The 288,358-nt window shown below is 41.4% G+C and overlaps 3 protein-coding genes across 5 annotated transcripts; 2 read left to right on the forward strand and 1 right to left on the reverse strand.

Moving 5' to 3' along the window:
* Positions 1–1,137: 1,137 nt before the first annotated feature.
* Positions 1,138–29,867, reverse strand: WASHC5 (WASH complex subunit 5). 3 transcript variants are annotated; one of them, XM_051611094.1, is made up of 29 exons: positions 29,677–29,867; positions 28,538–28,838; positions 26,264–26,409; positions 25,984–26,068; positions 25,039–25,139; positions 23,942–24,134; positions 21,663–21,815; positions 19,156–19,269; positions 17,887–18,058; positions 16,913–17,040; positions 15,956–16,085; positions 14,414–14,526; positions 13,632–13,798; positions 12,929–13,004; positions 12,192–12,302; positions 11,936–12,076; positions 9,945–10,025; positions 9,222–9,323; positions 8,416–8,595; positions 7,632–7,756; positions 7,060–7,222; positions 6,050–6,152; positions 5,876–5,955; positions 4,582–4,685; positions 3,901–4,030; positions 3,690–3,786; positions 3,147–3,300; positions 2,823–2,910; positions 1,138–1,564 (listed from the first exon to the last, which is right to left on the reverse strand). In XM_051611094.1, exons 2-29 carry the CDS (start codon positions 28,721–28,723, stop codon positions 1,508–1,510), a joined length of 3,480 nt encoding a protein of 1,159 aa, XP_051467054.1. In that variant the 5' UTR covers positions 28,724–28,838; positions 29,677–29,867; the 3' UTR covers positions 1,138–1,507. The 3 variants fall into 3 exon arrangements, with proteins under 3 accessions (XP_051467054.1, XP_051467053.1, XP_051467055.1); XM_051611093.1 differs by lacking the exon at positions 29,677–29,867 and adding an exon at positions 29,435–29,552; XM_051611095.1 differs by lacking the exons at positions 1,138–1,564; positions 2,823–2,910; positions 3,690–3,786; positions 29,677–29,867 and adding an exon at positions 29,435–29,556 and having other exon boundaries at positions 3,158–3,300.
* Positions 29,868–29,908: 41 nt separating this feature from the next.
* NSMCE2 (NSE2 (MMS21) homolog, SMC5-SMC6 complex SUMO ligase) lies at positions 29,909–164,812 on the forward strand. Its single transcript, XM_051611119.1, has 8 exons — positions 29,909–29,994; positions 30,291–30,393; positions 32,853–33,000; positions 61,906–62,012; positions 95,108–95,261; positions 160,773–160,873; positions 161,194–161,300; positions 164,429–164,812. Exons 3-8 carry the CDS (start codon positions 32,868–32,870, stop codon positions 164,586–164,588), a joined length of 762 nt encoding a protein of 253 aa, XP_051467079.1. The 5' UTR covers positions 29,909–29,994; positions 30,291–30,393; positions 32,853–32,867; the 3' UTR covers positions 164,589–164,812.
* Positions 164,813–174,780: 9,968 nt separating this feature from the next.
* TRIB1 (tribbles pseudokinase 1) lies at positions 174,781–180,323 on the forward strand. Its single transcript, XM_051612150.1, has 3 exons — positions 174,781–175,181; positions 175,652–175,944; positions 178,036–180,323. Exons 1-3 carry the CDS (start codon positions 174,876–174,878, stop codon positions 178,502–178,504), a joined length of 1,068 nt encoding a protein of 355 aa, XP_051468110.1. The 5' UTR covers positions 174,781–174,875; the 3' UTR covers positions 178,505–180,323.
* Positions 180,324–288,358: the final 108,035 nt, after the last annotated feature.

Below are 288,358 nucleotides of genomic sequence, written 5' to 3' on the forward strand. Positions count from 1 at the left end.
CCTTTGGCAGAGGAGAACCAGGTTGGGGAATGCACTTAAACAATGTGGGCCTACATTGTCCATAGGAGCTGGTGGGATGCACCCCTGGGTGCAGGGAGAGCTGGCAGGGGTGTCAGCATGAGGCTACACCATCTGCTGTGGATGGTGGTGCTGTGCAGGGATCCCTCAGGCAGCAGCTGGGTCTGTTTTAAGGTTATAGGCTTGGTGGAGGGTCAGCACAGTGGTGGAAGCCTCAGCCCTCCACCCCACAAGCTGGTCAGGTACCAATGAGTGTATTCTCCCCTACCAGGGGACAATCTCTTATTGTTCAGGCACTCTCATAATCCTCACTTGATTAAAAAACTGTGGGTCCCCTTCTGGCTGCAAGATTACAGTAACTTCTTGATCCCTCCCATCCCTCCTCCCAAATTAATTAATCTTCATCTATTTATTTTTGTGGTAATGAGAGTGATTTCCACAAATTTGGGTTGCTTCTGCAGCAGTAAGCAAGATTGATTAAGCTGGCTGTAATGCAGACCAAGAGGAAGGTGTGGATGGCCATCTCCCTGGTGGCTCCCACTATCCCCTGTAGTGGAGAGGGGCCACACAGTCCCTGTTCTTTCCAGTGAAAGGGTTGGTGTATGTAGGGGCAGGTAAAGAGGACACATCTCTGTAGAGGGTGATGCAGATTGGACCAGTGACCCGGGGCACTTCCTCCCTTCTCCTTTGCTCTAGCCTTCTTGAACAAGGGGTAAGTTTGCCATATCTAGGCATTCCAGGCTCTTTCCAAGTCACCTTTTCCTTCAACTGTTGAATTTGTCTCCTCTTTTTCATTCTGATAATCACCAAGTTTTAACATCCCCCACTGGCTTTCCCACAGCAGCCCCTAACAAGAAAGTTATGTCAGGTGTGAAAGATTTCACATCAGGACTGAAAGTTACATGAATAAACACCTGGTCCCCAACACTTTTCATGTATTTGTGCCTTTAAATAGCATAAATATCCATAGCTGAAAAGTCCATTTAATTATTATTCTGTCCTCTATTGAGGAAAATTAACTTTTTGTAGTGCAGAAGCAGACACTAAACTTCTTTTCACTGTGTATTTACTCTGACTAATGGTTCTTTTAACAGAAAAACTGACAGTTTGGAATCATCATTCCTGGCAAACTATCCAACACCTTTATTCCCAGTTTCATTGTCCATTTGTGATACAAAAGTCAAACGTCCACAAATAGTTCTTTAGAACAAAAACCTAAATGATTTACACATAAACAATTACATACAGCATTTATAATGTGCAGTACAAAACATAAACTGTTCAGATGAGGTACAAATTGCATATCATGCCAAGATTTTAACATGTTAATTACACAGACTAGTGCTGATGGTTACATTTTGTAGAGACAGTTGTAGGTACTGCCCTAAAGCACAGAAAAGAGACAGTTCTGAAAAGCTGTACTTCTCTCATCCTCAGGCCCCACCTCCCCATTTCAGTTTTGGGGGAAAGACTTGGTCCATCTCCATATTCATAGAACAGTTCTGAACTCATCAAAAATGAAGCTAGGCACATGTGCTTCAACAACCTGAAGGAAACAGGAAGGCACAGTTAGGTATTTTCTGCATTTTTCATTCCTATCCTCTGTTCGTCCATTGAGAAGCACATCTAATCTGTAAGTCCAGCACACACCAGCACCCAGGCCTTAGGATGTGCTTCCAGGTGTGTTCCTGGTGCCCAAAGGAGGGAAGGAATCACCCTGTCAGGCAGGTAAGGCAGGCCCCAAGCTGTGAGGGAGCTGCCCTGACTGCAAATACTGTGTAAGATGGGAGAAGGCTGATGCCCTCTGCTGTTCCTCCATACAGCACCAGGCTGAAGGGGAAGCTGGCACAGATACCAGCTACACCAGCTGCAAGACTGGCCCTGGGACCTCCCACTGCATTGCATGGAGGGCTGGGAAGAAGAGAAACTGGAAAAATCTCTTTCTTGAAGTCATGACTATTAGCTGGGATTAACTCAGGACTCACTGAAGTACAGCCTACACCAAATAGGATAATGACTTATTTTCAATACCACATAAAAATACTATCTTGTCTTCAAATGCAGTTAAGTTGTATTTAACCCTAAAATAAGGTCTCTCTACAACCCCAAACTTTCAGAAATTTCCTTGCATGGGAAATAAGGAAGTTGCCAGGGAAGCCATGTTTTGGCAGGAAAGCAAGGGAGTCAAGGACTGGAGGTGGTGTTTCACCAAAATTTAGCCTTGCTAATTAGCGGTATTCTAAATGAAGGGAAAAAAGCTAAGTTTTTAATACTTAATTCTGCAACATCTCAGAACTTTTGTTTTATATCTTCCCTTCTCAAAAGCCCCCAGCAACACACACACACTCTCTGAAGATTAAATGGAGCAGACTCTTAAATCCATTCAAAGTTGAAATCCTTTTTATTTTTTTATTTATCCCCTCTGTTTTCTAGAAAATAGATTTTCTGTAAGGATACTATGACTAGTGTAAGAACAGTTCCACAAAGTATGCAAGCAATACAACTTGTAGTTTGCACAGGGAAAGGAATTCATTGTGAGCCATTCCTATCAGGTGACAGATTTCTCATCTGCACTTCCTCTTGGCAGTCTTTTACAGAAGATCTGAAAAGGGCCAATATTGCTTTCTGGACAAGTTTAGCAAGTCAGTTATTTTGGATATTCATTTACAGATGATGCCATGTTTCAGAGTAGATACATGTGATCAAGCTGCTAGGACTTAACTCCAACATAAACCAAGATTTAGCTCCTCTGAACAGGACTCCTGCTCAGTGCTACATAAGGGAGACATGGAATTCTTTCTTACCTTTCTTGGTAACTTCGTGTAGCGAATGTAATCTTCCAGGAACATGAGGGCACCCACAACATCAGCAGGCATTTCTGGTATCTTCTGGCTAAAATTAAAACCATCATGAAGATCAGAAAATGCCAGCCTTCAAATAACTGTTTCCACTAGGTACCATAAAATTCCATTACAAAAAGAAATAGTATTTTAATCTTCTGTTTAGTGAAATATATTGTTACTATGTCATATACTCTGCTTGAAAAACATACTGAAAAAGCAGTGATAATACTAATGAAGCCCTCTTCACACAGGTGATACTTGGGGGAAAAAGTACAACACAGATACCTTGTGCACTGCTCCATCGTGGAACGAATAAACTGACCAATCAGAGCCAGAAATTGTTCTGTGTATCTTGAGTGAAACTGTTTCAACAGGGTAAGGAGTCCCAGAACTAAAGGGAGCCAGTCAATTTGATCAGCTGGCCTCTTGCACACCACTCCTGCACAGAAGAGTAAAACCCAAGCCAACATGTTTATAAACCAAAACATAAATCTTTATAGCAGAGGCAAACTTATCTAATACAATCTCATGAGGTTTCTTGCTCTGCTCAGACATAAAGATTAAAAGCTAATGTAACAACTGTATTTCTTCCATAGTAAATGGCTTAATGATGACAACAAAGGCACAGGAGGGAATGAGAAAATCCTAACTTTGGATTCTGTTTACTATTTCACTGTATTTGGTTTCAATATTATAAAAAACCTGCCTGGACATGATGGACTGAAGTCAGAAACAGTATTTTCTATGCAGATAATTCTACTATCTTCTCTACAGATATTTGCACACAGGTTTTCATTAGGTTTAGACAAACAACAACTTATATAATACCTAAATTTCTGTTGTACTGAAGTTTCGGAAACTGGGAGATGAGGAATAGGAAGTTGACAGTGGGAAAATATGGCAAACGTTTTGTAGTTATGTAGATCTGAAGGGAAAAAGAAAATAGGAACACAGTTCTTCCATATATCAATTTTTCTCAGTTCATAATCAATAAAATAGAAAAAGCAAAGTGTACCAGGCATTGGAATGTAAGCCTGACCTTATTTAATGGATTGTGAATGCCAGCTGCTTCCAGATAAGCTGTGATTTCATACAAAAGAGTGTTGTCTTCTTTAGGATAAGGTAGTGATGGGTTCTGATAATGTGCTTCAATGTCAGCCAGTATTGCTCTAAATGGAAAAGAAATTCATTATATTAAATATTTGTTAAAACTATCCCAAAATAAACCTTACACAGTGCCACACATCACATTAATTTTAAAACTTCAAAGATACAAAACCTGTAAATGGTTACAAGAAAAAGTAAACCACCTTTTCTGGACTATGTTTTTATTTGTTTCAAAACCATCACCACACAGTTTCACAGTTTCTATCCAAATATGACCTCAAATCCAAGGATAACCAAATGAAGTAGGTAGCTGCATTGTCCATTTGCATGTTCTTACATATTACTTGTCAAGTTATTGATTTTTATTGTTTTTGTTGGGTTAAAATTCAAATAGTCATCATCAAAAGCCTAAATACAATCAGACTCCTTGTTTTGCTATAGTTTACAGAATTGTCATGGTTGGAAAGGACCTCTGAGACCACTGAGTCCAACCATCAACACAAAAGACACCCAAACAAACACAAGCAGCCACACACACTCCACCAAAAAACACCCACAAAACCCCCCAGACAGATCAGTTTTACATCACAGTGATAGATGCAGATCTTCTTACTTATTGAGGTTTTCCAGAGCAGCAGCCAAGTGCTTGGAGTCAAACCTGCAGGAATAATTCAGCTCGTTGGTAATCTGTCGTCTTAGAATCTGCATCTGACCAACCTGTTGAAACAAACCAGTGAAAAAAGGGTAGGGTGTTATACTGAAGGAAGAGTAAAGTCAAACTAAGGAAAAACTTAATGAGTAACAATTTATAGCGAAATTACAGAATCACAGCATGTTAGGGGTTGGAAGGGACCTCCAAAGATCATTGAGTCCAACCCCCCTGCCAGAGCAGGACCACCTAGGGCAGGTCACATAGAAGTGCATCCAGGTGGTTCCTGAAAGTCTCCAGAGAAGGAGACTCCACAACCTCTCTGGGAAGGCTGTTCCAGTGCTCTGTCACCCTCACAGTAAAGTTCCTCCCCACATTGAGGTGTAAATAGATTACACAGTCCTCATTTCACCTAACAGCCTTTGTAGGGCTGCCCAAAGCAGCGACATACACAATGGTTGGAGCTACTTCCTCATTTTGGTAACTGAGCCCCATTTCACTGCCTCCAGTCAGAGCTGATAGACCCCAGCTCTGCAGGGCAGTCAAGGGAGAGAAGCGGTCACAGCTCTCAAGATTTATACACAGCTCATGGCAGCAAATACAGGCAGTGTGAAAGAGGCAATAAAAAGGTAGCAGACATAAAATCCCAGTTATTGCTTGTTTTTCACAGGTAAGTAAAAATATTTATACCCTTTTCCCCACCCCTCCCTAGACCTCGGGGTCAGTGATGGCATGGATAAAAGACACTTGTTGCAGTCAGCCTTCCTCTTCCTTCCCTGACCTTTTTTCTTCAGTAACATAAACATTCACAACCTTCTGAAAAACAGGTCCCAAAATGTCATTACAAGAGACAGGTTAATGGGATAGCTTGTTTAAATTCTCAGACTGTCTGCTGTGTGAACAAGGCAAGCTCAGGAAATGCTACTGCTCCAAACTTTGGCCTTAGTTGCATTATGTTCACAAGGCACGGTGGGAAGTCTTAGAGGTCCAGATCCTGAGCACTAGCTCAGCCTTCCCAGATCTGATCTCTAGGGCCAGACTCCGTTTTGCCAAACTATTACATATGAATCTCAGCACTGAGCACTCTGTGGAGTGTGAGCTGTCCAAAGCTCTGGAGCCCTCACAAATCCAATGCTTCATTTCCGATGATACAGAATTCCAGGTCAACAGAACACAACATTGCAAAACAAGCATATTAAAGTACATAACCAAACAGCCTAGAGTGAATTCTGCATATCACTACGTCATGTAAGCCTACCTTCATTATGGAATCTAAATATGCTGTCCAGATCTTCTGAGTTTTTGCAATTGCTGCGGAATAAACCTTGTTTGAATTTGCTGAGGAAAGAAGAAGGGTGAGGCATTAAAAAAAGAACAAGAAAAATAAATACAAGTGTACAAAGACAATGGCTTTGTTCCAGTAAGCACTCACCTATAATTCCTTTGAGAGGACTGACAGCATTCATAAGTGCTTTTAAGGTATCCTGTACTGTCCTGTCACGCATAATATTTTTCTGAAACATACTGAGGAAATTCTGAATAAAAGAAAGAAGTAAGTAAGTAAAATTCTCACACATGTACTCTATGCTTAATGTTGGTGCTACAATAGCCATATTTTTTAACAGCAGGGAAAGAATATTTCCACAGATGAAGAGCTGAGGAATTCTGTAGTTACACTTTGTGCTTTTCTGCATGCTAATCAGTGTTAGGACACTGAGAAGATGGAGCTGGAATGGGTTGCCCAAGGAGGCTGTTGATGCCCCATCCCTGGAGGTTTTTAAGGCCAGGTTGGATGAGGTTTCGTGCAACCTGGTCTAGTGGAAGGGTTCCCTGCTCATGGCAGGGGGGTTGGAACTTGATCTTTAAGGTCCCTTCCAACCTTAATGATTCTAGATTACCCTCATCAATACATAACAATCACTGTAGACAACCATTAATTCAGTTTTGAGGAAGAACTGTCTTCATCAATCCTTACTGGACTGGATTCTTCTCAGAAAAAAACAAAACCAAAACCAACAACAAAAAAACAACTAACTTGCTTTCACATGAAGTATTAGGGAAAAAGTTATTACACAGAACTGAGATCTTATTATCTTATCTTATTATATCATGGTAGATCCAAACCATATATTTCTTTGTGGATCTCTAGACACAAAAACAGCAGTTGACCTGAGATCAGACTTTTGAGTATACACAAAGAGTACACTTAATGTAATGCATGACCCTGTGTTAAACATTTACCCAAGAGCACCACTTATTCAGAATAACAACTTTCATAATGATACCTGTAACTGGCATTCTCACCCTTGGGTTTCAACATATGTTTTTTGAATGCTTCTCATTGCAATTTACCATTTCAAAAATGAACCATTTTTTATTCCACTAGAAGTTATTAAACAAAAAAAGGACTGTGAACTTGAGAAACTGATGTTGAAAAATTACCTGCAGCTCCTTTACGATCATGAAACACAGCAACCTGTCTAAACCATTGAGACCAAAGGTACCTAAAGTATCTTGGATCTCTGAGAAGAGACGACTGTTTGTTACTTCCTGATGAGTTTTCACATCATACCAGGTGTTCATTTGGTCAATGTAACATGTGATCCTGATGAAAAATTAAACAAACAACTACTTCAGAATAAGCTGCAGAGAGTTCCTGTGATAATCTGAGTAATGAGTTATCTTATTCAGGAAGAGACCAGAAAGACTAAGTATCTCAGGTGATGTTCAGTTATCCCTCCCTCCACAAGGATTTTGTCACCCTTCCCTGGCTTCTCTCTTCATTTGTGTAACACACTATTTTCCTTCTTAGACTAAAATCACAACTTTCCTAGACTAGTACTTAAAACGTACAGGATGGATTTGATAAATTTGGTTTTAGATAAAGATGGTGATATGATAGCTAAGGAAAAACTATTTGTTATCTATTTTTGTATGTATATGCTTGTATATGGTGGAAGTGGACCAGTCCAATGCATGATGCTGTCGTACAGCTGGTGACACAGAATACGTACTTTGGGTCTGTGATCCTCAGGATTTCTCTACAAAGCCGACCAATAAATGTTACAGATTCATCCACAGGTGTGAATTTTGGTATAGGAATATGAGTGGACTGATACATGCTTTGCCAGTCTTGAATCTGAAAAATAAGTTGCAATTTGTGGTGTTACCATTGCACGTTTTTAATTCGCTTAGAAATTTTATTCCTTAGTTTTAACTTAAAAGTAGTGCACTGTATAACAGTATTATAAATTCCATACAGCAGAACACTACAAAACATAATAAAGCAAAGAGGAGAATGAGTCTTATGTCCAAGAGCAAGCAGGAGATAAGGGCAGAGGCTGAGAGAACTACCTACAGTCCTGCTGCGAATTCCATCTGCTCCTTTCTGCAGTAAGACCAGCCACCATCTTGTGAGCTGAATTTAAGATCACACACCACTTGTGAAACATCACAAAGATCTGGTAACTACTGCAGTATTTCAAAGCCTGCATTCTCATGGCTAACAACAGATTCACAGAGGACTACTGTTGTGATTCAGTAGTTACTTTCCATCTTCTTTAAGCAAGAGAGGACGGATACTGTTCATTAGCAAGAGATACTAAAATATTCTGGGTTTGGAGTACTTTGCTATTCTGTAGAACTAACACAGTGGGGATGCTGAAACCATTCCAGAAGAGCTTGAAGTCACCACAGTATGAACTGTGCACAGTGGGGTAGATACATTCTATCATTCACAAGCTTTAATGTCCAAATATAAAGACATTTATCAACTTTTCACTCATTTTTGATTAGCACCTTTGTTCTTAAGAAGTTATTGCACTCCTGTTCCACATTGTAGTTAATAATACGAGACACTTCCTCTTGCCAAATTTTTAAACCATATATGTTGACATAATCCTGGATATATTCAAATGATCGATGGAACCCATCCATCGTAGCTGCCATGTCCTTCAGTTTGGGCATCAGTTCACTTGGCTAGAGATGGGGGAAAACAAAACAAAACAAAGATAAAACCAAAACTAGCAGATACAATTCAATGAAAATGTGTAAGGCTTCTAAATACCTTTCCCTTTACTACAGGCAGAACTGAAAAACACTAAGAAATTTATCAAAGATTGTTTGATATCTTAAGTAATTCTTCTTCCTAGAGTATTTATTCCTCCTGCTTTTAATGTTTATTTTAGGCTTTATTGGTACTATTGATTGATCTGGAGGATTAATGCATCTGGGCAGGATCCAAACAAGAAGTCACACTCCTTATTCTGTAACTGCCCTTCTATGTCTACCTGGCTTATACATGTCATATGTTGTGATCATTTCTGCCAGACAATGACATATCTGGAAACTCAGAATTGATAGGACACTTGGCGAGAGAATAAAGGCATGTTTTAAAATCTTATGTATTCTATGTATTCTTAACAGTTTATAAACTCCTTTTAACATCAAATAAGGCTTCCAAACTTACTTCTAGCTCAAAAAGTGTGAAATTTTTCAATAAAGAATCAGTAGAAAAGTATTATTTTCTAGAGGGTAGCCTAATAAGAGGTTGCAGCAAAAGCAAGATATATAAAAAAATAACATCAAATCAAGCTGTTACACACCTTGGCTCTAGGATTAAAGATGAGTCCCCTGTGAAGTGCCAGAGCTACCCGTTTTACCAGCTCCTTCCTTATTCCATCCTCTAGTAACTGTTTTGGATCCACCTAAGTAGAAGAACCAATTTCTTAAAGTCAGAAGGTATTAAAAAAATATAATGGACTTGGTTTGTAACAAGAAAGGTACTAAGCACTTAGGATGTAAGAGAAAAACAGTGCCAACAGCTGCACTTTCCTACCACTGCTTGTCCAAATAATAAATATTTAAATACATCCACCAGATACAAAGGAATCATTTAAGTTGAATGGCAATGATTTGTAGATCCAATGCTGTACAATTATAAACAGCCAGAATGTATTAAGAAGTGTGTATTTCTTCAAAAATGCTTGCTCCTGAAGTTCTGAAAGAGGTATCAATGTAGGAAGAGGTCTCTGCCAATGGAAGAAAAGCTCTTTAGAAAAGCTTGCAGTCAATTTTTCAGTAGAAATAAGTCATAACAAAAGTGTCAATTTAGGCTGATGAATCTATGTACAATGAGATCTGTGGGTTCTCAACAACCTTAAATAATACAGTTCTTATCTGAATGCCAAGTTAGGCATCACTGTCGGAAAATTTGTATGCAAACTTCCTTTTTCTTCTCTTTTCCTCAAGGTCTTGCTTAGTGTGCTGAAGTAACTTTGCTAAGGTTTGCTATGAGACTTTTTCCTACTGGAATAATAGAACCTTACCTTGATGATACCAACTAAAGTGGTTTTCATCATGAGGATGCCTTCAGTGAAGATTGAAATTGCATGGGTTAGCTTGGCAACCTTTAATAGAGAAAATAAAATATATTAAAGTGATTCAATACCTTTACATAATTGCTCTAAAAAGAAATACATTTTCCAGTGATAGATTCCGGTTTTAGATTAAAGTAATTTGCACTGATATCCTTTCAATTTTAAAGCTTCTTCTAGACTTATAGTACAATAATGATCTTTCTTTTAATTAGATCAATGTAGCTGTATTACCAGTAGGAAAGAACAGATACTCAGTGGCTTTACAGAAATTATGTGAGGAAAGGCCTCGCCAGCTGTATTGTGTGTTCAAAACATCATGAACAAAATCTAAGTCAGTATTTTGAGCAGATTAGGGACAAAGCTCGAAGCAGTTATTCCATAATCAAGCCTGCTGCCAACTATGAGTCCATTTCAATACTTCCACTCATGCAGTACAGTAGCACATTCACTTGAATTATTAGTTTAACATCCTTATGGTCAGAATTCAGACAAGACAGTCTTCACCTTTCAGACAATCACAACAGAGAACAGAGACAACACTGTTCAGACTTAGAATTCCACATAAATCAAAAGAGAAAAACTTCTTTGATCGATATATAGTTTTCCCTCTACCTCCTCAAAATAAAATAGCTATTACTGAATATTGCCTCCTCATTCATTCCTACCCCTGCACAAAATTAACAGACTTTACAAAGTAAATGAGGGAGTCTAAACCTAGTGTTCAGGTCTGAACATCTGCTTTATCAGAGACCACAGCTTGTGTTTGTATAAAACACCTAACAAACCAGCACTTTGGCAAAAACTGTCAGAAAAAGCTGGCATCTTAAATGATAAATGGTGAGCTAAAAGATATATTCTTTGAGGGAAAAAGTTACTGGCCTACTCAGGCTTTGTTAATAGTTTTTTTTTACAGAATCATTAAGGTTGGAAATGACCTTCAAGATCATCAAGTCCAACCATCAGCCTTACACACCCCTAACCACTAAACCATCTCCTCAAACATCACATCCACCTGTTTTTTGAACACCTCCAGAGATGGTGCCTCCACCACCTTTCTGGGCAGCCTGTTCCAATGCCTCACCACTCTTTCTGGGAAGAAATTTTTCCTCATATCCAACCTGAACCTCCCCTGGCACAGCTTGACCCCATTTCCTCTTGTCCTATTGCTGGTCACCAGGGAGAAGAGGTCAACACCCACCTGACTGCAACCTCCTCTCAGGTAGTTTTAGAGAGCAATGAGGTCTCCCCTCAGCCTTCTCTTCTCCAGGCTGAACAGCCCCAGCTGCCTCAGCCTCTCCTCATAAGACCTGTTCTCCAGACCCCTGATCAGCCTAGTTGCCCTTCTCTGCACCTCACCTGATTCCTCATCTTCCTTTATTGAAAATAAAAACAAATTATGTTTATGCTTGCTCACTCTTCCAGACTGATAACAATGCAGGAAAAAACCCACAGCCAAAAAGCAATTGATAATAGCAGCTTTATCTGATCAAATCAATGTGCCTCTGTTCTGCCTTCATATTTGAGGGCAGCAAAAAGCTTAACCCTCCTGGATTGTTCGGTCTTGGACCTTCTCCCAGAACAAGCATTCCAAATGTGGAGAGCTTCATTTCAGACTCGGCTTTTGAGGGTTTTTTCCCCTTCTATCTAAATAAATCCAAAAATCCTTGCCCTAATTTATAAATATACTTAATTTTCCTCTCTTTCTACAAGATCAAAAGTTTAAACTTTTACAAACAGAAGAGGAAGAGTTACTCATGTATCCTCATGAAACCTAAGGAACACTCACAATAACACTAGTAAATTTTAATTCTTACTCAGTCACCAAATCCAATTTCACTGTTAAAAAAGTGTAACTCTGTGGAGCAGCACCTATTTCAATTTAGGCTGAAGTTGGCTGCCTACAGGGTATGTTTTTTCATAATTCCCTATTTTAACTGCACCTCGTATCGTGGTCCCAGCTGAGCATAATCTCTTATCTTGTCCTTATCAAGGCGAGTAGGCACTTCAATAATATCATGAGTCTGAAGCTTTATAATTTTGAGAAGAGATGTAAACATGCTTTCTGGAATTATCTGTAGAACCTTTGTAAACGAGAGGAGAAACAATATACAATCAGTATATTCATATTAAAAACAATGAGCCTTCAATTAAGGAAAAGCAATTAGAGAACAAGACAACCTCTCTTCCAATGCCTACCTTTCTAACATAGGAAACCAGTTCACCAGAATAATACTGTGATACACTGAGAAGATCAGGACTGTTTGCTTGATTGATGCGGAGAAGTGGCAGGTCAAGAGCAGAAGCAAGCTAGAAATAAAGTTAACATCTTTAACTTCACATGACTGTTTTTCTAATAGAAATTTCATGCTTGGAACTCTCTTACTCAGGCTCTTAACCTACAACTCAAACCACTATATTCTTCCTGAAGAGCAGTGCTACAACACAAGGTTTGCCAACAGAAAAAAAAGAAATTGCTAAAAGTCAAAAAAGTCAACAGTTTATAATGTCACAACCCCCATGTTAATTTTTTTAAAAAAATCCTACTAGTATTGTGTAATGTTTTTCTTGTAATTTTACAAGCCCCTCCATGCTATCCATAATCTTTGTAACTCCTTCAGCCTCCACGGATACACACGCAGAGGATCCCATCTATGCACCAATGTACTGTACAAATAACTAATGAGCAGAGACTGGATGATGAGGCTTACTTGCCAAACAGCAGCAATAAGCCTGGCTTGGATAACAAACATGCATAACTTGGTTTTATTTTCTTTAATGGAGTTAATTTAATACAGTGTAAAAAATCCAGATACAGAAAATTTCGGTTAAAGGAAGTTTTGACTCTTTGGAGACTCTGCAGCCTCAAGGTTTATTTAGCAAATGCTCTGGTTGACCTGCAGCGCTCAAGGCCATTCACTGTTGTCCATACTTACCTTTAGAAAAGTGGCTCTGAGTTTGGTTACCATAGATGGACTGACTCTTATGCTTTCCTGCATAATGGATGTAAAGCTGGGATAAGAAGCAAACAAAACAAATCAGCTTCTTCCTCTGAAATTCTTATTTTCAACTCTTAAATCATATGTCACTAACACCATTGTAATCTAGAAATGGCACAGGAGATCATTAAAGAACTTCACTAAAGGACAATTTTGATCTGAAGAGGTATGGGCTAGAAAAAATGGGTAGGTGGGGCAAAATAAGAGGGCATCAGAAGAGTGTTAATGACCAAGGTAATGAAGCATCAGCCCAGCAAAAACACACCAGGGAAAAAGGGTTCTCTAGCTTTCTTTTCCTTGTTTGTTTTTTTGGTTGAAACAGGAACTCCAGCAATTGGGAGAACACTTAACTAGATTAAAGGCTAACAAGAGAAGCTTAACAAAATTGTCATAGATAGAATAGAATAGCCACTAAAAAGCTACAGCATCACTTCACCTGCAGCTAACAACACACCAAGGATGGCTGTTGATACTTATTCAAGTTGATGAGAGTTACATACACTCAACAACTCATAGAACAAGGCTCCACGACTATTTTTAAATTGGGAAGTTTATAGTATTAGTAATATTTATGCATGTTATTAGTCATAAGTATCACAAATTATGAGTGACTTAGAAGAAAAAGCTCCTGCTAAGATACCTGTCAATTAATTGCCAAGCATAAGAAAGATCACCAACTATCTGCATGGTGATCAAGACTTCTTCTTTAATGTTGATAGTTCGGATCATGTGATGGAGAAATTTGCGGGTGTCAGCCAGAAACTGGCAAACTTGCAGGTTAGATTCCAGCTGGTGAAACTCTTGGACCTGTTTTTAAAAAACAAACACACCAACCCCATAAACAACACCTTTTTTTTTTTTTTTTTTCCAATTTCATCTTTAAGTACAGCAATTGAAATAGAATCAGTATACTAATGCATTCTTCAGGATGTTATTACAGTAAGACACAATAAATCCTGGCTTAGAGTGTGTTAAATAATAAATTTCCCAAAGTTACTCGAGGAGATGTAGTGTGTAACACCAGACTGAGTATTCTTTTATACCATGGAAGTAGAAGAAATGTACACATAACAAACATATTTTTATTTTGCCTTTCAAATTAACCTCTCTAGCTTAAAATTAATTTATTTTTAGAATTTCTACTAAAATGAGCAATGTTTATTACTGATTTATTTATTTTTTTACAACCCTATTAATCCTCAGCTGCAGGTGGCATTATTTTTCATGGTATATCCCTTATTTCACAATCACAAGATCTCTAAACAAGTCCCACTGATTGTACATACAAAACTGCAAGGATGGACAGAACTAAACAATGTTTAAAATGCAGATCTGTGTTGTACCTCAGAAGTCACAGCACATGTATCAAATGTTATTTTTCAAAATGAAGAGATAATTTATCTCAAAATGTATTTGCCATACCTCTTCCAATGCCTGTATCAGCTGCACAGTTTTTCTGCCTGCTGCAGTGGAATCATCGTAATTTAGAGACATTATCTGCTTGGAGATTTCTCTGAACCAAGCTTGTAGATTTTCTGTGTAAGAACAAGAAAAATTCAATCAAATCTTTCCACGTATGAACAAAGAACTTGATACTCAAAACAAAACAAGAAAATATTCAATGCTGTGCATGCAAGAGTAAGATGAAGGTTTTTAAAATAATCTCCTATATTTCCAGTTGTTCAACATGTAGACTTGTAAAGATGTAAATAGAATCTTGGAATCACAGAATGGTTTGGGTTGGAAGGGACCTCAAAGGCCACCTAGATCCAATCCCCCTGCATGGGCAGGGACACCTCTCACTAGACCAGGTTGCTCAAAGCCCAATCCAACCTGGCCTTGAACACTTCCAAGGAGGGGGCATCCACAACTTTCCTAGGCAACCTGTGCCAGGGTCTGACCACCCTCATGGAAAAGAATTTCTTCCTATTATCAAATCTAGATCTACGCTCTTTCAGCTTGAAACTATTACCCCTCGTCCTATCACTTAAGTGCCCTTGTAAAAAGTCCCTCTCTCACTCTCCCATAGATCCAGGAAGTTTCCTGTATGCTCAGGTAAGTTTTCCATAAAACATTCAAAAAAACAAATACCAATACAAGTGTATTATAAAGTCTATACAAAGATGACAAAGCTCACTAAATAACCAATTTGTGTTTTATTAATGGGTTTACAATTGCTTTGGTGTTGCAGTTTCTTTCTTTCGCTACGAGTTTGCCGACATCAAAAAGATAAAGGGAAATATTTCAGTAAAGTAACTCTGCATTTAAATGGAAGCAAGTAAGAAAATTGCCTGTATTCTAAGTTCTGTTGTTTTGGACTGATCACAAATGCTGCCCTTACACTGACACTTCATGCAGTGTTCCTGATTAAAGAGAGTGATTTACATTCTTAGTCTTACACTGGTTCAAGAAAAAAAGATGTTTCAAAAAACGGAGCAATAAAGCAGGAAAGAAAAACAGATTGAACACTTCTAAATCCTAGAAGAACTAGGAGAACCAGCAAGAAACCACTCGGTACAGAACAGAAGTAAAAGAAGGTTTGAAAAAATGCTGATACAACAGAAATACAAATTACAACTGGGGAAAGAATTAGAGGAGAGGTTAAACCCTCCCCGTATTTAATGTGCATGATCTTTGTGCTCCTTTGTACATAAAACACAGTAACTGTACTCCATTATTCATGGAAAAGTGAAGTGGCATTAGGTAGTCTTATCTGCATATCTAAATTAAAAGGACATAAGTATTTTTCAAAATATAGCCATCTAAATATACAAACATGGCTTACCTATGGAATATTACCAGAAAACCCAAACAAGACAGTGCCTAAGAAACCTCTGTGGCAGCTGATGGATATGTAAATGTTTCTTACTGTCAGTATTAGTCTTGTGTACTTTCTTTTGCTACCAGCTTAGAAATAAAAAAAACAAAATTACTTTTCACCCCAGTTTAGTTTTTAATAATTACCATTTTTCTCCACTCTAGTAAGAGGTTTAACGCCGGAGAAGACGTCAGCAAGCTCAGTCATCCTTTCAGATCCCTCTTTTTTATAGTTCTCCCATTTTGTTTGTTTTTCTAACAGCATCTGCTTGAACATCTATTGGAAAATGAAGCATTTAGTTTACAAAACTGGCAAGAAGGCACACTACAATAGATGAAATAAAATACAGAAAACAGATAGAACTGACTTACAGTGATCACTACAGACTTCATGATCTTGCCAGAATATTAAATACAAAATTAAAAACATTAAGAAATACAACCAGTGTGATGGACATACAGTAATAGAATGTAAATTAATGTTAAAAACCATTAATGTTGATTTTTAGTCACTTATAAAAATATCCAGGCTTTTTTAGCTTAGAGATCCTAGAAGACACTGGTCTAATGTTGACTTACAGTTTGCATAGTCATCTCAGCCTATGAAACCAAATTCAAAAAAGCATGTATGTGAAGATAAGCAAAGTCTTATTATTCTGTCAGGATAGTACCAGAGCATTAATGTGGAATGTTTCAGAAATGGCAGAACTTCATGCAAAGGTGTAACAGTTCTCTTAGCAGCTTATCTTCGACATACATAGGCTCTCATCTCTGCTTAAAAGAAAGCCTGAAAAAGAGAAGTATGGCAGGATAATACCTTAAGCAGCTTCCTCAACAGATTTTATTATGCCTGGTATTAGGATCTTCATGTAAAAATTTGAGTAAATATTTTGGGTAAGTTGTTGCTTATTGAGAAAACTGCAAAAATCACTTCCAAGCAATAGCAGTTTGTAATTTTCTGTAGAAAACTCAAAATTAACAAATCAAAATAATCATTCTTTATGTAAGTGGACTGTGCAGTAAATGTATTCAAATAACTATTCAAATCCTCAGCTCTGTTCTGACACTCAGGGGAAAACCCTGAAGAATGGAGCAGCACATTACCTCTTTTAAAATGAATTCAAACTGAGCTGTATCCAGAAGAAGCCGGAAAAGGATCCTGGGATTGTACCTTGAATCTGTGAGAATCTGATCCTTTATCTGGCGGAGACGTTTGTTATTTGGATCACAAGCTGAAAATGGAAACAACATCTCTCCACTGTTATAGAATTTGGGCAACCTTTCCAGTCTTTACAGAGGTTTTTTTTACAGCTTGAAATCAAACCAAATTTGCTCTGATATCCAAGTCCCCAGTTGTTCTCCATTAACATGGGTCTCATCACACTTGTACAACCCTTCCTTAGAACAGGAAATACTTAAGGTTTCTGTGGTGCTTCAGCCTTCTGAGAACTCTTCTGCAAACTAAGTGTGAATTTAGTAACCCTGGCTGAGAAACCCAGTGATCAACATTTCTGAAACTATTACAGAAAGTACTCTGACATACCAAGAAGCCCCAAAGACAGTACAAGAACTCAACCAAGTCAGTGTTGAAATAGCTAAGTTTAGAGACTCAAACTCATGTCAGAGACATTGTTCAACACTTCCAGTTGAAAGTCAGTTCAACAGAATAAAATCCTTGGTGTTAAACTATTAATTACTAAGATCTTAAAAAGCTGACTACTGCTTTCCTTTTGGTGCCAACAAAAACTCTCAGAATGATGCTTTAAGTGAAAAGGCAGAAAAATATGAAGTTCCCAAACTTTTTCTGCAGATTATTATTCAACAGGATCATTATTTCTTACTACTTTTTGTATCCATGTCTAGCTTGCAAGAATTAAGGAAATGCACATGTGCCGTTTCAGCCAGAGTCTTTAGGAGACAGTTGGCAAAAGAACAGCTCAACAATCTATTGAAAACAGTCCATGAAACTCTGCTGGCTTCAACAGCAGCACATACTGAGCTTCTCTCAGGACGTAAAATGCAGCACCAGCACAGCAGGACTGAGAGCTCTGTAATGAAAGTCCAGAATGAAGCCTTACCTGTGTCTGCAGTGTGAAGCATCAGCCAGCGGATGGCGACATTGCAGTCTCGCAGGCAGTTCAGCAGCTTGGGGATGTTGTCCAGCACCAGCTCCTCCCTCAGACACCCCTCTTTGAGAAACTGGTGCACCTGAGTGTGCACTCGCTCACTGACTGCAGCGTACCTACTTGCCTTGGAACAGACAAAGCTTGTATCAACATCATCCTCGCACCAAATGGAACACATCATGTACAATGTGACTGTGGCTTCACAAGAACTTCAAGGGCATGCAGTTAAAAAAAAAAAAAATTGCTGAAAAACTTCACCATTAATAGCAGACAAGGTTAACACACAGCAGCTGCATGTCAAAGGGTGCAAGCTAAATTTTAAAGCAAAGAGCCTACACAGGAAGCATAATGTTCCAAAAGCAGACCTGTAAATGGCTTACATTTGCTTATGTGCTCTCTAGAAATCATTGCTAGAAAGTGATACTAATATTATATTGCCTAATGAGAAAGATAATCAACAAAAAATCTACTCCAGAATGGAAATACTTGTTATGAATTAGATATCAGCTCTACTTCACAAATTTCTTCCCTAAAGACTAAGGACAAATGCCTGCACATATGCCCTAAGTTTACTAGACAACATATAGCACCATTCTCCTAATTAGACACTTTCCTGAGCACTGTGGTCAGATTCTAAGGAGATACTTAGCTATCATTAATGCAGAAAAATGCCCGAATTACTATTGTGCTGCACACAAACAGATCATTATCACTCACTGCTTTTTATGTATGGAAAAAATTACTTCCCATAAAAAGAACTAACTGCATCACATCATGCAACCTTACATTATCATTCTTTTAAGTCAAATGCTTTTCCCAGGCTACCATTTCATTAATTAACTATTTTGGGAGGCCCCATTTAAAACAGGGAGTGCCACACTATCAGCATAAATGTGTAACTTCTAAAACTGTTATCTTTGAAAGACTAAGCAGTCAACTTAAGACATCCCAACACTGCACAACAGGGAGACGAGTGCTAACATCTATTGAAATGAGCCACAATCCTGAAACTCTTGACACTCTGAGAGGAATTGAAACAAGCAATGTTGTAAAGACAAGATTTTGAAACCCTGAAGTATTTTAAACACAAAATTATATACTCAAAGTTTTGTACTTGAAGACAATACAAATAATTGTATTCAAGAGGAAACCACCCATATATTATAGTACACTTGAAATGCCCACACAGCTTGAATCTTGCTAAAATTCTGGCTTATGTACCTGCTCTTTGATATTTGAAAGATCCAGCGTGTAGTTGAGGGCAGTTTTAGCAGCTTTGTAGGGTTCCCATGCTTCTGCTAGATTTACAGTGATTCCCATGTAAATACTAATAACCTAGGATTGAAAGCAGAAAAAGAGAATTTGCATTTTTATTAAGAAGACATATTTTTCTTTCGGCAATGAGCAGGAAGCATTATGTTGCAGATATGAAGACAAGGTAACCAAACTGTTTTGGTTGCTGTACTCTTTACTCCAACACCTTTGGAAATCAAGGAGTAAGAAGACCTTGAAATGAAAGGCACACAATGAATTAGAGGCTTAGTTCTGAAAACAAGTTCAGTTTCAGTCACTGTGAATGACCCTTGTCCTTTATTTTTTCCCTTCATGAACTTATGATTTTTTATTTCCATGATGCTATGCAGGAGACTGCCAAAAACAACTGGGGAAATTACTATGATACAGGAAAAAAATAATCTAAATCAATCCTACTCTAAGGATACCCAAAGGCTCAAACTGAAATGCAACACACCTTCTGTGGTGAACACAAACGGAAGAAAACTATGATTAATGTGATTTTTAAGGAGCAGAGGAATTAATTTCAGAACTCTACCCAAGTGTGAGTGTGATTACGAATAAACTATTGTGACCGAATTACAAGTTTTTCTAAGATACTAGATTAAAATTTAATCTTTGGGTTATTGACAGATTAAGGCTATATGGAGATGTTGCAGCATGAGCTTTGTCACACTATTGCTCAAGATTCCACCATCCAGGAGTGGTCACATCTAGGGGGACACTGTCAGCCTCTGAGCTCTTCTGGCAGCGTCAAAAGGAAACCAAGAAGGCAAATGGGTCTGGTGCAAGGAGGAGACCTCTCATATTGCAGAAGTGAAGCTCATTACTCCCTGCAGCTAATAGTTCCTTAAAAAACTACACTTCAACTTCTAACTATAATTTTAAACCAGCTTAAGAGTCGAGTATTCTGAACATGCAGCTAACTCATCCATACCTGGTAACAAGATAGGTGTTGTCTTAAAATATGTTTGCAGTATGAAGTCAAGTCAGTAAAAATGGTGGCATAAGCAAAAATTCACCATGTCAAGTTCTCATTTCTAAAAGAAGCTTGCAGTTTTCAGAAACTGATGAGTTTCTGTCAGAGAGCTATTACAGTTTCTTCCCTCCTTTATTCACTGTTCTGCTAACAGAAGAACGTAATTTGAAACTAACAGAGATACATGGCTTCTTTGTGAAGTCTGATTCCCACCGACCTAGGCTACCTGCAGACTCTACTGTTACATGCCAGCATATTTCATTAGCATTTTTTGTAGCCTAGGGTTTCAGGTTGAAAATCCTAAATCTCAGCACTGAGACACAGGAATTCCATTTTGATCACTACATCTGAAAAGGCCTGTGGAATTGCAGAGAGTGACAGGTTTTGCTTATAAGTTATTTGGACAATTGCATGGAATGAATCCTTAAACATGATTTTCAATAACATCAGTATGGGGGCTAGTGCTGAAAAACAAGACTGCAATTCAGAGCAGCCTGTACAAGCTGGTGGAATTTGCCAGCAGAAAACACAAGACATTTAATAATAATAAATACAAAGTCCTTCAGCTGGGACAAAAACAAACGCATGCAAAAGCACAATCTGGCAACTGACAGCCTAACAGTTCTGCAGAACAGGACCCAAGTGCCCTGGTGGACAAACGGTAGGTGAATCAGACACACAGCCTAATGACAACAAAGACTAAACTTAAACTAGGCTATGCAGCCACGTTGCAGCCAACAGACTGGGGGAAGTGGTAAGAGTAATACATCCAGATTTGGGCTCCTCAGTGTGTGAGAGACACGGACAAACTGGAATGAATCAGACTGAGGGCTACTAAGACACTTATGGGAGCCACTACATAAGCAGAGGCTACAGAAGCTGGGTTTGCCTCAGCTGGAGGAAAGAAGACTATGGGATCCGACTGCAGGCTTCCACTATCTACAGGGAAGTTCTGAGTAAGATGGAGCCAGACTTAGCTTAGAAGCATGTAGGGAAAAGACAAGAGGTGAGAGCCACAAGCTACAAATGATAATGTTTAATCACAGCCACAGGAGCCTGCAGGCTGTAGATCTTCATTTTAGATATTTTCAAAACAACTGGACAAGGCCCAAGCAACCTTATTTAACTTTGAAGCCAGCCCTGCTTTAAGGAAAAGGCTGGACTAGAAGATTCCTGTATTACCTTCCAGCCTACATTTTTTCTGTGATTCACTTTACCAAGATAGGTGTCAGAGTGGTTGATTTAAGCATTTCTGACAGTAATTAATAGTTTGAAAGGAGAGCTTTCCACATTATTCCAGATGGTTGGAACTGTATTCATTCTGAACAAAGTAAAATTTCCCTAGAGGAGAATCTACTCCAGTTTCAGGACATTATTATTTTCTAAAATGCATGCTGTAAATTGTTCCTATAACACTAAATCCAGGGAACAGTTTTAAAACTGAATTATTTTTTACCCAATTATCTGGAAAGTATTTGTCCACGATCTCTCTCATTTTGGCTTGTTGAGTGTGAAGAATAGAAGGTTCAAAATACAGTATCACATAGAGCATGGCAGCCTGAGTAGCTAGGGCAGTGCTGCGGTGTTCTGGTAACGGATATGCAGAAACCTAGGAAAAGGGAACAGAGCACAACAGAACAGAATATAGTGCAACATAAACCACTTGCAAATATTATGGGGCATTTTAAAGAGCACAGTAAATATAATCTAGGAGGCAAGAAGGATATAGGGATGAGCTGGACATGCTTACAAACACAGCATATTTGCCAGATATATTTTACAGAATATAAAAGTTGTCTGTGTAGATGCTTCTAACTTTAACAGGATATAGTAAGATATTACTATGCTGTAAATAAGTCAAAAGAGGGAAGAACCAAAGAGCTCAAGATGAGTTGAAAGGACCAGAGTTAGAAATCAGTATTTCGTAACAACTGGGTATGTTTAGTTCACCTCAGATATTTGACTGAAGCAACAGGCAATTAGGATGCAGATAATTTAATTATTCACCAATTCCATGTACCAGAAAGATCAAAAAGATTCAAATTAACAACTGACTTTTCATTTAAAAAAAAAGATCATATATTGTCACCGTTTGACTCAGTTTGACAACAATGCTCTCGATCCCCTCCCCCTCCCACCCAGGTAGGGAGGGAGAGACAGAAAAAAAAAAGAGAGACTTGGCTAGATTGAAAATTGAACCATGCAGCTTTAATTAGAAAGCTCACTGAAAAGAAAAAAAGGAATCAGCAAAAGAAAAACTGGCTTTATCCTGGCTCAAACCAGGACATATATTAAGAGACATCCATGCTAACAAAAAAAGTTGGCATTAAAATCATATTCAACAAGAAATAATTATTTGTCATTAGGAAAATAATTCTCTGGTTTTATTTACTAACATTCTTTTTAATTTTGCTTGATTATTTTATTAGGTTGTTAAAACTAAAAAAAAAATTAAATACATCAGGAGACTTCTGCCCACTGCCATCAAGAATACAGTGCAAGTATCAAAGCAGTTAACACCTCAGACATAACACAATTTAGTAAAACAGGCTGTATTCAGTCTGAGTTCAGCTGACCCTACTTTTTGTATTACACTTGGAAGAAGTCCAGAGGTTATAATCACACTTTGTATGGAAACAATGTTTTTCATTATCTACTGTAAGCACTGTGAAATCAGAATCAGAAATTGTAACATTATTTTAATGCAACGGCAATAAGCCAACAGTTACATAAAAAAAGAGGAAAAGTAATTGTGCTACAAAATATCAGCTGATTTAAGTAAGATTTCTGGGTTAAATATTTTGACAGAGCAGTCTCAGAAACACTTCAGTTTCCTAGCAGAGACATAGATCATGTCACAAAACGGACTCTCTTCACAACTTGCCAAGTTGTATTTTTTTGTTTCTAGAACTCTGAACATATTAAAAAATTCTTGCCTGAAAAGCCACTTTTCCCCTTTAAGTTTAGTATGTCTGTCCATAATATTAAAGTGTTGCTGGTAAGTTCCCTACTTTTAAATTGCTGCACCTGCCTAAATACTTAAGCCTTAGTGTATTTCTTACAATCATTCATTAACGTACAAATGCTGGTTTTCTGGCATCTACAACCTGCTTCAGTTTTCCAGGATTCACTAAAAGTGTACCAGTACTTAAAAAATAAGATTGCTTGTCCATGCGAAAGACTGAAACCTTCACAAAAGCAAATAGTTGTTGAAGATCTCTCAAAGGAGTCATATTACAAGAGACTGTAAATCTAGTAGCCATACTTTTGTTTTATTAATACAATTGTCAGTTAAGAACTGTAATATGCCTCTTCCTTTTTAAAAACATGGTCTTTTAAGGGATGATTAATCTCTTTGCAGTAACTAAATAATGGGAATCTCTCAAGGAATCAGAGTTATTAAGAGCAGCCAATCATTTATGATTTAAAGACATTAAATAAAATAATTTTTTTTTTCTTGTGATAGGGGCTAAGCCCTGGAGCAGTTTGCCCAGACAGGTTCTGCTGTCTGCACCTCTGGAGAGGCTCAAAATCCAACTGAATGCAGTCCTGGGCAATCCACTCTAGCTGACCCTGCTTGGGCCAGGGGGTTGGACTGAGTAACTTCAAGAGGTCCCTTCCAACCTCCATTATTCATGATTTTTTTTTTTTTCTGGGCTTCATGGTAGAGTAACTAACCTGAGAAACCATTTTATAGTCGATTTTAGATCCCTCTTTTCTCTCCCAGTAACTTACCTGGTTATAAATGTCATCAGACCGCAAGCGGCCAATAACCATGCTAATGAAGGTGTCACTGATGGGCACCCTGCTGAAGTAGCTCTCAGGGTAGTTGGGAGGTCGTTTAGCTCCAGGCTGGCTTGAGTATCCAGTGCTTCGAAGCAGTTTACAGACATCATCTAAATTGGAATCAGCAGAGGATCGGGCTGCACTATTTTACAAAGGCAAGGAAAAATTGAGCTGTAGGATGTAACCACTTCTTCTTCTCCCTCTCCTTGTAACCACACCTTTTCTCCAAGAAAATTAACTGATACTAACTAGCTTTTTGGTTGTTCACTCCATGAGTATCATCTTCACTGTATTATAGAAGAACACTGATAAATGCCCATGCTGGAATCACAGATAAGCACACGAAGCATGAACAGAAAAACAAACTTTATTCAGGAACAGAAACAAGCAGCTTTACATTCAGAGAAGGAGTTTTGTTCTGTTTTTTAATTTTGGTTTTTTTTTTTTTCCTCCTCACTTTTATATTCCAGAGTTAAGGAATCCTCTCTCATTATATACTGAGAGGCATAAAAATAGTCAAAGAAGCATAAGAACAGGGTATCCCCTTCTTTATGCATACAAAAGGATTTGCACTGATACCTTTCAAGGGCCCTAAATGTCACACAATGATGCTCTCAACCTACCCTGGAAACTCATTCCTGATTTGACTCATCAAGCACTGTAACTACAAGAAGTCTGACTTCCAACATGTTTGTCATCTGGATATTCAGGACTCTTCCCAAGATTTGCTCACACATTTGGAAATCTAGGACACTTTCATAGCTGACACTTGCAGCTTTAAAGCTTCAGCTGAAAGTTTCTTTGACAGTGGACTTCAAATTTCTGTTGTGACAGCACAAAAAATTCGTTGTTCCAGTTTTGCAGCTAGACCTGCAAACACAGCTAAGCAAGGAGTTCTACTGATACTCAAGATAGCTCTGCTGAATTATCAGTGTATCTGTATATACTCAAGTCAACCAAAAAGGTCCCTATAACTCCATTTATCTTAATTCAACCCATTTCCATCCTCTCAGCCTTGAGTGCCTCTGCGTATCAACGTACATTACCTGTATCTGTAGTAGGAAACCAACATTCTCTCTCTGACTTCTCCTTCAATTTTCTGGTCAATGACCAGTAGCATGACTCCATATAAATAGAGTGCTTCACACTGTTTTGGAAAGAATGAATGAATGAATGATGGAAAAAAACATCAACACAATTTTGTAGACACATATAAGACAAATGTATTGGCAAATTAACCCAATCTCAACTAGCTAGTCAATACAATATGAAAAACAGGAGCCTGTAGCATTTGGACTTTTTGGACAGGATGATTGTCCCCCTGTACTCAGCACTGGTGAGGCCACACCTGGAGTATTGTGTTCAGTTTTGGGCACCGCAATTCAAGAGAGATATTGAGGTGCTGGAGCGAGGACAGTGGAGGGCAACGAAGCTGCTGAAGGGCCTAGAGAATTACTCTTATGAAGAACGCTTGAAGGAGCTGGGAATGTTTAGTTTGAGGAAGAGGAGGCTGAAGGGAGACCTCATCAGTCTGTACAGCTACCTGAAAGGTCATTGTAGAGAGGTTGGTGCTGGTCTCTTTTCACAGGTAATTAGTGACAGAACAGGAGGGAATGGCTTCAAGCTGCAACAGGGCAGGTTTAGACCGGACATTAGGAAAAAAAAAATTTCACAGAAAGAGTGGTCAGACACTGGGATAGGCTGCCTAGAAAGGTGGTTGAGTCGCCATCCCTGGATGTGTTTGAGGGTCGTTTGGATGTGGTGTTGGTGGATATGGTTTAGGGGAGAACTTTGTAGGGTAGGGATGATGGTTGGACTCAGTGATCCCAAGGGTCTTTTACAACCTGAATAGTTCTATGATTCTGTGATTCTATGATTCCTGAAAATGAGTCACAGCATTTCCATGTATTTGGTAAACATAAATCTTTGTCTAGTTTGGCACTAAACTAGTTGGTTCATTTTCTACTATACCAAAACTGTTCAATACTTACTAGAAGCTGTTTTCCATCTTCATTAAGGAGGACTGTTTCTAATGTTTGCTGAATGTAAATTCCTTCATTGAGGTCATCTAAGTATCTAGGGTTTGTAACAAATAGTTGTCATTGACTATTTTGCTCTCAAATCATAGGCCATTAGAACTTAATTGGTCAACTTTCTCTGCAAGTCACATCCAAGTAATTTCTCCAGTACAAGCAGCACGGAGCTTGTCAGATAAAGAAGAGATGCTTTACTATAAAATGAGAAAATCTACATGTATTTAAGATACCATACCTGTTTAAATCTACAATGTATTTATGCACACTCTGAAAAGCTAGATAAAATCTTGTCAAAATTTCAATGTTGTTTTCACGAAATTCTTCATCTAAATCCAGTAACTCAGGTTTGGCTTCCAGTTTGCCTTCACATGTCTCAGGCCCCTAAGATAAGAAAATAATCTTTAGAGATAATATTTGACTTCCACTTCTATTTAACCTCTCTTCAGTAGAAACCAGAACACACACAACCACCGCTGCGTGCACAACACCAGAATTAACATTTCTTATTAAACAAGGATCTGTAGTTTTCCAAGCTACTTTATGATTCAACAATGATTCCATAAGGACGAGTTTTACACTTTGTTACAATCTGCAATTATTTTAAATATGATTTCTCCCATGTAACCAATAGAAGAGAATAGTTAAAACTTTGGGTGAAGCCCTAGTACATCTGAGGCCAGTGTTTGCTTTTTGTAGTGCTATTTCCCCAGAGGATTTTTCTCCCTTACACATTAGTTCTGATAAATCTCTCAGCTAGAAATCATCATATTGAGGTGTCAAAAAGCTTCCTGTATGTTTAAACTGCTTAAAAATATTAGACCTGTTTTTTTTTAAAGAATCTAGATCTAGCTCAGCACTAGGCCCCAAATGAAAGAAGAAACTGTGTCATTAACAACTGTGCGGGAAAAAGGTTGGGATGAAGAACCTGACTTCCTTAAAGAAACAATACAAACTTTTCTAACCATATACCACTGTCAGCATCTCCCATAACCACCATCTGGTGGTTAAGTGCTAAACAAAAGCACTGTTCATATTTAATTGAAGAGGTTACTAACATTTAGTTGAAAATACTGCTAACATCACTCCAGAGGTCACTGGCAACTGTGTGAGATCATGGCTAAAAAGGATTTAGTCAACATGAAGTCCATAAAAATAGCTTAAAATAGAGTTAAAATACAATGTTAATCTTAATAATCAGTGACAACTTTTTTGTGGTTTTAAGATTTTCTTCTGCTTCTCTTTGTGTTTAGGATACCTATATAAAGGCTATAAGCCAGCCCCAAGCTGCCCATGAAGTTCAAATGCTCAACATTAACAGCCTTTATTTTCAAACTCTCAAATCTCATTAGGTAAGAGTCACAAATACAGGAATGGCACATGTGAAAGTACCTGTATTTACTAATCTCTGCTTTGTAAGAATGCCTTTATGGATTTTGGGGAGATCACTCTGAAAAGCAGCAGTACTCTTGTGCTTCCTTAACATTCAAAAATCTTAACATTTCAAGGATAATTGTATTTCTCTGCAATCATGCCTTTCTACTTTGAAACTTTGAAGTAATTTGTGTAAAAAAAGACTTATAACAAGCACTTAGATCTACAGGTATCTGTGAAATCCTTTGTGCTCAAGGTTTTCAGTGTCCAAGGCTCTACTATTGTACAATCCAGACAGTCAGATCAGATATTCTGTGTAGTTTGTTCTTAATCATGCTGGAGAATGACAGAGGTTCTAGAAGAAGCTTAATTTTGTAAGGGAAAGAAGGGCTTTTCATGTACACTACTCTTTGATTTGTTTGTTCACTCAGCACATGTGACAAGTCCAGTGAATGAACAATCACAGTACTGTCAAACAGGGAAGCAGAAAACAGTTTTCATGGCTGCAAAGAATAAGCTACAGATAACCAAAGGAAGATGGGCATGCTGCCCATGGTACTGCTCCAAAGAAAAGCAACCAACTGCACAGGCTCAGAACCTGCTGGTGAATGTATAATTTAATGTTCCTGCAGGAAAGAGCAGTAACAGCAGCCACTGCCACAACCTCATAATCCAATACACACATTTTATATAATCAGTATCCATCAAAGTTCACAGGCCAGATGGCTCATCAAACGTTTTGAATGGTGTAGCTAGGTCTGCTCGACTGCACTTAAAACTGTCACCCCCATTTTGCCCTGACAGTCTCAGTGCGGGTACTTGTTATAGTCTGCCAAGGAGTCTAAGCACAGGACCCTCCCTATACTGTTTCTGCTCACTGAAATGAGTAAGATGAAGCTGAGCGTGATCATAAGTATATAAAATACCATACAGCCCCAAAGCAGAATGTTAGCATCCAAGCATATCCCAAATGCTATCTCAGCATGGTGAATTTTTGGTAAAAACTAAGCGAGTGATAAGTCACGATAGTAAATTCTGAAATAAACATAATAATCAGAAATGGCTGTTTTATAACCTGAAGCAGCCCCATGCAGGACAGCAATGTTTTAAGGAGAATTTTAACAATAAAAGGATTTACCTTAAAGTAACTGAAATCAAATATGATATCTCCATACTTCTGTTGATCAGCCTTGTCCTTTAGCCTGAAAACACCCGGAATAAACTCGGAGAGTCTCAGAAGTTCTGCAATGATGGCATTTCCACACGAGACAATCCGAAGAATCGCTTGGCCACAGAGATTGTTTTCAGCTAGAAAATCAACCATTGTGAAGCTGGAGGTGACAGAGCAGCAGAAGTCCTGCAGTCTGATTCTGATCGTCGGTCTTTAGGTTATTGGAAGAAGAAAGTCTGATGAGAAAACTCGCTGTGCCATTAATAACCTGTAAAATAAAACCCCATACATGTTCAGTGCAGTTTGTATTCCTATTTTTGATAGTTTCAATGGATTTGTAAGCAGGATCTCAAGTATTTTATCTAAAATAAAAGCTAAATTATCTGCAGCTTTGTAAAATGAAAAAAAATGCACCAAATGCAGCACACAACACTGTGTTTGACAGTCATGTGTGTGACGAGGCAAGGAAATCATGACCTTTTGTACCAGAAGAGCTGAAAAGAACTGTTAAAGAAATGAAATTATCACTAACACTGAAGCAACCAAGGCCATGCAAAGGAGCTGGCCAGAAGGAAGGCGTAACAATGAAACCATCTTACAAGACGTATTTATAATAGCCAATTGAAAAAAAAAACAACAGCCAAAGGGATTGCAATATGCTTCAGCAACAAGGAAAATTTTACAGCTAATCGAAATCTGCTCTGTTCCTTTTTTTCATGGCTGAAGGGTTGGCTTCCACGCTGTGGCTGCCCTTCCTGGCCTGCTTCCTGCCAGATACGGAGCACAGCCCTCCTAAAAATAAGCTCTTACGCTCCGAAACATTCAGGGGAAGTCAGGAGCTGACTCTTACTATCCAGCAATTACCTTCCAGAGCACTGGGACCAACTGCAGATGACAGCGCCTCTTCTGCCCCAAAACGAGAACCAGGCCCCGGCCTGCCCGGCAGGGCTCGCTCCCCACAGGGCCCAGAGCGGGCCCCAGACCCCCCAGCAGCCGCGCCGGGCTGGAAACCACCCCCCACACCCCTTCCAGCGGCCCCGCTCCCTCCTGCCCGCGCTCCGAACCCCCCTGGCCAGCCCGCTCCCCGCTCCCCCGCGGCCCCTCACCCCGCGGCCTCCCCGCCGCTGCCAGCCCCGCTCCCGGAGCCGCCGGCAGGAGGGCGCGCAGCTCCCGCAGCTCCCGCAGCGCCCGCAGCTCCCGCGGGCAGGCACGGCCGCCCCGGCGGCGGGTGAGGAGCGGGCGGCGGCCGCGGCAGCGAGAGGGAAGGAGGCGGCGGCCCCTCCGGGCCTCCCATCACATGACGGCGCCGGCTGATGAGGCGGTTCCGCCGGACCCGCCTCCCCCCGCTGCTGCCGCCGGGAGGGTCAGCGCGGGGGCCGCCGTGGGGCCAGGGAGCCTCTCCGGGCGTGGGCGGCGGGGACTGGGTGAGCGGCAGCCGCTGGGGAGGGCGGCAGCCTTCGCCGGGCCCTTCCCCTCTGGCGAGGCGGGAGCTGCGTGTTCCCGGCCGGGGGAGCGGGAGGAGGCGGGCGGGGAGGGGATGCGGGGCTGTTTCCCGCCCTGCGTGAGCGGCAGGGAGCGGGGCGGGCCGGGCCAGCTGCCCTGGCTGGCCGCGGGGGGCGGGGGGGACCGGGCTGCCTGCTCGGGGGGCTCTGCCCCGGGTCTGCGTGCCCGGGAGGGAACGTCTCCCCGGGGTGGGCGGTCACCAGGTGTGACGGGGCAGGTGCTGGTGGTCAGTGAGCGCTGCTCTGCCGTCGAGCTGGAGTTCCAGGAGTGACTTACATCTCTGCTTCATCGCTGGGAATGGTGAAACGCAGATAAAGAGGGTAATTTACTTAGATCTTTAAAACAAGTAGCAGAATAGAAGCTGGAGTTTTAAGTTCGCTGCTTGGGAATCCTGCCTGAACCATCCGTTCTCTTACTGTTCAAAGAAAAAGCCCTGCCTCGCTGTCCTTCCTGGTCTTCTCTTCACCTCTGGTTTTGCTGGTTTTATTTTCCAGAAGTGAGCAAAGTGGGGAGCGGGAGTTGCAAATTTTAAGTGTTTCATTGATGCACGCGTTGAAGGCCTTTCTGGCAAAAAAGAGTGCCTTGGAGGCACTGCTGTGAAACCAATTCCAGTGAGGAATGTGACTTTTCCTCTGAAGGCAGAGTGGACAACTGCAAACTGCAGCTGAAGAATTCACTTAAACAATTCCAGAGCGAAATCTTTACTTGGGATTGTAAGCAATTTCCAAGAAAAACAATGTTATTTTTTAAAACAAGGAAAATTTTCCAAGAGTACTTAAATTACTTTCCAAAAGACAAATAAAGATGAAACTACCAATGCAATGGTGTAATTTAATATTATAAGCAGTAACTTCTGCTCCTGTGTGGTTTGCTCAGTGCTTCTACAAATGTCAAGAGATTGAAGAAGCCTTTTAAACTTTTTACTGTTGTTGTTTTTTTTTTCAAATTCCTGCCTTTCACAGAGTGTCTCTGTGAATTCCAAAAGAGTAGCAGGCCTTGTCAGTGAGTGAGGTACCGAATTCAGGAAGGTTCAGGGAGTTAGGTCCTCACTGTTAACTTCTGATACACGAAATGGGTCCAGAAGGACACAGCTGCTAACATGATTTTATGTGACTATTAAATAGTGTATATTTGGATTACAGAGGTTCTGTGCAAACCTACCAACATGGCCAACAGGTATTTAAAAAGAAAAAGTTAAATAATGTAACAGCTGAAAATATTTGTTATTAAATCTTTTTAGAGCATCCATTTCCTTCACTTTCAAGGAGTTCTTTAAGGAACTTCTTGTCTTCTGTTGTCAGTTGGAAAGCCTCTGGAGGTCTCTAAAGAAAACAATCACTGTCTTGGTGGTGAGAGCATGAGCTGACATAACTGGAGCTGTTGCTGAAGGCTGCTGCTTCCTCTGTGCAAGATGTACCTTTAGGAGGGGATAGAGAGGAAAGCAGTTTGTGTGTAATTCAGAAGTTAAGTTGCGATGAACTTGAGCCACCACTGTTGTTGAAATGCTGTTGTAAACACTTGCAGTGTCACAAAATAAAATCTCGAGTGGCCAAGCACAGCCTTAGGTATGCAAACTTGGGCACAGCTTTGTCCTTTTAGTGTAGATATTTTCCAGATTGCTGTTGGGTTATAGCCTGTCAAAAGCTACTGTTAATAAAACAACTCATCAACTCGGTATTTCTTATAGTATTCTGATAAAACTTCTGGTCTATCCTGAATTTAGTTGTGGATTCTGTTCTCTCCCTCTGCTAATAAGATCACATTTGTAGTCCCTGAACATACCAGCTATTCTTTACACGAACTGATGCAACATTTCTGTCTATCCAAGACTTACATTTTTGTAAACTGTGTCTCTTAAGTAGAGCAGAATTTTTCTTGTCTCTTGCAACTCAAAATGCAAAACTCTGCCCACCATGTTCGTGTTTCTTATAATAACTGCATGTTGTCTTGCAAATTACAGAAAAGCATGAAAAAGTAAGAGCAAAAGTTGGAATTTTTGAGAAGGGACCAATGGATGTGAACAGTGTGGATAGGCACAGCATAAACAAACCCGCTTGAAGGTTGTATTAATGACAGAGGAGAAGCTGTTCATCCCCTCGAGGCTGTAGGTTGTGGGACTGTATTGGAAAGGAAGACAGTGGTAAAGAAGGTAAACACGACTCCTGTGAGACACTATTCTGTGCTAATGGATCATGGGCTCTGAAAGTTTGTAGCATCTTTGGGGGAAGCCTTTGTAAGGTGAGCTTGTATTTAATAGTGGTGCTAGATGCTTTACTGCTAAGTACATTCTTAGAAGAGTGGCCTTTGGCTAGATTGTTGTTTCCAAGGACCAACTCTTGAAACAGGCCTATAATTGGCAAGGCTGAATTGGGTGTGAGAAGACACATTTCTTTCTAGCCTAATTGATAATATGTCTAAAAACACAGATATGTTTTTGAGCATCTGGGCTTTTTTGGATCTGAATAAAGTGAAAATAATCATGGAGTCTGAACCTCCTTGTGGTTTAGAATAGGAACGAGCAGATGAAAACTGGAAGTGTAGTTTTTCTTAATATTCAATAGAAGGTGAATTGAAAAGCTCAGGTGAATTGCAGTTCTACTGAAATTATTGATATCTTGGGACTTAGGATTTCATCCCTGCTCACTGATGTGTCAGTGGTTCTATTGACAGTACTTTATAGGTAGTTATCAGCATCTCTTTTTTTTTCTCCCAGATTCTTTGGATGTAAACTGCATTAAAATATTGTATGTGTTATTTCTGTGTATTCTGTTATTTCTAGAGTAACGATTTCAAGATGCCAGGCGGTGCAAGAATCTCATTCAATGCTGTGGAGTCCTCTCTTTCATCTTTGAAAAACTGCCAGTCTTACATAAATACTGGAATGGATATTGCTACTCATATTGCCTTTGACCTTGTGGAAAGCTTCAGTAAGTATATTCTCTCTTTCACTGCATCTTGAATCTGACAGATGAATCACAGAATCACAGAATCTTAGGGATTGGAAGGGACCTCAGAAGATCATCCAGCCCAACCCCCCTGCCTGAGCACGACCACCCAGAGCACACCACACACGAACGTGTCCAGGCAGGTTTGGAATGTCTCCAGCAAAGGAGACTCCACAACCTCTCTGGGCAGCCTGTTCCAGTGCTCTGTCACTCTCACAGTAAAGAAGTTTTTTTCTGATATTTACATGGAACCTCCTCTGTTCCAGTTTGCACTCATTGCCCCTTGTCCTATCACTGGACATCACTGAAAAAAGCCTGGCTCTGTCCTCCTGACACTCACCCTTAACATATTTGTAAACATTGATGAGGTCACCCCTCAGTCTCCTCCAAGCTAAAGAGACCCAGCTCCCTCAGCCTTTCTTCATAAGGGAGATGTTCACTCCCTTCATCATCTTTGTGGCTCTGCACTGGACTCTTTCCAGCAGTTCCCTGTCCTTGTTGAACTGAGGGGCCCAGAACTGGACACACTATTCCAGATGCAGCCTCACCAAGGCAGAATAGAGGGGGAGGAGAACCTCCCTTGACCTACTAACCACACCCTTTCTAATACACCCCAGGATGCCATTGGCCTTCTTGGCCACAAGGGCACATTGCTGGCTCATGGTCATCCTCCTGTCCACCAGGACCCCCAGGGTCCCTTTCTCCTACCCTGCTCTCCAGCAGGTCAGCCCCCAACCTCTACTGGTACATGGGGTTGTTCTCCTCCAGATGCAAGACTCTACACTTGCCCCTGTTGAATTTCATCAAGTTTCTCCCTGCCCAACTCTCCATCCTGTCCAGGTCTCACTGACTGGCAGCACAGCCTTCTGGTGTGTCAGCCACTCCTCCCAGTTTAGTGCCATCAGCAAACTTGTCAAGGTTACACTCTGTTCCCTCATCCAGGTCGTTGATGAAAATATTGAACAGTACTGGCCCCAGTACTGATCCCTGAGGGACTCCACTAGTCACCGACCTCCAACTAGATTCTGTCCCATTGACCACAACTCTCTGACTTCTTCCTTTCAACCAGTTCATGATCCACCTCACTACCTGATGAGGTAGACCTGATGAGTCCTAGGCCAATGTATTTTGACTTAGTTTCAGTATCTTTCTTCATTATAGGAACTGTAGCTCTTCTGGCTAGACCAGTGTTTTCATTCCAATCACTCAATTATCTTAAATGATAAATGCAGTGAAAAGATAATACTCCCCTGACTACTCCATTTGGACTTCAAGTTCTTCTGTTCCTTATACAATGCCATTAAGAAAGATACTGTGTTTCTGTGTTGTGACACACTTTTGGTGAACAAAATATGTTCAGCATTTTAGAATTTGCATCATCTGATCTGCCACAGAATCACAGAATTGTCAGAGTTGGAAGGGACCTCTAGAGATCACCTTGTCCAAATCCCCTGCTAAACCAGGATCCCCTAGAGCTCATTACTCAGGACTGCATCCAGGTGGGTTTTTAGTATCTCCAGAGAAGGAGACTCCACAACCTCCTTGGGCAGCCTGTTCCAGTGCTCTGTCAGCCTCACTGTAAAGAAGTTTTTTCTCATATTTAAATGGAACTTCCTATGTTCCAGCTTGTGCCTGTTGCCCCTCCTCCTGTCACTAGGAACTGCTGAAAAGTCTGGCTCCATCCCCCTTGCACCCACCCTTTAGATAACTACAGGCATTAATAAAGTCTTCACTCAGCCTTCTCTTCTCCAGGCTAGAGAGACCCATCTCTCTCAGCCTTTCCTCATAAGAGAGATGGTCCAATCCCCCAGTCATCTTTGTTGCCCTCCACCGGACTCTTTCTAGTAGTTCCCTGTCCCTCTTAAATTGTGGAGCCCAGAACTGGACACAGTGTTCCAGATGTGGCCTCACCAGCACAGAGTAGAGGGGGAGAATAACCTCCCTCGACCTACTGGCTACACTCTTCTTTATGCACCCTAGGATTCCATTGGCCTTCTTGGCCACAAGGGCACATTGCTGGCTCATGGGTAATTTACTGTCTACCAGGACTCCCAGATGCTTCTCCTCAGAACTACTTTCCAGCAGGTCCACCCCTAATCTATATATTGATGCTTGGGGTTCTTCCTCCCCAGGTGCGGGGCCCTACACTTACTCTTGGTGAGCCTCATGAGGTTCCTCTCTGCCCAGCTCTCCAGCCTGTCCTAGTCACACTGGATGGCAGCACAGCCCTCTGGAGTGTCAGCCACTCCTCCCTGTTTGGTATCATCAGCAAACTTGCTGAGGACACACTCTGTCCCCTCGTCCAGGTCATTGATGAATATGTTGAACAAAACCGGACCGAGTGTTGACCCCTGGGGAGGACACCCCTGGTTATAGGCTTCCAACCCAACCTTCTCCATTATTCTCCATCCTCTGAGTTCTGTCACACAGCCAGCTCTCAGTCCATCTCACTGTCCACTCATCTAGCCCACACTCCCTCAGATTCCTAATGAGGATGTTATGGGAGACAGTGTCAAAAGCCTTCCTAAGGTCAAGGTAGGTAACATCCACTGTTCTTTCCCCATACTTGACTGTTCAGCTCTTACAGACCAGGTTTAATGGGGCTCTGAGCAACCTGATCTAGTGGGAGGTGTCCCTGCCCGTGCAGAGTGTTAGGATTAGATGATCTGTAAGTTTCTTTCAAACCCAAACCATTCTATGATTCTGTGATTCCTCATGGAGAGGGTGATTAGACATTGGAATGGACTTCCCAGGGAAGTGGTAGAGGCACCGTCACTAGATGCGTTCAAGGGAAGGCTGGATGTAGCACTTAGTGCCATGGTCTGGCTGATGTGATGGTGTTAGGTCATAGGCTGGACTTGATGATCTTAAAAGTCTTTTCCAGCCTTGGTGATTCTGTGTGATTCTCTGATTCTACATCCAACACATATGTGGTGATTTCACTTCTCCAATTGTTAGTCATCTATCCTACTTAGCCTTTATTTTCTGAGGCAAAATACTAATTTAATTTTGAGCCAGCTTTAGATAATATATTTCTGCATTCCTTTTCCTGTCCCATTTGCAATTGGTTTCAATTTCCTTTAAAAAATTTGTACAGCTTTGTACAGCTTCTGACAGGTTTCATTGCCAGGCTTTGTTGAAGCAATGAATTCTGTTGTGACTATTTTTATTTTCAAAGCACTATATCTGTGAATGTATTTTGTTGCTTTGGATTTTCATATCGGACAATGCTGTTTTTTGGGAATAGTACCAAAACGTTTCATAGCAAGTACACAAGAGAAGTTACGTTTACAGCTGAGGATAATTAGCTGAGAAGGCAGGGAATGTTAGCGCAGTAAGTGCTGTCTGTTTCCTCTCTTAATTGCTATTGTCCACAAGCCCAATCCTGAAAACATTTACTGGTAAGTATATTTCACAGAATGTTAGGAGTTGGAAGTCTGTGGATGTTGTCTACCTTGACTTTAGCAGGGCCTTTGACAAGATTTCCCACAGCATTCTCCTAGAGAAGCTGGCTGCTCGTGGCTTGGATGGGCATACACTTTGCTGGATAAAAAACTTGTTGGACGGCTGGGTCCAATGAGTTGTGTTCAACAAAGTTAAATCCAGTTGGGGCTGGTCATGAGTGGTGTTCCCCAAGACTCAGTGCTGGGGCTGCTCCTGTTTAACATCTTTATTGATGACTTGCATGAAGGGATAGAGTGCACCCTCAGTAAGTTTGCTTGGGTGGGAGTGTCGATCTGCTTGAGGGTAGGGAGGCTCTGCAGAGGGATCTAGACAGGCTTGACTGTTGGGCCGAGGTGAATAGCATGAGTTTCAGTAAGGCCAAATGTTGGGTCCTGCACTTTGGCCACAACGACCCCTGGCAGAGCTGCAGGCTTGGGGAGGAGAGGCTGGAGAGCGGCCCAGCAGAGAGGGACCTGGGGGTGCTGATTGACACCCGGCTGAACATGAGCCAGCAGTGCGCTCAGGTGGCCAAGAAGGCCGACACCATCCTGGCTTGCATTAGGAATGGTGTGACCAGCAGGACTAGGGAGGTGATCCTGCCCCTCTACTTGCCCTTGGTGAGGATGCACCTCAATCACTGTGTGCAGTTTTGGGCACTGCAGGATAGGAAGGACATTGAGGTGCTGGAGAGGGTGCAGAAAAAGGCAACTAAGCTGATTAGGGGTCTGGAGAACAGGTCTTATGAGGAGAGGCTGAGGCAGCTGGGGCTGTTCAGCCTGGAGAAGAGGAGGCTGAGGGGAGACCTCACTGCTTTCTGAGAGGAGGTTGTAGTGAGGTGAGTCTTGGCCTCTTCTCCCTGGTGACCAGTGATAGGACAAGAGGAAATGGGGTCACGTTGTGCCAGGGGAGGTTCAGATTCAGGAAAAATTTCTTCACAGTGGTGAGGCATTGAAACAGGCTGCTCAGGGAGGTGGTGGAGGCACCGTCCCTGGAGGTGTTCAAAAAACGGGTAGACATGGGGTGTCAAGAGATAGTTTAGTGGGTAGGGGTGTGTGAGGCTGGTGGTTGGACTTGATGAAGTGGAAGGTCTTTTTCAGCGTTCATGATTCTGTGGTTCTATGATCTAGTCCAACCCCCCTGTTAAAGCAGGTTCACCTCGAGCAGGTGGCACAGCATTGCTTCCAGACAGGCTTTGAATGTCTCCAGGGAAGGAGACAACCTCTCTGAGCAGCCTGTTCCAATAAATATTTAGTATTTATCAAACAGTACATGGTAGTGTTTGCTGAACTGGCCACTGTTTAATGCAGTATCATGGGGGGATTTCCTGTAAGTGTACCTGATGCTAAGTTAGATCCACAGATCAAACTGGATCATTTCTCCCTACTTTCTTAGGTAGGGTAGTGGGTTTGCTCTGGAGTTGTATTTGACATGGTTTCTAGGCAGCCACACCACAGTATGGTTTTTTTCCTTCTTTTTTTTCTTTTTTTTTTGTTCCTTTTTTTTTTCTTTTTTTTTCCACAATGAACAGTGATTTGTTAAAGAACTTGTGTGTATTTTCTTAACTTCAGAGCTCCAGTAAAGCAGAGAAATATAAATAAACAAATGTAAGTTTTGACAATTTCAGTTTCTTTGATGAGGGGTTTTATGGTATGTCCACGTATCCACGTAAAATCCACGTATTTTATGGTATGTCCAAGTATCATCTCTGGATGTGTTTAAGGGTCGTTTGGATGTGGTGTTGGTGGATATGGTTTAGGGGAGAACTTTGTAGAGTAGGGATGATGGTAGGACTTGATGATCCCAAGGGTCTTTTCCAACCTGAGTAGTTCTATGATTCTGTGATTCTATGTAATTTATAAAGCAGCCACGATTGTTCAGGTGAAGTGAAAATCAAAGCTCACTAGGGGGCAGAAGAAGATAGGAATTACACAGTTCTTCCATTTACGCCTCAGAAAGAATTGAAAGTGGCCTCTTTACCTGTCTATTGATCTGCCCATGATCCTTGAGTAGCCTCAAGTCCTCTCCAGTTAAACCGTCTAGAGAACAAAGAACTCTTACAGTGGCTATGGAAGCTATGAGAATGATTTTGAATCTAAGCTTTTTAGATAGATGGTAGTAGTGTTACATAGTATAAAGAGGGAATAAATGAAACCAGGGGGCTGCAGATAGGAAGAGGCACCAGACTTGTGGGCAGGAATTGGCTCAGGATGTTCCAAGATTTATAGTAAGCTCCTAACCTATACTAACTTTTCTTCAGACATCTGAGGTGCTTTGCAAACACTGGCTAAGCCTCTCAGCTCTCTGGGAGGTAAGTAATGGTAGCAGGGATTGCTCACTTCACCACTAATGAAATTAAAATCTCTTGAGTGAGTAATGGTTCCTATATAGAAACATTATAATTGTATCATAATCCAAAAGGGAAAAATAAAATTTCCTCCAACTGACTGAAACAACTGAGAAAACTTTATTAGAGAAGATTAAGGTTTTTGAGTTGGACGTCAGGGACATCAGATGAAATTGCTTACTCATGAATATTTCACAATAGATCTTTCACACCTTTATTTTGATGTGATGTTTGAAAGTTTCAGAAATAAATCAAACGCTGGGTTTTCATTTAAGCAGTAATTTCATATGGACAGTGCATCCTGTTGAATGGAGACTGTACTTTCTCTCTACACTGTAATTCCTTTTAGGAACCAGCTGTCTACATACTGACTCACTTTAGTCCTGCTTAAATAGAATATGTCTGTTTCTGGGTAAAGGTGGCATGGCTGCAAGCCAGTGCTCATACTGATGCTACCATTGATTACTGTGCCTACTGTTCATTACTGTTCTGCTGTTGTTAAATTCATTCTGTCTTAAGAGCCCTGTGTACGTCTATTAGTTCTGAAAAACGAACACTTTTGCTCTTCATAGTTAACTTACATGAGACCATTACATTCTGGCAGTAACAACAAAGCCTTTTAGTTTGGATACAGTTCTCAGGATTTGGGTTCCTTTCTTCAGAACTTCCTACTAACTTGGTATTTTCTCCTATAGCTTTTGACTTTCTGTTCTGGAAAGATAAAGTAATCTCACTGAACACAGCTATTCTGGGGAGTACAAACAACTGTTAGAGAAATTGAAGGGGAGGAAGAGTTCAACTGGATAATTAAGCATTGTAGCTCTGCAATAAATATTGGTCCTAGAAGTCTAGAGAAGTAAGGGAATCACTTTCCTAAATATAAATGGCAATTCATATTACTTTGAAGATCCAAAGTTTTATAGCCTCTCGTCACATGGTCCCATATTTTGAAATGGAGGACAGAATGTAACAATCTAATTCTCCATGACTTTGAATAAGTTTGTTTTATTAGTTTCTGCAAAATAATACTACTAATGAAAGCAATGCTTTCCTGTTTCTTTTGAGCAACGGGAAGATTAAATATCCAACATTTCTAGGCAGATTCATATTGATCTCTACGTATCCTATAGTTCTCTTGACATCTGCTTGCAGTCCACAACAGTAAATTTGAAGTTATTTCCATCTCTTTAAGCTATATTTTATGCTGGGAATTTTATTTTGTTTGGGAATCCTAGTGAGAGATAATATGGAAGTATGGATTTTTTACTTGGAATTGTAAATAATAACCGACCTCAGATGAAGAATATTCTCAACAGGAGAATATTTCACAGTAGAATTAAAACAGTCTGAAATGTCTGTGAGGACCCTAATGATCTAAACACTAAGGATCTTTTCCCAGCTTTGTACTACCTGCCCTTTCTTACATGCCTTCTAGCATCTTGTTCACTACTGCTGCACACTGGAGATAAATCTTAAGTTAGCTCTTACCGCAGTGATTCCCAAGTCTCTTTCCTCTAAGGAATCCACTGCTCACAGTGTGCCATAAGGATAAGATACTATTGTAAGGTTCATTGCCAAAATTGCACTTAACCAAGTCTTAATTTCATCAGTGATTTTGTTGCTTTATTAGTCCACTAATACATTTATGTCAGTTTTGTCCTGTATAGGTTTATGAGAAACAATTAGTAGTGTTAAATGTTCAGGTCAGGCATTGCTCATTATGAACATGCATGATCTCTAGCAAAATAAGGCAGAGTTTCTGCTAACTGCTGTCAATCTAGGGGAAGAATAATTCTAATGTATCTGATGCTGAAAACATTTCATTTTTCAAATAACTTCGTTGATGTCTGTGAAGAAAGTTTTGATTAAGATCTCCCCGTCCTTTGAGAATCTACAGACTTTTAGCACTGATCATCTTCATGGTGTTGTACTGTGACCATATGTTGGCAAAGAGACACAATTTTGGAAGATCCTACAAGGGATTAGGGATCTGTATCTAGAGGTGAAAACTAGTTTCACCAAACAATGTAAATGGGAAACAGCCAACTTAAAACCTCATTTTATATAATGAGTTAAAAAGAAAGATGACGTTTCTGTCCATATCTTTCTGCCGATTATTTTTAGATATTGACATTGTCTAGAGGTCATATTTTTCTCTTCTTTCAAGAATAGCTTTGTGGTATAGAAAGATTTTAAAATGTTGCTATATAAAAACATGTAGAAAGGAGAACAGACTGCGCACAGTTGGTTTCACTATGTCCACCCTGTTCTCAAAACACTGGGATATTTTGTGGCCTAACTTAGCAAAATACTGAAGGAAACGATACATTGAAATTTTTGGGTAGTCTACAGACTTTCACACTTGATTTATTTTTTAAAGCTTAAATGCATGCTTATATCCTTTTCTGGATTTGAGTCCTAATACATATGTGAATTTGAAGGTGATGTTGTTTAAAATCAATTATACTACAAGTAAAATCATTTAAGTTTTACTGTAATTTGCATCTTCCTAAATTTAGCCTCAATCTGTTGCTTGAACCTTAGTAGTGTGATTGAAAACGGAATTCACTAAGTCAGTAGTTGTTTGGCAATGTCTCTTAATTGTAATGCTCCTAGTATTGAACTTTAAGCCCCCTTTTGATTTCTCTGCACACTGGGAACACCTGTTTCTACTGCTATTTTACATTCTCTTCGTTGCTGAACTTCCTTTACTTAAAGTGGTTCTATAGAGTTAGAAAGCACTGCTGGACATCCACGTGAAACACTTGAGGGATAAGTCTAGTCCTCTGTTTTTATTATTAGTGTAACCTGCTACGTATGTGGACTGATGTGCCGTTAATGATACGAAGATGCTGGTCCAGTATAGATGGGCCATATCCAAGACAGGCTTCCATTCCCAGCTCTGCTCAAAGTTACTGGGTGTGAATTCTGTTACCTTGTTGCGCACAGCAGTTTTATCTGACTCCTCAAGGGAAAGAAGCACACCTTTCTCAAGAATATGGGACTGTGAAGCAGAGAAAGCTGTAGATACCAGAACAGAGAATACTAATTCATGGTTGCTTGCTCTTCAGATGGGTCATTCCTTTTTGTCTGTGGGCTGGAGCCAAAGCTGTTTGTGAGCAATGTCCAGTACCAATGGAAAAAAATTGGGAGGGCTACAGTGTATGCAAACTACAGGCAAGATTATAAGAATTTTTAGTATAACACTTCTGAAAGCTTTTTAAAGCATTAACAGATAGAGTTTTGTCTGATTAGCTGAACAGGTTTTCAAGTAGAGAGCAAGATGTTTCCTTGATGTCTAGGACTTTCTTCAAACCACATGTCACATTCTCACTGTAAAGTGTAGAGGCCCTGGAGTGTAGAATAGCTGGGTGGGAAGCCGTTACAGCTCCTGAAGTCTAATTTTATGTGAGGGAGAAAAAAAAGAGCTGTTTCTCTTTTTATTAAAACCTTTCCCTAAAATGTCACGGTGAACTGCCAACTGTGACTCCTTGTCATCTGTATTATATAGTAGTGATCTTCCTGTAGCAATAGCAGGGTCTGCTTGACAATTCCTCCTCTCTTTTACCACACTTGGTAGGATTTTTCTGCTCACCAGTATGTACAGGGCAGGCCCATAGGTCTCATAGAGTTACGATTCTTTGGCATGTACCCCAGATTAAGTTAGCCCCTCACAGCTCTGGCTTTTCCTGCTTGTCTGCTCATTTCCTATTGCGTAACTTCAATTCCAGCCGCTTATCCCATCTGTCTGTTCCCCTGGCCCCAGAGCTGTCGCTGTGCTTTGGTGTGCTGCTCTGTGTATCACCATGTGCAATGTCCTGCCTTTACTGATTGCTTTCTTGTCTCCAGATTGCTTGGGATCCACTTGTGTCGTGATGCCTGTTAAATACTAGCCAAACAGTAGCTGGTAATGTAGGGTCTTTTTCCAGTGTGGACTTAGCTCTGTGAGATTGCCCACAGCACTTTGATTTCTCTCACTGCTCTCTTAAAATGATGTTAAACAGGAATGACTCTAAACGTTGCTGACCCTTGTTAACATGGGAGGGAGTGTAGAAAATAGAGACACAGTGGTCAGCCTAGTTTTATGAAATCATCATTAGCATTTTAATAGACAGTTCATGAGTTTCTGTGGAATATCCACTATTCTTGCATACAGTGGCTTTCTAAACACATTGCAGCAACCAGCAGCAACCAGTCAGACTTGAAGATGATAAGTTTGTACATCACTGAAAGCAGGGGACCTTCCCATGGAAGTTTCTCTGTCATTGACCTAAAACTTCTCCTGTTTGGAATGGTACAGGCTCCAGTATAAGGATGGACTCTGTAGCTGTGTTTGAATATAAAATGGTTTGTTTAATTTGTTTCCCTCGTTATTTGGGTTTTTTTTTAATGAATATATTTTTTAAGTTTATTTTTCATTGAAAATTCAAATGCAGGATTCCTGCAGTACCATAATAATGTCAAGATGTTTTCTTGCACGTCCTTTGCATGTGAATTGTGGTTTTGTTAGGTCACTCTTCACCTCACTGTGGCCTCATAATGGACAAAGCTGTGGCCTGTTCTGTAGGGGTTCTACATGAGGAATTGTTTTTCCCTTGTGAGCCCATGTATCTGTGAAGATGCTCATGGGAAGCTAATAGTAAACAGACGATTATTTATGCAGTGTAGGAATAGCATTAAAATCGAGTACTACATTACTTCTTTAGGAACACAAGGGAACAATCTTACCTGAATTTGAAATCCCTGAGTATGCCTCAGTCTCTCAGAATTTACCTGTTTTTTAGGTTAAAGTAAATTCCAGGTAAGGGTTGCAGAAATTTTTTTTCTCTTTTTCTTGTTGGAGAGTGAAAGATTAGAATGTCAAAGTCCATCCTGGAGATAAATGGCTTTTCACTGATGCTTACTATACAAAAATGCTTTCCACCTATGAGAAAAAGTACTGTGAAAACCAGAGAGAAACCAGAGATCCATGAAGTTCAGTAGCCCTCTGTGTCAGCCTCTGCCAGGTGCTTCCTGTGAAGCTGCAAGAATTCCCTCACCATACCAAGCTGTACACAGAGGAAGTTTCTTTCTGACTCAAAGCATTTATCTGCCAGAGGCTGTTTGTTAACTGGTCTGCTTTGTTGCTACACCAGTGTCTGTGGTACTAGTTGGTGGTGTGCACAGGCTCAGTGTAGGCAACAAAATTACATCTTTCTTCTTGGGAAGGTTCTTTTCCTGTTGTTTAAAGTAAACTTCTATTTTGGGGTGTGTGAGATTAAATGTTTCAGATTCCCTTTCTCAGAAATGCTGGTTCTCTATTATGTTGTGCTTCTTGGATTGTTTTATAGGTATTTAACTTTTCAACTAACAGTGAGGAAGGTATGTATGTTTTCTTGAAGTAGGCAAGTAAATGGTGTCACACTAATTAGTTTTTAGTTTTTGAAACAAAAAGGACTGGTCAGATGCCTGTGAAATACTTTTCTGAAGACAAAAAAACCCAACATTTTGTGCATTATGCTCTTCAGTCAATACCAACATTTTGAGAAAAACGGGCTAGATTAATTTGTTGTCTTACCTTTATGCTTCAGTAATGGCAGTGCAGAAATTGCTTAGAACATTTATAGCCAGCACTGATGAGCCCAGAATAGAGTACACTGGTTGGTACTGAAGGCTGCCTTTCAAATTGCTGCCTGAAAAATGAGAAATTGGAAATGTACTTTGTTTCAAAATCTGGAAAAATATGACTTGTAATGAAAGATCTCTGCTCTTTTATATTTATCCAGAAACCACCCTGACCATAGTCTGTAATCTTACAAAGTGGGAAGAAAAAAAAAAAAGTGGGGTTGTTACTATTTTCTAGCTGGAATTTTGACTGTAGAAAGAACACAGTGCAGGGAGAGGAAAGTAGCTTATTAAGCAGAATGCTTGTGTTCTGCTGGCTTTCCGTTTTGTGTACTCGTTAAGCTGGGTGCCTCAAAGTATCTTTGTTCCTGAACTTAAACATTTCTCTAAGGAAAGAGAAATCCATCAGGTGGCAGCAGAGACTTTCCTGCAGCTTGTGCCGTGTTTCACCAGCTGGTCTGCTGATGTGGCTCTTAGTACCTCACTCCTAGAATGAAGTTAGAGGTGTTGGTGTCATATCTTCCTACTCTTGCATTTAATACCACTAAAATATAAACGGAGGATTAAGATTAATGGTGGAGAATTAGTATTACCAGATAATAGATTTAAGGCTGTTTGGGACCAGCATGATCTACTGCTTTGACTTCCGGCATAATACAGATCATGGCATTTCATACAGTTATTCTTGCATGAAGCTGGTGTGTTGTGGTTGAACCAGACAGTATCATTCAGAGTGAAATCCAGTCTTGATTTAAAGCTAGCTTGCTGATTCACTGTCTTCAGTGCATTCTCATGGAAAGGTACTGACAGTTTACCTGTGAACAGAAGGTGATACTCTGGACAGTCACGGTTTTTGTCAGAACTCTGGTGAGTGCTCAGATGAAAACTGCACAATTTTTATTTCCTGTGTTTCAGTAGGTGGTATTCTCATAGTGTCTGATTTCAAATACATACATACATATGTATATGTGTGTATCTATACTTTTTTCTTTTATACTTTTCTAAGGAAGTGGGTGATTTTTTCCCCCACAGGTCACTATGAGTGAGGGAGGTTTGCAGTCACCTCGTGGGTTACCTCATGTACCCATAGTCGCTATAAATTCCCCAGTGTCCTAGATCTCATAAATTCTCAGCAGTCTTCAAAATAGATCATAAGTGAGATTTAAATGCTGTACAGACCTTTTTGTGGACCCTCTGCATGCCAGTGATGTTAACCTTGAGAGAATGAGTGAGCCTTACAGCTGTAAGTTAAAGGCTTGAAATTGCTGGGTGAGGTTCTTTGGCCTCTACTATGCATGAGATCAGAATAGATGATCTTAATGGTCGGTTCCAGCTTCAAAATACTATGAAGTACTGCAGAGGTCTTGTGTGGGCTCTTTTGCACAAAGATAAATCAACCTCTTTGAACAAAAGCCAGAGAGGAATACTTTATCTGAATAATTTACTGTATGAAAATATCCTCTGTAGTATATTTAATCTGTCATTTTCTTATCCTCATATTTCTGCCACAGAAACGTGGCAAAGAGAAAATACTGCTAACTCCTGTTTGAATGTAGAGGCAGACAGTATATATAGAAACTAGTGTGGGCTTTGAAGAACCCACTGTGAAAGCTTAAATTGTTATCAATTTGAGTAGATCAGTATTTAGCTTTCAGTGATCTAATAGTGTGCCTAAATAACTATGGAGGGAGGAGAAACCCACAAAAGTAGGAAAAAATCTGGAGTTGGCAGCATTTAGAAATATTAAAAATATAAAGCAATTGTATTTCTTTCCTTGATTCTTTCCATTAGGAAAGATTTGTCTGGGTTAAATGTAAGCATTGTGCTGACATGTTCACAATGTTTGGTGAAAACATGAAAGAAGCCCTTATGTAGACATGATCATTCTGAAGTATTCATCTTCATCCCCTACCAAAAGACACAGGACACTTTTTTTTTCCCCCCCCTTTCCTTTCTCTTTTTTGCTCCTTGCTTCAAGAATTCAAGAACTTGCATGGGTGGGTTTTTTACCTTTCTTTTTTTTTTATAAACACATAACTTCTTTTATCAATGCATGTAGAATTAATTATGAGAGGTTTTTAATACTTTAAGCTAAAATATTTAAAAAAGAAAACTTAAAAATGCATTGTCACTCAAATCCAAGTTTTATGACATGTTTGCATTTACACCAATATTATGTAGCACACTGATGCTCTAGTGAAGAATGAGGATTATAATATGTACTGATTAAATTCCTAGAATTTAAATGGTAATGTTTTATTTGTCAGTTGGAATCACATGTAAGAATTGTGTTTTCCTTATGATTGCTGATACTGAGAACTATGAAAAGTTTCATGCCTTGGAGGACAAGCAGATGTACTGTAGATTTAGAATATTTTTTATTATGATTTTTGTATATTTTTTTGCTTCCCTTCTCATTTTCTTTCCTGTTTTACATCAAGAAGAACAAGGAGCTCATAATAGCATTGTATGAAAGAGTTCAGACAACTGAGATGCTCAAAGTCTGAATTTCCTGAGGCCAGGAACAACTGTGCTTTCAAACTGCCCTTGCCACTGTGTGGCCTTGGGCAAGTCATTGAAGTTCAGTAGGCATCACTTTCCCTTCTGTAAAAAAAAGTGTCAGGAGTGTTTTGAGAGGATGTATGAACACCTGAGTATCTCAAACTCCTGTGTAGATACTGTTGTTGCTTTTGTCTGCTGTGCTTGTGAAAATTATGTTGCAAGAGTCTAGAAATAAAATTTGAGTTGTCTGTAATGGCAGAAGGTGATTGGCAGAGGCAGGACATAGGTAGACAGGAAAAATGTGTGCAGGGGACACAAAAGGCAGCAGAAAACAACTGCCCAGCAAAGATGTCATTTTTACATTTAATGAATTAACAAATATAAAGTATCACATCTCCAAGAACCATTATAGGTGGTATGAAATAGTTTGATCTATTAAAATATACACAGGAAACTAAGTGAAGATTTGTACTTAGATAAAATTTATGAGTGGATCAGATCCTTCAGCCATGTCTACAGGAGCAGAGTCTGGCGTTTATTAGTGGGTCAATAAATAATACTATGTGAAGAGAGAAAATATTACACTGATTCAAAAACTGTGCTACTAAAGCTGCTTATGGGAAGAAAACTTACCAGTGAAACCCAAAGGTCAGCAAAAAGTCCACTGAAGTTGTAAGAGAATCCATCCCATCACTGAATAAACACTTAAGCACTGTTTGTTGGAGAACCTCGTATTTTCATTCTTCATTAGCTTTCTTTCAGTTTTCAGACACTGGATCTTATGTTTCTGTCTGATAATCAAATATGTTCAGAAATCTCCAGGATGGTAGTGGTAGATAATGAGCAGGTCACTTTAGCATCTCTTACTTAAACTTCCCAAATTGGGCTGCTTTAGTCAGTCTTGATGTAAGTCACACTTTCCAGGCATTGAGTAATTTGTCTCACTCTTTCTTTGAAATACTGAAAGAGCTTACTGGAGGAAAATGTAATTAGCAGGACCTAGTCTCATGCTTGTTGGTCTGGAAAGAGCCTTTGCCCAAATTACACACTATGTGCCGTATAAAGATAGGAAAGCATCTGCAAAATGGTCAGCATACAGAAGTCTCATTTTTAAAAAAGAAAAAAAATATGGAACAGTCCCTGTACTCCTTTTTTCTGTTGAACCAGTGTCTGGCATTCATCATGAGCATTGTTGGGCACCCAGCAGCAGCCACTGCTCACCTCCCTGCCCCAGCCACCCTTTCAGGCATTGTTTGCATGAGGTTGCTGCCCAAACTGTGCTCTACATAACACTTCCTGTTAATGATGGAAGGGCTTATGTCTTTTTTGTTATTGTTGTTTCAGTCTGTGTGGTTTTTGTGTGCTAATGGACCTTTATGCCAATTAAAGAAAATCAACAGCCATGAGTCTGTTAGAGTTGCTATTATATAAAAGGATGGGAGAAAGAAGGAGGTGACCACCAAGGATTGTGATCACCAGGAAGATATCACTAGGGAAAGAATCCAAAAGCAGGCTAGCAAGTGCTCAGGGAAAAAAAAAGGGCAGGAATGAGGGAATTGGTTGAGGATGAAGAAGCGGGCAGAGGAGCAAGTGTGTAATGAAGGAGAGGTAAGAAATAGGAAAGCCCCAGCAAAAGGATTAAGCAGGACAATACACTGATTGTGCTCTAGATGATGAAAGGTATTTAAATGCCTTCCTAATGCTGTTTCTCATGTAACCAACTTCTGTAGTTTCCACAAAGGTGTTAGTTTTTTCAAGTGGGAAGAGGAGTCTGGCACATAAATCACAGGAGAACCGGTTCATGTGGCTGAAAGCAAGAAGAGAGATAATGGTCTTTCTGATTAGTCTCACGCTAGAGATGTTCAGGGTATGTATGTGTGACCCTCTCTACTTATTCGCCATTATCTCAAATGCTACAGAGTGCTCTGAAACATGTATGTGCTGTAGCACTCAATAGAAGCTGACAATCTCAAACTGCTCCATAAATTACATATAATGAACTTTCTTATTAAAAAAGACTTAACAAAAGGAGCCAGCTGGCTTAAGGAGAAGGTGACAGATGAAAAGAGCACAATTCAAAGAAGTGTTCACACATTAAGGAAGTATTTTAACAGGCTTTCCCCAGACTGTAAGTGGGAATGGAATTATACATTGCATGTAAATGTCAAGTGACAATAATATCTTCTGAGTTAAATCAACCTTGCAAACTCTTTCCTATTTTTCTTCAGCAGATGAATAAAGTTTAACTTGTGATTTCCTTACTAATCATCTTAGTAAGCAGTGGGTGAGTAGACTTTTTGCTGTATGGGTAGATTAATGTGACATTTTCACAAGACTTTTTTTTTTTTTAAATTATTACTTGTGAGTGTGGATCTAACTCACAGATGATTTTGAGTGAATTAGATAGGCTACCACTCATTCAAATTCTGTATTTCATCAGTATTTTTAGATTAATGCTTTATTGGTGATGTGTAGTCTGTCCTGATGTCTCAAGGTAATCAAGGCTTCTCTTCACTGAACATACTTTGGTGCATAGATTTGGTCCAGTCTCTTTTACAGAAAAACAGAGTTGAAACTGAACAAAATTCAAAAGCATATAGAGGAGAAAATTTCTCTCAGCTATTACGTTTCAGCTACACAAATCTCAAGTTTAGTCATACGGTTCTGGATTTAATTTGTTTTAATAACACAATGCCTGATAGCCATGTGATAGTTCACCAGCTCTGTTTAAGTACTGAGCAGAGAGAGCCTTCTACTTCTTCCTATCTAGTTACAGAACATTTCCACACTCGGTTTCAATTTATATTTCTGTTTTTTCAAAACTGCCCCTTTAAATGCCATGAGGCCCCCACAAAGCTATTTTCCTACTATGGACAAAGATAACAGGGTTATCTAAAACACATGCTGAGAGACCATCATCTGTGGTGTACTGTAAGCCATCAAACAAATTCCTCTTTCCTCTCAAGATCATAAATATTTGTGCATGTGTGAGACACCAAAGCAATACAGAATTGTTTTGCCCATTTTTGCACTGAGATGTGCATTTTCCACATGGTAACAAAGTAGCAGCTCCTCATAGGAAAAAATTTTGTGTAAGTTTGTGGGAAGTGAAACCAGCAACAGAAGGATTTAGCTCTGTCTCTTACCAGTATGCAAGCAACAGAATGAATGCCACATACCAGGAATTCATGCCAAAAAGGGGACATTTGCCAATTCACAGAGAGGTTTTGTGCAAAGGAGGCCTGCTAGAGGCAGAATGAATTGCTGGTTTTCATTATCCTTGCTATTTGTGTCCAGTTTTTGCCTTGTCTGTGTAAGAGGATTTGGTTGTGGGTTGTTTTTTTGAGTTTTTGGTGGTTTTGGCCATATTGAGGAATTATGGGCTCTGAAAGCCCTTGCTCTAGTATTGCTGCATGGTTAGCACTTCAAGTACCAAATCAATGTGTGATTTGTGCTGAATTGGATGTTTTGTGTGGGGAACACCACATGACCTTTGCTTGCATGAGACATTGGTTGTCTAGATTCCTTTGTTTTAACCATGGTGTGTTCTGACTTAGCTCTCTTTAACAGAAACAAGAAAGTACCCAAAACATATGGAAGTATCTACATTTTCAACACAGAATTCACTTTGAGGATGATAGTAATATCTATTTCTACTAAACTTCCCATTCTGATAATCTTGAAGCTCAGTGTTTCTGATTTAAAAACCCGAACTTTCCACTGTTAGCTGTATATTATTAATCTGATTTTTTTTTCCTTTTATGTATGTGAACCCATGTCAGCTCTGTTGTAAGATAGATCACTGCTTTGTCCACAGTGTGTAGAACATGGAGTTGCCTTCCAGCCACGTTTGTCTAAAAAGCTGATAATAAAACTGGACTGGTCAGTAATGTTAAAATTTTAATGCTGGAAATGTGCTTGTTTATGTCTGCATGAAGCTGTTGCTGTCAGTTATGGAAGCTTAGTTTGGGTTCTGCATTCTTTTTGTGGGGGAATATAACTGACCACTGAATTGAGCCAAAATAAGTTGGTGTTGGATTGTCCTGAAGTGAAGGATTGTCTTGGTCCTACCTTCCTGTTTGATGCGTGTTTTACTGCTTTAACTTGTATTAAAGCTCATGCACACTGCAGTCTGGTAATGAGGCTTTGCTTGCTGTAGAAAGAACAGTGGTCTCAGTTTTAGTGGGACCAGTTTGTTGAGCAGATCATGCACAAGCACTGGTACTGACACCTGTGAAATACCAAGGGAGGATGTGCCGAGGGACCGAGAGCAAGGCTGCCCCTGCACTGAAACTGCCCTCTTGGTCACTGGGCCAGGCAGCTCTCCTGTGCTTCTGCCCTGCTTCATGGCCCTGTTTTCTGGCCAGGCCACTGATGAGGAACCATGAGACTCCTGTTTCCTGTGGTGCCACATGTAGGAAGGCTAGTCTGTGCAATTAGATTTTGAATCAGATCTGTCTGCACCAGGCTCTGATATTATGGTGGCTTGAGCCCAGAACTATGACAGTTGCATTTATGGAAACCTTATACCTAATTAAATAAGCTCTGAGGGCCTGTTAGCTTGGTCTGTGAGCTGCACTGCCTCCAAGTCTGGACAGAGAAGTAAAATTTCTGAGAATATTTTATGTCTTGGGTGAAAAGGGTTTATTTTCCTATCTTCACTGATTTTTTTTACTGAAATGTTTTTCCAACTCATTTCCTGTTTCCCCCAAATGGAGAAAATTCTAAGTAACTACTGCATTTAGTTTAATGAAGGTTCACTTTGAATAGGCTTCTTTGAGATGAGAAGTATAATAGGTTCATTAACACAAGCAAAGTTTTTTTGTAGAAAACCTAATGGTATTGTTTACTTATGTGGGGAAGAAAAGAACAGTTTCCCACAACTGCTGATGATAACAATCATCCCTTTTATTAGAGACAGACCTGCACTTCACACTAAAATGTTTATTCTCCACCTCTCAATGCAATTTAAAAGAAGAGAAGAACTGGTTATTGGCAACAGAAAGCATTAACACTGTTGACTTATAAACAAAAAAAGGGGTGGATTATTTCTGTAGAATTCAAAATATGCAAGTAGAGATCTTGTGTAAAACAGAAGAAATTGTACTTCTAAAAACATTTTATTAGAAGGTGGAAATGAACCTATTGGAATAATAAAATAAATAATTAAAAAGTGATTTTGCTGGTATTCCTTTCCAGTGGAAATGATAAAGCAGCCTGTGAACTTTCTGTGGAAACTGTAAATGCTCATTATAAGTCTTGAAATAAAACACTTACTTTGAAAGAGCTGTTTCAGAAAGTGTTCTGAGAGATCAAAGAACAGCAATTACAACACCTTAACAAATATTTCACTGTTTCTTGTGAGGGAAAATACTTCAATAAAATTTTTGCCCAAGTTCTAATGTTATCATATTACATTCTGAGAGAAGAAAGTGGGTAGAAGAGGACAGCAGCTGCAGACTTCTTGTTTTTAAATATTCCCAGCTCTTCCATCTCTTGTTCTGATGAAGGCAAGGTCAGCAGCAGCTTGGGGCTCTGAAGCATGCAACATTGTGTGGTGTAGACATGCCCATGCCTCCACAGGCAAGAAGCTTGTTAGTCATAGGAAAATCCTTTCCCACTAAAATTTTTAGAAAATGTAGTTTTCAGCCTTAATTTCATCATATGTACAAATCAACTAAGAAGAGAGTGATTATCTGTCTGTCTGTCTGTCTATCTATCTATCTATCTATCTATCTATCTATCTATCCATCTATCTATCTATCTATCTATCTATCTAAAGATATATAGATCTTTATGTGTTTATGTATCTATATATAGCACAAGAAAGATATAGACCTGTTGGAGAGGGTCCAGAGAAGGGCCACCAAGATGATCAAAGGCCTGGAGCACCTCTGCTATGAAAACAGGCTGAGAGAGTTGGGGCTGTTCAGTCTAGAGAAGAGAAGGCTCCGGGGAGACCTTATAGCAGCTTCCAGTACTTGAAAGGGGCCTACAGGAAAGATGAGGAGGGGCTTTTCATCAGAGAAGATAGTGATAGGACAAGGGGGAATGGTTTTAAACTGAGAGAGGGGAGATTTAGGTTAGATATTAGGAAGAAATTCTTCACTCTAAGGGTGGTGAGAAACTGGAATGGGTAGCCCAGGGAGCTTGTTGATGCCCCATCCCTGGAGGTTTTTAAGGCCAGGTTGGATGAGGTTTTGTGCAACCTGGTCTAGTGGTGGAGTTCCCTGCTCATGGCAGGGGGGTTGGAACTTGATGATCTTCAGTGTCCCTTTCAACCTTAATGATTCCATTCTGTGATTCTATTTAGGAAATTAGAGAGGGTTTTGTTACTTATTTTAGGAGATACTTGGCATATTTCTCTGTGAAAATAGTATATGCCTTGTACTTGCTTAGAAAACACAGGTGTGGTTCCTCTGCCTTTTTCTTGGCAAACAATTTGGCTTAGGAAGATATTTCCCCCTCAGCTCCATGCTACTACATTTTGCCACCTCTTCAGTTGTGCTAGTACAACTGTTTGTGTATCTGCACTTCAGATTAAATCACTGGAATACCATGGGTTTGGGGTTATTTTGGGTTTGATTTTGGAGGAGGGAATGCTATTTTTGGTTTAGATTGTTTTCTTAATCCAATTTCTAGTATAACCTTGTGAAAAGTCATATTATCCTAGCTGAGGAGCAGCAGAGGAGAAAGACAGGAACAGCAAGCATGAGTGCCTGAGAAAATCTGTGAAATGCCCTTTGTTGCCAAAGAAAACATACATGAACCTCAGCCTTGGTATTTTTTCTTGCTGCTCTTCTGTCAACCTAATGACTTGTGTTTCTGTTCTTCTTGGGCCTGTGGATCTAGGTAGTGTTAGGGAATGCAGATTTACTCATTTGTTGAACAGAGCACAGTAGATATCTGGATGAATATCACCATAATGTGGGAATCATAGAATGCCAGGTTGGAAGGGACCTCAAGGATCATCTGGTCCAATCTTTCTAGGTAATACTATAGTTTATATGAGATGGCGTAGCACCCTGTCAAGCTGAGACTTAAAACTGTCCAATGTGGAGGAATCTACTGCTTCCCTTGGGAGACTATTCCAGTGTTTGACTGTCCACATGGTGAAAAATTTACCTCTTGTGTCCAATCGGAATCTCTACAGGAGCAACTTGTGTCCGTTACCCCTTGTCTTCTCCATGTGACTTCTTGTAAATAGGGAGTCTCCATCTTCTTGGTAGCCACCCTTTAAGTACTGGAACATGGTGATAAGGTCTCCCCTAAGCCTTCTCTTCTCAAAGCTGAACAAACCCAGTTTTCTCAGCCTCTCCTCACATGGCAGGTCCTCCAGTCCTCTGATCATCCTTGTGGCCCTTCTCTGGACCCTCTCCAGCCCGTCCACATCCTTTTTGTAGAACAGGGACCAAAACTGAACACAACACTCCAGGTGGGGTCTGACAAGCGCCGAGTAGAGCGGGATGCTGACTTCTTGGTCTCTGCTGGTGATGCCCTTGTTGATGCAGCCCAGCATCCTGTTGGCTTTCTTTGCCCTGCAGCTCACTGTTCACTCGTGTTCACCAAGACCCCCAGGTCCCTTTCCACAGGCTGCTCTCCAGCCAGGTGGTTCCCAGTCTGAACTGCATTCCTGGGTTATGTGTTCCCAGGTGCAAGACCTTAGACATCTCCCTGTTGAACTGCATGAGGTTCCTGCTAGCCCACTCCTCCAGCCTGTCTAGGTCATCCTGGAGGGTGGCTGTCCCTTCTAGAGTGTCAGCATCTCCATTCATCTTGCTCTTGTCAGCAAACTTCATCAGGGTCCTCTTGATCCCAACATCCAGGTCACTTATGAAGATGTTCAACAGCCTTGGGCCCAATATGGATCCCTGGGGGACCCCACTTGTGACCGGTTGCCAGTCTGAGGAGGAAGAATTTACTGTCACTCTCTGGGTATGGTTTGTCATCCAGCTCCCCACTCACTGCACAGACCCCTTGTCAAGGCTGTAAGGAGCCAGTTTCTCCAGGAGGAGGCTGTGGGGGACGATATCAAAAGCCTTGGAGAAGTCCAGGTAGATGACATCCACCTCTCGCCCTGTGTTGTAGGGTTACTTCGTCATAGAATACGATCAGGTTTGTCAAGGAAGCTGGTACAGAATTATGACAGAGGAGAGCTTAAGTTTCTTCTAAAGACTGTAAATGCTTTATCCTCCTTTCAGTGCTCCTGCTTACTACTTGTACTGTCTTTGTTCACTTTAAGTTGATCTTTCTGCAAATTAAGTAGGTGTTAACTGGTAAAATAAATTTAATAATAATAAATTAAATAAATTAAAAATAATAAATAATAACAGAATAAGAGAGGTGTTGGTCAAGTGCTTTTCTCTTTTGTCTGAAGGGAGGGAAATAGCTTGGGAATTGTATGGGCCTTAATATTTAGTCAAGCAAGCCTCCATTTTTATTTGGCAAAGTGTGTACGTACTACCTGTCTTCATGGCTTCATACTGTGTATGTGCAACCAAGCATATAGGTCAGAGTAGCAAAAAATATGTAGACATGATATAAAGACTTTTTTTCTTTTTCTGTTCCACAGCCAACTGTTTGCCTGTATGAGAGATTAGCAGATGTCTTTTTATTATTTGTGAGCCTCAGCCTAAATTAAACCTTACTAAATTAAACTATTTGTGTTTGATAATAGTTTGCTTTGTATTTTATAGAGCAAAGCGTGTCCACACTTGTTGGAGTGTTTTGCTAAGTCAAACTCTCTGTAAGAAACCAGTTTATTTCATTAGTATTACCACAGTATCAATATCAGTTGGAGGTATTGTCCATCTTTACCTTGCAGTCTGTTTGGATATTGTGACAGAAATTTCTGGGAAGATAGATGTTTGTTACTGCTCTCAAGTCTAAACTGGGACCATTATGACTTTTAGCCTTCCCCTGGTAGTTTTGAAAACAAAAGTACTGTAAGGAAGTTGTTTTCAAAAGCACTGCTGGCCTACTTCTGCTGGCAGTGGAATTTAAGGGAGTTTCATGTTGAGCAAAAGTTTCATGATTACTTTATTATAGAATAATATAGTAAGTTATTTTCAAAGTGGTTAGTAATCCTAGGTGCCTCAGCTTTCTGTGCCCACTCTGAGATGACTGTTTTCAGAATGTGTGCAACACCCACTTGCTGGAAATGCTGGCCCTTTGAGGTGTTTCAAACTGGGCATTCAGACCCTACCTGGTCTGTTTCTGTTGAAATTCTGACTCTCTCTACAATATAATATACTTGGGTCACTGAATCTTGTCCCTTCCCATTTCAGACTGTGATAGCCTACAGGGAAATGGCTTGTCACACTTGGTGTTTGGTTGGTTCTTTTTTTCATTAGGATTAGTTTTAAATCTAGCAGACACTCTTGGCCCATTTACTTAAAAAAAAAAAAAAATATCAGGGAGAAATGGATAATTCAAGATTTTTTTTCAGTTACTTGCTGAATAAAACAAATGTTTAAATGCAGACTGAAAAGAACTGTCCTTTCCTTTCCAAATTACAACCTCAGGCACAGCAAAATGTGTGACCTGAATCAAGGTATTGGTGTTTGATTGGCAATTTCCAAATGGAAGCTGGATAAAAAAGAAGAGAAAACTTTAGAGCTCATTCAAAAGTGATAGTTCTGGTGCAACTGTGGGCGCAGACAACTAATGGTGTTGTTCTCTTCTGGTCTTTCCTTTAGAAGTTCTGGTAGTCCTGTCTCCCACACTCCTCTCACTTTTATTCCTCTACTCAGATTTTTTCTTGGATAGAATATAGGAAACTCAGATTCAGCTTACTTCTTTGCTTGAGAAGACTTGAACTCACTTTCAACCATCTTCCAGAAGAATGGTTTAAAGACAAAATTACTGGACATTGAGGAATATCACAGAATCACAGAATGATTGAGGTTGGAGGTCATCTTGTCCAACCCCTATGCTTAAGCAGGGCCATATACTCCAGTAGGTTGCTCTGTCTTTCATTGGTGTAATTTAATTTTGTAAGACATACCTATTTTTCACTGGAATGCTGATGCCTAGTTGAAGGGATTGGTCTATAAAATCATGCACACTTGGTCTGGTCTCTAAGTCTGTGTCTATGAAAGCTTCCTGTGCAGGCAGAACAGCTTCATTAGGGGTCAGTGAGAGTTTTCTGAGGAGCTGTCCATATATCTGCAGGAGAAAAAGTGAAGATGCACCTTCTTTGCTGCAGAAGCAATCAATCTGTTGGTCTGTATGGTCTGGAGGACCATGGCAGAGTTCAAGTATATCTAGACAGAGAAGGGAAATAAAACAGTGGTCTCCTGTATAGCTCTGTATCCTGTCACAACTGAGTATCTAGACAGTAGAGGGATGTCTTGCTACTGTCTTCTCCAAGTATTTTGTGAATCTAGTTTTAAAGAGTGTGGGTTGGTTGATTTTTTTTTTTTTTCCAGATGTCCAGCTGGAATTACCAACAGTTATGAGTAGAGCAAAATTGGGGGCACAGAGGATGTCTTGGCACTTTCGGTTTTGAAAATTAAGTACTTGCTAAAAGCAGAAAAAGTGCTTAGCTGTATCCTGATTAGATAATATACATTCTCCAGAAGATGGAATTAAATCAAGGAGTCTGGGAGCTTCTGTTCCTCTGCTGTCAGCAATAACTTGAAACCTGCTGACAAAGTGTTTATTTTATTTGCTGCTGGTGCATATGAAGACAACTGCCTACTACTGCTGTTGCTGTGGGCTCAAGTGACAGATGTTTGTATTATGTTTTAAAATCTCAAACCTACTGTCAAAGTTTGTGGGCAATGGCATACCATTCCTCTTCTGCTTTGAATGTTGTGAGAGCCTGGCAGAAAAAACACTGTGTAGCCTTGAAATTCAGAGCAATCTAATCTATAGTGCAACAGGTAGAACTGAGAATGTCCTGTTTTCTTTAAATTGGAAGTTTGACTTTTGTTAGCTATTATTATAACAATTGAGAGTATATATATATATTTATGTTAATCCATGTCTGTGCTTAAGCATTTATGTTAAGTACTGTTACATTTTTAGGCTTAGGGCATTCCTGTAATTTCATGGTATTCCATAGTCTGTGGTGGAAGTGAATGTTTATTTGAGGTGCTGTGGATGGGCAGCAAGACAGCTGTAATACCCTACGTAAGCAGACACCAATGTTGTCACTTCTACAGAGAAGAAGAGGTAGTAATGAAAAATCTTTAGAACATTTTCTAACTTGTGCATGTGTACAGGGAGCTGAAGTAAATATGAACTCATATGTTAGAAGGAAATGCAAATTTTGGATAAATGGGTGGTGTTTTAGATAAGTGTTAATACAGAAAGTATTAAACAAACTGTGACTTGGCTCTGTCCTGTCGCTGCAACTCCTGTTTTCACATTGTGAGGTTCATGATACGTAAGGCAGCCCTGACTGACTACAGTTTGAATCAGCAGTAAGGCATCTGAGCATGATCAGTTTGATCTCCTATTAGAAACGAGAAATTGAACCCTTGCCACTCTCTTTATGTAATTTTGTTATTTAATATTTAGGGAGACTTTTCAGATAATTTCCATGTTTCCATTATAAAAATAAGCCATGCAGTTATGCGTGCTGGAATTCACTATCACGAAGTGTGCAAATTCAGGCAGCTAATTTTAACATGATGCACATGGGCCTTTAAAAAAAAATGACAATTATGGCCTTGAACTTGGCTTTCTGTGAAAGATGTAAATAAAATAATAAAAGATGTAATGCTGCAAAATGTATAATCTCTGGGTTGTGAGGGTAAGGGCTTGTGAAGAAATGCTTACTAAACTCGACATATTTAGCCTAGATAACAAGGAGACTCAACTACAGTGTGCAGCCTCAATGGTATTTTGTGGCAGTAGCTAAAGGCCTATGCAGACACTTTGGAATGCATTCCTTAGATATGAATTAGAAACAAGATTAGCATAAATTTTGATTAGATAACAGAGAGGCAGTGATCCAGCACTTGCAAAGCATTTAATTTTGGTGTTGAGCTATGTTCTTGGCCTACAGAGTGAAAGGTTTGAGTACTTTGGAGAGTTAGCTGGCTCTGTAGCTGGAGTATGGTTGGAGGGTATTCAGCAGGTAATGTGGTTGGACTCTACTGGAAGAAACAGTACCTTGAGCCTCTTTACTTTGGTTGTCTCCTGTTTTCCTCAAAGCTGAAATAGAAGTAGCAACAGGGCTTGCAGAGTAGGTAACGGACGATGTCTTTTGAATCTTTCAAAAGCCTGAATTACTCAATTTTGATTCTTCATGATACTATAGTGCTGTTCAACTAATGGATTGGTGGGATTTGGGAGAGTGAGTTATGAGATAGATGGTGGTGGGAGGTCATAAGACTTTCTTCTCTAATTTCTTGTTCCTTAGTAAGATCAGGTCAGTTGGTGTATTCTGATAAGTCTATGATGAAGTGTGTTGAAGGTGCTGGGATCCCTTCCTCGGTGAGCTGTAAAACTGTGCATCTTCATGCAGGCACCCACAGCTTCTCATCGTGCATTACCGAAGCTCTGCCCTGCATCTGCTCCTTTCTAGGGAGGAGCAGCAGTGCTGATAGCTTATCAGGGGCAGGGAGTGTGTGGTGGGAGCAGAGGAGTCATGCACGACAGGTTATTGCAATGTCATGTGGGACAACAAGAGTTTTTAAAAGGCAAATAGAATAGCCTGTAATGTAAATTTTTTTTAAAATCTTGCTTAGGGGATGGGGAGTTGAGTGACTGGGACCAACATGGGAGATTACCTTGTAGCTGTCAGCATCTTGGACTATGGATTGAACTGCAGGTAGAAAATGGACTCTAGTATCTGTCAAAGAGCAGAAATAGGGGATGGGCAAGAACTGACCTGCCTGTAGTCTTTCAGATATGTCTTTATGTCCGTAATGCCTTCAAAGGCAGGCTATGATGACGTGTTGGTGACAAATTAAGTGATTTCCCTATATATATAGCATACTTCATGTGCATAAAAGAACGGCAACAGGGAAACATCAGTGAACACCCCTGAGGCTTAAAACAGGCTGGTGGATGGGTGGAACGTTTTGGATGTGAAGAATGTAGGGCAGGATGTAGTTACAGATAATGTCCCTCTTGCCTGAGCTGTGTTCCACCTTCTTGTTTGAGCTTTATTTTAATGTATCTTTCAAGTTGCAACATTGTTATTCTTTACCTAAAGCTTTTTAAATTTTTAGTAGAGGTGGTGGGAATACAGCTCTTGGTGTTTAACAATGCACTTCTGTTCCCCTAAAAAGAAAAGATTTAGGCTACTGTAGTTTCTTTATGTCGTGGATATGATTCATTTTGGCCATGGGAGGAGAATGACAGTTAACTTGCTTCACAAACCTTTCCTGTGATTCATGGAGTGCCATTTGTGTCAGCCTTGAAGGAGGCACTTCATATGCTTCTTAGCAGGAAGGAAAAAGAGCATGATCGTAGCTACCAGATAGGAGATGGAAATTGGGTGGGAGGGAAGGGAAAGGGGAGAGGGAACTGCTGATTATTCAGAGGAAAGTTGCAGGAATGCCAAGATTCTGTCTGCAATATCCATTCATCTACTTAATTAAAAATGCATACACACCAAGCCTGTATATAATTAAGGGAAACATCATGACTGTAATTGCCATGTTCACAAAACAGTATGGCTTATTATGTAACTTCTCTGTGTAAATATATCTTAGTGCTTTTCCTTCTGCCTTCTGGATACATCGCTGTTCTGTATGGTACGGAGTTCCTATCCCTGAGTGATGTGTTTCAGCAACAGTTTCAGGTTTTGGTCTCGAGCTAAGACAGCCTTACACAATGCTTTAGGTTAGCTTTTTGTGAAAACAGATTTTTGTGCTGTAAAATACTAATGTAGTTAGCAACTTAGGAAGTGCACTAGCTTGCCAGAAGACATTTTCCTTTCTTCACAAAAAAAGTAATTTAAAAAGCTATACCACAATTTTCTTCCTAAAAATAACAGCACAGATTGGCTACTAATTCTGCATGTAAGGAGGAAAACTCCATGAAACGACAACCCTTAATGCTGCACCATGGGCTTTGGGGCTCTTTCATGGCTTCCAGCTGCTTCCAGCTGTTTTCTCTATACCTGTAAACTGTAGGGTAGGAATAGATGGGAATAGGAGAAGTAGAAACTTACGTTTCCTAAGGTCCTAATTTCCTAAATGGGTTAGGGGCTCATGGCTGGCTGTCCTGCAGTTGGCAGTATTTGTTGAGGTAACATGCACCTGTCTCAGGAGATACAGCTGTGCCTGCTCGGCCCTGTAGCGTCTACCAAGGGTCCTTATCCAGCAAAGCAGATGCACAGCCACCTTAGAATGGGAAAGCAGAGCCTTAGAATGGGAAAGCAGAGGCTTGGAATGGGAAAGCAGAGGCGTAGTTAGAGACAAAAGGAGTGAAATTAGCAGGAATGCAAAAGAGAATAGAAGTGGATGTGAATTGCTAAGCACATGTCCTGTATTCATCGATTTTCACTGGTCATTAAAGTTTTACTGCTTGATTCACCAATGCCGTTCAGTCTTCCATTATTTCCTGTTATAAACTGCTGGTTCTGTTTTGCTTTTGCAGTAGCTATGTTTATTGGGGATAAGGGGTCTAATTACAGCTGTGAACTATATTGTACTGAGAGGGCATTTAAGTTTCTTCTGACTATTTCTGAGGCAATGTGATGAGTCATGAAATATAACTTTTGCTGAAAATATCCCGATTGCCTAATGACTAGGTGTTGGTAGATGAAATTACACACACTCTCTCTTGTTCACATGAAACCAGAGAAGTGTCTTTCTGAGTAAGCTGTTTGTTCAAGTTACTCAAGAAATGTCAAGGTTTACAGTTGCAAAATAGGAAAAAAGTGTATGTTTGAGGAGCTTGGAAACACCTGCTGTGCTTCACCGATGCTTTAGATATTCACAGCACTAGTACCTCATATCTGCAAAGAAAAAATGCTGCCTCAAAATAATACAACTGATCATCCATGCAAAAAATATTTTGTTTTGCAGATGATGCAGAAGATGTTAACAGTATGGAAAATGACATGTTAGAATATGCTGCAATGGACAGACAACTTAATCATTATATGAGAGCAGTTGAAGAAACAGTCAATCAGGTAAACTGCCACTTCTATTAAAGTTAGGAAAATATGTCTTTATTTGAATATTGTCTTTTATTAGATACAAATGTTACATTGAAACAATACATAGCTGGAAAGATAGACCTTTGCCAGATACAAAATACTGAAGTTGCCACTACAACTATTAATTAATCTTCTTAGCTCGCATGCAGTGTGTTACAGTTTCTAACTCTTGCACCACTTGGAATTATGGGATGAATAGTGCTTTGGGAATGCCTGAGGAATGTGTAGTTAAGACACGGTAGTCTCAGATGATGCCTGCTTCACATATTGCAGAACATGGGAGCTGCACAGGGATGGTGGCAGCTGATTTCAGGAACAAACAAGTGGTTGTGGCAGCAGGAAACTGATGAAGCCTGGCTTCCAGTGTCTCCCAGCGGCGGGAATTTGCTGGTGCTTATTAAAGGGCGAACTTGATAATTGTTCGCCTAGCCGACTAGGGTCTGGTTTGCTGCTTGACCACTCGTTTTTGCAAGAGCTGTTGCATTTCAGCACGTTCAGGGGGGTTTCTAGCTCGGCGTTGCGTGCGGCTGCGGTTGCACAACAGGTGCCGGGACTCTCGGGATGCAACGCACCAGCACGGGTTGCGCAAGCTCCTTTTCCTTAGCAAAGCGGGCTCGACGGAGGGCTGGGCAGCCGAACACCGGCGTTCGGAGGACTTCTCCCTCCCCAGCTGAAGCGGGCAGAGAGCGAGGATCGCGCAGGGCCCCGCGCAAGGGCCGGCAGGGGGAGCCGCGGCCGCGCTCCTCGGGCCCGCGCTGCTGCCTCCCGGCTGCTCCTGCCAGCCCCGGGCAGGCCCTGCCGCCGGGCTCTGCCCAGTCCGCTCGTCTCTGTCCCTTCGTACCCCCCCTGCCAGGCGCACGGCTGCCTGGCCGCGTTCTCTCGGGCCGTCCCTCGCCACCCGCTTCGAGCGGCTCCTTGTTTCCCGCCCCGCGCAGCCCCAGGGGCTGCGAGTGGGGGCTCCGCGGCAGATCCAGACATGGCAAGAGTCGGTTTTGGTGCAGTCTGTGCTCAATCGCTTCGTTTTTGGGCCACGGAGAACTCGGCTGTCTGACTAACCTACTTTAGTATCTGCAAATAGACTTTGAGGTGTCGGTTTTGTATGGGTTTCTTTCTTTAGAAATGGCAAAAACACATCCCTGATTTCCCTTCAAGATGTGAAGTCTCTGTTTCAAAGCCCGAAGGTTGCAGGGGTTTTCAATTAAACCTGCCTTGTTACCTTGCTGTTGGGCTTCTGCTATTTTTAAAACAAAAGCAGGAGAGCAAAGCACTGCATTTCTCACTAGTTCTCTTCTGAGAGATGCCTGCATGTTTTCTGTTTTGTAGAAAAGCTTTCCTTTAATAGTTTTTTAAAGTCATCCTAAGTCAGATGCTCAACTGAAAAATCTTCATTCAAATAATTTAATATTACCTGTTGAAAAGGAGTTGAAAACTATGTCTGCATCAGTAAATGTTGGGCAGCATGAAGTACAGTCACTGTTCTCCGTGCAGTCTTTAAATATACATTTCAACTCAGATGTCACCATAATTGCAGACGTCCTCGTTTATATTTGTCAGAAACTGGGTGGATCACAACCGGGTTTTTTTTTACCTTTTTTTTTTTTTTTAATATTAATGATTTTAAAGCTTTCCTATTAAAGCATAACATAGTCCTCACATAGAGGTTAATGATGTATATCCAGGCTTCAGTGAAACAGCAGGTTTATATTTTGATTGTAAGCTGTTAACTAATTGATGTATTATTAGAAGAAGAATTTAAAGTAATTTTCAACAATGTCACTTCAGCAAAACACTTCTTCATCCTTAGGAATATAGAGTAAGCCAGTTCTTTCACAAACAAAGCACTAAAATCCTGTTTACTTCAGACAGATTTACTCATGATCTTTTAAGTCAAGCACAGGTTTGATTGCTTGACTGAAGTGAGGATATTTTTGTGGGTTTAGGTAGGACAATGATTCATTCATGATTTTTAGGATTGGATTCAGTGGCAGCTGTTGTGTGCATATCTGTGCTTGTATGCAAAAAAACCTAAGTCCTGGATGATTGGTTTTCTTTTTTTCCCCCTTTTTTTCCCTATTTTTTCCCCCTAATGTAGCTCTTTTATGTTGTGTTAGAGACTCGTCCTTGCTTTCTTCAAGCAAGCCCTTTCCCTGTTCTTTCCTTCCATTTCCAAGACATTTAACACATTTAAGACTCTACGTGGGTTATAAAGTCAGTAATGGCTGATCTTTTAGCCTCTAGCCACACTTCTCTCTCTCTGTTCCCTACTTTGCTTTAGGGAGTTTTCTGTATTTTCCACTGCCAATGTCCTGAACAAACCTTTCTGAGTAAGGGAAAGAAATGTATACAAGCTTCTGCAGTAGAACATCTGTAGATACAATCTGTTTTGTAAAAAATAACAGCTAGTGCTTTGTTTTGGGGCTAGCTACATGCTGTGCCTCTAGAACTGCACAACATATCTCCAGCTACCTGTCAGAGACAGCTTAAAATCTGCTTCTGGGACATGGATACTGTTGCTGAATTTAGGACTGCACCTGGAGGTAGCTGTATAAAGGCTTGGGTTTAAAATAGCCTCCCCTGGCTTGCTCCATGGTTCCATCTGAATTCCTTACCTGAGGGCTTTCTCTGGAGGTTGCAGCAGGTCATTCGTTTTCAGGCTGTTTTTCGTATACAGTGTTAACTGTATTTCTCTTAAGCTGCAAAATACATATTATCTGATTATTCTGTGAGCTTGTATGTTGTCATTTTTTCTGGTCTGTAATTTCCTTCTAGAGCAGTGAATCTGAAAGCATGTTATATTCTGTGTTTCACCTTCTAACCACCTACTTGTAGTGGCTGTCCAACTGGAAGTTAGCAAGATAAGGAGACAGCAGCAGTTAAAATTCCTGATTTATTATTTTATTATGCATACCTTTAAATGACATTGACAGAAAGATGATAATGTACAACAAAAATACATAATGCAAATACCTAGGAACTAGTATGAGATATAGTCACACGTTTTTAAAAGCCTTTTTTTGTTGTTGATTTAGGCTTCAGTAGGTGGAATGCAGAAGGTGAAATGTATCAGCATCTTCTTCTCGGTGAATCAGCAGCCTGTTGAGCAAGAAATGAGCAGTTGAATCATGGTGTTTCCAACAATAGACTGTGGGAGATCCTTTGTCTGTGGAAACTCCCTGTGCCACTGGATTTTCCTGTACCTACGTAATGACTGGACTTCTACTGCTGCTTCTTTTTTCATTTTTAATGGGTATTTTATAAATAAATTAGCCAGGATTTGGGTCCTTTCCATGCAAAGTCCAGAGAGCATTCTTATTTTTAGCGTAACAACAAAAGACTGAAGGAGCTGGAGTGTCTCTTGCAGACTTCTTAATACCCTCAAATTGACCCAAGTTATTGGCACCCAGGCTGAATTAGCCTGTTCAGGTGTCACCTACTTTAGAAGAGCTCTCACGTGGCCAGAGTGCCATCATATTGTGCCTGCTCTGTCTCCCACTCTGCTTTCTGGATTAGCAGGAGTGTCAGTGGAGGACTCTGATCACTGTCTCAGCTTTTGAAACATTTGGCTTGTTTGGGACTGTGAAAGCCGAGGTAAATTTTTGGAAATCCCCAGACTTTTCAAAATAAAATGAATCACAATGTATTGTAGATCTATCGGGAGACCAAGGAAGACATAAATAGCTTTCTAATGTTGCATTATTCTTGCCTCTTTTATTTTCCTTCATGGAAAGAAAATCTGGGCTATTTTGTTTCTTTTGCAAGTGAGAGCAAAGTGCTAAATGTGATAGTGGCATCTCTGGCAAAGATTGCCTAGTACTTCCTGCTATAAGTTACTGCTTTGCCAAACATCTATTTATCTTGCTTGAGTTGTGTCTGCCTTTTGCTAAACCTGAGCACTATGAGGCAGGATAAAATCTAAACCTGAGTGAAGTGGCATTAAAACATAGGAGATGTGTTTTAGAAAAATGTTAAGAGCCATGTTAAGGAAGGACTGAGAGTGGGAAGAAGCAGATGGAAAGGTAAAGGGCTTGAGCTTGGAAAGTCATGGGATCTTATGGACAGATGGGAAAGAGACTGAGTGAAAGAGTGCTGGGAGGGAGGTGGTGTTAAGCTGGAAGAAAAAGATGGAAATAATAGAAGTTGTGCTGGTGCTTGGATTTTATCCCTACTTCAACTACAGTTTCCCATGTTCTTCTAGGTGTGTCATTTGTATCACCATGTCAGTAGCTGCTAACGTCTTTGTTTTGTGGTTGTCCTGCATAGAAACGGACTTGAACAATTATAACTGTCAGTTAGATCAAAGGTAATTATAGTTTGAACACAGGAAGGGAAATTAAACATGCCCTTTGTAGGGTTTTATCTCTAAAACTATATACACTACTGATGCAGGTGTGTGTCTTGCATAGAGCATGAAGTCTGAATGGGTTGGTCATTCATGCCTATGTGACTTCACACCATGTCAAGTGGTCACTCTTCCTCTGGCAAGGCTGAGGACTGCACCATGTTCCTTATATGGAACAGTTTTGTCTCTACAGAATATACAGGAGCTACTCTTATATTTGTTTTGTGTTGTTGATAATATTCCCTTTAGACTAGTAACTTAATTGGGTAGGAGATAGGAGGAGGTGTTTGTTCACTTTGTCAGTAATTTAGAACAAATTACTTAGTATTTGGATCAGATGTCTTCGTGATCAAGTGTGTGGGTTTTCATCCTGCAGAACAGTAATTCCCTTGGGTGATGTAGCTCATATTCATTCCAAATGTGCAGCTTCTGAGTGATCTAAGGAGCATCTGCAAAGAAGGAAAGGATCCTACTTAAAATAGCTGTACGATAAAGTACATGTGCTATGTTTGACTCTCAAACTATTTAGAAGAATTACAGTTTCTTCAGTTAAAACTCATAAAATAATGCAATAGTGACATGGAAAGTCTTTATTGGTCTCAGAAAAACATAAAAATAACATCTTTGTTACGTGTCTCTGCCAGCATAGCTGTGTTGGCCATGGCTTTTATTGGAGAAAGTTTAGCAGGTGTTTCTAGGTCTTTTCTTTCAACAAAGCAAACTAAACCAACAAAACACTTTCGTTGTGGTAGCCCTACCTGCATTGTGGGTTTTGAAGGAGTAGCAAGGTGAACTAGGGGATGTGATTCCATCCAACTTCCATCCTCCTTGGTGGCACAGCTATGGCAGAAGAACTAACATGATGACCAAATCCAAGTTTGTGCTGCAGGCACTGCCAGTGTAATCAATGAACTCTGCTGCCTGTTAGAGACAGGGCTGGGCTTCAAGATCGGTTTGTTACTTAGTTTTTTGTAGGGCTAAGTAACAGGAAGACTGAATCCCATGGGATTAATGTTTTATAGTTGATTCAGGACTCTGCCAGCGACTGGCACTGTGGTGCCCATTGTGGTGCTTTCACTGAAACGATTTTTTATATGGAACTTCTAGTTTCATGGAACAAACAGCCTTGTTTGGTGCTGAGGCTTTCTTAATGAGCACTTTGCTCTCCTCTTTATTCTCACTGCACTGTAATGACAGTGTGTTTTAGGGCAAAATCCACTGATGGTATCGATATCTGCAGCTGTGACCTTCACTCTTCCTGCTGATTTCAGAGCATTTTCTCTGATAAATACAGTGCATCGTTTTTTGATTCTGTAATATTGTATCCTAGCCACAAACATTTTAAGACTTTTTAATTTAAAAAAAAGTTCTCTGCTACACAGAAATGGCTCAGGAAGATGTTTGTGAAGTTTTGGTGCCATGAAAATGGCTTTAGTGAGATGGGGCTGGTAGGAAAAATAAAAGAGCTCTTGTAGTCTTTCACTGCATTTAATCTGACTATAATTGTCAAAGCCAATGAATCTTGAAGTTCGTTTACACCATACTGATGTGCAGCAGCAGCAGCGACAAGTCATTTCTCTGGTTAAAGACATGGTACATGTGCAGTGTCTTCTGTCCCATCAAACAGTAAATAGTTTTCTGGAAAACTTGCTTCATCTTTAAAGTTTTTGTTAACAATTACTATCTCCTTGGCCATTATTTTGGTACCTTAAATGCTCACTGCTATTGCTCTTTACTGCTTGTTTACTTTCTGTCTACTAAAGAAGCCTTCAGACTTCATTAGCAGACAGTAGACATTCATTTTGCAGAATAAGGAAAATATGGATATTGGATCAAATCCTTATCCTGACTCAGGCAGGATAGTAGAGGAAAATAATATCTGACTCTATAGTTATGCCTCTGCCTGTATAAAATGACATAGGGCTTAGTAAAACTTTTACAGGCAAACTTAATTCTGGCATTTGCTAGCTATGGAGATCTTTAAAATTTCAAAGTGCAATTTTGTTGATGGAATATGTAATCAGTAGTGTAATGCTGGCTCCCTCCTACTGCTGTCTCCAAACAGTAATTCAAACAGTATTGCAGTGTTGTAGTCATGTACTCCATTTCCTGCAGAAACTGGGACAAGGATGCATTTCAACACATTTCTAATATTGACTTTCTAATATTGACTTTACTTTTTTGCTGCTGTCTGTGTATGTGTTGGGCTAAGCATTGATGGAAGCTGCTTTTTTTATTTTCGCAGAATTAGTAAGCTGTGTGTATAGTTCACTACACTAATATATTAGAGTCCACATTTGATGAGCTGCAATAAAAGTATTCTTTTAGTCAGCAGTATATAAAGAAGTAGGAGTAGTGTTTAATTTAGTGTAGATAATGTACTGTGTAAGCAGAGTAAACATAAATACGGGTCCTGCTTTTCTGAGGCTGTGGGGAACGGTCCATCTTCTCTCCCCCCCAGGAAACACTTGCACACGAGCATAGGTTTGTTTGACTTCACTGTGGTTACTTATATTTGTCAAGCTAAACATTTTCCTAAATATTTGCAGTGTCAACACTGTAGTTGCTGAAACGGCCCTTGGCTTATGTGGGTAGGGGTGGGGCAGCAGGGGCCACTGCTGGTTTCTGGGTGAAAAGAAATGTTCTGGATCTAGGACCATCACATGGAACTGCATAGACAGGGTGGCAGCAGGGATAGCATTTAGAGCAAATGTGCCAAAGAAACCTTCAAAAGCCCACTGTAATTTGAAAACTGCATTTGTTATGTTGGGTAGCAGTGCTGCCCAGTAGGTAGCGAACCAGCCTGGGATTGAGGAGGGCTGGATACTATTTAAGGTATACTAGCAGCCTGTGTGGTTGACCTTGACAAATTGTTTCACTCTGAGCCTTGGGCTACCATCCCATGTTCATTTATACCCTTTTTGTGCAGCACCAAATCACCTGGTAAGCACATTGCCATCAAGGAGAGCCAGATCACATGGCATCATGTTTGTACTGGCTGAGCGCCGGTTGCAGGACAGACGCTACCTGATGGGGCAGAAGTCTGTGCAGAATGAGAACTGGCAGAGTGGGCTGCACTTAATCAGTGTGTCATGCAGCTGTGGTGTTTTTGATCTTTTACTAGACATACTGAAACTGAATTTACCATCTAGTTCAACCACGATCTCAGTCATGTGGACTCTCACATATCTCTGTCTGTAAAGAGATCATTATTTTTTTTTTCTACCTGAGGATTTCAAAGCAATTTGAATTCAGGTCTTTAACGATTTTGTTTTAATCCTGAGGATTGTAATTGGCATTCTGAACTGTTTCTGGAATTCCACAAGGTCACAACAGAGAGCAACTGAAAATCTCTGTGGTTTGGATCCCTGCTTTTCTAGGCAATGTCTGCATTTTAGAGTAAACATGAGTTTGCTCTGTCTGGCTTAACTTAGCCTAGAGTGAGAAGAAAAAAATATGGACTGTAATGAAATTGGTAGGTATCAAGGTAGACAGCTAGTGCAAATTAAAAAAGATGTCTTCATCTCAAATAATGGATTTATGTCTTTTTTTGTGGTGTGTTGATGAACCTCATTACTGGAAACACTGGAGCTGTAGTTTCAGTTGATTAGTAGTGAAAATAGTCTTTTAAATTGACCGTCTCATCTAGAAAGCTCCTGCTGACAGTCCAAGGATTTAAATGCTGGGGCTGGGGGGTGGGAAGCACTAAAGGCTGGATGATTCTCAGCAGCAGGGGTTTTGATTTGAAATTAATTTCTCCTATTAATTGAACACACCCAAGTTGATCACTGTCTTTGGGGAGGCAGTTCTGGAATGTCTTCCATAAAATGTCTCTCCAAATGTTCAGTGTTGTTTTAATTACTGTAATTGTTTCCAGAAACTATTCATGTATGTTGGACATTTTAATATTCCTCCACTAGAAGTTTAAATGCTAGGTCACTCATTTAAAAACATTTACTCTTTCTCCAAGTATGTTTTTAAATTACTTTATCAATAAAAATACTCAGTTATACAGATTTTCCCTCAGCAAAATTCTTAGCAGCTTTATAATGAGTCAAAGATAAAATGTTGGTTACAGCATTAGTGAGATCACACTTTGCTGTGGCTGCTACTACCATAGATTTGATTTTGTTAAAAAATTTCAGTTAAGGAGGAGTTAGTAGAAGTTGCTACTCTCATTCCTAGGTTCCTCATAAATTATGTTATTTGGGACTTTATCTTGGTGAGCTCTCTAATACTGGGTATAAGCAGGGCTGTGCTTCTAGTTTAGAGTGTACCAAGTTCTTGTGACTTCATAATATGGATTGTTCTGAATGTTTTATCTTTTACCAAACTGCATATATAGGGCCTTTGTTAAAATTAAAAGAGCTGAAGGCTTGTGGAGCATTTCTTTGTTTTATTTTTTGATGTTGGGACTCTTAAGAACATCTTTTTGATGTTTATTTGATGAAATTATATAATGGGTTTCTCATTATTTCTAACTCATTCACTCAGCCTGTACTGCAAAGGTTAAATTGTCTTTCTCACCTTTCACATTGCTCCTATTGATGGGAAGTTGTACTTTGATTTAAAAGCAGCAGCATGACTTCTTTGTGTTCATGATTTGCTGTGGGATGTAACTATGCCTATTTTAATGCCTACTAAAGTAAAAAAAATAAATCTGTTTGATAGTATGTATGCATTATATTATCTTTCCAACTTGAAGCAGAGGTTTCAAAAAAGACCTAAATCCTGCCAGAAATCAATACCAGATGTCATGGTATCTCCCAAATGCGGCGCTATTGTTGATAACCTACTGTGAGTTTCAAACACTGTGCTTGATAATAAGGGTTGGCAAGTTGAGCTAATTTCTGGACTATAGTCTTATTTAACTGAGCTAAGTGCATAGCCTGACCAAGCTGATTTAAAAAGCTGAATTATTTCTTTTATCCTTAGGCTTGTGTGTTGACACTGACAATGAATGAAAAGTATTTTATAAGACTTAAGAAAATAACCACATACATCAAATACACAAAAACTGTCCTTGTGAAGTGTAAATTTCCGACCTTAACATGTACTCACTCATACACCTTATACATTGAAAAGCAGAAATGAAAAGCTCAGTGATGTTGCTACCATTAACTCTTCTGGATCTTTTCAAATATTTGTGCCTTACTGCATTGCCACTGCTTCTGTGTGACCAATTCACAGTGTTTTTTCAAATTGATACCCATCCTCTGTTCAAAGCTGTTATGATGCTATTTTTTTTCCCCCAGCAGTCTGTTGTGTGGGGGAGAGGGTAGGATAGTAAGGGCTTGGATGCAAGGGTGAGTTTACAAGGGTTGCTGGAAAGATGGCAACTCTTGTAGGGAAAATCTACAGGGTGTGGTTTTGTGGTGTGTGCTAATTGCTGTAACGCTCAAGTGTGGGCTGCAGAAGAAATGTTTTTCCATGGATATTTTTATGCTTAGTTGGAGGTGATCAAGGGATACAGGTAAAGGCTGGGCTGCACTAGAGGCAGTTTGGTTCAGTTCAGTGAAACTGTCTATTGAAACAGGGAGTTTCTGGACTTAGCTATTAACAAGCCCACTGTGTGCTACTACCTTGAAACAACCCCACCTTCCCCCAGTGCTCTCTGCTGAATTGCACTAACTGCTGGAGCCCCAGCCCTCATCACCACCTCTTCTCCCCTAAGTCACATTGATTGTGTTCAGTGTGGTGGGCAACTCCTCTTCCTCTCCCCTTGCTTACTCTCTTGTCTATAACCCCTTTCATGTCTTTCAACCCAAACCAGAGTTAACTCTTGTTAGTTGGTGGCATGCACTCAGAGAGGACTTCTGGGGGCACTGCCTTTTCTCCCATGCACAGCAGTGCACTGTGTCTCTCGGCAGACAAAATCAGAGCAGTGGAGATCCTGTTGAACAGTGGCTTAAGAGAATCTGCCCCATCAGTCAGACTTGCACAGTTCTGCCCCATCAGTTGTAACCACGTATGTCTCTGCTGACCTTCTGTGAGCTCATCAGGCTGGAGTAGAGCCCAGTCATCCCTCTTTATCTGCCAGTTAGGTTTGCGTGTGCCTGGCCTCTGTCACCAGTCAGGCTTATAAACATATATACAGACAAATCCCATCAGCCAGGTTTCTATGCACAGCACAGGTAACTGTAGTTGTAATGTGTTACAGCTCCTGTAGAGTTCACACTCAACCTTTTCAAAATCCCCCAACATTCAAACCCAGACTCCTTATATTATTCCCTTCTTATACTAGTTCTTGTGAGTAGTCATTTGTCTGTTTTTAATGAAGGACAGTGTTTTAAGGTAAGGAGAAAATCTAGCTAAAGGAAAAAACACCTATAGAGGATGACAGGTGTGGCTTCACTTCTGCTGAAGGGGAAACGGCCAGTTAATTCAGATAAGAGGTGACTGTAATAGCAGTGTGTACAGTCACGGATGGAACAGAAGTGCTTGTTCAACATGTGTCACATAAAAACAAGGAGTCATTTAATAAAATTATCCAGTAGCAGGTTTTAAACCAACAAAAGAAAGTACCTTTTGCACAGTGAGTGATTATATTGTGGAATTAATTGCTACAGGACGTTATGAAGACCAGAAGCATTAAGACGTCCAAAAAGCTACTAGGCAAATTAATAAAAGAAAAAGTCATCAACAGCTATTAAATGTAAAGATACAAATACAGTCACTGTCCTGGGAAATCTCCAAAATGCGTGTTCCTAGAAGTAGAGAAAGTATATGGTGGGAAACAGGGGAAAATCTTTCTATTGGATGCTCTTGCTATCCTCCTACATCAGGTTTTTGTTTCTGTCACTGTTCAAGACAAGAGAATATGCTGGATGGATCTTTGATCTGACACAGTACTCAGATCTTTATGCAGCAGAAAACAAGCTACATAGAAAATACAGAGTCCACAACTACTACTGCAGCCTGAAATTTGTGTTGACTATGTAGTTTTAGACAAATATAATTTACACTCTTTTTCAAACCTATTTTGGAATGTAGTTCTATCTAAAAACTACCTTTTGTCTCCATAATTTTAATATTTGGAAAGCCTTCAGGTATCTAATAATTTCTGTCTGTGTTCTTACTTTTCTATTTGATGATTTAAAAAATAAGTAAATGAACAGCTCCTGCTCTGGGCATTGTTACATAATTGAAAAATTCTTAATCTCAAAGCTCACTTCAGATCTGTATTGTACAAAACCACACAAACCATCTAATAATTAGGTACCAGCAGATAAAATCCTGCTTGAAGTTAGCAGAGCTACACCCACTTGTAGCAAAGAAGGGAGGAATCTTCAGCTTCGGAATCTTCAGATCCTTGTCTTGCAGCCAGTTATCTCCCTTAATGCCCAAGAAAAAACTTAATAACCTCTTCTAAATAACAAATCTTTATGTAATATTGATGGGAACTACAGCTCTGGGTGAGTATTTGTTGGGACACCTTCTTACAAATGTGATGAAATTCAACTCAAGTACCTGCTCTGATCTCAACCACACCAAATGGGATTAAATGTTTTCCTAGGTGGTTAGGTACCATACAGTGTAGGTTTTTACTTATTTTAATAGGTCAGAATTTGAAAATTTTAAGATCGATCCTTGTGCTTCCTGGATTTGTGACCATAAAAATGTCTTCTATATCCCCATCGACAGTTATAAATTAGAAAGCTGGGATTATTTATTATGGCCAGGTAAGTTGTAACTATGTGCTGCTTATTACATGAGATACCAAATTAGAGAAAACAAAGCATACCTTTTTTTTTTTTTTAAAAAAAAAAAGCACTAAGTTGATAGTACTATAAAAAAAAATAATTGTGGTTTTACGTTTGCTTGAAGGAAGCTTGGCTTCACAATTTTTGTAACTCTTCTAAAAGCTCAGAAAGCCCAACTTGCATCAGTCATGAGCCCATGGCCTGTCCCCAGACTCCAGTTTCTCCACATACTGTTTGAACTGGGGAGTGTGATGCTCGATGCAGTATTTCCATTACTGCCTAGTCAGTGCTTCATACAGGAGACAAGTAACTTCCTTTGTCCTGCCAGCCACTCTGCTCCTAATGTAGCCAGAATCCAATTTACCTTATTAGCTGTGGGAACATTTCCTCACATTTCGCTTGGCATCTACTATAACCTCCCTGTCCTTTTCAGCAGAGCTGCTATAAAGCCAGTGAGTTCTAGCACACACTGATGCATGGGGTTACTCTGCCCCTAGAAAAGCTGCAGAACAACTTTTCTCCTGGTTGAACTTCACATTTCTGTTGATCCACTACTGAATTTTCTCCAGGTCCTTCTTGGTTAAAGCTCTACTGCTTGATATGTCAAACACTATTAGGTTAGCATTGTCTAGAAGATTGCTAAGAGTGCATTGTTTTTATTCTCCAGGTCTTCAGTGAGGATATTGAACATTTTCAGCCCTTCTGTTCACCACTAGAGTAGTCTGCTTGGTACTGGCCACCAACTGGCTGTCTAACTAATGTTTACTGTGAGTGTTACCCTCTGAGCTCAGCTGTCTCGGTAATTTTCAGTCTACCTGCCAGACCATTTGATTACATCCACCACTCTCCCCACATCTGCATTTCAGGTCATTTCATCACATAAAGCAATCAGTTTGATCAAGCATGACATGCCCTTTGTAAGTTCATGCTGATTGTTGCTGATTATCTTTTTATTCTCAGCATGTTTGGAAGTGGATTCCAAAAGGATGTGGTATGGAATCTTACCGGGGGCTGAGGTGAGACTTAACTGGCCTGTAGTTGCCCAAGTTCAGGCAAGACTCTTGGAGTCACATCAGCCAACTCTTTCAGCATTTTCAGATTAATCTCATCTGTCCTTACGGATTTGAATACATCCAGCCGCTCTAACTCATTCTTAACTTGTTGTCCCTAACTTGTTCTTTCCCAAACCATCCTGATACATCTGGAAATCTAGAAGTAATTTTTGCCTATGAAGGTTGAGGCAAAAATGTGTTAAGTACTTCAGTCTTCTCCATCTGAACAACCACTAGGTTGTTCCCCCCATTCAGTAACATCCCCACAATTCCTCTAAACTTAGACAGTTGCCTCTTGCTGCTCCTTCTATCTCTCACTTGGTTTAATTCTAAATGTGCTTTGTATTTCCAAATTTTGTACCAAAGTGCCAAAGTAGTGCTTTAGTACTCCCTTTTTGTTGCCTGTTCTTGTTTCCTGTATCCTGTCTTAGTCAAGTAGGTCTTCTACTGAAATTTCCAGTCTTGTACATCCTGAGCTCTCAATAAGTTTTCTATAAAAATTTACTAGCTATCTTAGACATCTTTTGTGTCAACTTCCACGGAGATTCTGCTGAATCACTTCCTGAATAACCCAAAGTCCACTTGGATAAAATCCTGAGTCTGAATTCTTCTGCTTACCTTCCCAGTCTTCTTGATCCTCAATACAGTTGGCTTGTGGTCAGTTCTCCCAATCTACTATCTGTGACCACATTTGCCACTTGATCTTCCTTGTTTGTTCACAGAGGTCACAAGGAACATTACCTTTGTTTGGTTTCTCTAGCATTTGCATTAAAAAGTTATCACCAGTGCAGCCTAGAAATAGCGTGGATTGCTTGCACAGTGCCATGGTGCCCACAAGGTTGAAATCCCTGAGGAGGACCAATACCAGTAATTGGGTTGCTTTTGGTAGCTCTTTGTAGACAGCCTTAAACACTTCATCCCCTTGGCCAGGTGGTGTGTATTGGGTTCCCACTGCTGTGTGGCCAGTGTTGCTTTTGCCTTTGCTTTTGATCAAAAGGTTCCTGTGAGATATGTCTCTGGTTTCACACTGAACTTCTGCCTAGGAGGGAAGGAGGTGCTTTGTAAGAAAGTGCCACTGTTTCTTCATTTCTTGTTCTCCTTGGACAGCCTCCATGACACTGTTCCAGTCATGGCTGCTATCCCATTTAATCTTTATGGTCCTGATAACATCATAACTCTCTGACTGTGCATAGACTTCCAGTTCTTCTTGTTTATTGTCCAAGCCCTGTGTGTTAGTATTGAGACGCCTGAGGTAACCTTCTGCATGCCCTCCCTCCACACAGAAATGTGTAACTTTCCTTTGTGGCCTTTTTCCACACACTTTCTCCTTCATGTGCACCTTTCCCATACCTCTGGGCCTAAGTACCCATTCCCCAGTGAATTTAGTTTAAAGCCATCCTCACTGGATTAGCAAGTCTCTTCACAGAGATGGCTTTCGCTTTGTCAGATGACTTCCATATCTTTGTAGGAGTCCTTCATCAAATGAGGCGTTGTAACCAAAGAAACCAAAGTCTTGCTGATGACGACAGCTGTACAACCCAGGCATCAGTCTGCTGCTTACATATGCTAACCAGGTCTCTCCATTCGCTAGCAGGGCTGAAGAAAGCACCACTGGGATTTCTGCTGCCTTGTGTTTGCTCTGAGCTCCCTGTTCATTTGACCTTCTGCCCTTGGTATGTTACTTCTGTCCCACGAGGGTTTGCAGCGAGAGGTAGAATTTGGAAGGCTGAGGGAGTGTTGGCAATTTCTCTGCAACATCAATGTTCTAGTTTCTGGGCAAGCAACAGACCCACCTGGATAACAGGGATGGATTCTTCTGTTTCACACAGGGAAGCAGCATCAGCCACTAACACCGGTGCTTTCTTTAGTACTGATAATAATCCAAAGACTTGAGATACCCACTCAGATTTTTTTCCCAAAACAGCCCCTATTATTTCCTGAAACCGCTACCTCCAGGCACTGATGGAGGAGGAAACAGAGCTTTACCCCTGTTACCCGGAGACAGACTTCCAGCTTGTGCATTCTGCAAGTTTGTATCCTCTTCCTCGTCCTTCAGTCATACTGCTCTCCTTACCTCAATTGGGCTTAAGCATGTGTCTTGGAGAAATTTCTTCAAAGATCCTGCAGGTCTCCTGTGCAGCACCGTGGATGCAGTGAAGCCTGCTGACCTCTCTTGGCAGCTCCTGACTGAGCACAGAAGTGACTCAGTCAGAATGCACCCCCCTGGCTCTCTGCCCCAGGGAAGAGCACTGGGCATCTGAGCAGTCCAAGCCCTGGGTGGCACAATGTACCCTCAGCACTTGTGTGGAGGCTGAGGTTGCCAAAGGACCATAAAGACTGTACTGGGGGACTGTCCTATGTTACCGTCTTTTGGGAGCAGTTTCTGTTGGTGGTATCTCTGGGATTTCTTTATGCTCCCTGCAGTCCTACGTATTAAAACTTTGCATCTGGTTTTGTGTCCTGATGTTAGGGCTCCTTGTTGCCAGCATTCCCTGAGGAGCACCATGTCATCTCTAGATGATTGGGAAGCTGATGCAAGTCAACTCTGTCCCTAGTGAGACTCCCACCTGGCAGGAGCTCCTCATGCTTCCGCTTAGTTAATCCCAGCCCTGTTTGCCCGCTGTGGGATCACGTCACACGTTGCTTCCTCTTGCACTGCTGTTCAAAGCAAAGGCTGGAAACTGGATGTGAGTTCACCATGCAGCTTTAGGACTAGGGCTAGCAGTCCTAGTTCTGGGCTAGGCAAATTAAGGTGATTTACACAGGATTTGGTTCTATGTGTTTTCCACAAGAACCATTCTGTAAAGTAAATACATGTTGTTGTATTTTCTGAGAAGTATTTTTAGTAAATCCTCAGTGCCTGTTTCATTGAATGACTAATACATTTTGGTACATCTGAATTACATCTATACTGAGTCATTTTGTTTTGTAATGACATATTTAAATGTTTAAATCTCTACAGAAATTAAATATTGTCAAAGACTTTAACCTTTTGTTCTGGGGGTTGGCTTGTGCCTGTATTATGTCACCACAAGCCTGTGCTGTGGGGAAAAACTCCTGTAAGCTGAAGACTAACAATGCTGTATCACAAAAACATTTCTGGAAACCATAAATGAGCCAGTGTGGTTTTGCACAGCCAAAATTTCGTTTCTTTCAATCAGATCTTCCCCTGCTTGCTGTGTAATGTTGTTACATTTAACATTTCACAATACTGTTGCTGGACTCTTTCTTTTTCCTAAGCCACTGTTTACTCAACATTTCTAAATTTTTCCCTCATCTCTTCTCAGACTGTAGTTACTTCACATTTTGAACCTCAGTCTTTGTTTATGGAAAAGTTTTTCCAGTGAGAGAACGACAGTAGTTATGTCCCTGCATTCTTGCTTTGGGATGAGTGGAGCTGTTTTTGCTTTTCCTGTGCGTTTTTCTTTTGTTTTACTTTGTTAAACTCTCGTATAGGTCACTAAGCTGGAATGAAGTAGAAGGATCTGCAAGTGGGTAGCTGTAAAATACATGTAAACATCTCTTGCTTGTGTAGACCAGTTGAACAGCCTTCCTTGAATGACTTTGTCATGTGTACTACTTCTTGAACTACTTCTTCTCTAGTCTCCTATCTTTCTTTTATCAGCTCACAGTGCCCTTACAGTCCTTGAACAAATGCCTGTTATACCAGGCTGTCCTTATTTTGAAATACCGTACAAGCTTTCACTTGTGCTTCATTATCCTGGATTTGTAATCTGTGTTTCTCCTGATGTGTGGTTTATATTGTGTCTTTGCTTGTGTGCCAGGTCCATCATTTACATTGAGAGCTCTTTAGGGCAGAGAGCTGTTCATCACATCACATTCTTTCTGAAGCCCATACCATATTTTTAGAATCCAAAGAGTGATCATCAAGCATTGTGAAAGGCCAATATCCCTTTATTCTGCTATCTGTGAATGCTGTTTGGGGCTTCTTGTTGCCTTCTCAATGCAAGAAATCAAAACTAAGAACCACACAAAAAGTTGGTTTTGTGCTTGCACAAATGGATTGTGTTGTGACAGGGGCTTTGAAAAGAACACCTTTCTCCCTCCCAACAAACAAACCACTTAGCTTTTGCCACTGAGCAAGAGAGCTGGTACTATATAGGAGAAGAATAAAAGATATTTGTAATGGTAATTCTGAAATGAATGTGACTTTCTGCTCTGTGAATATTTGTGTGTAAAATACAGAGAATACATGCTACATGATTTAAGAACCTTGCAGAAGCAAAAGGAGAGATTGAATACACAGCTGAATGGTTAGGCAATAACATGGGATGTGGTCGAGTCAGGTTCAAGTACTTGCTCCAATTATCTTTTAATTAGTTATACAAAGTGGAACAACTTCAAACAGGAGAGATGGAGATGTCTTACCCCTTAATACCCAATAGCCTATGGGCTAGGACAGCTAATATGGGATGAGCAGAGATTTCAAAATGGGTCACTCACCTTACTGATGACTGTTTTAACCACTGAGATATTAAATCTGATAGTATGTGGATTTCTCTCGTAATTGTTTAAGAGGAAGGATTTGCCTGGCTTAAGCAACTAACTCAAGGAAAGGGGTTTGTGCTGGAGGCCATTGCCTTTAGAGGAATAGGACTCCTTGTCACTAAGACAATCTTTGCCTAGATAGTTGGCTTTTGTGACTCCTGTTTTTTGACACTTGACTTTCTCCATCCATTTTATAAAAGTCTGTCTAATTTAGGGAGAGGATTTCATTAGATATCAGGATCTCTGAATCTGAAGTGCTACAATTTGCATCTTGACTAAAACTTACTCTTTTTATGCAGCTGGTTGCCTGCCACAGAGTAGAGGCTTTTAACAATTCTGACATACCAAACAAGGGTGCAAAGGACTTTTAGCAGGGTTGACATACTAAATAGCAGACATAAAGACATTAGATATTGTTAAAATGTATTTACTGCTGAAGGAGAAAAACATGGTAATAAGCTAATTACATCATCTTGGGAGGCTCATGATTATCTCAACAGGATTTCATGAGTCCGGCATCCGTTTGATTTGTCCTAATTCAGAGCCTTGTCATCCTCATCTGCAATCTCTTGCCTAGATGGAGAATGGAAATCCACATAAGCATTCCTAATATGTAAATAGAGATCTGCAGTTCCACTTCAAAGTGGCAGCTTCTGAAGTGGGAGTTTTAATTATTCCATTTTGAGTTAGTGACTCTGCAAAAAAATTTTTTTCTTCTGCCAGTGAATTGGGTTGGTTGTTTTTTTCAGTTTTGTTACCTACTTTGCAGTAGGTATGTCTCATTCCCTCTGTCATGCAAACAATGAAATGGTTGACCAGTTAATGATCCATCTGTTTACTGATTATAATCCAGAACTTCCTGTTCTTGGGTTCTTTTGCATGTAATATTTTATATAACAAGATGAGATTCATCATTACTCATCACAGGAGTCTGTCATGAACTTGAGAAACAAGGGCAGATATCAGCTGCCCTATATTTTGTAGAGATGCTGTCCAAGATGAAGTCCCTTGGACGAGAGAAAGTGCTGGGGTGATCGTCGGAGAGGAGGAGCTCAGGAAGCAAGAAACATTGTTGTGTGACTGTATATTGCATGGCAGAAAGGAAAAACAAAGGGGAGTAATGCTGATGGAGATTAATAATAGTTAATAATAGTTAATCTACAGGAACTGGCCAAAATACAAGCAATGGTCTGAGAAGTAGCTGAAATTTCATCTGGTTTTGAATAAATACAGAGTAGTGTCAGGTCAAATGTAAATAATTTGCTATGACATAAATTCTTCTTATAAAGAAGATCCTTGTTGAAGCGTGAGATGCAATTATAGAATCACAGAATGGTTTGGGTTTGAAAGGGGCATTAAAGATCATCTATTTCCAACCTCCCTGCATTGGCAGTGACACCTCCCCCTAGAACAGGTTGCTCAAAGTCTTGTCCAACCTGGCCTTGAACACTTCCAAGGATGGGACAAGGTTTAGTTACTTACAGTGGGATTATGCCATTCCTCTTTGTATGGTGTATTTTCACATTGTAGTGAGGTGACTCCAGTTCACTGACAGCTGAGGAAAGTGCACAGCAGTAGCAATGCTACAAAATGCTGCTAGGTACCAGTGGGTACTCTTGGGAGAGCATGTTCTACAACATGTGAATGAGGTCATTTAAACCCCTGTGAAGAGGTCAGTGAAACCTACCATTCCTGTGAGACTGATGACCCATTCCATCTGCTCCCTAAATCCTTTACCAGTGACTCAGAAGCTAGTGTTTGGTGAAAATGTAATATAAAAGGAATAATGGAGGTATCCCATAATTAGGGCTAGTAATAAGAGAGGAATCAGTTTACCATGTGATATACAGTGAATGAGTCAGAGAAATGAAGGAGAAGCAAGGCTGATAGCATTATAAGAAGGAAAGTGGGGTACTGAAAAATTGTGATGTATGGTGATGAGATGAGTTTCAAAAGAAGTTAAAAAAGAGAAAGCAAAGTGACATGAGAAAGAGGAAGGATGAGTTCAAAACCAATACTAAATATGAGATTAAAGCTGTACATTCAGGAAGATGTAAGAAGTTTGAGTGGCAGGGGAGCTGTGATTAAGAGAGTTGGCTGGCACAGGGTTTATGCTAGCAGCCTGAAATAATTTTGGGAGACTAATCTGATAGGGTTGTGGAAATTATGAGCAAGAATAAAATGTATCTGTTGAGTTTGAAAACAACAGAAAGGCAATGCTTACACAAATAGAGAGGTAATTTCCTTTAAATGCTTTTAACTCTTATGGTGAGTGAAAGTTTTTAGTCACGGACATCACGTTTTTGATTGTCAGCCAGAAAAATCGGAATGATTTTGATAGTCAAAAAAGTACTGAGTTTTTTCAGCATTACGGCCAAACTCATACTAGTTTGACTTCAGGAGACTGGACTTCAGGAGAGCACACTTTGGCATCTTCAGGGGTCTGCTTTGTAGGATATAATGGGATAAAATCCTGGACAGGAGAGGAGCCCAAAAAACCTGGTCAATATTCAGAGATTACCTCCTCCAAGCTGAAAAACAATGCACCCCATGAAAGAGTGAGGCAGGCAAGAATGCCAGGATACCTGCATGGATTAAAAAGGAGTTTCTGGACACACTTAGACAAAAAAAAAAAAAATCTTCAGAGGGTGTAAGCAGGGACAGGTGCAAGTCACAGAATGCTCTGCAAAGGCAGAGACTGGGAAAAGGAAGATCCTCCCACTCTAGTAGAAGAGCAGGTTTGAGACCATCTAAAGAACCTGAAAATGCACAAATCCATAGGACCTGAAAAGATCCATCTGTGGCTCTTAAGGGAGCTGGCAGATGAAGTTGCAGTGCCGCTTTCCATCATATTTGAAAAGTCATGGCTGTCTGATGAAGTTCCCACTGACTGGGAAAGGGGAAACATAACCCCATTTTCAAAAAGGGAAGGAAAGAAGACCCAGGGAACTACAGGCCAGTCAGTCTCACCTCTGTGCCTGGCAAGATCATGGAGTAGATCCTCCTGAAAGCTCTGTAAGGCACATGGAGAAAATGGAGGTGGTTGGTGGCAACCAACATGACTTCACCAAGGGCAAATCATGCCTGACTAATTTGGTGGCCTTTTATGATGAGGTCACAGCATCAGTGGACAAGGGAAGGGCAACTGACATCATCTGCCTGGACTTGTGCAAAGCGTTTGGTGCTGTCCTGCATGACATCCTGGTCTCAAAGTTGGAAGGATATGGATTTGATGGATTGACCACTCCGTGGATAAGGAATTGGCTGGATGGTCTTCCTCAGAGACTAGTGATCATTGGCACGATGTCCGAATGGAGACCAGTGATGTGTTTTTCCTCAAGGGTCAGTACTGGAACTAGTGCGGTTTAACATCTTTGTAAGTGACATGGACGGTGGCATTGAGTGCACCCTCAGCAAGTTTGTTGATGACACCAAACTGTGTGGTGTGGTTGACATGCTGGAGGGAAGGGATGCTATCCAGAGAGACCTTGATAGGCTGGAGAGGTGGGCCAGTGCCAACCTTATGAAGTTCAACAAGGTCAAGTACAAGGTCCTACACCTGGGTCAGTGCAACCCCAGGCACAAATACAGGCTGGGGGGAGAATGGCTGGAGAGCAGTCCCAAGGAAAAGGACTTGGGGTGGTAGTTGATGAGAAGCTCAACATGAGCCACCAAGTGTGCACTCACAGCCCAGAGGGCCAACCACATCCTGTGCTGCATCAAAGGAAGTGTGGCCAGCAGGGCCAGGAAGGTGATTCTGCCCCTCTACTCCACACTCATGAGACCCCATCTGGAACAGTGTGTAACACAGGAAAGACATGGAGCTCTTGGAGTGAGTCCAGAGAAGGGCCACCAAGATGATCAGAGGGCTGAAGCACCTCTGCTATGAAGGCAGGCTGAGGGAGTTGGGGCTGTTCAGCCTGGAGAAGAGAAGGCCCCAAGGAGACCTCATAGTGGCCTTCCAGTGTCTGTAGGAGCTACAGGAAAGCTGGGGAGGGGCTTTCTATGAGAGTATGTAGTGATAGGATGAGGGGTAATGGTTTTAAGCTGGAAGAGTGTAGATTTATGTTAGACATTAGGAAGAAGTTCTTTCTTGTGAGAGTGGTGAGACAATGGAACAGGTTGCACAGGGAAGTTGTGGCTTCCCCATCCCTGGAAGTGTTCAAGGCCAGGTTGGATGGGAATTGGAGCAACCTGATCTAGTGTGAGGTGTCCCTGCCCATGCAGGAGAGGGGTTGGAACTAAATGATCTTTGAGGTCCCTTCCAACCCGAACTATTCTATGATTCTATGATGATTCTATGACTTCCTCTGTGAGTAAGTTCTTTTTGAGACAAGTTTTCTATTCCGTAACCTTTTCCTGTCAGCTGAGACAACACTGAGGTGTATTTAAATGTAAGGCTATGCCTTTAAATTTATTTTGCTTTTACAAACAGTATTTCCTCAGTGTATTGTGGTATAACCCCATATGGGAATTCTGTTTCCTGCTCCTTTTCTTCTACTGTCATGCAGACAAACTCTCAGGTAAAACTTGTTTTCTTCAGCCTTAGATGCAGTTATGGCCTGTTATTTTTACCAGGTTTCTTCTCACCCTGCTGCCACATTTTGCAGACATGAGTAGGTTAATACTGCTGTCACATGTGAGTGTCATTAACAGAAATTGTTATTTTTACTATGAACTATTTAAAAGCAGGTTAAAATGAAAGTTGGATTTTAATTAGTTTCAAAAACATGCAAAAATCAAGGGCCTATGTATAACGGAGGAATGTATACTGGCTGGAGAGCTGAAATTTGATTTCAGTTTTTGTCTTAGTTTTAGACCTAGATAGGCATATAAATTGCAGGAGAGTTGGAAAACAAACCTCTGAAATTTTAAAGGCCCTTCTTACGTGTTCTCTTTACAGAGTATGAAGGAAGTTTATTAGAGGTAAGATGTGGAAGGCCATGTATTGACCTATAAAACAAGGTGTTCTGGATCCATCAAAATGCAAAGAACCCAGTTTTCTAAGGGGCTATAACAAAAAGGATGCTCTGGAATCAGAAAGTTAGGCTCGAATTTGCAGGACGCGCGGTTGTCATGAAAAAGGAAGAGTCAGACATTATGGGGCTGCCTCGGGAGAGGGGAGCGGCCGAGGTGTTGTGGGGATGCTGGAGTGGGCTTGGCTAGGGGTGCGGAAAGTGTCCAGAGAAGACAGTCTGTCCCCAGGACAGGGGATTGGTGGGTGTGAGGAAAGGCAGATGAGAGCGAGTGGGGCTGGAACTAGAGGGCGAAGGGCTGCGCTGCCACGAGGGCCAGCGGGAGCCCGCAAGACTGCGGTAGTGCCCTTCACTTGCTGCGGCTGTGAAGCTGAGCAGGGCTGGCCCTGTTCACTGCCTGGGTGGGAGGCCAAGCAGGCTGACCCCAGCAGCTCAGGCCCTGGTCACTGCCTGGATGGGAGGCTGAGTGAGACATATTTTTAGAAACTAAGCAGTCTATCTGCACACATTTAGGAAGAGCGAGTGACAAAGTAAAGGTCTTCAGTAGTTGTTAAAAGCTGGAAACTTTTCCCTTGGAAGCCAAGATCTGTAGCAAGCCCCTGGCTGTCTTGTCACATAGACAACAGAGCGTGGCACCTTGAACACTTCCAGGGAGCAGGCATCCACAAGTTTCTGGGCAACCACTCTCTCACTAAAGGATTTCTTCCCAATGTCTAACCTAAATCTCTCCTCGTATTAGTTAATAACTAAGAGGGGACTTATAAGCAAAGAGGAGGAAAAGAATTGCACTTGAAAATATCCTTCACTTTCAGATGATATACTCCTTGCAGTGACCATATAAAAACTGGGGAACTGAGATATCCTGTGACACCTGTATAGCAAAAGAATATTTTAGCATTCCAGGCTGTTCAGGCAACCGAACAGAAAAGTATCACTTGTGCATTTGCTAGGAAAGCACATGCATTGCCAAGAGAAGGGAAGAGGTTCAAGCTGTCAGCCAGAACTGGTAAATCAAGAAGGATAAAAATGGTACTGAGACCTGGGATTTAGTGGCTGATAATACTATTGAGGTAGCTGGATAGGAAAACATCACTAATAATGATTGAAGAATGTGACACTTGTCTCTGAGACAGTTGTAGTAAAGTGCAAAGTAAAAAGCAGTTCTGCCACAGAGCACAGACTGGGACTGTGATACAGGTGAGATGTTTTTCACCCACTGCAGTGTAAGTAAGGTAGGTCCTTCCTGCTTATGAGGAAATTTGGAGGCGATATGCCACTTGTACTCTGTTTTGGGTTTTTTTTCCTCGTTAACACAGCTCTGCTCCATCACTGAATTCAGTGTTCCTGTGTTAAAAGGGGAGCTGACTGATGGAAGTATTGCCATCTTGATCCATGTATTAATACAGATATATTAATTTGGTAAGCCTGGGCTGTAAGTGTCAGCCAGGACATATGTTTCTCAGCTAATGTCTGTTAAAATAAAGCATGAGTTTGTACATAGAAATCTTCTTGCTGTTTCCCAAATGTTTAAAGGTTACATTTAGTCTTAATGAAAAATGACAACATGACTCACATTGCTGTTTTGGAGAGTATGATGAAGAAATGCTGTCAGTGCTGAAGAACTTCTTGGCTACAAGAATTTCATCAAAGGAATGAAAAAAAAAAATTGAGAGTAAAAATTGAAAATGTCTGCTTGACTTTCACTAGAGGTATACCCAAGGAATATGGAAAACATCCCTCTGAAAAATCAGCTGATTTGAACAATACATGCTGTATGCAGTTCTCCAAAGGAGAAGTCAGAATTTGTGTTTAAACAGGGATTGGCCTCACAGCTGACACAAATCGACAGTGTTTTGTAGCTGCTTGTGAAGATAACCCTGATTTGTACTTGTTTTAGAATTTAGCCCTTTATTTCCACACTATGGAAAATGTGTTTTGGTGATCTCAGTTAAGAGCAGAGCCATGCAAGAGTAAACAGGTTGTTAATCTGAAATCACCTCAGGGCCTTCTTCTGCTCTCACTGAAATCAATGTCTAAATTCCCATCAGTTTGAGTGGGATATTAAAGTAAAAAAAAAATATTTAAAAAAATCCTCTAATATCCATGTTAATATATTTTCTAAATACGTGAATTAATCAGCTTGGTAAACTGGTTCAACAGCCTGATGCAATTGCTGAATCAACCTTGTTAAAACAGATGCACCATCTGCCTCACATTTTCTAACAACTGTTAAAACAAAGCAACATTTTTATAAGAATTGTTACTTTTGCTCTTATATGCCTTAGTATGTCCTGGGGCAGAACTACTTAGAACAAGTTGCTGTGTATCTCTACTGCAATAAAAGTAACTTGCACATAAACTATGTTTGTGGTAGAATTTAAAAGTACATAGAGAAAACAGGATTGATATACTTACTCCTCTGCTGTGTCTTGAACCATTATTTTAAGGTGTTTTCATACATGTCTCCTAAATACCATAGTGTTGCTTTGTTGTATTCATACTTCATATATTGAAAAACTACATGGAAGCAAGATGAAGACAATCTTCTGTTTTTTGAAATAATTAAGGAAGTTCAGTTCAACCCTCACAGCAAACCACAGGCAAGCTGGGTTTTCAGAACTGCTGAAGGGATTGAGGTTCTAAGTATCTGTTAACTTTCTTCACTTTCATACTTTGGGAAAATCTTGCTTCTAATGCTCACATTTATTGCTGTCTTTATGAGCCAGTTCTACACTATTTTCAATATTGGTATTTAGATAAGGTCCCCTTTCATTGCTTCTTATTACCCCTTTTCACTTTGCAAAGCAGTACACAAGAGTTCTTGGGGAGAAACAGAGACGTTCACAGTCTTGTCTCTACCATAGCAAGTGACTGGGGAGTTTTTTCTGTCAATACATGTGCAGAGTAAAGCATTTTATCTGAGGTGGGTACCCCAAGAAATATTGTTGAGGCTGTAAACTTTGCATTTGCTCCCAGGCAGGTTTGTTTCTTCACCGAGTGCTCATTTACTTTTAATCCCACTCTGTATGTATGGTTCCTTTCTAAACAGGACAAAGAAAGCAAACAGGGTGGGCCAAAGTCTATTTCTAGCTGTACCAAAGTGACTTTAGCATTCCAGGATGTGTGATGAGTTAGTTTTGGATATCCCCCAAAATACATGGAAGCAGTGTGTGCCCCTGTGTGCTTATTTTCTTCATGAAGGTTAAACATCTCCAGCTGTGTTAAAAGGAGCGAAAGGAAACTGTGGAAGGTACTAACAATTTCATTTTGGGGGACACCTTAGCTACAGCCACCATATTGACATGTTGCTTATGAACCATGGCAACCCTGAGTCACCTTCAGACTGTTACTCTGGCAGGATTTTGGGATATGTGCAATGTGCTGACAGTCATTTTCTGTAGTGCTGGCCCAGTTTAATAGACAGTGTGTGTCCTAATTATGGGTCAGCCCTCATAAATATGCCTCTCTTGGCATTCACACTTGCCTGTTAAGGTATTGCTCAACCAGAGTCCCAGCCCTGCAGCCATGATGTATAGAGGTGTTGAACCTCCTGAATCAGATGTGGGCCCTTAGGCGATTCTGGCTGCAGTGGAGTCATGTTCAAACTAGTGTAGCTCCTGCTGCCGAATGATGATATCCTTTTTGACTGCCCTGGCAGATGTTTCCAAGAGCTGTGTTTTATTTGTGCATCAACAAATGATCTGATACTCACTAAGGGTTCAAATCCAGCCATTGAAGAATAATAAATGACTGTTTAGGTTGAGCTGAAATTTTGCAGCCTGATTCAGTTACAGTGGTGACTCACTTAGAGTTGGTTCTCACATGATTCACAAAGTGTATGGGTGACTCAACCCACAAATTTACTTAGCTTCCATGTTATTTTCCCTCTCAGTGAAAAAAAAAAAAATAAATTGGTTATAATAAATAATCACAGCAAACTTCGACTTACCCTGAGGTAAAATAAATGTGAGTGCTGAAAAGCTGCATATTTGTAACGAAAAATTATTTAGTGAGGTAAGGATGAAATAACAGGACGTAGGAATTGTTAATCAAGGAAGAAATGTGGCATGCATTTTTGGTTGATTTTGTTGCATTGCAGAGGTAAATAATGGAAGAACAGTTATTTTTATCTGATGGAGATGCTCAGAGAGGCTGTACTGACAGTGTCTGTACTTACTGCTATAAGTCCTTCACATTTTTTCCCTAAATAAGTGATTTTAGGTATGTTCGTGTCTGGGTCAGACATTTGAAAGTGTTGTCAATTCAGGAAGTTGTAAGATACCCAGGTTCTGAAAACTGGGTCTTAGTAGGAAGTCTTAGGCTAGTCATCCCAAGTCCTGAAGTACCTGAAGTTGTCTTGAAAAATCTTGACTGAGTTCCTCTGCAGTATCAAATTCACAGAGATAAGAAATACTTTCCTGACAGGAGCTACAAGGTATTAAGTTTTTCTTTAAAAGAGGCAGGTGCTATCAGTGTTCCATAAGCATATGCACAGGCACGTGGCTGTAGTGTAAATAAAGGCTAAATTACTATGAATTTAGAGTTAGCTGGAGACATCAGAATATCCTTTTTGGGGTTGTCCCAGAAGGATATAAATATCTAGGTAACTACATACCTCTGAGCTTCCTAGAACTAAGTGACTAATCACCTTCCCTTTCATAAATGAAACAATAAAGAATCTGAAAAATGAAGAAATTCTACCATGTCAGCTGACTTGGCCATTAAAAAGGTCATTAGCAAGCAGGAATGTTTCTTTACTTCACAAATGCCAATTGTCAATATTATCTATAAATTAAACTTTAAAAGTCTGTATTTGTAGGGATTAAATTACAGGGAACAAACAATGTGTGGTTTTAAAGACTATGGTGAGAATTCTGAGTTCTTTGGAAAGAGAGTTCTGCAGATTAGATCATTGGTTTGAGGAAACCTCAACATGGTTCAGGTGCGGCAAGAAATTTCTGAGAAATAAAATGGGTGGCACTGGCAAACTCCAAAAAACCAAGGGACATGAACAATAGCTCTGAGAAAGGAACAGTGACAGGATCAAAAGTGTGCAGCTAAAGAACTTCTGTGCTAGAGAAGAAAGTAAAGGCTAAAAAATAACTGTGGAGCATTTTTGTGTCACATGGAATGCCACTCTTCTATCACAAAGTTTGCCAAACAGCCACAAGCTGTTTCAGGCCTCTTTGGAGAGAGTGGATCAAATGCACATGTTAATTTGAACTTTCCCTCAGCTGAAGAAGAAGGTAAAAGGATGGTTTTGTGCTCAAAGCACAGAACCGGGATTTATTTATTCTTGATTGTGCCATGGTCTCCTTGTGCAACCTTAGGCCAAGGTAGTCTTCATGTCACAGTCTCCTCATATGTAAAATGCAGTTGATGGTACATACGTCACAATGGGTGTTTGAGGCTAAATTCTTTAATGTTTGTGAAGTGTTTTGGGACACAGTGCTGGGAAGGACAAATTACTAATGCTGCGATCCTACATTCAGAGTTATGCTAATTAGTGCCTTTTTAGACACTGATCTCTTACCATGTGTAGGCTAATACCACAAGCTGGTCCTATTTTAGTCAATGATATCTTTGACCTCCCTTGTTTTGGGATTGGTGTGGAACAGATTAATTCATTTCCCTTTTGATAGTTATGCTAATCGATTAAATAAATATTCCCAACTGCTCCTTAGAATACCCACAGATTACAGTTACTTTAGACTCTGCAAGCTGGCCTTTCAAAAAGCCTGAGTTTTGGAGGCACAGTGTAACTGTGCATGGCATACACATACTACCAGTGAAAGAATCTGTGTTTTCCTATCAGCAATTCTGGTAGATCATGTATGAAGTATCATTAATTATCATGTATAACACATCTGTTCTCCCTCTTATTGCTGAGCTCCCGTGTAAATACTCATGTGGTTCTTCGCTGCTATGGGACTGTCACAGCAGATGCTTTTGCTTTTTCAATAGCTGTAAACAAGCTGTTGTGACTGATACTTCTTTACACCATATGTCCTGAACACTCCCAGTTCATAGTTATATGTCATTTCCAGGATGCTTTGTAGGGTGTGTGTGCCTCCACCCCGTTTCAAAATCAATGTAACTCAATGGATTGACTAATGACTGCAAGGTGTTACACAGCATGCTGGTTTTGGCTGACAGTGCTACTAAAGGAACAATTGTTTTCTTAACATGTCTTTCATGGTTCCCATGTGAAGTAACTTACTGACAAATTGAACATGCTAATGGCTTCATGCTGCTGAGACCAAAAGGCAGTATGACCCCGACTTGTTGCTCTGAATATTGATAAGTTTGCCTCATCCCGTAGCCCTGTCCTCATACATTTTGTTATGCTGAGCTCATCATCACTACATCCATCATTAATCTGTAGACCAGGAGTGGGTGGTGAGAACTAAAGAAAACTGCAATGTACCTGTTGTGCTGATGCAGTGTACGAGATGTTGCAATTCTGCCCCACTGTGAGCAACTAGGACTGATGTCACATTTTCTTTCATTTGTTTTCATGTATGTTGTTGGGTTACGTCATAGAATTAAAGAATGGTTGAGGTTGGAAGGGACCTTAAATATCATCAGGTTCTTACCTCCCTGCTATGGCCAGGGACACCTCACTTTAGACCAGGCTGCACAAAGCCTTATCCCACCTGGCCTTAAACACCTCCAGGGAGGGGGCTTCCACAACCTCTCTGAACAACCTATTCCAGCACCTTACTACCCTCATGGTGAAGAATTTCTTCCTGATGTCCAATGTAAATGGACCTTTAAACCTTAATGGTGTAAACCCATTACCCTTATCGTATTACTACAGTCTCTGGTGAAAAGCCCCTCCTCAGCTTTCCTGTAGCCCCTTAAGCTACTGAGAGGCCGCTATAAGAGGTTCTGCTTCCTGGAACCTTCTCTTCTCCAGGCTGAACAGCCCCAACTCCCTCAGCCTGCCTTCATAGCAGAGGTGCTTCAGCCCTTTGGTCATCTTGGTGGCCCTTCTCTGGACTTGCTCCAAGAGCTCCATGTCTTTCCTGTGTTAAGGGCTCCAGAGCTGTACACAGTGTTCCAGATGGGGTCTCATGAGTGTGGAGTAGAGGGGCAGAATCACCTTCCCGGCCCTGCTGGCCACACTTCCTTTGATGCAGCACAGGATGTGGTTGGCCCTCTGGGCTGTGAGTACACACTTGGTGGCTCATGTTGAGCTTCTCAGCAACTACCACCCCAAGTCCTTTTCCTTGGGACTGCTCTCCAGCCATTCTCCCCCCAGCCTGTATTTGTGCCTGGGGTTGTGCCAACCCAGGTGCAGGACCTTGCACTTGACCTTGTTGAACTTCATGAGGTTTGAATTGGCCCACCTCTCCAGCCTGTCAAGGTCTCTCTGGATGGTATCCCTTCCCTCTAGGGTGTCAACTGCTCCACACAGTTTGGCATTGTCAGCAGACTTTCTCAACCCTCTTCATGGCATAGGATATGCAGCACCAAAGAGAAATGGCTTGTGCACTGCAAACCTATTTGCTTGTTATTATAGTGGGTGGACATGCCTTATTATTCACCCATGATGTGTTGACCTTCCAGAAGGTCTGCCTGGCATTTCAGTAATAACATATGTAATGGAAAAGTGGTCAGGAGTGATGTCTCTACTAATCACTGTAATGAAAGCAATTGTGTGGAGGTCAACAGAAACTGAATTTAAAATGTAAATGTGAAAGAAGTTAAACTACAGGAAAGAGCATTGTTTGAGCATCTCTCTCATCTGACTCTTGAGCTTTCTATATTATATGGTTGTCTAAGCCATGTTGTATGTGCTGCATTGCTGGACCATGGTCCTAATACCGTGTATTGCTGTTGGGAATGTAGCTGGTGTGAAAGATGTTGGGTGTTTTTTGGTAACTTGTGGAATTGTTCGTGTTGCCTTTAGCAAAGAGCATGCTAGCTGGTACTCTGTTAGATGTGTGGCAGAGCAAGCTGCATGATTATAGTTATGTAGCCAAGGGAGAGTTTTGTATAATTGTTCTCTTGAGGTTAGTACAGAAGTCTACATGCAAGTTTTTGTAGCTCCACAGGGACAGGGGCAAAGCTTATTTGTGTGCATATAACACATATCCTCAAACATCTGTCTTTTTTTTTTTTTGCTAGCATAGCAGTATAAGTAGCAGTTTCTTCTCTTTGTCTGCACATATCTGTAATGTCCTTTAATTTTGGAAGTTGGAGTTGAGAGAACTACTGTTTGAACTCATGTTGGCTGTGCCCTTCTCTTCACCAGTCTCTCTGGGGGTATGACTGAAGATGTGTGTGTGTGAATTTCTGTACTCAAATCTCCCATGAGTCAAGAAAAATATAAAAAGAGCCCGATGTAACTAATTCAGTGTGTAATGTGGTCCATGTGGAGAGGAAAAGATTATTGCCATTGTCTTTGCTACAGGTGGATTTCTAATAAGTGTCTGCATCATTTCTTTTACTCTTCGTGTGAGTAGCAGCAGCTTGGAACCACTTCATTGTTATTTTTATTTTAGTATACACAGCTGGGTCTTCTCTATGGGTCTTCTCTGGCCATAGTGCTCTCAGGTATTGGTGACAGGTTGTGATTTGGGCCATGCTTGTGAATGTGGTCCTGTGCTTCTATATTATTTTTATGTTAAAGAGGGAATGTCTGTAAAACCAGCCTGATGAAGTTGTTGCAGAAAGGAGTATGTCTGCATTCAATGTTGTCAAAATCATTATTTTGTAATGTGTTGGATTTTAAGTGTATTTTGATTTAGTACATGCTTTCTTGCACACACCTGATGGCCAGGTTTCTTCTCCAGCTGAATACTGAAAAATGTTGGGTTTTGCTGTGATAGGCCTTCTTTTCCATTCGTGTGCTGTGATGCTAACACAAGCAAACCTTTTGAGTGTGTATGATTGCCCCCATTGCCTTGGGCACAGGATGTTCTGTTTTCCTTTGCTTGTTTTGTCAGATTTCATAGGATAAGGACAGTACACTATTGCTTGGCATTGTGCAGCAGTCCAAGCATCTGTTATGACATGCTGTTAGTCTTTCATAGTCATTATGTTCCTTTGGTACTACGATATCCCCAACTCTTTCACATTCACAATTGGATGTTGTGGTAGGTGATTTTTTATCTTCATTAAAATTGCATGCTCCCAGCTGGCAGTGCATGCTTTTTTTTTCTTATTTTTCTTTTTGCCACGACTCTCATCTGCCTAAAGTAAATGTGCCAGGCTGGCTTTACTCTTCGGAGAAATAATAGTTCTATGGATTGCTTTGCTTTGATTAAAAGGCAAGTACTTGGCTAGGTAGCATTTTATGTATTTTCCAAGACAATTTTTACATGAACATTTATTATTTCTTAGGCTCCTGAAATAAAATATATTCTGTAGGATTTCCAACGTCTCTGTAAACTCTGGCACCTGTAAGCAATTTGATGAAGTGGACCTGTTTTTCTCAGGAGGCTCTTTTCCTGTCTTTCACGATGCGTAGGACTGTGGTCTGATGAGGGGCAGAATTTAATGTGTGCAGTAGGAGAAAAGTAGCTCAGTAGAAATGGTGCTTACCTCCTTTTTTTTTTTTTCAGATTGGCATATGCTGTATGTTTGGGATAGAAGTAGCCTTTGTCTTGTTGAGAAAATGCTTCGCATTAAGGGTTTGAGGGAAGTCCACCTTCTTTCAGAGTCTGTGCTGTTGCTGATCATCACTGCATAGCACAGTCCCCACAACCTGCAAGTTAGTTCTTACTAAGACCTGTCAAAGGTGCAGTTTCATAGAATTTGATGGTGGCTTAAGAAACAGAAGGGAAAGCTCTAATTATTGTTTTTTTCTGTGGGGTTTCCCAAGTGCTTTTTGCATTCTTCTAATCTCTTAATACTGCTTGCGTGATGACTTCCTTTTTATTTCTAGTTATTTATTCTTCAGATCATTCCAGATGCAATTACTGTAAGCAAGTGCTTTTCAAGAAGCTGTGTTTTTGCCTGCCTGTGTGGCATAATGCTTCTTGTTCATGCAGCACAAATAAATTGAGGTGGTTTCCTTTCACATTAGTTAGCTGCACTGCTTTTGCTGGTGTTATCACGCTAATCATGCTTGCAGGTTATAAACTTCTGTAAAGCTGAGTAAAAAATGGTGAGAGAGTGGAAGTTTTCAGAAAACCTTTCAGGGGTGTTACTTCTGTTTTTCAGTCATCTTCTCACTTTTTGTACATATTCTTTGGTTTCTTTCACATAGAGTTTTATGCTGGTTGTTGTTAACATGTTGACCTCTACCCCTGTATAGAAGTAAAGTTGATTATAAGGTTCAGTTTTCCCTATTGTTAGTGTGAGCAATACCCTCTATACAGCAACTAATTTAAATTATGCTGAGAAGTTTCATTCATTTCAGAGCCCAAAACCTAACTATAGTCAAAAGAAGCTATGTTAATAATTTTTTGCTTGACATCTTTTGCTCTGTATTGAAATATGGAAGAATGAATAACACTCTGTTTCTTATTCCTTACAGATAAAACGAGAAAAGCCAGAAAATATACCAGACTTAAAATATTTAGTAAAAGAAAAATTTACTGCACTGGAGAGCAAGAACAGTGACTCAGATTTGGAAAAGAATGAAAAATATATATATTTTAAGGATCAACTTAAAGAGATGAGGAAACAATGTAAGTCTTATTTAAAACAAAAAAAGATTTTTTGAATGCTAAATGTAAGATGTGACTAACTGCCCTAAAATATAGAACTGCCAGTTATGGCTTAAACTAAGGTAGGTGTTCATATTTGAAAACTTGCTCAAATTGGTATTTGTATAGAAAAATGCAAACGTAATTACCTTAGTAGTTTTATTTAGGCTCCCACAGTTCCTGCCCTGTTTGAATATGAATATAATGAAAATGTTGCTTTGCATCCTTTTTTTGTAAGGTGGATTTTTTCATTTAAAGACTTTTTTTTCCCTTTAATCAATAGGATCTTCTAAAAGGATTAAGTAAGCTGTTTTCATTTGTCACTTAAACAAATTGCTCCTGTTTCACAACTTCGGACGTGTTGCAACTCTAAGGAGACCTTTGCTTTAATCGTAGAACTGTATTGTTGGAAAATGCTTACTGTGTGTGTTCTCAGGTTTACAGCTTCTGTGCACGCACCATCTAACACTGCAACTTAGTAAAATATGGTTTTCTTAATTAATTAGATTTATCAAGTGGTAAAATTTTAATTTTTTTTTATGCTTGAATTACCAGAAAAGTTGGAATATGAACAGTTACAATATTTATCCAACACAATGAAGTGGTATGTTTTTATTGCCCTGCACATATAGCAGCCATTACAATATCAGTGTGATTACTGTTGCTGGGAAAGTTCATGGGCTCTAGCAGTATTTGTGCTGTTCTTCCCCAATCATTATTATGTTTTGAAATCATATTATTCTGCTTGCTGTTCCTTGACCCCTGTACCTATTCCCTCCCACCCTACATTTTGATTTCAACATAAGCTGGTATCTCAGGAACTTCAGGAGTCATAGTTTAATGATTTATACCATTAAAAATTATATTCTGGATGCTCTCATACAGCTCTCCTTGAGCTTTGTTTTTTTGGAGCCTTATCCCAAACTCACTGAAACTAGCAGGAGGAATTTTCCTGCTGACTTCACTGGACTTTGGATTACTTCCCTATAGAGATTTATGAAGTGTGAGGACATGCTTGACAAAGTGAATTTTAGATCTGGTTTCTCAAGACTCCCTCCCTAGGATTAGAGCTTGAGGGCTTAATGTGTTTGTTTCCCATCTTTAAGGTTTTTAAGAGTTTGGGTTAGCACTGATCTCTGAGTTTAACAGAGCTCTTGGCGATACTCTAAGAATGAGCATACCAAGTTGCAGACCACAAAACGGTGTAATTTTCACTCCCTACATAACCATAAAATTATTACTGCCCCACTGTTATGTTGTAATTCCTAACTTCCATGTGTTTGTAACTGAGAAGATAAAATCTTGATAACTGACTTTGGATTTACTTTCTATCCTGTAGTTGCCTTAGGAAGGGGCGTATGCCCTAGTAGTGCATTCAGCTCAGGCTGTGGGACTGAGTTCTAACTACCAGACCTGTTGAGAGAAACCCAAAGTAAATAAGTACAATAAGAGTTACTATTTAAAAAATAACTACATATATATATATATATGTGTGTGTGTATATATATATATATATATATATAAAATTAGGGCGTCGTTCTGTTACTACTGTCTGAAATTCAAATTTGTCTTATTATCCACTTGAACTTCTGTTTTGTTTGTGCACAGAGGTCATCCTGTGCCCAAAATGCATGATGATGTTACTGCTGTATCCAGTACAGGAGCTATTGTCAGCTTGGGTTTTGTAGAATTCATGATGCTTTGGATGAGGTAAATGCATCACATTTGCTCCTATTGCAGCATTTAATACAATTTAAAAAGTTGCATGGAAGGTTTGGATGCAGTATAACAAACATGTATTCACTGAGACCCTGGTGCAGCCCACCTTCTTTTGACTTGCATGACTAAAAGCAACCTTGGGTCTGCAGATAGAAAACAGGTGCCAAAATCAAAGTTAAATTTTTCAAAGCAGGCACAATTTTGCTGCCTTAAACTTGCATCAGTGTTGTGTCTTCTGCCTAAATAATCTGCTGACGAGCTATAAAGTCAGTTACTTACTTTACTGTCCATTTCAAAAGTCTCTTCTACTAGTAAGGCTCCTAGAACTTCTTGAGTAATAATGGGTGACTGAAGATCAGTTGAGTTTGTTTATAGTCACGTGTAGATTTGCTTCTTTATGATACAGTGACCTGGAACCAGTAAGACTGTCCAGTTTCTGTATTTGTTGTAGTTAGGTGATCTTGCCATTACCCTTATCCGCCCTCTCTTCTTTTGTGTGATTTTCTCACTCATACCTGGCCTTTAAGAAGACTCATGGAATTGCATATCATAAACTTATTCACAAGCTTAAAAATGACAGATACCTACATTTTTATAGGATCAGGGCCTCTGGTCTTAACATCTTTGTGAGAGGCTAAATTAACTGAAGTAGAATAAAATCTTTAAAAGACATCTACTACAAGTCTAGTCCCATAATACAGCATATTATAATGTGTCTGCAGATGTTGGGACACACTTGAAAACTGCTTGCTGTGAGTTATGTCTATTGATAACTTAATCCACAGCTACCTGGTTAATATTTTGTTTCAACTATTGGTCTTGCCAGGCTTGGACACAGCTTTTAGTGCATAACTCTTGGCCAGTTTCAGTCACTAATATACAGTATGGTCTAATTTTTAGCTTTTTCCTGGGGTTTGGTTTTATTGCTAAATCAGATAAAATGCACAAAGTCCAGCCAAGTTTTCTCAGAAGGGCTTTTCTGGAGTTGTATTTTGTCTCAGCCTTTTCTCTCTCAAAGGAGAAGATGAGGCACGTGCTGAAATGATTTGCCTTCTGGCATGAGTTACCCTTAATCATTACATATCTTTTATGCAGGGTTTGACATTTTGTGTTCTAGAATAGCTGGACAAAGAAACTTTATATTCTCACATTGTCTTGCTACTTAGAAATTAACTAGGATTTGAAGGAGAAAAACTTCTCAACAGTTTTATATAGGGTGAAGAGTGTGACCATGTGAAGCAGTTAAATGCAACCTGATTTTAGCAGAAAGTTAACAAAGCTGATCTCTTCATATTCGCTGCCACAGTGATGAAAGGGAGCTGCATGGTTGTTCCCCGATACCTGACAAGTGACATGCAGCAGGGTAGGTAGCTCTAATACTCAGGGAGGACAATGGAGCTACATCACCTTCAGATTGTCCTCTTCTCTAGACAGTTCTGGGGGAAGGAGACTTTCTTAGCTTTGGAGGTTAGCAGCACTTAAGGTACAGAAATGAAATTGGGAAAGTGCATCTCTGTGGCAGTGAGGATATCATGCCTCAGAGCAGTTTCTGTTCTGCTCATCTTTCAGACAGTTTGCAGGCTTTTCCCCTCAATCTGTGAGACTTTCTTATGCAGATACTTTAGCTGGAAGTTGTGCAAAATGATGCAAAATCTCCACCTCTGATGATATGTGTCAAAACACTGTCAGACAGGTTTTGTGTGAACAGCAAGTGATTCTTCTCAAGTCTGTTTTCAGAACTATCTTACATTTCAAAATTCTCACTTCTTATTTTTAATGGAAAACATTTTCATTTTTCTACTCAAAGCTACTTGGAATGTAAGCAGTAGAAAATAGGTGTTGATTAATTTGGGGGTTCTAAAATTTGTTTGCTTTATACCATTTCTTGTACTTCAAAATGGCTACGTTATATTTTCCAAATAATTGAACACTTGGAGGGATATTCACTAAATTTGGTAATATCAGAAAATTCAAAATGATTGCATGCATGGTTTGTAAGGAAACATTTTTGTGACCTTAACCCCACATGACTGATGCTCTCCTTACACATTGGGGTCCTGGATGTGTAGAGTGCTTAGTGGTCTTCTTTTGATGTAGTGAAATGCTTAAGCAGGTTGCTTAAATTGAATTGCATGAGTAGATCCTTTGAAATGAGTGAGATTTCTGGCATGTATCACTTCCTTATTGGAGTGCAACCACAGTACAGAACCTTGCAGGACTGAGCCCATAGGAACAAAGTCATGATTACTGGAGGAACTGTAACTTTGCATTTTGTATCTTCTGTAAATTTAAAGTCCCACCTTCTGTTTAAAGTTGTGTTACCAAGTCTTTTTATTTCATGCCAGTGTATATATATATCAAAGGCATCTTCTGGCACAGAGAATTTTGCCCTTACTAAATGAAAGTTAGATCTGTCTTTAATGTCTATGTATCAGTTTGAATTTCTGATACTCTGTAAAAAGAGCTAATCAGAAGATACAATCTCTACTCCTGTGACCCTAGCTGCCACTGCTGTGTTTGCTGAAGGTTATTTAGTTTCACATTCAGTGCACAAAGGATGACAGGTTTCATAGCCCTTTTATAGCATCTGATAACATGCACTTTGGAATCCTTGATAGCTGTGGTCTGTACCAACACCCAACAGATGCCTGCTTCAGTAGTCATTTCATAAAAAGTGTGAAGATTGCAGTGAATGACAATATTGCTGGTTATGCCAAAAAAAATTAAGGAGTGAATTTGGCAAATGTAGGAAAGACAGTATTTTTTTGATGGGGATCAAATAATTTTGAGATGCAGTAATAGTTAAGCTTTGTCATAGGGAACTAGTCATTGTAATGTGTTTTGGGAAGTAGCAATGCTACAGTTGTGAAGCTCTTCCTCGCCCTCTCCACTGAAAAAAAGTCTCAGGGGCTTTGAAAGGAAAAAGTACGTATCGTGAGTTAACATTTTGCTAGGACAGATTTATAGTTGTTGTCAATAAACAAATATTTTTAAAGGACAAGGTTTTAAATTTAATATTTAATGTTCAAGTAGACATCATAATTCCCTGTTGGTATATACATGTGCTGAGAAATAATGATGTACATAGGTGTTATTTTAAAGGCAGTTTGGGGTAGAAGAAATGGCACTGTGAAAGGTATTATCTTTAAATTTGTGAAGCAGTCTATCTGGAGATTCTAGGAAAGACTGAAGTCTTTTATTTGCTTTTAGTAGGATAAGAAAACAAGCTGCAACAAGACACTGTGTAGTCTAATGCTTGAGAAGTTTCATCCAATTAATCCTCACAACATTGCACTGAGGTAGGCAGGTTAATTTTATTCCTCACCGTGTAACAGAAATGAAACTTGAGTAAATTCTTGAAGTTACTTGTGTGGGGTGACATGACTGGTTTGCAGATCCCAGTTTTTCTTCATTTGTACCTAACCTCTTGGTCTATTTCCATCTTTATTCTTAGCTGTGTTGTCAGAAGTTCAGCTGAAAAAATAACATCACAGTATTTTTCTTTGTATTTTTAAATATAAAGTAATAGTTTAGAATCCCCTTACTGAGTAACTATGGGAAAACAGCTTCAGCACAAAAGTTGAAAATTCTAACTGAAAGTGGGATTGGTGTTGTGACAGTTCAGTGGTGTGTGTGGGATATGCACTTTTCATTTATGTAAAATTCCTTATAGGCAGCCCTTGACTAGTAGGGGAATGAAAGATGATCTAGCATTTAGAAAGGTCACTTAAAGTTTAGGAAACCTCAGATCAGTTCTTTGCTTTGTTACAGTCTTCTTGTATTAGATCAAGTCATTTTGGTTCAGAACAAATCACTGGGAGTTAGGTGCCTAAAATCTTTGTGGGTCTGAACCTTACACCTATGTCTGAAATTCAGCTATGTATGTATTGTGTTTGTGGACTGTGCAAGGAGAAACTAATCAATGTGGACTGGCTTATATCTGTGCTGCTCCAGGCTAGTACCACATGGAGCTGCGTAGCCACGTCCACTGTCAGCTGCAAAGGACTCAATTGCCCTACTTCTCTTCTGGCACTCAAACCTCATAATTGTTTTTCATGATTCTTTTTGTTCATTTCAAAGGCCCGACATACAAACCCTCTGTTTCACAGAGTTATTGGAAAGAGAAGCAAGCTAGAGAGACAAGCTAGATGAACAGGTGCTCAAAAAACTATAGCAATGGGAGCTATACAGCACCTAAGATGAATATCCAAATCACAAAATTACCATCATAGCTAGTGTCCTTGCTAGTTTGCAAAAAAGGACCAACTCTAGGATGAGTGAAACTGTCAGAACTTCATGTTTGCTACCTGGGACAATTTTCCAAGATCAAAAATTAGCTGTGTTGATAAGACAGCAAGCAGAAGCTTGTATTAATAATAATTCTGTTGGTGGTTTAATGAAAAACATCAGTTGCCAGTGAATCTGGTTAGGGTTTATTTGATTAAACAATTGCCTTTCTAATGTAATGGATCAAAATAAGAAGTTTCTGGCTTTGGCATTTAGAGCTCTGACGTGGAATTCATAGTTAAAATGAAAGAGGAATCAGTCCACCCCCTCCAACAGCCCTTCTCCATTGTGAGTAACCTACAGTGTAGGAGACCTGGGTTTCAGTCTCAGTGAATTAAAAACAGAACTTGACTTGACTTTGGGCCTACTTAGTTATTGACGTGTAGCTCTGCAATCAGTTTCCCTCTCTCTATTCAGTGTGTATTTAACTATATATAAAAATGGAAACATCTGCAGAAGGAAATGCTGAGAGACCCTGACCCTTCAGCCCTGGGGTAAAGGCACTCAGCTGAGGGAGGTATCTAAATCAGAAAGAGCATCAGATGTAGATCTCTCCTATTACAGGAATCTGCCCTTCCAATAAGTGAATACTGGGGGGTAAACTCTTTTTATCTCTTTCTGTGTCACCTATCTGCTCTATACATGTATTTTTAAAATATCTACATTTTATTCCATTGCAAAAGTCTTTACAAGATATAATTTTTGCTTTTATGTCAGCCTGAATTTCAGATCAGCACTCAGTATATAAAACTAGAAAGGAAATGGAGTGTTGCAAGAAATATATTTTTTTTTATTATTATACACTTAGGTGTAATACTTTGGTTAATTTATTCATCTGTCATGGGATAATTCTCTCTTAAGTGAGCACACTGATGGCCATCAGCATGGCATTTTTACTGTTTATAATAAAAATGTAGGCCAGGAAGGGAGCTTCTGGATGCTGATTCCATTCTCTTGATGTTGCAGTCAATCACACTATCTAATAAAGTGCAGTCTTAAAATACATTTTTTTCCCCCTTTACTTCTATTGCAAGAGTGATGACAAACCTTATAACTGTGCTTCTCTCATCTGTTCTTGTGCCAGCGTTGTAGCTTAGCTCATATAGATGTCCTTCCTCAATGCTGTTTCATTCAATCCAGTTAGTTCCTGGATTTCTTGACTCTATGGCAGCCCATTTGTGCAACATGGAAACTTAAAAAATCTCATGTCTTGTGACTGTATTTTAAATCATCAGAAATGTTTTATAAAATTGAGATGAGTAAGAAGCACAGAGATAGGTGCTAAAGCTTCTCTGTCTCTGAGATTCTGAAAACTTCAATAGATGGATTATGCCACATGGAATATTTGCTTTCTGGTAAAAAAAAAACATGACCAATTTCACCAAGAGTTTTCATTCCCTTCTTTCATGGTATAATAATACAGAATATTTTTCTTGTAAAAATCTGAGCAGTGAAAATGCAAGGACTGCCTCTGCCAGCTCAGTACAATTTTACTAGTTATTATGTCTTTTGTATGCTATTCAGACAAATTTAAAAGATTAGAGGATGGAGGAATTTCATTCTTGTGACATGAGCTTACAGCTTAAACTTCAGTTGTGATCACAGGAAAACAAGTGAAGAACAGTCCTGGGAGAAGAAAGCAAAGAAAGAGGAAAGGCAAACAGTCTTACAGTTTTTCAGTTGAGATGTTCTCATTTTGAAGTTAGGATATTGGAGAGGAAGGAAGAAAATACAGCTCAATGGAACATTAAACTTGGAGAACTTTTATTTACTCATTTTTTTTTTCTGTTACTTGAGTGTTTTGCTTACTCTTGGAGGGATAGTGGTTGTTTTTTTACTCTTTCTGTATGTTAATTTTCATCATTTATATGTGGGGCTTTGTGCCATCAGTGTGCACAGGGATTAAAGGAATACTGCTTCAGGTAGGACTGTGCTCCACATTGTGTGCCAGCACAAAAATAATTTGAGGAAGAACAGGGAGGAAGATCTGAGATAATGTTGACTAAATAATAATCCATCACGGCCTATCACACTGCATGGTAACTTCAGAGTACTCTAGTTCAGAGAAAGGAAAACACTTGATATTTTTATGATTCCTGAAACTATTTACCATGTAGCTTTCTTAAGTGTCTTTCAGAAGAGCTGCGGGTTGAGCTAGGTCTTGGTTTGGTATGCATCAGGGTAGCTTCTGAAATCAATGGAATTTCCCTGGCTTATTCCTGCAGACAGTAACATGCAAACTAGTAACGTGTAGCAAGATTAATGAACATCCTGTCATTCCTTTTCAGAAGTTCATGTGCATTGGCTGCTTACCATGATTTTTTATATCCATATTGTTTCATTTCTCTCTCAAAAGCCTTAGGCATCAATACCCTCACAGTACAGGATGATTTCTTTCCAACTTGAATTTTATGTCATTGAAGTTACTGGAGATCTTCACAGTATCCTAAACCTGTTAAATAAGGGGAGCTGAAATGTAGGAAGAAAGCTGGAGAAGCGCTAAAGGACTGCAAAACCCATCTTGTATGTTTGTGGACCTCAGACTGGATGCCCAAGTCCAGCTAAGTGCCTTGGCTCCCACAAGGAGTGTTAGAGCACATCTATGGGAGCAGCTTTGTTCAGTGACACATCTGTTCGGTCAGCATGGCCTGCTTTCCATCTGTACATCAATCACAGTTTGGCATAAGATGACTAAAAATGTGCAAACTATAAAGTAACACAAAGGGAATGAATCGGGGCTTTTTCTGTGAGACTGAACACATGTGCTTATATTATGGAGCTGAAGATGAATTGGACTATGGCTCTAATCTGTGGATTTGGGAATTTCAGGTGCTTAAATGATTACTGATGTTGTCAGGGAGGTGAATTGGTAATTGTGTGCACTGTGTCCAAGGGGTAACCTAAGATATGTTGCTTTCAGTCACCATTAGCACAAAGTCAAAGAAGTCAAACACCTTTGATGGCATTTGCACTTATTCTGGAACAGGTTTGGAGCACAGAGATGTTCTGTCACAACTGAAGAGTGGTTTAAGTTGTCAGCTTTCAGCTGTTATTAGCTCTCATTTGAGACACAGTATCTGACTTTACATGTGTGAATAGCTTTATCCTGTCTTACCATCTCAAATATTGATGCAGATTTGTTGTGTTACCAGACTTGCTGTGAATAGTCTCAGGATTAAAGGCAAGTGGTTTAACAGGTGTTCCAGCAGGAACCAAAAATACCTCATGAGGAGAGAAGCAGTTAGTGGAGTGATGGTGAGAGTGCTTATTTTTTATATCAAAGCATTGTGTCTACAGCAGTTGCCCAGGAAGCCGTAGGTTTTCCCTGCCTTGTGCCCTCCATATTCGCTATTATTCATCATCAGAGTAAGACTGCTGGGTGGAGTGGACCTTACATCTGATGTCATACAGCTGCTCATAGGCTTTGAAGCAGCCCTCGGCAGAAGGCTGGTCTGCAGGGGGCACCCTTTGGCCCTTCGGTTCAACTCAAATCTGCTGCCTGTGCCGCTGGAAGCGGACAGGGCTAGGAAGGATGCAAAGAGAGTGCATGACTGTGTATTCCAGCAGACAACTCACTTAGCAAGGGATGAGCAACTGGGTCCCTACCTGTCTGTTGCCACTTTCTCTTCTTCCACTTGGATGGAGCTGTGCTTGCTCTGAAGAGCCAATGAGGTTGCAGTACAAACAATGTACTCCTTGTTACTCAGGCTGGGACAGCTCTGGGCAAGAACGAAAGTCAGAACTTCAGATCCTTGGAGAAGCTGGAAGGGACTTACCAGAGTAAGATGCCTTCAGGGTTAGGAGGCCACTGAACAGGATTTTTAATAATTTGGGACTTTAGTGTCTGTAGTTTGCTTCAGTTCTTTGGACCCAATCCAGACTTAAAAATTCTCCCTCATTCCCTATTTGAAGGTTTATGGGTCAATCCAAGACTTAATGAAATCAAAATCAAGTCTTTCCAGGAAGGCTGTTCATCAGGATCTCTCTATAAAATTCCAGTATAAGCTGAGTGGCTAGTTTATAATCAGATAGGAAAATGGGGGAAAAAGCCCTGCTTATCACAGCATGGAAGAAGACTTCATGCAGGAAGGCTAAAGAGTTTTCTTTGAGGTGAAAAAATGTAAAAGCTTCCTCATTGTTTTATCAGCCTCTATAGTAAAAATAGTAATTACTGCAATTTAAGACTAATGGATAAATCACTGTAGGAAAGTGTGAACAAAAAAGTTTAACAAGCAATCATGTGTAATCATTAGTGTGGGCAAAGCAAGCTATTCACCTAACCTTTGCTGCAGCAGCCATTGCTTTGGGTTTTTTATTGTGTGTGGGTTTTTTTCCCCTACAAGTCAGGTTAAATTCTCTCTGCCTGTTCTCCAGCAGAGCTTTGTTATGCCATGTGAGATGTCTACACAGTTGGTCTCATGTTCCTCAATTTCACAAATACCTGCTCACCTAGGAAAACACGTCTGTGCAGCTCCATTGAAGGCACGCCTGCATATGGGTTTTGTTACATCACAGCTATGTCATGGACAGATATTTTCCAGCTCTGTCGTACTTTCTTTACCACTTCTCTCATTTTACCCAACTGCTCCCCAGCCTGAATCAGCATCCTTCCTCGTTTTTCTGCAGCTGCTTTCCCTTTTCACGTGATGCCACAACCTCCTTCCTCCCTTCAGTGCTCCTCTTCAGCTTTTCTCCCTGCCAGCTCCTCCTCAGAAGTGTCAAAGAACATGTTGCCCGTGGCTGATGTACTTAGTTTCACTAGTGAGGCCTTCATGTCAGTCTTGTTTTGTCCTGAAAAAGAAACCCAGTAATTTCATTATCTTGATAAACAATTTGGTTCACCTAAACATGCTTTTAAGTTACTGACATGCCAGTGTGCTTCCAGCTCAAGCCATAACGTAGAGGAAAGTAGTGGCTATTGACCACTAACAGTATGGTTGGTGGTGTGCTAGCTGTAGCTTTACATTTCTGTGAGAGGTGGAAAATCTAGTAGGTGAGTGAGTCATCAAACCCAATGTAGCAAAATTCAGTTGTAAATGAAAGAGGAACATTTCCATATTCTTCATTTGGCTTAATTCCTGTGCCTAATGGCTGTGTATATACCATAAACATTGTGAAGGAGCAACCATGGAAACACTTGTTTTCTTACATTGCTAAATTTACTCTGGGTTGAATATTAACACAGTGCCTGGCATTACTTTAAAAGCAAAAATAGCTAAAGCGTGACTCACTATGAGTCATTTACTGCTAGTCCTGCTATACTGCCTAGAGCTTGACATTGAACAAGTTGGCAGCCTGCATTGCTACATTTTTTTCTAGGAACTTTGAACACATTTCATTCTTGTGAATTCTCTTGTGCAACTGTATTAAACACAGCAATGTGTTTATTTTGCTTCCAAAGTCGAATGAATCAGAAAATGGTGAAACAAGGAATATTTTTCTTGGAGATTCTGGAAGAGCTGTATTCTGAGAATTACTTTTTAGCTGCAATAACAAAATGATTGCATGGATGTTAAAGTTAATTACATATGATCCAGATTATGTCAGATATGCTGTAAACATTTTAAAATAACTTTAAAAAAAAAGTAATAAATTGCATTTTTGGCAAAGCCATACATGGAATCAGAAAGCTAAGCCTGTAGGTTGAGACCATTTTCTCTTTGGTTGGCAAAGGTTTTATGATGGGAAAGCAGTCAACTCAGAAGGGGCAGACAAAGCGAGGCAACTGGGTTCCTATTGGTTGTATTTAAAAGGCACACCCTAAATATGGTGCTTGGTATCTGACAGCGAGTAGCTTGCTGGCTGCCAGTGGGAATGCCTGTAAAAGATCAGCTGATTTCAGTCAGACGGGAAGGGGTAATGAGAGAGGGTTGAAACCAAAGGCAACTTGCTGAGGCAACCATGTGATGATCTCCTGAAATACACTGGCAGGGCCGAATGTCACTCTTCAGTATGCTAAAATTTTCGTTCCAGCTAAATGTCATTTCTAACATGAAGCCATTTCTTAGAACAATGAGTAATGAATTCCTTTCATATTTTCCATATTTTTTATTCTACTTCTAATATTACTGTGATAATTGAAATCTTCTGCTATCAGCATACAGCCTTCTGTCTGACTTTAAGGGAGGTATCATAAATCAAATTAAAATATTAATAATGGAAGTTCAAAACATCTACAAAAGTAAAGCCCTGTGTACCTGGGTACGGTTAGAAAGCTTGCTATGTAATCTCTTCCTTTGGCTACAGATGATGGAAACAGAGACTGTAGGGTACATTCATCTGTACATATAATAATGCATGCAGTTGCAGGATCTTTATAAGCTAAAGCATTTTCTCTATCTGATCTGTTAGAACAGCAACTTCAAAAATTTCTCTTTAATTGGTTTCCCTATTAAAAATCTCATTGTGATGAGTCAAGAGAGAAGTAAGAGTGATTAATTAAGCTTAACTGTGGCATCCTATGCATTGTCCTGATGTGTACATTATGTCAGCACAGAACTGCACTGAAGAGACAGACTTCTTCTGTTTAAAATTTAAAATTGTTCAGCTAACCAAAATAAGGTTAAAATAATTTTTCTCTTAAGTTTTCTTGACTAACAATCATACTAAAAAATTATACCATGTTATTTTCCTAGACCTAGAATAAAGAAAATGATTGTGTTACATCAAAAAGTGTAAAGTAGGACATGGTTTTCATTTTTTTCTGTGTCACCTCTCTGACAGTGGCCCCCAAATCACTGTGATTAAAATTATTTCAGTAGTTGCTTATGTTACATGCTCTTTAGCAATCTCTTCCTAGCTACTGAATAGGCTGTGCCTCAGCCACACCTCCAGACATGTTATGCAGAATATAGACCTGAGAATGGGTGTTAGGAGTAAGACTGTCTTTTAAAAGACAGCTCTGTGTAGGAGGTTTTTCTGCTCTGAGGATCATCAGAAAGATTGGAGCTGCCTAAGGCAGGCTATCTCTTGGGCATCTCTATACACGTCGTGTAAGTAATGCCTCTATTAAGCTATAGCAAATGATTCCCCTCATGCACGTGTGTGTTTCCGTGTGCACATTCACACACGCTGACACAGAGTATGGGCAGAGCAGTGACGTGGGGTCTTTCTCTTTGGGACAGAAGAGAAAACGTGTGCTGAGCTCTAGATTAGGCACACAGGGGCAGCAGGACAGCCCAGTGCTGAATGTGAAATTCTTTACAAAGTATTAATTGTTTTCCATAAATACATAAGAAACACTCTGTCGAACTGAAACCAACACCCTGTTATGTGTGCATCCTAAAATGGCAGATGAAAACTCTCAGTTCTCCAATCACTTTCTGTTCCAGTTACAAATCCAAGATAATTTTCTTTAATAATTTCATATGATAGAACAAACAGAGCACAATTTGCAAAGCTGTAAATCATGCACAGTGCTGAAAGAATTCATATCCACTTCATCACCACAGGCAGTGAGGATGTCCATCTTGTTGCGTTCTTTTTCTGGGTCTGGAATTGTGCTTGAGGTGCAGTATAGGAATCATTATGTCTGTGAGTTGTCAATAAAAAAATGATAGGAATTTTGGAGTGACAAATTGTGTTCTCAGGTTCAGCAGTGCTTTCAACAGCAGAATGGAGGGGGGGTTTTCCCACTTGCAAATTGATTTTATCAGTTACACCTAATTTGAGGAACTGTTTTGCATATACAATGGATGGGATGCTTAGGATGTAATTCTTTATTCCCCTTGAGTTATGAATAATATACTTACTACTAAGCAAATTTACCATTAAGTGTAGTACTGGCACAGCATGAGCTACAGATGGCCAGAAAAAAAACTTTTCTTTTTTGTGACTGTGCCCTTATAGAAGCAACCTTATGACTAAGGCTGTCCCATGAGGCTTTAATCTTAAAAATAGCCCTTTTTGCTGCAGTTTTTCTGAGTTTGATTCACAAACATAGTCATGCAAGATCCAGTAGCATCACTGGACTGACTGTTAATCACTGTCACCTTTTAAGAAGAAGAGACTGAATGTTAAATTGCTCATTTCTAACAGCTGCCAAATTATTTTCTTTTTTCAAAAGCCATTAGTCTAACAGATTTCACTGCATCTGTTTTTGGGGTTTTTTTTCCAAACTTAAAAACTATGGCAAGCCTTTTATACTTAAGGTGGCGGGTGGTTTTGCAGGGTATTAGTGGACTTACTTGCCCTGAGATTAACTACCGACCTGAAACTGCAAACAGCTGTTTGCAATTGAAAAGATCTTCCAGGTCATTAGGGTCCTTAGTTTTGGGGGAGTCAAGTCACTGAAGACTAAGAGAGTGAAGAGACATGCTTTTCAATAAGCAACTTAGAAACTTCTACTTTAAGGCATAATAAGTAGCTTGTGCATTTCAGTCAACTGCCAGTTGAGAAGGTTAAGTTACTGCAGGCTAACTTTCTGCATCAACACTGCACATTACAAAGTTAATTTCCTAAATCCACATTTAGGAATCTGAATCTGGAGCCATATTTTTAGTTTTCAGATAAACCTGGAGTATCTCTTTAGCTCCCAGATTGAGAAATTTATTGCCATCTTTATTATGTTGCCCTCTGTATATCAGGGAAAGTCTGCAGCTTGGGATGAGTGTCTACAGACATGTACAGACATGTAGAGTTCCTCTGCCTTCCTAGTCTCTTCATCTATCCAGTTCAGTGCCATGCAAATGTGGCCGTGCAAATTCTGAATCAGCACTAGGTCTCCGTCAGTTCACCCAAGGGAATGGGAGAAGAAGTTCTGTTTACACTACCTATGTAGATGTACCCTCAGATTCTCCAGAATTCCAGAGAAAGAAGATTGTAATTAGAACAATGTGCTCATAATTTTGGTTATATGGATGTTTCTACATGTGGGTTAATTTGCTTTTACTGCTTGTTCCTCCTGAGCAGAGGTCAAGCCTCAGCTTGAGACATCAGCATGATTAATATTACACTGGATAATCTTATCACAGCATCACTATAGTATTTTTTTTAGCAGGTAAAAATAGGTAGCAGGAACTGAGAACTCTTTAATAGTCTGTGAACCTGTTGACATGCCTTCTATATAAGGTATACAAAAAACCCCACAACATTCTATATGTATGAAGCTTATTCCAAAAATGCTTCAATAGAATTGTTTAAGGAAAAGATCATGTTTGCAGTTCAGGTATTGTCTTTGGACCTTAGTAAAATACTACAGAATGTGAATCAGTCGATGGCTATCTGTGACGAGCAGGTAAACAAAAGATTTATTTCCCAATGGGTTTTTCATATGATGGTGACAAACTCCATTGCACAACAATGGTCACATTCCAAAGCTGCAACCAGGTTCTGGAGGGCTTAATTTCACAACTGCTTACTGTGTCCTATTGCATTACAGTGACCTTTCAATAAAGAAGGGAGATTGCTGGTTTGTTTTTTTGTTTTTTAACTTAAAAACTGAATGAGGATATAGTGCAGTGCCCTACTTCTGCATAGCAAATGCTGTCCTTGACATTTTTAAACTGTGTCCCCTAGTGAAATATTCATAAGCTTTAATGTTTTCTGCCTTTTTATTAATCTTACACCATGTAGCTCTGCTAAGGTTTACATTTACATTGGCAAGACAGTTAATTGTAAAAATATTTTCTGATATTGAGAGACTGTCATTAAAAGTATGTTTTCCTAGTGTAGAAACTTAGAAATCATCCTTCTAACATACTAACTTAACAGACTTGTTGTTTAGTTTGTAAGTGGGAATTTTTTTCAAGGTGAACTTATGAAGCCCTGATTTTTAAAAATCATTTGGTTGAAAAATAGCTACAAAGCAAACAAGCTCATGTTGACATGATATGTTATAAGAAGGCTATAAGAAGGAATCTAAATATTATGTAATTCCTGACTGCTACAATTTATTTTGTGATCATGACATTCCCTACATATTGACTTATTTTGGAGTTTGAATTTTAATAACATGAAGGATTCTGCCACAAGTACACTCTTACTTCATAGTATAAAACAGTTCTGTAATCTTCAAAATAACTTCAGTGAAAAATTACTCTGCAGCTGATAAGTGAAAACAGTATCCAGCAACCTGAGAATGCAAGCTGAAAAGGCCAGACCTGAAATGGAGACTATTTTACTAGGTCCCGGGAAGGCCAAGTAGAGAGAAGCCCAACAAACACTCTAGCCATAACCAGGAATGAGCAGCTAGTTAGATCAAAACAGTTGGGTCTTAGATCATCCCTGTCTGTGATGTGTGAACATCACTTTCAGACCTGAGCAGGCCTTAAATGAATGGTAAGTAGATTCTGAAGTTTGAGTAAATGCCTATTGAAGATAACTGAATAGTAGCTATTAAGCCCATTCTCAGCTACAGACTTGCCCATCATCCACATTGTTTATGTTGGGTGTGTGCTCAGTCAGATTTAGGTCTGACTCTGGGAGATGCTCTCCTTGAGGAAGCTTGAGGCTGCCAGCCTGACCCCAGGCTGTCAATCATGTGGTGTGATCTGATCAGGTGCAAGTAGATTTGAGCACCTAACAGCCCAGCTCACCAGCAGATCACATCACCTCTGCTGTTTGGATGCTCTGAGTCTGGGCTACAGCTGTGCTGGCAGCTGACAGCATGATACTGTCCATGACACCTAGAATACTTTGCTTTCAAATAGCTGTTGACTTTACAGCATAGCCCAAGGCCATGAATTAGCCCTGAAATTAAGTGAGAATTAAATTGAATGTATAACAGTAGCTTGAAAGTGGTCTGTATTTCTAGTACCAATAGATGTCCTTGGAAGAATCCATAGCTGTAATGAGATTCCTAGCAGAGAGAAAAGGTCACTTCCATAGCGAGTCTCCCCCCCGCCCCTATTTCCACACCAAAAGGAAGCTTTCCGTGGTGCCAGCGAGTCTGAAAGCAGTGTAAGCAATTAGCAAGAAAGAGCTTGAAAATTCCATCGCAAGAAGCAGGGCTGCTCAGGAGTGGAGACGCTTGGGATTGTTCAGCCTGATTAGTTGCACTGACAGAGAGGTGATGTATGCTAATTACAGCTCCTTAACCTCCTTAGAAGCAGTTGCATAAAAGCACAGAACATCTCCATGTTGAAACATAAGGCACTGCAGCATTCCCTGGCTTCTCCACGTTGGTACTCTCAGCCCATCTGCACGATCCGTTGACCTGCGTGGGTGATGCATAGGAAGGTGTGTGCCTGTGAGCCAACCTCTCAGTGGCTGCGGGTACAGGAATGGGAAAGTTTCTCATTAGGACGTGTGGCTGAGTAATATAACCCCTGATTCTATCTCTTTGGGTCAGTCAGCCTTTGAGAGTGGCTCATGAAACTGCGGTTGACTATTTAGCCAGTGCTCTGGAGTGCTGGTCTGGTCCAAGAATAAACAATAGAAACGAGTTTTTTATGTAAAATGTCATTGCAGCTTTACCAGGTGATACTTCCTACTGTGTTTTTTATGCTGTCTTCATTATCACAACAAGAAATAACGACGTGTGATCTATTACAAGCAAAGTAATGAATTGTTCAGTATTGCTTGGAGGGGGAAGATGAGATCAACATGATATTTAAATTAACTTTTTGTAAATACAAAGGTGTCATCATAGATAATGACTGTCACATTTTTTCCAGGAATTAAAATGAAAGGATGTTTTTCAGCTGTTTTTCAACACTTTTTTCCAGGTGGTTCATGGAACAGATTGTTTAAGACTTAAAATAGAAAAACAGTCATTAGGCAAAAAAAAGAAAAAGAAAAAAAAAGAAGTTTAAAATACTGTCTTTAAAATAAACAACCAGAGACTTGAACAAAAGATCTAAATTGAAATAATGTGTTGTGTTCTGCTCTTTTTCAAGGCAGTTCTCTTTAATTTGGTGGTAGTGTTGTAAACCAAAACGTAATGCCTTTCTGGAAATTAATTCATAAACAATAATTAAATAAGGGATGTTTCTTATATGTGGCAGTAGAGTTTAATCTTGCATATTGCATGGACTAAGGCTTATGAGGCACTACAGGAAGTATGTGCCACAGCAAGCACTTAAAACCATCATAAAATATGCCTAGATTTCATGCATGTCATCATTACTGAGGCAAATGTCATCCCTACTCTCTAGTGAACTTCTTCCAAAAGTTTCCATACACATTTGGTTAAATGTTTGGTTTCAACATTATTTCAGGTGAAAATGAATATGTAAATGAAACCTGACAACCGTAAACATAGCAAAGAGATGTTAGTGCAATTCTTTTTTGAAAAATTGCATATTCTAACTGGTTAGGCATTGCTTGCAGGAATCCTTTTGTAACCATTGACATTGACAATGATATTTCCCCAGATCCTGTTGTAACCATTGACGTTGACAGTCGGTTTACTTCTCAGTTAGTGTTCAAGAGCTGACCTGGAAGATATTGGACTGCTCTTTCTTCAAAATCTAGCAAAAGTACAATATTCTGCTGAGGTTTGAAAGTAAATATACACATGGCTTGCTGTTGGTGGATGAGATGTGCAAATTTTATGTTCAGAAATAAGTCTTTTAAGCAAACATCAAAGGAAATACTCACATACTTGAAGAGCTGGTAGAAATGCATGTATCAAGTTTGAGCATACCATCAACTAATTCAAAGTTTGTCCAGAAACACTGAATGCAAAATACATGGGCTAGGCCTGTACCCATGGTCACTGTGCGATTTCACCCAGCTCCAGTATTCTTAAAACTTGTGTTTGTGGTCTTGTAGTTATCAGTGTGGTCAATTTAAGCAGGATTTTTTCCCTTTTACTAATGTTTTTTTAAGATTCTGCATGTATGTTACATGCAGCTACCTACTCTTGTCAAGCAGTGTGCCAACTGTGGGGATTTCACTGTTTTGAGCCCTGTCTTATACTCCTTCCTTGCAGTGCCTGTGTCTCACTTCTTTGCTTTACAACCCTGAACTCTTTCTTTTCTGGCCAATGGCTGATGGCTGCCTTCTGAAGCTTTGTTCTCACAGTGGCAGTGCCCTCTACCCAGATCCCCTGCTTAGGAAAATCTCCCCAGAAGGTCCTTTCCTTGAGAAACAGCCTGGCACAAGCTCTAGATATCCACTGCCCTTGTGATGTCTCACCAGGTATGTGGAGGGCCACGCATCAGCACTGAGTTACATTGGGAGATTTCTGTTGACTAGTTCTATGACTTTGCTCTTAAATCCTGCCTGCTGTTGAAGTACGAACAACATGAGGAGCACTCTGGGTTATTTGTACTTACTCAGCTGAAGCCTCTTATGAAGACAGGCTGAGAGTTGAGGTTATTCAGCCTGGAGAAGAGAAGGCTCCAGGGAGACCTTATAGTGGCTTTCCAGTACCTGAATGGACTACAGGAAAGCTGGGGAGGGACTTTTTACAAAGACTTGTAGTGAGAGGATGAGGGGGTAGTGGATTAAAACTGGAAGAGGGGAAATTTAGGTTAGGTATTAGGAAGAAATTTGGTGTGAGGGTGCTGAGACACTGGCACAGGTTGCCCAGACAAACAGTGGATGCCCCATCCCTGGAAGTGTTCAAGGCCACGTTGGATGGGGCTTGGAGCAACCTGGTCTGGTGGGAGGTGTCCCTGCCCATGCAGGGGGGTTGGAACTAGATGATCTTTAAGATTCCTTCCCTCAAGCCATTCTATGATTCTGTTAATCCAACATGGCTTTTAAACTCTTCTGTATGAAGCCTACAGTAAAAACTGTTCAATGTGCAGTCTAGCTTGTGTAACAGTAAATAAATCAAACTGCTTTGACAGTGTATTGTGGCTGCAATGGTTTAGGGGAAAAAACAGTAGATTCAGAATACCTGCTTTAAAAGTTAGGAAAATAAAACACAAAAAATGTCTTTGCTGCAGTTTATATTCATCTTGCATTCTTTATTTACTTCTGTGAATGAATTTTCCTGGAAATAGATTTTGTGTTAAATCCTCTTGCTCACCACCACTTAGGATTTTTCTAAGTTGTTTTGGCTAAGCCATCTTCTGATGAGTATTTGCTGTTCAGAGATTGCATGGTGAGGCTGCCCAGCACAAGGCCACATGTATTATCAACATAGTTCCTTTTATTTCTAAAGTCCTTAGACATCCTTACTATCACTGTAGCAAAGTTTCCTTTCATTTCCTTAGTTTCCATTATTTTCAAGAGCAGTCTTACTTTTCTGCTTTCAATTTTACTCAGTTATCTTTCATCCTTGATCAGTATGTTTGTTTCGGGATACTACAAATACAGAGGCACAGCTGTGACAGCTGTAAATTGCCCCCCCAGTTTTGTCTTAAAGACAGCAAATCTGCTGCTGTCAGTACCTATTGTGAAGCTGTGGTTATCTACTGCTTGCTACGGGGTTGTATTTTGCAGCAACTCAGGGTATCCACCCATAATGTGGGCAAGCAATCTGACTTTCTTTGTAAGATTTAAAGATTTTAAGATTCTGTATGGTTTATCCATACAGAGTTTCGCAATACTGAAGCCTCAAGTTCAGTGAGCTGTTTTTCCTGTCCTAGTAGAAACTGAAAATGACTTACATTTCCAGAAAGAAGGGACCATGTAATTTTGTAAAAGACTGTATTTACAGAAAATGTCATGGAATGTAGAAAGCACTATTTTTTGCATCTTTTTATTCAGTAGGTATGTTGCAATGCTAAAGTAATTGCTTTTGCTAAACGTGGATTTCATGACCATTTAATCCGTAATCCCTGCTCACATAATGGAGTGATTTATCAGAGTGGATCGAAAATGACATCTGAAGTTCTTCACTTCAGAATTGAAGGGCACAAAACTAAACAGATTGGAGAAGTTCTGAATCTACAGATTTAGAAATTTAGAAGGTGAATTGTGTATGACCATCCTGTTTCAACTGTTTAAAATAGCAATTGTTAGAGTAGGTGAAAGCACAGCAGTTTATGAAAGCAGTTCACGCATTCTGGTTGCCTATCCTGAGAGAGACATACTGTTTTGGAAGGAAGGACAGAAACCCAAGCAGGGATCATTATGTCTGAAGTTTTTTAAAAAAATATATTCTTGACTTCTTTATTTAGGGAGATTCATGTATTACCATGAAGAAATATGTTTTCAGTTCTTTTAAATCACTTTCCTGGTGTTCACACTTCCAATAAAGGTGTCTTCATTTCGCTGCAAATGATCTCAGTGCATTCTAAGAAGTACAAAGCAACTGTTCAGTGCCAACAAGATGAGGTTAATACCCTTTCAACTGAGATAGTGTAACTGGAAATAGCAGTTCCCCATGCATTATAAATGAGAAGTAAAACCAGTTAGCTTAAACCACCGTGAAGGTGACTTCTAAAGAATGTTCTGAATCTGTGAGCAAAACCTAAACAAGCAGAATATAATTTTCTGACTATTTACCCCTTTCTGTCTGTGACTTGTTAACTCACTGCATCCTTGTCACCTGCCTTTGTTGCTGGTCTCAATCTTCCACTTCTCCTTGGGCAACTTTATCCTTTCTCTCATGACACCTTACTAGGCACAGGAGAAGCTCCAAGACAAAGTCCACTTCTCTTCCAAGTGTCTCTTCAAAACTTCTCTGCTGTACTGTATAGAGAGAAGTCTAATCTAATTATGGGTGAGCAGATGGCATGTTGTGATTGCTCTTTCTCACTGGCTGCAATTCCTGTGCATCCTATTATTTGTTACCCCGTCTTTGCTGCCACCCCCAGACCAACCCACTTGTTTGTCTCCTCCACCTGGTTTGTCTTGCCTTTTAGGTTGCATGCTTCATAGCAGGGTTCTCATTTTACTCAGTATAATGCTGCTCTGACCAGGCTGGTGTTCAGGTGCTACTGCAAAGCAGAACTTACATAGTTTTAATACTTCGGGAGAGGTGGAACAAGTGTTTTATATTAAAAAAAGCCTTATTCTCTTCCAAGATGCACCACATGCAAATATTTTGTGGGCTTAACTATAAGTAGAAGCTTATATACATCTAAATAGAGCTACTTTGGCAGACTCCCTGTGACAAGAGCCAGCGTTCTATGAATGTAATTTAATTAATGAACTGTATTTAAACTACTGAAATTTATTCAGTCTAAACAAATCCACACTCTTTCATGACAAACATTTAATCCTTCAAGATTACATAACTGGGGGACTTAGGGATTAGTTAGCTTTGAAAATAGGTCGTGGAAAACATCTACATTTGGTTAAAAGCTAATCAGGTGAGGAAATAAGTAAAATAGTATAAAAGCTTTAGAAAAAGTCTTTTGCAAAATGAGTTTTATGTAATGGTACAAAGAATGTTTTCTATTTATGTAAGACATGCCTCTTCTCCCTGTTAGTTTACAATGTTAGAATTCAAGTGATGCAAGTGTGTGCAGTGTTTGGAGCTGGGTATTTTGTTTCTTTAGTGCTTTGGAGTACCTCTGTATGATTTTATAAAAACTTCAAAATCACTGTTAAGAGCAGTGATTTGCAAATATGGACACTATGAAAAGATGCAGTAAAAATAGGGTTATAATCCTAGAAGTGAGGTTATGAAAGAAAAGCTTAGGAATCACAGCAGTGGGGCTGTTGACCTAAATTCAATAAACTTCCCAACCACTGAGTTCTGAATTCCTTCTTTCAAGTACTATTCAATTTTTCTTCTTCACTTCACCTCTTTTGCTCTCTGAAACTGGCTGTCTGCTTTCTAGGGCTGTCTGTCATCCTGGAATGGCTTGTATTGTCAGCTTATAAAGTCTTATCATCTGCATTCTTAAGGGTTTTGTTTTGCCAAGATACTGGAGAAGTAAGTTCCAAAAAGCCCTGCAAGCTGGTGTGCAAACTTTAATCAAGGTCTTTGTGATGCACAGAGAAAGAGACACAGTCTCTGAGGTGCACTTGGTGTAACTTCAGGCTTTTGGGTGTTGTAAGAAGACAAAGGCACAGAAATATTTTCAAAACTGCAGCACAGTTCAGAATGCAAAATGTGCTCCCATGAATAGGGTTTGCAGACTAAATTTTTTCACTTCGTGAAATTTCTGTGTAATACACTGAATACTTTGCAGCTTAACATCAGCAAAGCTAAAAAACCATTGCAGCACTGGATCTGCATGGTCTTCTAGTCACATGAGCAGTTGAAGAACAAGGAATAAAAAAGTTTTATTGGCTACAGTAGGTATCTCCATCTCCAATGTACCTCAGATTAAAAAAAAAAATAACCTTCTCAACCACTGTATAGAATTGCTGTAAAATTAGCTGGTATTGTAATTCCTATGAATACAATTCTTGCAACCTTATCCCTCCTCTAACAAAACATACATTTGCACTTTGTAAGAACTGTCAGGATTTTGCTACTGGCAGGGTGTATTGTTGTTTATTTGTTCAAGGTTTTTTAGCTTTCTAAATTTCATGTTTCAAGATGACATGAATGTAACTAACCAGTTTGTCTCTTTGTGCAAACAGTTATCCTTGGAACACATACAGTTTTTACTTTCTACCTGAATAAGAGTTTTAGTAAATACACAGTTTATATTTCAGGCATGTGATATCGAGAAGCAGGTTTGTTACAGAAACATTGAAAAGCATGCTAAAGGTTAGCTGAAGTTGAGCATTCAAACTCAGGTAAATTAATAATGAAGCTTCCTGCTAGGCTGGGAAGATGAGAAAGGAGGAAAAAATACCCAGCAATGCATGAATCATTGACTTGTGATCCAAAATTCCACATTGGAGTCCCTTGTTGCACTAAGAAAATCTTTTCTGCTGTAGTTTTGTAGAACATATTTCCTCACTGTTCTTTGCTGTTTTCAAATCTTATAAGTTATTTTCTATACTGTGTTTTCTCAGTTACTTGATCCCTCTGTTAACCATCTGACCAGGTGCTGTTTTATTAATCTGTTTTCTTGTCTTATTTAACAGGATACATTAGATTCTGATTCATCTGAGATGTGGAAGATAAATGGCACAGGGTTTTGGTTCCCAGTTCTAGGCTCAGATCTGGACTGCCCGGATGCCATGAAGCTGCTGAGGGGCCCTAGGAGCAGCAAAAATCAGTGAAATACAGAATGGCTTGTGCCACCGATCTCCTCTGTGAGTCATACGAGTGCCTTGGAGAGGAATGGTGGTGTTTTGAACTTTATTATTAGTTGAGCTTCAAAGTTTAAAAAACATTGTGGAGTCTGCATAGATGGCAGTTTGATAGAAACCCATGCAACTTGTTTTTTTTCGGAGCTTATTTTAGAACAGGAATTTCTTTGGGTCATAAATTCCATCTCTTTTCTTTTGTTCTTATGCTTGACAGACATGGCAGAAATAGCCCCAAATGGGATTTTCATTTGCTGAACTGATTAGAATAGACATTTTCCTACGTATTGAAAATTGTCAAAATACTTGTTGGGAAAAAATGGACAAGTTGTTGCTCTGAAATGATACTGCAGTGTCCCAGTGTTTACTTGAACGGTGGTGTTGTTTGTGTAACTGCTCTAACGCAACCTCTCCTTGCAAGACCGACCTCCTCAGGCCTGCTGTATCCCATGTCTTGAACACCTGCAGTCCCTTGTTGGGGCAGACAGAAGCTATGATGGCAAGAGGGCCTGCCTCATGCAGTGTGGCTTTGAATTAGACTTTTGGGCTTCCTTGCCTCTTACTGCCAAAGTCTGGCAAGAGTAGGATCTTGTGGGCCTTGCAGTGTCCTGAATCTGCAGCAGGAAATTTGGGATGTATAGTACAATAAGACTGTTTTGTTTGGAGAAGTTCCATTTCCCCCAGGAACTCATCAGAGAGTCAGAAACAGGCTGGTGACATGAAAAAAAGGTGTATAAATCCACAGCATTTTCTTGAAACATACAAAATTGGTCAACTTATTTTTTTTCTTTTTTGAATTTGTGGCTTGCTTTAGTTGATAATCACTTGTAAATTTAAGACAGAAGCATATTTGGGGCTACATCTGGTTTGTGGGACTTTCTACAGCATCTGGTGTAAGCTGGCTGGAGTTATATGAAATAACAGGGTATCAGAGAAGCAGCGAATTGTCATTTAATATGAATGTCTAGAAGACATTTAATTTATGTCATTGGAGATTTCATTTCAACATCTGTACTCAAATTGTTGAATTAAGAAAATTCCACTGAGAGGCTGAAAATGGCCCATTCTCCAGTATCCATATTTGACTTTATTTTCTGAAGTTCACCAGTCAAAATCAGTATTTTCTCAAGACCTTTCAAATTTAAATTAATTCCAAGCATTAGATTTAGTCATTAATCCCTTGGTGTAACTGTGTACATCAAAATGTAGATAACATTCAAGATAATTTTTGCAGAAGCTGCTTGTTGAGTCGAGGACATGATACAGCCTAAACTCCTGTACAAGGGCATTCAATCAGAGCAGCAGGGGTTTTTTCACTATGCAGTGGTATATGCTGTTGATGTTGACTATCATATTCAGACAGTCAAATCCAGATTTTGGTTTCAGCTTTCAGTTACTGCAGAGTTCACTGCATTGTCTAATATGAACTGACATAAAAAGAATAATACACTAGTGGGGGAAAAAGAGACAACAAGCTGGCCTTCTTGATTCTTTACAGTCTAAAGACAAAAAAGCAAAACAAATGTGTTTGATACACAAAAGAAAATGTCTTATGCTAAAGTCAACACCTGAACTGCAGTTCTCAAGCCAAGCTATAGCTATAACTGTTTCTCTGTGAACTTGAGCAGAGTTAACTTGTCTTTTAGTATCCTCTGACAAACACAAAACACAAGCACAATGACAGGTCGGTCATAACTAAATGCAATTCGAAACATAATAGTCATTTTATAGTCAACTTTTTCTATTTGTTGCCTCACAAAGATTTATTGAAGAGATAAAAGTGATTATGGAAAACACTGTCCAGTAACTATGGCAACAGTTATTTGATCTCACAATAATTAGCTTAGCATTTGGTTGCACAATGCTTTCACAATACCTCCTTGGTTAGTTCATTAAACAAAATTAGCTTTTGTTTGAACTTTCATCATTTGTTGTTTTAAGATTAGTCTAAGTTCAAAAGGATTGAAAAATATATTTTCAAGCTGCTATTGTATATGAATAATTTATGCTATAAGTGAATTTGCTAATGTCATTATGCAGTAACACTGAATATATTAGTTCTAGCAGTATTTTATTGGTTTAACTGAAAATTACTTCATCTGTAGATGTAAGTGTACACACAGTGTCAGTGTGGAAGATTTGTGAGTGCCTGCATGAACATCAGTATGTGCACACACATAATTTTGAAGACTGCAGAGGAAACCTTACAAACTTAAGTGTCTGAATTAAACTATTATTTTATCCCAGCCCCCTCCCAAGATGCCCTTGAAGTTACACAGTCAGTTTACTTCCCTCCTCAATTCTTACTCAGTATTTGTTTTTTATACCTTGTTGGCTCTATGTGCCTTTTTCTTACTGCTGTTAAAGGTATTGTGTACAGTCTATGAGTTATTAAATACCAAGACTTCATTCTGTTAAGATATAAACATAGAGAACAAAAGGCCCATTCATTGTTTACTGCAGATTAATTAAACCTCATTCTTGATGCAGAGTTAGTACTTCTGTTATGCTTTTTAATGATAGTCATTACTACAGTATCTGCAAGCATTAATGAATTTGTTTTTACATTATCCATATGAAAGGATTATTAATGTTCCCACTTGACAGATGGGAAACTGAAATTCACAGAGATTAAAATAAATGTTTTGGTAGCTTTTGAGAAGCCTAGGACTTGGTTTATCAGAGTTGTTACATGGCACACAGTTCCCATTGACTTCAGCATTTATGCAAAGCAGACTGCAGTCTTACATCAGGTTTCATAGGTCATCTTGAATCACTCCTTTTCTAAATTTGGAATAAGAAAACTCCCTTCTTAACTTCTCTTTTCCTTTCCCTGCCAGGCTTCTGTGCATTCCATCCCCCTCAGGCTGCTTTTCCTGATCTTCCTCTGTCCTCCCCAAGGCCTGTGTCTTATCCCGTTTGGATCAGAAAGGCTCTTCCTCCACTTGGTCCACTTAGTTTAGGCAGGAGAATCTTCCTTTATTCCTTCTGGACTCATGCCCAGACTAGATGAAATCTCACTATTACTAAGCCCAGAAGAGAATGTGCAGATTTCAGCTTTTCAGAAAGTTATTGTTGGGTAAAATGGACAGACTCTTACAGGAAAGACAAAGCTTTTCTCCCCCAACACAGGAGATTACTTGAGCCTAACTTTAGGTCCCTGCTTCAGCATGAAGGACCATTGGAGCTGTCCAAAGAGCGAATTGCCAGAATTACAGAGGTAAAACTGCATAATTTACTTATCTTAGTGATTATGGGGCTCTGAATGCTCTTTTTTTTTGGCTAATTCTGTCAGTCAGTTTCAGTCCAAAGGGATACCATTTAGCAAAATTATAAGCCCTATATTGCAGTAATACTAACGCTGCTATTTCTTTTAAAACTGCAGAATATGATCTGTTTGTGAGCATGTTTGAGAACAGAATATCATTAATTTAACTTTTAATATCTTTGTCAGATGGCTTTACATTGGGACATAAAAGAATAGGTGTCGTTTTCCTTAGTAATTAGTCTTCTTTGATTAAATTGCTACTAAATTATTGCTCTGTATATAACAGAGTGCTGTTCTTCAGAACTGCTTCTTCACAGATACAGCAGAAAAGTAGCAGAAAAACCTGAGTATACACAGGACAGGAAAAGTCTTGGGGCTGTTATGGAATATAGTTATCCTGTGTGATGACATGTTCTGGGTTTGATCCTCCTGTAGCACTTGCAAGGGTCTAACAGCGAACTATAGAAAGATTACAGGTCAGAGATTATCTATATTTTAACAGTAAATAATGTTATATTTAGTCCTCAGATAATTTGTGCAACTATTCCATCCAGATATTAGTACTGACAGTATTGGCAGGACAGCAGAAATAGTGGAGGATACTGCTGATGCCCTCATACCTTAGAAGGATGTATTTTAAGTGGCAGAAATTATGTAATTCCTGGGCATCAGATCTGGTGAGGCCAGAAAGGGGGAGCAAGTTTCATCTGTAACGGCTTGTTATTCCAAAAGTACTGTAAACAGAAGTCTTATTGTACAGCAATTCATACCTCTGAATTTGTGGGCTTAATTGCTATCGTGAGTTTTGTTTGTGCTGGATGAGAAAGACAATGAGATTAATAGGGTTTACTAGAAAAAATGGTTTTTAGCTTTTCTAACTGAAGTCAGACTGAAAAGAGAAACACATGTTGATTTAAGGCAAATTCAGGGTTGTGAGTGATAGCTGTAGGAACAGAGATTTTCCCATTTTTGGAAGCAGGAAAAGAGAGAATAGTGATATGTTGTTACAAGAAGTTAGACCCATCTCCAAAGACAGTTTGATGAGCTAGGGAAACCAGTAGACAGTGTGGACTAAATAATGAAGAGAGTATTGAGGGAAATGCAGGACACATGGAATCTGATAAACAGGTTTTTGTTTGTAGGAGGGCTGGCCTGTAGATCCTGGTCATACTAATATTGGTGTGATTTGTCTGTTGCTGATGTGGTATTTCAAATTCAGGCTTCACACAACGATGGTGTTGGCCTCATGAAGACTAGTTTGCTTCCCTGAAACCCTGCAGTCTCACAGACTGGAAACCATTGCCCTACAGCCCATTAGTGATTGGGGCCCTACCTTGCAAATCATGGAAGTTACTTTTTAAATATTTTTAAATGGCATGGATGCACTAAGCACCACAGTAGTGAATAGCTTTTCAGGACTTGTATTATAAATGGTACTAAACTACAGAGGAAAGTTTCAGAACTGAAAAACTCACAAATGCTTTACACAACATAATCAGATACGTATAAAAAGACTGTTATATTTAAGATAAATTGTCCAAATTACTGTTTTGAGATTTTAAAAGGAAAGTTACATTCTGTACTTGCTAATTACCACTGGTTTGGCTGTCAGTTTCTCAGATGTGCAGACACCTATTGCTCAAAATACTTGCTTCTGCAATAGCTCAGTACACGCAAAGTTGAGCTTTTTCTTAAAAAATGCTGTTGTTCATGATAGTATTGGCTCAAAACCTTTCAGGTAAACAATTCATAACTATAAATATGCATAGGAGTTAAGGGTATTCAGTGCCCTTGGGGAGTGTTTGGGTTTAAATCTTAACTTAAACTTTGCAATTCTGGCAAACAAATGGTGTCAGAGGATACATGAATGCTGGAGTTGCTTGAGAAGGAATGAATTGGAAAGTGTGAAGGGACTCTGGTTTAAGCTGCAGGAGTAGGAACCCCCCCTTTGCATAAATTATGACAGAGTTAGATTTGCTGCAACTACGTCCGTGGGGAGACTTGCATTTGTACAAGAGGCCAATTTCACAAGAGAAGCAATCATGGATGCACCTGTACTTCAATTAACTTTACACTTGGTACATGCTATTTTAGACTCTTAGTGGTCTCAGAAAAAAATGTCTGGGCGAAGGCATATCATAGTTTAGTAATTTCAGCTGGGTTTTCCACTCTTGATGTGGAAGTAACTCATTTGGAAGCTATTAAACAACAGATTTTTGTTCAAAAACTTACACACAAGGTGAGATTTTTTTAAAAAAAACAAATATGCCCAATCTGATTCCTCATTTCTTTTTTTAAACTTCATTTCAGAAATATTTTCCTTTTGGATTGGCTTCTTCAGAGTTGCATATTAAGAGAGCTGTTGAGGTCAGCAATGTGGGAGGAACAGTAAGAGCATAAAATATTTTTATTTTATGCTTGATGATGTATGATTTGTTCCCAAAGGTCAGTTTTCAAGTTAGTTATGCATTTGGGCATCTGGAAGATTTTAAGTTCCTCTTCTGAAGTTTTAAGGAAGTTTATGCTTATGTTGCCTTCACTTTCTAAGAAAAGGAAAAATATAGCCCAAAGTTCACCAAATTGTGGCCTTCCAGTAGTAATTTTCCCCTTAGTTTCCAATTAAGTTTCAACAAATCTTTTTGATCTAAGATTTGTTTTTGCCCTTTAGTGATTGTAGAAATTGTGAATGCAAAATATAGCTCAGGATGCATCCTGAACATGTTATTCTGAAGGTTCTTCCAGGTATTACCCAGGTAGTCTAACTGGAGGAGACGAGATTTTTTTATGTGATCAGCTGTTTAAAAATTAAAAACTAACACCAAAAACTACTGTCCTATCATTTACATTGATGTAAATCACAAATAAATAAATAGATTAAATAGTAGGAATAAAACTCAAGTAATCAGTTACATTATTTAAAATGGGATTTTGCTTTCTTTTCCTTAGCCTCTAATTCACAGCAGAACTGTAAAATCAAATTTGCCCTTTGAAACTTTGAAAAGAAGAAAAAGTCTTAAATGCAGTCCTTAATGTACATAGTTCTTATGGACTAATTCACAACGACAGGTCCCTGCTCCAAGCAGCTTACAGTACAAATACTTGATGGAATGTGATGTGCAAGAGAAAATGCACATTGTTAATTCTGGAATACTCGCTTTGGTGCATTTATATAGGATTAGCTATGGCTTCCATGTCCACACAATGCAGTGTGCATTTTCAGTCTCTTCTTACAGCACTGTGAATAAGCCTCTTATTTGAAGCAAAACTGCTTAATTGAATTTTCTATAATCTGGATGTTTCTATTATGTTTCCTTTGATTGGGAACTCTTCTGGAAGAACACAAGTAAAAATTTCAGGTAAAATACCTTGAACGGTTTGGGTGCTGCTTTAATACAATTAAACTTGCAAAGTAACAAATAATAAATTCAGAATTATCAGAAAGTGTTTCAGCTCATAAAACATCCTTAAAAGAAGTGTTGCCTGTCTGTAATTAAACATAATCTGTAGTGTAGACTGTGGTTGGCAAGGCAATAAACTGTTCATCAATTGATCCATTTCTCTACGCTTAGTAGGCTTGTGAGTCTCATACTTGTTAACACACCAGAAACCAGAACATAAGCATATTCCTGATACAACCAGCAAAGCTGAATGTCCAACTATGTGTAATCAAGGGAATATTTTTATTGCCCTATAAAATATGGAGCTTGATAGGTGAAAGAGGACACTAAACCTACATGCTTTGCTGTGCCACTTGCCTAGGTTGTAGATAGCCTGTACATAATTCCCTGCCTTGGTCTGTTAAGTCTCCTTATGCCTCTGTGTTTGGTGCCTCCTAAAAGGAATACGGACTTCTAGGGCTAAACAGGAGTGAGATAAGCACTGAATACTGGAAGGGCATGCAGAACATCAAAAAACAGTTCAGCTGTACATGTTGCTTACTCTTGATTTCATCATCGGTTTTTCCTAAGCTTGCTTTTTTTCTGTGGTGGAATTACATGTTTATTCAAGCTATTGCCAGCTGAAAATGGCTTCAGATGATGCCAAGTGCATCTGTGAAATAATCTCTTGACAGCTGACTTCTGTGTTCCTAGAATCATGCTTCTTAGGCAGAAAGTGGTGGAATACTCAAATGATCCAAAGCAGCTTCTTACTTACTAACAGCTGCCGATGAGGAAACCAGAAGAGTTCAGACTAGAAAAAGGCCTTCCTGGTAGGGAACATAGAAAGATTATTATTCAAATGTAGATGGACATGGGATCTGCTCTAATCTTTATCTACCAAGAGGAAAACTAAACAGAGGCTGGGATCCTGCTGCACAGTTGATGAATGTTTCAAGTATTACCCAAGAGGAAAAATGCTTGAAAGCCTGACAGTTAATTTCCTGCAGATGAGTTACAGGCACTGTTAGATGGAGAGTATTGCTTTTGACTCAGCAATACCAAGATTTCATCCATCTGGGAAATAAAATAAAATAAAATTAAAAAAAAAAAAAAAAAGAGGCATAGAGAATAGTTTGAATATGCCTGACTGGCATTTTGAAAGGTTCTGGGCCAAGTCTGGTTTTCCTCTGAGTTTTGTACTACGTGCCTTGGTTGTGTATTAATTTCTTCACTCTCAGATCTAGGTTGCTTCATCATTACATTCTTGCTGAATGTGTAAAAGAATGTTTGATTGTGGTTTATTGCTTTGGTGAATGAGGGATATTGCTGATACGTTGGAGGTTATTCTTCTTGCTCTTCACTGCACTTCTGAGAAAGGGCTTAACAGGTACTGGCAGACAACTATAAGTCATCATCAACTGTTTTGAAATGCAGCAGCCCTTAAGGCCATATTCTACCTCCCAGGTGGTTTAATATGATACCTTGAAGAGCCACCACTTCAGAATTTAGAAAGGAGACTCATCAGTATGCTGGTGAAATACAGACGTGTCTCTCTTCACTCAGAAGAACCTGAAAGTTCAGCATTTCTTGTGAAGTAATGCTTGGATGATATTGCCAGCTAGCGATGTTGTATTATTAGGATGCAGTTTTTCTCAATCCCTGGTTTGTGCTGTGGTGTATTTTGCTTGTGATTGTATCAGAATAGCAGCATATGCTATATTATGCATCAGTGCTTACAGATGGGCTTTTCTGTTACCCATAATTTGTTGAATCACCAGCACAGCTGCTCACCAGTTCACGTGCACCTGTAGATATATGACGTGGTTTGGGATTTTTTATAGTAACTGTAACCAGAGTAACAGGTTAACGGTAGAGTCGCACCATTTCTTTTTAATGAAGGGGATTCTGGCAGTGTATCTGTTTCTCTTGAGCTCTTGCTGCTGATCTCCATTACCCTCACATTAGTGTCTCATACATGAAGCCTTTATCAGCTGTATCCATGGAGGCTTGTGTGCTTGTGCTGTCCTCTGCTTAGACAGTTTGTTGTGATGTCTCCTTAAATCATCACCTTGATCACAGTTGTAGTGCATTGAGACAGTTAGCATGAAATACATGCAGCTGACAATTTAATAATGAAATGAGAGGTGTAAGTCATGAAAAGCCCTAAAATAAGAGGCTTTGGCACTGTCACAAGGTTTCTGGATTAAAGTGCTCCTTTGAAAAAGTGCTTGGGTGCTTTTTAATTTACAATCTTGCACCCTTAAAGTTCCAGCTGTTCAACAAATGTTTGAACAACATACACGGTATTTCCAGTGTATGCTACTGAACTTTTGAATAACACGCACATTTTATTTTCTAGCAGGACATGGAATTTCCAAACTCCAAAGTGTGGCTTTTCAAAACCTTTTGCTGTCATCAAACCGATGACCTGTTTTACCCAATTAGATTAGAGGGGAAATAAGTTTAGCAAATGACAATTGCTCTCACCACTCTGAGAGTTCATATAGACAAAACTTCCATACTTAGTGAGATAACTTGATGCAGCAAAAATGTCTTTCTTAGCTTCGCATCTCTGTGACATGCTGGGATGCAGCTGCACTGTCAATTCATAGTGAAGCAATATGAAATAGGTGCTAAAAATAAACCAAATGTGACTCAATTTAATTCTGCCTTTAACCACGGATCCTATACTGAAGTGCTGATCCAAATGAATTTGATCACTTATTTTCCAAATAATTGTCATGTGTAGGACTTTATTTTTCTCTTGAAGTAGCTATCAGTAAATATTTACTATAAATAGCCATGACGAGCAAGCTGTTGGAACACTTTATATGATTTTGATTCCATGTCTGCTGGAAAGAAGAGTTTAAAAAGGAACAGCAGGAAGTGGCAATAAATCAAGTGCATGAAACTTAATGACAACAATATTTTGGCAGAAAAATCTTTGATTCTGTTTCAAATGTAGAAATGTTTCCTCTTTCTGTTGATTTTTGGAATGATGGGTAGGTTGCTATACCCTTGCCAGTTATCTTCCTTTTTCCCATGCTAGTAGAGCCACTGAGATTTTTGCTGTTCTGGAATTTTCCTAGTGTAACAGCATGTGTCAGAGAAACTGTGACTGCTGAGACACTGGGACTGTTTATTTTAAAGACAAGTACAGCCTTGGGACAGAAATGTAGTTTTCTAGGTCTCTTCTTCTCCTGTCTATTTGTGCAATATCCCACATGGTTAGTACAGTGGGTACTCATACTAATATGTGAGCTTCTTTGGAAGAAAGGCAGTTTTGTGGGTAGATACTGGAGACGCAAAAAAAACAAGATTTACTTCCACAAAAATATTTCTGGGGACTTAACTCTCAGGGCTTTTGGTGGAAGTTTGGCATATCATTCTCTTTGTGGTCTGGGTTGAAGTGATTTGTACAGGAGCTTTCAGAAAGTCTGTCAGAACCAAGAGTTGAATCCACTTCTCTTCTGTCACAGTCTAATGCTTTTTCTTCCAGTTCATCCTTTCTCAACTATATATTTCCTTATTTTCCCTGTCAGTCTGTTTCACTACACACCTTGAAGTAGAACATTTACCTGGAGAGTACTTGCTGCATGGTATCTTTGGCCATACAGAGCCCTGGTAAAATGTGTGCTCATCAGTTGTAAAGCTCTGCAAATGAAACCTATCCCTAACAAACAGAGACATAATTAGAGTGCCAAAACCCATAAAGCTTTCAGAAAGCCTTTCAAGTATTTCTGTTCAGGTGGTGAACAAGTCAACATTGTTGAATTTTCTAAGCAGGAGAATAATTTCAATAGAGTACTATTGAACCACGGAATTAGTCTGGTCTCCTGACCTGTGGCACAAAATCTGAAATTGTTGTGGATAATAAAGTCTTTATCAGATTTTGAAAAATTAAGTCCTTTTCTATGGCACATGAAAATTCCTTTTTATTTCAAAAAAGGAATTAAATGTGGACCAGGAGAGGATAAAACTGAGAACAGGAATAAGCAACACGTTTTGTCATGAAGGAGGGTAATTTTGAGATGACTTAGTGGTCCATTCAGAAAGTGTTTGTAATACAGGAACTTATTTATTGAGTATACTTGAAAAATAAATAAATAACTTAGATGAGAAGAGAACTGTGTGAACTGTGGTAAGCATTACCTTAGATTAAATCCAGCTAGCACAGAGAAGTTTAGGGGTAATGCTTACAGAAAATCAAACTTAAAGTATGCATTCATATGATTAGACCCAAAACCTTCTGTCTGCCCAAAGGACAGCTGGGAAGTGTCAGCCCCACAGCCTGGCACAAGCACAAGGAGAGGAGCAAGGTGCTTCTGCCTGGCATCCAGCCATCTCCTCTTCCAAATGGCCTGGTAGAGAAAATCAAGATGTTTCAGAAAGATAAACTCTTTTCTGTAAGACATTTTTCTTACTTAAGTCAGTCTAAAATACACTTCGAAGCACAGAGGTCAAGTAGGTGTTACGGTAAGATGGCTTTCTCGTTTTGCACTTGTGTTCTTTAAAATAACTCTGTGAAAGAGAGCTCTGGCTTTCCCAAGAACTGATCCCAGCAACACACTAGCTTCCTTATGTAACGCCCTCTTGATCACAGGCTTTTCCTCCCAAACTCTTTAGAAGCAGAAATAATTTCAGTCTAAACCTCTCCAGCTTAATGTTGCCTTGTTTCGTTACTGACAAATGGACAAGAAGGATCTGGAACAATAAGTGCTTTCTTTTCTGGGTGCCGAGTAGAGCAAGAGGAGAAGGATCATACTAAAAATTAATAAAGTTGAGAGATTATATACAAATTATGTATCCTCACCATGAATGCTGTATTCATCTGCAGGGATCTTATCTTCAGAGAGAAGGCAGTTAAATTAAAGTTCAGAGAGAGGCGGGAAAAACTATTAAAGGCACAAAAAAACCATCTTGTATGAAGAAATCTAGACTGGAAATGAAATGACAGGATAAGAGGCCCTTAAAGTGATGAATCATGCCAAGAAAACAAATTAGAGAGTACAATTTACTTCTTAGTTCAGATAGAGATACGCTCTACAGTATTGAAGTAGGTTCTGTTTAAACCTGCAGAGTGAAGCACTCTCTTAATTTTAAATGCAGGAGGTTCGAGTAATTCAATTTTAAACACAAAATTTAAAGCATCTATTTTGAATATGTCCTCAAATAAACCCAAAAAACTTAACTTTCCATAAACCAATAATAGTTACATTACGAAACAAAAGATAGTCTGGAAACCCAGAAGCCAAACCTTTACAGAAATTCAAAGACTAAATAGGAAGAAGTCATGTGAGGAGGGTTTTTTTTAAGAGTGTAATGATTTTAGTCCTAAAGTGATAATGCTAAATAGCCAGATATTCAGACTGAAAGAGTTGTGAAATAAGTGAAAAATAAATAAGTGAAAATGGAGAGTCTTACCAATGTTTCTGGTAAACACTCAAACATTAACACATGAATGATTTTGGGTTGCATTTGAAAAGATAGCTACCTTATTCAAAAAGAATTATTGGAGGGCAGTGATGTGGGGGAATTACTCAGGACTGTAGTTAACGTCAATCAAACCTATCGATAGGAAAGAAGTTGCATTCTTCTATAGTGAATGGAGAAAAAACTATTTTCATCTCTAGTGAGTAACGATGACCAAGAGTTCTGACACAGTTAGCAAGGTGTGTGTGCCTGCAGTCATGCATGCAGTTTAGTAACAGGGCAATGATCAGTCCCAGTTCACTGATGACCTCTCCACTGCTCACAGAAAAGGAAGTATAAAGTGTGCAGCTGCAGCACGGTTGCAAAAGTGTTCGATGTCCTCTCGGTGCACAGAGTAACAGGTTCAGACAACATGCTGAGTCACAAGTATTACAGGAAATCAGCAGGGAAATAAATGAACCTTTAACTGACATCTGCAGATGTTTGCTGCAATGGGAGAACTGTTGGAGGGTTACAAAGAGAAAAACAACATTGTACTTATAAAAAATAGGGTGTAGCTTAGAAAGAAGGAAAAATAATTCAATATCTTGATTTCTGCTGTGAAGTCTGCAAATACTGCATACATTTGTGCTGCAAGCAATGTCACTAGTGCTGAGTGCTGTGCTGTTCGTGCGCATGTTTGTGTTTCCACTTCGTAAAAACTAAGGCCACCTACCTGCTTTTTTTCAGTCTGCATAGTTATTAGGCAAATCTTCAGGATTGCTTGGAGGGTTCTCTCGAGTGATTGCTTTTTTGTTCCTATTGCCTCTATTTTCAAGTTCCTCCCCACCCACCTATCTATTCTCCTAGCTGTACTATTCATGTTTGTGTATGCATTAATTATTTTCACAGGAATAAATTCTATTTGTCTCAATTAAGATACCCCATCAGAATGAGTGCCACACATACACATAACAAGAGATAATCCCTGCTGAGGACAGGTTATAGTCTAGATTTGGAGCAGAGAGTGAGAAATTCAGTACTAGCCCTAATTTCTGTAAAGCAAAATCTCACAAGATTACATGTATTAGATAATGCCCACATCTTCTGAGTCCTGAAATACTCCTCTGCAAAAAGATTGATGCCTGCTTTGGGATGTTTCTCGGGAGAAATAATGGCCTCTACTAATTTTTTGTTTGATTTGTTGAGGTTTTTTCGTTATTATTACTTTGGAGGAGTTTGAAGAGAAGAGGGCAAGTAATTAGTATTACACACTTTGAGTCCAATTTTGAAGTAATATTCTGAAAACAAGGTGGGAAATGGTGAATGGAAGATCCAAATCTAAATTAACAGAGCAAAAATAGGCTGTAAGAAGTTATAGGGCAGAACACTAAAGGTCACAGAAGTAATTTATCAGTTGAAGTCAACTCATTAGATTGAGGAGTTTATACTAGAATAGAGAAGCAAAGCATAATCATGTGCTATTTACTCATTTTCAGCAGAAGTTTCATTAAGCATGCTTTATTTCATAAGTGCTAGGAAGTGAGGTTTCACATCCTTTCCGAGTCTTTTGTAATATGAACTCTCTTTGATACGTTTTTTTTTAAATCCATCAGTCCCTTTTCTAGCAGGAATTTTGTCATTTTACTGGACAGAGTTATTACTACAGACCCTATTTTAATGCTCAAAGGTCATCTTCTATGGGGGTGTAATGGAGTGCATCTGTATAATCTTCCCTGGGTGGCAACAGGGAAAGTTACTGTAGTTCTTTTCTCCCTTGCATCTTTGTCCGTCACTGTTGCTGCTATGAGATTCCATGAACTGATGGGCTTCTTGGCATGAGAACCAGCAATAAACTCTTATTATCTGGTTATTTTCATTTACTGCTACTGTTTGCCTTTTTTTTTTTTTTTGGTTGTACATTCAACTCCATAAAACATATTGAATATATTTTGGATTTTCTTTAAAGGTCTCGAAACGAGGATAAAATGAGTAAAATTAGTTCCTTGTCAGCAGATTCACTGGGACTACATAAGAGATGGTGAATGAACTTGCAGAAGTCAATTGCTTTTAGTAGCCTTCCTTACCTGATATTTAAATTCCTAATTCTAATCTGGTATTTCTCAGCTTCTTTGGTATCCGTGTGTTAACACTAACAGTAGGAATGAGTTCCATTGTGTCAAGACTGGTGGGTGTGCTGAGGACTTTACAGGCCTGTGCACCTTAAGTACAAGATAACTGGCTTTAACTTAATTACTACTGTGTATATGCCTTGTTTTTAGTGACTGGGTCTTGGTATGTTTTACCAGCAAAGGCATCTCAAATGAGGAAATTCAGACACTGAAAAGAAGGTGATTTTCTGAAGGTCTCCTCACCAGTAACACAGGCCAGTGGCATGGAAAAGCCTAGGAGGAAATGGATCTTGCAGTAATTCTGGTTTTGATGGTTCTAGTGAATGAGACATTGAACCACACACTGAGTCATGATGACAGAGTGAAATGTTAAAGACTGTTCGATGTATTGCTCTGCAGCTATCTCATGCTGTCAATAGCACAGACCTTATGTATTTATTTTTTTAACTTATGAAACTATATAATTAAAGGACCATTTTATAACTTCACATGTGACAGCTTGTCTTCAGGAAAGAGCAATCTTTTAAAAACATTTTGGTTTAAGTGGCTGTGTAACTCTTTTGTGTGCTCCAATGTGATTCTTCAGAAGATGCAAGTAAACCAATCCAGAATTTGCAAAGCGAATATGAAAAATAAATTTAGCCTCAAGTTCAAAGGTCAAACACATTGGGGTTTTAAGAGCAAAAAAATAAATTATGTGTATTAGAGATTCTTTAGCTTGCTTTCTTTTCATAACTTCCTGTAGAATTTGTGGACAAGTGCTAATCATCTCCTAAATATAGATTTCAGGAATAAAATGGTAAAATCAGTGAATTTTTTTTTTATTAAAGTAGTTGAGCTTTATTTTTGTAAAAAACAAACAAGCAAAAAAAAAAGCAAATATACATTACAGGAAGAGCAACCAAAATACATTTTTTTTTCTGAAAAGAAAAATAAAAACTGTAAAATATGCTAAAATAAGCAGAATAAGCTAAAATAAGCCAGAAAATAAGGCTAAACGTTAAATTACCGACTCAGTCATTTTTAAAAAGCTTGCATTGAAGCTTTTAATACAAAAAAGCCAAAACAAAACACCTTGAGAGGATAGTTGTGAAACAACTGATGCATGAAGTTATGTCTAAGGCATTCAGAACATCAAAACTATTAGACAGATCTTAAGCTACCCTCCTAGGAGATGATAGCCTTGTCAGAGTCAGATAGCTCTTCCCATTCATCTATTCAAAGTGATTGTGAAATACTTGGATGGTAATGGGAACAGAGGACTGGAGGACTCTCATGTAGTGAATACAGTGCAGCTATTATTAAGATTTATTTGATGTTTTACATCACTGAATTTTAGATAAGTAATCATTAAAATCACAGGAAGAAGAAGAAGTTAATTGAGTTGATAGTTCTCTTTGTAGCAACAGAATAGATTTCTCTTGCTGCCTGAGAGGTTTATGATATGCAGAAATACTATTTACAAAGAAATGAAGTATTTTAGACAGTTACCATGTTCATAAATATTCTTGATATGTTCTACTCTCTTCTTTGGATTTCAAGACTTACAAACATGTAACACAAAACATAAAGATAGGCAGTATAACGAATGATAATTTGGGAAGAAATACATACAAAAAGTATTTTATGTTGACTACTTGTGGTGGAACATACAGGGGCATTAGGCTGGATTTATATGAGTACTTTCTTAATTGCATGTTTTTAAAATTAAGACAAAAGTGGTGTCAAGAAGTATACTAACAAGATGTTTCAGAAGCATATTGCACAATTGCACTTCAAGGTGGAAGTATTTAATCACAGTTGCTGTTATGAAATATTTCATTATTCAAGTCAAAACTATAGATATGAGTAATTATATAATTCCATTATGAATGGAACTATATTTGGATGTGGCTAATCAACGTAGTAGATTTTTAGTTTGATACTATCTTGAGTAAAGACATATATTTACCTAGACGTGAAGTCAAAAGGGTAAATTCTAAATGTATAGAGAAACCACAAATATATTTACATAGCTCAACATTTTTATTTCTATGCTTTTTTGATTCTGCTTTCAGTAAAATTCTCAGCCATTTATTTTATAGTAAGAGTGTTATTTTCTATTTACGAATTTTTTTAATTAAAGAGTACATAAGCAGCTCATAGAACTAGATGACTCACAGTTCTCATCACAGTAAATCTGCTTTCTGTTTTTCTGATGACAAAAAAACCGATCAATTCTGGAATGTGAAGCTTGGTGGTTTATGTTTTGTATTTGCAAGTGTTCCTTCTTTTTTTCAGAACCCATTTCTTTTCATGCCAATACTAAAAATATCTGTCCATGTAAGTGAGTTTTTTACCTCCTGACATTAGTTACATGTGCAAGTGCAACCTGTTCAAGTCTTACCTTTGCGGTTCATATGGTCAACAGAAACCAAAATAAAAACATATCCTTATGTCATAACGTTATACCTTGTCATTGGAAGATCTTGTGCAATTCCTTCAGCGGGGATTTCCCTTTCTTTCCTGTAAACTGAAATCTTTCATGTAAGCAGTGTTTAGACATAGTCTTTTGTAAAACTGTTTTATCAGAATTAGACCTTCCCACTTACGAGAAAAGGCTGAGGGAGCTGGGTCTCTTTAGCTTGGAGAAGAGACTGAGAGGTGACCTCATCCGTGTTTACAAATACGTAAAGGGTGAGTGTCAGGACGATGGAGCCAGGCTTTTTTCAGTGGTGACCAGTGATAGGACAATGGATGCAAACTGGAACATAGGAGGTTCCAGGTGAATATCAGGAAGAACTTCTTTCCTGTGAGAGTGACAGAGCCCTGGAACAGGCTGCCCAGAGAGCTTGTGGAGTCTCCTTCACTGGAGACATTCAAAACCTGCCTGGACACGTTCCTGTGTGATGTGCTCTGGGTGACCCTGCTCTGGCAGGGGGGTTGGACTGGATGATCTTTCGAGGTCCCCTCCAACCCCTAGGATTCTGTGATTCTGTGATTCTTTTTTACAGGAGTTAAGTTTACCACAAATGGTTCTAGTATTTTGGCTGGAAAAAGGAGATACTTTCAAAAAGGGGGGTTGGTGTGGGGTTTTTTTTAAAGTCATAATACTGGCATTTTTTTTAAATGGAACAAAAGCTATTGTATTTCCATGAAGACAGTATACTGAGTAGCATATGTGGAGTTAGACAACTCCCTCTTAGGGATGTAAGGAAACCCTTGTTAGTTTATTAGTCTTCATTGCAACAGCGTTTTGTAAGTTTTATTGATGTTGGAAAATGATTCATTGAAATGTCACAGAAATAGCCATATAAAACTTTAGAAATACGTGTCATTGTTATGCCTTACTCCTCCCTTCTTTTCCACCTACCAACCTTCTGCTACCCCACTTCCCCACTTTGTATGTGTTCTTGTGCCAGAACAAGGCAAAACTCTTACTAGACTTGCAAGATGAAAACTTTAGCATGTAAACTTAGGAAAAACAAGAACAGACATAGGTTTTTCTTTGGTTTTTTTAGGTTTTTTGTTTGTTTTAGTTTGTTGTTGTGTTTTTTTTTAATTAGTTTTGATCTCATGTCAGATAAGATTAGAATTGGTTGAGAGAAAAAAAACAACTGATTTTTTTATTCTGAATCAGAATGAAAACTAGCAAATTTTACTTATTTTCTATAAGTAATGAAATCCCAGAAATGTTTGAATGATCATATCCCATTATAAGAAATAAGGCAAAATGGTGCAGCTGGCTTGTCCTCACCTCTGGAGAAGATACCCCCAAACTTGCTGTGAGGGGAATCAAGAACTGTAAAATAAATTCCCTTTCCATGTGTTACTACAGGCAATTTTAATTCACATGGAACCATACAGAAAAGATTGAGAAGTCAAAATCGTATTGAGCCTGCATGTTATCAGCTGGTTTGGAACATCTGGGTTTGTGGTGTCCCCTTGCCACTAAGGCAAAGAAATCCTAGCAGAAGCAACAGTTCATGGTTCTGTTTTCTGTCCAGCACCTAGTGAGCAATTTTCCCAGTGTTGAGGTTCTGGAATTTCAAGTTCAGTTTCATACTCAAGGCAAAAATGTTGTATTTGTAGAAACTCTTCTATGGCACCCTTGGATATTTCTCCCTGCAATCATTTCCAGATTTGCTTGACAGTGTTCGAACTAGCCCCTGCTTGTGCCTGTCACTCCCACCTCTTCTTCAACCCAACTGCTACTTTATTTTTCAATTTACCATCCTAATTCTTCCCCAGTTAATCCACCTTGTGCATTCCTGCCAGTTCTCTTACTTATCACCCAAATCTGCCTCCCTTCCCCTTCCTTCTCTATTCCTAGTTTCCCGTTTTCATTCACTTTTAGAGTCTACAGGCTCAGATTCTAGGCTACAGAGGAGTTTCAGTATTTTTAGTCTCTCCATGTAAAGCTGTTAGTCCTTCTCCTTGATCATTTTAGTCATTCCAGTCTGTACCTTTTGTAACTCCACTTTGTCCTTGAGTTGCAAAAAGCAGAACTGCGTCTAGTACCCCAAATGTGGGTGCACCGGTGTTTCATGTACAGGCAGGAAGACACCCAGTGTCCTGTTCTTAATGCCATTCCTGGTGATGCCCAACAGCTTCTTCGCTGTCTTGACTTGCCCTGCCCATTGACCTGCTGCAGGACTGGCAGTGGCAACTCCAAAACCTTTGTCCTGATTTGCAACTGCAAGGTCTGAGTTCAGCACTGTCTGGCAAGGTTTAGATTCCTTTTCCCTAGATTCATCACCTTACATTTGTCTACACTGAACCTCTTCTCTCACCTTTTTGACCACTTACTTCTGTAAAGTCTGAATGTGGTTCCGTGTTACCAGGGCAGCACTGAAAGAGTTGAGCAGCATTCTCACACTTGGTGATTTCACCGCCCTCTCATTTCTCTGGGTCATTAGTAAAAATGTTGAATAAAATTGATTCTAGCAGGTATCCCTAGAAAGGATCACTCATCCTACTGCTGACTCTTCTCCAACTTTCAGTATGGAAAAGCATTTCCTTAGTCCTGCAGAAACATATTTTCTTTAAAAATACTTGTAGTAGAATGTTATAAACCTTAGCTCCTGCTTGTAAGGAAATCCTTAGAAATGTCAGCTTCCTAAGTGATAATAATTTTGTAAGATAAACTAATTTTTTTTTCTTTGCTAAGCTTTTAACATGCCCAGTTCTGTATGAGGATGCCAAGTGTCAATTCCATGGCATGATGGTGTCCATTTAAGGGCCAAATATCTGATACTGGAGATTATTGAAATCATCATTTACAACACAATTTTGCTAGTATTTTTCTTTCTCCACGTGTTTTTGCCTAGTTTAATCTCAGAACAGACGTGTACCACGTTTGCTGGATTTGGTATCAAAGCATACCTGTCAGCCAGAGTCGAGCAGCTGGCTCGGAACATTTCTGTTTGAACCCTTACAATTTAACAGTATTTTATCTGCTGAAAATTGCTATCATTCTGCCCACAGTTTCTCCTAGTAAGTTCACATTATGACTCTGCTGGGAAGTGATGCAAAGGATTAGAGGTGTGGCATCCTGGGGTGCATTAGAAAGGGTGTGGTTAGTCGGTCAAGAGAGGTTCTCCTCCCCCTCTATTCTGCCTTGGTGAGGCCGCATCTGGAGTATTGTGTCCAGTTCTGGGCCCCTCAGTTCAGGAAGGACAGGGAAGTGCTTGAAAGAGTCCAGCGCAGAGCCACAAAGATGATGAAGGGAGTGGAACATCTCCCTTATGAGGAAAGGCTGAGGGAGCTGGGTCTCTTTAGTTTGGAGAAAAGGAGACTGAGGGGTGACCTCATCAATGTTTACAAATACGTAAAGGGTGAGTGTCAAGAAGATGGAGCCAGGCTTTTTTCAGGGATGACCAGTGATAGGACAAGGAGTAATGGATACAAATTGGAGCATAGGAGGTTTAAGGTGAATATCAGAATTTATTTTTTTTTTACTGTGAGAATGACAGAGCATTGGAACAGGCTGCCCAGAGAGGTTGTGGAGTCTTCTTCACTGGAGACATTCAAAACCCGCCTGGACGCCTTCCTGTGTGATGTGCTCTAGGTGACCCTGCTCTGGCAGGGGGGTTGGACTAGATGATCTTTCGAGGTCCCTTCCAGCCCCTAGGATTCTATGATTCTATGAGTCTGTGTGAAATTTTGAAAACATAACTTGGGAAGAAAGGTAGCTAATTTACAGTGATAGTGCAAGGTTTAATTAATTCAGAACAAGCATCATTTTTGAAAATTATTCTCATCTAAGTGAGGTCCAGGAATCCTTATGAAGTCATATATTCAGTAGTTTCAGAAGGGTTTAGAAGCTTCAGGGTTTAAAGGGGCATAGAGTTTTAGAGAGTCTTTGTATTTGCTGGACTTGTAGAAAAATGGCCTTTTATGATCTGAGTTGGACAAATTAATTCACTGTCAGTCCTGCTCTTATAATAGTTCTTCATGTATCTACTAGGTAAAATACATAGCAAACCCTCCCCCCACCATTCTCTTACTTTGCCCACCCCAGAGCATAATTCTTTGACATAATTTATGGTGCTAACGAGCCAAGAGAACTAATCAGGGAGCTGTGCGGAAACTGAGACTTGTTTAAATCAAGTCTTAACTCCTGTTTGGCCTCTTCTGGCAGGTCTCCACAAATGGCAAAGTTGCTTTACGACCTCGCTGAGCTTCGCCAGAAGCAATTGGCAGGATGCAGAGAGCAGATCCTCCGGGAGAAAACCATTAAGAGCAAACAATGCTAATTTGTGTTGTGAACAAAAATATTTAAAAGCTAGGAAGAAGTTCAAACATTTTTTAACTGTGCTTTTAGAAATATGGCAGGAATACTTGACTCTCTTTGCAGTTTTCCCTTAAACTTCAGGAATGATCTCGAATCCTCTCAGATCAGTAGTTTCTGTTAATCTGCTCTTGTGCTGCAAAAATACTTAGGTAACTGTAGCTGTTTGCTTTACAGATTGTCTTTCATTTTCAGTAACACAAGTCTGCAGAAGAAGTCTGTAAATAATTGCATTCATATGTGCATAAATGATTACTTTTGTGAGAATCTTTTGTATGAAGACAGGAAAATAATGTATGGATAGATACTTTTGAGCTCATAGATAACTGATGTTCTAATCTGAAGGCCAGTTTTTACATAAGATTTAATTCAGTGCATGAGGTAATTAACAATACCATTTATTTATGCATTTACTAGCATAAATTGACCCAATGTTTAGACACATGAGTAGGTGTCCTGATTTCTTAGAAACACTGAGGCCCAAGTGAAAGGAATTGCACATAATGAGCACCTTGAGAATTTGGATGGTTTTGTTCAGATGCCTAAAAATCAGTTTGCAAATAATACATTAGACAAATTTCAAGGTGTTGGTCTTTTCCTGTACAGTTTTTCTATTTATACGGATGCTTTTCTTTTCATTACAGATTTTCTATTTATGTGCTTTTCTTTATCTTGTCTCCAATGAGTTTATATTCCATATTTGCTTGTTGGATAGTATCTCTCATATTTATTTTCCTTTTCCTGTTAGTTTTATAATCAGTTCAGAGAAAAAGTAGAAACAGACAGATGCTGACTTTGACAAAATAAGTATGTATATGCTGTGATTGCAGAAGGAGCTGAAGCAGTTTGTTAAACTGGGTAGTACAAATACGGACAGCAGAACTTTTAGCCCAGCTCAAGGTACTTTGCCCATGGAAAAACAGGTTATCAAAGACAATGCTAATTTAGACATGACTAGAGGCAGGTATTGGAAGAAGTGTAGGGATTTGAGAGGAAGTGTAAGGGATTCTCTCTCTCTAGTGGTGTGAAACCATTATTCACTCACTAGACTCTCCCAGTTCTAAGAAGCAGAACAGATGCTTCTGTGACTTTCTTAGAAGTAAGGGACCATCACTGGAAAGACATCTCTGTCATCATCACCAGGCTCCAGAATAGCCCCTTGCTATCATTGGTAGCCCTCTTCAAGATCAGGAAGACAATGTGGTTTCTCCAATTCATGTTTGGCGTTTGACTCTAGAGAGCTTAAGTATTTTTTACTTTCTTTTCTCTCATTTTGTAGGCTATTATGCAAATCTTTCTGAGCAGTAAATCCTGTCCTAAAAAATTGTATTTCAGCCCTTTCCATGTTGATCTCTGTGTTGAGGTATGTGACAGGGAGAGAGATGGGTTGAAATACAGGTCTAAAGGAAAAGAAGGTTAAAAAATGAAATACACATGTATGAACTCCAGATAGTAGTTGAAGCTATGTGAGTAGTTGAGGTCACTCACTGGTGAAAGTGTAGTGACAAAATAAAATACATGAATTGTCACTCTGACACAGAAATGTTGAGATAGCAGAGTTCTGTAAATACAGTCTGTGAAAAGCTTGGGGATCTGTAAAGCATCTATCATCGTCTGCATACTAATGAAGCAGCCTAAAAGGAGACAGTTATTGAAGTTTTACATTAAATGGCTTATGTATTTTGAATAAAACATAGACAATCTAAAAAAAATAAGAATTAAAAAAAACCCAACTTTTTTAATAAGTATGTTCCAGTATTTGTAGTTGTAGAAGGGAAAAAAAGATAACTGAGTCAATCAGTCATCCTGGTAAAAAAAATATTCACTTGCAGCTCAGCTGTTGGATATTTTCCACAATTAGTTTCTAAGCAAGTGTCATTTTGGATGATAAGCTTTTTTAATTATTATTTTTTTTTCCCCTCATTCCTTTTTTCATTGTAATGAGCACACAAAATCTGCACTTCAAATGAGATTGCCACAGAATACACAAATCTATGCTAAAAGAGAATTATGCCATATACTCCATGAAGTCCATTAAGGATTTAGATCCTGAAGGAGTCAGACTAAAAAGAAAGAGTGGTTGGGGAGACATCTGTAGATTTAGATACATGTTTATTAAAAGCATCATGAGACTAAGCTATGTAGTAGAATGCCTAATGCTGAGTTAGCTGAGGTGCCTGCCTGCATGTTCTGTACAATGAAGGAAAACAGATCTTTAAGGACAGGATTTACAAAACAAGCTTATGCAGCAGAACACTTAGAACACCTAAGTGATTTTGACTGTACATGGAGATGAAACAGTGTCTCTCCTTTAGACACAGATTCCTTGTTCAGGGGTGCAGCTCGTATGTTGGGCCATGTACTGTTCTGTGAGAGACACATGTCTTCCTGGAGCAATCCGAAAGCCTGAACTGAGACACGGGCATTTGTTTATATGGGTGTAAACTCTTGTTTTCCTCTCTCTTCAAGAAGAGCAGGGGTGGCAGGAGGTAACCAAGCAAACAGTAATGGTTTTGCTTTTTAGTGTTTATGGCATGCGGGTAGATGTTGGCACTGACACTGCTCTCAAGATACCCTGGACTGCATTTTACATTAGGCAACATGTGAATAGATATTAGAAATAACTCAGGAGCTAAGAGGGAAGCTCAAAACTTTCTCCCTCCCTGTTGGATGCTCTGCTCTTTGAGCTGCAAAATAATGCACTGGATTTTTGGTTCTCGTTTTCAACTTTCAGCTGCAAGCTGCCCAAGATAACTGAAATTCTTTGTTCTTAGTTATTCAAAGAAAGGGAAAGAGTGGTGCTATTCCTTTCTCTTCCTGACATGTTTTGAAAGAAACAATATTGTCTCCTGTTGTTTTGAGAGAAAGAGCTTTGAACTCTGAAGAAGCCTTGGAACTGGTGCTAGGAGGTTTGTGTAGAATACAGCACAAAACTCCCAAATATGAGAGGTCTGAAGTGCTGTCACAGCATGTACTGTGCAATATCTTCAGCAGTTTCAAGGCCAGTGGTAGTTGTAGATCCCTTTACTAGTTACCTGACTTTTCTCAAGCACAATGTAAGACTCTCCAGCACCTAAGTTGGTGCTCTCTCTGCCAATGCATACTTTCTCATAAAAGTATCACTTTTAATTTTACATAGCAGGTGTCCAGGCAAGTCATTAATAGAAAGTTACACAAAACACTAAGACTGACAAAGAGAGGCCATAAGCTGGGTTGGCTTGTGTGTCCTTGTAGTAACAGCTTCTGAGGCAGAGCTAACTTTGGCCACAGGATTTAGATCGTTATCTCAGTCTACACTGATGATTACTATACAACTTCAATTAGCAATTTGGACTATTATAACAAAGAAGCTTCCTGACCAGTCTGTAATAAAATTTCTTTATCAGCTCTCCCAGCCCACCTGGGCAGGCCGAGGAGGTCACCCACATTGCAGTTTGTGTCCCCAAAAGAGATTTGCAGTCTCAGAAAAATAACAAATCCTTGTCAACTGTACTGCATGGCAGACTGGTGTGCCATTGCAACCAATAGTAATTATAGGCATGCTTGAAGCAAAACTTCCATAAAACTGAATGAGAAGTATGATTCATTTCACAGGACGACCCACCCACCCATTCAGCCATTGACATGTATGTCATATTCTTTTGCTTCTTCCTTTTTTTTCAGTTTCAAAGGGAAATAAAATAGAAGACCTGCCTGAACATATTCCTCTTCTGTATTTAAATCAATTTGTAAAATAATGTTTTGATTATAAGGTTTCCTAGTTTCTCTGATGTTAATAACTCTCTGCATTTCCACCCATCTATTTGTGTACTAATCACAAGTATTGCTCAATGGATTATATCTGATGTTAGCCTCTGATATGCAAATTTTTGTCATTTCAAATCATATTTGAGTATAAATTGCCAATATTGGTTAAAGTGCTCTATCTCAAGAAATTTTACATACAGCCTTAGAGCTTTGCATTATCTCAACACAGTCAGTTCCTTTTGGAATGAAATGTGTGATGTTGCACTGCTAACAAAGATTTCAGATAGGTATTTGTTTTTTACAATATTGTAATGCTCAACCCACTTTAAATGTTCAAGCATCCAATAACTAGATCTTTACGATGTTGCATATTAGAAAAAATGCCTGTGGCTACCTATGCCAGACAGGTTTGCAGGATTAAAGCAAGAGTACAGTGGGGTGATGCTAATGTTACTGGTTTATACCAGTTTTAATATGTTAGTGCTGCCCGATTTCTGTACTTTTTTCAGGGTTTTACGTCACTGTGAGCAGAATTCTAATTATGTTCTTCCAAATAACATTTCCCCTGCGTCTTCAAAAGCTTTTTTGTGTTATTTGGTATTTTTAATTCTATTTGATTTTTCATGCGTGGATATGCTTTGTCTAAGTGTTCCTTGATTCTAAATTTTGTGTGATCAACAGACTAGACGAAATTTTTCTCAGATGTCAGCCATGACAGCAGCATATGCAAAGAGGGATTTCCATCTTTCAGTGACCTTAGAGACAACGAGATGGTTGTTCAACACAGTTAACAAGACTGCTGGTAATGCCTTGGTGGAGCTCAGTTCATGGTCAGGATCATAATATGGAGTCAAATTCCCTAGTTAAAACAAAACAAAGCAAAACAAAGTATCTTGTAAGGTCCTTAGAAATCCACACTTGTCCAAAATGAAGAGATAAAGCAGTGTACGTTGTCAGATCTGTTGCTGGGTCAGTGTGCAGACAGCAGAATGCGTAACTTAGATGGCCACATATAATGTTGTATATGGTCAATGCAGATATCTCAAGTGCAGCCTCAGTTTGCCAAATCCATCTGATCAAAACACCCAATTAGTTAAAGATGTGTTCTTGTCTCTGGAGTGAACTTTGCTCTTGTGGAGACCTGATGAATGTGCTTTGGAGAGCTGTAATGAGGGAGAGCTTAATTATTCAGATTCATCATCTTGCAAAGGTTTTGGATGATGCCACGTAAGCCTGCTCAATCAGCATTCCAGAGCATGTGCAACTTGCCTGTTTAACAGTGGTCATGGTTTGTTCTAAAGATACATTTTAAGGTTAAACCCAAGATTTTCAGTAATGTTTTTCATTGACTGAAGAGAGCCTCTCTTCTAGACAACTGATTTTTAATGCTTATTTGAGAAGCTTCACTTTATATACTGAATGAATGACAGTTAATTATGCATATAGTGCCTTAAAAGCTCTTCCTCTTTACTATATAAAGATGTGTCCCCTGCCCCAGAATCCAAGATAAGTGAGACAAGACAATGAGAAAGCCATACAAGAAAAGGAGGGTGGAGAGTATAACAAGAGACACGTAAGATGGAAGAAAAGAACCTGACAGATAGGACACTTGCAGGGGTAGGCTCTGGGAATGCTTCACGCATGAGGACCTTCAGAATGCTGCCACACCAGGGCACACTGTGGGACTTGATGAAGCCACCCTCTTCCCCTCTGCTTGGGCAGCTCTGCTAGCCTTGATTGTCAGTTTCCCTTATTTGCCTCTGAGCGTCCCTTTGCTTCTTGTGCCATCCCTTACCTGAGGAACACTCTTCAGAAGGGAGCCCTGTAAAATACAATAGCCTTCACTCAAACCCTCCCTTTAATGACTTTCATTGTAGAAACACTAGTAATCCCTGAACCAGTGCTAAACTAAAACTAATGATACCTTTTTACTGATTAAAAGAAATGAAAATGCTCTAGAAGTAGAAACTGTATGCCCAGCTAATCTATAGAAACAAACATAGTGCTTGCACACCATGTCTCTTACTCCACCACCTGTTTCCTTCACGTACCTATTACATTTTGTCTTTGGTGAAGTTTTTCTTGGCTTTTCTAGATAAAGTTGTTTTTAAATTTGCACAGTTTTGCAGCTGGACACAGAAAACTGTAGCAGTGAAAATTATGAGGAAAAGTGGAAAGTGCTTTTGACAGAGAAGATACTGTTCTCAGCCCAAGAGAAACATACCCAAAAGTAGGCAGCAGATTTGAAAATAGCACAAAAGAGGTACAAGAAGACTAAAAGTTGGAAAGAGGAAAGAAAGCCATTTTTCTCTTTTTGACAGAAATCTGGGAATGATGAACGCAGCAGCTCCTCTTTTATGAAATCTTCAACCATCAGCATGAGGCAGAATTTCCATTTCTATCCACCAAGTAGCCTTCTGACTGAGGAACACTGGGACAAATTCTCATTGGTTTTAATCAGTGAAATTCCTAGTGCACAGCAAAGAGAATTTGGCAGTCCCCTGTGATCCCAGACAGGGTATTAGGATTAGAGAGCTGAGGAAATTACTGGCTCCTCCTTCCAAGGTTTCAAGGGGGTCCATCCACAGGGACCTTGAGAGGCTTGAGAAGTGTGCTCATGCAAACTGCATGGAGTTCAGCCAGGCCAAGTGCAAGGTCCTGCACCTGGGTTGGGGCAATCCAAGCACAAATACAGGCTGGGTGGAGAATGGATCAGAAACAGTCCAGAGGAGAAGGACTTGGGGGTGATGGTGGACAAGAAGCTCAACATGAGCCAACAATGTGCACTTGCAGCCCAGAAAGCCAACTGTGTCCTGGGCTGCATCAAAAGAAGTGTGGCCAGCAGGGCCAGGGAGGTGATTCTGCCCCTCTACTCTGCTCTGGTGAGACCCACCTGCAGAACTGTGTCCAGTTCTGGAGTCCCAAACATAAGAAGGACATGGAGCTCCTGGAGAAAGTCCAGAGGAGGGCCATGAAGATCATCAGAGGGCTGAAGCACCTCTCCTACGAGGACAGGCTGAGGGAGTTGAAGCTGTTCAGTCTGGAGAAGAGAAGGCTCTGGGTAGACCTCATAGCCATCTTCCAATACCTGAAGGGGTCCTGCAGGAAAGCTGGGGAGGGTCTTTTTACAAGGGCGTGTAGTGAGAGGACAAGGGGTAATGGATCAAAACTGGAAGAGGGGAGATTTAAGTTAGACACTAGAAGGAAATGCTTTAGTGTGAGGGTGATGAGACACTAGCACAGGTTGGCCAGGGAGGTTGTGGATGCTCCATCCCTGGAAGTGTTCAAGGCCAGGTTGGATGAGGCTTTGAGCAACCTGATCTAGTGGGAACTGTCCCTGCCCATGCAGGGGGGGTGGAACTAGATGATTTTGAAGGTCACTTCCAACCCAAACCATTCTATAGTTCAATGATTCTGTGATTCTAGCTGCACAGTCTCTTACAGGAAAGTAGGCTAAAGCTTTTGATGGCAAAAACATGAATAGAAATACTGTCTTTCACAGTATTCTGTCTTTGACAAAATAATGCCACATCTAGGTTGTAGCAAAGTGTGTTGGGCCAAAAGAAGCTGCCACAAACACCTACTCTAGCTTTGGCTTGTTTTCCACCTTTGTTACAACTTTCTATATTCTGCTACTGCATAGCTGCAGTAGTTCTCCAACAAAGACATCTCAGGGAAGATTCTTAGAGTCCTATGGATGCTGCCAAACCCAGGGAAATATGGAGAATCTACATATTCCAGAAAGAACATGTGGACTGCTGAAAACAGTGCATCTTAGGTGTTCCACAGGAACAGCAAGTGAGGTACTGAAGCAACCACATATACATGCAAAGTAAGTAGTTTGCTCTGCCACTGCATTAGCAAGGAAACCACTTCAAACAGCTCTCTCTACCTAGGGAAAAATGTAGTAATAATAAGCAATAGCCTAAGTCTCCACTCCTTGCCCCAGAGGTTGTCTACTAATCCTTAGGAGCCTTTGCACTCTGCAGGCTTCCTTTTTCTATCCTCATTTGTCACTGGAAAAATATTTGTATGGGTCAGAGGCATAGTGCAAGTCAAAGAGAAAAAATGAACAGTTCTCCAAGGGATCCCTTTATATATGAGAAGTAAACAACAATTTATCTTCTCCAAGTCAAACAGGAGCTTGTTAGAGAACCTAGAAATCCCTATTGCTTGTGAGTCGCTGGTAGCCAGTTGTGCTGATGCTTCTGAAAGTAAACTGAAGGCACTTGTGAGGGTTTTCTTTTCTTTCATTTCAAAAGCATTCTCTGGTTTGAGATCTCCCCATAGCTAATTAAAACAGAATGCAGAGCAGCATTAGTTATGCATTAGAGTGGGAGTCAGAAGATGGAAGTTCAGTTCCCAGCCCTGCCACTGACTTCCTGGGTGACCTTGGGTAAGCCTCTTGATGTAGATTTTCAAAAGACCTCTGGGCCAAATTTTCATATTGAAGTTTGATTTTCAAAGGAGCTCAATATCTAGTGATTTCCATGATGTTGATTATGGCCAGAATTTTAAGTGAACTCAGCAACAAATGTGCTGAGCTCATTTGAAAATCGGGCTCTTAATCTTTTTCTGCCTCAGTTTCCCACCTCTTGACAGTACTGGTAAGATATTTTCCTTGTCTGTCCTGACTGTTTAGGCTGTAACTCCGCAATGCCAGAAATTGTCTTTTCATGAATGTGTATAGTGTCTTGTACAATCTTGTTTGATGTCTGTTTTGTTTTTAAGGCATTACTGTAATGATTGTCACACCAGTGATCTGTTTTAGAAAAAACAAAAAGAAACTGTAATCAGAAGAAAGCTTAATTATTGTGTTGTTTCTTGGATCTAGGTGAAGATCTATAGTCATTTCTTTAGTTTGCCTGGGAGAATGTCTGGAGAACATCAAAAGCTGTATTTAAAATCATCATATATATGTTAGCTGACTTCTTTTGTCCTGTACGGACAGTTAATCTATCAGAGAAGCAGGTTAGATCAGTTTGGTGTGATTTGATCTGGAAAGGAACATATTGACTGCCTCTTACTACCATGTTATCCTTTAACTGCTTACAGTCGAACTGTTTAATAACTTGCTGAAGCGTATTTTCAGGTGTTGAGTGGTGTGGAATTCCATACTCCTTCCTGCCCCCCGTGGTAAATAATGGGATGCTGTTTGTAGTTCCTACTGCCCCAGCTCTGTTTGCACTTTTCCCATACTCCTCGCGTGCTCTTGCAACATCTCAGAGCAACATAACATTCTCTGTTGGCAAAGGTATAGAGTGCTTCTTCACTTCATAAATGCTGTTTGCTTCCCGGGACCCACTACAACCCATTCCTGAAATTCCAGATCAGCATTGTCAGTGATAATCGAGCTCCTGGTTTCAAGCTCTGTGCTGTATAAGCCAGAGGCCAAATGTAGTAACCCAGGAATGCATGATTGCAAAGACTGTCACTTCCCAAGGAGCTCTGCTTACTGCTAAATGAGTGCCCTCTCCACATACCTGTGGGTGTCACTAACACGGTGACTCTTCCCTGTTAGGTTTGTCATATATGGGTGGACAGCACCTCAAGCAGCTGAAAGTTTTGAAACGATCATTTCCTATGTTTACAAAATCAGCCTGGGACTTGCTGCTGTTTTGCAAATTCCCCTGTACTCCCTGGCTAGTATTATTTATTGTTCTAGTATGGGCCCACTGAAAAACCCTTTGATACTTTATGTGTTTTCCTTTATGTGAAGTCGGATGCTGCACCACGATCAGTTTTGCAATGAAAAAACTAGCAGGTCACCTCTAGAAAGCATATGGTGGCAGCAGTTTCTCAGTTATGGCTGAGTGTGCTTTGCCATGAGGAGAGCTTAGCAGTGTCATTTGTCTGTGACAAGCATTTTCTACTGTTGCATTTTTTTAAGGATATGAGCCCTTTATGGAACATATTCCACTAGATCAGGTTGCTCAAAGCCCCATTCAACACTTCCAGGGATGGGGCATCCACAGCTTCTCTGTTCCAGTGTCTCACTACCCTCATAGTAAAGAATGTCTTCCTCACACCCAATCTAAGCCTACCTTCTTACAGTTTAAAAGCATTTCCCCTTGTCCTGTCACAGCAGGCCCTGGTGCAAAGTCTGTCTCCATCTTTCTTATGATCCCCCTTTACATGTTGGTCCTGTCCTCAGAGGTTTTCCATTCCTTCCAGTGACTGAACCCAGTTCCCATTTATTTTTATTAGCTGTAGTAAAATGTGTAGGAAAGGAGGAATCTTAATTACCTGTACAAATCAGAGAGTCTCAGTAACACTGACCTAACCTAAATTCTGGGCTGCAGGGCTGTGCTTGATTTCTGATGTTAAAGGAGTATTGACAAAAACAGGCTGTGCCTCATCTTCATTGTTTTGAAATCAAGATTCCTTAGTGTAGCTCTGTTGTGTTTAGTTTTGTTTTCCTTCCTTAATAAGTGCAGTTTGATTGTTTCACTTGTAGTGAGCTGTTTGTGTTGAGATATAAAATCTTCATCTTTCTCAGCATCCATGTCAGGATTGTGTTTCTGCAAGAGCTGATGTGCCAGCCAAAGAGTGCCAGGGAATTCAATGGTTCTTAAAGGACAACTATAATGTGACTTCACCCTGGTAATAACTATAAGATTGAAATAGCCAGTGTTAACATTAACTGCTGTGCTAGAAAGATGAAGACTGCAGAACGCCAAGTGATTTAGCTGTGTGCTCATTACCCTTATTATGAAGCACAAGTGACGTTGCAGCTGCTGTTCACTTAATTCAACATTAACTTCCTGTGCTCTGCTTGTCCTGCTTAGCCCTTCTTGTTTCTGCTGCAGTGTGCATCTGTGCTGCTGTGTGCATCTCTGCTGAGGCTATTCAAGTCCTTTCTCTGTCCTGCTTTTCTGCTCTATTAAACCTGGTCTGCAGAGTGTAGACATAGAGAGACCTTGAGGGTTTAAAAGACTTTGCCTCATGCTTGACCTTAGTTAATCCCCTCACAGTCTTCCCAGCATGTTTGCCATAAAGTACAGTCGTTTCCAGATTGTCTGTTGCACCATGCAGAAGTGTCAAGGTGAAGTCTGAGATGCAGGGGTTGCTATATAAGTGACATCAGTAGAATGGTAATGGTTTTCTGATGCGTGTAGCATTAATGAAGATGCACCCTGCCACTTACACTCCTAGCAAATGAGAATCTGCAGGAAGAGTTTTAAAATAAGTATCGATCAGATTTAAAATTAACTGCTAATTACCATCAGAAGCTACTAGGCTGCTGCAGTTATAATCCATGAGTATTTATAGCTCAGGGCTTTAGCACTAGGGTTTTCTACTGACTGCCATTCAAGAAGCCTGATCTTACATCACAGGACAAGTTGAGAAAAATAACTGTTCAGCTGTTCCTAACTGATGATAGTGTTATGTTTAGCTGCACAAGCCCCCCTGTGACATTGTTTTGGAGGATGCTGAATAAATTTGGATTAGCAAGGTTTTTTATTTCTTTTAGGGAACAGCTTAATGAGGATTATTATGGTGAAGATCTGCTCAGTGTGCAGAGCACAGTTTATGCAGAATGCCTTAGTACACACACATGCAATATGTCACTCTGTCTTAACCTAACTGAAAACCTTGCAGTTTTACAGTTGAGCAATGACAGATCTGTAAGTTCCTCTTTAAAACAAAACAAAACAAAACAAACAAAAAACAAAAAAACAAACACCTGTGATTTTTATTTCTTAACTTGTTTTAGTATGATACTTAATGTTGATTTTTTTTTCTTTTTCTCATGTAGTTTAGTAAAGAAACATTATTTTATAACTATGACTTAACAGAAAATGATGGTGTGTTCTTCAGTGCAAGTGTGTTTGCTTAAAATAAACAACAAGATATTGTACAATTACTAGAAGGTACTGGTTTCTGTATTGTATTTTTTACCTTTAGGATGGAACTGATGCATTCACTAAGAATACGGCTAGTAGCTCTGGACATATTCTTGCCCTGTGCCTCAGTTTTCCACTAGTGAAATGGTCATGGTAATAAAACTGACCTTTTTTTGTAGTGCTTTGTGTTCAAGAGAAGGAATTGAGTGTAACTACTTCCACAAATGCTTCATTGCTTTAGGAAAAGTCCTCTTCTGAGGAGGTTGCTGGGGCTGTGGGCTGGTGACCAAAGGCAGGAGCAGAACAGGAGATGCAGCCCTGGGTGGGTGCCCAGGCAGTGCCCAGGGCATTGCAGTACAGACAAGCTCCAAGATGGTGCTGGAGTAATGACCATGGCAGGCAAACAGCTGAATCTTCTTGCCCATCCCAGAGGCCATTTCAGCAGAAGCTTTTCAGAGAGAGCAAAGCTGCAGGATTCAGAATAACTGGAGTTATAAAGTTTATATGTAAAATACAGGGGAAATTAATTTCTATAGAAGAACAGCTTCTCTCTTTTATACATCTTAGTAATATAACTCAAATAAGTTATGTGGATATGTATTTATAGTGCATCACTGCACAATGAATTGTAGTCACTTGATCTTATATGTTTCTAAATGAAGTAAATTAGTTTTTGAAGGAGCTAAGAGTTTTAGAAAGCACTCTGAAGAATTGAAATGCATGACTAATAACAGAATTGCAAAGATTGCTTTCTTCATTAATATTAATTTTTTTAAATAAAATACCTTGCCTAAACGTTTCTCTCAAGTGTTTCAACATTGGGCTTTAGGGGGTGGAGAAAAGAATATTTTGTCTGACCATTAAAGTTTCACTTTTTCTTATGTTTACTCATGTCTTTAGTCAAGAGTGATGTAGGACATTTGTCTTTTCCTGGTAAAGAGAGGCAGATCTGTCTCTCCAGCTTCCTTTGGGTAAAGGGGACAGTGGAGCTGGTTTCCTATACTACAAACCTGCCGATTCCCAAAGGTGAGGGATTGCTCTTCCCTGTGCTCTCTCTGTAGTTTCAGACAGCTGCTGAATTGGTGTCATCCTTGCCAATCACAGTATCAACAGGTTAGTGTTCAGGGATTATAGCTTCCTGCACTCACACATTGTACCTCGTAAATATTCCTACTTATGCCCCAACATATGACAAACTACATACGCCTGTATTTACCACTCTCCTGACACCAGGATTGGGGGCATTATTTTGGTGATAAGATAGAAATACAGTGAAGTAATTGTCCAAAAGTCTTGTGAGGAGAACATGAAAAGGCAGAATGAAATGATAATCAGAATGATAATCTTCTAGGGATGTGATCATCTGGGCGAGCTAGGGGCTTTTGTGCTTACTGGTTCCATTGCAGCCTGTTGGATGGACTACTAGGAACCAGGTCTACCTGGTCCACTTGCCTGCTCACTGCTCTTTTGTTTTCTGTCTCTGTTACCCTGGAACAGTTCTGTCCAGGAGTGTTTTCTAGTGGAAGCTTGTTCCACCTGGAAGTCTGGCACAAGTTCATGTTTTCAGAAGGGAATGACTACAAGAATGCACAAATGACATTCTGAAGTGGGCAAAGCAACCTCCAACTGTATGAGTTACAAGATCTATTATGTTACTTCTTTTTCAGAGATGTCATAGACACAGTTTCTGCTTGTGAGCTTGTAGAGAATATTTGGCATGGATTGTTTTGAGAAAATTGGAATTAAATTTACAGAATAGACCATCCAAGGGCTGCTAAGGACTCATGCATAAATGGACATGGCTCCAAACTGCTGTCAATACTGACAGCTGTCCTCTCACTACTATTGTCCAGCATTAACAGTGCCTTTCTCAAGTCCACTGTGGAACTGGGTTTGGCTAAACAGCCAAAAGGCTCTCCTAGTGCAGAATAAGAGTATCCACACAGTGAGTTAATGCCAAATAGCTAATCCATTCTACATTCACACCCTCGCTTATTTTGCAACAGCTTCCCTGTGTAGGCAAGCGCTACATGTTCATGTCATTTGATGGTTAGCATTGCATCAGTGACATTCCAGATTCTGACCACAATGTTAGTAGTGGAAAGTGGTTCATCTTCTAATGAAATCGTAGGCTTTTTTTTTTTTTTTTCCCCTTTTTTTTTTCTGATTGCATCTTTTGCAACTTTTTCTTTCATGTGTCTGGAGTGAATTTCTTAATGTTTTAATGTGTGTGATATTTTTCTAGTCTCTGATACATGAAATTATTCTCTCTAAGTGTTGGAAATTGTCTTTATGCAGTATACTGTATGAAGCAATGATAGTTCAGCCTTTTCCTTCTGAAGAGCAGGAGAAAAGCCAAGTAATAAACAAGTTTTTTACATATATTTGCAATTTAGTAGCTTGTGTCTGATATATTTTTTCCTCAAAAGATATCCCAGGTTTTCTCTTGCTTTGCTCATACTGTGGCATCCCTATTGTTGCATACCTGGCATGCTTTCATGTAGACCTAGAGTTTCCTGGTCATGTAAGTAGTCGGTTTATCAGTTAGGTTTATTTTCAGTAAGCCTTTGGTGTTAACTTGCTTATTAAGTTTACGTGCCATTGTGAGTGATGATAGTTAAGATGGAAGAATATGGCTGCCTTGTATTTTCCAGAAATAGTAGCTCCTCTGAGCTTACTGATGAACCTTCATGAGATCTTTTTAGATAATCTTCATCTCCCCCAGGAGCTTCTTCAGATCAAGTCCAGACTGCAGTGATGAGGAAACTGCTGTTGAAATGTCATCCACAGACTTTGAAGTGTGGATTTCTCATGTTTGTTTACAATAATAGAGGGAGCAAGAAAGCTGCCTCTGTGTGTTTTCCTGCCAAACTGTTTTGAGTCACGTGGTTTATAATCAAAGATACCCTTTCTGTTCACATTTCTAGGGACACAGCTCCCACTGCACAACAGTCTGAATTTCCCAAAATCTAAAGACAAAGATAATGTCTTAATTCTCACTTTGAATAGCGTGTGAGTTGAAGTTTTCACAGGGCACCTCTGGAGTTTGTTTCAGGTTTTTTCTGTGTGGGGTTTGTAGTCACAGTTTATTTATTAATGCATTAAACAGAAAAGTGTATTTAGCTTAGAGTGTCTTTCTGTCTTCTTCACTTAGATTTCTATAATGAGTGTCCCATAAAAATTCCATCAAAACATAGTCTCTCTTAATAGTAAGGTCATTCTGGAAAACTGGCATCAACCAGCTTTACCCTGTAGTGAAAGGATAAAAGAGGAACATTATTTCCATTTGGAATAGTGTATTTTAAAAGGCTTGTAGTTTACTGGGAGAAAATACTGTAAAATATACAAGTACTGTGATTTTGGTGGCATTAAAGTAGGTTTTACAGGATTAGTGCTTGCTTAGTGCATGATACTGTCCTTTCCTTCCTCATTCTTATTATAAAAAGGAACTAACAATTTGCTAATTTGTTCATCTAATTTGTCTTTCACACTCCAGGAAAGTCAGGATGGCTTATATTTATAGGATTGTATTTCCTTTTCTATTTCCTTTTTTTTTTTTTTTTTTTTAATTGACCAAATGCATGTCTATGTACTTCTTACACAAGTATGTGTGAAGCAGGGCACATGTAAGAGGCTTGTCAGTAATTTACCAGCAAGTTGCTTGGCCTGGGCAGGAGCAAGTAAATTTGCAATTGCAATCTGGAGGAACATGTTAGAGGCCACCTTCCTTAGATCAACTTGGGTATTGCAACACCAGCAAGTAATCAAATTGTAATGTACTTTAATGCAAAGCCTGGTTTGGCTTGGTTGGCAAATTAAACTATCGCTTGCCTCTGGCAAAAGCAGAAAGCCTTTGAACTGTTTGACTGCAGCTGTAGCTTGCACACCTTATTTTCCCTCTTAAAAATCAAATTAAACTGTAACCTGCAGCCTCTGTGGTAAGTTTCAAGGAAAATTAAACTGTTGCTAACCTTTCTAGCAAAGATAACTGTCTCTAATCAAGCTGAAAAGTCCAGGCCCAAATTCCCCTCTCCAAGTTTAGACAAATTCGTATTGGAGGAAAACTCCAGGGCTTATTAAGTACAAAGATATTACGTCTGACTCAGGAAGTCCTTGGCCACAAATTGCTAGAGACTAACAAAGTTTGCCAGGAAGGTATTACTCTGTACTTCCCCTCTTCTTTCACTCCTCCTACAGCATTTACCATGGATCGGACTCGAGGCAGGACACCAGACAGTTGTTCTTGTCTGCTTCTCCATGTCTGAAGTCTAACCCAAATTCAGAGCACTAGTGGGCGTGCTCACCCACTCTTATGCATTGCCCATGGTGGTCTCAGCAGCATGTTTCATGGAAAGCAGTGTTTGGGCTCGTTCCCTCCTTTAGACTTGCCCTTGGACCTTCATCACCCCATGCTAGTAGCGCCCCAGACTCTTTCTGACTCCTGGAATACAACTCCTGGACGTGAGGATGTCCTTCACCTCCCCCATCTTTCATTATTTTCTGTGTCCTGCTGGCAGGAACACTTGGCATTTGACTTGCCCTCATAACATTAATGTTTTTCTTGGAGCTCTCAGTGATAGGATTTTTCCCAGCCTGGATAAGTTGCTGTTATTTCTATAGAGTCAGCAGTACAATAGACCCTCTTCGGAGCCAAGACCTTGTCTGTCTAGTGGCTCAGGCTTACAAAGACTCAATCCTGCATGCTTAACCTTACCCTTTGATTTCTGGGATTAGTGTCGGGCTGATGGCAGGTGAGAAGGCAGAACAGCACAGAACAAAAGGAAAAAAATTAAGTTTACATTGCAACATGTACTCACTTGGGGCCAGGTTAGAGAAACAGGAATTGGGTAGAGGACGTTGTTGGCTCTGGAAGCAGTGGGCAGACAGCAGTCTATCTGTCACAGAAGTGAAAATCACAACAGACGGGATCTTTCCTCTAATGCTTTTTTAATTTGCACACTATCCATACTTAATATAATTCACAGTATAGCAGTTAATATCTCTGCACTATGGTTTTCTTATTTTCAAAAGTTAGCTTAAGAGTTCTCAGACTTTGTCAGCAGAGTAGGTAAAAACTGAGCTAAGGCATATTAGTCACATTTTTATCAAGAGATGAAAGTCATAGAGATATAAAGTACTACCAGCTTTTAATTAAAATTGAATAAGTAAAAAACAGTTGGCAGTTGCAAAATGCATTATGATGTGTTACCAAAAATAGATACCTTTATGAGAATGCAGTTTTATTACAACAGTGGGCACTAATTAGCTGTAAACATCATTACTGAGGTAGTCAGATAGAAAATGTGTTACTAATATTCAAAGAGGTTTCAATTGGCTGGAGTGGAAAACTAGAAACTCTTAAGGCTCTTAAAATCTAATCTCTCAGAGTACCAAAATAGATGTACGTACTTATGTTACTTAAAGCAACATTTGCATTTCAGGAACAGTAACTTAGTGTTTTCTGCATCTGGTTTTAGTTTGCAAGGAAAGCTCAATTTTAGAGAAGTGTAACCTGATTTAGCTGAAATATGTATGACCCAGTGTTTTTATTTCTTCATTCTGTAGAACAGTCAGACTTGCAAGGTAGGTCTGCCAAGCTTTGATACATTTTATTTAATTAAAAATGCCTTTGACTTTAATAAAAGCATCTTGCAATAGTAGTTTACAGGTGTAGATCTCTGGTTTAGAGCATCTTACTGACCAGTTCAGGATGTATGTGTGTCTTGCATAATTTCTGCAAAATTTACTGTAACTGAAAAAAGTTATTTTCCCCTGTGCTCCTGTAATCTAGAACATCGAGCAATAACAACAAATCTGTGGGTGGTTTATCTGATATATGCTGATTTGCTATTGACATGCTTGAGATATCACTTGCAACATCCCAGTCTTGCATATTTATTATTAAAAATATGAGCTGCTTATGAAAAGGTAATATTTTGAATAATTATTAATTTGTGCTATGATAACCTATTGAAACAAGGGCCCTACTCAGGCAGACTGTATTCAAAATCTTTGCAAACGAAAAACAACCTGAAGTGTTCAAGGTAAGCTTGCAGCAAGTGGATGAGTTGAATCCAGGAAGATTAATATATCCCACCTACAAGGAGTGGGTCTCAACTCGTGGAATTTCAACCATTAGACATGAGGCATCTAAATCACTTCCAAAGCCACTATGAGAAAGAGGTAATCCCAGCCTGTGATTTAGCTCGTGTAATTTAGAGACCTGAGGCCTTTGGGGGAGACTCAGGCACCAGTACCCAAGTTTGATCTCCTATTTTCAAACTCAAGTGCTTCAACAAAGTCTCCTAAATTCTTTTGTCAGTACCTAAGTAAGCACATACATAAGTGATTAGTGAAGTGGTGACTCTTTATCAAAGCCAGAAGGTGCTGCATGAGGTGAACACTCTCTCAGAAGTCAGTTACCTGCCTAACTTGGAGTGCTGAGCTTTAAAAATAAAATCACAGGCACAAGCTCCACATTTTAAAACTTAAACCACCTTCCTGGGGATCTACATATTGATTTAAAAAAATTATTATCTGTAATATAGCACCTGTCCTAGATTTTGATAGTACTTCCTTGGCTGGCGTGATGTGCTGGTACACTGGAACTACTCGCCAAGTTCATGAGCTGAAACAGAAAGCAACATAGAATAATGTGAGTTTCCAGATGTTTTCAGCAGGAAAGATTGGAGCTGCAGTATGTAAAAGTGTACAGATGTATGAATCTAAGGAAATTCTGAAACTCCACTTCTTTGTTCACATTACTTACAGGAAAAAAAAAATGGTATGGTATTCAAATAAAGCAGCCCATGCCAAAGCTGGCACCTACCAGTGTTTGCAGTATTGTTCAGCATTGCTGACTCAGTGGGATTTCACCCATTCCTTTGTAATTCAAAAACACAGTTTAAAAAACCCATCTTTTTTCTCCCAGAAATTATGTGTTATTCAAAATACTATGCGTTTATGATAGAATAAAATGTGATCAAACTAATATGTGACAGGTTTTCTTTTCTAAAGGCTACTAACTGATGCAGATATTTTGTGATGGTGATACCCTTGCAGTTTTGGTGTTTACTGAATGAGGGTAGATTTAGGTAGGACATCAGGAAGAAATTCTTCACTATGAGAGTGGCAAGACACTGGAATAGGTTGCCCAGGGAAGTTGTGGATGCCCCATCCCTGGAAGTGTTCAAACCCAGATTGGATGGGGCTTTGAGCAACCTGGTCTAGTAGGAGGTGTCCCTGCCTGTGGTAGAGGGGTTGGAACTAGTTGATCTTTAAGGTCCCTTCCAAACCAAATCATTCTGTGATTCTACTTGGGTCAGAAACATTCTGAAATGCTTGAAAAGTTATTGGTATCTTGGAATGAAGGGCTAGCTCTGTTAAGGATAAAGGAAAATTGTGCAAATAAAACCGGAATACCAAGAGGTGCTGTGGTGGAGCAATGGCGGCAATACTAATGCCAAGAGTCCCTCCACCAGAGATGTGCTGGCTCCTGTGGCAGTGTGCTTAGGATAGACTGCATGTGAGAGATTGTAAATGCTCCAAGAGTGATGTCTGCTCTTATCATCCGGAAAGTGATGGCATTATACAGGCATGCAGGACTGACCAGAAGTTAGGAAACACTGGTCCTTAACAGATGGGGAAGACTTAATACCAGGGATGCAAAGATTGGCAGCAAAGGGAACCAAGGCTGAGACTTTTTAGAAGTAACTCTAAACCCTCCGTGTTCACTTGTGTTTCTCACTTTCGCCTTGGCAGTCGAATCCAACACAGGCCAGTGAAGAATTTCATCCTCTCCGAACCCTGTGTTGCTACATTGCAAACTAGCTTGTGCAGCCAGAAAGAAAAATGTTCTGTTCTTCTTGGGACACCTTGAAGACTACACCCCAGGGCACTGCTGCAAAAACATTGCAGAACTACCCCAAAGGAATGGAAAGTTATGCCAGGTGTTAAGCTTATTATTACCAGATAAGATTTAAAGATAAAGCCTAGATTCACAATAACAGAGCAAAGTTAGGAAAAGATAAAACTACATGTATACATTTATTAAGGTTATACTTAGCAATATATATCCTCCTTAGCTGCTCCTCTGTCTCAGCTTTTGACCCTGGCTAATTAGTTTCTGCATGGAACCCTAGGCTGACGTGCCCCTGGGTACACAGAGTTGCTTACACCTTTCCTTCTTCTGGTGAAGATGAAGGCTCACATCTTCTTTAGCTCAAGGTGTATTTCTTCTTGTTTGTCTGCTCCTCATTCCCTGGCATTGGGCCATCGGGTGTTTTTTGGGAGATTTCAGTATTTCATTCTGCCCCTTGGCCTTAAGGTTACTTCAGTAACATTTCTATTGTCCCTCTCAAATAACTCTTTCTTGGCTTTTGTTCTTCACTATTACTGTCTTGTTAGAATATAGTGTCATCACTTTACAAATTATGCATTATGATAAACAGTACAAATTCCCTTTAAGGTAGATATTGTGTATACATGCTGTACAACAAACCCATTTATGACATTGAAACACAAATTGATCTTGAGGGTAGGACTGCCAAATCTGCAAAAGCTCCACCTAGTCCTTTGTTAGATTTTGGGTACTCATCTGAATGTTACTGGGTTTTGGTGAATTTGAACAGAGAATACCAAAGGTTTTGCATATATTCAGGCCTGCTTGCTCTCCTTCCCAGCTCTGCTTTATAGCATTGGCTATAAATAGCCACACACAAATACACACAAAGCATTTCAAAATCCACGTTTTCTAACAAGAGACTATAGTACAGTGTTTTTTGCAGTATCTTGTTCAGGGAGTCTTACAGAAATATTTTGTGGCATCTTTGTATCGGTGTGAGATAATGCATGGAAAATGCTGGATTTTATTTGCTTATTTTAAGTATTTGCTCTCAATATTAAATTACAATTGTCTTGTTTCCCATTGCAGTTTGTCATCCATCAGATAATAATAATGAGGCCATTGAACAAATCGATGAAGATATAGCTGTGACTCAGAGTCAGATGAACTTTATTTGTCCCATTACACAGGTATGTTATCACTGCTACGATAATCGATTGGGAAATAGTTATTTCATATTCTTTACTGGATTGTTTATTACAAATCTGCAATACTTGTTAAAAAACAGGCATTATAAATTGCAAGTATTATCAGAGAAGAGCAAAATTGCTTGGGAAAAAACCCCAGGTAAGTAGGAATGTAGTTTACCATGCAGGAGCTGACCCTGTAATTTGAGTGGAATGCTGTGTATGAATGGCAAACACACTTCCTGCTGTTTTACATAGAATTTCATGAGAAGCCTTTTCATGGGCATTATCAGTTTCTTTACATCACACCTTACTGATTACAGATGGAAATGAAGAAGCCAGTTAGAAACAAGGTCTGTGGACATACTTACGAAGAAGATGCCATTCTAAAAATCATCCAGACTCGAAAGCAGCAAAAGAAAGAAGTCCGGTAAGCTAACAGGAATGTGTGGAAAAGCTATTTGCTTTGCTGTGTAAGTGGAATTTTACTCCACTTGTTCTAGGAAATGTATTTGGATTGGCAAGGCTGCAGGAAGTAATGCCTCAGTGGCTGCCCAAGTCACAGGCTCCTCGTTAGCACTGTGCATGTGAAGGAACTTTTCTTTTTAATGAAAACAGCGTGTAAGGAAATATTCAGGAAGTGTGTGAGGAAATTACAGCTACTTGTGGTACCTCCACAACAGAAGCAAAGAGATTCCCTATAGCCACGAACAACAACAGCTTCATAAAATGTAGTTGCTCATTTTGTTCCCACTGCTTATTTAAGCAAGCCCTGAAGTTAATGAAAAAAAATTAAACATCTCCTCCATGCACCCTTTTTTACAGTTATATTCCAGTACAACTGAGAATTATTAAAATACTTCAGTGAGTGCTAAACTGAGAAATACTAAAACACAACTCTTTAGGTAGTACAGGCTTTAAGAGTGATAAGACAGAACTTTTCACAGAGGGCATTTTTTTAATAAAAAGATTCAACAGCTGGATTTTTAAACCTGAAATTCTCCCCAATATGTTTCAAATTTAGCATGGTTTTGATTTAAGGGAGAAAAAAAGATAAGAAAAAAGAGCTCAAACATTTTTTAAAGCAAATTTAGAGGACATATGATTTCTTCAGTAGTTTCACATTTGTTTTTACACCATATGTGCTAGAGGCGCTTAGGGGTTGATGACCTCATGGAAACTCACTGGTTGTGGACTTTTTCATAAATGTTCACTTTGCACATGCTCAGGAAGGTCTGTCAGAGACTAGCAACCTAATTTCCCCAAAGATAATGCCACAGGCAGCTTACTTCCTCCATCTGTTGCTCTTGCATTTCTGTTAGACTCTACATACTCCACCATGAGGTTACAAAGGTGGAGAGGAACTTTGTCTTCCAAAGCCCTTCCCAGCTGCAAGAAAGCTCTGCTGTGAAATCCAGCATTGACTGGGATGTCCAACCACTACCTTAGTGTCTAGACAGCTTGAAGGACAAGACAGAAACACCTTGCCTGTGTTATGAGGTGTAGGGAGAAAAAGTGGAGTAATTGCAATGTACTGGGGATAACACCAAAACCAGCAACATGGATGGACAGGAACTTGGCTGGAAAAATCACCAGGAGTTGGAAAAGAGCTCAAAAGTTGGAGAGAAGTGAGCATTTTGGAGGATAGGGACAGGCTATCAGGTGTGTGCTCAACAGTCCAAAACCATGACAAAAATACCTTATGCAATACAGAACTGAATTCAGGCTGTTCATATATAAATAATTCTCTGTGTTTTAAATCCATCAGGAAAATGTCATGGTAGTAGAGACTGTTGTGATGAATAAAAAGTTTCAGCACTGCTGAAAAACTAATAGGGCCACAGGATTGAATTTTTATTTTACCTTTTAAGAAATGAAAGACTTAGAGAAAATTTAGAGTAAGAAAGCATGTAAGCTGTAGAACACAGCTTGAAAAACTACCTCGCACCCAAAATGAAGTTATTTGTGCAGTTTGAATCCTGCCAGTTCTTAATTTTGAGCTTTCAGCTTGCAACCTAACCATTTTTACAGTAGTTATTCCAGTATGCCAGAAATGCACTAGCACAGGAATAACAGGAATAACTTGGCTTCTCTATAACTAAGACTGCTTGGTTTTCTGTGCCCAGTCTCTCTGATCTACTGCAAATTCAACTTTTCTCATGAAAATGCACTCAGTTTTGAAAAACCATAGTCTGCTGTGGTGGGAAGAGAGGCCAGTTGATGCAGCAAGTTCCCCCTTTGAGTACCCCCTTCTCATGGTGTTGCTACTTGACCACCCGCCTGCCAGCAACGCTCAAGTGGGAGCAGGTACCTCCACAGAGCAGAGCTGTGGTGAGGGGATCCTCTCTATCCTGACTCTGAAATCAAAGCTGTTGCTCTCTCTGAGGTTACAGAAGTGGCTGTTTCCTCACACGTGCTTGGAATCCACGGTATCCCTTCGGTGCTCTTGGCAGGGCACTGGCTGATTGTCAGCTCTTCAGCTGACGTGCACACCAGCTTTGTGCTGATAGACTCACTGCAGGCTCCTTCAGGCAGCGCTTACGTGTCTCAGTTTGCTCACTATTTTCCACTGCCTGGAAGGACACACTCACATTTTATGCTTACAGGAAACATGAGGAGCTTTCTGAACGCTTGTTATTCATTAATCTGGCAAGCAATTGCTCTAATAAGGTGATAAATGAGAAAACTGAGGAGCAGAACAATTAACTGATTTGTCCACGACAAACACAGTAAGCTGTGGACAAATCTGGAGTAAAAGCTGTGAGTACTGAATGAAAATAAGTTCAGGTCCTTAGACAAAAATTACTCCTAATTAAGGAAAAAATTCAGGAAAAGTGTTACTTCTCACTACAGGTACCATCTGTGTGTGTTTGGGCCACTGCCAAAGGAACATGATCCCTGGTCCGTGAATATCTTTCACCCTGCTGTCTTTATCTGGATGTTTCAAGTAGTAGTAAGACATTTTGCATTTGTTGATAATTTAGAAGCTCGTGATTTGACCCCATCTCTCCTTTCTGTGCTTTCTCAGTTCAGAAGAGACCAGGAAAAATTTTACACCAACTAGATAGTCCACTGATTCACCAGTCAGGCTTTTGCAAGTCTCATTTTCTTGTATCTGTTTTCCTAGAAAATAATTTTCTTAGTTATCTATCAGTAAAGATTGTACTTCTGCACTGCAGATTACTGACATAAGAGGTAGTTACATGCAGTTTGTAGAGGACTGCAAAGAGAAAGCAACACAGAAAGATGTCTGAGCAATGCTGATATCATTCCTGATGCAGGCAGCTTGCGTCCACGAAGCAAGAGAGTGATCTACAGGTAAAAGGCTCTGTCTCTTGCTGTGTTCCTCCCTTTCTTCAGCTGTTAATTCCCACCAGTTTAGAGAACCTGATTTATTTTTCCCCACAGAGAGGTCGTGAAGAGGAAAAGCACTAACAAGGAACTGACAGAAAGGAAATCCCAGATAAATACAATTAACCAGAAGATGTTATGTAAAAGCCTATATCTGACAAAAACAATTCTTCATATTTAATGGAGTCTCTCTTTTCTTTTTAACAGATGCCCTAAAATTGGCTGTAGCCATACTAATATAAAAGAATCAGATCTTGTGCCAGATGAAGCACTTAAAAGGGCGATTGACAGTCAGAAAAAACAAAGCTGGACAACACTGGAGAAGTCAGCTGGATACGCTGCTGCTACAAAGAAAATTTGTTGTTAGAGGTCTTGTGAGATAAGCTGCTGATTGTAAGTAGGTTGTGTAACTGATTGTTATTTAAAGTGTTTCATTTATAGGCAGAGTTGAAGGTCTCGGCTGTGACTGAAAGCATTTTTTAAACTGCCAAATATGAGGAATTCCAGTTTAACTTGTTTGGTTTTTTTTTAACCTTCCTGAAATTCTAAAAGCTTGCATTTGATAAATAAAACATGTTTTGCAGCATTTAACCTCCCTTGTCAGTGTGCTCATTTTTTCTGCATACTAGAGATGCAGATTCTGCTGGCGTGGAGAAGTGGGTGCTCTGCTCAGTACTGCAGGTAGGTCTGTTATTCTCCCTGTAACTGCTGGGAATTCTGCGGGTAGGACAATCTGACCAAGGATTTCCCCAAGTCATATGCCCTGCTTGGGAGCACATTGGTGTTTTAATACCAACTTCAAGAAACTTTAATAGAACTTAATTTGCAGGAAGGGCTGCACATCTGTACCTTATGTGTAGAAGCACAAAATTACCACTCACCTTTGAGGATCTTGGCCTTGTTCTTATAATTACTGAACACTCTGCCCTAACTTAACTTTTCTTTTGAGATTCAGAAGATTTTATTTCAGGCTTTTTGCATTTGGAAGTCCCAGCAGGCTTTACCTTAATATGTATGTTAGGAGACTACAATTATGTTCAAATTTTTTCCAATAACTAATTTGTAGGTGATACAAATACATTGTAACAAATACATTGTAGCCTTGAACAGAAAAGCAGTTAATCTCATTTTATATAAGCTTCAGATATCTATGCATTTGGGCACAAATCCAAAAAAGGACATAAAAACTTTGTAACACTCCGTATTTATTACCTAAATTGATCTCAACACATCTAGCAGAAAAAATTTCTTCACAGAAAGAGTGGTAAGGCACTGGAACAGGCTGCCCAGGGAGATAGTGGAGGCACCAACCCTGGAGATGTTAAAAAAGAGGTAGACATGGTGTTGCATAAGATGTTTTGGTGGTTAGGGGTTGTAGGGTGGATGGTTGGACTTGATGATCTTGAAGGTCTTTTCCAACCTTGACAATTCTATGATTCTATATATGAGTTAGAAATAGCCATGGGTAAAAGAAGGTGCCTTGGTGGTCAGATAGCAATTATCTCTGCATATGTGAAGCAGAAAACACAGGGTTCTTTGAGCTTTGGGTTCCTTAGCAAGTTGGATGGTATTTTCATAGGTCATTTTTCTGAATGTACAACCTGACATTTAGTGTAAAATGTAGCTAAGGTACCCAAATGCTAAGCTTTTCACTCTGGCTTACTGTTTGCTAACAGCTTTCCTTTTGCAGACCATTATTAACCCCAATTGCACTTAAGAGTGCAAACCACTTCAAACTGGAACTGGCATTTTGAAATTGAAGAATATTAATGTGCAAGCTGATTTCACAGCTAAAAAAAAAAAGGAACTGAACCATTATTATTTGCACTGAGCTTTTGTGTTCATGGGGATTAGCTGGGTAATTTTCATAATGTAGTCTGACCCCAAAGGTCCATATTTTCAAAACTGAGCAGTGATCTATGAGTAGTGCTGTCTGTGGAAGACCAGCTGAAATAGCTGAAAGAGACTGTGGGGGGTGGTTGAGCAGTGTGTACTCGTTTGCATTTTTAGGTGTAAAAAAAACAGGTCCCTTTTAAAACCTCTCAGGTCTCAAACCTCTGGTTTTTAAGACAAGTCATTGATTTTCAGTTAAATACCACATGGGAGGATGTTAACTATAGCATTTGTCCCCCCCCAGAAAAAGGAGGGTGGGGGATGGGACAGAATGTCCTGAGCTGAAACAAAAGTAGCTTTTTGTTTCATCTTTAACTTTGTGGTTACTACAGCATCAGTTGTAAGTCTGAGAAACTTGCATTAGCTCCACAATCTCTTCAGTTTCTGACAGGTGCATTGACATTGTCCTCATGGATCTAATTCAGTCCCTGGTGGTAATGAGTCTCCCAGGTTTTCAGATTCAAAGATGTACATACATTTTATGTGGCCAGTGTCACACCTCAAATTTAGTTGCTGTAGGAGTCTGGATGCTTGAATGTGCCTTCCACTAACACATACCATTATAAGTGCTGGACGATACCCAGATTAATTTGTACCGACAAACTGGTGGCAGCAGGTTTGGTTTGCTATGTGTGGTGTTTATACCAGTATACCCTTAGATAGCTACGGTTCCTGACACGGTCATTACCCTCATGTTCCAGTGAGTAATGCTGTAAGGAAGATTGCTGTCTTGGTTACACCTTGTTGTCATACGTTAAAGAGGGAGGCTTAACCCGTAGCAGTGCTGATGACCCTCGTGGAAGCTGTGCTCAATCTGTGTTAGCTAATCCACAGGTAATAATGTCAACTGCCAGGTTAAGATGATGCAGCTGGGAGTGAAAAATAAATAAATCTGAAGCAACACTTTATATGAGAAGAGAACAAATAGTCAAACACTCATTTATTGCTACTTGTAAGTGGAAAGGTATTTTTAAATGTTCATATTCCTACCTCAAAATACATGATCTTCCTTCCTCCCTTTGCTGGACTGAGCTAGGCAGCATCAGTGAATCAGAGAGCCTGAGCAGCAAGTGCCTGAGCAGCCTAAATTCTGGAATCCTTCTCAGGCTTTAGCTGAAAGAAATGGACGGATTTTTGGCAGCACTCACCTGCTTAGTGTTAATAACAATCACCTATGAGGTAAGGAGGCATGTGTATTTAAACAGAGGTAGGTTTCTTTTATCATCAGAGATACCCCCTTTCAAATATGGTCACAGCTATATTATCCAGAAAAAGACAAATAATACTTCATGCACTTGCATTAGGGTTGCTGATGAGAGTACTTGAATGAATGTCATCAAGATCAGTGGTGCACTGCATAGATTCAACTGCTGGAGAAAACTGCCTGTCTTTAGTGAAATCAGTGCAGATCTCCCCAGAATGTTTGGTATTTCTGAGTTTAAACTACATAATAACATCCAAGGAATCCTAATATGATGAGTGAAATTTTCTTCTCTGAACCTTGGCTTTGAGCCATCCTGTTGATTTTTCATAGCTGGTTCTCTCTTGTTGGTTCTTATAAGTAATTTTCCTTCTGAAATTGAAATATTTCAGCCTTGGTCATCAATGTGTATTGCAGCTGGTACTTTACTAGGTGGAAGGACAGACTAGTCTTGGCAACTGGGGAAGGCTTCTGTGCCTCTCAGCTGACCTGGTGGAAGTTATGAACTGCTACTGATTCACTGGGCTGGCTGGACTTACTGACAGCTCTTTGCTCTTTCATTTACAAAATTTGGGCTTTGCTGTGCAGTTGTGACCTCTCTGTTCCCATGTGTCCCATGTCCACCATAAACTCTGCTCTGGATAGAAGAAGCTTGAAAGAGTTAAATAATAAAAATAAGTGTCTGTGATGAATAAGCTGGTCTGTGTGATTCACAGAAGTGGAAACTCAGCAGCAGTTAAACCTTCAAATCTTAATCTGTTTTGGCTATAAGTTATCATATGTAAACAGGCATATGTTAACAGTTCTCAGGGTAATTTGTATCTCATTGTTTGACGTCAGAAATTTTGCAACAATATTTAAGGAAAGAAACTCAGAGGTGAGGTGTTTCTTTTTTTTTCCTTTTCTATAAGGGGTGCTTTACCAATGCAGCAAACCTCAATGTGGCAGAGAAGGGTCTGTCACTGAAACTTGGTGAGAATCTGTCTCTGCCAGAGAACAGAAGTTCCACATAGTATTTGGAGTGATTAAAGAAACATCTAATCAAACATTAAAATAAAGAAAAGGCAAGAGAGATCCCTATGCAACAGCTTTCTGTGGTACCCCGAGGCTCAAGCCATTAACACATCTCTCTCACTTGAACAGATTCTCCCCCTGAATTCTGCAGTTGACAACTAGAGACTCTGAAGTTTTCAAATCAGTGGAGCCATGATGTGTAAAGATAAGAACTAATCAGGCAGGCATCTCATGGAAGATTTAGCACACTTGTGCTAAAAGGAGCGCACATCCCTCTGAATCAGGGACATATTCATCATTGCTGCTCCGGAGCTGTGATCTTATTCATTCTAGAAGAATCATAAAGACTAGGGTAAGTCAGTGCTCCCATGAGAAATACCTGGAGCAAAAGCAGGGGCTTGCAGGAAGTGATACTGATGACTCAACAGCCAAGGCCAACACACTGCCTTATTTTAGACAATGTCCTCTTGGATAAACTCATGTTTCCTCATGAGTGGCTGATGACAGAGGTCTTACCTGTCTGTGGTCACAAGTACCTCATGGTGTTTTTCTCAATAGCTCTAGTACTTTGGCCAAAACTAGCTCAGAATTCCTTGTGCAACTTGACTAAATTTCACTGTCATTTAAAGTGAATGTTAATCTCCACCTTCCCTAAAAATCTCCCATGTGTAGATTCTGAGGTACTCTGTAGTCCATTAAGTGAACACTTCTAAAATGAGTAGTGCTCTGTTCTAGAGTGGAGAAGATGCACCTAGGAAAGGGGCTTCCTGGAGTGGAAAATGTTGGAATATCCCAAAGGCAGGTCTTCATTTCTCTTGCTGCAGCCAAAGCCTTAAGCTGAGAGCTTCTCACTACAAGTACAGACTAGTAGTGACTGCAAATTCCAGATCTTCCATAAATAAAATACCTACAGTTAATACACATGACATGGTCACAGCAGTGCTCAGAGAAGAATCCTATGTGTAGGTGCCAGCAGATTCTAGGCTGCCAGCCAGTAACTATAAGAAGTAAAAACATTAGATTGCTTGTTAAGCAAGAACAATTCCGGGCTGCATTACGTCGCACAGCAGATACCCATCTGTGTGTGTAGCCTCTTGGTGCATGAGCAATCTCAGAGATTTAACAGGAGAGCAGCAATGTGCAGCAAACACTGCGCGCTTCATCATTTCCAAATGCTGCAGAAAATGCTGCGGTGGGCTGAGGAGAGAGCCTGCCTCATTCACTTCTTCTGATGTTAGCCCAGACCCAAAGACTGAGCTTGAAAGCAGGCACATGAATTGAATTGCATGGGAAGCTCACCAAAGGAAGTGTTTGCTTGTAAACTCAGTATGAATAGGATCTTCTCTGACCGCAAGGGAAATGGAGAGACACTCATTCACTGCCCGCTTGTGCAATCAACTTCTGAAGTAAAAACAGGATTTGAGGTTTAAAACCTGAGCCTTCACACATCTTTCAAGCAACAGAAGAAGCCTTCATGCTCTTCAGTTTGCAAAGGAACAAAGTCAGGAGGTGCTGCTCATGAGACTCCTTGGATTTGATAACAACTGTCTCATCAGAAGGGAATTATTTAGGGTTCCTAGAAAAAGCAACCCTCAGAGCAGCTTCTCTGCTGGCTTGAGGGGAGACATCTGAACACCATTACATTGCACTTCTTTTGATGTCACTGCATGCTCGTCATGTGTTTTATATCTTAACAGTGAATCTGCTGCTGAGTTCCAGTGTCTAAGGATGGTTGTGGATTTATCACAGATGCCATTCCTGCTATAAAACACATTACTCTTGAAGTTCTTTATCACCTGGCCACACATCTACTCTTTCAGCCCTGTCTGTGCAGAGCGATTCTGTACCGTAGTAGATTATGGACAACCTGCTGGTTTTACATTGCTGGCTTTCAATCTAGCAGTTGTAAGTTTCATTACACAGCTTCAGATATCTTGCAAAATAATTATTTTTCATCATTTGCCTGATAGTTTAATGTTAGCTGAAGTATTTGTGTGTCATGCCTCTCTCATCTAACAACTAAAATAATGACTTTTTAATTTCTTCCCATAGTAAGCAGCCAGTTTATTTATAAATGGCATAATCTAATAGAGATTTACTCTGTGTATCCCATGAGATATATTATCAGAGTTACCAGACCTGTCCCAAGCACTTGGGAAGTGGGGAGATGGTTACACAATTCTCATTGCCTCTGGCTGCTCCAGTTACAAAGATAAAGGGTCAGAGAACTGGAGCAGTTGAGATAATTTTGTGAGCATCTAAGAAAAAGGAGCCGATCAGGTGAGTGTAGGGACTGGCTGAGGGTGAGACAGGCTTGAATGCCACACAACAGAAATCCCCTTAAATAAAATAACATGCTAGAAAAAGAGAATGTTGATGCCTGACCACCAGAAATTCTGGGTTCTTCATCTGGCAGATGCAATAGCACTGCTTGTCATTTAAAAAAGAATTAGAAAAAATGTATGAAGAGCAACACTAAACTTGCCAAAGTTCTGGCAAATCTGGGCTGGGCTGGGCAAGACCCTTCCCTTTGCTGGTACATGCCAGGTATGTGATACACATCCCACAGGATCTCATCTCTGCTCTAGTCCCAGCTCCTCACGTAGCAGCCAGGACTCCAGGAAGAGTGGAGGCAGTGAACAGCTGTGCAGCACAATCTACCTTTTGTGATGTTTTTTTAATATCCTTCGACTGGGAGCTCCTCAGACTTCCTTAGCCTTTGTAAGGTGCCTGTTGCACACTGTTGTCCTTTGCCAAACACAAGTGTACTCCCAAAGGCCACCCCTGCCCGACCTCACTGGTACTGGGAGCATCCAAGGCTGGGTCCTTGGTTCCTTGTAGTCTGCTGGCTCACAGTGGTTCATTTTTCTGGCACTTGGGTAGGAAGACTCATCCACAGATTCAATATTTTATCCTGAAGTTAGGTCTGTGACTGTAATTCTGCACTGATCTGTGTTCCACAGTGATTTACAGTGCTATCCCATCGAAGATACCTAAGACTGCCTTGCTTCTTTTGGAAAGGCTGTAAGGCCATTCAGACTCAAATTAACTGCAGGCACAGCTGAGACTGCTGTGCTAGTACTCATCTCATGCATGTTAAGCAGGCAACCCCCAAAAAATCTTTTCTGGTGGAGGGGGAGATGGAATGGTGAAGGCTTGCACAGGGAATAGAAAGAAGATCCCTAATGGCTTTTGGTTTCTTGAGAAGACTAATGCAGGAGATATGCCTGGCTGCTTAAAAACCTGTGGTGAACAATGAACAAGAAACCATTATGGCAAGTGTGGTAGCCCCATATTCTGCAAAAATCTTTTCATACTGAAATGCTGTAACAGTTGCTCTGTTCTTCACAAGCCTCTCCCTCAAGTTCCTCCTGTTTTCTGCACTGGTTCATAACCAAGCCAGGTTTGCATGCAAGCAGTGGTGGAGATGGGTAAGGAGGACAAATTTCAACCTTCTGAGAAGCACCGTGTCATGCAGACCATCAGACATTATCCCTGGCATCCCTTTTATTTTTTCTTTTATTCTGCATTTTGTGCATCAGCCAAAATAAAACCAACCAAACAAAAAAATGAAAACCAAACAAAAACCAGAAAACACAGAGTGGGAATCACTTCTCTACTCTGTCTGTTGGAATTAATCTGGTGGGAATGGAAAGGAGTTTGGATGTAATGATCCATACCTTAAATATAAGACTGAGAATAAGGTAGTGAGCATTCATGATTTTGTTAATAATTGCTACTGCATGTTTATTCATGACATTAATGCTTTGAGTACCTGAAAGCATGCCAGGCATTTTAAAGAAGCAATGAAGGTTTCCTGCTGTGCAGAACTGTCTCCATTTTGCAAAGACCTGATACCTGGAAGATTTAAGCTTGGGTTCATTTCAGCCACATGTAGATAACTGAAGTTTGGTCTATGAAGTCAGCAGGGAGAGGGCACACACCTGCACTTCTGGGATGAATTGCCCGGGGGTTATCTTTTTCCTGGTTTCTGGGCACTGCACACCCAGTTTCTGTGCTCTGGTTAGCAGGGACACCCCCACGGAGCATGAAACTGGGAGAATTCCTATGAGAAGAGGCTGCCCAGGCACCAGGAGCCTCTGGTAGGACTGTGGGATGCAGTGCTGTGTGTACCTCTGTGCTCTGCTCTCCCCTCACACTCCACATGCTTTTTAGGGGGACAGGACAATGGTGGGGGGGAGGAAGGTGCCCTTCTTAAGAACCAAGGGTTGCCATCCCCATTTGACTGCCAGTAGCCTGAACCACACACCTGTGCTGGTCCTGGTGGCATGAGGTGATGAGCTGTGGACTTTAAGAGGCTTTAAATGGATGTGAGGCTTAGAAGGTGAAGGATAAGGCTTCTGACAATGTGTGCTAATGGATTTACAGTGTGGACCTTCTCAGTGGGGACAACGAGCTGGCACAGGAGCTGGGACGGGATCTTCAGGAGGGCACGGACCCAAGGCTCTTACTTACCCCAGGTGCACTCCCTTGTCCTGAGAGCACTACCGGAGACTGTTACACACCAATAATACCCAGGAGTATGTTTATGTAGGTCCATTACTACTTTGATGATGTGTCTACACCCTTCCCCTGTTCCCCAAATCACTGGCACCACCCCTCCTCCCCCCCCCCCCCGCATCACCTCAGTTGTAGGAAGCAGCCCACACATGCTGGATTCACCTAAATTCACCTGGCAGTGGCATCCCAGTCATTCAACTTCCAGGAAGGGAAAAGTAAAACAAAGGCCTGATGGATCTTCCAGGATGTTTTGCCTGTGAGAGGAATGAAGTCAAATAGCGTGCTTGCAGAGTTGCGGTGAATTGCTCCGAAACAATCTGCAGACATTAATGGAATTGTATTTCTGGGGGAGGGGATAAAGAAAAAAAAAAAAAAAAGGAAAATGCAGGCCCTGGGATATCCCTTTATGGCATATGTATTTTATGTTTAAATGCATTAATGGGTCTGCTATGCTGTGAGTCATCATCCCGCACAAGAGCTTCATTTGTTTCTTAAAATACACCAGAGGTAGCTGAAGGCACGCACGGGTTTGCTGTGCAGTTCTCTGTCAGGAATCTGAGCAGCACCTGCACGGGTGGCACCACAGGCCTCAGGGATGGGAGGTGGGGGCAACCCTGTCCTCTGCTGCTTAAACAGACCAGAGTTGGGGAAACCAAAACGGGTAAGAACCGAGCCTGCAGAATAACGAAACTCAGGCTCCCTGGGTTATTAGGGAAGCCTCAGCGCCGAATTACAGAAAATTTGCATATATGTAAACAGAAAAGCTGGAGAGTTTCCTTCTGAAGCACACTTGTCAAAACTACAGCTGTCTGCGTTTTTTCCAGGGATGATTTGTTGTCTGGTTTTCTCTCATTTTTCTTCGGTTTACTTGCAGTCCTGGCTGCAAATCTATTTACTATTCCTTTAAACTCACACTTCTGAGCCCGGTGGTGGCTGCTGAGCTCGACTGCCTGCTCCTCACAGGTCACTCCAGCTGCTGGCTGCTTCTTGCTCTCCGTGCTATTCCTTTTACGGAGAGCAGATAGTTTTAACATGGGAAACACCCGGTGCAATGGGGGTGCACGTTAAATCCACGCTCGTGAACAAGTGGTAAATACACAACAGCTTCGTGATGCAAAGCTTGGAGTGAACGACAGTTAATTAGGGATTAGTGAAAAGCGAGAATTGGAGCTGGGGAGAAGCCAGGGTAAATGTATAAAGAAAAAGCTCCTGGGAATGGAGCTGGGCTCGCTTTCTCTCCACAATTAGCCCGGCTTAACTTCATGTATTTACACATCGCACAAGGCGATGCTGTCTCGAAAGCGCTACGGGGGCATTTGAAATTCCTGGCACCGTTTCCCAGCGGCACACGCTGCTGGTGGATAAACCCGCTGGTGCCATTTCCAGGGCTGCCTCTGCAGAAGAGACGCTCATCTCTGGGTGCCGGTGACTTTCCCCCCCCGCCCCCGCCCCCTTAAACTTTGCTAGAAAACGCTCCCTGCCTCTATCTTTGTGCTTATAAGGGAGGGGTGGAGGTTGGGGGGGAAAAGAGAGAGGGGTTGTTGTGAGCGGGCTGGGCTTGCGAGGGGCGAACCCCAAAAGCAAGGGGTGCTCCCCGAGCGCTGCCATCCCCTCGGACATGCGATGACCTTCTTCCAGACCGGCTGGAGGACCACGGGAGGGCGGATCCTCTCCGCGGCCCCGGGTGCCCGGCGGGACACGCAGGCGGGCGGGGCAGCGGGAGACCTGCCTGGGACCGGCTCCGCGGAGCGCAGCAGGAGGAGCAGAGCAGGCGTTTCCGAGTCTCTCTCCTCCCATTTCCCCCCCCCACCCCTGCCCCTTGCGTCAGGGCCGGTAGGAGGAGACTCACTTTTTTTTTTTTTTACTTTTTTTTTTTTTTTTTTTTTTTTAAAAGCCTCCAACTACTTTAGCGCGGACTCGGCAGCAGATGGTGGACACGGCCCGAGGTTTCGGCGGCGTGAGCGAAGGGATGCGCCCAGCCCGCACCGGCCGCCTCTAGCTCCGCGCCCGCCGCCGCTCCCCTCCATGAGCCGCCCCGCGTCCCTGCTGCCGGCCGCCCGCTGCCGCAGCGCTCCGGCCAAGCGGCTCCACACCCTCCACGACGGCCCCGCCGAAGAAACCCCGGCTGCCAAATCCCCTCGCCTCGCCGACTGCGGACCCCCGGATTGCTTGAGCGCTCCCGGTTCGCCTTGTGCTCCTCCGGCTTCTCCCGCCGGCGGGGGATCGGCGGGTCCCAGCCTGATCGCCTCGTACCTGCTGCTGCCGCTGGCCGAGCGGGAGCAGGTGTCCAGGGCGCTGAGCGTCAGCTCCGGGCGGGAGCTGCGCTGCAAGGTGAGCGCGGAGCTCCGCGGGTGCGGATGGCGAGGGTTGGGATAGGGTCACCGGGGGGAACCTGCCGGCTGTTCTGAGCGTCTCGACACGGGGGAGAGCCTTAAAAAAAAACATCCTCCCTCTGCGCCCCGGCCAGCTGCCGGTGGGGATTTTACCTGTCCTGGAAGTCAGCTGGAACTCCGGGTTGACCTCGGAGCATCATCTCAAAAAGGCTTGGAGCGTTTTATCTTGAAAGGGGGGTGGACATTTTTATTTTTCTTTCTTTTTTTCTTCGCCTCCCCCCCCCCCCCCTCCCTCGGCTTTTCAATATAAAACGAACAGGAAGGGTCTCGGTAACTGCTTTGAACGGTGCTCCTGCCGAGCCCTGGCTCCCCTCCAGCTCCCTCGTCATTGTTTGGGGAGAGTTGCTACGCGAGCAACTGCTTTCAGCGCCCTCGAGAGTGAATTTTGGTTTAATTTCCTCTTTACAGGTGTTCCCCCTCAAACACTACCAGGACAAGATCCGGCCTTACATTCAGCTGCCATCGCACAGAAACATCACCGGGGTTGTCGAAGTCATCCTCGGGGACACCAAGGCCTATGTGTTCTTTGAAAAGGACTTTGGGGACATGCACTCCTACGTGAGGAGCTGCAAGAGGCTGAAGGAAGAGGAGGCTGCCCGGCTGTTCAAGCAGATCGTCTCTGCTGTAGCTCACTGCCACCAGTCGGCCATCGTACTTGGTGACCTCAAGCTCAGGAAATTTGTCTTCTCTAATGAAGAAAGGTAAGCGGTTGTCGCCAGCCAGCCCTGGGGTGAGTGGGGAGGGAGGAATGCCACATCCAGAGAGGCAAAAGCATCCCAGGGAGTAGAAAAGGCTGTGTCAGCCAGGCATTACTTGCGAGCAATCTGAGTAGGTCCCCATCACACGTATGTAGTAGGTCATGGATCTAGCTGGTATGCACTTACTCTTAGTTAGATCTTGACTGATGAAAGGGAGGAAACTCTCCGGGAGTTTCCTCTCATTCAGCAGAAGTTCAGTGAAACCTGCTGGTAAACAAAGGGACAATAGTTCTGATGCTCCTTAGCACCAGAAGATGTCATGTGTGCTACTCATTCAGCGTAAAATGAATAAAAGGCAGAGAGAGGAAGTGGAGGGAGACTGAGACATTGGGCCAGGGCTGGGGAGCAGCCTGGCTGGGGGAGCAGGAGATGTGAGGAGCTGGAGCTCTGGACCCTACTTGTGCTTGAGAGAGCTGTCTGGTGGCAGAGTCGTGCTCGGGAGGGGTCTCATTCTGAAATCCTCTACTGATCAGGGTTATGCTGCTAACAAAAGACCATCTGTGCCCTTCAAGGCTTTTATCCCTCCCCCTCTACCACTCCTTGCCCTCTGTGCCCGTGGATGTGGGCACACACAGGAGGGAAGGTGGGACACAGTTAAATATTACTTTGGGAATGCTGCACTGAAGAAAAGGATTCTGGTGAAACTTAGCCTAAAGCCTAGGAATAGAGGAAGGAGATCTAGAATCTAGTTGTTAAATTTAGATTAGGGAAATAATTCAGTATTTCCCTGAAGTGTTTGCTGCTCCTGTAGTGCCTCATCACACATGGCAGAGCCAGAAATAAATTTTTAATCACCAAAACTGACTTATTAGCTGCTTCTCCTGTGGAAAGTTCAAAAGATAAGCAGAAATAATGGAGATGTGCTTAATCTGATGAAACAGAAGTTGATACTGCTGAGGCAGAAGAAAAACCATTTTGTTGTTTGTTTTTTCTTAACTGGGCTAATGCTTCTTCAGGATATCGTTTATAAAACATGATAAGAAAATTAACGAGCACTGCCCCTCTTGAACAGCAACAACTCTGTGTTGACACGCAAAGAAAGTAATTCCTTTGAAGGAAACTATTGCAGCTTTTCCCGCCCATAAGAAGATGAAACATTTGTTGAAATGTTACATTGCACACAGCCTCGCTCATTTGGAAATAATGCGTTGCACAGGCCAGTGTCATGTGCATCCCATTTGGCAAGAAGAGGGTTAAGCAATGGCAGGCGGACTCAGGGCTCTCCGGCACAGGTGCAGTTTCAGGGCTCCTGCAGCCAATCCCGGGCCCACGGTTCGTGTTGAGTCATATTTTCCGTTTGCAGAACCAATGGGTATTTGCGAGGTCACGCCGGGGACAGGCTGCAGCGACACCCCAGCGGGCGGCAGGCAGGGCTCAGCCCTTCCAGGGCCAGCCCGTGCCTTCCTCGCTGATGTGAAGCTCCCCTTCCCCTCAGAACAGGAGATCAGGGTGCACCCGTCTCAACTTGGGAGGTGGCAAGTGCTGTGGTACCCTCCAGAAAGGCAAAAAGAGTAAAAATTTAAAAATAAAATTAAAAAAAATAAATATATATATATATATATATATAAAACTCAGGAGAGACAATGATTCCCACAAGCATGGAAGGGAGCTGGACTTTGTGGTTTGCAAATCCCGCAGCTGGACGCTCTTTGCTCAAAGCTTGAACCGCAAAGGGCAGCATGTGTGGTGTGTTGTAGCTGATTAACCCCCAGCAGTCACAGTGCAACCTGCAGAGATAGAAGGTGACTTGCTGGGGCTCCTTCAGAGTTCTCTGTGTTGTTAAAATCTCCCATAAATAAAATAAGTAGGCTTTTCTGAGCACGCCCCCCCCCCCCATACATGTAGCTGCACTTCCATTACATGGGTGAAGGTGTCCAGGCAACCTCTTCACTGCAAATTGAAAAGCGTTTTCTCTCCTTTTCCTTAAGCTGAAGCAAGGAAAGCAGGGATTGCTGTGGCAGGGGGCCCACTGAGCTCACTTGTGTCTGGGTGTTGCTATTTCTAACCTGTGGCTTCCTCTCCTGCCCTCCCTAGGACTCAGCTGCGGCTGGAGAGCCTGGAAGACACACACATCATCAAAGGTGAAGACGATGCGCTCTCAGACAAGCACGGCTGCCCGGCCTATGTCAGCCCTGAGATCCTAAACACAACGGGGACTTACTCTGGAAAATCAGCTGACGTGTGGAGTTTGGGAGTGATGCTCTATACCCTGCTAGTGGGACGCTATCCCTTCCATGACTCGGACCCTAGCACTCTGTTTTCCAAGATCCGGCGTGGACAGTTCTGTATTCCTGACCATGTCTCCCCCAAAGCCCGATGCCTCATCCGCAGCCTCCTGAGGCGGGAGCCCTCTGAAAGACTCACTGCTCCAGAGATCTTGCTTCACCCTTGGTTCGAGGCAGTCTTGGAGCCTGGATATACAGACCAGGAGACAGGCACTTCGGATCAAATCGTTCCAGAATACCACGGAGACAGTGACGATATAAGTTCCTTCTTCTGCTAGCCCCAAAATCTCTCTAACCTTGGCGGCTCTCACCTCCGGCATCTTCGTAGAGTTTCCTTCTTCCACGTTTGCAAACTCACAACAGCATCTTAAAGTGCCAGTATGGTCAGAAAAGTGACCTTGTTTAAACGCCAACCCTGTCGATCTCTGCTCTTTGAATGTGCTCAGAGCTCCATCCTCTTCTTCTGCTAGGAGGTCCATCCTGCCAGCCCTGGAGGACCCATGCAGCTTTGTGAGAGCCATCTGGCTTTTCTCCTGTCTCCCACATCCTTCACTGGTGGAACTGGCTACATCTTGGCTGCAGGGTCTTTCAGCTGCTGAGGTGTGAGACAGAAAGGCAGCTCTGTCTGCTTTCCCATGGTGGCTACAGGGGTGCAGAGCCCTGGCCGCGATGTGCAGGAGGTGGAGGGCACGAGGTGTGCCTCTAACTGAGAAAATCTGACAGAAATGGGTAAAAAGGGGAATCGACTCAGTGTGACACACCAGCCGGCTTGCAAAGTAGCTTTCTGACTGAGAGTGCACTTTAAGGAGGGAAGGAGGTCTTCGCCCACCACGGCCAGCCACCCGCTCGCTGCTCCTCCTTCAGCCCATCTTGCTTCCAGAGGCATGAAGCAACTAGATCCACCCGTAAGACAAATCACTGCTGTGGCTCTTTCTGAAGCAGAAACTAATGGATCTTCTAGTCGGATCCCCTCCAATTCCACTTGCTGACCAGGAAAGCATTTTAAATAGACTTAATCCTCACATTACCATGGTGTAGCCTATAGAACTTCATGCCCTCAGTGAGCTTGTCAAGTAGCAGGTCTCTTTAGCTCCGAGTGCCAAAACATATCCGTTTACCAAACCGTAACACTATTGGCTGGGGCGCCTTCCCTTGGGAGACAACAAGGGGTATCTTGTACAGTACGTGTAAACACAGTCATGTTTTCCTACAAGCTCAACTCTTAAAACCATCACATCCCCTCTCCTCTTTGCCCCTCTGCCCCCCCCAAAGGTTAGTCTTAAGAGTAAAATCTCCATACGCCCTTAGCTGATTATTCAGGTATGTTGTTTGCCTATGGCTACATTTCCCCCCCCTCTCTTTCCCCCTCCTCCCACCCCCCCACCCTTTTTTTTTTTTTTTTTTTTTTTTTTTTTTGCATGATTAGTCATAGTTTTCCAATGTGCGTGGATAATGAATATATCTAAATCATTAGCTTCCTGGGTTGGGGGTAAGTAAAGCTTAGTCCTGCCTAAAATTTCCGCTTCGTTTCACATTTGTGTCCAGTGGCTTATGCAAAGAGATGTCCCTTCGCCTCTGGCAAGGGCACAGCTGCTGAGATTGCCAGGGGCTGGGTAACCCTTGTCCCCAGCATAGCAGAGTTGAGTGAAGTTATTTTAAGGGTTAACCCCCAGCAGGCTGCAGTCCCACCACGCGTTGCGAGAATACCATGTATACCTCATGGACTGTGTACTTTGTACATACCTTACTGTTTGGGGTTTTGTTTTCTTGTTTTGTTGTACTTTGTCCTAATAAGAGGTGTCAAAGAGCAATTTAATGTGAATTATTGTTGGCAATACTAACTTGACAGAATCATGAGCATTAAGAGCAGGGCGCTACAGCTCTCCGTTGCACTAAACCTCTCATGATTGCTTGACATTTGTATCTGTGATACAGTTTAACCCTTCTATGAGAAACAGTACAATTTGTATATATTGGTAGAAAACTCTGCCAGAAAAGCTAAAAACACTATGTCCAACTTGTAAATATGTATATGTATGTGGAAACCCGGATGATAAAGTCTGACTTGTAGAAAGTTTAATAAACTTGGTTTCATAATGTTTGTCCCCATTTCTTGCAGTGTCTTGAGGGGAATGCAGCTTGAGTGTGTTTGGCTTAATCTGAAAAAATGGGGGTTGGTCTCAAAGATCAGCTTCTCTGAGGTCCCTGTATGTGTCCTGTTGTGCCTGAGCCTCCAGGCTCTGAGCCCTGACTCCTCCAGCTCTGCCTGGGGTTGAATCCCCATGGAAATAAGTGGGGACAGAGGATGGTTCCTGCCTCTTGGGGGGTGGGAAGTGCTATATGAATTAAGGTATCCTATTAATGAGATGAACAAGGGGGGAGGGGAGTTAAAGCCCCACCTCTGAGCTTTGGGAACCCTATTACCTTTCAGCACGGGCACTCATTTCCATCTGCACCCAGTGAGCAGAAAATGCTGTGGCGCCTCGAGGCTGTCACCCTGCACCTGTGTGTGTGGCCATGAGATGCTCATGCCAGTGGAAAATCACATCTCAGGTGTCTAAAAATGAGCAGCCAGAAGGAGAGGCCCTGGTTGGGAGCATCGGCTTCAACAGGGAGCCAGAGCCAGTGGGTAGGGGCTTCATCCCGCTGCTGGGAGGCAGGGCAGAGACCACCTGGACCTCCCCTTAAAAATGAAGGGAAATATTATTAGAGCTGCTTTTCTTTGTGATGAGAAGAGAGGAGTATAAATAGCAGCAGTATCAAGGTTATAGAATGTGCTTTCCTGAAAGAGATCAAGCCACCCTTGTAATCCACCCGGAGAGGTGAGATCATCGCTCACAAGTAGAGAGGAGGAGGAAGAGAGTCTTGATTTTTATTTATACTTTGCCTCATGTTTAACTTTGTCCTTTTGCTTGAAATCTGTTCACCAGAACAACTGCTTCCAGGCAGCTCTTTGAGCAAGAGCAACTTCTAAAAAGGCTCTGCTTTCAGAAGGGGAGTGGTAAGAGAAAAGGAGGAAATAGGGACCTGGTCAATGATAAAGCAAAGTGCACTGACTTTAATTAGGCATCTTGACTCCCACTCTGAGAAACCAGCAATCTGTGCAGTAAGCATATTTTCTTAGCACTTGCTGAGTGTATGTCAGACACCAAAATATCTCAAGTTACTTTACTGATGTTATTCTTGCAAGACTTGTAAAAATACATGTGCCACATAGCCTGGCTGATTAAATTAGCCCCTGCCCTACCATGCTTTCAGGCTTGGATAGAAGCCCTGATGCATCCTTTTAAAACAACTGGGGGTTTGTGCTTTGGTGAAACCTAGAAAACTTTCAAAACACCTTTGTTTTTTTTCCCCCCCTGCAGTTAAGTCACCTTGAACGTGTAGGTCACCCCATGACTTTATTTCACATGTGCTACACTGTAGAGCAATTAAAATAAAGGCAAAACTGTAGTAACATCTGCAAACAGCCTCTGTGTTGCTTTAGGGATTATAATGCAACATCCGTTTGTACAGCAGAATAAATTGCTATTGCTTCGTAACCCCATCGTTTGTATTGTTGTATACAAAGTTTCAGAGCATGTTGAAAGAACCAGCATATTAAGTGATTAAACTTTGATGGTGGGTGTGAGAACTTTGATTTATGCAATGCATACATTTCTTTTTGAGAGAGTCATAATTTGTCTATTTTTACATGGACCTTTTGGATGAAGACTGTCTGCATCTCATGTATTTCTCAGAGCTGGCTTGAACCTTCATCCTGAAGTTGCAAGATGTTGTTGGCCTCTCTGAGAAGTGCTGGGAACCTTCAGTCCCCCTCAGCTGCTGAAAACACAAAAAAAGTTGAAGTTTTTCACAACATCCTGGGCCCCATCCTAAACCTACATCAAATAGCCTCCCAGTCAGGAGAGACCTCACATCCTAAATATATATATATTCATCAACTCTTGATACTTTGGCAGTATTTTAGGCATCAGTTCAATAATTTTCTTTTAAAGTAGCACAGCAGAATTTATGAACCAGCTTCCTCTTACAGAGCCAGGTAAAACAACCAGCTCAGCAAGCTCGGGTTTAAGGTCAACATCTCTTTGCCAAGCAGATGATACTGCAGAGGTTATTTGCTGTTAATTAAGAAGGATTGATAGAGGTTGAGTTCTATCTATGCTGAAAAGTGTCCTGGTTTTAGGACAACACCTCCAAGTCAGTCAAAAGGACTTCTGTGTCAACGTATTATTTATGAGAGAAAAGGGAGAAAAAAATATTTATTTATTTATTTAAAAATTAATACAAGATTAAGATTCTTTGCACTTGGCTGGTGGCAAAGCTGGGGCAACACTCTTCTCTAGCTCTGCTTCAATGATCTGAGGGTAGGTCTGAGAGAGAACTTGAAAAGCACATCTTGCTCGGTCAGCACTGAGTGCATTCTGCCAAGCAAATCTCTTCAGATTATCTCTTTATACAAAAGCAGGTATTTTTATTTTTATTTATTTTTTTTTCATGCTGTTGCATTCTGGTAAGGAAAAATCCCAACATTTGGTGGCCTGAATTAATCCCTTGCAAAAAAATGGCTTTGTTAAATGCAGCATCTCTCAGAAGCATTGTTGGTAGAAGTGCCATGAAATTTGCAACAGTTCCTACCATGATTCCTCCATAACTTGCAAAATCCTCTCCAAGTGAAATCCAGAGTTCAGATTTCAGCCAGGATCAAATTTTTTTAAAATTATTTTATTTTTTAATTATTTTTTCTTCAGCAAAACGACAAAACCTTCAGGATATGAGTTCACAGCAGGAACTTTTTTTTTTTTTTTTTTTTTTTTTTTTTATGAAGCCAGCTATTTAGAGAATGCCTTAAAGAAAACTCATTAGTTTTCATTGCCCTGTATATATTTATTTACAGTATTTAACCAGCTAAACAAGCTAATGTGCAGCACTTCATTTCCTAATTTGGCTTTGAAGCCGGAGCAGCAGAAGTATCAATTACATTCTGTCAAATGCAAACATTAACATAACTGTATGAAGCAATCATGTTTCTAACAACAGCAAGCACTGCCCAGAGGACCAAAATAAATAAAATTCATAGAGCAAGAGGTAACGCTTTTCTTTACGGCAGGATTAGGGCTGGTGAGAGCACCCGTGTGCTTTCCTCTCAAGGGACCGGCAGGGCTGGGGAGGCAGCTCCGGAGCTGAAACGCAGGTGAATGAATAATCAGGCACTTGCTCACCCAGGGCACGGTCTCATCACGGCGGGTGTGGATTTCTGCCTGCAACTCGCACTGTTATTAATGGTTAATTAATGTGTAATTTGCAGAAAGAGATGAAACCGGGACCTCGGCGGTGTGTTGTGAGCACACACACACACACACACACGTGGGCTTATCATTCGAAGAAATATCAGGGTGACACGAAGGGTGGGTGACAGAAAATAAGTGTGGCATGAATCAGCTGCCCCGTATTTATCATAGGGTGCTGTTGTGGGAAAACATTCACCTCCACCAACTACTGTCTCCTGCCAACAACAAAAGTCGAGTTTGATAAATTATTAGTGGAGATGTTCTCAGTGGCTTTGCTTAGATTTTACTCCTCTTGCGCAAATTGCAGATTAGGAAAGGATTAAGTAACAACAGTGTGGCTGAAGTATTACACATCGTGCTGGCCAGTAGCCAAAGAATGTAGCATGCAAAAGCTGACATTGCCTAAGAAATCAAATATAGCTCCGGTCACCACAGAAAATGACTCTTCCCAACCACCTAAGGTAGTTGCTCAGTTTCTCCTATGTCACCCAGTGTCTTGCACCAGAAGATTGGTCACTACAGGGCTGCTTTTTTTTTTCCCTTTTTTTTTTTTTTTTTTTTTTCTTTCTTTCAGGTAGTGACAAAGCCATAAGCATTTAGGTGAATCACAGAAACCATAAATGTAATTGACTGTAAAGCCAATTGCTGGGCTTTGTGATAACATCACTGTCAAGTCTCGACTTGTCAGATTCGTGGTCTTACTGAGGTTCAAATACTGCGAGTTTTCTGTGCTGTGCTAGCAACCCAGGGCAAAGCATCCACATCACTGGGGGCAACAGGCTGCACGAGGTCCTCATGCCTAGTGACAGTGGCTCTGCAGATGGGTCACGGGACTCCTGGTGTGTTTCCCCCAGTGAGTAAAAGCAGCAGAGTAAGGCTCACAAAGGTCAGCTGGCAGAAACAGGGGGGCAACAGCTCTCAAACTATAGGCAAAGGGTAAGACTCACCCTGGCACTGCTGTGAAATTGTTGGCTGATAAGCACGGTGGTGAAGCCTACTCCTCCCTGCCCCCTGCTTGTGCCCAAGTTACCTGGATCTGGAGGAAGGCAGGATGCTGTTGGGCCAACAGGTCCAGCCAGTCGCCAGGAGAAGCACCAGCAGATGCCTACAGATGTGCATGGGAACGTGGCAGGTGGCCATTGGACTCCCCCTATGTTGTGGCCCTGGCAGCACAGGGGTGGTTTGGCTCACCAGTGACCACCTTGGTGTTAAACCATCCTCCCAGGACCTTTCTATCGAGCAGTTGCTTGACTGCCTTTGACCCTCTCTGGCTTTGGGGTCTCAAAATCCTGTGGCAGCAAATTCCAGAGCAGAACTTGTTGCTGCTCAGTTAAATGACCTAGTTGGAAAATGGACATGCTGCAAAACACAAGGAGTGGACTGGAACCGCTGAAGAGGACTGACTGGCCCAGTTTTGGAGGGACTTTGTGCTGCCCATGGGGACCAGAGGCGATGCAGAGCAGCTACACTCAGCACAGAGCAGCAGCTCCAGCACCTGGGGTGATGGGGACTCCAGCCCAGTGGGCAGAAAGGCTTAATCAGCAAACCCATGGGATATTTTTTCATGAGTCTTGTGATCCTTAATATGTAAGAGCCCTGTCTGCTGAAGTTAATGATCTCTAGGACACTGCAAACTTTCATGTGAGGAAGAACGAGCAAGTGTCCAGTCTCTCTGTTGCAAAGAGGGGTTTGAAAGGATGTGTCCTGTGAACCCTTTGGACTGTTCCATGCTCATCATCAGTGTCCCAGCCAGATGCTCTGTGTTGCAAGGGCATGTTTGACTGGCTGCCTCGTTACAGCAGGCAGAGTTTTGTCCTTTTATCTGAGCAGCTGGCAAAACAATACATTAAAAAATAAGACAAAGTCAGCGAATAGTTTTCTTTCCCCATATGTGAGATTAGAGGAACTACTCCCCCTCATCCAGAATGATTTCCTGACTTGGTAACATTTTTCTCAATCTCCTCTTCTTCTTTTTCTCCAGTGCGTGGGGAAAAGCAGGATTTGTGGTTCGGCTGGAGGGTGAGCACCATTTCATGCCATGCTGTGGCCCAGGTGCTTCATGTGCATATGCCAACCACAGCAAAAGCCCTAAAAAAATCTCTCGGGGCAAGGGTGGTTTTGCAAGGAGAGGGCTTTTAAGATGGCAGGATGGGACCTCGACTCCAGCCATAAGGGACCTCCTCTGCCTGTGGGCTCATCGAGCAAGCCATGTTTGTGGGAGGCAGCACTGCCTTTAACAACCACAGCCAGGAGATGGTCCATCCTGAGATGTATTTCCCGGCTGGAGGAAGATGCTGGAGTCGCATCTAGCTTCAGTCCCTGGGGCTGGGCAGGGCTGGGGGTGGCTGGCAGGGCTTTGGCTGTCGGACAGGCAGGGCTGCTGGTGCTGGGCTGAGCTGGGAGCCGGGGCTGGCCTGTGGTGCACATCCTGCTCACGCATGTGGGCATGAGTCAGAGCCCGAGAGGAAGAGCCTCACCCAGCGGCAGCCCGAGCGCAGGGCCGAGTGCTGATGGGGAGATTGCTGATCACTGCTGACAGCCTCCCTCGGGGAGAGCCCTGCACCTGTGGTGCGGGGAAGGACAGGGGTTTGGAGCTGAGCTGGTCTCCTGCTGCCTTGTCAGAGGTTCAGCACAAACCCTTCAGGGTTCCACATTCACCCCCCTCTACTCTTCTCTTCTGAGACTCCACCTGGTGTATTGTGTTCAGCTCTGGGGCCCCCAGCATAAGAAGGACATGGACCTGTTGGGTCCAGAGGAGGGTCATGAAGATGATCAGAGGGCTAGAGCACCTCCAGTATGAGGACAGGCTGAGAGAGCTGGGGAAGAGAAGGCTCCAGGGGGACCTTTCAGCAGCTTTCCAGTGGTCACAGAGGGCCTTACAGGAAAGATGAGGAGGCACTCTTTATCAGGGAGTGTAGTGACAGGACAAGGGGTAATGGTTTTAAACTGAAACTGTGTAGATTTAGATTAGATATTAGGAAGAAATTCTTTAGTGTGAGGGTGGTGAGATACTGGCACAGGCTGCCCAGGGAAGTTGTGGATGCCCCATTCCTGGAAGTGTTCAAGGCCAGGTTGGACAGGGCTTTGAGCAACCTGATTTAGTGAGACGTGTCCCTGCCAATGCAGGGAGGTTGGAACTAGTTGATCTTTAAGGTGTCTTCCAACCCAAACCATTCTATGATTCTGTGCTGGCCAGAAGCCTCTGGAAAAGCAATGCAGTCTTTGATTTTTCTTCCCACTGGCTTGACCTCAGTCTTGCTATCTTCAGCACCCGTCAGCTGTTCTTGGCCCAGGTGCTAATCTTGCTGGGGCACTGGGACAGCTGAGCAATGGCCCCGCCAGCCCCCCACCACCTTGCTAGGAAACAGGTGTCCAGATCTTTTGACCTCTGCAAATGATTGCATTTAATGATTTCTGGAAATATTCCACTACAAACTTGGAGGGATTCTTCCAGAAATTAGGCTCATTTTTGCTAGGAAGCTGTTGCCTGTCTCAAGCAAAAGTCAGGATGAATCATTTTTCCAGGCATTCCAGCTGCAGTGGACTCCCAGCACCGGGTGAGTGAAAGCGTGTCCATGGTTTGGCTCTGAAACACCAAGGCCTGAACATCCCCAGTGCTTCTCAGAGTCAATGGGATGACTTGCATGGAGTAACAAATGCTGGGTATGACTGTGGGCAGTTCAAAAGCCAGTGGTAGATGGATCACGGTCTCGCAGCTGTGGCTTTAAAAGGGTTATTGATTCATTTGGAAACAACTAGCAGGAGTGACTTTGTAACAGACAGGATTATTTGGTCTCACCACATGCCAAACATAGACAAAGCACAGTTCAGCACTGAGATTCTTCCAGTGACTGTCACATCAAATACCCAACAGGATAATGTACCAATGTGCTGGATAATGCACTTTCCTCAGGTATGTTTGCAGCCGCTGAAGGATGTGTGTAGTCCTCAAAAGCAAAGGGAGAAATTATTCAGCTATGACCTAATAGAGAGGAGTTAAGTTGGGAAGCAATCAGCCAAAGAAAAAAAAATATGCAACTAATGATGAAGCCAAGATCCAGGCTGCTGCAGCAGTTCAAAGTGAGGAGAAATAAATCACTTGGAGCTCGTATAGAAAATACATGCTCTGAAGACACAAGAACATCTTCTCATCTCGTATCTGCTTGCTATGCTGGGCAGCCTAAGGGAGCTGGAGTTTTCCTTTATGGGCCAGCTGAGGATGTTTCTGGTGACAAGGACACACAGCATGATCCCAGTGGAGCCATCTCATATCCCAGTTGCTCCTCCTCTGCTAGCAAAGTGACAAAAAATGCCAGGGAGTTCCAGAGGCAAAGACAAGTGGGGATGGGAATGACCAGCATGTCCCTGAGCTGTCTGCTGTGAGCCCTTCTCTGTCCTACCCCATCAGTGCAAGTTTGAAAAGCTTCACTCGAACCAGATGCCTCTGAGAAAGCAGAGAGATGCAATTAAAGCCTGGCAGCCCCTCAATGTCTTCTGCAGGGATAAGCCAGTTTCCCTGCTTGGAGTATCTGATCCCACAGATCCCACATGCAGAAAATTCTCAGCTGGATCATAAGGGTATATCCAGGAGTTTTGCTCTGACATGAACTATAATGCAACTATGTTCAGGATATACTCAGGAGTTTTGCTCTGTCATAAATTATAGTGCAACCACTGTAATCAGGACCAAAGTCAGGCTTGGCCTGGCCAGCAGCCCATTGCCTTGCTGTCCTGCCTGCTGCATGCTGGGTCAAACCTAGAGATCCTAACTCAGTGTTCACCCAGCAAAGCCTGAGGAGCAACGCAGGGAGAAATTCTCCAGTGCATGCAACATTCCTGTGTAAATCAATGGGAATTGTAGAGTCTGGCCTGAAGTCAGGATTTCAGGATTTGACCCAATTTAACCTTGGCATAAATAGTTGCCCAACTCCAAAGTTTTTTTTTTTGTTTTTTTTTTTTTTTTTTGAGGCTCAACAATTAACTTTCAAAACAGCTTAAAAAAAAAAAAAGGCAAAAAAAAAGCAGCTAGGGTAGAGAAGTGCTGTGCTAGCCAGCAGTGTTTTGTTAAAGTTACTTCCACTATGATGGTATTTGTTGGTGTCAGCACTTCGTGCAAAGTAGAGTGCAGCTCTGGGCTCCCTGTCCAGGCCAGAGCTGTACCAGCCCAGGGCAGAAGTTGTGACTCTTCCCATTTGGACACACACACATGGTAGTTCCTTTTACCAAATTCAAACTGTCGGGTTTTTCTTTTACTCACTAGAGTGAAATTCAGCCACGTGCAAAATGCAGGGACTGCTCATTGCTCAAGTCCAATGAGCCTCAGTGTTGAAAGTTTCTTGGGGAGGCTTTGGGGAGACCAAGGGGCAGGATAGGAAGATGGGAAGAATCAGGAGAGGGGTGAGCTTTACTTTGTGGTCTCAAACCTTCTTTGTCCCTTTTTGTTTCTGTGCAAGGGAAGGGTAGCTCTTCTCAGGCTGTTTTCAGGAATATCTTTCAAAAAGCTGACGAAGATAAAAAGCTCTTTTGTTGTTTCTTTTTTTTTTTTTTTTCTTCTTTTTTTTTTTTTTTTTTTTTTCTCACCTTCCACCCACAACAGAAAGGCATCATTTCAACCCTAAAGATCTTATTGTTTTAATTACTCCACTGCATCTTGGAGTTTACTATGCCATTACTTGTTCATATATTCAATAGAGCATAAGGGTTACCAACACCACTGGAGCCTGCTGACATTTTGTTTCACCTCAGATCCTGGCTTGTAACCCTGGCAGCAGCTGCCAGGGACAAGTGTCCAGCTGCAGTGGCAGCTGCTGTGATGGGAGGATGAGCCCAGCACTGAGAAGACACTTGCAGCCCCATTGTGCCTGTTCAGCAAAACCAAGTGTATTTTCAGGGAAAACTGGTTTTATTTCCCCCAGTGCAAATATATACATAATTTGTTCTGGGTTTAGAACAAAATCCCCAGTTGCAGGGTGTTAACCAGGAGTGGGTTTTAATATGTATTTAAGTGCTTTGATTAGTTTTGGTCTGAAACTCCCTTCTCTTCTACTGCGGATGAATCTGAGTAGTTCCTTAGTGCTTCAAAATAGCTTTTGAGATTCAGACTGAGGGTCTGAATTTCTTCTTGCCTCCCTCAATCACCTTCAAAGTTTGGCTTCAGTTTTTTAACACTTCCAGCTATGACCCATTCCTCTGCACTCTTCAGTTGTGACTTCACTTGCAAAGGACTGTGAAAATAAGGGGAAAATGGCAATTTTGGCAGAAAAACGAGCCCATGGAGGTTTAAGAGGCACAAGAACAACCTGTCTCAGAGCTCAGAGATGTTTTGGTGCTGGAAGTTCTGCCCTTTGTTGGTGTGATAGCACAAGCAACACCTGGGAACTGATCAGTTCTTTGAGTGGGAATTGAGGGGCCCATCAGGCCGGATTGTGGGTTGTGCATTTGACATAGGCCTGAGCAGCCTTTGGCCCGTGAAACAATTTGCCCCTCATGTGGCTGGGCCCCGGGCTGCTGGGGGGTACAGGAGAGCACTAGAGTGAGACTGGGAGCTGTGGTACAGTGGAAGGAAGAGTGTGGATGTGGAGGGGAGATCCAGGATCAGTGCAATCGAGGGTGGGAATTTTACTGCTGATGCCAGGGTTGCCCAGGCTGCTGGTTGTGTTTTATACCTGCTTGGGTGATGCCAGGACATTGGCCACTTTGCTGCCCCTTGCCTCAGTGAGTGACTGAGGCTCAGCCTCTGGGCTTGCTCAGACCAGGGAGGGGAGAAAAGGGGGCAATGAGGCACCTGTTTGGATGACTACAAAGTTGCACCCAGACTAATGAAAGCCAGGAAGCACCCTTCAACTCACTTTCTTGGCTTGCAAGCATGAGCAGAGAATGGGAGCGTTTCAGCAGTAGTGAAAATCTCAGATTCATGTAAGAACTTTTTACTTACAGCCTTTTACTTTCCCCCACCCGCTCGCTCCATACCATGCCGGGCTGAAGGGATTACAATATAGATTAGGATCAGGATTGCCTTCCTCACATTGTCAGCTTCAAAACAGGTGTAAGGGGAAAGCACGTGAGGGAAATTATGTGCCAGTGGAGAATCTCTCCAGGAGGAGTTGTTGGATAAATACTAACTGGAGATTGGGATCAGGCAGCTGCTGAGCTGGGCTTTTCCCACTTGGAGGTAGTCTGAGAGCAGCATTATGGGCTGCAGGCCTGTGCAAAGCAAAAATGCCATTGCATGCAAGCATAGTGGTAATTGCTTGTGCACTCACATGCTGCTTTCTGAGACACTCTGGTAAAATGGTAATAAAATAATGGGAAAAAGAGATAAACACACTCCTTTGCCAGCAAAGCGGACAACACATGATACCCACTATTGGAGGTGGGTTAAAGAATAGAGTTAAGAGAGTGACTGTAGAGTGAGATCCAGAGGATTCATGTATATATACAGCCTTTTGTTCAGGTAATCCTGTATATGTTGAGTTTGTTTGAGAACTGCAAATGCAGAGGAAGAGCGACGGGTCCAAAGTCAATACTCATTACTGAGAGTCTGGCATCTTCATTATGAAGTATTACCTCTAGCCTGCATGTGTGGTGTATCAATTTAGATTCTTTCCTGTAAATACATCTGTGCTGCAAAGCTCAGATTGGATTCAGTATGTATTTCTTGCCTGCTTTTTTCAGCTGGATAGACTTAAGCAAACTGAGATCATGTGACTTGCCCAAACCACCCAGTGAGTCATTGGCTCAGCCCAGATTAGATCTCAGGAGCTTTCTAGCTTTGATCCAGCCACAAGACCACATGGCCTCTTTCTATAGTCTTTGATGAAAGGCTACATAAACACACATAAGGGAGTATACCAAATTTTTTTGGAGGTTCTGAAAAAAAGTGTTGCCCCTGCGGCAAGCAAAATTGGAATGGGCTATGAATGGATGCCATGCATGTATCTGCTGGAGTAAAAAAGAAAAAGTAACAGGGAGAGAAATATATGTCCAAACACCCTCAAAAAATCTTGGTGCGAATGACGACAGGATACTCTGGATAATAGTGCCATGGATGCTGTACCTGCCATATGGGTCTTTCCACAAGAGCTGGTTACCTTATAAAGGGAGGTTGTTGCGTCATTCAGAAAGTATAAACACATTAAGCAATGTTATTCTCTAAAACATCAACACATGAGCTACTTACAATGGACTAAAAAGTCATTGTTGCTTTGAGGATATATTTGTCCCAAGTGATTCATAACAATCTGTGGCACTGAGGCTATGAAGACTTCTAAAGGATGCCTCCACTTCCAGGCAAGTATCCACGGAAACAAGCCCACGAGTTTGCTTTGTTTGCCTTCTTTTACCTAGGATAACCTTTTAAGCTGCTTTGTGGACGGCCAGGCTTCCTGGCTGAAGCAGATGTCTATCCCCTCCGGATGACAGGCTTCACTTTCCGTACCTGCTGCGCTGCTGACCACCGCAACCCCTCCGGGAGGAAGGGCAGTAGTGCCCTTTGGCGGGGATGGATGAAGATGAGGACATCTCAGTGGCAGTAGCTCCTATAGTACAGTACTAATGTGATTCCAGAGGTGGCTGCCAAGAATTGCTTGCCCATGCCTGCTTGCGCCAGGAGATGTGTGGAATGACGAAACCGAAGCTAGCAGAGAGCAGGGGCCGGGCCGTGCTGCCGTGACCCGGGGATTTGGAGCAGGACCTGAGAGCAGCTCAGATACCCTCATGCTCGCAGGATGGGCAGCTCAATTAGGCAAAGTCCATCCCCTGGAAAGGGGAAGCTTGATCATGACCACTCATGCCCGAGGACCGTTTAGGTCTGTAAACAATATTATTTTTATTTTTTCCTTCTTTTCTCCCCTACCCCTGCTCTGGCCTCCCTGCCCCTCTGAAATCGGCTCTGACCTGTAGGGAAACATTCTGTAACATTTTGGATCCTGAGTAGCCCCCATGGCTGCCTGGAATTTAGCTCTCAGTTTTCAGAGAGACCCACGTCATTAGGGTAAACCAGTGTGTGTGTGTGTCTGTGTCAACACATAACAAAACACATTGTATGCACCCTGAGCTCAGGAACTAATACGTGCTCTGGCAGGAAGACAGCTGTACCAGCAAGAGCACGGGGTGAAAAGCAAAGGCAATATTGTCTCCTGTGGGACTAATAAAGACAAAAGACAAAGCAACTGTTTACCGTACTATTGGGGGGGCTGTTTGGGACACTGTACTGGGGGATACGGCAGCTACTGTCACACGGTTGTTAAGGACAGGTAAATGTTCAACTGGAAAAGCATACAGAGACTCAACTCCAAACTGTACATAGATGTTCTGGACAGAGGCAAGTGCACAGCTGAGGCACGTCGCAGAAGCTTGTCTACTGTCCTACTCTCATACTGGTATTAACTCGTCCTACTTTCTTGATTTGAATCTTGATTTGGAACAGAGTGATTCATGTTTTCTATTGAGATCACTTGCAGAGGTGCAGAGTCAGACTTTACAATGTCCTGGGAAACCCAAGACCTCTGTGCTTCTGCAACAGGACTGGTTTCTGTACAGCTGCCAAGCTCTAAAAGCCTGCACAGCATTTGTGCCCAGAACCAGCAGGAAATGTCTTCCTTCTGGTACTGCAAGTAAGGAGATGTGATTTATGGAGTGAAGTTCTATTTAATAAAACTGGAAATGAGATACTGATGGGTGGCTGTGGAAAGACCACCTCACTGTGCAAAAGAACACGGTGTTCAGTCCTCCAGTCACCTCTTCACAGCTCACAGAGGAGGAAATCCCACCAGGATTTTAACTCACTGTTAGTTGGATCACTTCATCCAGCCATCAGCAGTTCCCCAGAGTTTAAAAAAATAGAGGTTAATTTTTTAAACTTAAGACAGCTTTTGCTAGCTCAAAATAGAGCCTCCTTCTGACAGAAATGGAAGGGCTAATCAATCAATCTAAAAATTATAAGTTGTTTTTGTACCACAGATCATAATCAAATTAGCTTTATCTCATGCAAGTAGATTAGAGCACTAATTATCAGTGCATGCATGCATTGTGCACAAGTCTATGAACATAAACACCCATATGTTTCTATATTCAGAAATACACACCAAGTCTAACCCAAAACCCCAAGTGGAGGTTATTGTTGCCCTGTGTGGGGAGGAGGATCTCCACAGCTGTGGTGCTGGACAATATCCCCTTCATCAATGGCTTTTGATGCTTCAGACATCTAGGCTTGTCCATAAAGATGGTATCATGGAGGTGGTGGATTTAGCAAAGCTTATGGTGGTGGTGGAATAACATTTAAGCCATAGACAAGTGTGTGGCCTGGTAGGACTGCAAGAGATTGCATCGAAGATTGAGTTTCTGCCAATGAAACATTAGTAGCCATGGGGCAAATTAAGCCCTTGTGACCTTGTGGTCAAATTTCAAGCTGTAGCCTCTTCAGGATAAAATCCAAGTGATGCTAGTGCCCTTGCTGAAGTCAGCAGACCTGAATAACATGTATCATTGTCAGAAGCCCAAGCACACACTGACAAATTTTGTCACTTCTTGGAGACACTGGCTGGTACATCACATTACTTCACTGTGACTGATGGAACTGAGACCTCTGTGGAGCAGCACAGAGCACCATCCTGGAGACAAAGATCACTGACTATTTTAGTAATGACATGACTGAAAGCCTGCTCACCATATCGAGGGTGGGTTAAAGCACTGTCTCACGTCGGTGTCATTACAACCCTTTGCCAAGTCTGTTCTTTGGTGTTACCACTTCATACAAATTATTACTAACACGACCATTTTTTTGTGGTCCACTTGTGTCTGAGTTTTCAAAGTTGTGCTGTGTTTATGTGTCGATGTGCCCATATTTAAAGAAGCTGCTGGCATAGTTGACCGAGAATGTAAATGTAATATGAGAAGTGTTAAAATTGGCTATTTTCCAAGAATATTCTACTGAATGTTCAAAATTCCATAATATGGAGATGGAAAATAGGCAAGTGGGGTAAGAAACAGCCTGTTTAAAAAGAGATTTAGAAAGAGGAATATAACATTAAGAAAGAATGTACAAAACAGGCAAAACCCTCAGGAAATAGAGTTATGGTGATTGTAAATTACAAGTTAAAACAATGTAAGCAATTGATAAAAGGAAACCAAAGGATTAATAGACTATCAACAGCCAGTGGAGTGAAAGACATGCAGAAAACATTCATGCCAGGAACAATGCTGTCTCCTCTTCCAAACCCATCCTGATGGCAGTATAGATCAATTGCTAAATGCTAAATGTAGATGGCAAAATCATAAACAGTGGTGGGGAAAAAAAGAAGAAAGAAAAGAGGCAGAAAAGTTCAATAGCTATTTCTGCTTTTGTTTGGAAAGGAGCGGGATATTCGTCCCATATGATGTTGCAGATTGATCACTGCATTTACCATCTGGAACAAAGGAGGATGTGAGGCAGCATCTGCTAAAATTAAACATTTTTTTGCATCATCTGGCCTGGCTATCTTTGTGTCTTAAAGGGGCCAGCTAAAGTGCTCAGTGAAGTTTTATATTTACAACTCTGGGGAAATTCCAAAGATGTGGGAAACTGCTAGGGTAGCTCTGGGACTTAATAGGTGTAAAAGAGATACTGCACTAAGCAATAGGCTGGTTAGCAGGGCAGCATCCCTTGACACAATCACCAAAAGTTAATTCAGGTCTCCAACAACAAGGCATTAGAGGCTAAAAATAAAGCCAATGCTAATCTGCGGGGTTTTGTGGAAGGTAAGTCTTGTCAAAGAAGCCTGTTGTCTTTTCTTCAGACGAGATTGAAGATCAAGTTGACAGCATTCTTGGCTTTCCCCACCACATGACAGTTTGATTAATGAGGTTGCATTATGCAGGATGAATAGGGCACATATTACCTGGATTAAAAGTTGGCTGAGTGACAGAGGTAAAAATTTATTTATTAACAGGGAAGTATCAGCAGGCCAGGGATGTTTGAGGGGATGAAGTCAGCCACATGGAGCTCACTCTTTCTGTAACTTTGGTCTGGGTACATCTGCATCCTAGAGTAAAGGGTTAGAGACCCTAATATTGCACATTTGTCTTGGCGAGGCCTTGTCTGTTTGCTAAGCACTAGGATACATTTGACAAATTACCTCCATTATCCAGGCAGGAAAGCAAAGAGGTAACAGAGATGGGCTGCTACTTTAGGAAGCTGTGAGAACCAGTGAATGCTGAGAAACCAGACATGCTCTGAAGGGACAGTTTCAGCAGGCAATATAAAAATTCTGGCCTGACAAACCCAACAAGACCACCAAGCAAATCTGTAGCAGAGCTGGGAAGAGAGCTCAGCAGGTGTTGGCTTTGGGCCTGACCCAGGATGACTCACTTATCTGACACATGTTGCATCTTTTCCATGGAGGGAGCAGGCATTAGCATCAGCAGAGTCCAAAAGAACTTCTACAGGCCAGCACTGACTGACTGCTCCTTCCCTGCACATACATCAACTTCCACCAGCAAATAACTGGAGCAGGACTTCATTAAAAAAAGAAAACCCTTTCTCCACTACTTAATGTTTGATAGAATATGAAAGAAAAAAAGTTCTTGTATGTGATGTGCTCATCAAGTGTTTGCTCCAAATTTATCAGTTCATTTGCTTTGCTGTCTCTCCTGACAACTTGACTGTTCACAGGAAATGCGACTGTTAGACATGGTTGTAGGAAGAAGCCAGGTGAGGTAAACTTCATTATGTGCATTCATTTTTGTTTCTATAGCTGGCATGGCAAAAAAGCTGGTGTCTCCAAGTTTGCCAGTACCCCTTCAGCAGCAGCTGATACCGGGTTTAATGCTGGGGTCTGGCTGCAAGGCTGCAATTAGAGCCTTGTTCTGTCCTGGGAAGGCTAAAGAAGAAATGAAAACCCCCTTGGGGATGAGGTGCTTGTGGCAGTGATGCCCTGCACCCTCGCACCCTCCGTCTGAGCACTGCTCACTGCCAGGCTGGTGCACAGCAGGGAGAGAAGCAGTAGCTGTTCTGAAGGTGAAGATCAAATTGTCTTTATAAAAAAAAAAAAAAAAAAAAAAAAAAAGAAGAGAGAGATGAGGTAACATAACTGGTTTGCAAATATTTTATTATCTGTTGGAAACTAGCAAGATTAATTTTATTTCCTCTGAAGTGTCTCTGCTTGATGTGGGAGAGCTGCCAGCTAACACATCTCCCCTAGGATCAACCTCCCACAGAGAGGGAAAAAACAACAGCTGGACCCTTTTGGGCCTATCATGAAAAAAATAGACCATGATTAATAACCAAAACACAGGACAGAAAGCATCATACTGGGGATGCTCCAGAAGGGCAGGGTCCAGAGTTGGGCTCCTGTGCCTGCCCCCTGAGCAGAGGTCATTACCTGCCTCTGAGGCAGGCAGGTCCTCCTGAGGTTGGGGTGGTTACCCTGCGGCCTTGGGGGCAGTGGCAGGAGCAGCAGTGTGAAGGAGTGGATAGAATTCCCCTCTGGCTGCAGGGACAGGGGAGCTGAAACTCAGCACTTGCCTGCACGGCAGCTGAGGTGCTGAGCTTGGACTGCAGCTGGGAAGCCCTGCCTGGCTGCAGCCCTGTAACAGTATGTCCTGGCATTTGTTTTTATCAGTAACAACACTCTCAATGCTGTAATTACAGCCAATCACTCTGGAAAATCAGCAGTAACTCTAGCCCCTTCAGCTGTATGACTGCAACAAAAACCCGGTATGCAGCTGGAACACCCTGCCACTGCCTCCTGAGGTCCCAGGACAGGACTGAACCCCCGGACATCTCGTTACAGTGGCAAAGAACACCTTAATCTGGACATCCCGACATGCACACACCCAGATCCATCAGCAAATGACTGAGAGCACAGTCAAAGTAATAACCAGAAGAGAGGGGCAGGGAGAGCCTGCTGGGGACCCTCAGGGCTTGGGCACAGCTGCAGCATCATGAGACTCTTCCCCTGATCAGCAGAGACACCTCCATGGATGTGGGGTGTCTGGGCAAGAAGGCCTTCCTGGCAGCTGCTGGGGAGCAGGGCACTTGCTGAGGTGTCCTAATACCCCCATTTGTTCAGTCACCATGTCCTTGGGTGAGGAAAGCCTTATTGTTCCTGGTTATCTCAAAATTGCCCACAGTGCCAGCCAGCATGACACAAGAAACAGACAAAATAACTGATGCAATGCACAGTGAAAAAAAATAGCCAGGACTCATTTCTAAAGGGTAGGGCTGGAGACCACACTTCCTTACCTGCTCACACCAGGATGAAGCTGAAGAAGTTCCCTTGGATAAAGCCAGTGTACCCTGCTTCTCTGGATACAGAGGTGCAAGGGCTGACATCCTTCCATGGCACTTACATGCTTGGGGTATCCTGAAAAGACCATCTGCCTTCCCTGTGGATTGGGGTAGTTTCAGAGCCTTCCTGCCCCTGCACATCCACTGAAAAGTCCTGGCAGCATTTGCCCATCTCCTCTAGAAATGACTAGGAGTCTTTTTCAGTGGACGAGCTGATAACTCTTGGTTGAATTAAGCCCCTCTTCACCACCTTGGGGCTCAGCTCAGCTTTGTCACTGTTTGAGGAGTGCTCACATCCTGTCCTTCACAAACTGATGGACAAGCCTTCTACCTCTTCTCAGGTGCCTGTTTGGCTTAGAATCACCCTTTCCTGGAAGCAGTTCCCTACAGCCCCTGGCATGCTACTGTACCTGAAACTAAATTTAAACACAATCAATGTGTGTCTCTCAGTGCTGGTTCCTGGTGGAGAACATTCACTGTAATAGTGTGTAGGAGGTTCTGACTCCAATATTTTCCCTCTAGGCAGAGCTTAAGACAAGTTTCAAGAACACAGGATTCCTGGGAGAGTTCTGGAGCAGCAACATCTCTGTCTCCATCTGGTGCACAGACATCCCAGTATGCTGCATGCTAAGATATCTCCTGCCATATTTGTAAATAATACTAATTACTCTGAGCTACTTCAGAAGCACTGGGATTAGAGGGAATAATGAGCAAACTCCAGAGATGTCCATTTGAGGTTTTATCAGATGGTGTTACTGAGCACACAAAATTCAACAGCTGCAGCATTTGTTGCAAAGTCCCCAAAATGAAACACAGCCACATTGGTGGGTAGAGCTGGCAGCCCGCATCTGGGGCTCCTCAGCAGTAGAGGAGGACATCAAAAGACTCAGTTCTGAGCTCAGTTGAGGAGTAAAGACAAAAGGGCTTTTCTTGGTGAAGAAGCAGCAGGAATGGGTGGGTCCTGAGGAAGCTGTAGGAAGAGCTGCCCTGGAGTTGACAGCAGCCCCAGCGCTGCAGCCGTAGGAGGGGGCTCACGTGGATGTGGGCTCCACAGCTGAGCTATGAGATCAGGAGTTCCGTGGGAGCAAAACATCAATGGAATCCATTGATTGATATGAAGGGTGTCATCAGCCCCATGAGAGGCTGGGAATAGGCCAACAGTAGCTAAAGCTGAGATGCTGAACACAGGATGCTCTCTTTCTGCTATAACCAGGCTGAGTAATTTTTCCAGGTAGTTGGGTGTGGCTTTTTTTGTTCATCATAGAGGAAAAAATAATAATAAAAAAATCAGTGGTTTTCAAAGGGTATGAAAAAGGGCAAAGAACCTCCCTTTTTTAAAAACAAAGGACATATATTTCAATATAAAAAGAAATCTAATGCTTAGGGCAAAATATAATTTTCATTCATTCATGCGTGAGGCACAATTCAACCTCATTTATGCCCAAGATTCAAGATCCATGTAGGTTTGTGTAGCTGCAAACTTGTCACTCACTGCCTCAGCCACATGCATTAACCAGGGGCTCTTCCCAGAAGTGACACAGGTCTTCATGCTGTGGTCAGTCCTGTGGTGCTGCCCACAGCACAGAAATAGCTGGGGGAGCTCCAGAGGTTAGCTCTGCAGCCTGGCCTGAGCTCTGGCTGAAGGGCAGGTAGTCTCACACTGACCCAGTTGCTCTAACGTGGACATGTCCAGACGGCTGTGGCCAGATGCCGCAGCAGGAGGTCAGTGTGGAGGAAGAGTCCACCTATGCCATGAAGCAGGGTTCAGCGCGGGGCTGCCCGAGGGAGCTGCGACCCAGCTGGCACAGCCACAGGGCACAGCCAGGGTCTGGATAGCTGCAGGTTGGAGAAGCCAGGCTGTATTTACACGGTGCTGCCTACGAGCTCCCAAGCCCCGGTTCTTGGCAGCTGCAGCCTGATTTGTCTAGACTACATCTGGACTTGACCTGGCTCCTGGCCAGCTCAAATGAATCTCTCAACACTGTGCTTCCCACACGTCCAACCCTGGGATTAGCATGGACAGAGGAAACTCCCATCTATCTGCAACAGGCAATGCAGTCAGTTCCATAAACGTTGATAATATATCCTGGATTTGCTAGAACTCTTATCTCCCAAAACCTTTGAAGTAGACACATCTTGTTTTGTGTTTGCAGCTCATGCAAAATCCCTGTCCTTGACTGGCATTCCTTGGCAGCACTGCAGCATAAATATTAACAATATGCACTATAAATATATATTTTCTAGCAGCTGAGCCAAAATAGAATGAAGTCCATAGTGAGGCATAGACAGCCTTCACTGCTTTTACAGTGGGACATTTATTTTTGTTCTGAATAAAAAAAAATATTTACCACCTAACAACAAGTTTTTAGGTCATAGCTGACTCTCAGGCCGTGTCCATGTTAGTATATTAAGCAGCACATATTCCTGGACCTTGATACACAACCATCCCTGCTATTGAATAGTTAAAATATTCCATTGTGCAGTGCTGGCCACTGGTAACTAGCAGGGTTCCAAACTATTCCCAGGCACCATTGTTTGGGTGTCAACATGGGCTATTCATTTCTCAATGGGCAGGTTGGATATGGCTGCCCTGTTCTGATGAGTAAGGGGGTTTAACTGTATGGACATGTTGTTCCATGCCAGTTGGTCTCGGAGCCAGGAATGGTCCCAAGAACAATTATTTTACCAGTAGAGGTACAGATGTAGCCTTTGGTTGTGACCAATTATTTCAGTGTGTGTAAACAGGTCATTAGGATTGGACAGTTGTTGCTTGGATTAATTGTGTATGCCAGATATTTAAGAGGGTGGGTGTTCTGCACTCAGTATGCACCTTAAAAAAAAAAAAAAAAAGGCAAATAAAAGAAAAAAAGACAATAATTTTTCATAGTAAACACTTGAAAACCTGGCCCCAAGGGGCTGTGAGGCTGGCAGAATTCAAGAGGAGTAGCTGACTTTGGTATTTCCATGGTGGTTTGGGTTGGCATTTTTTGTTTGTTTTATCTTTATTGCAGTTTCTGAAATCTGTGGCTTATTGTGACTGGCCAAATGGATGTGAGAGTAAAGAAAATTGGGTACTCAACATTTTTCAAAGAAAATTGCCAAGCTAGAAAGTGGAATCCTTCAGACTCCAGAAGAAGAGAAAAACAGGAATGGTTGAAAATGGAAGCCTGGGGCTATTGGAGCATCATGAACTCTGGCTGCTTGAGACCTGGTCCATAGCACTGGATTCATAGCAGCAGGTGATTTATACTGATTATTTAAATAGTGTTAATTAGTGCTATAAACCCCACCCTCACCCCCTTTTTTTTTTTCTTGGAGGATTACAATAGGATTTTTTTTTCTTTTAGTAGACTATGTCTTTTTCATATTCCTTCAGCTCACTGCATTACCTACTGCTCTTTAATTAACATTAAACTAACAGCAGGAAAGATTCCAAATGAACTTGATGTGATATAGCGTGTTCTGTCTTGGTCAGCCTGTTTGCCTGGGGACTGCATACTTCAAACTCTTTCTTGCTGTGCTGGTCATTCAGCACAACCTCAGGACTAAGATAAATCCTGGATTACAGGGAGTTAGTGTGAGATTTATGACCTTGCTTGTGGCTGCAGAGACTCGAGTTGGGCTTTTGACTCCTTTTTTTTGAATAATGGTTTTTAGTGTCAAATTTTGAAAGTGTTCTTCACATAGAATAGAATAGAATAGAATAGAATAGAATAGAATAGAATAGAATAGAATATATTTCAGTTGGAAGGGATTTACAATGATCATCTAATCCAATAATCATCTAGCTCGATCATGCAAAAAATTCTTATTCTCTATATAGAGACTTTTTCTCCTCCTTGTAGGATTTCAGAACCTCTTGAAAATGTCACAAATAGTTCTGTGAGGTCACTTTATCTCCTGTACAGACAGATTTGGAGTGATCTGTGGCAAATATTTAACGTTCCAGAACAACAACTTAGCCTAGGAAGGAAAGGAAAACCTTGTTCAATTGAAACTAGATGAAGATTTCAGATAGGTGGGATGTAAGTACCTCAATTGTGCTTGGATTAATTATGGCTACTTCCCTGAGGTAGTCATAGCTGTGTCACCTTTTATAAACAGTCATAAGAGGAAAGGAACTATAGAAAGTAAATTTCGGAATCATCCTTTGCAAACATGAATGAGTTAAACACTATCTGATAAGAAGGCAGTGTTTTGGGTTTTATTTTCAAAACATCCCATGTGTAAATGAGTAATGCAACGTTCAACCTCTTGAGCAAGTGGCTGTGTACATAACAAGTTGTTTACTCAAGATACTTCCATCAAACACAATCAGGTTGCCTAACTAAGTTTGCAAGCAAATGTTACAAGACCCCCATTGCAACAGGTACTGACTGCAAAGGCTTCGCACAAAAGTCTAAGAAAGGATTAAAGCTAAATGTGACACAGATAGATAGTGAACATTGACGTAGAGAAATGTTATCTCTGAGAAAACAGGGCTGGTGACAGGCGGGCTGCTGGAAAATAAAGCCTGACAGGAAGCCAGCAAATGTAATACTGGAGGGAAAAACCTGCCAGTCAGGAGAAAGGTGAGAGAGGGGAAAGGTTTACTGGGAGATTTTGCCCTTTTTCTGCAACTGATTAGATCCTTCAGAGCACAAAGCCTGGAGCAGTTTGATTTGGTTTGACCGCTCAAGGTAGTCTAGCCTGGAAGTACACGTGTTCTGCAAAAGCATGATCAATTTCCTTTCAAAACTACATCTGACAAATGAGACTCATGATTTGGTGTACCAGTTTATCTCAAGAAAGCCATAAAGCAGAGCAGTAATCAGGAAAAGATTCATAACCAAATGCCAGAACATAGATATATTATTCTGAATCCAATTACTCTCCAGTATTGGAAATCTAAGATAGCTGCATATTAAAATTCCTTCTATTTCCAGTCTTTGGCACAGGAACCATCAATTTCTGCTAGTCAGACATTATTCTCCAAGCGTTGACATTTAAAGGTGTGCATTTTGAAGGTGTTATTCAAACTTACCCATACAATAGTAGGTCAATGTCCTCTGACTTATGCCAGACTGGACAGCCAACTCACAAAAATTGGAGACTTGGAGCTGGGACAAGAGGTTGACAGGCCTGGACAGTGCTGAGGTTCCAGTTTGAAGCTCTGACACGTTTTCCTGCATCATTTCCCTCTAGACCCTTCTGTGAAGTAGGCATCCCTTGAGCAGTACTAAGATTGGCTATATGTTGAAAATAGGGAACAAAGGAGAAGAGAAGGAAAATCTGGAAAGATGACCACTTTCCAAACCCTGGAAAACTGTGAAAAAATCATCAAAAAACTGTTTGCAAGCCCAGGAGATGAGCAGCAGTCAACAATTTGTTAAAACCAAGTAATGTAAAATAGATCTGACTTTTCATAATAGGCTGAAAGGGATGGGGAGAAGATAAGGGTCTTTCATCTTGATTTTGTCTTGATATAGTCCCACATGAGAGGCAAATATGCTCTAGAATAAATAATGATGTAGTGGATAGAAAAATGGCTTTTCCCTGGAAAGCACACTATTAGTTTAACTATGAGTTAATTAACATGAATATGGAAAACTGTAGCCAAAGTTTCTGTCAGGGTCTGCCCTGGGTCACCCTGTTCAACAACTTGGGTGATGACAAAGCTGCATGTATGCTAAAAGCCGTGGTCAGAATTCAAAATGTTCAGGACATGTTGCAGAAATGGAGGGGAAAAGGAAGAGTTCAGTGGTACAGGTGCAAAATACTACATGTGAGCAGGAATAATGTTACTAGAGCAATTTGGGACAGGGAACAATTGTTTAGCTGGCAGTTCTCTTTTGAGAAGACTCTAGAGTTATAGTAGATCACATGCTGAACATGAATTAGCTGTGTCATGAGATTGCAAAAAAGGCAGACATTGTGTTGGGTTCTGGTAAGAGGAATGCAGCTTGCGAGACAGATGAAGTCATCCTTCTGCTCTGCTTATCATTGGTGAGGCCTTGGCTGGGGTGATCTGTTGAGTCTGGGGCACTTTAGTGAAGATGTGGGTCAACTGGGAAGAGTCCAGAAGGGGGAAATATCTGAAAAGAGTTACTTTGTCATGCTGAGACTGAAGAAATTGTGAACAGCTTAGAGAAAACAGAAGGGGAACACAACAGCTTACTCCAAATGCAAAAAGTGCATTAAATCTTTTTTAAATGTATAGTGCACTGTAAGAATGGCTTCAGTTTCATTGGAAAAGATTCAGACTAGCTACAGGAAAAGAACCCTAATGATCAAATATAATGAAACACTAGAATCAGTTGTAGAGTTTGAAGGACAAGGCAGGCAAACATTACAGTATTTACATAGGTACAGTTAATTGTTTTTAAAGGATCTTGTTTTGAAACAAGAAGGATAAACTTTGGAGATCCTTCCCCTTCAGTTTCCCTGGGGTGTCAGCATGTTTTAGGTATCCCAGCATCACAGCATCACATTCTGGCTCAGGAAAGGGCTCTACAGACAGCCTAGCCCAACCCTCTGCTCAAAGTGGGGGCATCTAGAGATGGTGTCTCAGTAACAGGACCAGTCAGGTTTTGAGTATCTCCAGGGACTTAGACTCCACAATGTCACTGTGAAACCTGCTCCAGTGTTAGACCACCTTCATATTACAATTATTATTATTTTTAAAATGTAATAAAATTTGCTGCATTTCAGTTTGTGCCCATATCCTCTTGTGCTGCCACTGGGTTCCTACTGAGAAGAGTTTGGCTTCATCTCTTCAACTCCCCAATCAGTTATTCACATGGATAAGATGCTCCTGAGCCTTCTGCAGTCTCAGTTTTCTCATCTCTTTTCTCATCCATCTCATCATGGATGCTTCAACCCATAATCAACCTCATGACCTTCCTCTGGATTCACTTCAATGTGGTCAGAGCACCCCTCACTGAACACAACACTGCAGATGTCTCACCAGGGTCAAGCAAAGATTAGGATCAACTCCTGATGATGCTCCCTCATCCAGCTCATCAGTGAAGGTCTTTTTGCCCTGCTCCCTCCTCTCAGGATCTTGTACTCCACCATCTTATGATGACTGCAGACAAGACTACCCACCACCTTCTTATCCCCAATCAGTCTTTCCTTGTTTGCAAGCACGAAGTCTGTCACTACACAGAGGTGTGTCAGTGTGTGGGGACAGGGGATATTGCCATGTCGGGAAGTTTAGGAATCAGATTAATTTCCTGAATAGGTCTGAAAAAATTGAGAATTAGGGTATGGATCCTCTTTTTTTTTAGCCCATCCATCTATTCTACACATCTGTCACTGCATCTGGACAGGAGCCACCTCTGAATTCATTCTTCTGTCTGTCAGGACAGCATGCAGGGTTGGGCAGGTGTCTGCATCAGACTTTTGAGTCCAGTCCACCATAGTCTCACCTTTCCTAAAATTCTCTATCTGGACTAGGCAAAGAAAATTAACAGAAACTTTTGCTGGGATTGTGAGGGGAAATAAGGCATCTGGAGAATGGTGAGGATGGGGATTCGAGAGAGCACGGGTAAGGGAGAAAAGGCAAAAAGAAGATAAAAAGGTGGGACAAGAAAACCTTCCTGTGTGTAGAACATTGCCCTGGGATCCAGAAGGCTGATTCAACTCATTCCTCCGCCACTGCCCTAGAATATACCTTCAGTTAAGTCCTGTCATTTCTTTGGGTTATTCCATTCCCTTCCTCCAGCTGCAGAAGTGCTGAGGAGAGGAAAGAGGAAGGGTTTAACCAAGGAAGTTCTATCTGTGCCTCCATGTAGCTAAGGCTGTGCACGGTGGGCATGTGTCTGCCATCATGTGAAGTTAGCAGTGATGAGGCTGCGTAGCTTTCTTCCCTGTCCTGCTCAGTCAGATGTGTGAGCTTATCTGCTGCAGGGGCTTTTCCTCATTCTTGCAATAAGGCTGTGACCTCAGGCCCCATACTCTGTATAGTATTTGATTTCCATTGCAGAAGGCCAGGTTTGGTCCATCTTCTCCACTCCTGGGGATGGCCTGAGTTCAGTGCTGTGGTTGCCCTTCTTTTCCTGGCTCAGCTAAGAAGAAGGATGATTGGGAGGCTGGAAATTAATCAGGTGGGTTGGAGGATATAGAGGTGGCTTTGTAAGGGCAATACAGTAGGTTGGTTTATTTTCATGTTTCCAGGGATATACTTTCTTTTCTCCTAGAGCGGATACAAGAGGTTATTCCTCTGCAATGACAGCTGCACTGTACTTCAACTTGTCTAGAGTCTGAGATGTAGTCACAGGAATGAAGGGAAAAAGAAAAAAAAGACTACTGAATTGCCTTATTCTGCAAATAAAATGTGCAAAATAAAACCTGAATGAGATTTAAGGGAAAGGAGGATGGAAAAAAATTTCACCCTCCGTAGTCAAATGGCACAGCCCCAAGAAGGGATATGTCTCACACTTGCACAAACAGGCATTACCTTTTGCCCTTGCTAGAAGTGACTCAGCTGCAAATATCATCTGCAATTGATTGTTGCCCCAGAAAAACAAACAAGTCAAACTTTGTCGAGGGGCATGTGCAAGGCACTGGTGTCCAGCATCAGGACACGGGAGAGATCAGCATTCTGCTTGCAAAAGAGGTATTTCTAGAGACTGCAACAGCCTTTGGAGCGTGCTTTAAAGCACAGAGCAGCACTGCAGGCAGGTAAATAAAACCTGGCTCTCCCCGAGGTTAATGAATGCATTGCCACGGGCTAACTTCCTGGGAAACACACTGGGAACCGCACTGCAGCCTCTCCACTGGGATTATATACACTGCAGCAGTGCTTACTGGCCTTGGCATGTGAATAAACAGCAGGAACAAGCTCCTATGCAATGAGCAATGGGGAAATATTTACCTCTCTGAAAAGTCAATATTTTAGCACAAACACGACTGGGAGAGTTTATGAAGGTATTTTGTTTGTAAGCAAACTTCAAAGCTTTTTATGGGTTAGTTTTTTAGCTACTATTATTTACATTTTTTAATGGCGAAACAGTTCCCAGAAGACTGAATGGGATGAGTTTATGGCTCCAGCAATCTGAGGGAGTGACACACAGCACTTCAGTGCTGGCTCTGCAGTGGGAGTGAGCGTGCTAGGATGTCAGGTCAAGCTATTTCCCAAGGAGATGTTCAAAGAGATGTCCTCAGCCTGGGCTTCTGGCTCTTGCTAATTGATGTGATGTACAAATACTCTGCAGATTAAAGACAGCTTTCCAGTGTTTCACACCTCTTAAAAATGTGCAGATTGACTCAAAGTTTAGCTTCAGTCCTTCAGTGTGTTCCTCTAAGAGAATACTTTTTGGTGTCTCGAGAGCTATTTTATGGTTTCTCAGTTCTTCTGTCAAACAGATGGAGGGATGTGAGAGGGGTGACTTTGGACACAGAAGGAATGAGCCCAGGCCACCCAACTTTAGTAGCCAGTGTCCCTAGAGCTGACAGAGACATTACCCTGAGTTTTCCACAGCCCCAGAGTTTAGGTGGTAATTCAGCATCATTACCTCTTTCCACTGACAGTACAGTGAGCTGAGGTAGCCATTTTCCCAGCAAAGCACCAGAAGTTGAGTGATGAAGTGGCTAACTTGATGCTACTTGGCAAGCCTAAGACTGAAGTCTTACTCCCCAGCCTCCTTTCTGTGCAGACTCCCTTCTTAGCTCTGTAAAACTACTTAACAGAAACATTAAGTGTCTCTCCCTCTGGCTTCCTTACCAAAAACTCTCACTTTCATCTTGAAATGCTGTAAGAAAATAGATCCAGACATGTGCTTTGTACAAAGTCCTGGGGCTCTAAATAGGTAGTTTAAATAAAAGACGAGGTGCAAAACTGAAAGGTCATGGAAAAATCATTAACCACACAGAACTGTAGAGTCTGCAGTTTTTCTTCTACCTCACAAATTATTCTTTACCTACTTTGATGACTTTAAGCATAAATGTGATATTAGCATGGTGTTCTTGAGCACCTCTGTCCCACAGATTCCAGAGAAAAAAATTGGCTGTGATTTGCATCCCTTTGCTGCATAAGAAAAGCACATGTAGTGCTTCAGAACTGCACCACGTAAAATCATCCTGATAACTCTGCCTAAGCGAATCCCAGCTGCTGCTGCTATACCCTGCCCTGTGGATGGCAAACAGGACAAAGAAGCCAGGGTTTCCTGGAGGATCTCAGTGGTTAGGATGCTGGCAGATGATTCAGGCACAGAGGGGTTTAATTTTGCTTCTATTCAGTGACCTTGCATAAATCATTTCCCACCCTCTGAAAGTGCTTTGAAAATTATGACTGACAAGTGGCATATAAGAGCTTGGTGTTTTAGCAGGGCCTGGTAGTCATTTCAACACAGCCATTTTGTAATCAGAGAGACAATGGTTTATACTGGTGCCAATGTATTTCATTAGGGCCCTCCAGTACTCTGTGTTTCCCAGTGATCCAGCTCACTGCTGTGCCATTGAGACCTCAGCTCTCTTTCCCACTGCCCTGAGCTCCCCATGCCTGTGCTGCTTGGGGAGGGTGAGCGCTCCAGCTTTACAGGAAAGCTAATACGGTTGGTGGGCCAACACAGTTTTTGGTTCCCCTGAGCAGAGGAATATCTGAAGGATGGGAGGATGGCAGACAGTCAGAGGAGAGGAATATGAAACTTTCTGACAAGATTTGAAGCAAGAAGCTCATGCATCCAAACCACATGGAAATCCCAGGCTTGCTTTGGAGTGTTGAATCAGTGGAAACCTTTCTTGGGAGCAGACTGGAAATGAAGCACTCAATACTCAGAGGACTCCCTGCATATGGGACAATGGATGCCCCATTGAACGCCTGCTCCATAACTAAGCTTTCCACTGTGCAGAGAAAACCCAGCATCTTGTACTTCAGCTACTTCAGGTTTTGCTTATTTCTGGATACTCTTGGCCTTTTTGATTGCCATGAACTTAGTGTCCATGACTGTACCCTGGAAAAGAGAGAGAGCTCAGCCAGGCTGTTACGCTGAGAATCGAGTGGTGCACAAGCAAGATTTATACTTTCTGTCACTTTGTCTCACATGTGGGAGTATTTTCACATTAAGCTGTTCAGATATTTCTTAATCTGTATCCCTCCTTCTCATCCTTCCTGTTCTTCTTGGTCTTCTCTTTTTTCTTCTGCAATCCCGAGGCATTTCATATTTTTTTTTTAAGATCTGTTCAGATGAGGGGGCTTGCTTGAAGAGGGTACAGGGGACATCCCTCCAAAGGACATCTCTCTGTTTCAGCATCAGGAGACACAGAGAGCTGAGTAAGAAGAATGTTGACCTGCTACATCTCTTGCCTCTGTTCTGTGGAGAGTAAGTAAATGCACCTTTTGGAGCTAGATTACACCAATGTCCTTAAGTAACATCATGTTTCATCACATTGCTACAAAGGATAGGAAACACTAGAAAAGACCTTTTTTCCCCAATGTCCTTCTCTTTCACACCTGAATATTCTCTGCCATTGCTCATTTAGAAGGGTTTGTAGTGAGAGGACAAGGGGTAATGGTTTTAAACTGAAAGAGGAGAGATTTAGGTTAGAGATCAGGAGGAAATTCTTCAGTGTGAGGGTAGTGAGACACTGGAACAGGTTGCCCAGAGAAGCTGCGCAAGCTCCATCTCTGGAAGCATTCAAGGCCAGGTTGGGTGGGGCTCTGTGTAACCTGATCTGGTGGGAGGTGTCCCTGCCCATGCAGGGCAGTTGAAACTAGATGATTTTTAAAGTCCCTTCCAACTCTAACCATTCTGTGATTCTATGATTCTATGATTGTTTCAGTCATGTTCCTGAGATCCATGGGCTATGCTTTTTACATTGCTGCCTGATCACACACTCTGAGGGACTGTGATCTAAGCTTGTAAATTGTTCTGAAACACTGCATGTGTAAAGGTGCCCAGCCTGATGTGACAGCCCTAAGAATCTCTTTTCAGTGTTTGCATTTCAACTCACTGCTCTGCCCTGACTGCTTCTCTCTGCTTGCATGCTCCTTTTCATAACACCTGGAGGCCCGACAGGTTTCTCTATCTTAGGGTTACAGGTAAAAGGACTTCCAGTGTGTTAAGTATATGTGCTTGATTGCTCTCTTCTTGTTTTTCCACAAAACCTATGGGTGTCTTTGCGTTCTTTACCTGAAGACGCAAACTGTTGGCCCAGTAAGGTATAAGTTGCACTTAACCTATTGGGAAGCTACTTTGCTTTTGCTTGTGTTGAGCACCTTGATCTTTGAAATCCCATTTCCGTGCCAGGTTGAAGAATAAGGAAGAATCCCAGAATGAGAAAGCAAAGAAATGATCTGGCAGCCTCAGCAGGACTGCAGTAAGTTTCAAGTAGATGTCACCTTTTATGATAAGGCACCCAAATTTGGCTTATGTACCACACATTATTTTACAAGTTGCCAAGGTACGTATGCTTGTTTTCCAATTCTTTTTTCCATGCTTGCTTTGTTGTGTGAATCAGAGCAGTACTCTTTCAGACTTGATTTCCATAAGGCAGTTTGTCATTTGGGTTTCTCGCGCTGTACAAACTTTATGGTAAGAACTTTCTGAAGGCCTTCATCTAGTACTCCTGCACACACAAATGATATTCCACCCAAGTCCCAATGAGCATTTTGAGAGAGTGCAGTCCAAGAGCCTTGTTTTTCAGTGTGCCTGATACACAGAAGTCTACCAATTTCAGCTGGATTTCAGATAACTTGAAAAGAAACTAGGTACAAATCCAGTCCAACGGGCAGTGCTGAAACTGAACTTTCACACTAGTGTAACTCCATGAATACGGAACACATGTCCGTGTTATATGGGAATGAACAGGAATCCACAAAGCAACTTGTGAGAAAGGTGGCCTTGTCCTGATGGCCTGGGCCTATGGGCTACCCTGTGTGTTCCTCATATTAGGGAGCAACTCCTGTGCCAGACAACACCCGTGGGTTCAATGGATCTAGCAGCATTTGTAGTTTCTTTGCCCATATACAAAATGGGTTCACTATTTGACCTTACATGTTCTACTCTGAAAATTTATAAGAGTAGCTGTGAACACTGAAAGAAGCCCTTGCCCCTCTCCAGACCCCCAGGTCTCTTCTCTATCTGCCTTTGTGGTTGTGTGGTGGAAGTGTAGGGCCTGGGCCAGGAAAACCCCCAAGGTGTGGGGGCAAGGAGGACAGCAGATGAGGTCTAGTGGGTTGTTTTATGTGTGAAAGAGCTGAACCCCATGTGCTTATGTGTGCTCTAAGCCATCCTTCCAGTTGTCCTCATCATTTTGTTGCTGAGATGACAAGTGCTAGGCTGTGAATGGGGCAAAAAGTGCAGAGCTTACCCAGACAGAGATGGAGAAAGGATTGGACAGCACTGGTAGAAAATGGGTGCAAAACCCATATGTTCCCTCATACCTTCCAGCCATGCCTTAGCTTCTCAGTTTAAAAGTAAGGAAAAATATCAGCTCGGCAAAATACCAAAAAACCAAAAAAAGGTCTCACCGGATTTGTCTCCTTTTTTTTTTGTTGAGTTTGCACATTTCACTTCTACAGGAGGAATAAACAGCTGCAATCTTTCCTCATCACAATTGCAAAGAAATGATCATCCCCTTTTGTTGCATTTCCTAACTCCTCCAGTTCCTCTTTCAGGTTTATGCTTTTTCTGTATGAACTTCTCTTGGCGGCATGGAAATTAATTGAAATGAGTGTGACTAAGAGGGGAAGACCCAATAATGTCAGGATTTCAGTAGTAGCTCCTGAGTTGCGTAAGTACTATTTTTACAGTGATTGCAGACAATCTCATGAATCATTGCAAATGCACACAGCTAAACATGGGCTGTTTCTTCCCAAAGGCTGAGCCTGAGCCGTTAAAGCTTGTACATTCACAGTGCATGGGTACTAATAATAATCACTGCACACCATGAGCTAGTGTTACTCACAAACATGATGGGCCCTGATCTACAGAGGTGCAATGAAACCACAGCACTCATTGAAAAGCATCTACTGCAAGCAATTACCAATTCCTGTAGCCTCCTTGGACTTCCTGCAAAATACCTCACTCCCACAGATCATTAAAAATGCCTCTGCCAGGAGTCTAGAGGCAAAAACATGCCCAAAACCTCACCTGCTGTATTACTCCTTTCCTTCCTTTGTCTGTACCTTATTTAAGTGTCTTTCCCTTGTTTTCAAGGCCAGCTGTAACCCTTAGAGGCCCCTATATGAGGCAACTTCTGTACTCCACATGCTGTTTGTCCAGTGTTCCTGCGGGGGCATTTGAACTGTCTTCCATCTGCATGTCCTGCTGTCTGTAATGGGACCTTATTACTGAACTGAATTGGCTCATTGTTGAGTGTCCATCTTCAGAATTATTAGCCTGGGCTCTTTCTTTAGAATGACTCAAAAAAGGAAAAGGGAGAGAAAAGGCTCCCCTCTTTACTACATGACAGGCTGTGGTAAGTTCCTCCAGAATCTTAATTGCTGTTAGCCCTTTCTTCCCTCTGCCCTGCATTCCTTTTTTCCTTCTTTCAATCGGAGCAAGCTGGGAGCTTTACCCTGGTGTGCTTCTTCATTCACACTGACATTGAGGTGACACCCTTCATTCTGGGAGAGGCAATATTAACCAGTGTGGCTGCATGAGTATCTCGAATGCCTCATGGAGAAGGCTTCCTGTGCTTCCAGTCTCAGCCTCTCGGCCCCATGGCCACATTGCATTGCTCTTACTGACTGTGCTGGTGTCTCCATGCTGTCTACACTGCCAGGATGCATCATGGCAATTTGATGACTGCGGTGCACTGCGGAGACGGGCTGCAGCCAGGGAGTCCAACTCATGCATCAGGGAGGAGGTGTCAGGCTAGTAAATGGTGGGGACTGGGAAGCAGAAGTGACAGTAGCTGGGACAGACAGGTACAGAGATGGATGAGAGACACTTTCACACAAAGGTTATGCTTCGTCCCTTCTATATTACTCTAAGAGTTGTGCAGGCATTAATGGGGTCAGGGAATCATGAAGTACAGGGTCGGAAGAGACTGTGAGTCCATTCTCCAGCTAAAAGGTGGGAATCAGTGACTCAGTGGTGAGGGATGAAGGAATGTCATTCTTGCTCCATTTATATGGCTGCCAGGCCATAGCTCAGAAGGTGAGATTGCTTGGAGTCAGTTTTACAATGTCTCTCTCCTCCTCCAGGCATTTGAGAAGCGTAAGGGTGTATGCTCAGAACATTGCAAACCGAGAACGTGTTTCCACCGAGATGCATATTTAAAGTTTGCTGTTGCTCTTAAACCGGATCAGTTTCCTGTTTTTCATCTGACAGTTCTGGCTTTGGATGGCCAGGTGTGCTGCTCCTCTTTCACTGCCCTTTGCCTTTGTGCTGAAGAGCAGCAGGAGGACACACTCTGGAGATCCTTAAATCTAAGGGTTAAAGCAGTTTGCAAATTGCTTCTCCTAACCCTATTATTAGGACTGACAGAGAGAGTTACCCATAAATCATGACAGATTTTTTTTCCACAGAAGATGAGTGGCTGTATTTATAGAGTTTAAGAAGTTGTGAAGTCACTGCAAGTGTGCTTCCCCAACCAGAAGCAAAAGATGCCTGAATGTAAATTGTCTTAGTATATTTAATTACTAATAATACATCTGTTTGTGGAAACACTGTATAGCAATGTTGCAAAATAGTCTGCTTTTAAGAAGTACATGTATAGCCACAGGGGACACAAAATATTTTTTATCTGTGTATGAGGTAGAAATATGATAACTACAATGCAATAGAGATGTGTGTGTATATCACAGAATCACAGAATCACAGAATCTTAGGAGTTGGAAGGGACCTCGAAAGATCATCTAGTCCAACCCCCCTGCCACAGCAGGATCACCCAGAGCACATCACACAGGAACGTGTCCAGGCAGGTTTTGAATGTCTCCAGTGAAGGAGACTCCACAACCTCTCTGGGCAGCCTGTTCCAGGGCTCTGTCACTCTCACAGGAAAGAAGCTTTTTCTGATGTTTATGTGGAACCTCCTCTGTTCCAGTTTGCACCCATTGACCCTTGTCCTGTCACTAGACATCACTGAAAAAAGCCTGGCTCTGTCCTCCTGACACTCACCCTTAACATATTTGTAAACATTGATGAGGTCGCCCCTCAGTCTCCTTTTCTCCAAACTAAAGAGAACCAGCTCTCTCAGCCTTTCCTCATAAGGGAGATGTTCCACTCCCTTCATCATCTTTGTGGCTCTGCACTGGACTCTTTCAAGCAGTTCTCTGTCCTTGTTGAACTGAGGGGCCCAGAACTGGACACAATATTCCAGATGTGGCCTCACCAAGGCAGAATAGAGGGGGAGGAGAACCTCTCTTGACCGACTAACCAGACCCTTCCTAATACACCCCAGGATGCCATTGGCCTTCTTGGCTACAAGGGCACATTGCTGGCTCATGGTCATCCTCCTGTCCATCTGAACCCCCAGGGTCCCTTTCTCCTACCCTGCTCTCCAGCAGGTCAGTCCCCAACCTCTACTGGTACATGGGGATGTTCTTCCCCAGATGCAAGACTCTATACTTGCCTTTGTTGAATTTCATGAAGTTTCTCCCCACCCACCTCTCCATCCTGTCCAGGTCTCACTGACTGGCAGCACAGCCTTCTGGTGTGTCAGCCACTTCTCCCAGTTTAGTGTCATCAGCAAACTGCTTACCATAGTGTGTAACTGTACAAGTCTCAAAGAATTGGATGTGTAGTGAATAAAACATGGGCTTCTGGGCTAGACAACTGGGGCTCTGGGTGTATCTGGGCATTGATACATATTCATGTATTGTCTGATCTGATATGTACATTCAATAAAATTTCTCCAGCTGTGAGCTTTCCGTTCCTCTCTGACCATCTGCACATTTGCTTGAATCATTTTCATTTCTCTAATTTTGAAGAAACATCAAGATTTTCAATTCCATGAAAAGGGAGGTAGTAAACCTCTTCTCTAACACTTTCCTCTGTGGTTTGCTGTCTGTGAAATCTGGGCAATGCACTACATAAAAGCTGCTGAGAAATAGGATAGAAAAGATCAAATTTTGTTTCAGTGCCTTCAGGGGTGAGTTTCTCAAATACCCAGTGAACAAGTTTGTTGAAAATGCTGCTCTAACGAAACCTCAAAATACTAAAAATGGTGAAGATGTGAGGAACGATAAATAGACCTGAACTGTAATGTGCATCTGCATTCAGAGTGTATTCATCTTGAGTCCCTGGTTATCTACTCTTTATTATCTTACCTACTATTAATTATATCAGCCTGCACCCTGTAGGGACTGGGTATTTACAGTAGGAGCTACACAAGGATGAAACTGTGGGACCCAAAGATTTATTATTTAATTAAAAGCAATTGGCTCCCTTTCCTCCTCCAAAACAGTCCATCAGAGTCACAGTCTGGGGAGGACAGTGGGGCTGTGCAAGGCAGTCAGGCAGTGGCTGAGAGGGGCTGGGCACTTCGGGGCCTTAAGAGAGTCCTGGCAGCTGGGATGGTTTTACACTGGAGCTGGGCTAGTTTGCTGGGATTAAGGCCTTAAAAATGGTGGCAGGGGGTCACTGTGGAGAGGAGGCCACTGATGCCCATGCCCAAGGCAAGCAGGGTGCTGCTGCGGGGTGGGATGGTGCTGGTGGGGAGGGAGAGCCATCTGGCAGGGTGGCTGAATCACCCGCGCTCGCCCTTGGTTGTCCTGCCTGGGTGCCGGCCAAGGCACTCAGACGTTTTCTCTGAGGTGATATGAGGAGATGGCAGCACGAGGAGGGCAGGCCACTTGCCAGGAGCTGTAGATTTCTTTCTCTGCAGATGCCCATCCCACTCCTGGTACAGCTCCTGAGGGCAGGTGGCTGCTTGGCACCAGTGGCTCTGTCACCATCCCACACATGCCACCAGTGCAGGGGCCTGTTAAGTCATGTGAGCCAAGTGTCCCCTGCCATCCCCACCCTTGCCTCACTTCTGTGGTCCATGGCTGGCCCACCTTGCAGTCCCAAAACTGAGAAGGGTACTGGCTGTGGGGTCCCACTGCTGCCATCCAGCCCTTGGCCCTAAGGCTGAAGCCTTAGCCCTCAGCATGTCTTTCCTCCACTCCCTGCCCATGGCTGCAGTGTCCTGGGGCTCCTGAAGTGCCTGGTCATACAGCTGGGGCTGGGGTCGTGTCCATCTCTTCTTGGAAACATTTACCATTGTCCTTTCTCCCTGCAAATATGTGAACAGTGACCAGTACTGCAACCCGATCTGTGCCTCTCATCAAGATAGCTGCACCTCCCAGCTCTCATTAATCACACTGCCCGCAGCCATTTGCCTGGGTGGCTGCTGTGTGTACAGAGGGTGAGCTGCTCTCCTCCCCATACCACTTGCACTGATGTCATGCTGGGCAGCTCCTACTGGAGGTGAAATGCCTGCCTGGATGCACCGAAGGACTCTCAGCACCTGATGAAAGAACCCAGGGATTTGCTGGCTTTGTATGACCCAGGCAGCCCATCAGCAGGACAACCAGTAGAACGCAGAGGTACAAGGCTGCAAACACCAGAGAACACACAGAACCTCGGGAGGTGGAGCCCAGTGCATTGCAATGCAGGTCGGGTGGGAGAATTTGACCTGTATCTTCTATTTTTCACCTCAACCTATAAACACTTAAATATATTAATATTTCATTCTTCTGCAATGATTGTTACAGACTAGATGCTCCTGCCTGTGCACCATGATGCCTTTGGTGGGACAGGTGCACAGCAAGGGGATCTGTATATCAGATTGCACACAGTGATGCTTTCTCCCTAATATCTCTTGTTGACAAAAAAATGCTTTGAGGGATAATGAGAAGAGAAACAGCTTGACTCTTAGCCTTCATGGCTCAGATTCTGTTTGCTGGGGTAGCCAATTCTTCATGCTGGATGAAATCCACCTCTATACCAAGGTGCAAGGGAGCATCTTGTAAATTTGCTGAGCTGGTACCCAGAGGTGAATGACCTGCATGGTCAAAATAAAAAGAGGCTTTCTAAAATGTTGCTTATTGAACTGTGTGGCAGAATTTATTTCTCTGAATTTAAGGTGAGTCTGTGGTATTGAAGATGTCAAGGACAATGACACATGGTTAGAAGTTCACAAAGTGAGAAAGAGCACAAGAGACTGTCATTTAGTTTAATGTGTTTAATTTGTGGCATGACAATGTATTTCATTTTCCACAGGCATAGTCCACATAGGTTAGAAATCCCCTGGGGACAAGATAAATCAGAAGAGTGCTTGTTTAAATGTCATCTGTGGGGACATCCACAAAGTGAAGCAACTGGTAATTCCTGGGGAATATAGCAAAAAAAAAAAAAAAAGGTGTAAAGTTTTCAGATTCTGAGTAGTTACTTGGTATCACTTCCCAAATGATTTCACTGCTGTGAAGATGGAAAGCCATGAAGAGGGTTAGTGGAGCAAATGTCAGTTAAAGGCAACACTGAAATGCCTTGAGTCAGGACTGAAAAGTTCATTTGTCCGTACTGATGTGCCCTGCCAGGACTCTGCTGTGGTGTGCTCTATCATACCACCTCCTACTTGAATGTGAAATAGTAGGTTTCAACAGGCAGCCTCTTTCTTCATGGGATGTTACTCCATTTCAGTGGCTTTATATCACTATGTACTCGGGAATTTCTGAAATGTTCTGGGGGACAAGTGATGAGTGCTTGGAGCTGATTACAGACAGGCAGAAAGAGAGCAGTTCTTCACGTTCAGCTTTACTTTTGGTACACTTCTGGGTGTGGGGAAGTAGCAGGATTGCTTTTTTCCTTGTAAGTGCCCTTACAAGCATCAGGCAGCAGGGTCTCCTTCCCATGACACACATACGAAGGCAGGTTACGACAGGGTTTGTCAGTTATGTCACACAGTGCGATGTGGTGTGGCAACACAATGTGACAGCAAGATGAAATGCAAGACCCTATGTCAAAGAGTCTGCTTTCAAAACACAGCCTGCTCCTTACCATCCCAGGGTGCAAGAAACTTTTCACCCAGATGTTACCTTGCTGTTCTGCCCCTCTGTTAGAGTTGTACCTCTAGAGTTTATTTGCCGTGGCTGAGCAGGAGCTGAGGAGACATCAGAAAGGAACAGGGAGAAGACACTGTGTTTTTGCTACTTTCCTCTGCCTCCTATCTTGTACCTGTGTCACTTTAAGAGGCATTGAAGCAGCTCTGAATATGTTGTTGGACATTTCTGAACACTCTGCTGGCCCTGATGTTGCTGCTCCAAATTCACTGGATTTTGATAGGAAACACAGGTCTAATGCTTAAGAAAGAACGCCCTTAAGGCCCACAGGGAGTATAGAACAAGTTACTCTATCCTTGCTGCTCTAGTGATGAAGCTCTGGTTGGAGATATTTACCTCTGTGGGCAAGACTGTGATGTTAATTATAATGCTCCGGGAAATAAGGTGATTGTGTAATATGTTAAGGAATAGTACCCCTCAACCCAATAACCACTTTCCATTTAATCTTGTTGCCTTTTCCAGGCAGGATCCAGCACTTATGTTTGTGTCTGAAGTACAGAATATAATGATGCCTTGAGCCTAATTGTCCTGCCTGACTACATGCATTTATATCCGTGCATTTAATGGATGCAATAGTTTATTCACCTGTTTCTAATGACCTCATTTGTAGAAAGCTCCATTGCTTGCAAGGGTGATGTATGGAGACATCAATATTGCTCCTGCTAAACAAACGCAGGGAGCTCAGAGAGGTGCTGAGCTCCTGTAAGCAGAAGCACACCCAGGGTCATCAAGGTCTAGAAGGATAGAGATAGGCTTGGAAGGAAGATTTAAATGTCTAATTGCCCACTTAGACCCTCAAGACCCTTCTTTAATTGCTTGTTTCTGGGCAGTGCCATTTCTGGCAGGAATGTCTCTGTTGCTTCATTATTTCTACATTTGTATCTCTGGATAATTATGTAGGGAAAGCAGGCCACAGTTTGCTTCTTCATTAATGAGATTCTCAAGTTGAGTGTACTTCCATCTGTCTGGCTATGATGGTCTGAAAACAGCAAATGAAACCAAACCTCTCAGATTTGGAGAAGACTAGTGTTGGGCAGCAGTTATGGCAAGCTGGGAGGCCAGGGCTCAGATCTGCTTTTCGATGGCAGGAGAGCACTGAGATATCCATGCAGCTCAGTGTGAGCTGGGACTTTGTGAGTCAATATGAGTGTTTCTGAATGGTGGGCTTCTGTTTTACATCATGAGTGATTTATTTGAAGCAGGGACTAGAATGTGACTCTCCCAGATGTTGGTATTGGGCTCCCAGTACACAGTTGAAGTCTTAACTCTAGAGAAGAGCGAGCTTAGACATTAAACAAACTCATCTACTAATTTCCAACAGATTAGGAAGTACATAAAGTTAGCAGGCATCAGGTTTTCACCAACAAATTTCTGTGAGTCTCTGCTTCTAGGCATGTCTGCTTCGTTCCTGCTTGTTGCTTGGAGTAGAGGAATGCCCACAGCCCTACAGGATCCACAATCCCTCCTGCTCATATTTGTCTCCTAGAGCCTGAGCCAAAAGTCACCCCAGAGCACACACACAAAATCAGAACTTCCCCCTAAAAGTTGCATCCAGATATTCCTGCGGTTAAGGCACTCAGGTGGAACGTGGGACACATGACCTCCATCCCTCTCTCTGCCGGAGGAGACCTTAACACACATCTCCCACGCGGCTGTCCCAGCCAGCGGGGGAGAAAATGTCTCAGGGTGGGACATTCTCCATCCTGTGTACGGTCTCTGCAGCACGGGGGAGGCGTCCATCGTGCCACGGAGACTGCCCCACTCCGCAAGCCGGGACGCTGGAAGGAGGCTGAGGTTCCTGAAGTCCACCCCCGCCCCGCCCCGTACCGCACGGCCCCCGCAAGCCTGGGGGGGCTGGGGACACGGTGGCCGTGCGGGCTGCGGGTGCGGAGCAGCGCCTGACACAGGGTGGCAGCGCAGAGCCGAGCCGGGCGCGGGGGGACGGACCCCGGGAGGCCCGGCGCTGGGGCGATGGGCGCTGCCGGCAGCGGGGCTCGGCTCGCTGCTGCCTCCGGGATGGAGGGGGCACCTGGGAGGGAGGGACTGCAGGGCAGCCGCAGTGAGAGGGCAGGTGCTCCTGCCATGGCCAGGCTTCCTCAAGCCAAGCCTTTAATAAGAGGGACTGGACTAAGAATCGAATTCCTGATGCACAAGATGAGGCTCGCTGGTTTTCTTCTTTGTAAACACACAGAGGAGTACTAGATGTCTTGCTGCTCTTTTCCCATAAAACAGAAAAGTATGTGTGACTCCACATTCCTAAAACACTCTTGAGAGATGGCAAAGGTGACTGGGGAAGTTAATTTTACCTTCCTAGAGCCAGTTGTGGGTGGGAGCTCATGCTGTAGTTCTATTTAATTACCCACAGAATCTCCAAGCTGACTGACCAAAGGCATTGGAAGTCCTAAGGAGAGAATTTCCCTGGAAAACACACTGTGAAAGCAATTCTGTGATGTGGGCAATAAATGACCCTTCTGAGAGCAAGTGACATTGAGCTTTCTGCCCATAACGTTTGACCTTTCATGCCAGGAACATTCGGGAGCTGCAGTTGCTAGAGGGAAGCTGGGACGTTTTGCTGCTGTTAGACTTCCTGGGAAGATATAGTTAGGACCATCTAAGTAGGCAGTAATGCTCTCTTTTGTCTGACAAGAGAGGAGTAACACGATACATTTGCTGAAAAAGTAATTTCAAAATGTCTTGACATAATGTCAGATACACAGAATCACAGAATTTTCATGGTTGGAAGAGACCTCTAAGATAAAGGGTGGTCCAGTTCTTGGATCAGGGTTTAGTTAGGGTTGTCAGGAGGTGACCACTTACAGATTCTTTTACAGAGGAAGGGATGAAGGAATACAGGCTGGTGTTTTTTCACATGAGACAGAACTGAAAATATGAAAAATTAAATATGTTTAAGACCTTCTTTTTGCTGTTTGAGTGCAAAGAGCTCATGCTCCAGTAAAACCTTCAGGTTCTTTAACCACCAGGCAGTCTGAGAAAAGAAGCAATTAGTGAAATATCAGAAGGTGGGTTCTTTTTTTTACATGGGCCCAGTTTCTGCCTGTCATGTAGAGAAATCTAAACCAAAATAAAAAGCTTCTGTGCAGTGTGCTTGAGATTAGATGTCATGGCATCAGTTCTGTAAGATGAGGAAATACGAAGGATAATATAAATCTAAACCAGAGTGTGTTCATCCCAGTAGTGTCTATAGTGGAAAAATCAATCATATTCTGAGCTTTTAAAATTCTGTGATACTGTGGTCTCCCAAGAAACTTCCCCAAATCACTCCCACCAGCTGACTCCACAGTGGCCACTGACCAGGTGTCTCATTGGGAAAGTAGGGATTTATGGTAGATTAAATCTGACAGACTAAAGCTCCAGTCCTCCAAATTGCTCTAATCCCCACAATTTTATAATTGGAAGAGGAAAAAAAAGAAATCTATGAAAAGCAAAAGAAAAGCATCAACCAAGAAGATGGAGACTCCCATTTTACAGGGAGTCACATGGAAAAGAAGAGAGGTAGTGGGTACAAGTTACTCTGGGGAGATCCTAACTGGACACCAGCAGAAAATTTTTCAATATGAGAAAGTCAGACATCGGAATAATCTCCCCAGAGAAGTGGTGGACTCCCCAACCCTGGACACTTTGAAGACTCAGCTTGACAAGGTCATGTAATGTAAACCATGTTCCTATCTAGAAAGGCTGGACCAGATCAGTGAGATCCCTTCCAACCTGGCATTCTATCGTTCTACAATTCCATGATATATTTTAAAAGCATTGACAGGGTTTCGTACCAACCATAGCACCTGGTTATCACTTTTACAGTGGCTTAAATTTGACCTCCATGCAGAGGATTAGCTTCAAGGATGAACCACTTGAATGGGAGAATTTTATAATATAATTTTATTATTCCTCTGACTATCGCAGTCAAGGACATGAACACACAGGATACACTTTGAAGAGGTTATTACTGAGCACTCATCATTTGCTTAAATCCTCAGATCTTTTTCAAGTAGCTATAGAGAGAACATTTTCATGAGCTTGAAGGTGTTTTTTCTTCTGGCTGTTTTTCATTTCCAAGGAAACAAATGAGAATGGCTTTGAAGACCTGATTAGCCTATGAGCTAATTTATGGAATTTTCATGGTCTAGTTCTTTTGAGCTTCTTGCATGGGACTAATTTTTATTTGGGGTAAGACTGTAGGTTTAGTCAATACACACAGGATTTTTAAAGTAGTTTAGCACTGGCTGCAGTGTTGTCCTCAAGTTTAATGGGAGTTTTGTTGCTAATTTTAATAAAAACAACAGCAAAGGCTCTTGAAAATCCGATTTTTCCTGCTTGCTGAGCCCTGTGTGTTCACATAGGAGATTTATTTAAGGCTCTTTTTGTGAAAGAACAGACCATGTTCCATCAACAGTAAGCTGGCAACAAGATAATTGATGGCAAAATCTAGGCCAGGATATTTAGGGAAAATGTTTCTCCCTGAGCAGGGGGGAGAAGGAAAGACTGTGCTGAGGTGATCAGGAAAAGTCGTGATGCCTGGATTTCTGCAGGACAACATAGGCAGAAGTGCCCACAGGCTGTGTGACAGCCTCTGCTGATGGTGACACTTCAGAGGATCCTCATATTTGCCATTCTGGGGTATATTTGATTACACAGCATCTTTGGAAGACAGTTAGGACCAGCCTCCTATCAAATACATTTGGAGAGATCTTCTTGGTGTTGTCTAAAAAGTGAATATTGCACATACACTGGTGCAGCATTACTCTGGCACATGGGAGTAAATTCAAGGCCATCCCATTCCTCTTGACTCAGAAATCTCAGAAGTCTGAATTGAAAAACTACTGTTTTTGGTTTTTTTTTTGTTTTACCAAGAAAAGGCCAGTTTGGGAAATTCAATCCAGAAACTACTCCTGACTGGCAATCCTGAGACCACACAGGTCACTGAAAACTTCTCATATACAATTAATTTCTGCAGAACATAGAGCTTTACCCATTGAAAGTTTGCCTGGGTCCCTGGCAGACTGCCTTGCCTTTGAGAACATACTGCCTCCTTTTTTAGTGAGTGGACATAGGGTTATCAAACAAATTTTTTTCCCACCCAAATAATTACAAGAATCTGAACCTTAGAGGGCAATTTAGACTTCCTCCTACTACTTTACCTGCCTGGTCCCTTCTTGTGGGTACTAGCAAAGAAGACAATCAAAGACCTATTAGAGCAGAAAATCTGCACTGCTCTTTGTACTTGATGTCTTGTCCTATAATTTTGGTTTGAGTGCTGTATTTAGCCTTTAGAATTCTAGAAAACCATGCATATAGCTCAGAGACTGTGAGGAACACAGTCCTGGTCCTACCACTGACCCACTGGATAGCCTTGAATAATTTAGTCCCCACTTTCTCATCTGTAAACCAGGGAAACTATTTATTTACTGACCTTGCAGATCTGATGCAAGATGACCCTCTTCACTGTACTCTATTCAGATAAAGCACTGTGGTCTGGCTGGCAGCTTGCTGTCTCATTGCAGGGTACTTTTACCCCCTTTTTCTCCTTTTGCATGGGCAAAACTCCTTGAGGCTATGACAGAGCAGCAGCTGCTGTTCCTCATTTTCCCTGGCAGTGGTGGCAATGATATTAGCTTCTTCCTTTGTTTTTTCTTAGCAGGCCCAGGAGTAGGAATTTGTGTTTGTTTGCCTGGCTAAAAGTACTTCAATGGACCAGAAGTCTGTAAATGCTGAGGGCATAAAAAATAAGACAGAAAGGAGAATAAAATGCCTGATTTTTAAGATGGCCAAAATGTGGTGCAAGGGAAACATCCTTCATGGTTTTTGGTTTCCTTAAGTATCCTGTTACGTTGGAACCACAAACTGTAAGATGGACAGTGAAGCAAAGTCAGCCAAACAGATAAATTGATGTTATGATTCTGGGGCAGGATAGATCTGATTATCCTTTGCAACTTAACTGATAGGGTTTGCTCTATTTATGGCTGAGCCATTCTGTGATCTTGCAGGAAATTGCTTCCTGCACATGCCATTCTTAATAGATTTTTAAATTCATGGCTGCTCTAGGAAAGTGGATTGTAATACAACAGATTATGCATTTTTCCCCAGCTTTTAAGGATCAGTCTTAATGGTGGTTATTGTTGATGAGGGCATTACAGAACATTCGTGTAGCAACCACCTTGAATAGCTTAGTGTTGAAAGCTTTAATTTTCCATTTAATAATAGTGAAACTAGTTAATACTAATTTTATACAATCATTTCCTAAGCTTCTTAGAAAGCATGCAGTCATGGGTTTAGTCTGTGCCATGAGGGAATGCCATACATCATGAGGCTCAAAAAAACCCAGAGTTATTAGAGCTATGTGTAATATTTTGCATCCCTCCTCAGATCCACTTTGTGAAGCCTCTGATTCACGAGCAGTGATGACTTACCCGGAGATGGCTGCAGCGGTTCCTGCCGCCGGCTGTCTGCCCCACCTCTCTCTAGGAAGTTTTCATTCGTGCTCTTTGGGAGGCAGCTGTTGAACCAGCACTGTTCACAGACCAGTAATATTAACAGAAAAACTGGCTTTGGGTCTCCTTAATACACCAAGCTGTAATTTGCAGTGGTTCAATTACTGCCACACTAGCAGCTGAGCTGTCTCAAAGCAGGGGCAGGGCCTGGAGGTGAAGATGGGAACCCCTGCAGCCATCTGCTGCCATTCCTATTCATTAGCCAGATACCCAGATCTGGGTTGGGGTTTGTAAACATGCTCGATGGTTCTTACGTATATTCAACCAGCTCTTTTCTCAGAGTGACTTTGCACCTTGCCCCGTGAAACCCCGCAGTGGTCTGTGATCTCACTCTGTCCCACAGGGATTTCCACAGGAAGAAGACAGTTCTGCCTTTGGGACAGGGACCCCCAGAGAGCGCTGGGGCTTTGGGAGGGAAAAAATACACTTTCTCGCATGGGGCCCGTGCAGGACCAAAGCCCTACTTGTGTCTCACTGAAACCTGCTTTTGAGGTTTCTGTGGTAACTTCTTCAAAAGCGAATGTCGGAGGGTAATATTGGGTTGGGGATTTCACAATTCACTCTTACCTAAGATGCCCAGCCAAGGGGCAGAGTCAATACCGTGTTATTTAACCAGCTTATGTGGGACATACCAGTCTGCTACTGGTTCATGGGAAAGCCTTCCCCTCCTGTGGCCTTCTTGCAGTGGGTGTCAATAATCAACACCCAAGACTGCCTTGCTGCTGAAAATCACCCACATTTTTTCCCTGCAAGTCACTCATGGGTTGATGATCTTTTGCAAAAAGCTTGTGATTTCTGCCTGGGTTTGGTCTCAGCAGCAGGACAGAGCATCATGTTTGCCATCCAGTCAGACAATAACTCACAGCTGCTTTTAGAAAAAAGAGAAAAAAAACAGGGAATGAAGCCAAGTTTTCAGGGCTTCAATAACTCTTGCTTTTCATTGGACATGTCCTTTTCATCTATTTTCAGGTGCCATTGAGGGAGATTTTTGAGAAGTGTGGCTGGTGTCTTAATTGTATCTTTCAGAGCAAGGACTGAAAATTGTTTATGAGGCAGGAACAGGTCAGGCCCCTGCTCAGTTTTGGTAACCAGCCCTGTCAGCCCCAGTTACTGCACTCCCCAGAGCAAAGTCTGTCAGAAGGGCAGCATACTCCTTCTCTGGATGTGCAACCTGTTGGAGATCTCCACTGTCTTTGAGGGGGGCCAGATCAGAGGTCAGAGGAGAGGGAAGTTCAGGGTGGGATGCCTAAGTCATTGGGATGGACTGAGACTGGATGTTCAAGCAGAGAGAGGTGTCTGGCAGAATAAAGGAACAGGGCTTTTCTAGGGCTGGTTGCTGAGAGTGGTAGGACATGCTCTGGTGCCAAGGTTGGGAGGCAGAGGGTTGTGAGGATGGAGAGGCCTCAGTGGGAGGTCTAATTCATGGGGACTGTGAGGTGACAACCACAACACTGAAACAAGAGAAGCAGGCAGCTTTGAGGGCAAGGCACTCTGTCTCAGGCTGTGTTTAAATTTCCTGTGGGTCACCCCATCTTCTTCCCGCAGCCTCGGATCTTCTTGGCTTCGAAGCAGGCTGCACACAAAAGCCTACCAAGAAGTTCCCATACTCTTTTTATTTTTTTTTTTTTCCTTTCTTTTTTTTTTTTTTTTTCCTCTGCAGGAAGCAGAGCAGTCCTAGTTGCATATGCAGTAGTAATTTACATGGTTTTGGCTAGTTACACAAGATATGTGGAGTTTCTCTTCCCCTAACTTGAAAGTCTTGCACAACTAGTCAGCATAGTGTGAATTGTCAGTGTGAATTGTCAGCCCTACAATCAGGACTACCCAACTGCAGTTTGCCCCGACAAAGAAGACAGCAGATACACAGAGGGGTTGAGAACAGGCAACACAGATAATTAGGCACAGACAGACTTCCCTCAGGAAGAAACTGAAAAGAATAGGACTACTTTGTTAGAGAGCAGATGACTAAGAGCTATACAAATTAATGAATGGAATAGAGAAAGTTTGGGGGGGGTTGTTGCTGTTTACCCTCTTGAGCTATAAAAGAACAAGGCAACGTTCAATTAAAGGGGAAGCAAAAAGTATCAGGTGACAAAACCCACTGTATTTAGGATGGGATTGAGTTGCGTTTGAGGAGTCTGTCTCACCACAAAGCCCAGATAGAGCCTCGAGGGCTGCACAGCTGGAAGGCACTTAAGCTGATGAATCCCACAGTGTTGGGTTTTTTTTAACGAAACACTTTTTTACATGAAAAATGAGGGTAAAAATAGGAGATGGTATGTGTTTGAAAGCATCAAGGTTTCTTTTTCTAACTGCTGGTTTCATGAATGCAGGGTAAACATTTCCTTAGTGGACAGATAAATAATTTTTGAGCATCTTTCTCTGCTGCAGCAGAGTGCACTTTATTGGTGTCAGCAGTCTCCTTCTGCCACTATCTGACAGTTAGATGGTCATTTAAGATTATATTTTCCTTCGAGTTTATTTCCTGCTATTAGCCTCCTGGTGTGGGTTGCCTGATTATTTTTTCCCTTGCTTTTAGCAGGTATAAGCATTTCCAACACAGGGAAGAAGAGCAGAAGCTGTAAGAAAATAATGACAGGCCAATAAACATTCAAGAAGACTTTCTCTTCCACAAAGATTCATAAAACAAGAGACAAAAGATGAAAAAAGGTGAAAATGATCTAACATCTTAGTTAATACTATAATTGTGCTTGGAGTCAGAGGCTGAAACTGGAGCTATAGTGGATACTTCAGATGCATGGAAATGCTCTGTCCCAGTGATCTAAAATGGTACCTCAAACTCATTTGTAAAGTTGGGCTACAGCAACCAATTCATCTTAGATGCAGCAGATGATATCAAGATTCTCTATTACATGAATCAACTAGAACATGAATTCTTTGAGTTATTCTACAGTGTCTTGTACAAACAGATCTGATGCCTAAAGGCTCCATTTAGGAAGGGGGATACGAAGTGAGCTGCTCACCTTATTGTGATGGTGCTCAGCTACCAGAGTAAATATGGGTGAGGTAGAAACAAACTGATTACTAACTACATGGGAAGATAAAGGACTTGGCAGAACTGGATTGGTGCCCAAGCCAGCCTCAGTAATGAGAGAAGGTAGGTTTCCTTGCTTGTGTAGTGGTCACATCCTGACATATAATTACCACAGAAACTCACTGTGTGCTTGCAGAGCTCTAGGACAGTTCTTCTGGGACTAGAGGTCATGCCCCAAGTGGGTTACAAGTGGCGTCCTGACTCAACAGATACTAAACTGCTTGCATTAATATTTAGAGACATGAGAATGTCAGAAACTGAATTATAACAGGGAAGTGTTTTAAGAATTGCTGCCTGAAGAGCTTTGCCTCGTAAGATGTTGCATTCCTGGCATACTTGTCCTTGCAAAGTCAATGAAGACATACCTGTGCACTGAGTTGAGCATGTGCTTAAGTGCTTTGCGAAGTCATTGCCAGCACGCATAGCTGTCAGTCTTGGACATTTTCTGGTGCTTCCTCCCCTTCCATGTTTAACAATCTTTTGATCTTTGGATTCAGTGAAGAAAAACATCCAAAAAGTTCCATGTGAAAATTTGTGTTCTACTAAACATGTTTAACTAATACTAACCTTAGCAGTGGTCTGGATGTTTCAGACATTTTACAAGATTATAAAGCAGGAAATGGTGCTATAGCCTGAAACATCCTGACATGAGTTGGGGGTAAAAAGCCAGGTGGAAATGTCAGGGATATATTGTCTCCCTACACTTTCAGTGGGGTTATAACCGAAGTGATATTTGGCCTAAAGACACTAAAGACTATATTGTCAGAGTAGCTGCCTCACTTTTGAAATGTGATAAATGGGTTGAATTTCAGAAACACTGATCCTAACAGTTGTATCTAGAAGGTAGGGCATGTTTTGTAATTTTTAAGGTCAGAAGGGCCAGGCAGATGATCTCATCTGGCTACTTGGAACAGGCCATACCATTTAACTTAGTAATTCTTTTGGCTGAAGGAATTGTTCTCATTTATGTAAGTAAAGATGGCTGAGCTCAACGACACATGATAATTTTTCAGTTCCTTAATGTCTACAGTTTACAGAATTGATTATCTTGATGGTGACATTGCAAACAAGGAGGTAGTTTTTGCCTGATGTTTCTAACCTCAGTGCATATGGGTAATGCTTTACCATGTTTTCTTCTGTTAGCAAGATACTTTTTTAGTTTCCAGGCTAAGTCCTTCATGTAAACTCTTCCTACCTTTTTACTTCCCAGGGCCTCAGTGCCCAGCTCTCTGTGTCCTATCCACACTGTAAAGCCCACAAAAAGCAAGTCCACAAAACAGACAGGTGATCTTTGGACCTTTCCTTAATTAAAACCAGAAGAAAGCATACTGGGAAGGGGTTGTGAGACACTCATGAAATTGGACTAGAAAATTCAGTTGAAGAAGACTGTAAGGAAGATTTCTTCAGTCAATATTTGATGAGAAGGTTGCTGGTTTTGGGAAGGACAGAGGCCTGTTAAACTGCATGCTTATTTTCTACTCTTTGTAGGTAAATCATGCCACTTAATTAATCCTTCAAAAACACAAGACTTTTTCTTTTCATTTGCATGCCCCTGTTCAACTGAGCAACAAATGTGTTTGTTGATCTGACTACTGCAGCTTCTGACTGTTGCTCCTGTGTGTCTCATAGTTCCAAAATTAGTTTCATGTTATTAAAATCTGAGGTTGCCTCATTTTTTTTAACAGACATTCGACTTGGATAAGAACCCTTTCTATGAAACTGGGAGGAGAGTCCACTGTACTGACCAGAGCAAAAATCCCTACAGGTTAGTGAGAGTTATTCCTCCTGGTTGCAGAACTAGTGCCCCTTTGATTGTTTTTGTTACCTCATGTAGCATGTCTGGCATGTGGCTCAGAAATCTGACATAACAAATATATTAGATGTCTGTCCAATTTTTGTCAGTACAAACAGTGCTCACAGAAGCGTATATCCTATGATTTTCTAGGATGTGTTTCTGAATACTTAAATTCACAGCACATTTCCAGTCTTCTGCTGTGTGTTTAAAAATCAGGACTTACCAGTAAAAGAAGAAGATGACATTTCATTAGCAAAATTTTTTGCACCAGACAGATCTTGTAATAGAAAGTCTGCCACTGGTGTTGAAAAGCATCTTCAATGCTGAATCTTCAGATTTACCCTGTGGTTATCTGCCTTGTCACTGCCCTGTTTGTGGATCATGAAAATCTAGTTCTGCATAAAATTTGATTGTTTTTCTTCAGGTGTACTCATCACATTGCAGCATAGCTACTCCAGGAGGAGACAAGAAGGGATCATTGAAAACCTTTGTTCGTTAGTAATCTAAACTTCCCATTTGAATTGAACTCTCAAAAGAGCATTAGCCACTCGGAGTGCAAAGGCAGGTGTGATGATCTGCACCTCCATTTATTCATACTGATGACCCTGTGTGAAAGCACTTGAGCTGAGCAGTATGAACACAAGCAGCAGAATGGAAAAAGAGTTATGATGGCCCTGATTCCAACTTCAAGCTTTAGTCTCAAGAATGTGTGACTAAGCCATTTCTGCGTGTGTGATGGAGGGTACCTGAATGTCTGACCTAGTCAACATTGAATCTTCTGTATTAAGTCTATGAGAAGAAGAAACTGGGGTGAAATTGCTTCTGACTTCCCATACACTGAACATAAGGTGATTAGAGAAGAGCTTGGTGTTTAACTTTTGGAGAGTGAAGTGAAGGTGAAGGAACCCCACCCAGGGGGCTAGGTGCCTGAAAACCTGACTGAGATATAGCAGGGACAGCACTGTCAAGTTTGCTGAAAGCTAAGATGCTTTATTGCATTCTGAGGATTTTGCTTATCTGGAACATTTCTCAGAGCTGTAGCAACTTATTACAGCCCACAGTAACAAACTGCTGTTTTCTGAGGAAATCTGAGCTTGTGCAATTCACTTCTAACAGAAAGTGTATTCAAGGTTGAGACAGTGCAGACTTCCCATGCACCCAGAGAGTCTCTCTTGCAGGTTGCTGAATGTTAAAAATGCTTATTTATTTCACTGCTTTTCTGGGCATCTCATGTAAATAGAAAGATGAGGGCTTCACAAAATCATCTGTCTTGGCAGTATACAGGCTTCCTTTTTGAAATCCAGCTACTGCTGTCTGTGTTCGTAACAGAACTGGAAAATCAAGACATACAAACAAAATGCTAGGAGTGATTTCCAGTGTCTTGATATTGCTCCAAAGCTGAAAGAAGTTCCAGCCTGAGGATCATGTTTTAATGTATCATTAGTAGTTGGCTCCTTTAAAGTCCCCTAGATGGGCTGTTGCATCATTTCAGCATTAAAACTCGCCAGTTTGTATCAGGCTTCTTCTAAGCTAAGTAAAAGAGTTCATGCTAATCTGAAGCAGTCTTTCTATAGAAGAATTCAGTCTGGCAAGAGCGAGGGATGACAGAGCTGGGAAAGGGAAATGGATCCCTAAGAAGGTGAAGGCCAGTCTGTAAGTCAGTGTCAGAGCCTGGACCAGAACCGAGTTCTGAGTGTATGGGATCAGGCTGCTCCCTGCTTCTCCTGTCAGGTTGTGGGCTGGAAAGAAGACTTTGAATGAGACTGTCAAATGAAGAAAAGAGCGTTTACATATTTCACCAACTTGAAAAACAGTGGTTCTTGAGAGAGGATTTTCTCTAACAAGCAAAGTAGTTTTATTAGCAGTAGGAGAAAAGTGAAAAATAAAGCATTTGCTACATTTTCCACCTGATGTTGAGGATGTTACAGTTTCAAAGCATGTGTAAGTAGAATGCACAAGATGCTGATGCTTGTGTTCACCAGCAAGTTTCTTGCAAAACAGCTGACTTTGCAGTTTCTAATGGCAAGTGTTGCAACGGTCCGAGGCTCTGTTTCATTTCTCTGTGAAATACCTCTGAGGCCCCTTGGGCTAACTCCTTATGTGATCATAGACATTGTGTTGCCTAACTTTCAAGCACTCTGCTGTCTCGTGGCATCCCCAGCCCTGGGTTAGGCACTCAGACTTCCTTCCCATGTAAAACTGAGGGAGTGTTAAACCTCTAGCACAGGGTTTGACTCTGATTTGTCTGGTGGGAAAACCCAACAGTTAGGCTCCTTAAATGGGGTGTGTTCTTCTAGGACAATCCCAATATAGCCTGTAAATGATGAAGAACTCTTCTATTGGTAGAACTTGCCTGCACAATTCTTTCCCACTGAGGAGAGGGACATGTCTTCTCCCTGGTATCAAAGCATTCAGAGTTAGGAGGGAGCTGGGAGACAAGACACCTGTTTTCTAGCTCTTCCACCTCTTGAATTGTTGAAAAAGGAAATAAATGTAGATATCCTCCAATTCTAAGGGCAATCACATAGTTATGGCTTAAAATGAGATGGTGATAAACATAAAATAACCTTCATACCAGTAGTCTCCTGTATGAGGCCTGGCCGTGAAGTTGTGCCCATGTATAAAGTGCCCATACATAGAACATACCTATTGGGACTTTGGAGACAAGTGGGAGAGTATGTAGGTTCAGTCCTGCCTAGACAGGATTTGGGCATTAGTTAAGATGCTATCGAAAACTTGATAGTGTCAGAAGCAAGAGGTTGCTTCTGGCATGAACTTGGCTGCCTGTAGCTCTAAATGTCAGCTCAGCATGGTTTTTTAAGATCTTCGTGATAGTAGGATGCCTTCTGAAGCCCTACTTCACACTCTCCTCGTCCAGTCTTACCCCTATTTTAGTTCACCTTGCCAATTATAAATAAAGTCTCTTTTGGTACTAGCAAACTCTGAAGGACAAAATGCTAATGTCCTAATCTGAACATAAATAATTCACTTCATTAAAGTTTAAAAGACTAGATTTTTTTTTCTACAACATAAGCTAAAATCTAAAACTGTATTTCAAAGCCTGACTGGCTAATTGTAACATGATGCTCTTTTAATAGAGAAAAGTAGTCCTGCTTGTGGCAGGGCAACTGTCTCCTATATACTGAGATCAATTTATTTTCCCAAAACAGGAGTATTCTGGACTGGATAAATGAGAAGTACCCTGAACTTTTTATTTCAGAAGTGTAATGTATGTTTATGGGCAAAAACTTCTGACTGCAAAGATTTTGAGGGATCAGGAAAATGGATAAACCCTGTTTTCTTCCTTTTTGGGCAAGAAAGCTGCCTTGTGTGTAAGAAAATGTACCATGTGCTGTTGTCCTTCAAGGAAACAGGCAGTTATATTTCCATTGCCCTCTACTTTGCACAATCCTTTACAGCAGGGCAGAAAGGATGGACCATCATTTACTTGTGACTCCACAACATCCTATATCTGTGGCACACAGCTGTAAATGGTAGTAGGTCCAGGACAACAGAAAGCTGGGCAGTCTGTGTAGACTGAGCTGGAGCTGAAGAAATGAACATTTACTTCATAAGGAGGTATGAATAAAACGTAGGGTGCGATAAAAAGGGAGCTGCTAGAAGAATGCAATCTTTGAAGAAATTAATGACGCATCTACCAGACAGGTGAACAGTTCTGAAAAGTCATGTCACAGCCAAGGTGTTGCCTCATGTCCCTGCTATTGTAGATTACCATCAGTTTATGGTCCTCAGCTGAATGTTGAGTGTGAATTCAAGAGCTTGGAAACAGGATAGAGTCTCTAATGGATCAAAAACTCTAGAAGAAATGTCAAACTGCTGAGGTACAACAGAGGTGGACAAACATGGTGTAGGCTGTCCTTGTGGGGTGAAGTACCCATCCTAGTAGGTGTACTGTTAGTCAAAACTGAGGGAGAAAAACACAACCTCTGCGACAAAACATATAGGAACATTTCTGTCTAGGTATGATTTAGGACTGTTCCCGAATTAAGGTTTACAGTACCCAGCAGTGGTACTCTCGATGGACAGAACTGCAACATCTGCTCTAGCCTGGCCCACTGAGGTGGGGGTCGTGGAGGTGCTGGAACCATTTTCCTCAGAAAGACTAAGTCCAGCCTATTTTCAGCTGAAAGTTTAAGACCTGTCAAACTCATGTTTGATTACTCAGGCCCTTCAGCTGATGGAAGTACTAGGATATTCGAGGGAGATTGCTGGTCACCATTTCACAAATAGTTTCTTGTCCAATTAATGCACCTTTTCCTTAACCACACAAACAAAACTCTATACTTGTGGGAATACATATGCAAATGCAAACTGTCCACAAGAAAGCTCTCATTCTATTTCCCACATTTTTGGATAAAATCAAGAAAGCTTCTTCTCCTTGCAATCCCAACTCTGCAGCATTCAGCTGATTTGATGCAGTTACTCCTGATTTACATCCATATGAATGAGTAAAGAATCATGCCCTGGTTGAGAAATATGTATTTCCACAGCACCACATTACAAGAGTCCTTAATTCCCAGATCCTAACCTTGGAATGCAAGGAAGACTCAAAGTCTGGCAAAGGTTGTAGCCAGATGCAGTGTGCTTCTATGTTCACGCCCTCCCTAATTATTACTCTTTAAATAATAATAATAATAAAATGCAAATAGCTTACACCTGGTAAAGCTGGAAAGGCAAAGAAAAGCAGTAAAGAACCCGGAGGTTGTGGGAGTATTGTTATTATTATTATTATTTTTAATCAGACAAATACACACCTGTCTAAAACATTGTCTGCTATTGCTTTAGTATCCCCTGTTAATACATTGAGGTAATGTCCTTTGGTTGTGATACTTCATTGAGCAGATGACAGAGGGGTGGAGGAAGCTATGCAGGGAAACATGCTAGAGATAGAAGAGAAGAATTCCCACCCACGCAGTAGGCATGTAGTGTAATAATGGAATAATTATGTGCACTTTGTTTGTAGCTGTCTTCCCCTAGCATCGATGCCTTGGGCTAGAAGTGAAGCAGGACGGGTCCTGCAATCAGTTTTCACAATCATGTTTTCGCTGTGATTTGGTTTTTACTCCCCATTAGAAAGCAGAGAGCGTTTAGAGTAGATGCAGTGGCTCCAGTCCTTCAGGATACTGCACATTTGCTCAGCTTTGAGGAGAGACAGGGTGTTCATGGGTGAAGCGTTTGGATCTGTCCCATGACCTGTTGACCCAAAAATCTATAATGAAGGTTCTCACTCCATGCTCCCCATCTAACCAGAGTTGCTAAGAGCTGGATCAGTCTTGGCCTCAGACATTTGCCAGCCATTTCAAATAATGAATGTTGGGCTGTGGATAAAAACCAAAGCCATCTGGCTTTGTGTGGTGGAGTAAGGAACTGTTACTGCAATGGCCTCCGTGGCAGGGATCCGTTCTTGGTGTCTTTGAAGCAGGTTAGAAATTGTTCTTGTGGATTCTTCCTGCTGCTTGTTAATAAAACTAATCACGTCCTGGGTTTTGTGTTTCATCATGAACTCTCAAAGTGCTGATGGTAAAATGTTGATTATTCTCCTTCTGTTGCCCCTCTAAATTTATAAGAAGCTGCTGTAGGCTTCATGCAGCTTCCATTTTGTGTTCAGTTCAGTTTCAGTCTGCCATGGATGTATACACAGCATTTCATTTCCACTGGCATTAAGGAAAACATTTTCAGATAAGCAGGGTATCCACATGACGAACATTATCTTTCTCTTGCAGAAGGCTGCATACCATGGCCATGCAGTCAAGAAGAGAAATGGGAAGTATTCACAGATTAACTACAGGGAGGTCAATAAACAGGCTGGGAAACAACTGGAGAGTTTCCAAGATAATTTTTTACATGATAGCCACACCTGCTGCACTGGATCTGTCACACAGGTTGTGAACTTTGGCAGCAAATGGCTTATTTTCTATGCATTTGTGCAGCACATGACAAGATGAGGGGCTTGATTGGAGGTTTAGTGAATATAGCTGTGCCTTGGAAACTCTGAGCAACTTGCAGATATTGACTAATGAAATACCTCCAGACCATGTATATGGAGAGTAAACAAGAATGCATTCACCATGTGCTGGCTCTGAAAATGCCTTGGAAATCCAATAGAGCTGTTATTTAAGGGGTCAGAGAAGCAATAATCATGACCTGACAATGAACAATACACTAAGGCAGCTGCTAACATCACCTTACAAGCAGACATATCCTTTTCCTGAGGATGTTGCAAGCTGGAGTGCTATTTTAATCAGCTAAGGACGGGAGGAATGTAGAAGAATGTAGAAAAGCATGATTTTGTTATCAAAACTGTTCTAAACAAGCTGGAATGAAAAATCAGCTTTGATATATATATATATATATATATATAAAAGTCATAGATCCTATTTAAAAAACATTTTTGGAATATATTATTTCTAATTGTTTAAACAGTCCTGGTGCCAATGCCTTGTCTTTGGTAGGAGGTTACTGGAGAGATGGGGGGCAATGGAGAGCCTGCAGGGTTGCAGGTAGATGCCAGGCACTGCCTTGGGCGTACCTGTTCCCTGGGGTCCTGCTCAAGTTGAGTAGCAGAAATGAATCAAGCAATGGATACACCGGTCACCTTGACCCCCTCTGGGGATTTTGATGGGATGAATACACTTTTGTGCCATACTGGTCTTCTCACTTAATCAGCCCTTTCTGATGGTCAGCCTTTCTGCTGAAAAGCAGTTGCTATGTCTCATAGTTCTCTCCCTTGGATCCCATCATGCGTAGGGCCATACTGTCATTAGCAGCTGTGATCTTCACTTCCTATATACACGGGATGCAGGAAGTTACCTAAAGCAAATGGGTGAATCAAGAATAAATAACAAGGTGTGGTGGGCTAACAGATTTAGGAACTAGCATTTCTCTGTTTGACTAACTATCAATGATTTACTGTGGGGCCTTGGGTAAGTCACTTCATATTTCTATGACTCAGTTTCTGCCTCTGAAACAACTGTCTGCTGATCTCACTGGGGCAGTTTTAAAGCTTAATTTACTTATATTTTATAGCACTTTGAAGATGTGAACTACACCATATTATGGGAAACATTGGGAGTCATAAAAGAAAGAGTTGGTGTTGCAAGAGGAGGTATGATAATGAAGCCTAAAGTCAGAGACTTAATGCCTCAGTTCTTTGCTGAATCAAAGCTAAGACTGCAAGTTCTTTGAAACAGACTCTCCTCAATTAGAGGCCTGCTCAGAGCTGAACATAATAGGGCTACGACATCGCTGGGTCCTCTGAGCCTTTCTGTAATAAATGATTAGGAACGTAAACTCAAAGATGGCACCAGCTGCAGGACTGCAGGTCCCTGTAGGGTCTCTCTCTTTCTCTCATGGCTCTTAGGTTTTTTTATTATCTTCAAATCTCTGTACCTTACTGCTTGTTCCATTCTCCAGGTCATTAAAGCATTGTTCATGTTACAAATAAAGAAGATGAAATTACAGGGTACTTATATGCACGCTAGCTAGGAAGCATAAAAAGGCTTCCTGGTTTCCTTCCAATTCAAAATGTTATTGAGTTACTATGTAATCAGATAAATGAGTTGTTAATCAAAGTGATGTCAGCTTGGGACATACTATAGAAAAATGATTCCGTTGTAATCAGAACTGTATAATTAAGCAATGAGGCATGACAGGGCTTGAATTATAGCACGATAATTTTCACCTCAGTGCTACTGATGAGGGCCATGGCTGTCTGCCATCCGAGTAAGACTATGTCTTGCTGTACAACAACCCCAGCACTGAAACATCTGAGGCAAACTGGAGTTAAAATTATTCTTTCATCTTCAATCCCCTCTGTTTTGCTCCAGGGTGAAGCATCTCTGTGATCAGCTGGGTCAGGTTGAGCCCAGTGCATCTGGGAGCGAGTCGACTTGTGTGTGTCTGCAATTAGAATATTTACAACATGAATGCATTTTGCTTGACAGGAGTTTAATGTGTCAGTGGGGTATGGGATCCTTCACAAGGCCAATGATTTGACCCATAGTTACTATTAGTTACATTTCAGCAAAATGCTTAATGTTTCAGAAGAAGCCCACAAAAATGATCCCTTCCTAGTGATGCTTAGTGTTTCCTAGACTTTATCTCCATTCTCCTTGAAGTTTGAGACATTTAAATGAGGAATTAGCTTACACATTCACAGTTCTTCCCCACTCCCCCCTGCCTTGGGATAGAGACAAAATTGGATGGACTTAAAGGAAGAGCTCTGAGAAAGCATCAGAAAAACATGGACTTTGGGAACCTCTTCTATGAACAAGGGAGAAGGCACCTTGTGAATTAAAATGACTTTGTGTGTAGCAGTGACCAAATTCTGCTGTCATATCTTGGGCAAAACTCCCACTGAAGACACTGGGTGTTTGTCTGAGTCAGCAGCTGAAAGTTTGTTCCACAGACTCAGTTTGGAGGTGAAAATGCCAGGGCTGAAAAGTTTCCCTTTCTAACGGAGGGAAAAAAGGTCACGTAAGTAAAACAAAACCATGCCACCTCATTTTTCCCACACCAAGTGCCGGCTTTGCTGAGGGGTTGGGAAATACTATGCAATTTACCCTTTCCCTCAAAGAACTCTCTCCCATCACGTCACCATCAGCCTTGCTCTGCACAGGCATCGCTCACGCTGCTGCTGTAGGAGTAGGGTTTGCTGGTGACCTGCTGCACCACACTGTTGGCCACTGGGCAGCACTTCCACAGCCTGCTTGTGCTTCATGATACCTGGGGCTGAGGGAAAAGAAAATGCTATACCCAAATAAAGCCTTTTTGCACCTTCTCCAGAGCCTCTTCCAAAGTGTTGCCTGTGATGGCAGTGCATGCAGCCTTGCAGGCACCTTTGTCTCCTTGGAGGTGGAGCTGGACCGGTCTGCCCTGGTGCTGGCAGACACGGGCAGCCCAACACAGCTGCCTCCTGCCTGGAGACAGAGAAGGGCAGCACCAGGCCCCCGTGGCCACTTGGCACACCTGCACCGGACAGTTTGGCTCAGGTTGTCTGTGAGACAGCTGCAAAAGCATTTATGAACTCCAGTCAAGACCAGTGAAGTGCATCATTCTCTCAGTGTTGCCTCTGCTGCAAAAATGATGTGCTCTTGGCAACACTATCAGGAAACCCTGCTCCCGAGGCAAACTGCATGCAAAGCAAAGCTTCCCTTGTGAAAAACAAAATAAAAATACCCTGATCTTGGCTGCAGTAGCAAAAACGCTCCTGGCCTATTAAAATTATGTCATTGAAAGAAGTGTCTCTCCGTCTGCTGGTGTACCTGTAAATCACTTCAAGTGAATGGTCCTTTGAAATTAATTTCAGCTGATATATATGCTCTTGAGGATGAATGAACTTTTGAGCTGCTAATGCTGCCATCTCTCATAAGTCAAATCTCATCTCCAGATATTTGAATCCCATGATGACAGTAAAAACTGGGAGTTTACAAGATACATCAACATCAATTTTTTGAGAGTTTTCACCTTGGAAAGCAGGCAGTGTCCTTGGGTTGAGTGCCTGACAAATGAGTGCAGGTGTGAGAGAGGGAGGGATTTTGTTTTTTCGTTTGCTGTCTCCTTTCAGTGGTGGCAGAAGGAGCTGGCTTGAGAGTTCCTCCATTAACAAAAGAGAAGGTACAAAGAAGACAGTCATGATCCAGGCTTCTCTCTGACTTATGACTATACCCATGCGTTTGGATGTGGCCACCAGAGAGACTTTAGTTACAGCATGATCAGAGTCCTGCTTTGACTTCCTTTCACATAGGAAGGAACGAGGCATATCTGGGGGGAAACCTGAAGCTTCTCTGGACTGGTAGCCTGGACAGGAACAAAGTTGTCTGAGTAGAATGTTCCAAAAAGCTTATGTGTCCCTGCTAGTTACTTTTCCTTATATCTGATGACAGAAGTAACACATGAAACTGGGGGAGATAGGTCCTTAACTGGAGCAAGAGAAGGATATTTTTGTAATATAATGTCTGACATGTGGGACTTCCTGCCACATGATGCTCTTGAAACACAGGCTTTTTCAGGACTCTGAAAGCTTATGAATATACCCACTCTAGTTAAAAATAGAAAAGCACTGACCTTCACAGGGCGGGTTACGTATTAGGATTTAGGTAGAGAGGGTTAGCAGGCAGGCCAGGATATATTCCTGACATTTTAATACATGCTGGAATTTACACTGAACCATCCTAGTGTCAGCTCATTGCTAAGCAGCCCACTGACAACTTGGGTTTGGCTTTTCCATGGTGAGATGTTTTGAAGGACGATTCTTGTGTCCTCATTAACTGTATTCCGTGTGCAGATACACTGTGGTTGTGTTGCGTAGGGATTTGAGATGGGATGCTCAGGGCTGATGCAGAGCAAACAGTCCCCAGAGGGATCTATCCTCTGCCCTCCAGATGGCCTTTTTTTGCCCACTGCCACTTTGATTTTTCCATCCGTGATTGACTGTTCCAGTCTGCTGCAAATACCAGGATTTGTCAGTAGGGCTGGAAAAGAAGAAATGGTTCCTCTGCCAGAAAAGGGGCATCTTGGCACCTGTGGTTCTCCCAGAGCACTGTTTGTGAGGCACAGAGATTGCTGCCAGACGCCAACCATAAGCAGTACGACCCAGGCTGTAGACTCAAAGAGAAGCATGTGTTTTACACTGGAGGCAAGGAACAACTCTGACACATCCACATACCACTATGTAACAGAGGAGGTAAAGATTCTGAAATTGTAATAATGAGAGGAAATCAGATCCAGAATTCTCTGTCTGGACTGAATTCCTAGCAGGGAAGTATGCAGTTGGTGACATAAATACAAGTCTTGACCTTACATTTCTTTTTCCTTTAGACTTTCAATGGATGCAGGATCAGGGATAGACACCTTTGTGTCTGTGTGAGGCACGCTGCTGTGACAGGGAAATTACTTGTGTGGTTTAGCTTTTCCATTCAGATAAGATTACTAAATAAATGAGAACTTGAAGTTCACAAAATTCACTTTTGTTAAAAAATTTAGCAGTGCCACCTACAGGAAAGTGCCAGGAAACTCTGCCACTGTCTGGGTAGCTGCAGGACTAGCTGTCCTCTGTAAAAGAAGATTTCACTCTCAGTGTGGTGCTCCCCTGATGAGCAGGTTTCTCATCGACTTCAAAGGGAGATCTGCAAGCCCAGATAATGGGGAATACCTGAGAACAGAGCTTTGTCCAGAAACCAGTCTTTGATAGCAATTGCCTTTTGATTTTAAGACCCTCCTCCTTCCCCCACCCCCATCAAGAGCTTTCCCAAACACTATGCATTGCATGTATAAGCTCTGGTCCAGCTCCCAGTGGAAATGGTGGCAGTTTTCTATTGAGTGTGATCCAGTCCCTAATGCCTTTCATGTATGCCAATGAAAACTCTTTACATTGCATACCAGCACTCTTTAAAGGCTCTTGAGCAGATAGACAGATTAGATTATTTAGCACTATACAATGCAGCATAAGTGCTGCTGGTGAGTCATTCAATGGCATTCTTCCCTCTGACTCAGTGCAGAGTCAATGCCCGAGCACGTTGCTATGGGGCTCCGTGTTGTTGGAGGTGCTTTTCTTCAAACAAGAAGTAAAAATCAAGGATCTGACCCACTATTCTTGCTACAAAACCTGTTTGCTTCTCGGCCACTGGGTTGAAATTTGCAGCATTTTTCACCCTAAAACAACTTATCCTTAACTTCCAATAGAAAATTATTGTTCTCATTGCCAGGAGGGAGCAGGGTTTTTAGCTATCTGGAACAAAATGTTTTAAAAACAAGAATGGATTATTGCAAATACACTGTGGGGCTTAAATCCTTAATATTGAAGGGAAACCTACACGGTCACTCACTGTACATTAATATTTAGAGTTCTGGTTTTGTTCACCACTTCAATGGCTGTTTTCAATTACTGTACCCTGCATGAAACCACTTTACTCAGGCCTGCTGCATATGCAGGAGAACTGACTTAGAAGATGACTACAATGTTTTGCAGTAATTTTCAATGTTTCAGACTGTTTTTTTGTTCCCTATCTTTAAGGCACTGGGTGCCTGGAGTGCAAGAGTCTGTTGTTTAAGGCCCATATGTCTTCCTGGTCAAAAAATTTCATTGCAGGTCTTTCTTAACTGTGCAGGGAAAGGAGTTTCACCTGACTCTTTCATCTGTTGGCTGCTGTCCTAACCACTAGGATGTAAATTACATGACTCCCTTGCAAAAAAAATCCAACTTGCTCAAAATCTGGAGTCTTGACTTTGGTTTTGAAATCTCATTTTGTGGAAAATGTCTTGACCAGCTCCGGTGTGCAGCCAAGTTTGCTTAACAAATTACATAAGCAGCCCTGAGATGTCTACAAGGCTCCTTCTGAGAAGAAAGGCTGCCCAGGCAAAATTCCAGTGCTCCTCAGGGCAGCCCTATTCTCTTGATAATGCCCCACATTCCTTTCTCAAGATGATAAGTGCATCTATTCTTGAAAAGAAATCCACTGCTACATAGGGAGCACTGAGTATTTTTCAATGAGGGGGTTGGCCTAGTTACAGAGGGTGGTGGATGAACCTTGGGTGTTATGCCATTCACTTCACTATGTCTTTTTGCCTGGCTTGCTTTCATCCTCAGAGGAAGTATTGTAACCTAGTAATTGAGATGATACGAGATACTCTAGGTCTGGGCTATTGTGAGGAAGGTGATCTATTCCTCTTCAGTAAAGATCACTGAGGTGGAGAGGATTCCTCAGAGGCACAACACATGCAAGATGGACACCAGGGGGTTAAGGCCAGGGAGCAGCAGCAAAAGCAGCTCCTTGCTGGAACCTACCTGTTTCACAGAATGGCTTTCCTGACTGGACCAGTGGCTGCCTTTGTTCCTTGGAACATTTGTGCCAGACCACTGTGATAAAGCACCTAGAGTAGTTTCTTGTATCTGTGTTCTATTCTTCATGTTGCAAATTCTTATGTGGTCCCAAAGAAAAAGAGATACCCCTCCTCCCCCACATTAAAATAATGCTTCACCTGAGACAGTCATCTTAATACTCTTCCTGTGCTATTGTTATTGTCTGGAACTCCAGTTAGTATCAATTAATTATTAGCTATGAAATCAAGTGAATTCAGCAAAACAGACTTTTTTTTAAGAATCATTTAATCAAAGCAGATCAAAGAAATGATGGCCAAATCCTCAGTCCCAAAGCTTAACTTGGTGAAACTATTTTTAAGGGGAAAAAGCTGTATCTGATACTGCCTTCAGTGAGAGTTTTACCTAAAATTCACAGTAGCTGGAGAAGCCATTTCCTCATGGCTTTGGACTGTAAGCTCAACTGTGGAGATGCTTTCTCAGAACCTAATTGTTTTCATATGGAATCGTGAGGGTGGGGGGGATGAACCAACAGAGCTATTGAAATTATCTTGATTGCCTGGGGAAGCATTCAGAAGTTCCAAAGGAAAGTTTTATTGCAAGGTCACATAGCCAATAACACTTACCTCCTAGAAGTCCTCTTGCTTAAAAACCCTGTAGAGTAGGCCAATTAATGCTGAACAAAGCAAAGAGACTGACATTTTCAGTGCCACAGTTATGCCATGTGTGGATTAACTTGCATTTGTTGTATAAAAGCACACTGAACACAGTACATTTTTCAACCTAGTCAGAGATTTTTAGTACCTACCATGGGGCTGTCCCTGTAACGAAGAGTTGATAAATGAGAGAATTTAGGAGAAAAGCAATAACCTGTGTTTCCAAGAGGCAGAGCTGATTTGAGACCAGGGGAATTAGAAAACAGAGCCTGTGACAGAGCCAGAAGCCCGATGCACATGCCCATCCTCAAGGTTAACTGCAGAGCTGCTGCTTGTCCTCAGTGCCTTTTCAGTGCTGAGCACATTGCAGCTGCTAAATCACAAATACAGCTGGATGAACTTAGTACAGGAGAGACTCGGGTGGTCTGAGCTGAGTTCCTCTGGATTTATATCATGTTAGATGAGAACAGAATTTTGCCTTGAAGTTCGTGGTTTATGTGATATATGGCTCATACCGCCAGTAATGACAAAATATCCTCTAGTGCCTTCCTCTTGAGTAATTTCTGTTTTAAGCCCAAAGACATTAAACTTTCTTGATATTTATATCCTCAAAAAATGAAAACGCCCTGGGGTATGTGATCAGGAAGGGAAGTCCACCACTTCTGTTCTGCAAGATCAGGCCTAAAATTGTTCAGTATTTTGGTGCAAATTTTCTCCCTCTCCAAGTTGACTGTGAAGTGCTTGTGGAAGAAGACATAAAGATGCTGCAGAACAGATATGTGGTTACTAGATTGAAGCTTGCTCACTGTTCACAAGGGGAGGAAAGTGAGTGAGTGTGATATGACTCACATACATATCTCCAACAGATCAGGCTTAGCTGCTCTGAAAAACAAACTGCAGATGATTCTTCCTTATGTGCAAATTCTACCCTCTGTCTGCAAACACCTGCTGGTGACTTCAGTGGAAGCCACGTATTGAAAGGCAGGATTTATATCTCCAGACTTTATCACAAGGAGAGGCTGTTACAGGAGCAGAAAAAAGGCTTGCCTCCTGTGTGAAAGCCCACACATCAATTCCTGTAATATCTAGGCTTCAGTTTGGCTCAGTGTTTTTAGTGTAGACTCTCCCAGTTAGATGCAGAGACTGCTCAGGGACAAAAATACTATCAGATGAATGAAAGAGTCATTAATTTAAGAAAAATGAAAATACAGTAGGGAGAGCACGTGTAGGAAGGACAGAGTTTATTGAATCCACTGCTAGGAGAGGGGAGGTCACAGGCACATATGTGAGTGCATCCTGAGAGTATGCTGGTGATAAAACATTGCTGTTGTGTCAGGAAACTGTTCCTCATGCTCTTCCCTTGGGGAATATCTGCAACTGCAAGAGCAATGCAATAAAAACCTGTGATGGCCGCTCTGCTCTGAAACCTGGGACTTCCTCCAGTCTCCAGTCCTTCCCCCAGCAAAAAGCCATTCTGTCAGACTCTAGCTGCTACAGGCTTGCCTCCATGCATTGGGAATATACCCTCAAACCAGACATGTGGTGCAGTTTCTTGCTGAATTAGAGAGCTGGGGACAATCTGCTCGTCAGTCTCTCAGGCTACATCTCAGATTTTGCGTCAGAAAAAAGGTGCAAATCTGGGAATGTAGCCTAACTTTCCAGGGCAGAGGACAAAAGGGTTTTATATGAAGACAAGTTTGTTGCTTTTTAGAAGAGGCAATTACATTGCCCTAGTAGAAATGAAAAAGAGTTCTCACAGTTTTTTTCCACAATTGCTGTGAGTAATGTTTCCAGTCGCTTGGTTTGTGTTGTGCATAATGAAATATAAATACTGCGTGGAATGCTTTGTCATAGAAAAATATTTATTAATAGCAGATTTGCAATCATCATCTCGCCTTTGATTTGAGCAGGTTTTTTCTTCTCATAAGGTTCTTTCAGGCTGCTGAGCTGTGACTGATTTGTGTTTATTTCAGTTGAGTCATCAGTATCATTAATATTATCTTATTTACCAATGTTTGTCATTTTATAGCGTTTAACTGGTAGGGTGACTCACCTCAGAGAGAAATGAGAACATGAATATAACAGGCCTTTTTCCTTCTTCCCCTTTGGCTTGGGATAGAAACCGAGAATGACCTTTGAGGCACAGCCTGAGTCATGCAGTTATCATATTTACCTCTGCTGTTGTGAGATTAATAATTACGAACATCCCTACACAGAAGGAAAAAAAAGCTCAAGCTTTTGTCTGCACTTTCACTTGCCTCTCCCATGGCTCATGTGGAAGGGGACATTTTCAGCAGGACACTGAAAAAAGGCAGCTCTGGGTGTCTCTTTCCCTTGCACCAGGACAAAAGGAGGCAGCAGGGAAGAGACTGAGGAGGATCTGAGGAGGAAGGCTCCCCAGAGGAGCCATCCTGCTGGCCCTGCTTGAACTTAGTGAAATTTGCTCAAGGCACTAAGCAACATTTGCATTTGCTTTTCAGCTCAAGTGTGGGAACTGACTTAGCAGAACCTCAGCCAAACCTGCTTCTTCACAACTAGAAACAACCTTTTCCTCTTCATATCTGCCTAGTATTAATTGCTGCAGCACACTGCTTGCATCACAACAACCCACAGAGAAAACATGGGCCCTTTTTAACAGGCATTGCAGAAATGGCCTGAGAGCACCACGACTCAGTCCCACTGCTACACACACTCTTGTGAGAGGGGGATTAAAAGAGGGCACCCAACAAAGGACTTAAACACCTGAAGGTGAGAGACTAGAGCTTAGTCCAGAGTCCTTGCTGTCTCCAGTGTGTGAGAAGGGTTGTAAAAAGGGGCTTACTAAGTGACTCTATAGCATCATCTTCCTGGGGACACTTTGCTCTTATACAGCCCCCTCATGGCTGTGCTGTCACACTAGACAGAGAGCTGAAGCAAAGAAAAGCTGATGACCCCAAGAAGCTAGTGCATTAAGCAGGGAATTTGCTGCCTACAGCTCATTAGTCAGAGCAGCTGAGAACAGGGGTGGGTGGTAAATCCCAGCTCCAGAAGCCTTAATTTAAGCACTTCCCTGTAACCTTGTGACTACTGAGAAACCCTTGCTTCAAAATGAGGAGGGTGGTAAGAACGATGGATGGACAATGCACATCCCTTCTAACTTTTGAGTGGGATTCTAATTTTTCTGTTCAGTGAGTGGCTTACAAGTTATAACCTGCCCCCTTGAACCAGTCCAGCAGCTTTGGAACAGTGGTTCTCTGCTGAGCCTCAGGTCTTTCAAATCCGCAAATAATGCTTCAGTAAAAAATGCCTGAAACATGGCAATACAGGCTGCTATATGGACATGACACCCTTCTTTACTTTCATAGCCTTACCACTGTGCAGAAAATAATGTTATACTTGCTGGCTCAGAAAGGGCATAAAGCAGCAATGGTTTTGTGCAAAATTGACCTTGGACTGAAACCCAGACTGTTCCTTGCAGGCAAACTCCTGAACTGTCGGGGTAGAACTGCATTTATACTTTTGTTTCAAAACACGTGTTGGTATGTCAGTGTAGGGGAGAAACAGGGCTTTTAATTTCTGCTGGCAAAAGAAATAATTCATCTTCTACCTTCTCACTTGCAGGTTGAGGGTGTTAATCATTAGACTGTGCTTTGGAGGAAAAGCCTCAGGCACTGCAGCTTTCCCTGAGGGGTCTGATCCTGTGTATGAAGTAGCTGTGACTGAACACCTGGATTCCTGGTTTAGGTTTGAACAAGGCCTTGAAATTGCTCAGCTTCACAAAAATCCAGCAGTTTGTCAGAAGGTTTGGGTCATGTTCATGTGGCAACTGAACAGGGATGTTCATGTTCAAAACTTTGAACTGAGCTTCCAATTATTTTAAATGTGGGTGGTGGACTGGTGCTGTTTTTGATTGGGATAGAGTTAATTCTCTTCATTATTAGCCAGTATGGGGCTATGTTTTGGATGTGTTCTGGATTCAGTGCCGATGACACAGGGATGTTTCAGTGATCACTGTGCAGTGCTTGCACACAGTCAAGGCCTTTTCTGCTTCTCACTGCACCAGCGAGTAGCTGGGAGTGCACAAGAAGTTGGGAGGGGACACAGTTGGAACAGCTGACCCCAGTGGATCAAAGGGATATTCCATAGCATAATGTCATGCTCAGTATATACAGCTGCAGAAAGAAAAAGGAAAGGGGGGAGGATGTTGAGAGTGAAGGCTTTTGTCTTCCCAAGTAACCGTTATGTGTGATGGAGCCCTGCTCTCCTGGAGATGACTGAGCACCTGCCTGCTGATTGGAAGTAGTGACTGACTTCCTTGTTTTGCTTCTCTTGTGTGTGTGGCTTTTACTTTACTTATTAAAGTGTTTTTATATGAACCCATGAGTCTTCTGATTTCTATTCTTCTGAATCTCTCCCCATCCCACTGGGGATGAGCAAGCAAGTGGCTGTGTGGGGTTTATCTGCTGGCTGGGGTTAAACCATGACAACGCAGAACAAACGATGACCCCAAACCCATGCAGTTTGGCAAGGGATAGACAACAGCTGTTCTTTGCATTAGCTGAGTGCTGTGACCCAGGAAACCTCTTCTAAAGGGCTGTTTTCTAGGAGTAGACTATTGCAATTATCGTTTCCAGCAAACCTTTGTCCTGTAGGTTACTGCAACGTGTAAATGAAATGATTGGATGCTGGGTCCTGAGTTCATGTTATCAAATTGCCACACCCTGCTGCTGCTCTAGTTTTCAGAGGAAGCTCTTGGATAAGAGGCTCTTTTTCATCAGTGCCTACCTGCTTTCTAATAAATCTGAGTATATATAGGGCTGGCATCTTAAAAGAGTTTCTTTCTAATGTGCTTGTGAAGGGATTAATGACAGATTTCAGTAATTGCAATCCTACTGTTTCCAAAGGGAACTTTCTGATGCTGGAACAAAACTTCTTTTTTGTCCCATTAGAGATCTGCAGTTTCCCCTTTATTTTCCTATCCAGGCTCACCCAAAGTTTACATAAGCCAGAGCTTTGATGCACCATGATCATACTCTGCCCAGATAGAACTAACTTGCCCTACTAACTGTTAGGTTTCTAAAAATCTTCTACTGTGTTGAGGTTACATAGGAAGAAGAAAGAATAAAAGAAGTTCTTTGGTTTTATCTACTTACTTTGGGTGTTCTTCAAAATGTGGCTGTCTGTTGAAATCTTTCCCTATTACTCAGTGTTGCCTCACACAGGGACAGTAATTTTGTTTGAACACTTTATCAAAATGCAACTTAAAGCTACATGATAAAATGACTCATCTGTAACCGCTTGGAGAACTTTTTACTTTCAACTGGTTCAAATCTGATGTATTTCAGAGCTGGATTAGATTATTAAATAAAGCCTTTGCTATGCTGATGTGATGAGCCAACTGGCTGAGTGTTACTATCCTTTTATTATCATGTGGGAAATAAAATCACACACCTAGATTCAGAGGGCATGACTCACGGCTCACCTGTACAGGAGCACAGAGCTGGCTCTGTTCTGGAGTGTTTGCCTGAAGACCTTCTGGCTGGGTTGTTGCAAGTGCTTGGTGTGATGTGCCACAGGGGCAGGTATTTCTGGCTGATTTAAAGCCTCACTGAAAGCTCTCAAAGCAAGGAAAGCCAAGCAGGGCTAGGGCTGGTACTTATTCTTGCACTGCTTGTGCAACAGGTTGATAGAACACTACCATCACTGCTCCCCATGGGCTGCCATCTTGGCAAGGGGAAATGCTGAGAGCCCACACCTTGGATGTTTAAGCCTTCAGCTTTTCCTTTGCAACCAGAGAAGGACACATCTATGCTAGAGGTTTTATACTATGAATCAAATGAGTTTAGATCAAGACTAACATTTGCCAGGGCAAGTCTGGGTGTCTATTTCCCTAACCCTATCTGCCCTCTGTAAATACCCACTCTCTCCTTCATTACCTTTCACCTGGTGTACTCCACAACAGCCCCAGTAATCAATCATAGGGCCTAATTATCCTAATCTGCCTCCTTTTCTGACTTATTAAAGCCTAATTAGTTTATAACAACATAGAAGCTGGAGGTAATTTGGAAACATGGAGGAAAAATATCCAACAACAATTGAACTGCAATAACGAGGCTTCAGGAGAGCCCAAGTCCACAGCTGTGTTTACACTAACATTTTATAGGAAGCCCGGATTCAGCTGCCCAAAGAGTGTAAGTAAAGGACAGTGGTGTTGCTCTGGGGCAGGTTAAACAACTTTGCGTTAAAGAATGCTACAGGCTTTTCCTGGTGCTGCCAATATGCTGTGTGGTGTAGCCATGTTTATTGGTCTGTTAAATGTGTGTGAAATGCTGCAATGTGGCCAGGGTGCTCAGGCCTTGGTTAAACACCTCTTGTGCCTGCTGAGGTTGGTGGGTAGAAGAAATGGTGAAAGGAAGCTATTTGTTATGAATTAAGAGATGGTGGGAGAAAACTACTGGGTGCTGTTTGCCATTGTGCTAGAGGAAGGAATAGGGATGGAAAGATGATCTTTGCCTGATGGCAAAATCAAGAGCTTTTGATAGCTGTTAATACAACAATGATAAGCACAAATACAGGCTGGGTGGAGAATGGGTAGAAAACAGTCCAGAGGAGAAGGACTTAGGGAATATAGTGGATGAGAAGCTCAACATGAACTGGCAATGTGCACTTGCAGCCCAGGAAGCCAAAAGAAGTGTTGCCAGCAGGTCAAGGGAAATGATCTTCTCCCTTGGCTCTTGTGAGACCCCACCTGGAGTAATGTGTCCAGTTCTGGAGCCCCCAACATAAGAAGGACATGGAGCTCATGGACAAAGTACTGAGAAGGACCATGAAGATGACCCAAGGGCTGGAGCACCTCTCCTTTGAGGACAGGCTCAGAAAGTTGGGACTGTTCAGCTTGGAGAAGTGAAGGCTCCTTATAGTCACCTTCTACTACCTGAAAGGAGCCTACAGGAAAGCTGGGGGAGGGACTTTTTACAAGGGCTTGTAGTTAGAATGCAAGAGGGAATGGATCAAAACTGGAAGACGGAAGATTTAGGTTAAACATTATGAGGAAATTTTTTGCTGTGAGGATGGTGAGACACTGGAATAGGTTGCCCAGGGAAGTTGTGAAAGCCCCATCCCTGGAAGTATTCAAGGCCGATTTGGATGGGGCTTTGAGTGACCTGGTCTCGTGGGAGGTGTCCATGCCCATGCAGGGGTGCGGGAACTAGATGATGTTTAAGGTCTCTTCCAACTCAAACCATTCTATGATTCTATGAATTGACTTCATAAATACTTGTTGGTGTTGTAGAGACCTACGATAGTGGCATATAAGGGGGAGAGTTAGAAACAGGGTAGTAGGGATAAACCTCTTCTTCTTATTCCACTAGAAGTTTATCTGTAACAATGGTAGGGCAAAGAAACACTCTGCAGAATCTCGTCCTCTGGAGACAGTTTTCTAGGATCAGAGAGACTGCTAGCTATCTGTGACAGAAGTACAGGCTTGTCAAATGTGACTTTTGACTGGTACAGCTTTCATTTAGCTTTTCAGTATTTTCAGGGTGCAAGCTGTGTATCTGACTGTTTTAAGAGAAGCCTTTGCATCTCTAAATTGTTTCAATTTCTGATGGTGCATTTAGTAGCTGTATGAAGATACTTGATTCTTTAGGAAGACGTGAAGATGTAGCAAATCTTGCCTGTGAATTTCGTTTTGGGCTTTCACAGCTAATTTAAATATCAGGAATGCAGAATAGAGTTCAGCTGCAGAGATAGTTTTGCTAAACTCTGCACTCTGTGGAGCATTGGCCTTGTTTTTGAAACAGCTCTCAGTTTTTGCAACCCTGATGCTGTGAAATAAATAAAAATGAATAATGGAGAGACTCAAAGTGGTATGGGAAACATAAACATAGCAAGCAGTAGCAACATGTGGCTGACTCATCTCCTCTGTTATCATCCAGATGCTGTTACAGATTTCAGTTTCTCTTGCAGAATATTTTTGTTGCATTAGACAAAGTTTACTCCAGAGGAGTACATTTTTTTGTTTTCTCAGTGTCACTAACTTCATTCTCTTAAGAAATTGATGCTGATATTCCAGGAATCCATTGGCCAGGGTAGCTGGGGTGAGATCTCAAGAATACCAGTGATGCCAAGGTCCTGCCTGGGCAGCCCTCATCCATTTGGATATCTCTGTTTGCTGCTTGTACCCAGGTCATTTTGTGTCGTGTATGCTTGGAAGTTGGGGAATTCTTTCAAAGAAAACAAGTGCCCTGTGACCTTTCTGCCCGTATCACAGCGATGTATCTAATCTGCTAAAACTTTCTAGGAATGACAAGGCTCTGCCAAGATGGCTGTGTTGATGTAAGTACTTTCTGCATCAACAGCGCAGATTTACGTGGGGTGGATTTGGTTTGCTACTCTTTAAAATGGATCTCAAAAGTAGGCAAAGCCAAACAGATCCCCCATGAAAGAGTCATACACCACTGCGCTGGGATAGAGAAACAAACCAAAGTGCAGAAGAGTGTATTAGCTTATTTTTCTTACTCTTATAGAGCAAGTATTGATTCTCAAACTGTGAGCTATTTCTCCTTTTCTATTCCCACCCAACTCTTCTGATTGTTAAACTAACTTGAAAAGAAGCCAAACTTAGCCTGCCTTTTCACATGTGTTAGGCAAAACCACAAACAACAACTACGCCAAAACTTGCCTGGAGCAAGTTCATTAACACAACCTAATGAGACCTGACATACAACCAGAAAAACAGGAAAATATTCTAACATTTTTGAATCTTTATTGGAGGAGCTCTCCTTTTTTCTTTTTTTCTTCCCCCCCACCCTTTTTCTGCCTCTTTCTTTCCTCCCTCTTTCTTTTCCCCCTCTTTCTTTCTTTTTTCTTCCTTTTTCTTCTCCCCTTGGGGTTAACATCAGTTAAAGATATTGTTTTTCAAAACCACCCAATGAGCAGCAGAGATCAAGGACTGGTGCTGAAGGCACCGGTGTGTCTCAGTTGGCTCAGGATGTTCCATGCTCTTCCCATCTGGGCAGCACAAGGGGCTCTTCCAGAGGGTGATTCAGAGCAGCTAATTTAGCCTCCCCTGGAGAGCAGTTCAGAGGTGTCTGCCTCTTTGATGAGTGAATTAAAAGACTGAGGGCAATGACTGGTTAATCTAAGGGGAATTCATACCACACACTGAGGAGCCAGGGGCGTTTTAATAATGGGACTTGAAACCCTTGGCTTGTGATAACTGGACTCTGTTCACTTCTGTCAAGGTGAGCATCCCCAAATCGTTGATATCCCTAGAGTAGGCCTGTGCTTTGTTAACTCGAAGCTGTTCTGGCAGGGGGAATGGGATTTCTTCCAAAAACCTCAGCTCAGAGTATTTTCACATGTATGAAGCATATCTTTCCATGGGCAGACTTGTTGCCTGCATGAAGATGTAGTAATTTCAGCGTCACACAGTCTCGGCTCTGGCCCTAGGAGTGTTGCTGGGATTATTGCCTACTATAAAAGGGCTGGATCCACTTCTGGCTACAGATTAGAGGATGGTTTAAGGTCAATGCTTTTTTGGGCTCACAGAAATGTTCTCCTTTTCTGACTCAGACATCAAATAGCTGTTTTTATGTACAGCTATCTTCTCTTCTGAATGTAATACTTTCCATATTAAAAGGTTGGCACTGCAAGAACAGGCTATGACTAAAATCTAGCTACTTATTTCTTTCCATGCAGCAGCCTGAGCCGAAGACCAAATAGTGGGATCCCCTGGGCCTGCCCTTGTACACAGAAACTCAGTATTAAGAATTCATTTAGCTCAGCCATACATCAGTTTTTTGCAAACAGCAGGGGGAGCTCATATTCTGCCTGAATCCCAGTGAAGCTAAGTACAGTTTGGCTGAAAATTCTTTTTTTTTTTTTTTTTTTTTTTTTTTTTTAACCAGGGAAAAAAAAAACCTAAACAAAACACAAACTTGTGGGGCTTTTTGTACAAAATTGCTATTTTATTTTCCTCAGAATGCCATTGGGAGACAATTAGAATATGTCAAACAGATAATATAGTAGTTAACATGAACAGTCCTGTAATAGGTGTATTGCTGTCCTTACTAACTGGTAAATGTATATATTAAATCTTTCTTCTTTCGTGGAAGAAGGTCAAAAGCATTTCTAATTTCTGTTTCATGGAGACAGTCTCCCACAGGTTCAGCACATGGGAATGGCAGAAATCACTATTTAGGTGAAAAGTAATACTTGGGAATGATAGACCAAATCCATCCTTGAACCTGGCTGGCCAGGTGACTTTGACTTGAATGTATTTGACAATATAAGGCTGCTGTGTTCTCTGAGTGCTACACAAGTACTAATTAATCCACACTGCACCCCCACAGTTCTGTAGGTAAATGAGTGCTATCAGACTTTGTTTGGTGCAGGAGAAATCTGAATACAGGGATGGCAGTGACTGATGCAAGATCACACTGTCAGGGCAGGATTGGGAGATTAGGATCTGGCTGCTTGGTGTTTCCCTCAGAAAGGCTGGAGCAGTTCTTGTCAAGCTCTTTCATCCAGGGTCCAAAATCCATTTGTAATTACTTCCCCACAACCCCCTAAGATCCCACAGTCTGTCAGATCTCTGCACAGGCAGGCGGGGAGGATTGGTGGGGGCTGGCAGAGGATGACAGGGGGAATTAATGGGTTTTAGAAGGGTGCAGTTTTGGCAAAGATAGGAAGCATGTTAATTTTTCTCCCTGGTTCTGCTCCAGTGGGGAACCCTGAGAAAATGTGATGATTTGGCTGTCCTTAATGCCATCTGATGTAACGTAGGGGATATTCCCTTGTATTCCCAGAGCATGCCCTCTGATTGGGAAATTTTCAAGTGAGCAAACCCCAGTTATAGAGGATTATGGCTGTTCAGGGCTCTGCAAGCACAATGAGTCTGCTGCTAGGCTTGTAGCAGAGAAACCATCAATTTACAGGACCAAGAAAAGGAAAGAATAGTTCTAGGTGTCAAGCTTCAGTCATAGTCTTTTCTTTCTTTGTGATATTTCTTTGTGAAATATCTTTGTAAGAGTTCTTTGGATGACTATATTCTCATGAATGTCTTTGGTAACAGGCCATGCAGGCTAACAGTGGTGTCTAACAATCAAATAATGCTGATGCAGTCTCCAAGGGGAGAAAATAAACTCCAATTAACCAGGACATGCAATGATAAAGTTAAAACCTGTGCTTTCAATGTTACCATTCTTCATGTGCTCAACCAATATTCTGTCATCAATTAGCAGGTACTAGAATTTCTTAGACAATTTAAATATAAAAATACATACACTCTTTTTTTTTTTTTTTTTTTTTTTTTCAGCTGGCCCATCTCTTAACTTTCGGAAGCCAGCTTGACATTTCAAGGAGTCCTGCCTGCACTACAGAATTTATAATAAACCTATGGCTTAACAAAGGAAAAGTAGTAGAAGCAGGGAAAAATATGAAATTATATGAAATCTTGATGATAAACCCAGTATTCTAGTAAAAATCAAAGTGATTGATTATGCTGTCAGGGATTGGGGTTACAGAAAATATAGCTAGATTAAGGATTCTGGCCTTTTGAGTGCATAGGAGATGAAAACTAGCAAAAGCAAAAGTTTTGCTCCAAGAGGCTGAAAGGAGAAAGCCAAACCTGGACAGCAAGCTGTACAAGCCTGTGTGACAAACTTTAGGCCAGCACTGAGATGCTCCAGACCAAAGAAGGACAAGAGCCAGCTGGCCTGCCTGTGTGAAAAGCAGCTTGCATGGCATGGGAGCATGAAGCATGTCCCTTTCCTGCTCTGTAGAAAATGTGTCCTTACATGCATTGCCACATGCAGCCTCCCTATCACACGCAATGAACACCAGACGGCTGTCTGTGAATGGGTAATGGTACTTCCCCACCACTTCAAAGTCTATGCATTTCACCAATTATTTTTATTTTTTTCACTGTGATGTTGAAAGAGATGTTTTTTTCTCCTCCAAAAACCACAGCCACTGAGAAGTTAATGAAGGGCGCTGTTTTTGAAACTCCTAGGGGGCTGATCCTGCCTCCTCCAGCTTTGCTGAGATTTTTGCTTGGGAACCAGGTGCTGGACTGGATCCTTGTTGCTGATTAAGACTCATAACCACAAGCACAAGTGGCTGAGAAAGTGGGATGGAAGAGTCAGCACCTGATGTTTTGTTGGCACAAGAAGACACCAGTCTCACTGTAGGTTTGTGTGCTTTGTTGCCCAGTGGTGCAGTGCACCAGAAACTGGTCACCCCACTCTTGGGTTGCATCTTGCTCATTTGCATAGTGCTGCAGAGAAATGTCTGGGTCCTTTCTGTGCCAAAGAGTAAGACAGCAAAGTCTCTTTTAGGGTCATACTGAGACAGCTGAGGAGGATGAACCAGACAAGAAAAGAGCCATGTGAATTTGGCTTTTTGTTTTTCATCTAATGGCAAGGGTGTTTTAGCCCTGCTGAGTCCTGTAATAAGTATATTAAGAGAAATTTTATAAAAGAACCAGGAAAGAAGGAGTGGTCATTGACAAAGGGTCAGGAAAAGAGGCTGAGCTGAAGAAAGGGGCCTTATACAAGGTGGAAAAGGGCCACAGAGGGTTTTCAGCCCCTGGGAGGTAACCTCCCCCAAGAGACCAGTTGTCACTCATGCCTGACTCCTCTGAGCAGAGGTTGCTGCCACCTCTTGCACCTTGTGCTGGTTTCCCTAGGGTGCTGGCTGCTAAGCTGGTGTTGCTGGGAGGAGCAGGAGCCCTGAGGCCACAGGGAACTCGGTGCCTCCCTTGTGTGTGTGTGTGGTCTTCCCTACATAAGCCTGGCCCTGAAGGCTTTTAGGGAAAGGGCAGTCCCTGCTAGGACATGTTTCTGCTTCTTTATCAGTTGCTGTGGATGTTGCTCGTTGCTTTATTGCAAGCAGATGCCGTTTGCTCAGCTTATTGCCTGGAAATTGCATACAGCTGCACTGGGGAGAAGTCAGGGTGAATTATTTTACCTGAAAAGGCTATTTAAATGGAAAACCTCAAACTCCCCTTCATCCTCCCATAGCATTATTTAATTTATAAATAAGACCCAGATTCAGAAAGCTTTTGAAATGTGTACTTATAGGTAGTGTGAATTGAGATTTGCACAAAACCGATCCTCCCTAAGGGTTGCTTTGCAGATACGCGCCTCACATGTGCCAGACAAGAGTGGATTATAGAGCAACCAGTGCTACTGAACCTGCTGCTGTAGAAGAAATAATGTACTCCTTTTCATTAACTTCTTCAAACTATTAACTGTCCCCCTCAAGTCATATCATTGTCATTGAAACAGCACTTTGAAAATGTTTGACTGCGGAGAATGGTTCATCATTAATTTAGGAAAAAGTGTATAGCAAAAATCACAGTGCAAACCTGACTCATCAGTTTTTAAATAAAGTGAACTAGCTTGGGGTTTAAGTGCCCAAGCAGAGGAGAGTTCAACTTATCCAGAAGAACATAGTTTCTTGCAATGTGTTGGAAGACCTGTTTTTTTGTTTGCTTCAGTTCCAGTTTTTAATGAGAAAAGCTAGCTCAGAATGTAGTTACAACGTCAGCACTGCAAGCATCTGTGTTTTCTGCTCTTTTGTTTTTAAAAAAGAAAGAAGTGGAGCGTGATTTGGGGGAAGTGATGGAGGAGACGCTGCCTAAATATCGACATCTAATTCGAGGGCCTCTAAGATGAGAGCCTAGACAATCAGTAGAAAACAACAAATTCCTCCAGAGGGACATTGAGGGAATGTGAGTTAAGTCTGCAAGTGCAGGGGTTCATTCATGGGTTGTACAGGGAGAGAGCAGCCTCTTGCAGTGGAGGCCTGACATTTTAGTCTGAAAATCCTCTGTTTGCCATTTCTCTAATAGGCTTTTTAAAAAAAAATAAAAATAAAAATGACCCTAAACCTTTATCCTGTTTTCTAACATGTTGTGTTCACACAAAGTGAAGCAATGTGCTAGCAGTCTTCAGTCCTAATCCGTCTGCTGAATGAGGCTGGTGCAGTTTAGCTCAGCACATTCTGCTTAATAGCAACAGTTACTGTAAGGTCAGATACACAACAGAAGCCATTTCACCTAAACAGAACTCTCCTGACTATTGCAGTAATAATTTCTGTAAGTTAATGCTCATGTTGAAGTACTCTCTCCATTCAAAGCTGTGTGATCAAGCCAAATTCTGCCCTTCCAGGGGAAAACTGGAACTTTAAAAGGTTGAGTTACTTTTCCAAGAAAATGGTAATGTACTCTCTGTTGCAAAATCCATTCTCAGCTCACATTTAGATTTCAGACAGCAGGTTAATGCACCAATGAAATGTCAAAGGACACAATGTTTCTAGTACTTACAGGACCAGAATTCCCAATATTACTGGTAAATGGGCAACCTTGGAGTTTAAGCTGTGAAGTGCTCAGATGTAAACAGAAACAGCCTTAAGGGGTCTGACAAATAAAAAAAAATAACAGATTAACATAAAGGTGTATGCAAAGAAGTTAAGGAAAATACTAACTTTTTCTTCTTCTCTAGAGGAGACCCAGACATTTCAAAGGAATTCTGACCTGTAGTTGGTAAACAGACAGATCATTTTCATCTTACTGCTTATGAGAGGGAGAAGGCTTGTTGGAATAACCTAGCAAAATTACAAGTATCCAGTTTTTTGGCCAGTAGCCACTATGGGACTCCCTTTCTCGTTTAGTGGGTGCATCAGACTGCACCCAGTCTGCATGCACCTGCTGCACTGCATGCACTGAGTAGCTTGTGGAAAATACTAAGATGGGTCATTGCTGAATATTTTGCTAATGTGCCTGTGCAGAGTAGTAAGCAAATATAGTTGGTACTTTAATCTGTTTCCTGAGAAACTGATGCTGCCTTGCAGGATATGCTGGATTGTGGCCTGCTGCAAGTGTTTTCAAAGAGGAGCACAGACCTTCACAAAATAAGTGTAATTACAGCATATGTGGAGTTCCTGGTTTTCAAAAGCCATGCATTTGGAAATATATCATAGAATCATAGAATGGTTTGGGTTGGAAAGGACTAAAGAGGTTCTTCCTAATACCTAATCTAATACCTATTTCAACAGACCAGTACAGAGGAGAGGATTTTCACAGGGTCACAACATGAAGCTACAGGAGTTTTCTAGGATGATGAAAACTCAGCCTTTACTCACATCACAGCAACTCCGTTAGCTTCACCCAGACTTCTCTGGCTGCAAGAACAACAAACAACAACAACAACAAAAGTTGTGAATAACTTCATGGATACACTGCAATGAAAAGGAAAACTAGACTCAATGAGAAATTCTTCACTGTGAGTGTGGTGAGACACTGGCACAGGTTGCCCAGGGAAGTTGTGGATACCCCATCTCTGGAAGAGTTCAAGGCCAGGCTGGATGGGGCTCTGAGCAACCTGACCTAGTGGGAGATGTCTTTGCCCATGCTGGGGTGGGGGTGGGGGTTTGGAACTAGATGATCTTTAAGGTCCCTTCCGACTCAAACCATTCTATGATTTACAAACTTCTTTTCAGTGTAAGCGTGCAGTAAATGCAAGGGAAGAATCATGATATTTGGACCTTTTTTCCCAATAGACAATGAAACATACCATCATAAAACTAGAGAAATTTAAACTGTTGTGTTGGAGATGCAAAAGGAAATCAGCTCTAAATGGCTCAGAATTATACCTGAAGAAATGAGTACCGGGGTCCCTTTGGGGAATTCATGTGCTGCATTTCCTCATGTAGATGTTAAGGTGAGGTTTGTGATGGGATAACAGAAACCACTCTCCTTGGGGAAGTGATAATGACTGTTGGATCAAAGGCCTGAGGGTCCATCAGCAGCACCACATCCCCTGTCTCCTTCTGCCTGCTCCCTCTCCCAGGTCCATCCAGGTCAGAACTAGAGCAAGAGAGGAGCAGTGAAGTAGAACTGCTATGGACTGCATTTTTGAAGAAGGGGGAATTGGGGCATTTGGCTATGATGTGTTCTGAACCTGGGCACACTGCAGAAGCAGGTCTGTCTTATTCCAAGATTCAGATGAGCATGTGTTTCATTCCTTGCTCTCTTGCAAGTTAGTACAAGAATTTCAAGCACTGTCCCTCCAGTTTGTAATGTTTGCTACACTGAAATTCTAGAAATGTAGAAAAGCACTCAGAGTTATTTGTAGCTCATTTCAGCCACAGACAAGAACAGAAATTACTGGGAACATTATTATGGTGTCTGAGACCACTGAATTTCCAGCTGGTTTTCTGTTCCAGGGCAATTCTCCCATTACAACAGGAGGCTGGAACCAGGTGATGCCACCTGGAGAATTCTGGTTTGATTGGGCCGTGGGAAGGATGTTTTTGTATGTCTTCATTCTACAGTATCCCAGCCCAAAGATGCTGGGTTCTTGAGCTTTGTATGAACTGTGCACCAAAGAACCCTGTGAACCTCTTCCCAAGTGGAAACTGCATCACTCAAAGAGAAAAACTAGTAAGTAAGCCTCCCATCCCTTCAGCCCATATTATGTTTTCTCACATTTCAATATGTAATAAGCCATGAAGATTGAGGCCAAAAGTTTCCAGCACTAGTTAAGGATGGTTATCTCTCCAAACCCTTGTGTCCTTGAGGATGTGATTCCATTTCCAGTGGTTGAAATTTTCTAGGGAAAAAAAGGGATTAAAATAAATTCTGTAGTTTTTAAACAACCATCAAGCCATTAAAGAGATTTTAGGAAACCATTTTAAAGGAAGGCTGAACAACAGTGACTTTCAAGAAATGGGAAGGGAGCAGGCTGCTTTTTTAACTTCAGCAAGATTTATTCAGCAATAAGCAGTGCAGCAGTGCAGAGGAGCTCAACAGCAATAGCAGAAGAACACACAAGTATTATATGATCAATGGGGCACTTGTCACACTTTCTGCACCTTGAGTAGAGAAGTTAAGACAGAAGTATGTGTTTGTTTTTCAGCTTTCTGATCTGGACAATCATCCTTTCCTGGAGTTACTGCTCAGCTCATATCCTTGTGTTTTCATCTTTAGATCTGATGATGGCAATCATTTCACCACATATGATTTGAAATCCCTTGCCTTTAGATTTTTATTTGTAGGCTGACTGCATGAGGAAATGACCATGCTCTGAGTTGGTTTCCATTTAAGGAACTTACCTGCAAGGAATGGATGGTGTCATAGGAAGATTACATGGCAAGTGGAGGAAGACATGCATTTCCATTACCATGCAATGGGAGATATAAGGAATGCACCTCTAAAGCAGCTCACTTGGGCATAACCGGCCAACAAGAACAGCAGAACTGAGCAACTGGCCTTCTTTCCATGCAAGGCCCAGGTAGTTTTCAGTCATCTATGTATGCTCTCCCTCAGCTTTCCTAATCTGTGCTGCAACAAGTTCTTCTTCCCCAAGCCAAGAAACACAGGCTGGAACCAGTTCAGAGTTTCTGTCAGCAGCTATCAGCACTGGGCAGGGAGCTGGAAAGAGGCCAGGGCTGTGGCTCTTCCAGCTCTGCTCCTGATTGCAGTGACTTGAGCGAGTTCAAAGTTGGGCAAAATTCCTCTGCATTTGTGAATATGAGCTTTTTGCTTTTTTCTACAGCCAGTATGTGTTTCTACATAAAAATACTGCAAGTCTGGTGCTAACAGTCGTACTAGAGTGAATTATTGACATTAAACAAAGACCCAGGTAAGTTTACAAGGAACAACCTCCAAATCCTAGACTGATCTGTGCTGGACATCTCTGTAGGAGGTGCTAACAGGGGAGAAGAGGTCATGAGCAATATGGAGAGCTGCTTGTGAGCAAAAGCCAAGTGCTGTCTCCTTGAGTGGGCCCAGCTGAGCACCTTTGCTTCCCATTGATGTCACCAAAGCTGGAGACCCTCAGCATCTACAAGATTATGCCCCAGAATAGACTGCAGTTGTTGGTGTGAAACACCTTTTTATTTCTTACTAAGGATGATGCTATTGCTTGAATCTGATTTTGTGAAACAGAGGAAGACACCAAACTGTCAGGCTGATCATCTAATCCCCATTCAGGTATTCGCACCGGCAATGTAGTTAGGGAAGTTAAATGCTAAATCTCCTTTCTGTTTTTTGCCTGTTCAAATTAGACAGTGTCTGAAAACCTACCAGAATGGTGTTGCAGTCCCATCTGACTCAGGTTACATGATCTCTGCATATTCAAAAGGTTTTTTTGTTTTGCAGCAGCTATAAAATAAACACAGGGATTTCATAAACCGAGGTTTGTGGAAATCCCCTAATTGTAATGCCTATATATTTTATAACATTCTTCTACGTTGCAGAGCTTTGCACTTTCTTTGATGAATTCTGCTTTTGTATCTTACACAATTAGTATCAGGCCTCAAAGCCTGTTGTTTAAGTAGGTTACTTCATTTAGAAAGATGTCATTAGAGACATAATTGTGACTAGAAGGAATTATTGACTCTCTCTGATAAACTGCTCCCAGGATCTTCCCATTGATTTCTTCAGTTAGGGTGAGGATTTGGATCTCTTCTATTGCTCTGTCATACTTGAATCAAAATGGCTAGATTTTTAAGAATGAGTTTTCCTTTATTAGACCTGTTCTGTGAAATAAATGGTTAATTTTTTACTTTGTTCTTACACAGTTCCATGCAAACTTGAAAACAGATTTGAAATAAACAGAAACATCAAAATAACAGAAAGAAACTGGAATTTTAAAAAAATTTGTTGAAAGAGGATCTTTTTGAACTATAAATCTTCACAGTGTTTGGATTTTTTCTCTGAAAGATCCTTAGATTCTTGAGTGAACACTAAGATTTGCTTTTATCATAATGTGTAGTCAAAACTTTCTTAATGTAAATTTCAGAATAACTTAATTCTGCGCTATGCTTTGACTCAATGTCTCAGTGTTAATCTGGAGAGTGTGATAGTGATCTACAGGCTGTAAAACAGTATGGAAAACAGCCCTCAGAAGAGCTTTGCTTACACCCTGATATATCTTGCTTTTTCTTGGCTTTATCTGTTCAGCTGATTTCATCTTCCTTCTAACTTTAAACTGTTGCTCCAGTGGCTTGTCTTTTAGACTAAATTAAATTTGTGAGTCTGTTGAGCATGATAAGAATGGAGACCTCATGCTGAACTCCAGCAAGTTGTGCAGAGACTGGGAATTCCACGGACAGTGAAATCTGAATCTGGCACTACCTGAGGAACCAAGCCTGCTTGCTTTGTGCTCAGTTCCCACTGATGTCCAGAGGATGGTGCTACTCGTCTTGTTAAGAATTTCTTGTCTCAGCCAGAAGTGCAGAAATTCTCTCTAGCGTCGTGGCATCTTCTCCTTAGCATTGTCTGTTTGGCAAAACGAGTCAGCACCCTCATTGCCAGAAATGAAAAGTGAATTACAGCAAATATTGACTTGTTCTGACCAGTCAAAAATGAGTTTTACGGGTTTTGGTGGGAAATCTGCATTAGAAAAAAAATTCAAATAGGGACATGCCATTGGTAGTAAATAATTTAATTCAATATAATTTATTTTTCTTTCCTGCAGGCCAGGATCCTTATGAGACTGTTTCCTATAATACACTGCATCCCTTCTTGAAGCAATGGACAACACTGCCTCAGGGTGGCCTGGTCCACATACACCTTGTCTTGACCACAATGTGCTCTTGAAAGCTGCTACTTATAGTGTAGGATGGAGTGATATGAAATGAGCTAATAACACATTATAATACTTTTAGGGAAAATATTTTTTCAATGGAAAAATCTTTATTTCACACAAACTTTGGTTTTGGTAAAAACTGAAACTGTAACAGCTTTGACAACTTGTTCATATTCCCCTTTGGGCTGGATGCAATCTGTGGAGCAAGGAAGCAAGCAAGCCAGCTTTGTCATCCCCCTGGAGTCTACTGGCAAGTGATGTCAAGGAGAAAATTGGAAAATATACTTCCTGTCTCTCCCCATACTTGGGACATCAGCTGTTCCTGAACTTAACCAAAATCCACAACTAAAAAGCAGTTTTTTCACACAAGGCTCTTAAACTTTTCGTGTTTGCAGGGGACAGCAACTGTGGCTCAGATCCTTCTGTCTGCTCTGCCAGGGCTGTGAACATGCTGCTTTTGAAAATGATGTCAAATGAGATGGATGGATATTTAAACACGGCCACAATATGAGAAATGCCTCTCTGCCAGAAGCTCGTTTGTCAGAGGGAGCTTTTGTCCCATGAGGTCTACCTGAGCAGACTCCCTGGGGCTGCCAAGCTGTGTCCGGGGAGCAGGAGCATGGGATGCCAGTGGCCCTCTGTCCCAGCGTGACAGCCTCGTGCTTCAGCAGGGTGACCTCAAACTCGGTAATGGATCTTAGGATCCTTATGCATTAACTGCTCTGATCTGGAAACCTGATGACTGCTCTTCATGTTCCTTTCTTTCACACTCATAGTTTTCCTGGAAATCCACAGGAACTACTAAGCTCTCCCTGAGCTGCAGTGAGATCAGAGGTGAATCCAGTCATTGTGTCTCAACTCCTCCATCCCTGCGTGTTCTCTGCTTACAGTTTTCTCTTTTCCTCCAATTTCAGGAACATATGTAAATAATTAACTTACAAATTATACAGGCTTATCACACTGTATCCCAACAGATGGAGGAACACCATTAAGTTGATTTGCTCAGGCAGACACATGCTAGGCACAGTCCCAGAAAAAACAAGGAAATGAGAAGTTACCACTCTTAACGGAATGTAACTGATCTCATGGCTGCTATTGCTGCATGTGACATTACAGCCTATTTACTGTAATCTTAACTCTGACCCACCCAGCCCTTTCACCATACTCTTTCCCCTATCAAATAGCTGTTGGGAAAGTTGATTTCTGCTGCAACAGGGTGATGTGGTTGCAGCCTGTATCCAAATAATGTGTAACCTACTTGGTTCGTATCACCCTAGCAATAGCACTGAGATGTGGGCGTCAGTCCAGTCTTGCTCTCAGTAGCTATTTCAGAAGCAGTACCTCAAGCATGGCTAGGGCTTGTGGCTGCTCTGTTTGACATCTTGGCCTGGTGAACTCACATACAGACCTTGCCCCCTAATAATAGCGGCAGGCATCAGACAATGGTGTTTTAATGCTGGGAAATGTTCTAGCACTGCAGTGTACAGAGAAAGGGTTGTGTAAAGTAACAGAAACACAGGATCACAGATAATCTAGTCCAAATCCCCTGCTAGAGCAGGATCCCCTAGAGCAGATTACACAGGAACACGTTCAGGTGGGTTTTGAATGTATCCAGGGATGGTGACTCCACAACCTCCCTGGGCAGCTTGTTTAGTGCTCTGCCACCCTCAGAGTAAAGAATTATTTTCTTATACTTAGGTTAAACCTCCTGTGTACCACTTTGTGACCATTGGCCCTTGTTCTGTCGCTGGACAACACTGAGGAGAGTCTGGCCCCATCCTCCTGACATCCCCTTAAGTTATTTATAAACACTGATGACCTCTCCTCTCATCCTCCTTTTCTCTGAGCTACACAGCCCCAGGTCTCTCCACCTTTCCTCATATGGTAGATGCTTCAGTCCCTTAATCATCTTAGTGGCCTTATGTGGATGTCACTTAGGTTAAGAAGAGCTGTCAACTAGAAGAGAAAAAAATGTGTTTAATTTTTGCAAACCAGTTTGCAAAGAATGTATCTTGCTAGAGTAACAGAGATATTAAAGCTGGGACTTTAATGAAAGCAAACCCATTAACTGATGCATGTGATGCAGGCAATGGCCAGATGAGAAGTGTAGGCTGGACTGGGCGCAGCTCTTATGGAGCATTAAAGTTTATCTTAATTTCATTTGCTGAGGAAAATAAGTGCATCACTTGCATAAACTAATCAATTACATGTAAATTTAAATCCTGTCTCTCTTGCTTGATGGTGAGTAGAAGAATAATGCAACACTTGGAAATTGACAAATTCTTGCTTTGTAGCAAAAGGTAACTATGTTGCTGGGTATCCACTATTTTTAGAAATTGTGCCAGAGCATCACAACTGTATGGTGCACAGATACCCAGGGGCTTTTTACTTGCTGACTTTGGTGTCAGTCACAAACTAGCCACAGCAGGTCACAGCCCAGGTTAATTTGCCATGCCTCCTACCGTGGGCTGCAAAAGCTACTTTAACTCTGTGTCGCTGCAGCTGAGCTGGTCCAGACTGTTCTTGGGTACCCAGGACACAAGTAAGCAGTGAGGGGAATGCTGCCCTTTGCCTGCACTGTGGTCCTTGTTCCAAATCTGAAGATCTTATAACTGACCAGTGCCCTGCACCACGATTGCACTGACTGCTGTGATGCTGCTTTTGTACAATGAACTTTGTATCTTTGTTTTGTGGGCAGAGCTGAGTTTGTGAATATCTGTCTTACAGAGGAAATTTGTGCTTCTTCTATACTTCAGAATTTTCTTTTTTGAGTGTCTGTTACTGGGACTGGCTTTCCTACCCTCTATTCCCTGCTGGAGTGGTCCCTGTAGTCACACTCCTCTAGAAGGCAGTGATGTCTTGGCAGGAGAGGTGATGGGGCTCTGAAGGCACTTCTTTTGTGTTCATGTGGATGGTGCTTGGAGTCTGTGTCTGTTTTCTGACATGGGAAAGCTGCTTATCAAAGTCTTTTCTTGACTCTAAACTACTGCTGCTAACTCAAAGTTAAGCCAGTGAGGGGGTTTCCCTGCTTTGGAGATAACTTTCATGTACAGTCTTTAGTTGGGATTTTGAAGCACTTCACAGTTTTAGCATCTGGGCTGCTCTCTTTTGGTCTCCCCAGGGTTTTTCCTGAAGGTTTTCACCCTGATCACCTGTGAGCAGTATCTGTGCACTATTTACTACTTCTCTTTCTCACTTCACTTGGAGGGCTACTAAATCTTAGGCAAGTATTTCCAGATGAAATGCTGAAACTCTGCTTTGACCATCATGAGGGAAACTGAACTGGTTTTTGCCCAGTCCTCTGCTGCTGCCATCTCTCCTGTTCACACTCCAGCACTCAGAACTTCAGATGCAGCCCTGAAACTACGCAAAATCCCTTCCCCCCTTTGGAAATGGAAGTCAGGGGTTTTCTGGTTGTTTCTCTGAGTCCTGTGCAACAGTGCACATGGGAGCAGCCAGAAGGTGTCAAAGCTCCTCCATGGAGCCAGCCTCTGCCCACAGCCCTGCCTGCAGCCCTGCCTTCAGGGGTGGAAACACTGCAGAGGCCTTGGTCCATGTTTAATGCCAAAACACCTGAGCATTTGGGCTTGGCCTGTTTGGAGTGCAACAGCCTCAATTTAGCTTTACGAGGAAGGAAGGGCTGTGTTATTTGCTGGTAATTAGTGTGCCAAGTGCCAGACTGAAATGTCATGGAAATACCAGTTGATGCTGGGCATTTCTTCCCAGCTTTTGGCAGTCAGGATCGTAATGATGTGATTCACAGTGTGTCATCCTGTGCTGGACTGTGCTCAGCCTTCCCTTTCAGTGAGACAGGCTCCCTTGTGAAACACCTGCTTTTTTGCTGTTACCATTTGAGAGACTGTCATTACTCTGTGCAACTGGGACAGTGACTTTATTGAGATGTATTCCAGGCAATATTTTTGATATAAATATTTATGGGTAGAATTATCAGATATTATCTATGAGCAGGAATAGTGCTGAATGTCAGTGTGATTCATATTCCAACAAGAACTTTGGAAAATGCAGCTCATTTTTTCATGCAGGAAATGACAAAAGACTGGCTATTGCTGTGGTTTGAGTAGATGGCAGCCTAACATGAGTTCCCTCTAGAAATACCTCTAGTCCCAGCTAGGCCTGCATGCCTGTATGCTGTATTTAGCTAAGAATAAAGTAGATTTTTGATTTCTAAATTCTGAAGTTGCAAAGTAGCATTTAGAAAAGAAAGAAAAAATGTTATTATTCCTAACTTTTATTCAGTAAAAAAACACTAGTGCTTTTGAGATTTTTCCAAAGCTTTCCTTTCAGTGCAAGATACTGCTACTTTCTTAAGCCTTCAAGCTTTCTTTTCAAGTGGTCTCATGATTGCCATTCTAACCAGAAAGAGAAGTATTTGCAAATTGAAAAAAGTATGGGTAATGGTTGCTCACAGGGTCTGCGTCCACAGCAGAAGGCTGAGAAAGGAGGGGAGAAAGGAAAAAGTATTTTTCCTGGCTCACTGTTTAAATGAGAAAATGTCCATTAATAGGATGATAATATAGGATTATAATTCTAAACTTTTCAGAGGTTTTCCATCATTGCAGATCTTGCAGCTGGTGTGATTACAGTACAGCATAAACATTTTGTTGGAAAGCTTGATATAATTATAAGAAGATTTTTTGTAAGGTCAGTCCTGTGCTACAGAACTTATGTTCTTCAGGCATTGATTCTAGTTACAGTTTTGTTTTTGATGCTGGATTTGACTGATCTTTACGTCTTATGTCATGTCTCACTCCTGTGCTGCATCAGTGTTAGGGAGATCACTCCTTGCTTAGAAATCATGGACCAAGGATTTGGTTTTATCTCTGTGACAGCTGCTTACTCACATTCTGGTGTATTGTTTGCTCCCCTATTGGGTGAGACCTTCTGGATCTGGTCATGAAATGGGAATGCTGGGCTGGAGGTGGAAGTATCCAGTTGTAGAGGTGTCACATGTGTAGTGTCACATATGCCATAGCCTAGTGCTGCCTCCCTCCTGCACTGAGATCCTGTGTAGCCAGTGCAGTTGCTTGGTGGATCTGGGTCACCAACTGAGTTTCACTTGAAGAGGCCATGATGCTGAAGAGAAGTCATGGCACCATCCTGCTTGTGCATGAGGTACAGGCCAAGCAAGTGGCAGGAGAGAGCTCTGTGAAACTTGATGACTAGCAGGAGAGATTTTGACAGAACTGCAGGCCTATAGGCAAGATTTGTCCTTGGAGTCCTCCCCTCTGTCCTGTAACTGCGTTGCAAAACCACCCACTCCCCTACTAGTGTTGGTTTTGACAAGCCCATTCTAAAGCCTAATGAAGATACTCCCTCAGACCGAGCTCCCAGCTCTACTTTCAAGTTTTAGCCCCTTTTCAGTTATCTTTCTCCTTAGACTGGCATCCCATGACAGAACATGTTTTTTTTGGCCTAATCCAGAATAATTATTTCCAGAAAGAGTTTGAAGTGTACCAAAAATGCAGGAAGTTGAATGGGTTTGTAAGGAACACATTGTGCTAGACAAGATCAATTTTCTTTTTTTTTTTTTTTTTTCTATATAATTACAAAATGTGATGGTGTTAGGAGCAGAACAGGCAGGGTTGCTGACATGTCAATATAATCTACATGTTCTAGAGACAAATGAAGGAGTAGGGGGGGGTTTAAGAAAGGGATCTGGAGGGAAGGGACATTGCAAAGGGGACGGAGGGGACACACTGGGGTGCATCTGCTTTGTGTCATGTCTTCTCAACCATGTGCACAATGCTTGGCAGTAATAATGAGGGGTTACAAATGCATCTCATCTACTCTCACCTTCCCCAGCAGAAAATCCATGTGAAAGCTATCTAGTGCCCCCATCACCAAGTGTTTTGTAACCAGGTGTAACAGTTCTCACCAGTTAAGGACTGTTCTCTACTGCATATTTCCTACTTGTTCCTGCACAATATGACTTCTTGTTTTAAATGTTTCAATCAATTGGACTTTTGATGTTTCCCTCCTTTGTTAAGCCAGGGAATGGTGCTATAGGAGAAGGTCTGTAATGGCAGACGAAGAGAGGGTGAAGAGGAGGGGGGAAAAAATGAAGAAGTGAGGAATAAAAAGAGCATGAAGGTAGAGAGATTGACAGCTAACTGGACATCTGACAACCTGCTGAAATTAAACATTTAATCTTTGTTTCTTGTGCCTTCTACTTTCCATAGCAGCAGGAAGGAAGAAGATGTTTTTCCATTTTAAAAAAGGGAAATGTTCTGATATTCTTTTCTGGTGTTGAAGAACTCTGAAGCATGAGGGTAGAAAAGGAAAATGGCTTAATATCCAAGGCTGGCATTTTTGAAGGTATCTAAAGAACTTCGGTGCTAAGCATTTGCTAAAGCCCTGACAGAGTGGAGTGACAAGATACATAAGCTCTTTTTCAAAATCCTCTCCTTAAAGAATGCATTAAAACAGAGGTGGAAAGCAGGAAGCAGAGTGCTACAGACATCCGTGTAGTGATTAGTCCTCAGGCTGGCAGAAGTAATAATCAGTTCTTTGTTCTACAACTTTGTCTGTGACCTCCATGTTTTGCCAGGACCCCACTGGGCAAACACACAGGGAAAAGAAAGTCTCAAGGACCTTGCTTCAATGTTTTATTCATTGCACTAATTTTTCCCTGGTTTGTTGTTGTTGGTTTTTTTTTTCCCTTGAGGATGGAGGCCTGAAGATATGGTTCAAAGGAGGGTGTGGAACTTAGCCAAGAATCTGTCCCTGAAATTAATGACAGAGTTGGACTAAACCTTTGTACCATTTGGAAATCAGCCACTGACACTCAGATAGGTTTGCCCCATGGTAAAAACCTTTTAATTCCTAATGATTGAACTGGCTTTTTGGGTTTACCCTCCAGGGTAAACATACCCCACAGTGCTCTCCTGTACTGCATGTATATGGCAAGTGGAAGAGAGAACTAAGCAGCTTCAAGAAATATGAAGTACCACGGCCTTTTATAGAAAATGGAGCTGTGGGCAGAGTTTGTGTCATAGATGCTGGCCAGTCATTCAGGACACATCAGTGCAAAAGATTATATTTCAGAGCAGTGCTGGTGACTGAATTGCAGCTCAAGGCTGGGAGCTGCTGTTTCTGCTTGTGTTCAGGGAACGTAGAAATCTTCAGAAATGTTTAGAAGATTAACCAGGAAAATGGCTGTTTGAAAACAGTATCAGGTGGATTTAAAGCCCAGGTGATGCTGCTGCTTCACAGCTTTTGCTGAAGTGCCCAGAACAGCTGTGTTTGATAGCTCCCTACAGGCAGGATGGCTTTGAAAGTCAAGTAGTGTGGTTTTGTAGTGTCAGCCTTCCTGGTATGTCTCGAGGATGTGGCTGTTTCAGATGTGGGGAATGCAGGAGCTGCTGGGAAAGCTGGGGAACTTGTAGATGTCAAGATGAGAGCATAACAAACCTTAAAATCTACCTCACTGTACATTGAGATTAGACAAACAGACATGATCAACTCACATCTTCCTGGATCTGACAGCCTGGACAGGGCCGATGTGCAATGAGCTGGAAAGCTGGCAGACCAAATCCTTTGGTAGCTCTTGAGTCATAGGACTAGTCTTAAAATTTCCTTTATCATTAACATTTGCCTTTTTGCTTGTCTTATTTGTGCCTTAATTCTTCATATATTCACCCTTTGTACAGGCAGGTGAGAACATCATTTCAGCTTTACTGGTGGAAGTCTTTTCTAATCCAGTACGTTTCCCACGGCATCTTGGTGAGTCAGACTTCTTTCAGGATAGAGCTGTGTTTGCAAAACTTCACACATTGTTCCATGCAGTGGGACAGACCCTCTGGGTATCATGCCTCAGTGTTTTACAGTGTGCAGCAAACACACATGACTGCTGTCACAAACTGTGACTGCTGAGTCACAGTATTAACAATGTCGGTGTTTGTTTTTAATTAGGCAGACCAAGTGCCACCTTCAGAACCAGCCCCATGTCAAAGAAGGCAAAGCATAGGGCCGAATGCTTATTTTCTTTAGTGATTAGCTCCACTCTCTTTGCTTTCCAGAAAAACAGCATCCCCACTGTTCTCTGACTCAGAGCAATACATCCCCTTAGCATGTGGCATACCAAAAATTAACCCTTGGGCTGCAAATCAACAGGAATCCAAGGGCTGTTTGTTAGAAAATAAACTTTTTACACAGGATCAGCTACCCAGAGATGGCAAAAGAAGTTCCTGTATTTATCAGTGATTGTGTAATCCTACTTTCAAGATACAACAATGAACCCATAAAGATGAATGCACTTTTGGATTAAAAAAAAATAAAAATCTCTCTTTGAAACAGATGATTTTGCAATCAGGACAGCAAGTAGAAGCAGAGCTAGATATTCAGCAGATGAAAGTCATGTAATTATCTTTAAAAGTTTCAGGTTTGTCTGCACCCACTGCAAATCTAGCTCAGTGTTTTAAACTTTAAGCACGGTTCCAGTTTGGAGAAGGTGAAGCTTTAATATCAAGCTTGATTTCCTTTAATTTCTCTATGTTAGAAATAATGGGGTGAGCTTTCATGTATTTAGCTGTTGTCTCGTATGTGGACTTTTCTGTTGCAAGCTGAAGGGGGATTCTTTTAATGGTTTTCCCTGTTAAAATGCTGGCACAGTGTTTGTGAGCAGTAGGACCAGCAGCTGTGGCCCTCCCTGTTTTCGTTGCTGCCTCAACCTGGAAAGTGCTGTTGTGTTACCTTTTAAACACTGCTCAGTAAGACCTTGAGGTGCAGCTGCTGAACACATTGTTAAAGAGAGTTTCTCTCTCACATTGTTTTTAATTTTTCTATGTCTTGTTCTGCTCATGAGGTCTGCTTTTTTAAAAATCTGACTGCTCTTCTGGCTTGAAGGAATTACCTTTTTTTTCTGGGAAAGGATCAACATTTCTGAATCAATCTGTTGGCAGGTAATGTCTCCTACCCATTGCATTCATCTGGGTATCCTCCTAGAGTTCAGAGCTCCTTGAGGATTATGTGGATATAATCATAAGTATAAAGAGGAGAAGTCCTGTCTTGGAAAAGAAACAACTGGCATGTTGCTATTTTATTCTGGAAAATGGAAAGAAAGAGAGGGCTTAAGTATACATGACCTTGCTTTGATGGATTAACCTCCTGCCAGGCCTCGCATTTATGGACCCTCTCTTGCACACTTTCACACTTTTTCTGCAGCACAGTTTCTTTGTGGGAGAAAAAATGGAGGAAAACCTGTTCGAGTCTGTCCTGCATGTCAGTGCTGTCCCCTCTCCTCTCTCACTAATTGAACTTGAAATGGCTGGTGAGAAAAGGCTGAAGGTATTACATTAAGAGGTGTCACACTTCAATGCGTTGCCTTGATCTGAAAGGGAGTGAAAGGGCAGAGGGACTTGTGTTCAGAGAGGATGAGCCTGATATGGAGGTATCATTTGGTGTTTTGCAGGTCACACCACAGAAAAGTCTAAAAAATGAGTCAATCAAATGGATGAGTTTTCTTCCTGGAGAAGGGACCTCTAAGCAAGAGTTTTTGAGAGGTGTGTTGAGGGTCCCAAGGAGAGGCTCAGTAAGTTAAATAGTGACAGATCTATTCATTACTTGACTTGACTTAACTCTGCAGTGCTTAGTGATGTGCAAAGTTAGGACCTGCTCTGCTTGGTGCTTTATAGAGCAGGGAAAAACTGAAATTGCCCTTATAAAGACCTTGAAATTGTAATGGCTAAGGAGCAAATGTGCCTGTAGTTTTTGGGGTGAGGGGTTTTGCTGTGAGGGAATAAAGGAGAAGCAAGAACAGCTTTTACTTGTTAAGATGAATGGGTGAGATATGCTGATGGGGTGGATGTTGAGAATTCATTGCAAAAGACAGAAGGGATGGTGGGACACAGCTTTTGAAAGTTGTAGAAACTCAGCAGGATGTAGTCTCTGCTGCTAATTTGACACCTGTGGCAAGCAGCTTTTGGCTCTAGAAATTAAGCATCTTCTCCTGTCCCAGAGGTTGGGGGATTATTTAGGAGATGGAGACTGGAGGAAGAGGTGCAGATAACATTGGACATAGTGGCATATCTGGCATTTATGAGCCTTTCACACCAGAGGAAACAGTTTTTCAGTGATTTTTGGTGAGATTTTCAGCTTCTGGCATTGCTGCAGAGCTTGAAGCAGCTTGTGAAAGATAATAGCACATTGTGAAAGGAAGGAACAAGTTCTGAGCAGGCAGAGGGACCAAAGTACATACCTCCCGCACAAGGGGGGTAGAGATATTTCACCAGAAAAAGAAGGGTGATGTGTGAGAATCTTTGTAGTTAGCTTGTAAGAACTGAAATAGGCAGAAAGTACGTGACCAGGGAGAGAGATCAGTCTGTGACAAGGCCTCTGAATCTGCCACAGTAAGAAAAGACTAGAAAGATAAAGAAGACAATAGTCACCAACAATTTTTGAGAGACCAGGTTGATGAGAACTCCCAGCACATATATCTTTAGAAATGTTCCTGCCTGAGGAGGAACAATGGGAATCTTTGGAAGATAACAGACTGACATCTTGTTGGAAGAGAGAAGTTGCTATACATAGTCTCAGAATGTGAAAAGCCCATTGCTCAGGAGGATGTGAACTGGAAAGGCAGATATTTTGAGTTTCACAGCTGGAGGTACTATGCCCATGATATGAGCCTCAAGACATTTTGGAACACAGGTCAACTTTGATTTTAATGAATTATAAAAGAGTGACATTTGAAGTAGTTAGCAATACTGATACATGACCTCACAGTTTCTTTACTGTGATTAAGAAGAAACGAATGAGTTCAGGTGTCTGTTCAACAAGTTTCTATTGTTTCATTCAGTGTAAATAATCTTAGTCTTTTATTACATCTGTTAGTTTTGCTTGGTAACTTAGCTTTGTTTTGTTTTGTTCTGTTCTGTTCCCCTAGGCTTCAGTACTGTTCTATGCATCATTTTCTGTCAGCAGCTGATTTTGCCACTAAGCAGATCCCAAAATTGAAAGCCATAACCCTTCTGGGAAAGGGTCAGGAGTGGTAAGTCAGATACAGTAAGTGCATGTAAAGGCTATGGTAGTATGTGACAAAATTTCCTGACAAAGTTACTTCAGAAGAAAAAAAGGTGGGAGGCTATAAACTGGCATTTCTCCCATGCCAGGAGATCCACTAACAAGTCACAGGTGGCCACAGCAGGAGCATGGGAAGAGCTTGATTATGATGAGTTGTGGTGATAGCTTGTATGCACTTGCACATTTCACCTGCTTGGTTTTCTCAGCAGTTCTTAAAATATTTTACATAGCTGGCTGTTTTTTTCAAGTAGAGTGCAAATTGGGAATTACCAGAATGCCAGGTCCATTCTATTTGCTTGACTGGGTTTTACCCTCCTAATGTCCTTTTACTTTCAGCTTGGCCTTATCAGACCAAGGGGATGCCGGCCTTGCTGCAGTAATCCTTTCTCGCTGCACAGACCTACTGAGGTGATTCAAGAGAGTATTCAGTGAAGATCATTGACTTGAGAGTGCTCCCATCAAACTGAAAATACTCCAAACTACTGGCTTGCTTCTGCTCAGGAGAAATAAAAGCGTTTTTCATGTGCAAAATGACCTGACAACTAAGCCCCTCATGAGAGGGCACTTTTTGCCCATTGGAGCTGGTCACCTGAGAAAGAGCTGGGACTCTGCCTTAGGAAGAAGTTATATAGTCACTCTGTTGGATATTCCAAGAGAGGAGGGAAAAATTTTCTTCACATCCAAACATCCTGAAGAATTAAATGGAGTTAAGTAATTTTGTCTTGAACGCAAATAGATCCACAAGGGCTTAATAGAACAGAAGCCTCAAAATACTTGTTCTGCCAAGGAAAGTGCAACAGTGTTCTCAGAATCCCTGCACAAAATCATAGAATCATAGAATGGTTTGGGTTGGAAGGGACCTAGAAGATCATCTAGTTTCAACCTCCCTGCATGGACAGGGACACCTTCCACTAGACCAGGTCGCTCAAAGCTCTGTCCAACCTGGCCTTGAGCACCTTCAGGGAAGGGGCATCCACAAACTCCTTGGGCAACCTATTCCAGTGTCTCTTGGTTTATTTACATGGGCTGGGAAGCAGCCTTTATCCTATAATCTTGCTCATAACTCTGATCCAATTTTGTCTTAAAATGTCTTATTTGGTGTTTTTTGGTGGGTCAAGGAGGACATTGCCACTGTTAGTCCTATCAGTTCTGTGCTTCTGGAGAGATTGAATATCCAGATTAGTCTGAAGGTGGAAGTGTGTTAAACTGCAGAGGAGCCTGAGGGGGAGAGGCCACTCTCCACAGATCCCAGTTTGGAGGGATCCCAGGTCCTTATCCAGATGTAGTGAATGGATGGCAGGAGGGAGAAGACTGTATCTGTGACACCAGGTTTCTGCATTGGCTCTCAGTTGTCCATGCTCCAAACCCAAGCAGTGGTGTATGTATGACATAGAAGAACGATAGAATGGTAGAATCACAGAATGCCAGGTTGGAAGGGGCCTCAAGGATCACCTGGTTCAACCTTTCCAGGTAATACTATAGTTTATATGAGATGGCTCAGCACCCTGTCAAGCTGGGACTTAAAACTGTCCGATGTGGGGGAATCTACTGCTTCCCTTGGGAGACTATTCCAATGTTTGACTGTCCTCATGGTGACAAATTTACCTCTTGCATCCAATTGGAATGTCCCCAGGAGCAACTTGTGCCCATTACTCCTTGTCTTTTCTGTGTGACTCCTTGTAAATAGGGAGTCTCCATCTTCTTGGTAGCCACCCTTTAAGTATAGGAACATGGTAATAAGGTCTCCCTGAAGCCTTCTTTTCCCAAGGCTGAACAAACCTCAGCCTTTCCTCATATAGCAGGTCCTCTAGTCCTCTGATCATCCTTGTGGCCTTTCTCTGGACCCTCTCCAGCCTGTCTAGAAGAGCCTGCTTGGATCTGGCAGGGTTACTCACTTCACCAATCCAGCTGCTTTGTTTTGGTCTAACTCCCAACACATCACCAAGACTAATAAACAGTTCCTTCTGGATCTAATTCAGGTGTCTCTGCATCATATTTCTGGAATAGGAATGCAGCCAGGGCCTCTCTGCACTGAATGCTGATTTTAGCTGGGTTTTATCATTGCTAGCTGTGCTAGCTGGGCAGGATCTGAGGTGATTTCCCCCAGAAGCTGTGCCTCTGCACCTGCTCCCCAGCATTTGTCTTGGAAACCTTCTTGGTTGCTGTGCACTGCTGCTGAAGGCTTGAAGGCAAGGAGCAAGCTTGTGGCTTGGCCTGCACCACTGGGGGTGTGTTGCAGAGAGGCTATAAACCACTCAGCTGTTGCCAGCAGGAACAACCGAAATAGCAAAACCTGGCAAAACTGATCCTTTTTAGGGACCTTACTGGATTTTTAAACTAATTTTAAAATACACAACAGATTTCCCCCTGTCTAGGATGCTCCAGCTCACTCCATGACCATGACCATGAATTACAAAATGACATTCTGCAGGTTTGAATTGCAACACCCACTTGGTCAGGTTATGAACCCAGACCCAGCCTGAGCCCTGTGAAATTGACCAAGATACAAAGCATCCACAGTTCCCACTCCTCAGGTTTGTGGCTGACCTGCACTTCTGAAAATGAGGTCAGTTTGAGCTAAAAAAAAAAACAACCAACAACCAAACCTTCAGCAACTTTTAAGATACCTCCACATTAATCACTTTGCACTCCATTTCTTCAGAAGGTAATGAGATTAGTGTCCTGAAGGACTTCAAACTGGCAATGCTCTGAAACCCATAAATGGAAAATGCTAGAGAAATGGCCAGTTGTGTACTTTTTCTGGAAGAAGGAAAGAGGGAGGGAAATTGCAGTGTAACTGTGCCTGGGCAAGAGTGGGAAATCATCATTCAGTGTGTGATGACTGAGCTGTCTGCAAGACACAGCATAAAAATGCTTATTAGCGACACATTTCAAAAGACCTCTCATCTGAATTGCTTTGCAATATAAAGAACTTGATAAGTTGTTAAAGAATTAAAGAATATTCTGCACAGGCTTCTCTAATTATGCCTAACTGTAAGTTTTAACTGAGCAAGGAGCTCCATCTGCTTCGACAATACAATTTATGATACAGTAGCTTGGCTTCCTCCGAGTGCCTCAGAGCAGTGAAAAAGAAGTAACATATGTAAATACTTCCTAATTATACACAGCAATGGGAATTCACAGATGGGTAACACTACCATCCACCAAAGACCTGTTACCTATAAATCCTCCTCGAAACAGCCTTGTATTACAATGGGTTTTGGTAGTTTTGGGGATGGATTGTTAAGATTCCAGAATCTAAATTGAGTTTCAGGCACGGGTGAGCTCAAGATTGTTTTTCTGGGAGGACGTATTGCAGATGATGGCATGAAGTACTGAGCTGCACTGCAGAAGGCTGCTGCTACCCCATGGCTGCAAAAACAATGTTTGCTCTGTGGTGATGGAAGTAGGAATTTATGCAGATGCAATAGTGCTCTGCTTAGACAAAGAAGCCAAATCAATGGGCCCATTTTTTTTCTTCTGAAAAAGGATGAAATACAAATGAGTTTTGCACTCTATTGGCTGTCAGAAATTCCTGGGATAATTATGGGTGAGTTCAGAAATTGGGTTAATATCAGAGAGTCTGTGCAGCCAGTTCATTCTGTGATGCATAGGAAATAGAACTGGAATTCAGAAGGTAAATCCTTCTGAGTTAAAGCCTTCTCAGCAGCCTCTTCTTCAGGGACTGTTATCATTTAGTCTGACTACATCTATAATTTGAGAAATTTTGCTGTAAAAGTATAGTTAAAAATCTAAAAGTCTGAAAGGATTTTGAAAATTCTGAACCATAGAACAGTTTTTGAAATGTCCAAGGTCTTTTTTCAGCAACAACACAGCTGTGACTGTGTATAGTCCAGCTTGTTCCTTCTTGATTTTCAAAGAGATAGCTCTGATAATTAAGTAAAGAGAGGCAAACTCAATTCTTCTGTCCCCCTGTCCTCCCACCCTTTATCTTTTGAAGAGTAGTAAGGGGGTGAGTTTAGGGCTTCAGTGACCTAGGAATATGGAAGAACACCTTTAATAAACATAGCAAAAATAACCACTAGTGAAGGACTTCTTGTTCTTAAGTGTGATAACCAAGCTTTGGCATGGTGTTATGATGTAACAGCATTTGCAGTGGACTTGCCAGAGGATTTGTGGTCATCTAGGATTATTCTAGGAATAGGTTGGCATAATGGGGTCCTTGATCCACTAGCTGAGGGGAAGACATCTTCAAAACTGCCTTGCAGTCCCCTAGGTGACTGTAGTGAATACGATCAGTTCTCAGTCTTAAGCCTTGTAGATGAAACCAAGGCTAACCTAGAGAACCATAAGCACAACTACACAGATCCAGGTCTTACCTCTTGTCTAGGTCATTGGCTGACAACAATGCTGAGAGTAAGTACATAAGTAAACCAGCTGTATTTCAGAAGATCCTGCATCTGGGTCATTTGTGTTTGGTGGATCCTCTCTGAATTTGTCTCATTCCTATTTGAACTTGATTATAAAGGACTGTATCCTGTGGCAATGAGTTGTATAATTTAATTATTGTTTTTACATGCATTTCTTGGGGTTGGACAACTTATTTTCATTTTTTCTTAGCTTATTAGCTGAACCTAATTTTTTTTGTAGGAAGAAACAGCAGGGAGTCATTCCTTGCTTCTTGTCCTCACACCAGCTATGATGGTATAGATGTGTATTCTACTTTCTTCCCAATTGTTTCTTGTTGAGGAATTTTAGTCTAATTGATTTTTGCTTGTAGCTACATACCGGGAGTAAATCAGATTCTATGGCTGCTCAGTGGAAACCATCAGACCATTTACTTAATTTGGCCTTTCAAAATGGGAGGAAATTCAGTGATGTCAACTACTGCTACTCCATGTGGAACTCAGGTTATTTCAAAATGTGTTGTGTTTTTACAGCTTTTTCATTAGGGCAGCTTGTATTTTCAGGAATGAATTAACCCCTTCACATGCCAGCACAGTACCCTGACACTCATCAAGTACAAATCATTCCTGACCCAGCCTGGAACATGGGCTGAACTAACTTGTCTCCAAAGTTTTCACTTTGCAATAGGGACTATTACAATATAAATAAGATCTATGCAGTGCTAATATAACTTTCCCAGAAGATGCTAAATTGCTCCCTTACCATTCAGAGGATGCATGGTTGTGCCTACATTTTAGTGCCTTGGAAGCTACTGTTAAGTGTAAGTAAACCAAAGATTAATATTGCATCTAAAGTCCAGTCAGCAAATCAATAGTAGGAGAAGGAAAAGGCCTATATTTTAGTTAGTGTCCTCTGTTCAGAGGGACCTACTTCTGCTTCTCAAATTTGTTATTTTCCTGAAATGAGAAGTGATCAGTTTGGTGCTTTGTTGCTGGATACAAATGACCTTTGATTTACAATGTTGGCACAACACCACCGGGCAGAAAACAGCAGCCACACCTGAAGTCACTTCACTGAGACAAGGCAAAATAAAATAAAGCAACATTTTCAGTAATACCTTAGCTGTTTTTTTTCTTTTCAGTTGATAATCTCAGGTATTTCTTTCTTCTTGGATTTCATGGGTATTATTAAACACAGTGAAGCAAACCCTCTGTGGAGATCAGATTTTGTTAAAGCTGATTTGCCTCCGGCCATTTAACAGAAGACTTTTGCCTGGCTTTTACCTGTTAAAGATATTCTTTTTTTCTCTCTTTTATTGACTAGAGTTGACATTCTAAAAGAACAGTTTCTTCTAGAAGTTTAATTATGAAATGCAAAGCATTTGATTTAGGTTAATAAATGATCAAATATTAGCTCTATCTTACAATGTTCTAAGGAATTTCAGTGTGGTGGGAGGCATCTGAAATTGTCCCATGTTAGGAGGTTTGCTTTGCCCTGACTTTTTTTATATTGAAGGCCTCAAATTGTCCTCCACTGCAACTGAATTTCAACAATTCATGTGAATCACCTTCTGGAGGGATCTATATGTCAGCATTAACTAGATAAGGTGCCTAAGAAAACTGATTATCTCTCTTTAAATACTCAAACAAGTGTGAGTGCCCCCTGTCCTTGGTTGACTCCAGGGATAGGTAGTTTTTTTTCCCTGAGCAGGCCAGTAAAAAACACTACATTGGTCAGAATCAAAGAACACACGGGCCTGGAGGATGAAGTAGCCTTCTCAGGCTCTTGTGAAGTCCTTTCAGTTCAGATTTGATCAATATCAATGTCAGAAAGCTTTGCGAGATGAAGCTGGAGACCAGCAGCCAGACGTCATGGAGAACTGAACCTGTTGCTCTGCATGACTGAGCACATGGGCTTCGGATTAAGCCTTGTGCTTCAGAGGCTGCTTTCGTATAAATAAATCATACTTGGGTCTGTTTTTTGGTATTAATGGCATGTGTCAATGCTATTAAATGCCTTTGGTCTCCAAAACGGAGTAGTCACATCCAAACTGTGCATTGAGAAAGGTCCTGGATCTGTGTCAGCTCCTGAGCTATGCTTGGGAATTGTTTGGAAGACTGTTAGTTGGTTCTGGCCAGAACCATCCTGAGGACATGCCTCACAATTTAACACTGCTCTGCTTGAGTCCTGCTTCTTGGTATTAGTCCCAGACACTATTCAGCTTACTTGTGAAGTCATATGCAGAAGCTCTTGTCCAAGTCTTGCTCATTGTCATCCACCTGGGAGTTCTTGCACTAGAGTTACCTTTCCATACTCAGCTGTTGGTATGGGAAGGAAAGAATGATAACTGAAAGGCTCTTGTTCCAGCTGCCTTAGCCTTTCACTGTTCTGGTGCTCCCACATCACATTTTGACTATGGCAGATGCTTATTCAGGCAGGGAAAAAAAACAACAACGAAATGTTCAAATGTGTCTCTGGTAATTTAGTGGACTAATGATGAATGTACATGTTCAGAATCCTTCAGGCATTAGCCATGGAATATGATAAAACAATACAAACGTGGTTAGGGGCTTGACAGTTCACTAACCCAAAAGGTCAGTTGCAAGTCTTGGAGACAAAGTTTTACTTGGAGCTTTAGTTCAGCTTTTCCTCTGGCAAGTAGTTTTGGGAGTTATGCTACAGCAATAGGGAGTATGATAAAGGTGTGGGATTCTTCCTTCCTTGTCTCTTTTCCAGTGTATTCCCGTTTCCATGATCCATCTCTGCAGTTCTCCACAGAGATGTTGATCTTTCTTAATATCAGTGGCAGAACTTTGCTGCTTCCTCTCTCACTTGTGGGAACAGCACCTCCTTAATAAGAAATGTAACCCTTCACATTCGATTGCAGCAGTGGTAGGAAGTGTGTGATCAAACATTTACATGACTCTACCTCTTGGTTACATAAAAGAAAATGAAGGTAATTTTCACCTACATACTTTTATCTTTTTATGAGTGGAACAGCTTACAAGCCAAATAAGCCAGAAGGCAAACTGCAACATATTAAGGTGAGAGAGAAAAAGAAAAACAACTTCAATATTTTCAGAGGAATGTGTTAAATTTGAATACATTTAAAACTTAGTAATACATATGATTAGTACTGGTTTCCATGGCTACAGAACCAAAGATACAGAAGTTGCAGCTCCATCTCTTGTCGCTGAAAACTCTATTTAAATCAGAAATGGAGTGGATCCAGGTGGCAAATATTCATATGCTGGAATTGGTGTCACCCATCTTGTGTCCAATCTGTTAGTCAGTCACATAAATTGAGTCAAGATTTATGATTTCTAATTAATGTATTTGGTAAGTAAGAATGTAACCAGCACTGAAGAGGAAATAGGAACCATTTTATGTCTCTAAAATGGCCCCTGTGTGAGAGATTCTTCCTTCCTCAGATTTAGCTCTTGTGTCTCTGTCTATATCTTAACATTTTGCTATATCATTGTCAAATGATCTGAAATGACATGCTACAGAAAGGTTCCTGGGGATATGACCCTTTGAGCCTCTCGCTCATTTTGTGTAGGGCTGTGTCTCATCGGGGGATCCCCATTCCAGCTGTTGCTTGTCTGTTGCTAGCCTGCAGGGACCTGATTCATTTAAGAATTAATTATTGTCTCATTGCCTGTGACTGTCCTAGCAAGTATAACAGGATCCTGATAGGGGGCTGGGGACAGGTCCACAGCCACACATGCTGTTCTGTTGTGTACTCCCTGGATGTCTTGGGTGGCATCAACCAGCACATCCACAGCCAGATCTAAGGCACTGATGAGGGAATAGCAGGTTTGGGAGAATATAAGAGGAACATTCACACACATTCTGCCTTTGGGCAGCTGCTGTAGATGGGAAGAGAGGTCTTCCCAGACAGGCCCACAGGACAGGTGCTAGTTAAATGCTCACTGTCAGGTAGCTTGCCTGCTGGGATTTTCTCCCAACACACACCATTCTGTTCTGGCTGTAAGATCAGGTGGATATTTTGCAGGCTGTTTGAGTTCCCTACTATTTCCTGGTCAATTCCCTGTCTCCTTTGCTCTGCCTCCCTTCAACATATTTTTTCATTTTCCACTTTCCAGTGCACCATCTCAGCCTCTTTGTCTCTGCACTTAAGGTTTCAAAAAAGTTCATGTTCTTTTGGCACAAACAGGAAGTGTCATTTTTTATATCCAAGACTCTTTCCACAGCTTGCAAATTTTTGTTAACTCATAGTCTGATTTTCCTTTTCATTCTTCTCTTACTCTCTGTATTTGGAGCAATGAAGCTGCACAGTTGCCTGCTTTTATTGTCAGAGCTGCCATCATCACATAGTTCCTCCCTACTAATTTTACTGTGCTGGTGTCCCTTTTCTTAAACTTGCATGTAGCTCCTCAGGGACAGGGATGATTGTTTCCCCTCTTTGTAATGTACCTAGCACAGTGGAGATTTATTGAAGCCTGGAGTTTTGAGCACAATAATAGCACCTATAAGACAAATGTATTCATTTTCATCTTTCAGCCATATTCATTATTTGTATGAAAGGTATGTGTTTGTATTTATTTCAAGGAAGAGACTGTAGATTTGATAAAAAATGGAAGACCATATACTGTGGGAAAGGGTGCAATCTCAAAAGTTGTTATAAACTGCTGTAAAACCAGCATACTCTGAAATTTGCATCAGAGTAGAAATTTTGTTTCATGCTGGATTACCTGAGAAACTTTGTTTCAACAAAATAAACTCCTTTTAATTTTACTTGAATCATAGAATAGCTTGGGTTGGATGGGACCTTTGAGATCATCTAGTTCCAACCCCCTGCGTGGGCCGGGACACTTTCCCCTAGACCAGGTTGCTCCAACCCTCATCCAACCTGCCCTTGAACACTTCCAGGGATGGAGCATCCACAGCCTCCCTGGGCAACCTGTGCCAGTGTCTCCCCACCCTCACAGTAAAGAATTTCTTCCTAAGGTTACAGCTGGATTTATCTTAAGGAGAAAACTGAGTTCAAGGCAAGCATTTCAATTTGAAGTTTCACTCAATTATTTACTTTGTCAAAATGCATTTTTTGTTTCAATCAGAATTTCCCCTTAGGAAGCCCAGGATTCCATATAATTATATATTTCAATAAAAGAGCGCCATGTGGAGAAATCTTTAACCTGCTGTGTTAGGTTGTAGCTCTGACTCTTCTTTCCAGGACATCTCATGTACTCTTACTGCTCTGTTTGCTGGGGGGGGGACAGGAACAAATTATCATCAACAGAAGCAAGAACGACCACAGTGAGCTATATCAGAAAGGTATTGCTTGTTCCATCCTCAGCTATTAGTTACCAGGCAAGAATGCAATTATCACATCATCCATGTGTTTTTTATTTTTAACTTGGCTTGAGGACGAATTGCTCCAAAACCCAAAACTTAATATCTGATCAGAAATTTTTCTGAGCTGTACTGAGGAATGTGAACTTGAGGACCTTTGACCAGCTAGAGGACCTCTGATGTCCCTGGTTGCTCTGCAGATTTGGCAGATGGATCTACATTTTACCAAAACATCCCTACTCCTGGCAAGTCACAGTGAATCTGAGGAGATGCAGAAGAGAGCTTGTTGCACCAAAATACTTGAAACAAGACAGGCTTTTTCAGTACAACTTAAAAAAGCAGAAAGCTTTCTGTCACATCACGTTCTACTCCAGCATGGGGCAGACACCTGTCACTCAGAATTTAGTTCTTCATCTTATAATGGAAAGCAGATCCTTAGAGTCCTGACATTAAAAAAAAAAAAAAAAGAGAAGAAAGGAATAAGCAGTGACTACAAGGCCCCAAGAAAACACAAAAAGCCAACTTATTACATGAATGTGGGCTTTTTATTTATAACAACTGTTAATGTTTTGTACTTTAATGTTAGCATGAAAAAGAGAACCTAGAGTCTGCAGAGAATATTACAAAATACACAAAGACTAGAATTTTTCTTGCTTTATATCATGGACAAAAATTAAAGGAAAAAAGCTTTGAACTTGCATAATTTCAGAGCTTTTTGCATGATTATTAAATAATTGAATGCACAAATAACACTCAGAATACTGGGCTGGTGTTGCAATTAAAAATAAACCCTGATTTTCAAAATATTTAATTCTGTGGTGAATGAACTCTTAGTTCAGTTCCTTATTTTTATACTTGTTTCTCTTCTTGTAGTTATTTAAACAAAATAAGCACCACATTGTACATAAGAAATGATAGCAATAGATACATTGAGATATATAGAATAAAATCATTAAAGTCCCACCAGGATTGGAGTATCTTCCTTGATAAAACACTGCTGAGAAACATACAGGCAATACCTTAAAATCAAATATATTTTTGCATTGAGATGAATCCCTAATACTTAAAATGGTATTTTAACTTATAGAGACTTTTAGTAATGATTTGTAAGAATGTTGCTGTTTTTGCAGGGAGCACCAGCTCATTCAATGAAGGCTTCTACAGGAATGTTTTGGGGTCATGTCTTTGCTGGGATTAATAGATGTTTGAATTTCAGGCATAGGCTGATTGATTGTGCGAATGACTATCCTTTGAAATACTCACTTTGAGTTTTTCCCCAGATAATGAACAGATTAATAAAGTTCAACAAAAAAACAGCAAGTAAAATATCTGTATTTACTGTTTGTATTTTTATGGCAGTCAGAAGCTGTGGACTAGTGAACTTTTCATTTTACAGTTCAGTTCCTTCAAAGATACAGTCTTACCAAACAGCAGTCCTGTTTTCTTGAATTGCTCTTGAATTCAGAAATAGATTAGTGCTTGATGCCTTGCAGAAATGATTGCAAGTATTGATTTAGAGTCCATCACTATGATAACTGAATTTCAACACAAGGTGGAACATGCAAGGGATCAGTAAGAGATGAGCCTCAATCTGTTGCCTGTTGCTTGCTCCTGACACAGGACAAGGGGGCTAAATCCAGTAAGGGAGCACTGGGCAGAAAAACTCTGTTTACAGGCAGTGGGTTTGTGCCTCACTGTGTTTCTCTAACCATGGCCTTACTGTTGAGAAGGCTCTGCTATCAGCATATATTCAGATAACTGTGTTTTAGTCTGGTGCATTTTGACTTCAGAAAATGATATATTGGAACATATTGGAAGGCACGGGCAGATAGGGATAGTCATCATATTTGTATTACATTACCTTGTGAAAAATACTTCTAAATATGCTGGTAATAACACCTACAGAGATATTTTCAAATGGTCCAAGTGCAGAATCTGAAAAATAATAGTGGATGCCTTAGAGGTCCATTGTGTAAGCTTAAACATTTTTTTAAAAAATATGATCTCTTAGCTGCTACCAGAATGATTTGTGGGTTGTTTTTGTTTTTGTTTTTGTTTTTTTTTCTCTCCCAGATGTTATAGTCAAACATTTTAAAATGTATTTAGTACTTTAAATTGAAATGTGCATGTTTAGGTTATGTATATATATAGCAAAAATATTAGATGCAAATCCACCTCAGGAGGCATTTTGTAACTAAGTATTATTTTTAAAATAGTGAAACCAAAATGATTAGGCTGCATTTTGTCTCCCCCACCATAAAATAAGCTTTCTGTGTTCCAAAAATCATGTACTTCTTTTTAAACTTGTAAGTTGTAGCCCAAAACATGGCTTTATTCACTGATGAGTTCTAAAAATTACTTTATAATGGAAAGCCTGTCACTTGCTTAACTACAGAGGTTCAGAAACCACTATAATTAGCCTAATGAAAGAAGCCAATGAGATGAGTCTGGCATTTCAGCATCTATCTAGATATTTTGCATCAATTCTTTTACAGCAATTAACTAAAAGGCTTTTAATTTTTTTTATTTTTTTTTTTTTTGTAACTGGGTGCCAGTTTTCTTCCTGATTTTTTTTTTTTAAACATTTTCTGATTCTTCACCATGGCAGCCTAAGCTAAGGCGATCAGGTTCCTTCATGGATTCAGACTTAACCCATTAAATGCAGTGGTGATAACATGGTAGGATAATGACTGGTGGAGACTGGTTGGTCCCACACTCTCAAGAGTTTTCCTTTTTGTTTTTGTCTCACAGCAGCTGCTTCTTTGAGGATGCCTTATACCTTCCTGCTCCAGCTTCTGCTTCCCTTGGCCCAAACTTCAGTAGTGGAATTAAATAAAGATCCTTTAAGCTGTCTCTATATGGAGGTTCCTTAAAAAAGAAATACATTGAAATATGGATTATTTTTTTTCCCCAGTGGAAATCCCTCAGAACCAGCAGAAATTAAAAATACAACTGACATACAAAATCTTCAATGAGAGAGTCAGAGCTTTATTTCACAGCTAGTCCCAGACACAAGTGTGGCTTTGCCTTTCTGCAATAATCCCTCCAGCAGGAGCAGATCCTCCAGCCTGAATGGCACTGTTGAAACGAATGTGTATCTGGAGTGAAGCAGGGTCCACAGCTAACAAGAGACAGAAACTGTGAGGGCCTTGGTCTCAGCTGCTAACAATAAACATTTAGTAAAAGGCAAATATGATTTTTAATGTTTGATCCAAGTTCTACCTATGCAAAATCCTGTTTTTTATTTAAATTGGGCCTGTGAAATATGAGTATGGGAGAAGGCTGCTCTTACCTCCACTAGCATCCGTGTGAGCCAGAGCGAGAAAGAAAGAAGCCAAGTTCATACCAGGTAATGTCTGTACCAGGACCAAGGTCCTATGCTCTGCCAGCAGCCCAGCTGATCCTTTTGGTGGTGACTTTAGATATCTTAGTGACTGCAAACAAGGAACTCAGCACTTTACACCTTTGACAGGTAAACCATGTGGGAAGTGATCATGGAAAATTTGAAAAATGGAAAAATAGCAACAGAGGGCCTAAAGTGCTCTTGCATGCCTTGACATGTTAATTTTGGATTTCTAAAAATAACAACAAAGGGAGATGTTTTCAGAGGACTATGTGTTCTCTTTCAAGATGCATTTGGGTTGAAAATAAAACTGAACCATACTAACATTATCTTCTAAAAGTTCTGGCACAATTGTCCCTCAAAATACGACCATCCTCCAAAGCATATGCTCATGCAGTGCTGCATGGGAGCTTCCATAGGCCAAACCCTCCTTTCCATTTTGAACAAACTTGGAGAAAATGGGACTGATGTTAGTATCTGATATAAAGACAAATTGAACTGAATTCATATGATCTGGGATTTATGCAAGGAACGCAGAAAGAAAAAGGGTGCCACAGCATTGTAAGGTGGCCTTTGGTGAAATATTTTATAGGTAAGTCGAATATTCCAGACTGAATGTAGAGGGTGGAATTGTGTTCTTCTTATTCGTAGTTTGAAGATTTGAAGCAACATAAAGATGCTGTAAAAAAAAAAAAAAAAAAAAAAAGTGACTCAAATCCTAGGTGAATGTCTGTAGTGATTAGTTTGCTAACACCTGCTGTAGTGAGACCACAATGATATTGCCAACGAAGGCTGGGAATAAAGGCTCTTTCAACAGAGTGAACTCAACTTCACATGAACTGCTAAGGGCCATAGGGAAAAAAAATTAACCAGCTGTTGTTCTTGAACTCAGCTAGTACCTTGTAGCTTGAGGTTAGAAAAGGCAGAGCAGAGAGAGGTTTGGAAGTTTTCTCTGAAGAGTTGAGTAGGTTGATTTTGAAGAAAGGCACCTCTGCTAACAGCCATGCTAGTGCCCTAATGGGAAGATGTAGCCCCTGCATTTTTTAGGAAGACATGGAAGCTGTTTTGTTTTTAAGGAACATGGTGAGGTGTGTTGCCTCCTCAACCAACTCTTTTTTCTGCATAGATACAGAAAGCAAAGGACATGCTCCCTACTTTGTTATAGATTAGTGCAGAGGAGGAAATAAAACAAAGAATTAGAACAGCAAATAATTGTCTCTAAAAACAAGACAGTTGCTTTTCTGGCTGTTTAGCCTGAAGATTGTCTATGGGCCAGGGAATTTATTGTCTTCTGATGACAGAATTAAGTGGAGCAAAATAAATGTTATTGTGTTTCTTTTTTTTGTTTGTTGTTGTTTTTTTTTAAGTGGATTGAAGACTTTACCAAATTTGTCACTGTTACAGTTCCAAGAATGCCTGGGGAGCTGCAGTTTGTCAACAGAGTGGCCAATGAGTTAATTATTGCCAGGAGTATAGTCAAGCCAAAGAAAAATCCACCTCACTGAAGGTTGGTACCTCACTCCAACATCTTCTATTTGTGCATGGAAACAGCTCAGGTTGTGATCCAGAAGATCATGGGTTTGGATCTGCCCCAGAAGAGGAAAGCTGATCTAGTCAGCAGGTGAATTGTCTGGAGTATGATGTTTGGCATTTTTTACCTTTCCCAAACTCCTGGTGTCACACCAGAAAACTAAGCTACTCCATTACCATGCAGTTGGATGGGCCAATCTGAAAAAGTCATCCTCAAATGTTTAGCTGCTGCCTAACTTGATAGGCTCCATCCTTCTTATTAATTGATCAGTACCTCTCTCTCTCCATCCATCCATCCATCCATCCATCCATCCATCCATCCTTCCATCCATCCAAAAGTTAGACGGATCTTATCCAGGAATGTTTTGGTCTTGTCAGAGCTGAAGATTTCATTGCTGATCTCCCATCTTAGTGTCTTGGGAAGCCATACACTGTTTTCTTATTTCTCTGTGTTAGCTGGAGGACTTCACCACAAAGTACATTCTCGAAAATTACCCGACAGAACACAGAAGATCATATGGTGGGATAAAACCACTCTTGCTTTTGTTTCTAGCAGAGAAGTCAGAGCACTCT

The sequence above is a fragment of the Apus apus genome, chromosome 2 (assembly GCF_020740795.1).
Source record: "Apus apus isolate bApuApu2 chromosome 2, bApuApu2.pri.cur, whole genome shotgun sequence".
NCBI lineage: Eukaryota > Metazoa > Chordata > Aves > Apodiformes > Apodidae > Apus > Apus apus.

Bases quoted from the DNA above. Each gene is read 5' to 3' on its own strand.
- WASHC5 (XM_051611094.1), bottom strand. From the start codon at position 28,723: ATGGTTGATTTTCTAGCTGAAAACAATCTCTGTGGCCAAGCGATTCTT. The intron at 17,041-17,886 runs GTAAGGCTTCAT...TTCCATTTTCAG, and splicing joins GCTTCACACTGCAGACACAG to CTTGTGATCCAAATAACAAA. The intron at 13,799-14,413 runs GTATGGCAAATA...TTTTAAAAACAG, and splicing joins TGATACAGGCATTGGAAGAG to GTCCAAGAGTTTCACCAGCT.
- NSMCE2 (XM_051611119.1), top strand. From the start codon at position 32,868: ATGCCAGGCGGTGCAAGAATCTCATTCAATGCTGTGGAGTCCTCTCTT. The intron at 95,262-160,772 runs GTAAGTCTTATT...TTCCCATTGCAG, and splicing joins TAAAGAGATGAGGAAACAAT to TTTGTCATCCATCAGATAAT. The intron at 160,874-161,193 runs GTATGTTATCAC...TACTGATTACAG, and splicing joins TTATTTGTCCCATTACACAG to ATGGAAATGAAGAAGCCAGT.
- TRIB1 (XM_051612150.1), top strand. From the start codon at position 174,876: ATGAGCCGCCCCGCGTCCCTGCTGCCGGCCGCCCGCTGCCGCAGCGCT. The intron at 175,182-175,651 runs GTGAGCGCGGAG...TCCTCTTTACAG, and splicing joins GGCGGGAGCTGCGCTGCAAG to GTGTTCCCCCTCAAACACTA. The intron at 175,945-178,035 runs GTAAGCGGTTGT...TGCCCTCCCTAG, and splicing joins GTCTTCTCTAATGAAGAAAG to GACTCAGCTGCGGCTGGAGA.